The following is a 275722-nucleotide window of genomic DNA, read 5'->3' as shown; positions in this document are numbered from 1 at the left end:
TACTGCCATCTAATCATTTTGATGCTCAGGTTGTCCTGAGTTTTTCCAGAGGGTGCTCCATCAAGCCGGCCCCAATGTCCTTCTGGCCTATCTCATTATTTTTTGAGCACTTCTTTATGTGTTCTGTCACAACAATGTATTCTAGACTTATCTGGTACTTTCCATGGATCCCCTCCCCTGCCCTCTCCCTTCCCTTCCCTTCCCTCCCCTCCCCTTCCTTTCCTTTCTTCTTTCTTTCTCTTCTCTTTCTTTCTTTTTTTTTCTCTCTCTCTCTTCATGTTTGAGGCAGGGTCTTGCTCTGTCACCCAGGCTGGAGTACACTGGTGCAATTATACTCACTGCAACCTGGACCTCCTGAGCTTAAGGGATCCTCCCACCCCAGCCCCCTGAGTAGCTGGGACCACAGGTACACACCACCATGCCTGGCCAACTTCACTATTTCTAATTCCCTTTTTCAATGGTGGGAAACCTGTCGCTGATTATTTATTCATTTGCTCAATCCCACATAATACAGAAAAAGCTTCAGTGTTGCAAACACATACCATTGAGATAAACATTCTAATTGAAGTTCAATATCTATTTAGTTCTTTTTGGTTTTAAACTGAGGAGAAATAGAGTACTGCATTCAAAATTACGTGGAATAGGGTTTTTTTTTTTTTTTTTTAATGAGGCTTTTTTTTCCTTTTCTCCAGTATGGATCTGTTACTCATTTTGTGTCCGGAATTGATGGGTTTTTGGTCTCACTGACTTCAAGAATGAAGCTGCGACCCCAGGGGGAGTGTTACAGTTCTTAAAGATGGTGTGTCTGGAGTTTGTTCCTTCAGATGTTCAGATGTGTCTGGAGCTTATTCCTTCTGGTGGGTTCGTGGTTTTGCTGACAGGAGGGAAGTTGCAGACCTTCCCCGTGAGTGTTACAGCTCATAAAGGTGGCAGGAACCCAAAGAGATAGCAGCTGCAAGATTCATTATAAAGAGCAAAAGAACAAAGCTTCCACAACTTAGAAGGGGACCCAAACCACCACTGGCTGGCTTGGTCTGCCTGCTTTTATTTCCTTATCTGACCCCACCCACATCCTGCTGATTGGTTCATTTTACAGAGAGCTGATTGGTCTGTTTTACAGAGAGCCGGTTGGTCCATTTTATAGAGAGCTGATTGGTGTGTTTATAATCCCTGAGCTAGACACAGAGTGCTGATTGTTGTGTTTACAACCTTTAGTTAGACACAGAGTGCTAGACAGAAAAGTTCTCCAAGTCCCCACTAGGTTAGCTAGATACAGAGTACTGATTGGTGTATTTACAAACATTGAGCTAGACACAGAGTACTGATTGGTGTATTTACAAACCCTGAGCTAGACACAGAGTGCTGATTGGTGTGTTTACAATCCTTTAGCTAGACACAGAGTGCTAGACAGAAAAGTTCTCCAAGTCCCCACTAGGTTAGCTAGATGCAGAGTACTGATTGGTGCATTTACAAATCTTGAGCTAGACACAGAGTGCTGATTAGTGCGTTTACAATCCTTTAGCTAGACACAGAGAGCTAGACAGAAAAATTTTCGAAGTCCCCACTAGGTTAGCTAGATACAGAGTACTGACTGGTGTATTTACAAACGTTGAGCTAGACACAGAGTACTGATTGGTGTATTTACAATCCCTTAGCTAGACATGAAGGTTCTCCAAGTCCCCACCCTACTCAGGAGCCCCGCTGGCTTTGCCTAGTGGATCCTGTACCAAGGCCACTAGTCCTGCGCCACGTGCCTGCACTCCTCAGCCCTTGGGCAGTTGATGGAACTGGGCACCATGCAGCAGCGCCTGTCCGGGAGGCTCAGGTCGGGTGGGAGCCCACAGTGGCGGGGGGGGGCAGGGGGGGATGGGGAGGCTTGGGCCTGGCAGGCTGCAGTTCCCAAGCCCTGTCCTGTGGGGAGGCAGCTGAAGTCCAGTGAGAATTTGAGCACAACGCTGGTGGGCCCGCACTGCTGGGGGACCTGGAGCACCCTCTGCAGCTGCTGGTCTGGGTGCTAAGCCCCTCATTGCCTGGGGCTGGCGGAGCCTGCCAGTCACTCCTGTGAGGGGCCTGCTGAGCCCACACCCACCCAGAACTCGCGATGGCCCACAAGTGCTGCATGCAGCCCTGGTTCCCACCCATGCCTCTCCCTCCACATCTCCCTGCAAGCAGAGGGAGCTGGCTTTGGCCTTGGCTGGCCCAGAGAGGGGCTCCCACAGTGCTGTGGTGGGCTGAAGGGCTCCTCAAGCGCTGCCAGAGTGAACGTGGAGGCCGAGGAGGCACCAAGAGTGAGGGCTGCTAGCAAGTTGTCACCTCGCAATCCCCTGTCTAAACAGGACACCCCAACTGCTGTTGGGAATTTGGCCTATGACCGCTCTAGCTACTTCCTGTTGGATAGGGGCGATGAAGGGGCCCTGCAGTTGTAGTGTCCTCCAGAGGGGAGCTCTCTAGGCCAGGGAAAGTGCCAGCGGGTTGGTCCAGGAGTCCTCAGTAGGAGTTGTTAGTTGAACTCATTTGGGATTCCATTTGTAAGACCAGCTGTAGCTTGATAGCCTCGATTCTAGAGGAAACAAATTTGACAAGAAGGTTAAAAATACAGGGCCCAAAGGTGAGTAACAGCAAGATGGCCGCCACGGGAGCTAGAAAGGTGAGAAGCCATGTTGCCCAACTCCAGAGGTTGGTATAAGAGTTTGAAAGGTGTTGTCTGATATCAGAAGCCTTTTCCTGTAAATGCCAGGGGGCATCTCGTACTATCCCTGACTGGTTAGTGTAAAAACAACACTCTTCCCCTAAGAAGGCACAGAGTCCTCCTTTCTCAGCTGTGAGGAGGTCTAGGCCTTGGCAATTTTGGAGAGTCACTGCTGCTAAATAGTCTATTTGGGATTGTAAAGGATAGATTTCATTATTTCTTGCAAACTGTCAGAGAAATCGTTTGAGAGTGTGTAGTAGGATAATGAAATAGATAAACCAGCTTTTCTTGTTCCTGTAGCAGTAGCCATTCCAAACCCTATAAGTAGGGGTATTAGTTGTATGGCTCTGTGCTGACGGACTTGAGCTTTGAGGGGTACTGATAAGGTCTGATTTCCTGGGGCAATATTAGTGTTGGGACTTAGAAAGACTAAGGTGCAGGTGCCTGTCCCGTTAGTGGGAAGGTAGATATAGGTCAATGTTCCACATAAGAAGAATATGCCTTGGCTGGATAGACATTTGGAAATTTACTCTGGGAGCTTTTAAAGGAATAGGGTACACAGTTTTTTCTTTACTACTTCCATCTCTCTTTTTTTCTCTTTGACTTCTCCATTGTCTCTTTCTTTCCTTCCTTCTTTCTTTGACTTTCTGTCTCCATCTCTTCCTCTCTGTCTCTCTTTGTCTCTCTGTTGCTTCCTCTCTCTGAGACCATGAACCCACTGGGAAGAATGAACAACTCCAGATGCACCACCTTTAAGAGCTGTAACACTCACCATGAAGGTCTGCAGCTTCACTCCTGTCAGTGAGACCACGAACACACCAGAAGGAAGAAGCTCCAGACACATCTGAACATCTGAAGGAACAAACTCCGGATACACCATCTTTAAGAACTATAATACCCACCGCAGGGGTCAGCAGCTTCATTCTTAAAGTCAGTGAGACCAAGTACCCACCAATTCCAGACACATTTTGGTGACCACGAAGGGACTTTCACCTATCACCATGTGGTGAGACTTTCACCTATCACCAAGCAGTGGGACATTGACTATCACCGAGCCGTGAGCACCAACAGACCCCTTTCGCTTGCTATTCTGTCCTATTTTTCCTTAGAATTAAGGGCCTAAATACCGGGCACCTGTCAGCCAGTTGAAAGCAACTAGAGTGGCTGCTGGATTAAAGACACAGGTGTCAGGCTTTCTGAGAAAGGGCTCTCTAACAACCCCTGACTCTTTGGAGTTGGGAGTGTTGGTTTGCCTGGAACCAGCTTCTGCTTTTCCTGTACTTCTAGGCTGAGCTGAGGGTCGTCAAAGGAAAGCCATGCAGCTCTGGGGTCAACAACAACATGTTGGTTGACTGAGGCAATCACTGGAAGATGCACTACCCCAGAGGATGAAGGTTCTCTGGGTCAGAAGCCCCCAACCAGATGATCCAACAACAGGACTAAGGGTGCCTGGGGCAAGCGCCAACTCATGTCATCACCCTCACTGAGCCCCGGGTACTTTAACTATTGAGGGCCAGGAAATTGACTTCCTCCTGGACACTGGTGCGGCCTTCTCAGTGTTAATCTCCTGTCCTGGATGACTGTCCTCAAGGTCCGTTACCATCTGAGGAATCCTGGGACTGCCTGTAACCAGGTATTTCTCCTACCTCCTCAGTTGTAATTGGGAGACTTTGCTCTTTTCACATGCCTTTCTTGTTATGCCTGAAAGTCCCACACCCTTATTAGGGAGGTATATATTAGCCAAGGCTGGAGCTATTATCTACATGAATATGGGGAACAGGTTATCCATTTGTTGTCCCGTACTTGAGGAGGGAATCAACCCTGAAGTCTGGGCATTGGAAGGACAATTTGGAAGGGCAAAAAATGCCTGCCCAGTCCAAATCAGGTTAAAAGATCCCAACACTTTTCCTTATCAAAGGCAATGTCCCTTAAGGCCTGAAGCTCATAAAGGATTAGAGGATATTGTTAAACATTTAAAAGCTCAAGGCTTAGTAAGGAAATGCAGAAGTCCCTGCAACACCCCAATTCTAGGAGTGCAAAAACCAAATGGTCAGTGGAAACTAGTGCAAGATCTTAGGCTCATCAATGAAGGAGTAATTCCTCTGTATCCAGTTGTACCCAACCCCTATACCTTGCTCTCTCAAATACCAGAGGAAGCATAATGGTTCACTGTTCTGGACCTCAAGGATGCCTTTTTCTGTATTCCCCTGCACTCTGACTCCCAGTTTCTCTTTGCCTTTGAGGATCCCACAGACCACATGTCCCAACTTACGTGGATGGTCTTGCCGCAAGGGTTTAGGGGTAGCCCTCATCTGTTTGATCAGGCACTGGCCCAAGATCTAGGCCACTTCTCAAGTCCAGGCACTCTGGTCTTCAGTATGTGGATGATTTTACTTTTGGCTACCAGTTCAGAAGCCTCATGCCAGCAGGTTACTCTAGATCTCTTGAACTTTCTAGCTAATCAAGAGTACAAGGCGTCTAGGTCGAAGGCCCAGTTTTGCCTACAGCAGGTCAAATATCTAGGCCTAATCTTAGCCAGAGGGACCAGGGTCCTCAGCAAGGAACAAATACAACCCATACTGGCTTATCCTCACCCTAAGACATTAAAACAGTTGCGGGGGTTCCTTGGAACTACCGGTTTTTGCCAACTATGGATCCCCGGATACAGCGAGATAGCCAGGCCCCTCTATACTCTAACCAAGGAAACCCAGAGGGCAAATACCCATCTAGTAGAATGGGAACCAGAGGCAGAAACAACCTTCAAAACCTGAAAGCAGGCCCTAGTATAAGCTCCAGCTTTAAGCCTTCCGATAGGACAAAACTTCTCTTTATACGTCACAGAGAGAGTAGGGATAGCTCTTGGAGTCCTTACTCAGACTCGTGGGACATCCCCACAACCAGTGGCATACCTAAGTAAGGAAATTGATGTAGTAGCAAAAGGCTGGCCTCACTGTTTAGTTGAGGTAGTTGCAGCAGTGGCTGTCTTAGTGTCAGAGGCTATCAAGATAATACAAGGAAAGGATCTCACTGTCTGGACTACTCATGATGTAAATGGCATACTAGGTGCCAAAGGAAATCTATGGCTATCAGGCAACCGCCTACTTAGATACCAGGCACTACTCCTTGAGGGACCGGTGCTTCATATACGCACGTGCATGGTCCTCAACTCTGCCACTTTTCCCCAGAGGATGGGGAACCAATCAAGCATGACTGACAACAAATTATAGTCCAGACTTAGGCAGCCCGAGATGACCTCTTAGAAGTCCCCTTAGCTAATCCTGACCTTAACCTATATACCGATGGAAGTTCATTTGTGGAGAATGGCACACGAAAGGCAGGTTACACCATAGTTAGTGATGTAACCGTACTTGAAAGTAAGCCTCCTCCCCCGGGGACCCGTGTCCAGTTAGCAGAACTAGTGGCACTTACCTGAGTCTTAGAACTGGGAAAGGGAAGAAGAATAAATGTGTATACAGATAGCAAGTATGCTTATCTAATCCTACCTACACATGCTCCAATATGGAAAGAAAGGGAGTTCCTACTCTCTGGGGAAACACTCATTAAATACCACAAGGAAATTATAGAGTTATTGCACACAGTGCAAAAACCCAAGGAGGTGGCAGTCTTAAACTGCCAAAACCATCAGAAAGGTGAAGGAGAGAAGGCAGAAGGAAACTGTCGGGCAGATGCTGAGGCCAAAATTACTTCTAGGCAGAAACCCCCATTAGAAATATCAATGGAAGGACCCTTGGTATGGAACAACCCCCCTCCAAGAGATTAAGCCCCAGTATTCCCCGACTGAAAAATAATGGGGACTTTCATGGGGGCATAGTTTTCTCCCTGAAGTAATATTAGATTCATTTGTTTCTGTTTGGTTTATCCTACTTTAATTTTTCTGTTTTATCCTTTTCAAATTACCCTTTTTATTCTTTTTTTTCCTTTGGAGATGGGGTCTTGCTATGTTGCCCAGGCTGTTCTCAAACTCCTGGCCTCAAGTGATCCTCCCACCTCAGCCTCCCAAAATCTAGAATTACAGGCACGAGCCACAACACTCAGCCTTTTTTTTTTTCTTACTGAGCAGGAAATATCTCAATAAGAGTTTATCTTTAGAAGTCTTTTTTGCCCCAGAAACTGAGTTTTAGATGCAGAGATCTTCTTGATCTTAAATGGAGTCCTCTAGGGAAAATGTGGTGGCTCTCAGCTGCTTCAGCACAAGCTCTCCAAGCCCATCTACTCAGCATGAAAATCTAGGAGGGATCAGCTGAAGAAGTGTCCTCACCTCCAGGAAAGTCCTTATGGTGGAAGGACGCATGCTTGAATGGTTGACATCTCATTACCAAACGCAGTGCCCCAATACATATACATGGATATAGCATCAAAGTATAGACAGCTAGCAAAAAACACATACATATATACACACATCCACATACATACATGTATGCATGCATCCACATGTGTACATATACACACCCATGCATTCACATCCACATACATCCACCTATACTCATCTGCATATACACATGTACACAATACACATATCCATACATACACATTCGCATACATACATACACAGATATGCACACATACACATACACACCTGTACACACATACAAATGGCAAAGTGTGAGTAGCTGGTGAAGCATATATGGCAGTTCATTGACATTATTCTTATGATTTTCCTGTAGTTTTGAATTTCTTCAAAATAAAAAGTAAAAATATTGATAACTAATAAGACAGATCAGTTTTACATATGACAGACTAGCGACATCATGCATCTATGTTGAAATCTCTATACTTTTATTCAGACTCCCATGTCAGAGTCACAAAAAGGAGGCCACATTTTAAGCCACAACAAAAGTTCCATACATTTCAGAAAGAATGTAAACAGTTTCATTACTAAACAAGAGATAATGAAAATAAAGAGTATCCTATTCAAGAAGTTAAGAAAATAGATCAACAAAACATCTAAATAAAGCAGAAGGGTGGGATTAAAGAAGATAAAAAATCAGAAATAAGTGAATTTGTAAACAGAAAAACAATCATGTTGAAGAATAAACCCAAACACTGGTTCTTTGAAATAATCAGTGATGTAGAGAAACTTATCACTGATTTAATTTAAAAATGCATTGTTATGGAGAGCTTTGCAAAACCTACTCATGTAGTTCAACCTATTAATAAAACAATGAAGAAAAATTATACTAGAATCTCAAGAGTTGTCCAAAGTCATTTAATAAATTGTAATGCTCAAAGTTGGGGGGCCGTCCTCGAGGCCTAAGCTTCGTTAGCTGTGTGCAAAATCCACCGAACTTCGCCTCTGGATCCCAGGGGCCTGTGGGGACAATTCAAGTGGCCTCCTAGCATAGAGTTGCGCTTGCCTCAGCCAAGGGATGTGTAGGAGAGAGTGGCTGCGGGAATCTCCACAGGACTCAAGGCAGTGTCCAAGAGAGAATGTCCAATGCATACTGCCAGACGGAGGGGAGCAACTCCTAGCTGAGTAAGGATTGCTGAGTGCCTGGCCTCTTCCCCACATGCCAGCCATATTCACCCAGGTGGGTTCCGGGGAGGAAGGTTGGCCGAAAACAACGAACAGGAAATGGAGGAGGAGGTGGGCATAGACAGGTGGAGAGCAGAGGCTACCCACATCTGTGCCTAAAGGGGACATGAAGACAAAGATGAGAAAGGTTGGGAGAAGTCTTACTGTTGACTGAGGGAAGACTTTTGATAACTAACTGGACACCCTGATTTATGACACAGACTTTGGCTTAAAGTGTTCATAAGACTTCTTCTCCCCTGGAATGAGTTGAAAAATCAGAGGCTCTGGCGGAGTTTCCATCTGTGGCAGGGAAGGATTCCCCCCTCACTGAATATAGTGAACAGGGCCAGTGGGAGATAAAACTTAGGTGTGTTTTGCTATCGTCCTTCTCTCAGTTTATCTCTCTTCTTACATTTTACTATAAATTGCAAGAAGAGACCAAATGATATCTTCAGCTCTTTTCTTGGAAATCTCTTTAGACAAACAGGTTCATCAGATGCATATTATGCTTTCTACGTAACTGCAGATCACAACTTTGCTAAGCTTTCTGTCACTTCATAACAAGGATCCCTTTCCTCCAGCTTCTAAGAACACACTCTTTACTTCCTTTTGAGCCCTCATTGGCGGCACCCTCAAAGTCCAGATTGCTACTAACCAGTCTTTAGACTTTTTCTACGATGCCACTCAAAATCCTTCCCGCTGCTGTTCACTGCCTAGTTCCAGAGCCACTCTCTCATTTTAATTTGTTATGGAAGCACCCCACTTTCAGGTACCAAAATCTATACTAGTTTTCCATTGCTGCATAACCAATTATAGTAAACTTAGCAGCCTAAAAGAACACACGTTTATTTCCTTACAGCTTTTTGGTTTTGGTATTGTATTGTATTGTATTGTATTGTATTGTATTGTATTGTATTGTATTGTATTGTATTGTATTGTATTGTATTGTATTGTATTGTGACAGGGTTTCAGTTTGTTGCCCAGGCTGGTCTCCATCTCCTGGGCTCAAACAATCCTGCCTCAGCCTCCCAAGTAGCTGGTAGTACAGGTACGTGTCACCACACCCAGCTAATTTTTTTTTTTTTTGTAAAGATAAGGAGGGTATTACATTGTTGCTCAGGCTGGTCTGGAACTTCTGGTCTCAAGCAATCCTCACTCCTCAGTCTCCCAAAGTGCTGGAATTACAGGCATGAGCCACCATGCCCAGACTGTTCACAGTTTTTGAAGGCTGGGGATTCAGGCATGGCCTACCTGGATTATCTGCTCTAGGGTTTCTCACAAGGCTGAATCAAAGTACAGACCGGGGCTAGGGTCTCATCTGAAGGCTCCACCAGGGAAGCGTCCACATCCTGACACACAAGTAGGATTCAGTTCCTTCTGGATTATTGAATTGACGGCTCCAGCTCCTAGCTGGCTATTGGCTGGAGGCCACCCACAGTTCTCACCAGGCGGGCCTCCTCAACATGGCAATTTGCTTCATCAGAACTGACAAGGAAAAGAGTCTACTAGCAAAATGGAGTCACAACCTTATGTAATCTAATCACAGAAGAAGTATCTCATCATCTTTGCTATATCCTGTAACTTTACAGGATAAAGTTTTGTAACTGGCCTCTGATGAAGAGTTAAAGATGAATTTTGAAAATACAGTCTTACTTCACTGAAATACAGTCTTACTTCACTTGGAATAAAAATTTAGGCCAGGCCCGGTGGCTCATGCCTGTAATCCCAGAATTTTGGGAGGCCGAAACGGGCAGATCACGAGGTCAGGAGATAGAGACCATCCTGGCTAACACGGTGAAATCCCGTCTCTACTAAAAATACAAAAATTAGCCAGGCGAGGTGGCGGGTGCCTGTAGTCCCAGCTACATGGAGGACTGAGGCAGGAGAATGGCGTGAACCTGGAAGGCAGAGCTTGCAGTGAGTGGAGATCACGCCACTGCACTCCAGCCTGGGCGACACAGCAAGACTCCGTCTCAAAAAAAAAAAAATTTTAAGTGAATATTATAAATTTATTGAATATTATACATTTATTGAAATTGTTTAAAGAAGTTCCTAAAAAGGTGCCTTTGTGGATGTGTTTCTCTACTGTGAGTGTTATTCAAGCCAAACTAGAAATGGTTTAACTGTAATTATGCCCTGTGAGCAGAACTGTTGTCAATCCAATCTGGGTTATATATGTTAACAAGCAAGGAGAAGGCTCGTTTGTTGTGTTAAAAACTTTACATATTTTTCTTTAGTTCTCTTTTTGGTTATGCATTGCTATAGAACAAACTACCCTCAACACTTAATGGCTTAAATACAAGAACCATTTTATTATCTTTTTTTTTTTTTTTTGATACAGGGTCTCAGTCTGTCACCCAAGCTAGAGTGCAGTGATGCAGTCATGACTCATAGCTCATTGCAGCCTCAACCTCCTGGGCTCAAGCAATCCCCCAACCTCAGCTTCCTGAGTAACTGGAACTACAAGCACATGCCACCATACCTAGCTAATTTTTGTATTTTTTGTAGAGACAGGGTCTTGCTATATTGCCCAGGCTGGTTTTGAATGCCTGGGCTCAAGTGATCCTCCCACCTTGGCCTCCCAAAGTGCTGAGATTACAGGCTTGAGTCACCATGCCTGGTCCATTTTATTATATCTAGTGATTTTTTATGTTAGGAATTCAGACATGGCTCAACGGGCAATTCTGCTTTACCTGGCATTGGCTGGGATCCCTGGGTATTATTCAGCCAGTGGTTACTCTGGTCTGGAAGGTCTAAGAAATTTTTGCTCACCTGCTGGAGCCTTGGAGGGGATGGCTGGAAGACTGGGCTGTACCCCAGATAGAATCAGGGTTTCTCTTTGTGGTCACTCCAACAAGGTCTCTAGATTTTCTACTTGATGATGTAGGATTCCAAGAGACAGGAAGTAGAAATTCCCAGCCTCTTGAGGTTCAGGTCCAGAAAGTGGTAAACCATGACTTCTCCCACATTTCATTGGTCAGTGTGGTCACAGAACCTGTCCAGATTCAAGGGGAGGGGACATAGCCCACCTCCCATGGGAGGACTGTTAAAGGAGGTGTTGCCCAGATTAACTGTCCTACAATTTTAACTGCTGAGCAGCAAAAAGCTATGAGTGTAATTGCAATTTTATATGATAATTGCCTATACATATCTTCTCAAAGGAGCATGTCCAGTTTTTACAATTCTTTTTTTCTCATTGTGTTTGTTTTTACTGAAATGTAATGTTCCATCTGATTAACCTACAAATAAAGTTTGGGCTTGTATTTTTAAAATTTTATTTTTCTGATAATTTATTTTTATTGTATTTTGCAAAAGTGTGAATCCGAGGATGATTAAAAATTTAGAAAACCCTGATTCTTACCCTCAGATAGTTTGTATAGTACTATTATAGAAAATAAGGGTGTTAAATTAGGGAGCAATGTACACATGCTTCCCCTCTTATCATGGGGTTATCCCCCAACAAACCCATTGTAAAGTTGATAAGTCATAAGTCCAACGATCATATGTCAGGGACCATCTGTAATGGATGGACTATCGGATGGATTGGAACAGAAGGGCTGTGGGGAGGGAGCCAGGACAGCCCCTGCTCCTATTCCCAAGTCCAGCTGTCTAGGACCTGGGCGTCCATCGAGAGTAAGGATAACTTTATTCTCACAGACATGGGATTTGCTCAGCAAACTGGCATGGCTGTTCCCCAGTAGAGTGAGTGCTTTTTCCAGATCCTCCCAGAGAGGTGGCTATCCATGGTCAAGCCATGAGCTGTCCAGCCAGAGGGGCAGCCATCTCCAGTTGGCAGGGAGGCCCATACATACTTGTGGACATGTGAATCAGAGTCCTCATGGTCTTCATGAGTGGGACATCAGAGAAAAAGATATTCAGAGTGCGTTAGGCCGTTCTTGCATTGATACATTTTATAATGAGCAATTACAGACCGGGTAATGTATATATAAAAGGTTTAATTGGCCCACAGTTCTGCAGGCTTTACAGGAAGCATGGTGATGGCATCTGCTTGGCTTCTAGGGAGGCCTCAGGAAGCTTACAATCATGGCAGAAGGCAAAGGGGGATCAGGCACTTCACATGGTGAGAGCAGGAGCAAGAGAGAGAGTAGGGAGGTGCCACACACTGTTGAACAACAAGATCTCGGGAGAACTCACTCACTATCGTGAGAACAGCAACAAGGGGATGGTGCTAAACCATGGTCCCATCACCTCCCACCAGGCCCTGCCTCCAGTATGGGGGATTACAATTCAACATGAGATTTTGGCAGGGACAAATATCCAAACCATATCACAGAGCTGAATGTAAAGGCTTGCATTTGGAAAGCCACACCCAACAGCACAAGGTTGGAGGAGAGATGACATGGAAAAGAGGGGCTTTAGTTGACAGTAAGATCAATATAGGTCAAGATGTCTCCCCCCACCAAATTAACTTAAAAAAAAGAGGATGTGTTCTTAGATTCCGGTCATGGAAATTTTTATCTGGAACAAAGGAAGTGAGAGTTCCACTGTATTCCACCCTGCTGAGAAAATGTATTCATCCACTCATCAATTATGAATGAGCTATCTCCTGGAGTGGATGCTAGGAATACAGAAACGAAGGATACAAGGCCAGCCCCGGAGATGCTGCTCTGTCTCTATTAATCAGAATTTGGTATTCCTTCCTGGGATACCTGCAGAGGGGTTCAGTTCTGATACTACCCGTTCATGGGGATGTGGAAAATTAGAGTGAATCCCTGAGGACAGAACTGGGATGTGAAGGACTCAGATGATTACATATAGATGATGTGTAAAGGAATGGATGATGTTTGATTTAGTGAATAAAAGAGAGGGGACTCTTGTTGCTTTTTGTTAATGTCCAACACTTATGACCAATCTGAAAGCCACTAGCCATATGGGACTATTTAAAGCTAGCTAAAATAAAATAAAAATTCAGTTTCTTAGTTGCAGTAGTCATATTCCCAGTGATCAACTGCCGCAGGTGCCTAGTAGCTTTGTTACCGGATACACAGATGTGGAATATTTCCATCGTCACTGGAAGTTCCATTGGAAAGTGCTGGAAAGGCGCCCACTTGGGAGATAATTCACTATCTCTATGCTTTATTTAGATGTGAGGGTTGAAACAACGATGATAGATCGCTGAAAATTAGAGCAGGATAGATTTTAACTTTGTATTAGGAAAAACTTCTGAATAGAAATAGCTGTCCAGAGATGCCTGCAGGCAGTAAATCCCCTGTTACTCTAAGAATTCAGCTCAGGGTCGCCTAGCTGAGATACTCTGTGTGATTGCTGGGGCTGGCCTTTCTCCCCTGGAGGATTCTCCATGGTGTGGAAGATGTTCTTTATCACATGCCTCTTCTGTTCCAGGGGCTCAGCTCCATGCCTTCCCCACACAATCACGTTTATCGTTTCATTGCAATTCTGCAAGTCAGGTAATATTATCCCCCTTTTTACAGATAAGGAAACTGAGACTCAGCCAGATAAGTTGTTCAGGTTCTGGTAAGTGCCGTGAATCAATGGGTCCAGGTTGTCAGATTCCAAAGCTTGTAACTGGGACAATTTAATTTTGATTTTTGTAAATTATGCTCAGTAAATACTAGTTGATTGAACAAATTACCTCAAGCACATGTTAGTTTCTAAAAAAACAAACACTTTTTTTGGGTGGCTTATATCTCAATGAAAGTAAAAATAAATTCTGTACAGAAGAAAGGATATTAATAATGAAACATTAGCATCAGTTAATAGTTCCTGGTAGAATTAAAGGTATTTTTTTTCCTATTTGTCTTTTTTTTTTTTTCAAATTGTTGTTTACTCAACAAAACAAACAAGCAATTTAAGAATGTAATATGGGCCCTGAGATAACTCAGTGCCTACACAGAGTGTCAATCAACTGTTGCTGCGTAAGAATCCACCCCCAAAACATAGTGACTTAAAACAGCAGTGGTTTATTACTTCTTGGGATGATGTGGATTGGCTGGGTGTTTCGTTGTTGGCTTCTCCAGGGCTTTCCTCTGTGGTTCTATTCAACTTGAAGTCAGTGGGACAGGAAGGTCTACATGGCCTTACTCAATGCTGGCCCTTGGAACTGTCAGCTGGAGTAGACTCTCCACGTGGCCCTTGCCCTCCAGGAGGTTTCACCTACTTCCTTACAGAGTAGCTTTCAACATCATCCAAGAGTGTTCCAAGGGGCAAGGGTGAAAGCTGTAAGTTCCCTTGCGGCTTAAGCTCTGGACCACGCCACGGTCTGTGGCTCAAAGCCAGCTGACCTGAGGGATGGGGAAATAGACTTAACTTTTTGATGGGAGGAGCTGCGTGACATTACAGCTATGTTTTTAAAAACCTTCTATATATTGTAAAGCATGCGTTTAACCTCACAGAACAGGGCAGAGAATAGTTTAGGGATTGTGTCAAATACCATCTTGAAATGTTGGATTAATTTTTTGGTGGTCTGTGGATAATTTCTTTAGAATGTTCATAGCTGCTCTTCATGGTATTCTTACCTCTATACATCGTATTTTTGGCCTGTGGTGGCTAAAATATAATCCTGAACACTCAAATGCCTATAGGCTTTTCCCTTTGGAATGATTATGCTCAAGTAGAAATAACAGATGGAAACCAACAATTTTCAGCCAAGTGAAGGCACTCTAAATGATATTTGCAGGAGGGATTGATGATTGGAAGATAAAAGAAATAAAAACATGATCAAGGAAGCAAACCCAAATGTCTACCAACAGATGAATGCATAAGGAAATAATGTGGTATATATACACAAGCAATGAAATGTGATTCAGTCTAAAGAAGAAGGGAAATTCTCTCACATGCCGCAACAGAGATGAACCTTGAGGACATTATGCTAAGTGAAATACATCAGTTGCTAAAAGACAAATACTGTATGACTGCTTATACGAGCTACCTAGAGTGACAAATTCATAAAAACCGAAGGTAGAATGATGGTTGCCAGGGTCTGGGGAGGAAGAATGGGGAGCTGTTGTTCAGTGGGCACAGAGTTTCAGTTTTGCAAGATGAAAGATCTCTGGAGATCTGCACAATAATGTAGATATACTTAACCCTACAAACTGTACACTTAAAAATGGTTAAAACGGTACATTTTTATGTTTTTTTAACCACAGTTAAAAATTTAAACAAGAAAAAAAAAAAAAAAAAAACTTGATCAAGGGGAAAAAAAACAACGTAGTGCATTCATTCAGAGGTCTTATCCCAGACTGCAGTTCCCAACCATGGACTACTTCTGTGCGTTTAGTTCGGGAAGCCTTGCTTCCCAGTTAGAACAGAATCAGGAGACCCTTTGAAAGAGGAAAGTAAGGCTGGACACGGTGGCTCAGGCCTGTAATCTAAGCACTTTGGGAGGCTGAGGCGGGCAGATCATGAGGTCAAGAGATCCAGACCATCCTGGCCAACATGGTGAAACCCCATCTCTACTAAAAATACAAAAATTAGCTGGGCGTGGTGGCACGCGCCTGTAGTCCCAGCTACTAGGGAGGCTGAGGCAGGAGAATTGCTTGGATCTGGGAGGTGGAGGGTGCAGTGAGCCCAGATTGCACCACTGCACTCCAGTCTAGCAACAGAGTGAGACTCTGTCTCAAAATAATAATAATAATAATTAAATAAAAAAGGAGGAAAGTAAATATCTGGGGAAGATAGGGTTCGTGTCTTAGAAAAGCCCAAATGCAGCCTGTTGGTTGGAGCAGTTGAGTTAGTAAGCCACTCCACAGTGACCAGAGGACTTGCTTTATGCCATTTGTTTCAACTCCGTTGCAGCGTAGGCACCCACTCAGCTCAGGGCCTTAAATGCCACCTGCCATAAAATCAAAACCTTACAGTTGCCAACCATTTCATCTAGTTTTGCCCTGAGAATCTGCTAATCCCCTTCCATTGGTCAGAGGTTTCAAAGCTGAAGATATTCTTGTTGAGGTCAGTTCAAGATCAAGACAATGAAAATTTCTTGCAACGGCTTTCTTCTTCTGTGTCTATTGGTTGCATAACTTAAGCGTGTTGATATCTCTGTTAGTGGTGAAGTCGGCTGCAAACCACAAAACACCTGACTGCTGGGGAAGAGATTAATAGGGACTTTTTTCCTTCTACATAACAAGAAGTCTTGAGTAGGTAGTTGAGGTTGGGTAGAGGAATTGGAACAATTCCATCATCCCTAGGGCTCTGGAATATGAACGCATTCATATTGCCTCGTGGAGGCTAAATGGCTACTGTCCCCCATCCCTGCAGGCCTCACAATTGCTTTCCAGGTAGGGAGAAGGGTGGGGGCACACTAAACGGCAAACAAACGTACCAGCTGAGTCTGCGTGTTCATCTGGAATGCAAAGCTTTTCTGGAAGCCTGTCCTAGCAGACATCTCACTGACCCAAACCAGAACCCTGCCCTATGACCACTGCTAGCTGCAAAGTGGCTGGGGGAGAAGAGGGTATTTTTGGAGTGGGCTTGCTCAGGCAGTTAACAAGCTACTGCAGTTAGTCATCAAAACCTTTTTTGTTGTTGTTGTTGTTGAGACAGAGTCTCACTTTGCCACCCAGGCTGGAGTACAGTGGTGTGATCTCTGCTCACTGCAACCTCTGTCTCCCCGGTTCAAGCAATTCTCCTGCCTCAGCCTCCCGAGTAGCTGGGATTACAGGCATCTGCTGCCATGCCCAGCTAGTTCTTGTGTTTTTAGTAGAGACGGGGTTTCACCATGTCTGCCAGGCTGGTCTCAAACTCCTGACCTCAAGTGATCCACCGTCCTTGGCCTCCCAAAGTGCTGGGATTATGAGTGTGAGCCACCGCGCCCCGCCCATCAAAACCTTCTTAAAGGGGCGCACATCCACATAATGTCCCCCCTCCACACACCACTGTCTCTCCAACAGTCACAAGCTGGAAATGGAGCTCCACCCTTGTGGCAGGGAATGCTTGTGCGTAGCCCTCTGAACAGCCAGCCCCTGCCTACCATCCACGTCCCAGGTCTTACTCCTAATAACTTCCTTTGCAATGATGAATCCCTTAAAGATGGGAAAATTTGCGTATCTCGATCTATTTGCAGATACCCCATACCTTGAATTTTGTTTGTGGTTAATATATATTTGCTGATTTTCTGAAGTGATTGAATTCTTTTTTTCTAAAGACAGTTCCAGACTGTTCCACGGGTGAACCTTGGGAATGGAGAATGGGAGCACTTCAGCTGGATCTTAGGAACACTGGAGTTTTCTTCCAGATAACAGAGAATGACATTATCTTTCAGTAAGTTCTCTGCTATGGCTGGTGCTTTAAGCTCATGCCTCTCCCTCCAGCCTCCATCTCTTGCTGGGTCTCTGTTGGCAGGTGTGCACCCAGGTACATCCAGTAGCTGAGTTGGTGACAGAAAGAACTGAAAAAACACAATTTCCAACCTCCACATGATGAAAATCACAGAGTTGTTTAACTAGAGGGGGCTATAAATATAGATTTGTCCTTTCCTCCCTCCTTCTGCTTAATCATTGTCAGGAGGGTGGTAGCATAGTCTGCACACAGACAAGGCTCTGGAATAACTAATTGAGTGCTATAAACTTCCAGCCAGGATTGCAAGGAGGGATAGTCGCCCCTCCAGGGTGCTCATTTTGTTTTCGGATCCTGGCACAGGCGGGTCCCAGGCTCCTCTGCTGGGGCGACTGTGTCCAGGGCCTCTGGGAACCATGGGCTGATTTGTATGTTCTCATTGTAACAATTTCTGAAGCCTCAATTTCTGAGGTCTTCCATGGCACACTATAATTTCAGGATTGACAATGATGCTGACAAGAGTGAAAAGAAAACATATTTAGGGAAACGGGAATTTCTCTCAACCTTTATTTTGACATTCAGCAGTAGATGATGGATGTTTTAAATTACTCTTGATAAGAAGCTATCAGTAGGAGTTATTTTGTTTCACAGATACCTGGCAGGTCAAAAACATACTCAAATTGAACAAATATTCTCAAATTAAGTACGGGGAATAGTAAGGCCCAGTAGCTCGTGCTGCAGAGAGGAAGCACATCTAAAGTTACAGTGAGTGCTGAAGGCAGCCACTCCTACATCATTTCCACAAGAAGCAAAGAAGAGACAGTGGCTGGGAGTCAGAACGGAAATTAGGTGCTTGCTGGTTTAATCTAGAGAGCTGGAGCTGACTTGAGGAAGAGGTGGAGGAAACCTACCACCCAGGCTGTGGGGAAGCTGGGGAGCTTGGACTGAATGAATACATTGTTTCAAGGACTCTTCAATTTCAAATGTCTTTCACAAGTCACTTAATCTCTCCGAGGCCTTAGTTTCCTCCTGTATAAAATGGGATGGTAATACCCTCATTGTTGCTGTGAGGGCCAAGGAAGTGATGCATATGAAACTGCTTTGAAAACTGTTATGTACTCAGCTACGTGGGAGCCTGAGGCTGGAGGATTGCATGAGTCCAGGAGTTTGAGGCCAACCTGGGCAACATTGAGAGACTGTCTCAAAAAACAACACAAGAAAAACAAAACTGTGATGCATTATGCAGTTGCTTTTCTTCGGATAAGTAATATTTGCTAAGTAAAGATAGTAGATGTTCCTCCTTTGCAAGCCATTTTCAACTTCTAACACTATTAGAAGTTGTAAGTTACAAATATAAAATGTATGTTATTTGTAAATAATATTCATTGTGCAAACATTATTGAGCACCTCTGTGTGCCATACACTGTGCTTGGTGGCAGAAATATAAACCCAGTGATAATTTTCTCACTGTAAATTCCTACAAGTTCTTTCTTTCTCTCTTTCTCTTTCCTTCCTTCCTTCCTTCCTTCCTTCCTTCCTTCCTTCCTTCCTTCCTTCCTTCCTTCCTTCCTTCCTTCCTTCTCTCTTTCTTTCTTTCTTTTCTTTCTCTTTTTTTTTTTCTCCTGTGACAGGGTCTTACTCTGTCACCCAGGCTGGAGTGCAGTGGCATCATCATAGCTCACTGAAGTCTCAACCCCCTAGGCTCAAGTGATTCTCTTCTCTCAGCATCCCCAAGTAGCTGGACTACAGTAGGGGCAAGCAACCATGCCAAACTAATTTTTGCATGTTTTGTAGATGTGGTTGTGTCATATTGCCCAGGCTTGTCTCGAACTCCTTGAGCTCAAGCAATTTACCTGCCTTGGCCTCCTAAAGTGCTGGGATTACAGCTGTGATCCACCATGCCCAGCGCCTAAAAGCTATTTCTTTAAAATTATTGGGTTTTCATGGGATACTTTGCAGCCATAAAACAAATGAGTTCATGTCCTTTGCAGAGACATGGATAAAGCTGGAAACCATCATCCTCAGCAAACTAACATAGGAACAGAAAACCAAATACTGCATGTTCTCACTCATAAGTGGAAGGTGAACAATGAGAACACATGGACACAGGGAGGGGAACAGCACACACTGGGGCCTGTCAAGGGGTGGGGGCAAGGGGAGGGAGAGCATTAGGACAAATATGTAATGCATGCGAGGCTTAAAACCTAGATGATGGGTTGATGGGTGCAGCAAACCACCATGGCACATGTATACCTATGTAACAAACCTGCGTGTTCAGCGCATGTATCCCAGAACTTAAAGTAAAATAAAACAATTTAAAAGATAAAGTTATTGGGTTAAAGTAAGTGCAAATTTTAAAGATTTTTTATGTATATTAACCAAATTGTTTTCCAGAAAGAGTTTATGAGAAGTGTTGGTTTTTCTGCCCTTTCGACAACACAGGGCATCATTTGAAATTTTTATGCTGTCTTGGTTTATTATTTTAATTTTCATTTATTTTGTTGTTAATGTAACTGAATTTTTAAAAAATGTGCTTAATGTATTTTACTATTATTATCATATTAAATTAGTGTTTTGTATAAAGCACCCACAGCAAAACCAAGCAAAAAAGAATATTATCCTGTCTCTTTCTTCTACTTGCTGGATCATGATTCTCATGAATGGATAAGAAGGAAGCTGTGGGCTTTGGTGGGTCTAGAGAGAAGCCTGAAGTGAAATCTAAGACGGAGCGTCTCCCTCGGAGTCTTGGAGGGGCCTTCGAGGGGCCACAAGACGGTGGAGGGGCAACCAGCACCATCCAGCCTCGTCCACAAAGGTGGCATTTTCCCAGACTCTGGCTACTGTAAAGGTGTGGGTGACTTCTGAGGCTGGATCTATGGGCCACCCCACAGAACAAATGGTCATGGTTGGCAATTAAGATGCCTTGGGAAGTACCATTGAAAACACTGTCTAGTGGCTGTCTGCTACTCTTGCTTGCTTAAAAAAATGTGTGTGTGTGTGTGTGTGTGTGTGTGTGTGTGTGTGGTAGAATATACATAACGTAAAATTTTCCATCTTATTATTATTATTATTATTTTTGAGATGGAGTCTCGCTCTGTCGCCCAGGCTGGAGTGCAGTGGCCGGATCTCAGCTCACTGCAAGCTCCGCCTCCCGGGTTTACGCCATTCTCCTGCCTCAGCCTCCCGAGTAGCTGGGACTACAGGCGCCCGCCACCTCGCCCGGCTAGTTTTTTTGTATTTTTTAGTAGAGACGGGGTTTCACCTTGTCAGCCAGGATGGTCTCGATCTCCTGACCTTGTGATCCGCCAGTCTCGGCCTCCCAAAGTGCTGGGATTACAGGCTTGAGCCACCGCGCCCGGCAAATTTCCCATTTTAACCATTATTAAGTGTACAGTCCAGTGGCACTAAGCACATCCATATTGTGCAACCATGGCCACCGTCCATCTCCAGAACCTTTCATCCTCCAGAATGGAAACTCCGTATCCACTGAACAATCACTCCCCATTCCCTGGTCCATTCCACCTCCGGCAAACTCCGTGCTATGAATGGAGGCTCTGTCTCTATGAATGTGGCCACTCTAGGTACCTCATATAAGTGGAATCCTACAGGATTTGTCCTTCTGTGACGGACTTATTTCACTCGTGTTCAAGGTTTGTGCGTGTTGTAGCATGCGTCAGAATTTCCTTACTTTTTAAGGCTGAATCATATTCTCTTTACTCTTGCAGCCCCCTTTGGGGACTTATGAGGCTTCTGTGTTCATGGAGGTGCCAGCATTGTGTTGGGGACTCAACCTAAGATGAACCCACCTGGGAAAACCTCATGGGATTGAGCTGCAGGGCCTTCCTCACTGTCCTCCCCTTCCATCCCTCTCAGGTCCCCAAAGGAGACCAGGAGGCCTCTCTTGATTCATCTGAGGAGGGTTTGGTGGGCTGGGAAGTGTCCTTCCACTTACTCAGAACTTTTCAGAAGTCAAATCTCTTTCTCCATATAATAGGTTCTCTCCCTGTTTTTGCAGGGAGTTGGTGGTGGGATCTGTGACACTATGGAAATAGTAAAGACAGGCACAAAGGGTAACCATATAGGAAAATGTCTATTACCAGGTAAAAATTCCCCCTTTAAAAAAATGTAGGCCGGGCACAATGGCTCACACCTGTAATTCCAGCACTTTGAGAGACTGAGGTGAAAGGATTGCTTGAGCTCAGGAGTTCAAGACTAGCCTGGGCAACATAGTGAGATCCCATCTTTATAAAAAATACAAGAAATTAGCTGGGCATGGTGGCATGCACCTGTCCCACCTACTCAGGAGGCTGAGGTGGGAGGGTTGCTTGAGCCCAGAAGCTATGATTGTACCACTGCATTCTAGCTTGGGCAATCCTGTCTCAAAAAAAAAAAAAGTGTAGAGTTTGAACACTTCTTTTATTTTTTGAGATGGAATCTCACTCTGTCACTCAAGCTGGAGTGCAGTGGTGCAATCTTGGGTCACTGCAACCTCTGCCTCCTGGGGATAAGCAATTCTCCTGCCTCAGCCTCCTGAGTAGCTGAGATTACAGGCACCCACCACCACATCCAACTAATTTTTATATTTTTAGTAGAGACAGGGTTTCACCATATTGGCCAGGCTGGTCTAGAACTCCTGACCTCAGGTGATCCACCTGAGGGATTATAGGCGTGAACCACCACGCCCGTCTGCACATTTTTTTTAAAGAAAGAAATTTATGCACACTTCTTTGGAAAAGCAGGCAACTGAGATGGAATGGTCATTCTAGTCCTGTACAGGATTTAAAAAAATAAGGGCACTTTTGCCTTCTCCTACTCTCATGAACCTGAAATAGTTTATTTATATAGCTCCTACCTTAGGCGTGAACTTCAAATTAAACGTAGTGTTATCAATTAATGTAAGAGAAACCCATCCAGCGAGGGGAGTGAGGCAGCTATAAAACCAGGTGGAATTGAATGCTTATAAAAGAGGTTCAACAATGTGATCTTCATGTCCTGGACTCCTGGGAGATTTTCCTTGAACTGGTTCACGTAGTCAAAAGCCTTACATTCTTTTCTGAAGGACAGTTGAGATCATTTTAATCATAATGGAGACTATATGCTGTGAAAGTCTTTAAAAGAATGAGCGAGAGAGTTTGCACGGTGAAGGATATAGAGCAGGCTGGCTTTGAGCTCACATTAGCATGCACCACCTCTTGTCTGGAAGCACCGCATACCCTCACCAAGACTCATGATAACTACGAAAAGTGAAGCGAGGCTGGAAGAGAGGCCACGGATGTTAAGCATGTTAACATTTCCATTACGTCTAAAAGCAGAAAATGGAACAAATAAAGCAGGTTGGGTTTTCTTCCCCCAGTATAATGTATGCCAGAATGTCACAAGAACTCATTGTCTGCAGTGAATACAAAAATATGGGCAATTCAGGCTGAACAATGGAAACGTTGCTGATTCCATAAAAGCATCCCATTCGCGTTAAGTTCATCTGGCTTTGTTTTGCCCTTATTTTTTCCCCCAATAAAGCTGTGTCTTGAATAATATGATCTTTAAAGTTTAAGCTGCATATAGAAGTGCTTCTTCTTTTCCTCGCCACTTTCTCTGGTTCTGAAATGCAAGAAATGCAGAATAAAAGACAATTGAACCGTCGTATTTGTTTTTTCTGCCCCTTCTCTCCAGTTAAATACTGTTGTGATTTTGATGCAAACATCCTAGTAGTTTTCACAGGAAGTGGATGCAGGGATCCTAGCAGTGTGTCTGTTCAATGGTACTGTTAGGCGTCTTTTTGTTCAAAGGAGGGCTTGTTCCAACACCCTGGCATTGGTCCAGTGCAGGCAGCCCGGGGACTTGGTGGGCCACCAGGGCAGGTGGTCCAGGAGCTAGACCGTGCACTTAGAGGGGAGGCTGGGTGGTCTTTTCTTTCTACTCGGGATCTCCTGCTCTTAGAAGACCGGGCTTTTGGGATTGAGTGTTTGAGGACTCAAGTGATTTTGACCTTGAGCTGACATTTTCAGAGTGAACGAGCTTGCTGAAAGGATGGCAATGTGGAATGTTTGGCTCTCCCCATGATTACAGAGTTGAGTTTAAGAGACAGAGGGAGTAAAAGAAGATGGCATTTGAGTTTTTGTGAGTCTTCATCCTATTCCTTTCTGCCTCTCGTTGGAAATGACTGCCAATTCAGAACAAAACAAATTGTGAAAACTCCCCTCCTGGGTCGCTCAACCCTGGCCCTCGGGGCCCAGAGTTGGAACAAATTAGGATGGCTTTTGACATTAGGTACAGGACATAACACCACAAAAAGTGTGTCTATCCACAAAGAAGCAGAACCTTTGGGTAGACCCGTATAATCCACACATAGATCTACACAAAACACTGTGTTTTCAACCCCAGTCATCGTTCTCAGTTCAGTGGAGGTTTGTTCAACTTCCTCAGCCTTATTTTCTTATCCCTGTTTCCTTCCTTCCTTCCTTCCTTCCTTCCTTCCTTCCTTCCTTCCTTCCTTCCTTCCTTCCTTCCTTCCTTCCTTCCTCCCTCCCTCCCTCCCTCCCTCCCTCCCTCCCATCCTTCCTTCCCTCCTTCCTTCCTTCCTTCCCTTTGCTGATCCTTCTGAGTCCTGAGTCAGGATACATGGCAACACTCAAGACTGCCCTCATGCCCTTTCCTTTCCCCTGTGATGACGACTCCCAGATGTGTTTCTCAGGCCTGCAGCTTGAGCGCATGTGATGAGCTGAAGGCTGGAAAAGTTGAGAGGCCATATCAGTTCAGAAAATTTATTAATTTAAAAAAGATTTCATGTTTTACCCAAATAGAAAATGATTGATACCCATGTATCCACCAACTTAATCTGACTGATGTTAATATTCCCCCTGTCTTGTCTTCAGATCTCCCATTCTCTCTCTCTCTCTCTCTCACACACACACACACACTCACACACACACACAGTTTTTTTATTATTTTACTGCTTGTGTTCTTAAACTTTAGCTTGTGTTAGAATCCCCTGGAGAAACTGTGAAAAGGAAGATTCTGAGTTCCAAGTCCAGGGAATTGGATTTAATAGGATGGTGGTGGTAGAGAGGTGATCCACATCTACTCTTCTTCCTGGTGGATTGTAAACCTTCAAGGAGTGTTAGCTTTTAGTAGGAATTGTAACAGTAGTTGCAGCAATATATTTTTCTTTTTTGTAAATCCTTTGTATCTTGTAGTAATTTTAGACTTACAGAGGGGTTGCAAAAACAGTACAGAGAGCTCTGTTTACCCCTCACCCAGCTCACCCCACTCTGTTATTGTTTTATGCAATCAGTGCAATGGTCAAAACCAGGAACTTACCATGGAGGCAATGCTAGTGACTGAACTCCAGGTTTTATCTGGATTCCCTCAGCTCTTCTGCTATGTTCTTTCCCTGTTCTCAGATGGAATCCAGGACCCCACATTGCAGTCACAGTCATGTCTCTGTAGTATCCTCCCATCTGTGATGGTTCCTCTGTCTTTCTTAGTCTTTGATTACTTTGGCAGTCTTGAAGAGTACTGGTCAGTTATTTTGTAGAAGGTCCTTCAGTTTGGGTCTGTTGCACATTTGCTTTGTAACAAGCACCTGAGTGCCCCTGATACAGGCTGTCCTCAGACCACGTTTTGGAAGCACTGCTTTATACCTGGTTTTGGATCAAGCTTTTTCCAGGTTGATCCCCATATGGTTCATAAACATTGAAATTCCAAAATATAATCCGTTGCCCAGACATGAGAGCTCTTCACCTTTGGATATAACCAAAAGCATGTGTTCTTTTTTTTTTTTTTTTTTTTTTTTGAAGCTTCATCATTTATTTATTTATTTATTTTTATTTATTTATTTTTTTATAATACTTTAAGTTCTAGGGTACATGTGCATAACGTGCAGGTTTGTTACATATGTATACTTGTGCCATGTTGGTGTGCTGCACCCATCAACTCATCAGCACCCATCAACTTGTCATTTATATCAGGTATAACTCCCAATGCAATCCCTCCCCCGTCTCCCCTCCCCGTGATAGGCGCTGGTGTGTGATGTTCCCCTTCCCGAGTCCAAGTGATCTCATTGTTCAGTTCCCACCTATGAGTGAGACCATGCGGTGTTTGGTTTTCTGTTCTTGTGATAGTTTGCTGAGAATGATGGTTTCCAGCTGCATCCATGTCCCTACAAAGGACACAAACTCATCCTTTTTTATGGCTGCATAGTATTCCATGGTGTATATGTGCCACATTTTCTTAATCCAGTCTGTCACTGATGGACATTTGGGTTGATTCCAAGTCTTTGCTATTGTGAATAGTGGCGCAATAAACATACGTGTGCATGTGTCTTTATAGCAGCATGATTTATAATACTTTGGGTATATACCCAGTAATGGGATGGCTGGGTCATATGGTACTTCTAGTTCTAGATCCTTGAGGAATCGCCATACTGTTTTCCATAATGGTTGAACTAGTTTACAATCCCACCAACAGTGTAAAAGTGTTCCTATTTCTCCACATCCTCTCCAGCACCTGTTGTTTCCCGACTTTTTAATGATTGCCATTCTAACTGGTGTGAGATGGTATCTCATTGTGGTTTTGATTTGCATTTCTCTGATGGCCAGTGATGATGAGCATTTTTTCATGTGTCTGTTGGCTGTATGAATGTCTTCTTTTGAGAAATGTCTGTTCATATCCTTTGCCCACTTTTTGATGGGGTTGTTTGTTTTTCTCTTGTAAATTTGTTTGAGTTCTTTGTAGATTCTGGATATTAGCCCTTTGTCTGATGAGTAGATTGCAAAAATTTTCTCCCATTCTGTAGGTTGCCTGTTCACTCTGATGGTAGTTTCTTTTGCTATGCAGAAGCTCTTTAGTTTAATTAGATCCCATTTGTCAATTTTGGCTTTTGTTGCCGTTGAAAAGCATGTGTTCTAAGCCTTGACATGTTTTGAGCAATTCCAGTGAACTGTACCATGTACCATGGCTTCCTAAAGTGACTACTTTGCAGAGAGAGACACTTCTTGGAGACATGATGGAATGATAGCTTTTTAAGGGATGGCAGGGACTAGAGAGCTTACCTAATTCTGTCTGTCTTCATTTGACACAGAAGAAAACTGAGGTCCATTATAGGCACATGATTTGCTCAAGGTCTCAGAACTGGTTGTTGGAAGAACCAGAAATAGAAACCAGGTTTACTCATTTTCAGCCTCGTGGTCTCCACTCCCCATCCACTCCCTGATTGTTGTTTATAAGCAGTAGCTTTATCACGCCTAGCAGCAGTGATGAGCTCATATCCCTCCCTGGGCTGGCCCAAGGACACAAGCGGGCACAGGGCTGAGGGTGGGGTTCCTCATGGAAGTGGGTGGGGGGCATGCTTTGCAGCCTGTGTCATCCTCCAGTGGCATCGTTGCTCTTGGCCACACCTGCCATACTCAGTTCCGACCTTTCAGAGCTTGCTGCACGGCCCCATATTTTGGAAACTAGTTTTCTCCCAAGTTGCAGGAGCTATTGTTAACCCAGCACAATGGCGGGGGCTGCTCATGGCATGGAGAGTGACTCCAACAACGAGGAATGTGACCAGGTAAGTGTGGTAGCCTCCTGATCTGCGAATGAAGAACACGGAGGATGCGGAGGCTGGTTCTGCAAAGTGCCTCAGGGTGATTGCTCCCTGATCAGATGAACCAAACCATCAATGCGCCCTTTTTCTACTCTTTTCCACCACTCTTGCTTCCTGCCAACCCCTCACAGGTGAGCTGCCTGTCCTGAGCACAGGAACCGCATCTGAGGGGAACCCAAGCTAAGCAAGGAGGTGAGCGCCCGTTGCCTAACTGTCTAGCTCTGTCCTGTTCAGCCAACTGTGGCTGTGCAGGAAGGTGGGCCCAGGAGTGCTAGATTTTCTTTTAGGATGAGGTGCAGTGGTCAAGTTTACTGAGGTCTGATTTATTGGTAGCACAATTCACTCTTTAGTGTGCAGTTCTATGAGTTTTCAGCAAATAAATACAATAGTTGTGTAGCCACCACCAAGATCAAGATACAGAGCAGTTCTGGCACTCCCCACAAAATTCCTTCATGCTCATTTCAAGCAACACCCTCCCCAACCCAGCCCCTGGTGGCTACTGACCTGGAGTTTAGCCTTTTCCAGTAAATCATGGAAATGGAATCAGATAGTGGACAGTCTTTGGAGTTTGGCTTCTTTTCCATTGCATGAGGCATTTGAGATTCACTCATGTTGGTCGTACCAGTCATGTGTTCCTTTTATTACTGAGTGGTTTTCCAGGACACGGACGGACAAGTGCTTCTCTCTATTCACCTGTTGAAGAACATTTGCATTATTTCGGGATAATTATGAATAAACCTGCTATAGACATTTGGGTGTGTATTTTTGTGGGAAGATAATTTTTCATTTCTCTAGGGTACATACCCGGGGAGGACATGTGGTAAGTGCATTTTAACTTTGTAAGAAGTTTCCGGGCTGCTTATAGATGCAGGTTCCAGTTGTTCTGTGCCTTTGTGAGCACTTGGTATTGTTAGCTTTACTGATTAAGTCATTCCAAGTGTTAGCTCATTGTGATTTTTTTTTTTTTTTTTTTTTTTGAGGCGGAGTCTCGCTCTGTCGCCCGGACTGGAGTGCAGTGGCCAGATCTCAGCTCACTGCAAGCTCCGCCTCCCGGGTTCACGCCATTCTCCTGCCTCAGCCTCCCGAGTAGCTGGGACTACAGGCGCCCACCACCTCGCCCAGCTAGTTTTTGTATTTTTAGTAGAGACGGGGTTTCACCGTGTTAGCCAGGATGGTCTTGATCTCCTGACCTCGTGATCCGCCCATCTCGGCCTCCCAAAGTGCTGGGATTACAGGCTTGAGCCACCGCGCCCGGCCTTTTTTTTTTTTTTTTTTTGAGATGGAGTCTCACTCTGTCGCCCAGGCTGGAGTGCAGTGGCGCGATCTCGGCTCACTGCAACCTCTGCCTCCCGGGTTCAAGTGATTCTCCTGACTCAACCTCCTGAGTAGCTGGGATTACAGGCGTGTGCCACCAAGCCCGTATAATTTTTGTATTTTTAGTAGAGACGGGGTTTTATCATGTTGTTCAGGCTGGTTTCGACCTCCTGACCTCATGATCCACCCTCCTCAGCCCCCTAAAGTACTGAGATTACAGGCGTGAGTCACGTTACCCGGCCTATCTCACTGTGATTTTAATTTGCATTTCCCTGATGACTAATGATGTTGAGCATCTTTGTTTAGGCATATAGGCTTCTTGTATATCTTTCTTTGGTAAAGTGCCTAGTTGAAGTTTTTGAACATTAAAAAAAATGGGTGCTTCTTTTGATTTTTGATTTTTTTCAAGAGAGTCCAGAAATTGAAATTTTTACATGAAATCTTCTGATTTTTAAAAATAAAAGCCAGACCAGGCTCAATGGCTCACACCTGTAATCCCAGCACTTTGGGATGCCAAGGCAGGCAGATTGCTTGAGGTCAGGGGTTTGAGCCAAGCCTGGCCAACACGGTGAAACCCAATTTCTACTGAAAATACAAAAATTATCAGGGTGTGGTGGCACATGCCTGTAATCCCAGCCACTCAGGAGGCTGAGGCAGGAGAATCTCTTGAACCCGGGAGGCAGAGGTTACAGTGAGCCGAGATCGCGCCACTGCACTCCAGCCTGGCGACAGAGCAAGACTGTCTCAGAAAAAATAAATAAATAAAATTAAAATTAAAATTAAAATGAGAACCAATCTAAGAGATTTGGAGAGAGGAGGTGGCTTCTCCGAGATAATGAAGCATTGGGTTTTCAATCCCAATTCTTCTGAATCTAAATCCAATGTGCCTGTTGCTACCCCAGGGATGTTCACATAAACAAATCCAGAGCAAAATACTGAACAGAAAATCCCCACTTATGGCCACATTCTGTGAGTTCTGCTTTATGGTCATACTGAGTATCCCAGAGATGCCTGAATCCAAAACTTGCTCGCTGAGGGGCTGAGACAATTTTACTCTCATTAGGATTTACCCAGTAACGAGTCAGGTAAAGGTCTCACTCAGAAATAGATTATGGTCAAATTCAGAGAGACGGAAGGTAGAACGGTGGTTGCCAGGGGCTGGGGGAGGGAGAAACGGGGAGCTGTTTCACTCATAGAGTTTCAGTTTTGCAAAATGAAAGGAGCTGTGGAGGTGGATGGTGGTGATGACTGCACAACAATGTGTGTTAACGCCTGCATGGTTAAGAATGGTTCAGGTGGTCGCTTTTATGTTATATGTATTTTATCCCAATTTAAAAAAAATCAAAAATAACAACAAAAAGAAATAGACTACAAATAAACAAAATGCTGTTTTTCATCATTCTCACACCAGGTAATCCCTGGAGCTGTCTTCTGATTTAAGACCACCACTGTGTCTTCATTTCAGGGACAGATGAACCCTGTCTTGAGACAGCACCTCTGGATTTTATGCCATTCTCATGAGTGACCAAGGTTTCTTTAGAGCTTTTATGCTCATGAGTTACATTTTGCATTTGGAACCGAGGGTACACACAGTGCTATGCTAGGAAGACATTAAATGCGAGACTGCTATCTTTTGAATGTCAGAGAATCCCACATAAACATGGTTAAAGAAATATACGAACCCTTTAGGAAAGGGGTCTCAACAAAGCACTCTGCTCACCTATTCAGTGGGGAGGTGGGTCCAACGGTGGCGACAATGATTTTCATGGATGTGGTTCAAGGCTGTTGTGAACAGATGCGTCAGATTCACGAGGGATTGCAGCCCCTGGTGGGGCTGGGTTCAAGCATTCTGAGGGCCCCGCCTGAAATCCACGCTCTCATTATCAACGAAACCACGTGTATCCCTGGTCCTTCTTAAGAATCTGCATTCAAGGTCGTTATGGATGCTCTGTGATTGTGAAGGCTCTTTCAGGCCCACCCTTCCCACGTGACGGGATGGTTGCACTGGGTCTCGTGTGTTCAAGGTGAGCTGGGTTTGTATAACCAGCAGTGACTGTTATTCACTGGGAAATGTTCAAAGCCTTAGGGCCAAAACCTGTTTCTTTATCTGTAACAAAGGGAAAGTCCCCAAGTCATCTGGGTAGACCATCTTAAGAGAGGACTCTTCTATTTTATAGTTTTCCAAATAGTGAGGGATAAATGGTCGGAGTTAAACAGGTAAACTCTCTGTCCCTCAGCAAAACAACAAACAAACAAGTGACAAAGCCCCCTTTGCCAGCATAGGGGGACTCTTGCAATGTTTGGGGGTGGGTTTAATCTCCCTGGGTTGGGGTAGACCTTCCTTCCTTTGCACTCCTAGAGGCTTCAATGTTATAGGATGGCACTTCTTCATATTTAGTCACTTCTATATAGCTTCCTACATTTTTACTATATTCACAAATCATTTACATTTACTTTGTAATTTTCATTAGACTTTAAACCCATTTTAAAAATTTACTTAGCCATAGCCAGTGGCTTTCAAAGTTGAACATGTATCAGAATCACTTGGAGGTCTTGTTCAATGATATATGGCTGGATCTCCCTCTCAGGGTGCAGTAGGTCTGGGGAGGGGCTGATAATTTGCATTTTATCGATTTCTCAGGTGATTCTGATATTGCTAATTAGAGGGCTACAGTTTGACAACTACTTTTCTAAGCAATAGTATCCCAGAAATCATGGATTTGATATGGCTTTTTAAAAAGGTGTGTGTTGGCTGGGGGCGGTGGCTCACGCCTGTAATTCCAGCCTTTGGGAGGCCAAGGTGAATGGATCACCTGAGGTCAGGAGTTCAAGACCAGCCTGGCCAACATGGCAAAACCGCATCTCTACTAAAAATACAAAAATTAGCCAGGCAAGGTTGTGGGAGCCTGTAATCCCAGGTACTTGGGAGACTAAAGCAGGAGAATCGCTTGAACCTGGGAGGTGGAGGTTGCAGTGAGCCGAGAGTGCAACACTGCACTCCAGCCTGCGTGACAGAGTGAGACCCTGTTTCAAAAAAAAAAAAAAAAAAAAAAAAAAAAAAAAGTGTGTGTTTGTTATATTGCAATTAGAAACATTGAGACATTGAGAAGTGGGCAATAATAAAGCCACTTTTCGTGAAGCAGTGAGACCCTCTCCCTACAGTGGGTGTCCTTGCGAAGGAGACCTGAGCAACATGGTGGCACTGCCTGCTGGCTGTCACCCGCCCCCTGGTGTGGGTGTGCCTACTGATAGAGCCAAGGTCTGAAATCCTAGCTGGCTTTGTTGAAGGCACAACTTGGGGCAATTCCTCACCCCTCTTTGTCCCCCAGTCTTCCCAATAAGCAGGGAGGTGATGACACTGACTGACATCTAAGGGTTCTGTTAGATGGGGCCTTTTTGAAGATGGTTGCCTGATGGAGGCAGCCTCCCGAAGAGAGGCTGGAAGCCCCCTCTGCGGGGTGGCAGGTGCACTGCGATGTTTCATGTATCAGCACTTTCTGAACTGTACTTGACAAAAATCCACCTCAAACTGGCTTGAGCAAGAAAGGAAACTTATTAGCTCATGCCACTGAAAAACGTATGTCTGGATTCAGGTTTGGCTGGATCCAGGGAGTAAAAGGGTGCCATCTACTTGGTCTGTCAGTCTCCTTTGCTTTCACCTGCCTGCTCCACCCTCAGGCAGGTTCCTCCCAGGCAAAGGCAAAACAGTCACCAGCAGCTCCAGGCCTATGTCTTGCCAACTTAGCACCTCTTCTCAAGGGTTTCAGCAAAATTCCCAGCACTGACTCTCACTGGACTGTATTAAGCACTCATCACTGAACCCATTACTCACTGGAGCAGATACAGATTCTGGGCATTGGCCAGACTTGGGTGTGATTCCTGCTCCTGAGTGGTGAGGTATCAGCTACACCTAAGGTTGATGAGGCGTGGCTCTCCAAAGCATGTTGTCAGGAGCTATTACTAGAGAACAAAAGTATGCTGGGAAGGAAAAAACCCACAGTGGTCGTCCCAGATTCATCTGCATCATTGGGGATCAAAGTGTGTTCCCTGGATTGAATGGGAAGCATCAACATCACACGGGAGCTTTTAGAAATGCAATTCATGGCTGGGTGGGGTGGCTCATGCCTGTAATCCCAAAACTTTGGGAGGCCAAGGTGGGAAGACAGCTTGAGGCCAGAAGTTTGAGACCAGCTTGGGCAGCATAGCAAGACCCCATCTCTACAAACAATTTAAAAATTAGCTGATGTGGTGGCCTGCATCTGTGGTCCCAGCTACTTGGGAGGTGGAGGGAGGAGGATTGCTTGAGCAGTGACCCATGATTGTGCCATTACACTCTAGCCTGGGAGACAGAGTGAGACGTTATCTCTAAGGAAAAAAAAAAAAGGGACAAGAAGAAAGAAATGCAATCCTCAGGCCCAGCTGTGCAGTCACTGACGTAAACCAGAAGATCTCGACCCTGATTTCAATTTGAATCACCTGGGATATTTTACACCATCTAGACTCTACTCTCAACCAATTTTACCAAGGCAGGGAGGGGAAGGGGATCCAGTCATCGGTGTTTTAAAAAAATGTTTCTCCAAATAACTCTCATGGCAGCCAAGGTTGACAGAACCACTAGCTTAAACAAATTCTTGTTCTTTGCTACTTCTCATTTATGAAATGGCAGTAAACAAGACTGTGGACAGTTTTTCTGTTGAGAATGGTGGTGCATTAGAGGAGTTATTACTAGACTTGGGAGGTGGCAACTTGAGCCGAGGATGTGATGGTTTTTGGTTTTTCTAACACACATTAAAATCAATATAGAATTGATAAAAATTTCTTCTGAGTACCAGCTAAAGTTACCTTGTATGCTATTAAGTATCCCTGGTGTAGGGGAAGGAACACTGGATTTGAATCCAGAAGACTAGAAGTTGAAAGCCAAGTTCTATGATAGCTTGGAGAAGCCATGCAGTCTCTCTTTATTTGAATGATGGGAAAGATCGCAGGCACCTTTAAACCCCAAACAGAGAGACAGGTGATGGCTTCAGGGGAGACGATGAGCGGGGTGAAGACAGCCATTAAAGATAAGCACGAAACCCAAAAATACAAACAAGCAGTGGGATGGTTAGAATAGAATTACAGAATGTCTGTTGCTTTCTTTTCTTTTCTTTTTTTTCTGGAGATGGGGTTTCATTCTATTGCCCAGGCTGGAGTACAGTGGCATGATCTCAGCTCACTGCAACCTCAGCCTCCCAGGTTCAAGCGATCCTCCTGCCTCCTGAATAGCAGGGACTACAGATGCATGCAACCTTAGCCTCCTGGGTTCAAGCAATCCTCCTGCCTCAGCCTCCTGAATAGCTGGGACTACAGGTGCACGCCAACATGCCCAGCTAATTTTTGTATTTTTAGTAAAGATAGGGTTTCGCCATGTTGGCCAGGCTGGTCTCGAACTCCTGACATCAAGTGATCTGCCTGCCTCAGCCTCAGAAAGTGCTGGGATTACAGGCATGAGCCACTGTGCCTGACCCACCAGAATGTCTATTGCTTTGGATGGGCTCAGTTTTGTGGAGAATTGCGAAAGTGTTTGTGGAGGAAGGATCTCGGGTGGAAAAGAGGAAGAAATGACACTGGCGAGTTGGCGAGGACTGAGGGTGCAGGATGGAGAGAATATGCAGGAGTTGACTGAATCCAGAAAAAAGAGTTTTGGATTTGGCTTAATTCAGGCAGGAAGTCAGCTCCTGAAGCAGACGTGTGACAGACAAAGTGTGAAATGCAGGAGAGGCTCAGAGCAGAGATGACATAGGGAACCCAAGAAAGGGGCTGGAGAGCCCAGATGGCAGGCAGTGGAGGCCTTTCCTGGGTGTTTACACTGGGAAAAAAAGGAAGGAAAAAAGAGACTCAAGCGACTTTGAGGAGAGAGCAACTGTTTTAGCGTGGAGATGCTGAAGACCAGCATTTCAAGCTGGGGGAGCTGGATGGGTGGGCGGTGGCAGGGTCAATAGAGGGGAACCTGTGGAATGGGATGATCTGGGGGAAACACCTGTGCGAATGACAGGCGATAATGTGTAAGAAGGACAGGGTGCTTGTCCCCCAGGGACTCTGGTTTAATGGAGTCTTTCCAGGGCTGAGTGCCAGAAAACACCCAGGCTCTGCCCCAGGTTTCCAGTCGACTGCACTTCACCATGTGCCCTGTTGGACTCTGACCTCCTGTTCTCACACCGAGGCATTTTAGCCATGGTCAGTGTTTATTTAAGTTACTTCCCCTTGAGTTCACTGGCACAAAACACTGCCCGGTAGGCAAGTATGCCTGTGCCCCACGGGGTCTGGGACAGTGCCAGCGGGTGTGCGTTCAGGGGCATCAGGAGTGCAATGTCCAGGCTCTCTGCTCTGTGCAGAGGCTCCTGCAGATCCAGAGCGCTACGAGGGGGAAGGAGAATGCCTGGTTTACATTTTAATTTTAAAGATATTATTCAAATGCAGTACCATTTTTTCAGATACAAACTCCGTTTTGCCCATTTCGTATTAAATTAGTCATCTCATAGTTTGCATTCTGTTTCATCGTTTGGAATTTTAAACACAAAACTCCAAGACGTCTCATGGAGACAGAACTCAAATAACTCAAAGTTTGCATCTTCGCCTCTCTAGGCATCCTGCTATCATTGTTTATCAGGAATCCACCGTTCATGGTGAATCTGCGGCATCCCAGGGCTTGTCTTGTGATTGCACCTGACGAAAAGGCAGCTTAGACAGCCATAGAAACCCACTTTTGAAACAGCCGGAGTCCACATGGGTCAGGCGCCGGCTGTAGAACTGAGAATTCTCTGAATTAACTTCCGGGTAGGATGCAATGTTAATCTGTAATAAAAATACGCTAGTTTGAAACTTACATTTATTTGTATAAAATTATAACTCATCAGTAATCATCATGAATTATTTAGACCTTTGATCAACAAAATACTTTTTTTTTAGAGAGGAGGATTTTATTCCTGATCTCTTTAAGAATTGCTGGACCATGATAATAAAAGGCAGAAAACTTTTATCAGGATTTTCCACAGACAATGCCCCCAAGGACCTGCCCTTGGTAGATCACTGACTCGCAAGGTGGTTATGAGGATTAAATGAATTAAAACAATGAAAGCACTTAGAAGAGGGCTTGATATTAGCTATTACTGGTTTTTCTACAACACATAAACCCCACTGCTAAAAGAGTCCACGGGTATTTGATGAGGGCTGCTGATGAGCTTCAAAAATCCTTATATTAAGAAGGTGGAAATAGGCCAGGCACAGTGGCTCATGCCTGTAATCCCAGCACTTTAGGAGGCTGAGGTGGGTGGATCACTTGAAGTCAGGAGTTCAAAACCAGCCTGACCAACATGGTGAAACTTCTTCTCTACTGAAAACACAAAATAGCCAGGCGTGGTGGTGCACTCCTGTAATCCCAGCTACTCAGGCATGAGCCACCGTGCCTGGGAAGTTTATTTATTTTTATTGTTTGTATGGTATTGTATTATATGACTATACCTCAATTTATTTATCCATTCTACAGTTCATGAACACTGGAGTTGTTCCACATTTGGGCTAATAGGAACATTATGTTAGTTGCATTTCCTTGGTTACTAACAGGGTTGGGCATCCTTCATATGTCTGTTGGCTATTTGGATTCCCTTTTCTGAAATGCATATCAGGGTTTTTGGGGGCCCATTTTTCTAGGTTTTGTTTATTCCTTACTGATTTATAGACATTCTTTATGTAGTTTGAGCTCTCTGTCAGTTTCATGTGCCCCTACTATTTTCTTCCACTCTGTGGCTTGCCTTCTCGCTCTCTTAATGCTGTCTTTTGATGAACAAAATTCTTATATTTAATGTACTCAAATTTATCAGTTTTGTTTAACCTTCTAAAAGGCTTTTTTTTTTTTCTTGATCTTTTCAACTTTCTTTTCACATATACTCCGCCTGGAATTGAATTTTGTATATGGTTTGCGGTAGAGGCCTCATTTCATGTTTTCCTTGTGGATACTCAATTGTCCCAGCCACATACATTTTTAAAATAGTTTTCTCTCTATCCTCCTTCAATTTTATATTTGTCATGAAACAAGTGTCCATATATATCTGGATCTCTTTAAGAATACTCTATCCTATTCCATTTATCTATTATCTGTCCTTGAACAAATACTAGGCTGCTTTAATTAATGTAGTGTTATCTTAAGTCTTGATACTGGGCAGAGCAAATCCACTCTCTTCTTTGTTCTTCAGGAATAGCTTAACTACTTTTGGTCTTTTCATTTCCATATACATTTTAGAATCTGCTTGTTGGGATTTCAGTTGGGACTACCGTAAATCTATACACCAAGTTCATGTAGGATTGGTATTTTTATGACATTGAATCTTACAGTGCATGAATACGGTGTTGTTTCTCTTTTATTTAGGTCTTCCTTAAGAAAAATTTACAGTTTTCTGCATACAGGTCTCAAAATGTTTTGTTAGATTTATTCCTAGGTACTTGATATTCCTTTCAACGCAAATGTAAAGGATATATTTTTCTTTTAAATTAATATTCTAGCTGTTTGTTACTAACAGAGAAATGTAGTTGATTGTTGTATATTGAGTAGCCTTGTAAAACTCATAACTTCTAATATCTTATTCTGTTTTCTATGTAGTCAATCATTATCTTCAAAATAACAATGGTTTTGCTCTTTCCTTTTTAAATCTTTATGCTTTTTAGTATATTTTTCTTGTCTTACTCTATTGGCTGAAGCTTCTACTCTAAATGTTGAAGGGAAGTGGATATTATGGGCATCTTTGTCCTTATCATGATTTCCAGAGGGAAGTATTTAATATTTCATTATTAAGTTTGATGTTTGCTGAAGATTTATTGTAGGTAAACAATATCACATTAATAAGTCCCCTTCTTTTTCCTAGTTTGTTGACAGTGTTTATTTTAAATAATAAATGAGTGTTATGCCTTATAATTGCTTTTTTGCATCTGTGAAACAATCACGTTTTTGCTTTCTCAGTGTGATGAATTACACTGATTGATTTTTTTAACATTAGGCCAGCTTTGTGTCTTTGAGATAAACTAAATTTAGTAATGAAGTATCCTCCTATTTCATATCCCCGGATTCAGACTGCTGTTGTTTAGAATTTTTGCATCTACAGTCATACATAATATTCATCTTTCATCTCCCTTCTACTATGAATTAAGGTTTCAAGTCTATGTTAGTCTCAAAAATGAGATGAAGAATATACCTTCTTCCATTTTCTGAGAGTCTAAAAGATTGGCATTATTTCTCACTTAAATATTTTGTGAAATGTATACATGTACAACTTCTTTACCTAAAAAGGGCCATCTTCCAAATTACATTAAAATTTACACAATTACATAAAATTTCAATTGTAATAAATTATAATCATGTAAAATTACAACCACATAATTAAAAAATTTAAAATTACAAATAGAGAAAAATCACATAAATTACAATTTTACAAAAACTACATAATACATTACAAACTTACATGACAAAATCTTCCCTAAAACAAGCTTTGGAGTCAGACTGTCTCTGTGTGGATATTGGCGCTGAGGACAGGCTGTGCAATCCTGTGCCAATCTCTACTACTCCGAGTTCTCAATGTCCTTATCTACCATGTGGGTTTGCTAATGGTCTCTCCATCTCTTTCAGATGTCAGGAGGAGTAAATGAAACAGTGATATGTAAATCAATTCGCCCTGAGCTTGGTCTATAAAAGGTGTTTATTATTTGGTAACAACATTCATGATTATATGCTAATAATTTAATTATTCACTCAAGTGTTTATTGAGCATCTATTGTGGGGCCAGGCACACTGGATACTGGGGAAGCAACGGGAGGCAAAATTGGATGTGGCCTTTCATGCACTTGGAGCAAGGATTCAGCGTTTGTTCCCGCAGATCCATGACCCACCCCCACTGAAATGAAATGGAGGCCGATGTTTACCGTGCCACCTCTGCGTACCTCTTTAGAGCTCTGCGTACTGCTTTTGTGCCAGATGGGCAAGAATAAATGAAAGCAGCCATTTCTGCTAGGGAGCAATCAGAGCCTAATATTGAGCTCTTTGGAAACCAGCTCATAGCAGTCATAGGCAAGGGCCACTTCCTTTAGGAAATGAATGAAGACAACTTGCTTTTCCTAAGCTAGGTTCCCCGTTTGTATTTCTTGACAAGGGCCAAATGTGTCATACAAAGGGCTGTTTTCATTGTCCCTGTTTTTCACAGTTTCCTCCAGGCCCCACCAGCTTCTCTGCTGCAGAGAGTTTACCAGGAAACAGGCGCACAAAAGGAAGAACTTGCTGAGGCCCTGGCAAACTGGAAACTCAATCCAGGTGGCCGAGGTCTAATCTTCCCCTACACCAGGTAATTTCTCTCCCTTGCATCTGAGCTTGTGAAATCAATGTCAATAGTCCTCAGGTAGCCCATGGCTCCTCCAGTACTTCTGGAAATCTTTGCACCAGTGCCTTTTTTTTTTTTTTTTTTTTTTTTTTTTTTTGCTATACATGGCTTTGATTCTCTGCTACACATTTCTCAAATGGCTTTATGAGGCCTCAGTAATAATACCTGTTTCTTGGCTTTGTGTGAGGACTCAGTGAGACATGTTAGGAATGCTGTGATGTCTGGTTGGCAGCACGGAATAAGGGCTCATTTATTGGACTGCTTGTTGGGTCAGGTGGGGCAGTCTATCTGTAGATATACAGATACATAGATCAATGAACATATAGATGGAGATACAGCTATGGATAGACACATATGTACACATACATATAGCATATTCACATACATGTATTAATTCAACATTTTTTCTTTTTTGAGACAGAGTCTCAGTCCATCACCCAGACTGGAGTGCAGTGGTGCGATCTTGGCTCACTGCAACTGCAACCTCTGCCTCCTGGGTTCAAGCAATTCTTGTGCCTCAGCCTCTCTAGTAGCTGGAATTACAGGTGTGTACCACCACCACGCCTGGCTAGTTTTTTTGTTTGTTTGTTTTTTTGTATTTTTAGTAGAAACAGTGTTTCACCATGTTGGCCAGACTGGTTTCTCCTGACTTCAAGTGATCTGCCCTCCTTGGCCTCCCAAAGTGCTGGGATTACAGGTGTGAGCCACTGTGTCTGTCCTAATTCAACATTTTAACAAATAATCTAGTGCCTACTATGTGCAGTTCACTGTATTCATATTTACATGAGTGGATCAATTATTAGTCCTATTTGTGAAATCCAAAGAAAGAATGTAACATTTGAGTTTATGTAAAAAGTGTTGGAAAAACTGTTTTCCCAAATGAGCTAAGATGGAGCAATGGGACTTTTAGGGGTAGGCTTCACAAGTTACCTGCTAATCATTGATCTCAATGTAGGCTAACCCCGGGCAGTGAGAGATGGCCATTCGAGGGCACCACTGCAGAAGACCTGGCATTCTGCCTCCTTGTGGAGTCAGACTTTGGCCCCCTGCAGTGTTTGCCATTATGGGGGCATCAGATGCTGATGGGCAGAATGAATGTGGAGGAAGTTGGCTTCACTAGGGCAAGGAATGAATGGCCACCATTGCTTTTGTGCCAAAAGACTGAGCCTCCCTGGGAGAGTGGACAAGAACAGGCTGGAGGAGGGGTGCCCTTCATCATCTTGTGAGCATCTGGGCCAAGTTCAGGGCTGGTGCTCTCGTTCAGATAGATTTAGCTGGTGGTGCAGAGATCCGTGAGCTTGCTTTTGCAGGACTTCAGTGATATATAAAAGCAGCATGAAGTGCTCCTGACTGTGGATTAATTTGGAGATGACTTTCTTTGTTGAAGAGTGGCAAGACTCTTGCAAGTTCTTAAAAATGCACTTGTTGGTATGAGAATGAAAAGTAGTGACTGAAGAACCAGTCTTCAATGGGCAAGGCTTCTCTGGTAAGTTAAACAAATTCAGGCTGGGATTTAGAGGAATTCGTGCTCGTGTAAGGATTAGGGCATGCCAAAGTAAAAACTCCAGTATGCAAAAGTATTACTGGGAGGCGATTTAGAAATACAGATACTTGCATTTATTTGACAGATCTGGAGCAGTTACTCTCTGCTGCAAAGGCTGCCACTCCAGATGCAAGAGGAAAGGGCCCTCATGATTTCTGTTTGATTGTGGCCACCAAGTTTAAATGCGGTAATGTAGGAATTACAAAAGCATGGAGGAAGAGTGGGAATTTTTGAAACTCAGGAATAACCTTGTAAACGGAAGAGCCTGTTTTAACCCCGAAAAAGGAATAAAAGACTTGAGTTTACATGAGAAGTGTTAAAAAAAAATTTCCCCTATACCCTTGCCTTCTGGTTAATTCCATTTTAAAATTGTAATTTATTTATTTATTTATTTATTTATTTATTTATTTATTTATTTATTTGAGACAGAGTCTCGCTCTGCCGCCCAGGCTGGAGTGCAGTGGCCGGTTCTCAGCTCACTGCAAGCTCCGCGTCCCGGGTTTAAGCCATTCTCCTGCCTCAGCCTCCCGAGTAGCTGGGACTACAGGCACCTGCCACCTCGCCCGGCTAGTTTTTTGTATTTTTTAGTAGAGACGGGGTTTCACCGTGTTAGCCAGGATGGTCTCGATCTCCTGACCTCGTGATCCACCCGTCTCGGCCTCCCAAAGTGCTGGGATTACAGGCTTGAGCCACCACGCCTGGCCTAAAATTGTAATTTAAAGCTAAATTAAAAGTAAGCCAATGTTGTGGCGGCATGGAGTGGAATACAGGTACCTGGCCCCCACTTCCCAAGATTTGGATTTAGCTGGTCTGGGATAGGTCCCCAATTCTGAATTTCTAACAAGCTCCCAGGTATGCCGATGCTGCTGGTGTGCACATCATACCTGGGGTGGCACTGAGTAAGAGGTTGTTAGTTTTCCATTTTGAAGGTATTGAGTAGACAATGGTTCTCACATTTGGCTACATTAGAGTCAACTGGGGAGCTTTAAACAAGCCCTAGTATCCTGACTGCATCCCACACCAACAACAGCAGAAAGTCACCTAAAAGCAAGCTCACGGATCTCTGCACCACCAGCTACATCCATCTGAACAAGAGCACCAGCCCTGAACTTGGCCCAGATGCTCACAAGATGATGAAGGCTATGGGGTTCAGGCATCTGTATTTTTAATAGCTTCCCACGTAGTTCAATGTGTAGCTGAGGTGAAGAACTGCTGCTCTGGGAGGAAATTATTTCAGACAACGGCAACCAAAGGTCTTAGTCATCATGAGGTGTCAGAATCACTTTGGAGACCACGAATATTTTGTAACGCTTCCTGTTCTATCTTGAAATGAAATTCACAGACTGTATAATCTACTTACATGCATCATTAAAAAAAGTTCTTTCTGTAATATAAAGGAGGAAGAAAAGAAGTTGAAAAAGGTAACTTTTGGTAAACAGACACACCCACACCCACACATACACCCCCCCCCCCCCCACCCACATATTCGATAGGTGAATGCTTGGGTACAAGTTCTCTAGAAGACATAATAAAGCATCCAGGTGTTTGTCCTGTAAGAATGTGATCCCCACAGCCCCAGAGCCAGGCCAAGCCTGGAGCACAGGACCAGTGACTCAAACACCACCGGCTTGGTGTCATGGTGCCGTGGTTTTCCATACTGGTGAAAAACGCTCAGTAAACTTCTGGACGCAACAACACACGTTGACTGACTCTGCGTTCCTGCATATTCCGCTCATACTAAGTACCAGGCAATAATGCTCTATGATTACATGTCAGAGATTTAGGGTCTACGGTAGGTAATTACCAACTGGTTGTTCATCGACATGCATTTCGGGCTGAAGTTTGAGCATTTCAGAAATTCTAGCTTCCCTCTTCCTTCCCCCAAATGCGAAGATGTCTTCACTATAATTGAGCAATCACAAACGGCCCCCTCGAATGTCTCAGAGCTCCCTGTTGAACACTCATGTGGAATAAGGAGTGAAGGTGAGCTCACTGAAATGCACCCGACGCCAGGCGCATTCCACCTTCCACACCGCAGCAGCGTCTCGCAGGCCAGGGCTGGTGGACGAAACTGTGGTGGGTGAAACTGTGGTGGGTGAAAATGCGGTGGGCTGGATAAAGGACTCCCACCCCAGATGGCCGCAGGGGTCCATTCAGGGGAGTGGAGAGAGAAGGGCTGCGGGCTTCCAGTCAAGCTTTACCCTCACTGAAAGTTCGGGTTCAGGGCCCAGTCCCCGAGCGTGGAAAGGGACCCTTATAGAAGAGGTAAAGGAACCTCCTTCAAATCCCCCGCACCTGTGCCCCTCCCTCAAAGAGAATCCTGGGAAATATTTAGCGATCTCCAGTGCCCTCTAGTGGCAGATACTTGTCATGCCAGGCACCAAAAGATGGTTAGTTTAATTTTTATTGTTTAAAAACATCACACAAGCCCATGCAGGTTTATACAGTAACAATCTCAAGCTTTCCTGCATTTCCTTTTATCATCCCAATCTTATTACACCCGAGAGAACATTTCCATTCCTTTCCTATGCATTCACAAATGATATATATGTATATTATATATTCATTTCTATATGTTACACAGAGATGTAGACATGTAGAAACATATATGTGCACATATGCTTATGTACTTATACATAAGCATAAAATATATTTTGTATGGCATATATGTATATCTATTTTATATTTACAAGCGTAAAAAATTTTATAACTTTATGAATATATAAAAATATAACACATTTAATTATATACTTTATACAATATGTTTATATAAAGTTTATGTTTATATTGATATTTTTATGTACTATATAAAGTCTGAAAATATATTGTATAAGGTTTATTTTTATTTTTATTTATTTATTTTGGGACTCTTTCTGTTGCCCAGGCTGGAGTGCAATGGCACAGTTCACTGAAGCCCTGAACTCCTGGGCTCAAGGGATCCTCCCACCTCAGCCTCCAAAGCGGCTAGGACTACAGGTGCAAGTTGCCATGCCTGGCTAATTTTTTGTAGAGACAGGGTCTCCCTGTGATGCTCAAGCTAGTCTTGAACTACTGGGTTCAAGCAATCCTCCCGTCTTGGCCTCCCAAAGTGCTGGCCTCCCAAAGTGAGCCACACACCCAGCCTGAGGTTTTTAAACAGCAGTGATCTGACTGTTTCACTGCTGCATGGTGTTGTGCAGTGTGGAAATAACCTGATTGGTTTGATTTTTCTCTCCTACAGATGGACATTTAAATGGCTTTCACTTATCTTCCATTACAAGAATACTTTGTAAATATATGTGAATTTTTCTATAAGAAACACATCTAGCTTTTCATTTAAGTCAGAGACTGAAATCTGAAATGCAAAAGCTTGTAAAACTGTGAGGTGTTAGAAATCATCCTGCCAAAGGAGTGAAGTGAAGGGAAGTTTCATAAACTTGGAATGGAAGGAAAAGGCTGGACAGGAGTGGGATGGCGTGGCTGAGAGGGAGATAGGAGGCTGGGTGTGGGTGAGGGGTGGGAAGTGTGGGATGGTGTGGCTGAGAGGGAAATAGGAAGCTGGGTATGGGTGAGGGGTGGGAAGTGTGGGATGGTGTGGCTGAGAGGGAGAGAGGAGGCTGGATATGGGTGAGGGGTGGGAAGTGGGAACATTATTTTCACCTAAAGCTGTATTCAGGCCCTGGGGTTTTTGTTTTTATATTTATTTAGAAAATGGATAAAACTTTAATCTGGTTCAAAATTCAACAACAGAAAGGTGTTAGATCTCATTTTCCTCATCCTTCTGTCTTCCAGCCACATCTGTTCTCTGTTCTCCTCCACAGAGCCAACCAAAGTAATTGGTGTCTTCTGCATCCTTCCAGAGATAGTTCATGCATAAGCAAAAAAACAAAAAACAAAAAAACAACAACAAAAAACTTTCTTTCTCTTTCTTGTTTTCCCTTCAAAAACCACCAATAATTGTACCTGATATACATAGCCTGCCCCCTTTTCTCATTAAACAATGGGAGATTATGTCATTATGAAGAATCAGATTTCTTCATTCCCTTTGCCTGGCATTCCGTTATGTGGATGAGCTGTTATTTATTTAACCAGTCCCCACCTGAAGGACACCTTGGTTGGTTCCAATCTTTTCTATGACAATAGTGCCACAATGAGTAGCCTTGTACAACTGTCATTATGTGCATGTGTGGGGACACATGTAGGATATAGTCCTGGTAGTGGAATTCCTGGCTCAGAGAGTTTTTTGAAAAGAACTGCAAGTCGCCATCTGTGGAAGCCTTGCCAGTTTGTACACTTGTGTGATTCGCTTCACCTCTACCAGCACTGGAGTCATTGAGTGTTATGTTATTTGCCAACTGGATAAGTGAAAAATGGTATCTCAGGGCGCGTTATGGGACATGTTGAAGTACGAGTGCAGCCGAATATCTTTTCAAACACCGATGAGTTTTAGTGCCTTTCTTTAGAGGAATCTTGGGTGCTGGTCTTACTGACTTAGAGCCTCTTCCTCAATCTGCATTGCCTTAGCTGGCCCCAGCGCACTTTAGGGCATTACATGGATTTGGGGTTTTTTTTTTCATCCTGCTCTCCTTCCTTTGGGAGTGGCCTCCGAGGCTGACATCTTCCCATTCCCCTTGCTTCCCTCCTATCTCTGTCTCAGCCACGCCATCCCACTCCTGTCCACAAGCCGGGTGCACAAGCCATTCCAGAGGGACTTTACCTCACTGGAATGAACGCGGCAAGGGGCCTGGGTGTTGTGCTCCTCCCTCCATGGGCTCTGGTGCTCTGGCTCCCAGTTTATGACCAGTGATCCTCTCTCGTTCCATGTGCATGACCTCTCCGTCTGATAGCACAAGCAATTCTCAAACAGCCACTCCAGCTGGATGCCCCCAGGCAAGCCCTGCACTTTCCCAGCTTTACATTCTGGCCTGTGCTGCCCCCTCCATGTGTGATGCCCTCCTTGAGTCTGGCATGGGTGCATGGCTGCCTGCTCCAGCAGGTCAACCCTCGGGCACATGAACTTACCCTACACACGCTTTTGTGGCACCAGCTGTCTTTGTAGGTGGTGGCCACACCAGGAAACATTTCCTAGCCTCTTGTTTCTCTTGAAAATTGTGTCATCAGATCATAGCACATCGTAAACAGTTAAGAAGAAAATTAACACGCAAAATTAACAGAAGAAAGGGAAGAAAGAGAAAATGCAATCTGCCCCAAAGCTGTTCTCGACAGTTTTTTGGAGTGATTTCATATTATTTTAAGTTTTATGCAGAAAGTACAATTTTATTAATATTTGTGTCTTGCTATTTCATATTCGCTGCAATTCAATGTGTAAAAGTTGCCACAGGGACACTAAGTGGTAAAGAGTTAATGGTCTTGCCATCTACTAAGTGCATGGAACCGGAACAGAACAGGGCCCTGATTCCCACTGCCCGAGGCCAAGTTTCCATCCACGCCAAGCATGCTTTTCAGCATCTCCACTTTCAGTTGCTATTATCTCTCTGCCCTCGCTTCTTCCAGCACCCCAGGGAAAAAGCTCCATCACATTTTGGAGGGAAATAAAGAAATAGAACTAAAAACCTATTTGATTTCAGCTTTTGGTTGGTGGTTAATAACCGAGATAGCTCAGGTATTTTTCCAGGTTGGTGTGCAGTGGTGCCATCATAGCTTACTGCAGCCTCGAAAGCCTGGGCTCAAGCGATCCTCTGGCCTCAGCCTCCTGAGTTGCCTGGTTAATTAAAAAAGTATTTTGTAAAGACAGGTGTCTCACTATGTTGCCCAGGCTGGTCTCGAACTCCTAACCTCAGGAGATCCTCCTGCCTTGGTCTCCCAAAGTGTTAGGATTATAGGCCTGAGCCACTACACCTGGCCCAAGCATTTACTTAAAGAGGTGGGATGAGCAAAGAGTTCCTGGAGGGAAGCTAGCTTTCACCTGTCTTCCTACTACCTGGAAGGTGCTGTTTGTGAATTCAGGATTCATCTGTCCACATTGATGGTTTTCTTAGCTTGTGAGGTTACTGAAACGCAATTATTATAGATCGAAAACTTTCCCCAATGGCCCCTTGAGACAGGTTAAATAATGTCGTTTAATCTCTATAACCTTCCTCTGAAGTAGCCATGGTCACTCTCTCTTTTAATGATGAGAAAAACAGGGAAGAGAAGTCCATAGGAGGATGGAAACTTGGCCTCGGGCAGTGGGAATCAGGGCCCTGTTCTGTTCTGGTTCCATGCACTTAGTGGATGGGAAGACCACTAACTCTTTACCACTTAGTGTCACCGTGGCAGCTTTTACACATTGAATTGCAGTGAATATGAAATAGCAAAATAAAAATATTAATAAAATTGTACTTTCTGCATAAAGCTTAAAATAATGTGAAGTCACTCAAAAATGGTCAAGAACAACTTTGGGGGAGATTCTTCCCTCCCTCCCTCCCTCCCTTCCTTCCTCCCTTCTTTCCCAGAAGAGAGATTGTTACAGGGAGGCCTATGGGATCCTGCTTAACTGTAGTTTTGGAGGCAAATGCTATGTGGGGGCTTGTAGGAGGCAGTGCTGTGCTTGCTGGAGTTAAGCTCTAACCTGAGTTGGGTTTGCACCCAGCTGCTGGTTGACCCAGGGAGGTCTCCAGCTGCTGCTTGGAAACCAACAAAAAGAGTAGTGAGTTCCAGAAACACTGGAGTAAGATGGTGACTTGGTGATAAAAAGTCTTTCTGGAGGAAAGGGAAAACACTCCCATTTTATTTTCTGTGAAATCTGGTGGCCAATGAAACCACTTCCCATTGACTTGGGTGGGGAAGGCAGATACTTGGATTCATGTTCCCAAAGGAGAACATTATGCAGTGGAAGATGTAGCTTCACGGTATGTCCCACTCTGTCAGGACTCTGTGCTGCACATAGACTCTGATGTGAATTGGCGTTCTTCCTCCCTGGGGTTGTGCAGTGCCCAGCCTGGGCAGCTGTATACTCCAGCCCTGGATAGGTTGATTTGTTTAAGGAAGGCTGTTTGCTAGCAGGTATATGGAGATAATGCATTTTATATGTAGAGTTAGTGTCTTTTAAAAAGAGAAAGCTCAAAAAGCCTGAAGACATAAAAAGCAATCTATTCACTCCTGCACCTCTCCCTCCTGCAGACACTGAGATCTGCCCCGGCAGCTCTGATCTGGGGGCTCCCTGTAGGTGCAAAGACCTGGTTCTTCAGACTCCATCCATGGAAGGAGGGAACACCAGTTGCAGGGAAGTGGGCTCTGCATGGGGTTCCAGACACAGTAAAACAGGGCCTGGCACAGGTAGAATGGGGGAAAAGGGGGCCCTAGTCAAAGGGCAGGGCAGCCTCAAAGTTGACCCCAAGGCTGGGACCAGGGGGGTACTTCTGCTCCCTTCTGCACCCAGAGTCGGAAGAAACAGTTCATTCCTCTTAACTCTTTCTTTGAATCATCCCTGCAACTTGGCATCCCTGAAACCACATAGGGAAATCACTCCTGTTGTAAACCCTTTCCTGGTGGCCCCCTGTGGCAGCAGTGACTTAAAGTCTCATCACTCATGGTAGTTGTGTTCTATAAAGCTGCCATGAACACTGAACTAGTAGACGCTGAATCGTTGCTCCTAAGAGAAGCATAGAGTTAGATTCCTGCTAGCCTCTGGTCACATTTTGTCAACTGATCAGTACATAACCTCGTTCTATGTATGTTTCTGTTGACAGATGCCTTGTTTGAGGTATAGTGTGAATCCATTAGCACTAAACTCAGGACCAGCAACGCTGTGACTCAGGCCTGAAGGAAGCTTTTCTAGCACATGAATTTCCTCCGTAAGGCACCTCACAGCCTCTCGTGCCTGGGAACTCTAGCCAGCACAGCAACACGAAGCCTGGGGCCATTATAAATGTGAAATCACCAAAGAAACCCCACAAAAATGTGAAAATCATGGCACTAAATAGATCACAGAAAGAATGCTTATTTGCAGTATGAGAACTGGAACCAGAAGGTAAGATGTCATTGTGTTCTTCCTCAGCACTGGGTGACTCAAATTTCTCTCCACTCTGCCGGTGTCTTTGAGTGACCAGGAAATTGCTGGGAATATTGATTTTGGGATAACAAATAAATTTTATTGAGTAGCTAAATTTGCAAATATGGAATCCACAAATAATAAGGGTTGTCTGCATCTTGAGTTAATTGCCATTTGAAAACAATGTCCTTTTCCAGTTCATCCATTCACCATGGTCCAGGTCTCAAAAGTGATTCCTCCCAGGGGTCAGGTGTGCAGTGCAAGGGTCCAGTGGTGACTCAGGTGGAACAGAGGTCACTGGCCTTGTCCAAAGGAGGCAGCAACTCCTCTCCTCCTGCAAGCTTGGCAGGGGTTGGGGCCCCATGATTTTTACTTGGGAGGGTCCCATGGTGGCATCTGTGTGAGTGTGGCCAGGGATGTCTCTGGAAGAGGAGGTTGCAGACTGAGATTTTCTGTTTATTTGGAGGGTGAATTTGGGGTGTTGAAGGGCACTGGGAGGTCTAGGGCTTCCTATGTCTTCCCTTAGTGCTACCTCTGGGACTCCATTTTGTCAGAGTTCCTGGTATTTCATGAGAAAGCTGGAAATCCAGGTTTTTTTTTTTTTTTTTTAATTAGAAATGTCAGGATTTAAAAATATAAACAGCTAACTAAAAAATCGAAAATCTCTAACCATTGTGCAAGCAAATGAAACAGGCATAATAAGTATGAGCTACTATGTTCCTAGGTGCCTGGTCAGCTGGGATACAGGTGAGAGGCTGACGGCAGGTGCAGGTGACCCCCTTACCCACTGCCTGTCCATTCTATGTGTTGTTGCTTGGACCCATTAACATTGTCTGCCACATGTTTCTGTTTGGAGAAGGTTCTGCTACTGTGGGTGAGTCTTGTCTATACAGAGGGCAGGGTTGAGCTGCAGTCGGTTACAAAGTCTACCTTCAGTGGGATATTGTAAGGGTTCATATGAATTGAATTAACAATATTTTTATATCTGAGGCTACACAATCCTAAAGGAAATGTGACTTCTACAGAGAGAATGAAGATGTTCCTAGCACTTTCAAGTATATCGAGCGTTCCTCCAATAAGTGTATTTTTTTCATCTTGTGCATCTTGTGTGTGAAAGCTTTCTGTGAGGTTATGTCCATGAAAACACACGCCTTTTTTTCTTTTCCTAATAAAAGCAGAATAATGAAAGATAGGATGAGGTTACACCATGGCTACAGTGGTTGTCAACAAGCCTTTTGAGATTGTCTTTTTCTGTTGAAATCGGTTAATGAATTGGAGTTTTCCACTGAGCTCACACAAGGTAGCTTTTCAGATCTGGGAGCAGATAATCAGAGACACTTTTTCCATGCAGCATGTTGAAGGGCATCCTTTGGTCTTGTGGCTCTACCAACTCGGTCTGGTCCAGGACCAATCTTGCTAATTACCACAGGTGGACCTTTGGCCCAAGGAAACAAACAAGGCTTTGGGGCACTTCTCCGTGGCCGCCTTGGGACCGTTCAGAAGTGATGAGCCGCCAATCTGGAAGCCGCTTGGGTGATAATGATTCTCGAATGGGCTTTTATGTGGACGAGCAATATGACCTAAGGCACCAGGGACACCAGAAAGGACACTTTTTATGCAGCTTGAGATGTGAGTAGAGAGCGAAAGAGATTTCAAAAGATGAGCACCGCCGCTCTCTCGACATTATAAAGTGTCTTCTGAGTGACAACAGTGCATCCTTGTGCATGAATTGCACTTAAGCTTTGTATTTTTGGAAAATGACAATCTGTGTTTTCCGGTTACTATGGACCCAGTGTGGGCCTAGAGGTTTTATGTGTGCAGGACCTCATTCATGTAACCCTTTCAGTGATTGGGAGAGGCAGGAGTGGTTCTTGCCCCCATTTTACAGGGGAGGAGACTGAGGTCCCTGAGCTAGTGAAGGATCCAGCTGGGACTCTCGAGCTCAAGTCTGTGGATCCCAAAGCTTGTGCTTGTTGAGGCTCAAGAGACGATAGAACTCGCAGTGGCTTGGATGTGGCAGGAGCTCATTTCACTTGTCTTTTCTCAAGACATGGGTGGTGGGAGTCATCAGGCTGACAGAGCATCTGAAGGGAAGTTCAAAGAACTTTAGCCTGTTTAGCAGTGTGTTTGGAATCACCTTGTAGGCTGACCTTAAATCATGGGGATTTTTGCAAATTCATTATCAATGTTAAAAAAAAAAAAAAAAAAAGCCTGTTAGTGATGCCAGGGGAGGGCCATTGTGGATTACCGCTTGATTAATCATGGCTGAGTAGGGAGAGTTGCTGTCATTTTCCTTTTTCTTTTGTTTCTGTGAAGCTCCTCACCTTCCTATCTCAGCCAGATGTCTTCATCAACCCCATCTCCTTCCAGCTCCTTGGGAAATTTACCACATCTGTTTTCTTTTTGCATTTGAATAGTCTTTTTCTGTCAACTGGACCCTTCTTATTTTCTTTTTCACCAATGTTGCAAAAGTTGAAAGAATTGTACAGAGAACATCACACACTTACCACTCAGATGCCACGTTTGGCATTTGCTGTATGTGCCAGATCACACATCTGCTCTTCTGTCCATTCTTCTAACCACCCGCCAAGACTTTAAAAAAAATGCATTTCAAAGCAAATTGCAGACATTTTACACTCACTTCCTAAACACTTCAGCCTGCACACCACTGACCAGATTTCAAGATTCATTTTTGTTTCTTTTCTGTTAAGTAAAAATTTACAGTGAAATGCATAATTCTCACATGTAGCATTGGGCAAGTTTCCCCCATTGGCTTTTAATACATCTGCTAATCTCTTCTATTACAAAATCAAGCCAAATCTGCCCTCACCTCAGGCCCGTTCAGCTACTGCCCAGAGTTGCTCCTCCTCATTTCCAATCAGAGTTTTTGATAGCACTGTCTCTGTTTCTTCCCTCCAGCCTCTCCCTGCACCCATCTGGCCCATTCCCTACCCATCCTGGCATCTTCACTGAGGTTACCAATTCCTTCTGTGTCACCAAATCAAGGGATATTTTCTAGTTGTCACTCTCCTTAGCCCTCGGTGGCACCTCAAGCTCCTTTCCTCCGGACACACTCCCTTGCCTGACTTGCAGGGTGTGACTCTCCCTGGGCTTTCCCCACAGCTCTCTGGCCACATTCTTTCTCTCATTGGAGTCTCCTTTGCCATTTTCTCGTCTGAAATTAAGTATTGGAATTGCTTAGGGCTCAGCAATTCCATACTTTTTTTCTGACTCCATATTTTCACAGACGTTGATCTCATCCTCTTCTGTGGTTTCCATTTCTGCCCCCCTACCAACAACCCTCACATCTGCATGCTGCCTGGCATCTCTCCTGCAGCTCTAGGCCTGTATTCCAGCTCAGCGCTCCTTCTTGGATGGTCCAGAAGCACCTAACATGTTCATGTCCAAAACCTGACTCAATCTTCCCTCTTCACTCTTGTTCTCTGTCTTAGTCCATTTTGTGTTGCTAGAATGGAATATCTGAAGCTGTGTAATTTATAAAGAAAAAAATGTTTGTTTGGCTCATGATTCTGATGGTTGGAGAGTTCATAATTGCGTCTCTGCATCTGGTGAGGGCTTCAGGCTGCTTCCACTCACAGTGAAAGGGGAACCCCGACTCGCAGAGATCACTGGTGAGAGAGGAAGCAAAAGAGAGTGGGGAGGTGCCAGGCTCTTTTTAACAAGCAACTCTTGCTGGAACAAATAGAGTGAGAACTCACTCCCTCCCATGGGAGGGCATTGCTCTATTCATGGGGGATCTACCTCATGACCCCAACACCTCCCACTAGTCCCCACTTCCCAGCACTGACACACTGGAATCGACTTCAACAGGAGATTTGGTGGAAACAAACCGTGTTTAAACCACAGCGTCCTCCTCTACGATTCCCCCAGCACAGACAGTGGCATTACCATTAACCCAGGGGGCATCACTGGCCTCTCCTCCACTGCCAAATTGTATTGATTTTGCTTCTCACAATTTTGTCTTGATGCCGACTTCTGCTTCTCTCCACCGCCATAGTCAGGGTTCATATCTAGCTGGGTCTCCCACCCTCTTGACGCCCTCCCAACATGCATTCTCCACCCAGCAGCCAGAGTTCTGTTCTCGAAACACTAGCCTGGTTCTGATGCTCCCCTGCCTACACCACCAGTGGATTTCCAGTGTCTTCTGTCTTTGCAGGGATTGCAAGGATCTTCTGGGTCAGGCCCCTGCCCACCTCTTCAGGGCCCTCTCTCTACCCCCCGACCCCACCACTCTCTGTTCTCCAACCTCACCAGCCCATCATGGCTTGGTTCCTCTCACGACTGACCTCTGCCCATGCTCTTCCCTCTTCAGGAAGCCCTTGCCCCTCTCCTTGTCTGCCCAGGCCTCCCTGTATGCACAACTTGTCCTGCAAATGCCTCCCTCATGTTATGTGTCTTATGACGCCACATGCCTCTCCTTTCAGATACTTAGCATGGCCACGCTTTTACATTTCACTGTGAACATCTTTGATTAATTTCCTCTTCCTCGTGGAAGCTTCATGAGAGTATTTTTTCCTTTGCCTTTGTTGGATCTTCAACACCTAGTGAAATGCCTGACGCATATTAGACACACAACTGTTTGCCGACTGCATACATGAAATTTCATTCTTTACATATTCCTAATTTTTTAATGGAAGGCAATTAATGTTAGCCAAGGTACCAAAATTGGAGAATTACTGTAATAGCTGTGGTTCAGATTTTTGAAAATATTTTGATAAATCTGGGACATCTAGTTCCTTGGGCGGGAAACAAAGGCTCACTCATGTCACCTCAGTTTTTAAAAAAATTTGGACAGTGGTCATATGCTCTGTGGCTTACAGAGCAGGGGCAGGAGACCTGGAGCCTGGCTATTAAGGGTGAATGCCTCCTGGTTATGCTGTTATTCTTGTTTGCAGAATGGGACAGTCACATGCCCCTAGAGTCTCCAGGACTTGTGAGAATGGGATAATATTTATGTGTCTCTGCAAAACGGTAAAATCATATTAGTCCACTGCGGAAGGGGCAATCATGTTTAGGATCAAGATTCCACCAAATTTTCCTGTTGTGTCTTGCAAAGGGCAGGATACCACCTCTTGGACCATAGTGGGAGGAGCTGCTCTATTGGGTCATCCTGCTTTGGAGACTTGAGAACTGGGCTGAATCAGTGTCACTCTAATTATTATTAATGTTGCAATGATTGCTGTTTCACTAGGACTGGCTCTCTGTAAGCTCTAGCCATCCCATCGGGCTTCAGTGGCCTGCAAGAGCTTGGCCATGATGCTCCAGCTGAAGGGCGCTTTGGTCCCTGGTCCCAGGGTGACGGGCAGCTCAGTGGGAATGTGCCTCCATCTGAAAGCACAGGGAGCCGGTAACCCAGGAGATGGGCTCTCCAGAAGCTGCCAACCCAATACTTCTGGGAATTGGCTTTCTTTTTTCCTTGTTGTGGAAACCGCACCAGCTGCTTCATGGGGGAGGTTAATTAATGCAATTAACAACAAATGCCTTAATTGCAGATGTTTAGAGAGACACTTTACTATTATTATTGTTATTATTGTTTTGTGTGTAACTCTCTGCACACTTGGATATCTCTTTATTAAAGCAAATAAAACCATAATTAGGTGCAGCCCAATTCAAACAGCAGCAGCTTGGAGCAGGAAACCATAATTCAAGAACAAGAGGCGTTCTCGACAAATATTATGTTGTCTGCCTAGTAACTGGTTGTGTGCCAGGGTGCTGTGAGCCGCTTCAGAAGAGCTCTTACCTGCTTTCTCTAAAGCCTGGACAGACGGGGGAGGCCGGGTTGAAGGAGACAGGCCGTGGGGAGCCAGGGCCATGCTGGTAGCCCCCTCAGAGAACAGGCCATTGAACAAGCCCACAGGCCACTGGAGCTTGTATTCCAGGAGGCTTTGATCAGAAGCTGGGAATTACACAGGAGCTGGGAGTTAAGGGAAAAGAAAAGGAAGACAGTTTACTGCTCTTAAATTGTGGTTTTGGAGGATTAGAAGAAAGGAACCAGACATCAGGTCAGCATTTCAAGACGAAACAATTGAGAAAACACACATTCCAGGCCTTGACCGTGGATCAAGGCCTTGACCGTGGATCAAGGCCTTGACCGTGAAGTCTTTAGCTGTGTTTCCCAATTGCACAGACGGCTTATAGTGTGAAGTTGTGTGCATCGATATGCTAATGACGGCCTCTTTAAGTGAAATTAATGCCCGGATTGTGTGCTTAGAGCAGCCCTTCATTATTCCCTGTGATATGAAGATGTGTTGGAGATTCTTCCCGGCCTCTCAGTGACACTCTTCATACAAAATTTATCTCTTTTATGGGTTTGAAGCTCTTTCAGATACATATCAAAGACCTTTCCATGCCTCTACCCTGCATAATATATTCTGCAACAGCTTATAATAAATCATCCTCCTTCCCTGACTGGTTAGCCGTGAGCAAACATGGCTATTGCTGGCACCGAAAGGATGTGAGATCCTCATATTTAATGCTTTGCCTCTTGTGTTACTACTGTCTGTCCTTCCATCTTCCCTGGGGAGCCCCACAAAATGGCAAGGGGCTGGAGTCACCTCCAGTGCTGTTCTGATTTTAAAGCCACTGTCTGGGTTGATGACATAGGAAATGTAATATGCTGTTCTTTCATGTTGAAATAATCTTTTCCTCTCTTTTGCCTCATTTTCTGATTTCACAAGGAGACATGGCACAGGTGCCCACTGTATTTCCAAGGGACTTAGATTGACAATGGTGACCATATTGGTGGTTGCTTGTGAGCTGAGCATAGATGGGCATTGTTGCATCTGGTTGAGGAGAGAAATCAAATAGAACAAAGGGAAAGATTGTCCAAAATGGTGGTCTCTGGGCTAGGAACGGCACCATGGCTGCTGGCTGCTAACACGGGAGGCGGATCCCACTCTAACATGGGTGACTTGGGAGAAGGCCTCCCTCAGAGAGGTTCCCTGTGTGGGCACAGAGGGATCATGCTTTCCGATGCTCACGAGTCAATGGGGCTCTTATGTTTGGTGTGAGTGGTGGAGTAGAAGGACAAGAATTTTTTTTTTTTTTTTTTAAAGAAACAGAATTTGCTTTTGGTGGGGTTATTCCCAAAGGCCAATGTGTGTTAAAGGAAATGCACCCTGTGATGGATATGGCTAGCTGCACCCCATTTCCTCACCCAAATCTGCTTGCTTTTTCTTCTGTAGAAATTTATAGCTGGAGAGATGGTTGCATAGAACAAATGGGACATTTTCCAGATTCCCTTGAAGCTAGCTGTGGTCATTGAGTTTGACCAAAGATTAAGTAAAATTCCCAAAGTCATACAGCTAGAAAAACAACAGAGGCAATATTTGAACCCATATCTGTTTGATTCCAAAACCAGTGATCTTTATTGTCTCCTTTCATTCTCTTAGAGGATGGAGAATTTCAATCAGGTAGTTTTTAAAATTTCCAGAGAATAAAGAATACACTTAACAAAAATGACTTATCTTATATTTATAGTATTATTATTAACTACAGACAATCTATTGAATAGGTAACATATATTACTATACATCAACAGATAAAAACATATCATTGGGACAACTACTGAAAGGTTTTTCATAAATTATAAAAGTAGTTCAATTAGCTTTACTGAGGTATAATTTACACAGAATAGAATCTGTAGACTTTTGGTGGATAGCTTGATTAGTCTGGCAAATGTGCATAGTCATGTAACCATCTTCACAATCAAGACATAGGATATTTCCATTACTCCAAAAGCTCTCCTGGCTGCTATGTATTCAACCCGTCCTTGCAACTCCAGCACCTGGTAAACACTGACCCATTTTCTGGGACTATTGTTTTGCCTTTTCTAGAACTTCATGTATATGAATTAATTCTTGCTTTCCAATTATTATATTGGTGCTGTTTTTATTAGAAGATTGTTTTGGAGTAGAAAGTTTGGGGTTTTCCTTTATAGCACTGCAGAATGAAGTCATGTAGACCAAGTGGCTATTGCTTTACAGACTCAGTCCAGTGCTGTTTTCCCTATTGCAGAGGGAATGGGATTTACATTGTAAGCAGCCCTAAAAAAATGGCCATGCACTTCCTCAGAGCCGCTCTGCCAGTTACCTAAACTAAGCCACTAGAATTTACTGATGACACTTGTCAGTAGGTGAACTCTTGATGCACTTAAAGAGGAATGTTTAATATTTGTGAAGAATATTGGAAATGTCCGAGTCAGAGCAGGTTAATTGGATGCATGCAGTAGTTGGGAGGTGGGCTGAGGACGCTTCCAAGCTCTGAAGGCTCTTCGAGAAGTCCCATGACTTGCTCAAAGTCTGAGGCCCCTGCTAAGTTAGCAAATGTTTTTTCCAAGTGTAGATGTGAAAAAATGCAGCATTGTCTGTCTACAGTTCTCACCAGAGCCAGACCTGCAAAGTCAGGCACCTCTGCTGTCAGCTGTGTTGGGTATTATTCTTGGAGTGCTGTGGACAGCACCAGGGTCTTGACTACAAAAGCCAGTCATGGCTGGACTCCCTCAGACGCTTCCCCACATCTGCCTCATGTTGACTTATAACCCTTGAGTAGGTAGGGCTTAGAAGATGACTTGTATTTCAGGGTATTTTAGTTTGGATTTCCCCAGAATCAGATCCTGAGACAAAGATTCGAGTGATGATCTGGATAAACATCCTCAGGGGATGGGGCAGTGTGACAGGGAAGGGAAGCCAGTTACACTGGCAACTGGAGCACAGTTCCTCTAGGAAACTCTGGGAGATGGTGGCGAGCTCACAAGGAAGAGCCCAAGAAGCTGAGGTTCTTGTGCTCCTAATCACTGTCTGTGGCTGGGTGAGGGCTGCGTCCGGAAGCATCGGATCACCAGGACGCCTGGCTCACCCTGCGGGCTTGTGGTCAGCGCATTCCAGAGTACACAGGAAGCAGCCTTTGGTGTGCAAGGGCAGCACTGAGGGGCTTGGGCAGGGCACCTGCAGGGACTGCTACGCAGACCATACCAGGTTCCCTTCTTCATGCACTGTCTAAACCGTGACTATCTCCCTGCACCAGCCGTACACATTGTGTTCCTCATCGGTTTGCACTGGGCCGTGGCTCTTTAGTATCTCACCATTGTTGCCTTTTCTAGAAGACTTCTAGGATCTGCCTAGATAACTCCTCCTCAGCCATCAAATCTCATCTAAGCACGCTTTTCTCAGAAAGGCTTGCCCTGGCATCCTGGTAAGCGCAAGTCCCCCTGCCACATGCTGAGGGGTTGTAGGTAGACAGGCCTGCCCAGTGCTCCTCAAGAGGCTTTTCAGCCGAAAAACACATTTTCCAGACTCCCATGGGACTGGGATTTATGGATTTCTTTCTTTTTTCTTTTTGAGACGTCATTGGAAAGTGTCTCTGTAGCAGAGGTGGAGTGGAGCCTGCCTTCTGATTTTTCCACTTTGTGCTTTCTGCATTCCTGTGCATTTCTGGCAAGCAGACCTGGAGATGTGGAGTTGTGCTGTGGTTCCTTTCCAGCAGTCAAGTTTTGTAGTGTCAAGAGATCAATGGAGGGAAGGTCACTCATTATTTTGCCCTTGTGTATCTGTCTGGTGTGCTGTGGTTTAGACCAATAGTTGAGATGATAATGGTTTCCTTATTGATCTTTGGATCACAGAAAAGGTGGTGTGTTCCCAGAGCCTCTCGATTCTCTGTCTCCCTGATGGTCCCATGGTTTGTGGTTGTCCTTGAGGAAAAGGTGCATGTTATTGCTGAGAGTAACTGGAAGTCTAACCTACAATCTGCTCCTCCCACTCTTCCAAAGATTTTGTAAGCACTCAGCCCACCAATTAAATACTCTTTGCTAAAAAATAAGATTTGATGACTTATGTCTCCTAAAATTGAACTTTAGTGGGTATATCTCTTTACACAAATACTTCTTTTTGTTTTGTTTTATTTTGAAAATTAACACATAATAATTGTACATATTTATGGGTACAATATGATGTTTTATTACATGCATACTTTGTGTAATGATCAAATCAGGGTAATTAGCGTATCTGTCACTTCATGCATTTATAATTTCTTTGTGGTGAGAACAATCAGAAACCTCTCTTCTAGCTATTTTGAAATATACATTATATTATTGTTAACTACAGTTGCCTTACTGTATTTTTAAAATTTTATTTTTATTTTCCACATACTTCTGCTTGGAAGCAGTTTTACAATTATTTGTGGGAGTATATAAAATAGGGGTTGTCTATTCAGAAGGTCCCATGACGATGGAGTTATATCAGCTTTAGCTAGTATAATAACTTAGGGCAATGGTTCTCAAACAGGGGTGACTTTGTCCCCCAGGAGACATTTGGGAATATCTGGAGACTTGGGTAATCAAAATTGAGACAGGTGCTTTTGGCATCGAGTGGGTAAAGGATGGGGACACTGCTTGGCATCCTAGAGTGCACAGAACAGCACCGACAGTAACGAGTCCTCCAGCCCAAACTGTCAATGGTGCTGAGATTAAGAAACTTGGATTTATGGATTTCTTTCTTTCTTTTTTTTGAGACAGGATTTCACTCCCATAGCTCAGTCTGGAATGCAGTGGCACAATCTTGGCTCACTGTGTTCGGGGGATCCTCCCAACTCAGGCTCCCAAGCAGCTGAGACTACAGGTGCACACCATCAGACCCAGCTAATTTTTTGTAATTTTAATAGAGAGGAGCTTTAGCCCTGTTGCCCAGGCTGGTCTCGAACTCCTGTGCTCAAGTAATCCGCCTGCCTTGGACTCTCAAAGTGCTAGGTTTGGGTCAGGCGAGGTGGCTCATGTCTGTAATCACAGCACTTTGGGAAGCCGAGGCAGATGGATCACCTGAGGTCAGGGGTTCAAAACCAGCCTGGCTAACTTGGTGAAACCCTGTTTCTACTAAAAATACAAAAAATCAGCCAAGTGTGGTGGCGGGTGCCTGTAAGCCAGCTACTGGGGAGGCTGAGGCAGGAGAATCGCTTGAACCTGGGAGGCAGAGGATGCAGTGGGCCGAGATCACACCATTGCATTCCATCACTCTTGGGAAACAAGAGTGAAACTCCATCTCAAAGAAAAAAAAAAGTGCTAGGATTACAGGCATGAGCCACCATACCTGGCTGGTTTTCTGAAACTATATCAGATAGTGTACAGGATCTTTGGGAAAGCAGAGAGCTTGGTGAAATGCACAAGCACAACCCAGACTGCTCCAGGAATCTTTCTGATGCTGCCATCCCATGCCTTTAAGGACTAGACGCCGGAAGCCCTCCTGGGCAGGGGCATGATTATTGATCCTTACTGTGCAGAGAAGGACATGGAGGTACACTTGTCTTGACACAAGCTTGAGTCTGTCCTAGTCCATGCTTTCCTGGACTCCCACACTCTTCCTTTTGTAGGACGTCTGTTTGGAAAAAAATCACTAATAACCTGACTGAATGACTTGTAAGTCCTAGCAAGTAATAGAATGGCATTTGTCTCTTTTATCCAAATTGGTAATGTTTTGAAAGATTTTATGACTTTAAGGTAGTCATTTTGTCTAGACATATTTCTGTGTGGGGAGGTGTTATATATTTATGCACATATCGGCTATTTAATTTTTAGATAATTCAAGAATATATTATCATCATAGAAAACATCAGACAATAAAGAAGTACACAGAGAAAAAAGTGAAAATGCCATTTAAACCCCTCTCCCTCTTCACTTCCAACCCCACCGCCCTTCCCAAAGGTACCTGCAGTTACATTCTGGTGTATATTCTAGATATTTGGTGTGCATATATTTTCTATGTGTTTACATGTGCTAACACGCATGTAGAAAAGGCATGGTCTTGTTTTCAGGATTTGTCTACTCCTTGTGATCATATACATTATTTTGCAACTTCCTTTCTCCATTCCCCCTCCCACACTTTCTTTTTCTTTTAGCTTGATGTGTCTTGAAGAACTTTATACCCAGGAATGTCTGGCTTCACCTCATCCTATTGGCTGCTGCGTAGTGTGGCTTGGGACAGATATGCTGTATTCAGGCAGCTACAGAGTTGTGATCACAAGCTCTCAACCTGCTGTCAGCCTGCTGGGGTTGAAATTGTGGCTTCACCCTTTGTAAATACGTGACCTTGGACCCTTTACTTAGCTTCCCTGATGCCTGTTTTTCTCATTTGTGGCCTGGTTCTTCATCTGTTAAAAAAATTGTGAGCTTGTTGAAGTCATCCACTTCCGACAGATTAATACGATGTGCTTATACTGTAGACATCATCTACCCATTTTCCCTGGGTCTTGATATGAGAATGGATGCAGTTTGAATTGCACTGAAAGCTTATTTCTTCTTTTCTAAAATTTTCTTTTCCCTAGCAAAAGAATTCTAAGAAGATGTAGTTGAAACCCAGGTTTTGAAAATTCCGAGCTTAAAAAATTATATTTTATATAGTTTCGTAGAAAATTTTCCTTTATGACCTGCTGGCTACAGGCAGGATATCAGTTGATTCCAATGATTCTTTATTTCACCTTGGCATGTCTTTTATCAGAAATCATATGGAAACTTTTTAATTTATGGGCTTTTATTGCAATCCTCAATTCACCCTGAGTAGTCTATTATGAAGTGTTCTAGAGGTTCTTATTGTCCCTTATCAGAGAATTGTATCTCGGCGCAATTCATCTGTAGTCATTCTTCACAGAGAAAATCTTTCATATTACCTTTCTTTCATCATATAACGACAACTCTTGAATACATCATTATTCCACAATGAGCTTATAAATTATTATCATTAGGCAATTTTTCATATAATCTGATTTTATAAACTGTTTCTTTTTATTATCGTTAGAGGGGAACCAGTAAATGCATCTATCTGTTTTGATCCACCGTGATAACAGTAATAGAAAAACTAAGTAAGGACATCTTACTGAGTCGCAAACATACTGGATTTGTAATGACTTCAGACCAGGATATTCATGTGCAAATAGCCCAGCAGCATGGCCCTCTCTTATGAGTCACAGTGCCACCCATAGTGGCATCTTAATTGGTAATGCTGAGTTACTCAGATGTCTTAAACTGGATTTTTTTTTCCCCACAGAAATGAGTTTTTATTTTTATTTTTTTCTTTTTCATTTTGAGACAGTGTCTTGCTCTGTCACCCAGTCTGGAGTGCAGTGATATGATCATGGCTTACTTGAACTTCTGGGTTCAAGCAATCCTCCCACCTCAGCCTCCAGAATAGCTGGGACTATAAGCATGTATCATCACACTTGGCTAATTTTTTGATTTTTTATAGGGATGAGGTCTCACCATGTTGCCCAGGCAAGTCTTGATCTCCTGGGGTCAAGCAGTCCTCCCACCTCCGCCTCCCAAAGTGCTGGGATTACAGGATTACAGGCGTAAAACACTGTGCCTGACTTCCAGATTTGCATCTTAAAGGGCTGTTCCATTGAAGTAAGTTTTAAAAATGTAAAATAAAATATTTTTAAATGAAGAAAAAGCCAAAGTAGATTAGTTAGGAATATGTGATTTGCTATGTGTAATGGTAACCCAAGACCCCTCACCTTCGACCTATCTGCCTCCCCAAAACCTACTTACCTGTTCTTAGAGAATGAATACTTTTTTCATATAGAAGTAGGAAGGTACATTTTTCACATATGGCTTTTAGATCAGCATTGTCCAACAGAGCTTACTGTTCTGATGATATGCATATTTATCTTCGGTTCTGTTCAGTATGGTAGTGGTGGCTGCATGTAACACTGAGCTTGTGGAATGTGGCTGGTGCTACTGAGGAACTGAATTTTAAATTTTATTTGACTTTAACACTTAAATAGTTTCACGTGGCTAGTGGCTATTGTCTTGGATAGTGCAGTTTTAGGTTGTCCTTAGTTGTAGTATGTATATTCTGTGTTACTGCTTGTTTCCAATAGTATGGATAATTGAGAATCGACTAGCTTTTTTCCCCCCAATTCAATTAATCCTTTAGGTGATTAGGACATGTAACATTCATAAGGAAGACTTTTTTTTTTTTTTGAGATGGAGTCTCGCTCTGTTGCCCAGGCTGGAGTACAGTGGCGCAAACTCAGCTCACTGCAAGCTCCACCTCCAGGGTTCACACCATTCTCCTGTCTCAGCCTCCCGAGTAGCTGGGACTACAGGCACCTGCCACCATGCTCGGCTAATTTTTTTGTATTTTTAGTAGAGACGGAGTTTCACCATGTTAGCTAGGATGGTCACCATCTCCAGACCTTGTGATCCGCCTGCCTCGGCCTCCCAAAGTGCTGGGATTACAGGCGTGAGCCACCTCTACCGGCCAGGAAGACAATTTTTTTTGAGACAGGATCTCGCTTTGTCATCCAGGCTGGAGCACAGTGACGTGATCTCAGCTCATTGCAACCTCTGCCTCCCAGGTTTGAGCAATCCTCCCACCTCAGCCTCCTGAGTAGCTGGGACCCCAGGCAGGCGACACTGTACCTGGCTAATTTTTTTTGTATTTTTTGTAGAGATAGAGTCTGATTATGTTGCCCAGGGTGGTCTTGAACTCCTGAGCTCAAGCGATCCACTCGTCTTGGCTTCCCAATGTGCTGGGATTGCAAGTGTGAGCCACCACGCCCGGCCAGGAAGACAACAATATCACCAATAGCCAGCCTTCTCAGAGTTCTGGTTGTGTTCTCACACATTGCCTGGGTTAACTAATCAAATCTTCCCACCAGTTATGAGGGAGGTAGTCCTTTTATCTTCATTTTGCAGTTAGGGAATGAAAGAAGCACAGAGAGGTTAAGTGACTTGCTCAAGGCCACACAGCTAGTGGCTGTCCAGCTGTCCTCTTTCATATCGCATCTATGTGTGGGTTGGGCTTTCTATTTTGCTGCATTTACAAATGTGTCTACCCCTGTACTGCTTCCACATAGTTTTATTAATATTTACTAACATTTTATATTAAGTTCTGATAACTGCAGACAAGTCTCCCTCTGTGTTATTTTTCAAATTAGTCTTTATCCATTCCAGAGCCTTTGCTTGTTTATATTAGGGTCTCCCAACTTTGGTACCATTGGTACTTGGGTCTAGATTATTCTTTGTGGTAGGGTCTGTCCTGTGTGCTCTAGATGATGAACAGCATCTCTGGTCTCTGTATCTAGACTTCAGACATTGCCAAATGTCAACTGGGGCCAAAAATCACCATTGGTTATAAACTATAATTCTGTATAAATTGTAGAGTCAGTGTATCAAATTTCAGAAAGAGTTTGGTCTGACTGTTGATTGAAACCCTGTCAAATTTATAAATTAGTTTTGGGAAGAATCACTATCATTATAATATTGAGTCTTCTCAAACATGGACCCATTTCACCTCAACACCTTCTCAATCTCATTTCATATCTTTTGAAAACATTTTATAATTTTCCTCATGAAAGTTGTGTGCATCTTTTGTTAAATTTATTCCTGGGCATCTTGTAGTGTTTTGCTATGATAAAGAGATTTTTTTCTTTTCTGATTCCAAGAATAGGTCATTATTGGTATAAAAGAACATTAGTAATTTTTAATGTGTCTTGCATATGAAAATCTTCTTGAGCTCTTTTATTAATTCTAATAGTCTGCACATCTTCTAGAATTTTTTTATGTAGATAATTACATTGTCTGCAAAATAATCACAATGTTGACCCATTGTTTAACATTCTTACACCTTTAACTTCTTTTCCTCATCTCATTGCATTGACTAACACCTCCAAGAAAATGCTGAATTCTCGCAAGGACAGAGGGACACTTTCATTTTACAAGCAAAGAAACAAAGACTTGGGCCTGTCCAAGGTCATTCAGTGAATTAGAACAGAGTCAAGGCTGGATTCTAAGGTTTACAAACTCTTTTTCCTTTATTCCTTCTTGCTGCTTTTGTTTTGGTTAATTTAGTTAACATAAAAACAATTTGCTGTCAGACCCTTTTCATTTTAAACCTGTTAAAGCCCTAAAAGAAAGTTATTATTTTATTATTATAAAAGAAGTCTTTTATTACCTGCAGAGTATAATGCATCAGTGCACTGATACTGACACAAAACCTCTGTTATTTTCTCATTATAAAAGCATGTAAACTCTGTAATATCCACTAGTCTGCAAGTATGTTTCCACTTGGGAAGTGCCTGCAGTAGAGTCTTCCTGCTAGTGAGCGATATTAAGAGGATCTGAGTTCTATAATAACAATAGCTATGTTTGATGGATCACTCAAAATGAAGCAGGTACTGTGATAGATACTTTACAAGTATGCCCTCACTATGTCTTTATAACAATACTCTAAAGTGTCTATTATTATCTCTGTTTTACAGATGAGGAAACCGAGCTTCACGGTATTAGGTAATTTGCCCAAGGCCTCTTGTTTCTAAGTTTGCTGAGCCTGGACTCAGACCTGGGTTGGACACCAAAGTAAATGGCCTACTTGCTATAGATTTTGGTCACCGTTAGGTGTACACACATAAAATTAATATTGGATGAATTCAAATTCAGTTTGACGGGTCTAGGAATTAATTGTTTTCACTGCTTTAGCTTAAGCAAATGAAGTTATCTCCTAGCATTACTTCCACATAAGTACGTACAAAGTAGTAATATATTTGATTTAGTAAATGCCTCCAATATGCTGGGCACATCATGCATATTATCTCTTACATGCATAACAAATCTGAAAGGAAAGCCTTGTTAGTACCACTTTAGGGATCAAGAGACTGGGGTTCATAGAGATTTAGTAACAGCTAGTAAGTAGCACAGCCAGTTTGCACACTGCTTCTTGCACCACATCAGGCCGACCAGTTGGCTTGTGAGCCCAAAGCTGTGTTTTGGTCACACTAGATTCTCAGTTGAAAAAATATAGTCCAGCAGCTGCATTTTAAAGAATCATTTCCATCATTATTCAGTATGTGGAACCCAAGAGGGCTTCTATAAACATGAGTACATGTTCCCAGACAAAGGAGATAATATCGATGACAAACAGCCATTATCTAGAACATCTGTTAGACTGTTTCTCCTGGTTTTAAATAATGCATGGCATGCTCTAATTCAGGTGTACTCTGAAAACCCAGCAGCTTCTCCCGTGATTTCTGTGATCTCTGGGTATGATGAATGAGAATATCTGTTGATCATGGAGTACACCACTTAATCAAGCACTTTGGCTGCAGATCAAATTTTCTGTATTTTTAACTATAATTATAGCTATAACCAACATTACTTATCTTGCTTTATAATTTACATAGTGATTCCACATTCAGTGTCTCATAAGCATTTAATCCCCAAAATGGCTCTGCTCGGCAGTCATTAATATTGTCCTCACAATAGTGTTTTTGAGATTGCCCACATGTATCGACAAAGAGAGACATCCAAGAGATATTGTTCTATGAGAATAATGGATTTTTGCAATATGGTTTAATGTGATACCATTTTAGTTTAATAGTGTTCAGAAAAGAAGATGAAGGAACACGTATTAAGCAGTTAGTTGATATATCGGGGGGTAAGAATTTCGCAAAAGCTTCTTCATTCTATTTTACATAGGCCTGAATTCCTTTTATTAGTTTTTAAATTTAAATTTTATAAATGCAAATGGTTTCTTTAAATATATATTTTACACAAATACAAAGTCATACAGGTATATTGTTTAAAAAACTGTACAGTCCCATAAGGCTGGTAATAAGAGCGATATTCTACCTTGTCACCTCCCTCACCCTCACCAGTATTAGAGGGCAACAACTCTGAATTCTTATAGAGCACCGTTTTAGGGATTAGGAGACTGGGATTCATAGAGATTTAGTAACAGCTAATGAAGAGCAGAGCCAGGTTTGATATTTATTACTCCATCTCAAATTGAGTGGTTTTACTGTTATTTGTTATTGCTTGGTTTTAGATATTATATATTGACTTCCTGCTGTGGAAGATGAGGATTCAGACCCCTTCCGTAACTTCCTTCCATCCCTCATCATTCCACTGTGGTCATTTCATTAGTCAATGTGAGATATGCGCAGTATTATGACTCTAGGTCAATACCACTTGTAGCCAAGCCACACCATGTGCTTTGTAGACTTACATTTCCATTCATGTACAACCTCTCCTCCAAAGTTGGTAACAGTCTCTTTTTAAAAAACTTTTGCTTGTTATTAAAAGAAAATCACTCATTCATTTTCAAGCTTTCTGCTGGAATCTTGTTTCTTCTCAAGACGATGCAGGGCAGGGAAGGTTCAAAATTGGGACTTAGCATGGGAGGGTTATTGGCTTCACCCAGGAAAGAATTCAAGGTCAGTGGTGAGAGAAAACAACTTTTAAAAAGCAGTGCTTGGCTCATAGGCAGTGTGCCCAGCATCAGCAGTGTACACTGGCAACTGTATTTATCCCCACTTTGAATCACATGCTAATTAACAGGTGGGTTATTGAGAAGTTTCTGGAAAAGAGGCGGGAAGTTTCAGGAACCATTTAAGTTAACTTCCAGGCTGTTGCCATGGCCTGTTGCCATGGCGTTTACAGGCTGTCATGGCACTAGTGGAAGTGTCTTCATGGTAATGAGCAGTGAGGCCAACTGGAGGTTGCTTTCTTTGCTGTCTGTTGGTTTTGGGTGGCTTCTTCCCTGCATCCTGTTCTGGCTAGATCCTGCTTCCATCAGTGGGATTGTGACTCGAAAATAAGTCCTGCCAGTCTGCTACCTCAAGGATATTCAAGTATTTTGGGAGCAGCTTTATCATCTTGATGACACCCCTCCTGGGTGTCCCCATCCTCTTGTCCCAAGATTGCAGGCCTCTCTCTGGACCTGCTTCCCCCCGCCACCCTGGAAGCTCCCTGAACTGTCAGCATCTGGTTCTTTCTGTTTTTCTTTTGGGATGGATCTCACCTCGAAAGAATGTTTTCTGGATACCACATCTTTCTTTCTTGATTTACTGCCTCCACCCCTGCCATTTCCTTGCCTCTTTTCAATTTCTGCTCCTTTAAATCATTTTAGAAGGGTTTGAGGAAGGAACAGTGATCAATACTTGTATTTGATCTTCCAGGTTTAACCTGAAGTTCCCTATATTTTATGACCAGAAAAAAAAAAATAAAGTTTTTTTTCTATTAGGGTAGAGAAACCTATATTTTCAAATTTCACTACTTGAATTGCTCTGTGCCTTGTCTTCATTGTGTGGGTGCATCATTCACCAGGAACTGGTAAAATCCACATGGGGAAGCACCTCTCAAGTTGCTTTCTGCAAAAGGGCGCCTAAAAGAGACCCAAAAGTTTGGCCTGAAAAGTTGGAAAATGTCTTTATTTTATCCTTGTGCTTGTTGACAGCTTGCTGAATACAGAATTTCAGGTTGGAAACACTTTTTTTCTAGCTTTGGTGGTGTTGAGAAGTCCAAAAACATTTTGATTCTTAATCGTTTGTGTACACAGTTTTATTTTCTTTATGGAAATGTTTAGAGTCTTCTCTTTGTTTCCAATACTCTAAAATTACCAAATAATAAGCCTTGGTATAAATCTATTTTCACCTATTTTGAAGAATATTTGATAGGGGATTGCAACCTGGAGACTCATGTCTTTCAGTTCTGGTAAACCTTATTGAGTTATTTATTTACTCGAAAAAATAATATTCTCCTCTCTATGTTTTCACTCTTGAACTTTCATTGGTGGTTATTGACCCTCCTGGACTGATCTTCTAATTTTAAAGGTATTTTAAAGTTTAAGTTCTATGTCTCCTATTTTTTTTTTTTAAAGAGCTTTTGTTAACTATACTTCCCAAACTTCTGCTGAGTTTTTTTTCTACTATCACATTTTTAATTATTCTTTTAAGAGACAGAGGCTTGCTACGCTACCCAGGTGGAGCGCTACCCAGGTGGAGTGCAGAGGCTATTCACAGGTTTGATCATGCAGTGCACTGTGGCCTTGGACTCCCGGCCTCAGGTGGTCTCCCAGCCTCAGTCTCCGCAGTAGCTGGGACTACAGGCATGCACCACCATGCCCAGCATATCTTTCAATTCTTAAGAGCTCGTTTTTTGTTCTCTGACTGTTCCCTTTCTACAGAATATTGTTTTAGGTTCATTGATATAGTAGCTTCTTTTGATTTCTCTGAAAATATTAATGACACTTTTTTGGTATAATTTTTGTCTTTCTACATGGGCTCTGTTTCTTCTAATTTACTTTTTTTCTGTTTTCTCTTATGGGGGATCTACTTCTTGCTAGAGCTTTTCTTATAAGTCTGGGGATCCTTAGCTGTCTACTCAAATTTAAAAGTGGAGCACTGAAAAGCAGATTGGAAATTTTGTGCATATAGTTGAGGCTCATCACTTATGAGTTCCACTGTGTGGTAATCTTTTCAGGTCATCGTAGGAGAACTCTTGATGTCAGGATCTAGGTCCTTTCTCCTGTATTGGTCAAATTTCCCAGAGAATAATCTTCTCACTTTCCTTTGGGCAGTATATTTATTGACCAGTGAGTCTGGGGGTAAATAGGTTTGAGAGTTCCGGTACTCAGTGTGGAAATTCCATAGAATGAACTATTTGTAGTATGGACACCTGTCCTCCCATGTGCCTGATATCCCCCAGTCCAGAAACGTTCTACTTTATCTCCAGGAGAGTCAAGCTCAGTCTTCTAACACAGTGAGGGAGACGCAGCTCTCTGGAAGTGTGTCTTCCTCCATAGGTTTGCATCCAATTCCCCTACGTTTAATTCAGGCCCAGCTGGTCTCCCATTCTCTGGAGTAGGTGCCTCCAGAATTGTAGACTTCATGGGTTCTTAGGTTTTGCTTCTGGGCACTCCCATTACCAGGTTAGAGTTATCTTTCTCAGGTGTGCATAAGTAAGTCTATTATTTGTTGCAACTCCTTCATCTGCTCTCTACGACCTCCCCAAATTTTGTCACTGCTGTCAGCATTTTGATGCTGCTCTCAGGCAGCATCAATTCACCAGGCACAGATCTGAACAATCCTGGAAATGAACTCCTAGACTCCATTTAAGCATCCCCAGTTGACACCACGTGAAGCAAAGATGATGTTCCCCACTGGTCCAGGTTGACATGCCAGATTCATAAACTAAATAAATGATGTTTTTAAAAAGCCACCACATTTTTGAGTGGTTTATTTATGCCACAGTAGATATGTGGGAACAGACGGGCAGCACAGCATCTGCCGTTTAGTCGTACTTGGTGAAAGCTCACAGCGATTATTATTACTAATATTATTCTCATTGTTTAAACTGCATTCTTCCCTCCTGACCACAGATGAAGATATTCAGATACTGGACCGAAAAAGTCAGAAGACAGAAATCTTTTTGGAGATTTCTCTACAGACCCTTAATGAAAAATGTAGGATTCTGACTCATGACTACAGTTTAGTGCCCATGGAATTATAAAAGCAGAAAGGGTTCCATGTTCCTGTCTTACCAATTCCTCATCTTTACATTGGCAAACATGCAAACTACTCAAACGTGATATTTTCTCCTGCTATCAGAGCTTTTAGAGGGGAGGAGCTGCAACTTATTCTTCTAGGGGCAGGGAAGCCCCTAAAAATCTCCCATGACTCCATGGGAAAGCTGAAGGAAGTTTGAACTGAATTGTTGGTCCAGTAAGGTACCCTGGACCAATGCAGGGGAACCCCGAACACCGAGATGATGATCAAGGTGGCACGGACTGCATCATGGGGATTCTGAGGACAGAGTTAGTCAGACTTCAGGGTTCTATTCACCATCTCTCCTGTGAATGAAGCAACCTCTGGCTGGGGTTCCTTTCACAATAAACATCGATAAGCTTGTAGATAGCTATTTTGTCTTCTTTTTCCGGGCTTGTTATGCAAACTCAACTTTCTTCATTGCTCTTTGCCAAATCTCCCCAACTGTTTTTTCCACACACACTTTAAAGTGAGAAGACTAAATCTAGACACAATTAGAGCTCAATCAAGCTTGCTTAACACAAAAGAGGCTGGTCCTTGACCCCCACATTTCATACATGTGCAGGTGCTCCTAAGGGTATCATCCTCACATGCTTTCTTTATAACTTTTATTGAGCTTAGGGTCCACTATGACTCCAAGATTTTTTCTATTCCCTGATATCTGTGCTCTTTTTTCTTCCTCCCAGTTTTTACTGGTTGGCATAGTGTAGCCAATCCCAATTAATACACTTGGCTGACAGGGCCCTCCCTGATTCTTACCGCTTTCCTGGCTTAATCTTACCATTCTCCCTCTTATTCATTATATTCTTGGTATATTGGCCTTCATTCAGTTTTTTAGCCCAGTTAGCTCTTTTCTTTTTCTTTTTATTGTTCAATGTGCCTGGCATTCGGTAATCTGTAGCAAATGCAGTCAGTGCCCCATTCATATCCCCTTAGCATTCACTATCAATGGCTTCCTCCTCAAGCATATATGCACATCTCCACCTGGGGCTTCCTGGGGCTTGGCAAGCAAGCTCTACTGTGGGTAGGGAGGGCTGGAGGTGGGGATTGGGTGGAGTGGGGCGGGGGGAGAAGGAAAGGGTTGATCCATTGGAAGCAGCTCTCAAGCATGATGGATGGGAATTTGTGGATCAATAATCCACCTTCATGTTCCACACCATCTCCCCAAATTCCCAAGCTGGAAGGACTGTGCCTCCATTGCTCATAGCACTATCTTGCTCATTGGCACTCTTCCCTGCCTTATTTCCTCACTCCCCTACCCATGTTTCTTGAAGTCATCTCCCAAATAATTACTTACACTCCAATCCTTGCCTCAGATCTAAGACATGGGGTTTATTGTATGTTTGTGGTTATTATTAACAGCAGAATGGCTATGGTAAAACAAAATGCCTCAACCAGGCACCTCACAAGATGCCACCAGCTTCAGTTCATAGAAGGTGTTTTGCAGTTGAAATACCTAGTTATACTCTGACAGGGTTCACATTCATTCATTCAGCCATTCAGCAAATATTGATTGAGTGCTTACTCTTAGCCAGAGGTAGGGATTTCGGCATCAGAAGTGGCTGCAAGTGGTTGCAAATCCGAATTAGAATTACTGCTGGGAAAAGAGGAAGGTAGCCCTAATTCCGGGGAAACAGAAAGGCAGCCCTAATCCCTTCCCACTCCACTCTGACTCCATTTCCCTTTCCCTCCCCTCAGCATTCTGGCTGCTCCTTAAACAGAACTCAGTCAGCTCCCCTCTGAAGTTTTCCACCTTCTTCATGAGATCTTCAGACCTCAACCCCTTTCTTTAACAGCTGCTCCTCCAATCCCTTAGCCTGAACTAGTTCCTCAGGGTGAATCAGCTTATTTCCTCTATCCCCTCTTCTAAGCATTTAGTTTCACCCTCCTCTGCTTTGGCATCACCTATTACCTAGCTATGTCCTAGACTATGGCACGGCACATGCCTACTTGGAAATGTGTCTCCCTTTCTAATTCGCAATAGACATACATGGCAGCTGTTGTTGCCATACCTGTATCCCACTGCCCTTACCACTTTGGGGGCACACTGACCTGATTTCCAGCTGGCTGCACCTGCATTTGTTGATCTGAACTTGACTTCCCACCTGTGCAGCGATCACCCGCAGGGATGGTAGACTTGATCACAGGCCCTTTCAAGGCTGCTTCCTTTGCCTATCCCGCCTCCTTATCCCTCTACCGATGTTCTCTTCACCTTCCAAATAAACCACCTGTGGTTGAATCCTTAATTTAGAATCTGCTTCTGGGTTAGCCCAAACAAAGATTTAGTTTTAAATTTATAGTTAATTTTAAGCAAAATATATGGATTTCTATTTCTTGTTCCATCAAGTACAGACACTATATCCTAATACTTTTTTATTTTATTTTACTTTAAGTTCTGGGATACATGTGTAGAACATGCAGGTTTGTTACATAGGTATACATGTGGCATGGTGGTTTGCTGCACCCATCAACCCATCATCTAAGTTTTAAGCCCTGCATGGATTAGATATTTGTCCTAATGCTCTCCCTTCCCTTGCCCCCCATCCCCTGACAGGCCCCAGTGTGTGTTGTTCCCCTCCCTGTGTCCATGTGTTCTCATTGTTCAACTCCCACTTATGAGTAAGAACATGTGGTATTTGGTTTTTTTGTTCTTGTGTTATTTTGCTGAGGATGATGGTTTCCAGCTTTATCTATGTCCTTGCAAAGGACATGATCTCATTCTTTTTATGGCTGCATAGTATTCCATGGTGTATATGTGCCACATTTTCTTTATCCGGTCTATCATTGATGGACATTTGGGTTGGTTCCATGTCTTTGCTATTGTGAATATTGCTGCAATAAACATATGTGTGGATGTGTCTTTAGTAAAATGGTTTATATTTCTTTGGGTATATACCCAGTAGTGTGATTGCTGTGTCAAATGGTATTTCTGGCTCTAGATTCTTGAGGAATCGCCACACTGTCTTCCACAATGGTTGAACTATTCAGAACTTGTTATCGGTCTATTCAGGGATTTGACTTCTACCTGGTTTAGTCTTGGGAGGGTGTATGTGTCCAGGAATTTATCCGTTTCTTTTAGATGTTCTAGTTTATTTGCGTAGAGGTGTTTATAGTATTCTCTGACGGTAGTTTGTATTTCTGATTCTTTTCAGTCTAAGATCAGATATTTCACCCCCTTTCTCTTCCACCAGTTCTCTATTTTTCTATATGTATTTCTAGTTCTGTCTTCACTTTTACAGTGTTTACGTTGCTAACATTTACATTCTGTAATAACATTTGAATAATCTTGGTTTTTTTTTTCCCTGTAAGTTGGTTCTAAAAGTTGAAAACCAATAAACTAAGTGTACATTATTATGCCTTTATATCTACCTTGAATTGCAGGGCCAAGTGGATTTGCCTTTTCTTCTTCATGAGTTCCATGCCAAGAATCCTACATCACTCAAAGGAGGATGTTTCTAGCACCAAGGGCAAACAGAGTCCCCTTTTTACCCACCATTGATTTCTCACAATCATGTCACAGTGTAGTCTGTTTCGCAGTGGAAGCTTGATTCTCTTGCGCAATTTTGTTTCCCTAGTACTCCTCCTCTTATCCCAGGTTTTGCTTTCTGCAGTCAGTTACCCACAGTCAACTGTTTTTATATTTTGAGAAAGAAAGAGAACACACTTACACACTTACCTAATTTTTATTACAATATATAGTTACATTTTTTCTATTTTATTATGAGTTTTTGTTGTCAATCTTTTACTGTCCCTAATTTATAAATTAAGCTTTATTATAGGTATGTATAGAAGAAATAGTATACATTGGGTTTAGTACCATCTGTGGATTCAGGTATCCACTGGGGTTCTTGGAACACATTCCCTGAGAATAAGGAAAAACGACTATATATATATTTTTTCTTGTAGAGATGTCACCACGCCACAGCTATTTTTAAACTTCTTACTGATTCTATCAGTTGGTTTCATCCCAGTCTTTCATGAATATATTCTTTGTGGAGCCTACGTATTTTCTATTTTGATTTGGATTTTTGCTTTATAGACCTACTTTACAACTTTCACTCTTGCGTTTCTCTTAGCTGCACTTTAGGGCTTATTCTACTGTTTTTTGTATGCGACTCTTTCAGTCTATTAATTTTTATTCTTCTTTTGTTGTGGCACAGCCTTAAGTAATTTCTGTGAAAAAGATATTAGGAGATTTATTTTCTGAGTCCTTGAATTATTAAAAATGTGTTTATTTTATCTTAGATTTAATAATAGTTTGGTTGGGTATAAAATTCTTGCATACATTAATTTGAGTATAAAATTATTGTAAATTAATTTTCTGATAGAAACTTGAGTACTTTTCTGCATTGGCTAATAACACCCAGTATTGTTGATCTTAGTATGAGCCTCAATCCTTTGTATATGCCTTAAGTTTTCTGTCTTTAAGCATTTTATATTTTTGTTATATCCTTGGGATTCTGATATTTCATAACTATGTACACAGTTCTGAATCCTTTTTCACTCATTTTGCTGGCATGCTGTGGGCCATTTAAAGATGTAGATTCAGATTAAATTCTCTGGCAGCCTTTCTTCTCTTATTGCATGTCTTTGATAATCCCCTCTCCACTACCCCTGTGCCCCTGCATTTCATCTGAAACTGCTAATGCTCAGATCATTTTCCTGAATTGATTCTCTGTGCATTGTACCTTCTCTATTATGATTTTGACCATTGTATATTTGCTCTGGATTCTAGGAAATTACCTTGACAATATTTCTCAACATTTACATCTGATTTTCAAAACCAGAAAACCTATTTTTAATTTCCCAGAGCTCTTTCTTATTTTTTGTTCAAGTTTTAGAACATTTCATTCTTGTATTGTAGATGTGATATAATCTCAAAATCCTTCTGAAGTCATTAATTAGAGTGTTTTTTGTTTTTTTTTTTTTCTTAATTTCTTCTTTGGTTGCCTGAATTGTGTTTGTTTCCTTTGGTGGTGTTTCGTTCTGTTTGTTTGGTGCTTCTGCTTCATGTAGTAGTTAGCATTCTCCATATTCCTGGTGATCTGTTTCGGTGTTCATTTTTAAGAAGGAAGACGTGGATCCATTTTTCTAGGTAGCTGGTGTGCACTTTTGCTGCTATTAGTTGCGTGGTTTGGGTGAAGCACCTGCATGAGGGCAGGGCTAACTGACTGGATAGGCTTCACATTAGGGAGAAGAGGCAGGGAAGGAGGTTTTGGGCCCAGGGACCCCCGAATGCCAGAATGAGGAGTGCATGGCCATGGGTGTTGGTACACACTCTAGGAGTCCTGGCTCCTGACTCCTAGAAAGCGTGTTCAATTTAGAAGAGAAAGCTTTGTTGTCACTGTTGTCTTTCTCTTCCCCAGGAGCTAGAAGAACAAGCTGGGTGGGCAGCCTGCCCTCTTTGTGCTCAGACTTGGAGGAAAAGTAGGGCAGGGTGTAAGAAATGAATGGTGCAGTAGGTTGGGAGTAGGTTTTTAATTCCTCTCCTATTTTGCAGTCCCTTTTCCTCAATTGCTCAGTCCTGGTCTGCTGGCTGCGGAGCCTGTGTCCTGCTGGCAGGGTGGCCCTTTCCCTGCGGTCCCCTCTTGTGCCTTCTGAGCCACCGTTTCCCTCACACAGGCTTGTTCATCAGTACACTCTGGCCACTCAGGCCCTAGCGTTATTTTTTAGAAACCTCTCATCCTTTGCTTTTTGGTTTCCCTACTGCTATCCTTTGCTCTTAAGAGATTTTTATTCTTTGATTCCTCCATGTTCAAGGTGTCTTAGGAGAAGAGGAAGACAAATAGTATGTCCTGTCTCTATCTACAATTTGCCCCTTTTTGAGATTTCTACTTTAGGTTAATTTTCCTGGTATTAGAATAAGTCCTGCAATTTTGACCAAGCCCAGGTATGGGAAATAATTTGGTGTTCCTTTCAGCTGATGTTTCAATATTTGTTAATTTGAGGAGAGGTGTCCACGAGGGGTGCTGGGCAGCAATGGCTGGTGGTGGCTTGGTGGGTCCCTGGCTGTCCCAGGTGACTGTGCCCAGTCCCTAACTCACAGGCCCCAGTCCATCAAACAAAAGCCGGTTCTTAGCCAGCACCAGCCACTCTAGGTAGAAGTTCATTAACCACCGGTAGTTACCTAAGCTTGACCCCTGGGAACTCTGATTCCCTACCCCTGGAAGCTTATTTTAAAATATCTCCTTTGCCCACACTAGGTGAGACATGCTCTGCTGAATGCAGTTTTCTTCATGTGACTCTATTTCCAGTGGCGTTTGGGCATCTCTCACGGAGAGTTCTCTCATCCACCGGCACCTCTGTGCAGGTGGCTTTCCAGGAGAGCCCAGCTGGGAGCACAATTCGGGAGAGTTTCAGAGCCTTCTTTCTGTGCCCAGCAGAGCCACTCTAAGATCCACTGGCGCTGGGACTGCACCCACTCTTGGCTGCCTTTCCAGGCCATTCAGCAGCCCATTGTTTGCCACAGCCACACTCGAGTCTCTCGGGCTGTGCCCATTTCCAGCAACTCTGAGCGGGGTCACCAATTAAAGGAGGAAACAAAACGTTTCCTGAGCCGGCGGCCTCCGGCTGGCTCTGCTTCCTGTTGCTGTGTGAGTGCGGGGCTCCCGCGTTGCCCACGGCTCCCACCGTTCTCCATGTGTGTCCCTCTCCACTTCTTCTTTATTCCTCATTAGCTTTGGTTTCCTCTCTCCCCCTCCCTCTTTTACATGTCTGTTATTTCCAACCCTTTAGCCACACAAAATGAGGGGTGCCCTTTTCCTGTTGCCTCGGGAGTCACTCCTCCCTCGGCCGTCACCTGCGGATGCCGGGCCATGGCACTCGGCCACTTCTCGGCCACAATGGGAGCTCTCAGAGCCGGGCGGCGCAGCCTGGGCCTGGTGCCAACATGCCACAGCGAGGCAGCTCGGCCTGCAGAGGGGCGTGAGCCTGGCAATCAGACCCTCGCAGAGCCGCCACCGACTTGCTGTGGGGTCTGGGGCAAGTCACTTGACCTCTGCTTAGCTCCTGGTCCCAGAGAGGAAGTGAGGATGGCTTCCCTGGGATGCTGGAGGAATTCCCAATGAAGGCAGGACGCCTCCTGGCCCAGGCCTGCAGACCCACTGCCAGCCTCTTGGATGAATGGTTTTGTGCATGCTCTCAGACAGAAACACACACACACAAATACACATGCACATATGTAGACACACATGCAAGCATACATATATTCATGCATTCATATATGTACTCACAGACATAAACATAAATACATATGCACACAGATATACATACATTTACACACAAGCACACATGAACAACCAATGCAGACACAAACGTGCACACTCAGGCACATAAATATCCCCACACCCACACAAGCACATATACAGACATACACACTTTTTATACCCTTAACACACACAATTGCAGACTTATTCTTATACAAAATATGCACGTACACATACACACATTTACACACAGACATACACAATCACAGACAAATGCATGTTCACCATAATCAAGGTTACATATAAGAGTGTGTATATGAGTGGGTTTCCCAATGAAACAAATATAAGCCAAATAAAATTTCAACTTCTCTTTATGGAAACGAAACAAACAGCTTGAAATCTCTGGGATTTCGTCTGTTCTTTCCTTGTCATACGTGTCAAAAGTCCATGGCCTGTGTGTGCTAGTCACTGTGCCAGGCACAGTGAGGCATATGACAAACAGCTGATGTGGCCTCAGGCCTTGAGGGACTTATGGGCTCTTCGGGGAACACAAGCCAATGACTCAGGGCACTGATGTGCTAACACACTCGGGTAGGGAGCTTATGGGACGGTCCAGCTGTGGTACAAAAGGTGGAATGTTGCATGTGGCCAGAGGAGGAGGATCAAGGAGGGCTGCATGGAGGCAGAGGCTCTTGATCTGGATGACTCCACCAGGTCAGGGTGGAACACTTTAGCTGGGCTTGGTATCAGAGCCACAGACAATGACTCTGACTCCAGACATGCATGTGGAATGTGTGGGAAAGAGCAAAGGGTCCCATCAATTCATTCTTCTTTGAAGAGGTGGCTTCAAGTGCCTGCCATGACCACAAGGGTTGGGGGATTCTCAGCTACATCTGGGCCACCGCAGGCATCAAAGCTGGAGAAACAGAGCTGACTGCCACTCGAGCACATTCACACCTAGACACTCTCAGTGAACTGCTTGCACATTTTTCTTCTGTAGCTGTGTATCTGTGGTGATAGACTGTATTTTTTAAAGGCAGTTGCATCAGTATTTTTGTTCCACATGCTCTTCCAGAACCTTGCCTCATTTCAACCAAGAGGTGGAGTCTGTTTCCCTCCCCTTGCACCAGGGTAGGACTTTGTTGACTACCTTGGTGAATAGAATGTGTGACCTTGGGGCTATGCCATGGAAGGTGGTAGTGTTTCCTCATGGCTGTCTCTTTGGGTCAAGCGCCTTGGGAGCCTGGCACACGTGGGAAGTCCAACTGTCCTGAAGGTGCTGTGCTGGAGAGATCATGTGGAGAGACCACGCAAGGACAGAGAGAGATGCTGGGGTCAGGGATAAGCCCCTGCTGGTCCAGCCCCAGCTGTTTGCATCTCCCCAGGGCTGGCACCAGCCATGAGCGAGGGGCTTTCTGATGACTCCATTCCAGCCTTTGGGCTGCCCAGCTGATGCCTGGTAGAGCAGAGATGCACTCTTCCTACAGAGCCCTATGCAAATGGCATCTTCAGGAACCAAACAAACTTGCTGTTGGCTTAAGCCACCAAGTTTTGTGGAGGTTTGGTACCCAGCAACAGACAATTAGGAGCATCAGTTCAAGCAAATGTTTGATCATGTTTGCCCTTGAGGGCTGAGACAAACCTTGGGAAATCTTAGTTACTCTTGGAGGTCTTATTCAAAAGGCAGTCTTCATATGTGTACTTTTAAAAATTGCACTCCTCTTGGAACACTGGAGAGGAAAAATCCAAAGGATCCGAGGTGCCTCTTTACAGGCAGGTGGCTTTATCTAAACACGATCATACAAACCACCTGCTGTCCTGCCTTTTCATGAACTTGGCTTCTTTTCTACCAGGTGTAGGGAACCCAGCCATTCAGCATAAACAACAATTTCCTTGGGCTTAGAAAGTCTAATGAAATGAAAGTGACAATCCTGGCATATTTGGGATTAGTCTTTGAATCCGTATGGTTCATTCTGTAAGGCATACTGACCTCCCACACTAGCAAAGGGGACAGCCCCTTACAGCCAGGGATCTCTAGAATGGAGAGTCGCCTGTTCCATCTGCTTCATGATACATGAAGTTACTTGAATGTACCTGCTAGTCAAGTCATAGGAAGTTAAGAGACAGAGAGAGGACATCTTGACTTAAAAATACATGTTTAAAAGCATTTCCAATCCACCATAGGTGAGCATTTTCATAAAATACAATAACAGGCTGAGTGTGGTGGCTTACTCCTGTAATGCCAGTGCTTTGGTGGCCAAGGAGGGGGGGATCACTTGAGACCAGGAGTTTGAGACTGCAGTGAGCTATGATGGCAACCCTGCACTTCAGCCTGGGCTACAGAGTGACTCTGTCTCTAAAACAATAAAAATAAAAATACAATGCAATAACAATGAATTACTAAGAAAATGAAATAAAAATATACACTAAAATTCAAGCCTAAAGTTATTATTGGATTTAACAGACCTAAAGTTACTTTGCTTAATTAGGTATCAAAGTCTCCAAGTGGTTGCCCTCCAAATCTCCACCGATCTCACTGCAGATCAGCACAAATCCTCCGTGCACCAGCTCAGATGCCCAGGACCACCCACTGACTAGCACAGGTCTAGAGAGCAAACAGAAGCTATTTTTAGGAAGGCAGGGTTGGAATGGGAAAGGTGCGAAGGAAAAAAGCCGTAAATCTGTGGCACCCAGCTGTAAGAAGTAAGAGCAGTGGGCTGTCTTCAGCAGGGGAAACGCCAAGACAGAGAATGTTAGGGTTCCATACAGACTGACTTGGTTCACTCTTTGTTTTTTAGCCTGAGGTTGATCTTAAGATCAGATAAGAGTCTCCACTGGAGAGAGGGTGGTCAGGGCACGCGGATTTGTAACTTCTGGCATTCTGGCAGAGACTGGTATTAGGGCTCCCTTAATTAAAAGCAGATTCTCTTTCCAGTCCTTCAGAGACACCAAGTAGGCTTCAAAGAGCCTGGCCAAGCACACAGTCCTCACCCCATGGTATTCTTCTTGGACGTTTGAACCTTGGAGTTGCAGGAATTCTGAGGATGCTTCAGCATGTGTGTGTGTGTGTGTGTGTGTGTGTGTGTGTGTGTGTGTATATATGTATGTGGTGTATGCCAGTCCAGTATGTAGCAATCAACTTCCATGGTGGCATGACACTTGTAGCATGGCTGACGGATATGTCCTTTCCTTCTTGGATAGTGTCTGTTCTAACATGTCATCTGGGATCCCTTGGAATCTTCATGTATAGAACCGGTTGCTGCCTCATTGAGTTGGTGGGCACAGAATAGCTCCTGGTTGGCAGCATGGGTTGTGCAGAAGGACGGGCCCTGCAGGTAAATCACAACAGATCTCGGCCATGTTTGCAAGTATGTTACTTAAAAATGTCCAATTCTAATGCATTTAAGAGTTTTCAGGATTCATGTCATTTTCACCCATCTTGCATTCTGCTGTGCTTTCTTGGGTGGAAGGGAAAAGCATAGCCTTACAATTCACAGGCCTCACCCATGTCGTTTCTCACCATTATTGCATCCCATGGCCCTCAAATCTTGCTCACGTTTTGTTACCACTTATAGCAGTTTGGCGTTATTACAGAGTTTCAAATCCCAACATTTTTGGGGGGAGCATTCATAAAAATCTCATATAACGTTTATGCCAGTTTAATAAAATATGATGATACCCAGCAATTTCACTTTCATCATTCACACCAAAGGAATATTTGTACACATGCACGAGGCAGTATGTGAAAGGACATACGTTATGGCAATTTCTGGAAAAACACAAATTTAGAAAAGCCCTAAATAGCCACCAAAAGGGGGATGGACAGATAAACTCAGATTCAGTCACACAGTGGGATACTCTCCAGCGGTAAAAAGCACGAGACATATCTGTAAGTGGGAACATGGAAGGGTCTCAAGATGCACTGTTGACCGAGGAAAGCGATTTCCAGATAATACAGGCAGCACGATAGCACTGCCGAAGGAAACAGAACCTCATAAACTACAAGCGTGACCACAGGTTTTCTAAGGGTACATACCTCATAGAAAATAATTTGTAGTGCACCATCCAAAATGATGACAGTATCTCCTGTAGTAGGAGAGGAGGAAACCGAGAGCGGTGGTGCTCAAAGGGGATTTTTAGCCTTACTTGTAATTCTTGGAGTTTTTTTTTTTTTTTTTTTTTAATGAGGAAACATTACTCATGTCTTATTTATGTAGTAATAAAATGTCAGAAATCCGGGTACACTGATGAACATGGCTATCACCCCTGGCAATGTCTATCTGAGTAAAGGCCAAATAAAGATGAGAGAAAGAGACAAGAGCGCTCACAGAGTAGTGCTCAAGGCCGGGGCCCATGACTCCAACTGCCAGAGCCTCCAGCTACAGCTCCACCCCACAACCCACCGGGCTGTGGCAACCCTCAGAGGTTTCCTGGGCTTGCTGCCAGCTGTGGGGTTAGGAGGTTAAGAGAATGAACCCTGAAACCAAGCCACCTGGCTTCCCGTTTTTCCGATCCTTCCAAGCGATGCGATCCCTGGGGAAGTCATGCATCCCTCAGTGCTTCAGCTCCCTTGAGTGTCAAGTGGGTATAAGAATAGGGGGGTATTGTCGGAGTTAAATTAAATCATATGACCAAACCTTTAGAATGGTACCTAGGACAGAGACATCTCCACGTAAATATTATCTGCTACTATTAATCTTCAAAAGCTTTTCTTTTTTTCTTCCCTAGAAGTTTCTTTAGGGACTCAGATGTTTAATTTCCACTAAGATCAAGCCAGCTCCAAAGCCTCCTCCTTTATTTCAGATCCTTGATAAGTAGCATTACGGGAAGGTTTAAAAGAAAGTCAGGTCCAACATTTCCTTGTATGAATGGAGAAACTGAGGCCCAGAAATGCAAGTCTCATTGCTGGTCCTCCTAGGAAGTCAGCAGAAGAGCTAGCCCAGACCTCCTCCCTCCTGACCCCTCTGGCCATCTCTGTGACCATTGGTACCACGCACTCTTCTGACAGGAAAGAGCAGGAGTTGAGCTGGGCGCCCTGGCTCATGCTTGGAATCCCAGCACTTCGGGAGGCTGAGGCAGGAGGATTGCTTGAGCCCAGGAGTTCAAGACCAGCCTGGGCAACATGGTGAAAGCCCGTCTCTACAAAAAATATAAAAAATTAGCTGGGCATGGAGGTGTGTGCCTGTAATCCCAAGCTACCTGAGAGGCTGAGGTGGGAAGATCACCTGGGACTGTAGTGAGACGTGATCACGCAACTGCACTCCAGTCTGGGTGATGGAGTGAGACCTTGTCTAAAAATAAAAATAATAATAATAAAAAAGGAAGCTGGAATTGGCTTGTGGAAAACAGAATTGGAATTTTTCTCAAAAGACTGACTTATCCCACTTTGGAAAATGGGCAAAATACTCCTGCAGCTCTGGCAACATTCTATGGAGTCCTCAGTTATGACCGTGACAATGGTACAGACAGGCTCGACCCTGCTGGTGCCACACAGCAGGGACTATGGGAGCCTGACAATGAGCTTTCATGGCCCCAGGATAGGACAGAGAGGAGGCACCTCCGCAGGAGGCTCGGAGATTGAGATGTGCTCATTGCAGGCAGGCAGCTGCCCTTGCCATGGATGAGAGCAGCCCCTCTCTTCTTCAATATTGACCAGCAAAGAAACAAAAATCCATCTTAATACTTTTTCAGTGGAAAATGAAGCAGTTTATTTAATATTATTTGGATAACAAGCGTCCACATGAACAGGATTCGAATGTCAGTTGTCTTCGGGGAAAAAAGATTTATTGGTTGGTAAATATTGAGAAAGAAAAGCTGATAAAGAACAGTTTCAGCTGCGGCTTCTGCCCGGAGCAGGAGAACAGGCCTGTGTTGTATTTTGGGGCCCTGGGAAGGCAAAAAATTGTGAATGTCTTTCTTTGTTGGTGGGTGTAAAAGTGGAGCCCGCTACAAATAATTTCTTATTTCTTGTCGCATAGATTTTAAATTATGTAGCTTCCCTACCTTGTTAAGTATTAAAGCGGTCTTGTTTAAGGAAGAGACACTTAAATAATGAAGCTTATGTATCTTGTTTTCAGACATCAATATCTGGCTTTGAGTGGCACAAAGAAATAAAGGAATGTGGATTCAGACCTCACTGGGGTGCTTGGCAATTCTAATTCTACCCCAGACTGCAAATGGACACAAAACTGTTGCGACTTTTGTTGAAGAGGAGAAGGATGGGTGAGCATGTGACGTTGGGAAATTGTATTTTCTTCTTCGAGTTCTTCTGTTTCCGAATATTTAATCCTACTGTTCTCTTCTTTAGTGAAGGTCTCTTTAGTAAATAATCTCTGCTGAAATTGCTTCGGGCAGCACAGAAGCTGGATTCAGAAGCACACGGGTCTGGGGATGCTGGCTTCGGCCACCCTGATGCGAGGAAAGACTGCCATCTCGTGGTCAGCTCGATATTGGCACCTTGGTGAGGGTCCAGGCTGCAGAAAACCGGGCTTGGGGAGGAAATGGTGCTGCAAACTGGATTTCTGCGGGACAGTGTGGATGCCTTTAGAAAACACCCAGAAAAGAGCTGAGTGCCACCCAAGGTAGGCTTCAGTGAATCCTCTGCAGGTGTGTTGTCATCCCCTGAGCCAAACACACACTTCACACACACGCTGTAGGCTGCGTGAAAATGAGGTAGAAATGTGGGGAAAACATAATCCCGTGGAGAGAACAAAGAGCTGAACATGTAAATGCCTCCGGCATGCCTGGCAGAGAGAACACTCAGGCTGAGAAAAGGAGACAGTAACTTGTACCAAAGATAAGGAAGTAGGCTCTGGGGAATCAATCAGCAGGGCATCTGGTCAACCCCTCAGGCAAAGTCAGGTCTGAGCAGGCAAGATCTATGGATCTGATTTATTAATATTTTCACAATTAAAAAGAATCTGATTGTAAAACTGTTACATGTGTTGTGAGAAAAAAAGAAAAAACAAACAATATAGAAATGTACAAAGAAGAAAATGAAAGATTGGAAGCGTCCTCACCTTAGGGACCCATTATTAACGCTTAGGTGGCCAGTCTTCCAGACATCTTGCTACAAATATATCCAAATGGAAATTAAAAACACACTTTCACATAAGTGCAATCAGACCTTGTGCTCTTCTATCCCATAACCTGCTTTTTCATTCAACACTATGACAGAAGCATCTTTCCAGGTCAATAAACAAAGGTTGGCCTCATAGTTTTTTTTTATCAATTACATAAAGCTAATGGTATGTAATATTGATTTGATACCTGCTACATGCCAGGCACATGCATGGTCTTGCATAATCTCATAACAACTCTACCGAACAGGAGTTTGTATTATGCCCATTAAGCAGATGAAGAGGCTATGGCACAAGAAAATCGATCAGCATTGCCAGGGTATCTGACCTTAGAGCCCAGGATCTTGACCAGTAGGCTAGAAATGAAGCATAATTTACTTACCAGTTTTCCGTTGATGGACATTAAGCTATTTCCTACTTTTCTGGTATAAAAAATAAGATTGCTGTGAAATTTTAGGGCATATATATCTTTGTACCTTAGTGAGTTCTCTCTAAGTTAACTTGAAAGTGGTGGGGTGTGGGGTTTGTGGGTCAAAGTGTATGCTCAATTTATGCTTTACTGTGCACCCGACTTCCCTCCAGACAGCATGTGCTGGCTCACACTCCCACCAGCTGTACAGGAGAATTTCCAGTGCCCCACGACCTTGCCAATACTAGGCTTCCTCATCAGTTTTTTCTCTCCTTTATTTTTCTTCAGAAAAAAAAAAAATAGCCTTTGAAAAAATTGTAGGAACAAGTGAAATGTGCGCTTGTAAGTGCTTCACCCAATGTAGATCCACCCGGTGTTAACATTTTGCCACATCTGCTCTCTGTTAGTTTTTATCAAACTGGAGTTATCTATAGAGATCATAACACTTGATGGCTAAATACTTCGGCGTGTGTCTCTTAAGAACAAAAACACACCCTTACGTAAGCATAAAATAATTGGTACACTTGGGAATTGCTAAAATATGATTTTCTAATACAAAATTCATATCAAGTCATTGAATAAAGACACTTCTTGACTTAAAATGAGATTACATCCCAATAAACCCATCATAAGTTGAAAAAATGTAAGTAAAAATGCATTTAATACACTAAATCTGCTGAATATTATAACAACTTTGCCTACATTAAATGTGCTCAGAACACTTACATTAGCCTACGGTTGGACAAAATTATCCAACACAGAGCCTATTTTATAATAAAGTGTTAGATATCTCATGTAATGTATAGAATACCATACTGAAAGTGAAAAGCAGAATGGTATGGGTTCTCACAGTACGGCTTCCACTGAATGCCTATCACTTTTGCCCCATTGTAAAATTGAAGAATTGTAAGTTGAACAATTGTAAGTTGTGGACTGTCTGTACTTAACAGATTTTGTCTTGATCCAGAATGGAATCAAGGGTCACATACTGTTTCCCTGTCACGTCTCTTGAATCCAGAACATTTTGAAGAGTTTTATGGAGTGTACTTAGGCCTGGATTTATCTGATTGTGCCTCAGGATTAGATTTAGCATAAATATTGTTGGCGGGCATATTATACAGATGCTGTTGCCTCCTTCTCAGGGCATGATATCAGGAGGAACAACAAGATGCCAATTTGTCCACAATTTGTGACATTAACTTTGATCACTCAGTTAAGTGAGTGCCTGCTATATTTCTCCGTTGGAAATGTACCCTGATCTTCTGTGATTATTAAGTGACCTACTGGGTGATACTTTGAGACAGAATGTCTTGCTTCCCAACAATCTCTTACCCAGTGATTTTAGAATCTATTGATCATCCTTGCCTGGATCAATTGCTGCTTTCCTGACTATAAAGTGCTTTTTCATTTCCCATTCTTTCTACTTTTAAAAAAAGTTATCGCTTTTCTATAAAGAAAGGCTTCTTATTCTACCCCTCAACTTTTTTAGTATCAGATTGTACTCATGGCTTCTTTCTCAATCCAGTGTATTTCTGTCGCTATCCATTTTGACAGCCAGATCATCCCAAATTTGGCAAGTGGCAGCCCCTTCAAGCTGGACCTGTGTCCTCTGAGCCCCTCTCTGCTCTCTGGCACGAGATGCTCCAGGCTCACCTTGCACTTTCTTTGCCTCAGGTCTGGCATCAGCCATTTCTCCAAAAGCCCTCCCATCTTTGTTTATATATTTATTCATATTTAATATCACATTATTATTAGTTTTAAAATTTATATAAAATAAAGTTGACTTTGTTGTGTTGTTGTAGGAATTTTAATATAGGTATAGGTTGGTGAAGTCACCACTCTAATTGAGATACAGAACAACTCCAAATCATCAAGTTACATACTTCAAATATATATAATTTTTAATTGTCAGCTATACCTCAGTAAAACTGGGGAGAAAAGATACAGTTTCGTGCCCAGAAACTACTTTGTGCTTCCTGTTTGTGGTCAAACACGTCCTTTATCCCTGACAGCTGCTGATCTTATCTCTGTCTTTATAGTTTTACCTCTTCTAGAACGTTACAAAAATGAGATCGCATAATATGCAGCCTTTTGAGTCTGGCTTCTACTTTCCTTTAGCATAATGCCTTTGAGACTCAGCTGTTGCATGCATCAATAGTTCGTTCCTTTTTATTGCTGAGTGGTAGGTATTCCATCGTGCGGATGATCCACAGTTTGTTTATGCATTTACCCACTAAGACAAATGGGTTGTGTCCAGTTTTTGTTGGTTATGAATAGAGCTGCATAAACATTTATGTATAGAGTTTTCTTGTGTGAGCATAAGTTTTCATTTCTCTTGGGTAGGTGCCTAGGAGTGGGATTACTGAGTCGCACACTAAGTGTATGTTTCACCTTTTAAAAGCTGTCAAGCCTTTTCCAGAGCAGCCAAGCCAGTCTGCGTTTCACCAGCAATTCCTGAGAGTTTCAGTTGCTCTGCATCCTTGCCAGTGCTTGATATTGCCAGGTTGCTTTTTTTAAAACTCATTTTAACATATGTTCAGTGCCTCCCTTTTTTAATCTTTGTAAATGTTATAGGTGCATTTAAAAAGTCAATCTCAATATACATTGACTGTTAATACTATTAATTACTATTACTGTTAATAATACTAATAAGTAACTATCAATCTCATAGATGAAAAAGATGATTTATGATCTTTAAAAATTTGCATTTTTATTATTAGGAAAGTCAGAAGGGCTCAATTTTAAACAGAGAGAGAAGCGGATAGAGAAGTGTGTTCTCGCCTGAAGGTGTCTTTCATCTTGGGCTGCCTCTATCTATTTCCGGGATCACTGGCGGCCCTTGTACTCTTATCCTCAGCTCTTCCTGGAAGCATTTCATTTCATTGAGGCCATGGATGGGAAAGAAGGTCCAGCCCATTCTCTCTCCCTCTTCTGATTAAAAGGAGGGGAGACAGAAGTGGAAAGGGCAAAACCAATTATAGGTTGTAGCCTACATTATCCAAAGCAATGTATACATTCAATGAAATCTCTGTCAAAATACCTATGACATTCTTTAGAGAAGCAGAAAAAAAAATCCTAAAATGTATGTGGAACCACAAAAGACCAAAATAGCTAAAGTTGTCCTGAGCAAAAGAGCAATCCTGGAGGAATCACATTACCTGACTTCAAATTATACTACAGGGCTATAGTAAACAAAACAGCATCATACCAGTATAAAAACAGACACATAGACAAATGGAACAGAATAGAGAACCCAGAAATAAATCCAGACATCATCAGTGAACTCATTTTCGACAAAGGTACCAAGAACATACACTGGGGAAAGAACAGTCTCTTCAATAAATGGTGCTTGGAAAACTGGCTATCCATGTGCAGAAGAATGAGACTAGACCCTTGTCACTTTCTACCCACAAAAATGAAACCAAAATGGATTAAAGACAAATGTAAGACCTCAAACTATGAAACTACCAAAAACAAACAAACAAACAAACAGACAAACAAAAAAAAAACACTGGGGAAGTTCCCCAGGATATTGGTCTGGGCAAAAATTTCTTGAGTAATACTGTAAAAGTACAGGCAACTAAAGCAAAAAAGGAAAAATGGGACTATATCAAGTTAAAAAGCTTCTGGCCAAGCGTGGTGGCTCACGCTTTTAATTCCAGCACTTTGGGAGAACAAGACGGGTGGATCGTCTGAGGTCAGGAGTTCGAGACCAGCCTGGTCAACATGGTGAAACACCATCTCTACCAAAAATACAATAATAAGCCAGGTGTAGTGGTACATGCCTATAATCCCAGCTACTCAGGAGGCTGAGACAGGAGAATCACTTGAACTTGGGGAGACGGAGGTTGCAGTGAACCGCGATTGCTCTACTGCACTCCAGCCTGGGCAACAGAGTGAGATTCTGTCAAAAAAAAAAAAAAAAAAAAAAGTTTCTGCACAGCAAAGGAAACAGTCAACAAAGTGAAGAGACAACCCACAGAATGGGAAAAATATTTGCAGAGTATCCATCTGACAAGGGATTAATAACCAGAATATATAAGGAGTTCAAACAACTCAAAAGGAAAAAATCTAGTAATTCAATTAAAAATGGGCAAAAGATCTGAATAGATGTTTCTTAAAAGAAAAATATACAAATGGCAAGCAGGTATATGAAAAGGTGCTCAACATCATTGATCATCAGAGAAATACAAGTCAAAACTACAATGAGATATCATCTCACCCTAGTTAAAATGGCTTATAGCCAAAATGACAGGCAGTAACGAATGCTGGCAGGGATGTGGAGAAAAGGGAACTCTTGTACACTGTTGGTGGGAAGGTAAATTAGTACAGCCACTAGGGAGAACAGTTTGGAGGTTCCTCAAAAAACTGAAAATAGAACTACCATATGATCCAGCAATCCCACTGCTAGGTATATACCTGAAAGAAAGGAAATCAGTGTATTGAAGAGATACCTGCACTCCCATGTTTATTGCAGCACTATTCGCAATAGCCAAGATTTGGAAACAACCCAAGTGTCCATAAACAGACGAGTGGATGAAGAAAACGTGGTCCATACACACAATAGAGTACTATGCAGCCGTAAAAATATGAGATTCTATCATTTGCAACATCATGGATTGAACTGGAGGTGGTTACATTAAGTGAAACAAACCAGGCACAGAAAGACAAACTTCACATGTTCTCACTTATTTGTAGGTGCTGAAAATTAAATCAGTTGAACTCATGGAGACAGAGAGTAGAAGGATGGTTGCCAGAGGCTGGGAAGAGTAGTGGTGGTGGGGGTGGGGTGGCGGGGAGGGGAAGTGGGCATGGTTAATGGGTACTAAAATATAATTGAATGAATGATATTCTGTCAATTGGATAATTAATAGAATGAATAAGATCTCATATTTGGTAGCACAATAGGGTAACCTGTCAATAATAATTTGATTACACATTTAAAAATAACTAAAAGAGTATAACTGGAATGTTTATAACATGAAGAAAAGATAAATGCTTGAGGTGATGGGTACCCCATTTACCCTGATGTGATTATTACACATTGTATACCTATATAAAAATATCTCATGTTCCCCATAAATACATACACCTACTATGTATGTACCTATACAAAATTATAGAGTGTGGTCATCAGAGCATGGAGTCATGTTCCTACATAGTGCTTAAAACTTCCACTAGGAATTATCATGGTCAATTCAGCTTGTTCCAGCTCAAGAAAAGCAAGAGCATCAGCTAGGCTCTAGGTACCATGCTGCAGTCCCGAGACATAAACAAGACCCTAGCCTTGCTTTCAAGAAGCTCATTCTGGTGGAGACAGGGTGGGAAGGAGACACAGACAAAACCAGCCATGGGGATTAATATGTCTTAACAAGATGACCTGTAAGTCTGACCCAGGAAGAGAAGGAGATAGCTTTCAGAGGCCAGAACTGAGCTCTGAGTAACTGTGGCTGCCCGAAACTGCCTCTTTCTTTCCAGCACTGGCTTTCCCAACCTGAAAAACTGATTCAGTCTCACATGTGGATCCTGAGGACATTTAAGGAAGACATTTTACAGCTGTCCAGGGAACTCTGATGAGATCTGAAATGTTCTGTTCGTTCTGCAGCTATAAAATAACCTGCCTAGCACAGAAACATATACTGACCATGCCTGAAATAATGAATCTGGCTTTTGAAAGTGCTCAAATAGAAATCTGTTTACTGAGCAAAGCCGTCATCCCGGCTGACTTACAGAAAATTGATAGCACCATTGTCCAAGATTCATGCTGTCTCCTGGCACATCAGAGACAGCCCCGGGAGACTTGATATCTGAAGTCATTTTCTTGGAGTTAAGGGACACTGCCCATGGGAACCACAAACTGCACTGGTCCAAACATTTGGTCAATGCAGCATAACTACAAAGCCTGATTCATCTAGGAAAGCCACCTTCTCATCCTTTGGCAATGTGTCAGCATTTATGTAGGGGGGACTCTTTCCTTCCAGATTGGTACCTAATCTAGAGCTTTAGTGGTGGTTCATAGTGAGTGCTTGAATCAGTCAGGAGATAAAAACCACACCTTTTAACAGGCATAATTTTATATAAAAATTGTAAACTGGGTTCTTTCGCAGAAAGGCAAAAAGAGAACTCTAAGAAATCATGGTGGTGGCAACTGCAGGAAATAGCTACTTCCCCTAGGGGTGAGGGAATAGAAGGAAGAACAGAAAATTATCAAAATGTAGAAGCTCAGAGGAGGGGTCCCATGGAGCTGGGACTCAGATATCTGAGTGGGGCCACATTGAAACTGGGTTGTGTATAACATTGAAACTGGGTTGTGTATACTGTAAAAACTGCAAACTGGATGGAGTCGCTGCTACAGGAAAGAACTTCCAGTGCCTAGGTTATCACTGAGGAAGCGATGCAGACAATAAAAGGAAGTATTCAGGAACAGGAGCTAATCAGAAACAGGAAGTGCTCAGGAACAGGAAGTATTCAGGAGCAGGAAGTACTCAGGAACAGGAAGAAGAGGGCCACTTTCCCTTCCCCAGCCTCAGGGTCTCCCTTTACTACCCCCTCTTGGTGGATCCCAACAGGTAGCAGCTGGCTGGGCAGAATGGTAGATGCAGAGTTCTAGCCCTGGCATTACAAAGCTGGGTAGAAAAGGATAAGTTTGGAGCTTAGAGATAATAGTTCAATAACTGGCAAATTGTTCAATAGATATTTTTGAGTGACTGAATAAATTTACACGCAATAAAATTTCAAGCTTTGACTTTCATTCAAAAATTTATTGACATTCCTAGGATTGCTTTCTCACTGGGGAATTCTCATTTGTGTCAGATTCTCTCTCTCTTTCTTTCCTTCCTTTGTTCCTTCTTTGCTTCCTTCCTTCTTTTTTCTTCCTTCCTTCCACCTCCTTTCTTTCCTTTTTCCTTCCTTCCTTCCTCCCTCCCTTCCTTCCTCCCTCCCTCCTTCTGTCTCTCCCTTCCTTCCTTTCCTTCCCTTCCTTCCCTTCCCCTTCCCCTTCTCCTTCCTTCCTTCCTTCCTTCCTTCCTTCCTTCCTTCCTTCCTTCCTTCCTTCCTTCCTTCCTTCCTTCCCTCATTCCTTCCTTTCTCTTTCTTATTTTTTCCTTTCTTTCTTCCTTCCTTCCTCCCTCCCTATCCCCATGTCTTGTTTCTTTTCTTTCTTTGTTTCTTTCTGCAATTTGGCCTCAATGAATCTTCTGAGACAATTTAGCATCCTCAACTGTTTTCACTGCCTCCATCTCTATGTTCTGACCTTCCCCATGCCTGTTCTGGGGTATTGCAGGTTTCTGTGACAGTGACAGAATGTGACTGGTAGCACCTCTTGGCCCATGGAATCCCAGACCAGGACTCAGAGCCCCAGACTTCTTATCCTTGGATGAAGCACATGACTTCTTTGAGGCTCACTTTTCATGAAATGGGAATGAGAATATGGAATATGGTCTTCACTCATCTTACATAGATGTTATTAGGATAGAAATGAGTCATAAGTCTGGGGGTGGTGGCTGACACGTGTACTCCCAGCACTTTGAGAGGCCAAGGTGGGGTGATAGCTGGAGGCCATGAGTTCAAAACCAGCCTAAGTAATAAAGCAAGACTCCATCTCTATAAAAAACTAAAAACTTAGCTGAGTTTGGTGGCATGCACCTATAGCTACTTAGGAAGCTGAGGTGGGAGGATCTCTTGAGCCTGGGAATTTGAGGTTGCAGTGGGCTGTGATCACACCACCGTATTTGCCCAGGTGACAGAGTGAGACTCTGTTTCTAAATTAAAACAAAAACAAAAACAAAAACAAGTGAGACATAAGATGGATAAGTTAATTAAAAACTTTGTAGGTGAAGTTTGCTGATTGAACGTATGTGTCTGCGTTTTTCTCCTCCTGAAGCCCCACTGGAATGGATTGTTTTGAAAAAGATAAAACCCACTACAATGGAAAAAATGGGAGAAGAAATGACAACAACATGGTTTGGGAGTCAGAATACAAATAGATGAGTGGTAACTGATGAAAGAAAGCAAAGCTCAGAAGGCCATAGTGGCAAAAATTTTAAAATAGCAAATGTGTGCGGCAAATTCCACAAACCTCGAGACCTAGGGGCAGCAGGTACCTCTGAAATTGGGGGTAAGGCAGAAAGACTCAAATAAGAAGGATTTGTTTAGTAAGCACTCAGATCTCTATGTCTGCACCCTACTGTGGGCAGCCAGGCTACTGCCCACCCCTCTCAGCAAAGACTGGCTGGAGAGGGTAAGGCATGGTCTTTGGACACCTGGGCTGTGCACTGTAGCAGTGTGGTGAGGGACAGCTGAATGCTGACGAGCCTCAGCCCGCTTTCCTGACCTGGCTCCCAGGATGCTGCAGTCAGTCTTCACCTTCCAGTCAGGAGACCTGGAGAGTGTTCTCTCGGGATTCTGTCCAGCTGAAGAAGAAAGTGTTAAAGGTACTGAAATTAGCAGTTTCGCAGGAACATGGCCCATCCGGAGTCTCCTACAGTGGAGCTGCAGATGCCGTGTGCAGTTCTTGCACTCTGATCTTCCGATTAGCATTTAGTTCCTTACTCTGAAATGCTAGCAGAGAACTTAGAGTTACTTATGGGACTCATTTCCTATGAATACTATAGTGAATTACCACCAACTTGGGACTTGAAACAACACACATTTATTTTCTTGCAGGTCTGGAGCCTAGAAGTCTGAAATCAATTTCACTGGGTCAAGGCAAGGTATTGGCCAGGCTGGTTCCTGCTAGAGAATCCAAGGAATATGTTCCCTTTCGTTTTCCAGCTTCTGGAGGTGCTTAGATTTCTTGGCTTATGGCCCCTTCACTCCAATTTTTGCTTCTGTTGTCACATGGCTTTCTCTCTCTGTTGATCTTGCCTCCTTCTTTTAAGGACCCTGGTAATTACATTTAAGGCTCGCTGAGATAATGCAGGATAATCTCATCTCAAGATTCTTAATTTGGTCTGAAATGTTCCTTTTGTTATATACAAGTCCTGGAGATTAGGATATGGGGAGCCCATTATTCAGGATATCATAATTGTCTCATGAATAATCAGGATTTCCTTGAAAGAAGTAAGCCTAAGGCATCCAGACATACTAGAATCATGCCATGTACCATTTTGAGGGGGCAGAATTAAGAAAATAGTCACAAATAATTTTCTATGATCTGTAGTTCGAAAGAAGAACCTAGTTGAGAAAGACTGACTTAGAGTAAAATAAAGGTGAAAGTAATCAGACAGAAGAAGCATAGAATAGGAAGAAGACACTCCAGAAACAGACTATTAATACTTTACGGCAGTGGTCCCCAATCTTTCTTACACCAGGGATTGGTTTCATGGAAGACAATTTTTCCACGATGGGGGTTGAGGGGGTTGAGGAGGTTGGGGGTGGGGATGGTTTTGGGATGAAACTGTTCTACTTCAGATCATCAGGCTTTAGATTCTCCTAAGGCATACACAACCTAGATCCCTTGCATATGCAGTTCACAATAGGGTTCACACTCCTATGAAAATCTAATGCTGCTGGTGATCTGATGGGAGGTGGAGCTCAGGCAGTAATCCCCATTCACCAGCCTCTCACCTTCTGCTGCGTAGCCTGGTTCCTAACAGGCTATGGACCTGGCTTATGGCCCCTGGTTTGCAGCCCAGGGATTGGGGGCCCCTGCTTTAGGGAGATAAGAAAATAAACTGCAATAATCAAAAGAGAACAAGATGTTACAAAAAACATTCAGAGAATGCGAATAACTCTTGGAAATGAAAATAACACAGCAGCAAAGAAAACCTCAGAATAAGTTTCCAGATAAAGTTGAGGTATTCTTACAAAAAACAGAGCAAAAAGAAAAAGAGATGAAAACTAGAAGAGAAAAGAAAATTAGAGAACGAGTCCAAGAGACCCAACATCTGATTAACAGAAGTTGCAGAAATAGGATTAAAGAAAACTTATGGGATAAAAGAATAAATGGGAAAAATTCAAAAAACTTTCCAAGTTTTTTAGTACATAAGTTTTCAGATTGGAAGGGTCCCCCAAGTTTCTATCATAATGGGTGATAATAGGCCCATGACAAGGCACATCATCACTGGCGTCAAAAAGAAGAGGTATATCTATATATCTATCTATATCTATATCTATATCTATATCTATATCTATATATCTATATATATCTGTAGAGAGGCTTATAAAGAACCTAGAATTAGGAAGGCTTTGAAGTTCCCAATGCCACCTAGAAGGCAATGAAGCATGCTTTCAAAATCGTGAAGAAAAATGATCTCCAACTAGAATTCTACTCCCAGCTGAACTACCGCCAATCGACTGAGAGTAGATAAAAGACATTTGCATATATGCAAGGTCTCCAAAAGCTCTTCAAGGATGTGTTCCATCAAAATTGCAGAGCAAATCCAAAAAGAAGAAGACAAGAGGTATAGGAATGAGAAGATCCAACACAGGGGGTAACTGAGTGGCAGCAGACTCTGGAAAAGACCTGTTGCATTTGGCTGTGCAGGATGTACACTGCTCAACTTCTGGGCATGCCATCCTTTTCATTTTCTCTGTGGGTGACATAGAAATAGAAATCAGGACAATTTAGAGCCCCTCTGAAGGCTCCTGGGGAGATTTCCTTAGGAAATTAAAATCAATAGAAAGCCTCATGCATTATGAAGAAATTTAGACAATTGATAGCATTTGTGATTGAATGAATGATGAATACACAGAAATCTAAGCAAATCAAAAGAAAATTATTAACTTTGGAGTATTAATAACTACAAAAATTAAATCATAATAAGCTCCAAGGAGTATTTATATATTCATAATAATTCAAACACTGATGATTTGTCTCTAACTACAAATTTTGAAATAATTATGTTGGGAGAAGCCAGGGTTAAGGGAAAGTGGCGTGTGTGTACAGAGGGGTGACGTAAAAGTCAAGATGTGGCAATAAAAACATATTGTTCAAGCAAAGGCAGCCTATGCCAAAACAATCAGCTAAGATCCAAGATGGGGCCTGATGATTAGGGGCAATGATATTTTACAACAAAACTTGAATTGTTAGGCTCTTTAAACAGTATGTATTTGTAAATTTGCTAAAAATAGAAACTAGTAGAAGTTTTAAAAGTTCTTTCAACTCTGGGCTAGTCATTTAATCTCTCTAAGCCTCGATTTTATCTGGGTGAGTGTGCACAGGGGCAAATGTGTATCATGCCTGGCACAGCTGAAGTGTGGAGTAAAGGCTAGTGTTACACGTGTCATCAGCATCATTGTGAGCTGATGTTACTGCCATAGAGTTTGCTATGCACAGAGTTGGTGTTTGAGTCATAGCAGCAAAACTGAGTCCCTGGTACACATCATTTAATTACTTGCACCTGTGCTACCCTCTTACTTATTTGTGGCTTGCCAGGAATTGCTCACATCGACACTGGCCCAATTGTCCCATATAACTAATGTTTATGGTTTCTTTTGAACAAACATAGAAATTGACTCTCCCAGTCTTAAAACTTGAGAAAGTTACATATGTCTTACCTGAGTTTATTTCTCAGGAAACCAATAATCAGGCCTCCCAGATTATATCAAGGACCTGAAACTCATCAGATCACTGCATCTGGACAATGAGATGCCAGACCTCCCACCTGTCATGACTGCCTAACCGGCCACCTGCTTCCTGTGGACCAATTCCTCTCCCCTACCCTTCCTAATACCTATTTTCCCACACATGGTTACATTTCTTCCCTGCTATATAAACCCCTAATTTAAGTCAGTTGAGGAGATGGATTTGAGATTGATTTCCCATTTCCTCAGCTGCAGCACTGAATTAAAGCCTTCTTTCTCGGCAATACTCATCTTAGTGATTGGCTTTCTGTGCTGCAAGCAATGGGACCTAGACCGAAACCCTAGTGTTTTGGTAACATCAGCAGGAGAGGTTATGCCCAGGCATGCGTGATGGTTGAGGCCAGATTTGGGGATCCTGTCCATTCCCGTGGCTGGGAAAAGAAGAAGCTTTCTGGTCTTGGAGATGAGGCAAATCTTCAGCTCTTGGAGAAAGATTAGAGATAACCTATGTGGAAGCAATGGTGCCGAGAGACCAAGGCAACACAGCTTTGTTCAATGAACAATGACAATGAGGAAGTCAGTCATTTCTAACCTGGGAACATCTGGCAGCAACCTGGTCTCCTGGTGGGTAGGGAAACTGGACCTGTCTGAGCTCATCCCTGGTGCTGAGGTCTGGAGATACAGATATTGTTCTGGATGCTCTTTTAGAAATGTGGGCTCCTAAGGACGTGTCGGGGATCATCTCCCTCGGTCCAGACCAGCAAGGGCTCTAGACAAAAGGGCTCTAGGACAAAAGTTCATTCTCCTAATCAGACCCCAGGGCCACAACAACTGAGAAAGAAAGGTCTGGCTGTAAGTAGAGCAAGCTCTACAAACATGTGCGAAGGAGGGCCGCCCTTCCCTGTCTCTCTCTCCCACCATCTGGAAAGCTGGTGAATACCTCCTATCATCATCATCATCATGTCTCATTTCTATCTTTGTGTGTCCGTAAATAACCACATTGTATTGTGAGGGAGTGTAAGGAACATGGGTTCAAAATTTTGAAACAGGAAGACTGGATTAAAGAATAGCCCATGTTACCCCTGACTGTGTGATTCTGTGTAATTTCATCTCTCTGAGTTTTCATTTCTATGGAATAGGGGTGACAATTGCTTCCCTAGCTACTGCAAAAGGTTTAACACAGCTTAACTAAAAGGTTTGACAAAGGGCAAATGGTACGGCATAGGTCAAAACTGCTTTGTAAGGAGCTGAAAGACAGGAAGGAAACCAGCATTTATAGAGCGCCCACCCAGTAGCAGGTGCACGGTAGCTATTGTGGTACCTGCCCTTGATGTATATTCTCTTCACATTGATATGGTGCTGTGAGTGTTAGGACTTTTTCTATGGAGCAAGAAACTGAAGCTGGCAGGGAGAATAACTGCATAAGTCACACATGAGTGGATGTGTGAATGAGGTCCTTAGGATGTCACTGTCTGGGTGCTGGGGCTTCAGCAACGAGCAAGCCATTATATCCTACTGGTGGGAAATGAAAAATAAAGAAGTTAATAAGTAAACCAGACAACTATAGAAAAAATACTATGCAAAAAATAAGCAAGTACCTGTAAGATGGGGCTGTCTCACACTAAGGGGTCAGGAAGGGGCTTTCTGAAGAGGTGATATTGGCACTGAGACCTGAACAACCAGAAGAATCAGCAATGTGAGGATTGTGGGGAAAAGCATCCCAGGAGATGGGAAGAGCAAATGCAAAATCCCCAAGGGGTATTGAGGTGTGTGCGTATGAGGGGCAGAGAAAACCAGCGCAGCCGCCACGCTGTGAGCAAAAGGTAGGGAGAGGATGTTGTAGAAGATGAGGATACAGAGGCTTAGAGGGGCCCTTCTGGGCCTTAAAGGTCACAACAAGGAGACTGATGTTCATTTGAGGTGCGTTGGGAAGACACTGGACAGGTCTAGGCAGGGGCTGCTCCGTCTGGTTTGTACTCTTGGTGTGGCCATTGTTACATGGTTTTGTGTCTGGCGGCTCCCCAGGCTTTGTTTCCATTAACAGCAAGTTGCTGGGAGAAATCACACAGCTGGGGGATCCCCCTCTCTACCTGTGGTTCCAGCACTTGCCTGCCACCCCTAACCAACTTTAGGCATTGGGGGTAGCATTGGGGTGGGGGTGGCTGTAGGGAAAGAAAGAGTCAGGGCAAAACCCCTAAGGCCAAAAGAAGTACTCTTCTTCCCTACCAGTAGTGAACCAACCATCAAAGCAGGGAGCTGGTGATCACTACGGAAGGTGGTCCTGAAAATCTTTGGCAACAAGCACCAACAAGCACCAACAAGCCATCAACAGCCAAGCAGTTCTGTTGTTGTAAATAAAGACCCTCTATCCTTCTACCAGCTGAGGTGGGCTTTTTTGGCCAATAACAGACACATGGAATTTCAGGACCTCCTCAAAAAAGACTTTCATTGATCTACCTCTGAGGACAAATAAATAAAAAATATAAAGAAATATTGACTGGGTGCAGTGGCTCATGCCTATAATCTCAACATTTTGGGAGGCCAAGGCAGGAGAGTGGCTTGAGCCCAGGAGTTTGAGACCAGCTTGGACAATGTAGTGAGACCCCAATCTCTACAGAAAAATAAAAAATTAGCTTAGTATGATGGTATGCACCTATGGTCCCAGCTACTTGGGAGGTAAAAGTAGGAGGATTCCTTGATCCCGGAGGTCAAGGGTGCAGCGAGCTGTGATTATGCCACTGCACGATCACAGCTCATTGAACTCCAGTCTGGGTGACAGTGAGACCCTGTTTCCAAAAAAAAAAAAAAAAAAAAAAGAAAGAAAGAAAAAGGAAAAAAGAAAAATATGAATGAAAACATTTTTGGAAGGTAATTATTTGGTAAAATATGTATTTCTATGTAATAATTGATACATATGAAAGACTCTAATATATTTCATATGTATTGATGAAGCATTGTATTAAAATAAACATTGACCCCACCATCCACCTTAAGAAAGTGTACATTACTAAAGCTGTTGAAATCAACTGTATGTATCTCCCTGATTCCATTCACTTACCTTCCCTGGAAGGTAACTACTACATTACATTATTTGGAAGTATAAAATTTATTTTTCCTTCTTCCTTTTCTAAAGAGTTTCCTTCCACATTTTTGTTTTGAAAATTTTTAAACCTATAGAAAGTTGCAAAATAGTACAATAGATACCCATTTACTCCTCATCTAGATTCACCAATTGTTAACATTTTGCTCAATTTGTGCTTATCTATCATCTATCTATCTATCTATCTATCTATCTATCTATCTATCTATCTATCTTTGTCTCTCTCTAATCTTTTCTGAACCCATTTGAGATGCAGTTATGCACACATAACCTTTGATCTGCAGATGCTCTAAGACCAAGGATCTTTGCCTACATCAAAATCAGGAAATTTTGCATTGAAACAACACTATTACCTAATATTGTGTATATTCAAATTTCCCCAAGTGTCCAGTATGTGTCCTTTATAACTGTTTTCCTGTGTTTTTGCTCCAGGATCCAGCCCAGGTTCACACATTGCATTTGCTGACTTATCTCTTTAGCTTCCTCTATTCTAGAACAGTTCCTCAGCCCTTTCTTCCCCCATGACATTGACAATTTTGAAAACCCCAGGCTGTTATTTTTGGAATGTCCCTCATTTTGGATTTGTCTGATGGTTTCCTCATGAGGAGATTCAGATTAATAAAAAACCAAAGCCCCTTTAAAGGCTTCAAACAGAATGAAATCTGCTCTCAATTTGCTTCGACCCCGGGGACACTATTGCACAGGAGAATTGAGCCTGGATGGCATAGTCCACCTCTGGAACAGATTTCAGCTAAGCTGGGTAAGCCTGGTAGCTGAGTTGTCAACCTCACACTCCAACAGAGCTGACAGGAACTCTAGATACCTCTGTTATAGCCCGAGTTAAGTCTTTATTTCCAGTTTATCTCTGCAGTGGGCCTTCCCAGCCCAGAGGTCTGCTCTGTTCCATGCAGACTGAGAGTATTGTCCATGAGGAATCGCTGAGATGTGAGACGAGGCCCTGGGTGCCAGTGAGGTGGACTCAATGGCTGGCAGATGTTCACTGCACTGGCTGCTGGGACAGAGGCCAGCAAAGTGAAAAGGCATGTGGAGTCCCAGTAGGTAAAAAGCAATTTCCTGAGCTGGGCCTTGGCCAGGAGGCTGCAGTTTTACCCTTCCCTGCATTCAGTGGCTATGGGGAGGCTGACGGCAGGACTTGAGCCTGATGCTTCATTTCCAAAGGCCTAGCCTTCAGGAGCCCGCATGTCCTGTGCAGGCAAGAGGCAGTTCTTCACATCCTAAGTGTGCAGGGCCTCAGCAGTGCTCCTTGGACACTGCTCATGCTGATATTAATGAGCCCCAAATGCATTAACTCCCAGGAGGCTTGGGTTTACACATGAGGTGGCACAATTTAACTGCAGGCCTTGTTGAGTGGAACTTTTCACATGTTTGTTTCCCCTCTAAAGGGCTTGCATGTATAGCCACATTTCTCTTCATCTCTGAGAATGGCTTATGGGAAGTGGGAAGCAGGAATTGCTGCAGTGTTGCTTGTTTTGTTCCTGCCGTTGGGGGTGTGGACTTTTCACTTCATCGCCCCTCTTCCTGGAGACGAGGCATGACAAACTGGCTTCACCAAGATGAGGCTGCTTAGACAGAAGCAGGAAAACAGGAAGGGCATGGGCTCCAGAGCTGGGTACACTCACTTCTGTGCCTTCCCATGGTTTAGCCTTTTCCAGCCTTGGTTTCCTGAGCTGAAGAATGGAGATGACAATACTCACAGAGCTGCCAAGAGGGTGGCTGTAGACACCCTTGCATGGATGCTGTTAATGCCAGACACTCTAGAATGTCATTTGATTCTTAGCCTGGGATCCGCTGAGAGTCCCCCAAAATTCTGGGAGTAGAATTCAAGAGATTTGTAAACTTGAATAAGAAATATAATTGCACATTTATTGTCACGGAAAGTGATGCACAACTTAGCATTTCCTTCAATTCTGTGGACAACAACTCATGGCAGTGTTAATAGTACCTGTGACTGTCATCAATAGAAGCCATAGATATTTTCATATTACATTACAGTTTTATAGGTATTTCAAAACATGCTTTATACTCATCATGACTTCAAAATCATGTTAACGATTAGACATACAGCTAGATCCTGCTATTTAGTGTGCCAATTAATAATCACAGATATTAGCATATCGTAAATTTGTTGTAAGATATTTTGATAATTATAGTTCAATATAACTGGTTTCCTTTGTACTCCTGTGTATTTTACTTAATGTGTTTACAAGCATTCTGAGAAGGGATTCAAGGGCTTTACCAAAAGTGTCCTGTGTTCAAAAAAATGATTCAGAAGTGCTGTGGCTACTCGGGCTTTGGGTAGTAACTTTCCCTTCTCAGGGGCTCTTGCTGGGTCCTGGCTGAAGATATGAGGTGGATTTCTTACTCATAATTTCTTCCTTTGCTGCCCTTCTCCTGAAAATGGAGATAGTCAGTAGGAAGGCAAGGGCCTCGAGGGACTCTGAACTGTTCCCCAGTGTCTCCAGATTGGTGGATAACAGACAGGCATGCCAAGGGCATTCATACGTGGAACAGAACAGACATGCATGAAGTATCAGAGTTGTCGCCCAGATTATACCAGAAAAGTGAAAAACAAACTGAGCTGCAGGTCAAGTCGAGGAAGCAACACCTCTTTTCTCTTCTGAAATAAGGCTGATAATTAGAAAAACCTGCTGGACGCAGTGGCTTATGCCTGTAATCTCAGCACTTTGGGAGGCAGAGGTGGGCAGATCACCTGAGGTCAGGAGTTTGAGACCAGCCTGGCCAACATGGTGAAACCCTGTCTCTACTAAAAATACAAAAATTGGCTGAGTGTGGTGGCGCATTCTGTAATCCCAGCTACTTGGGAGGCTGAGGCAGGAGAATCACCGGAACCCGGGAGGCGGAGGATGCAGTGAGCTGAGATCACGCCACTGCACTCCAGCCCGGGTGACAAAGCGAGACTCAGTCTAAAAAAAAAAAAAAAAAAAAAAAAGAATTGGAAATCCCCACAGTCACGAGCTAGGAGAGCCAGGAATCTGCCTCTTGAATTCTGGGAAATAGGGATGTGAAGCTGGAGGCGCTAGTGAAGCCTCTCAGGCTACTTGCTCTTGGATGCCAGCTTTGACCAACAGACAGAGAAGTGCATGATCACCAAACTACAAAGCTAGACTTGTGGGCCAGCTTGTCATACCCAAATCCAACAGAATGTAGAAGCAGGAACTTCAGGAAGAAAAGCAAATAACTTCTAATCTGGACGCGGGTCAAATCATCCCTTCTAATGGTGCAGCACTGGGCAAGTGGCTTCACCTCCTTGACCTTAGTATTCCCCTTTATAAAATGGGGGGATTGGGGATCATGTCTACCTCTGAGGATTTAATGACAGCATATAAATAGAGCCTGGAAGGTGGCAGAACCATGATATATATTCAGCATTGTTAGTTCTTGAGGTGGGTAACTGTTGTTTTTTCCCAAACAAACTCCATCTTCCTCTTGTTCTGGTGACAGTACCTGGAATTTCCTTTAGAAAATCACCTTCCTCAGTTCTGGCCAGGGAAATCAGGCAAGAGAAATAAATAAAGGGTATTCGATTAGGAAAAGAGGAAGTCAAATTGTCTCTGTTTGCAGATGACATGATTGTATATTTAGCAAATCCCATTGTCTCAGCCCAAAATCTCCTTAAGCTGATAAGCAACTTCAGCAAAGTCCCAGGATACAAAATCAATGTGTAAAAATCACAAGCATTCATATACACAAATAACAGACAGAGAGCCACATCATGAGTGAATTCCCATTCACAATTACTACAAAGAGAATAAAATACCTAGGAATCCAACTTACAAGGGATATGAAGGACCTCTTCAAGGAGAGCTACAAACCACTTCTCAACGAAATAAAAGAGGACATGAACAAATGGAAGAACATTCCATGCTCATGGATAGAAAGAATCAATATAGTGAAAACCGCCATATTGCCCAAAGTAATGTATAGGTTCAATGGTATCCCTATCAAGCTACCACTGACTTTCTTCACAGAACTGGAAAAAACTACTTTAAAGTTCATATGGAACCAAAAGAGAGCCTACGTAGCCAAGGCAATCATAAACAAACAAACAAACAAACAAAAAAAACAAAGCTGGAGGCATCATGAAATCTGACTTCAAACTATACTAAAAGGCTACAGTAACCAAAACAACATGGTACTGGTACCAAAATAGATATATAGACTAATGGAATAGAACAGAGGCCTCAGAAATAACACCACACATCTACAACCATCTGATCTTTGACAAACCTGACAAAAGCAAGCAATGGGGAAAGGATTCCCTATTTAATAAATGGTGTTGGGAAAACTGGCTAGCTATATGTAGGAAGCTGAAACTGGATCCCTTCCTTACACCCTATACAAAAATTAATTCAAGATGGACTAAAGACTTAAATGTAAGACCTAAAACCATAAAAACTCTGGAAGAAAACCTAGGCAGTACCATTCAGGACATAGGCATAGGCAAAGACTTCATGACTAAAACACCAAAAGCAGTGGCAACAAAAGCCAAAATAGACAAATGGGATCTAATTAAACTAAAGAGCTTCTGCACAGCAAAAGAAACTATTATGAATGAATAGGCAACCTACAGAATGGGAGAAAAGTTTTGCAACCTATCCATCTGACAAAGGGCTAATATCCAGAATCTACAAAGAACTTAGACAAATTTACAAGAAAAAAACAAACAACCCCATCAAAAAGTGGGCAAAGGATATGAACAGACACTTCTCAAAAGAAGACATTTATGCAGCCAACATATGAAAAAATGCTCATCATCACTGGTCATCAGAGAAATGCAAATCAAAACCACAATGAGATACCATCTCACGCCAGTTAGAATGGTGATCATTTAAAAGTCAGGAAACAACAAATGCTGGAAGGGATGTAGAGAAATAGGAACGCTTTTACACTGTTAGTGGGAGAGTAAATTAGTTCAACAATTGTGGAAGACAGTGTGGCAATTCCTCAAGGATCTAGAACTAAAAATACCATTTGACTGAGCAATCCCATTGCTGAGTATATGCCCAAAGGATTATAAATCATGCTACTATAAAGACACACGCACAGGTATGTTTATTGTGGCACTATTCATAATAGCAAAGACTTGGAACTAACCCAAATGTCCATCAATAATAGACTAGATAAAGAAAATGTGGCACATATACACCATGGAATACTATGCAGCCATAAAAAAGGATGAGTTCATGTCCTTTGCAGGGACATGGATGAAGGTGGAAACCATCATTCTCAGCAAACTATCACAAGGACAGAAAACCAAACACTGCATGTTCTCACTCATAAGTGGGTGTTGAACAATGAGAACACATGGACACAGGGAGGGGAACATCACACATGGGGGGGCCTGTTGGGGGGTGGTGGGATGGGGGAGGGATAGCATTAGGAGAAATACCTAATGTAAATAATGAGTTGATGGGTGCAGCAAACCAACATGGCACATGTACGCCTGTGTAGCAAACCTGCACGTTGTGCACATGTACCCTAGAACTTAAAGTATAATAATAATAATAAAAAGAAAATAACCTTCCTCTATGTGTTTTGTGTGGAGCCAATGTTGCTTAAATCCTGCAGTGCATACACAAATCAGTGTTGGCCAGCCAGAGCATCCTTGCTGCTCTGCACCCATGATAGGTTTAGAGTTGGCCCATTATCAGGCCAGATTCGTGAGAACTGCATCCTAGACTTACACTAGAACCATCAAGGAAGAAGAGTCGTCCTTGCACTGAGACCACTAATCCTGGCACTGTGGGCGTCAATCTCAGCCCTCTAAGGATACAACCCCTCTAAGGAAGCAGAACTGAGAGACGGAGATGGCATCATTTGAGCTCCTGACTCCCATTGTGCCTGAAGCTAGAGGACTGTTGGAAGTTGTAGTTAAGTGAGCAATAAATCTCCTATTTCTTTGAGCTAATGTAAGTTTGGTTTCTGCCCTTTGCAGTTACAAGGGCATTGAATAATTCCATTCATTTTTGTCTCCCTCTCTATGGAAAGAGTGGCTAGGATGGGTTAAAACCGGTAGTCAAGTGGACAAGTAGTGGAGGTGAGGACAAAGGGGACAAACTAGGGGATTCTCCCTCCACCCCCAGAGATAAGAAGGCAGGCTCAGAAAGCTGTGGTATTCACCACCACTCCTGCCTGTCCGTTGCTGAGTGTCTCACTAGGGGTAACTCCCCAGCACTTCCAGGGAGAATGACCTGATGCAGTGATTCTGGAAGCCAAGAATAAGCATGGGGACAGTTCCCGGTGGGAGATGTGGCAGGCCTGGCAGAGACTGGCTCAGAGGTCATAGCACTCTCCAACTCTGCTTCATCTCTCTCTTAAAAAACCGAAACAAACAACACTTTATTGAGGGATGATTAACATACAATAATCTGTATATATATTATTAAAAGTTTTTAGTTTTAACTTTCGTGGATACAAAGCTGCACATATTTAATGCATGCAACTTGGTATGTGTGGAGATAAGTACACAAGGTGAAACCATCACCACAATCAAGGCCATAAGCATATCTATCACCTCCCAAAGTGTCCTTGTCCCCTTTTTATTTATTTGTTTTTGTGATAAGAACATGTAACACAAGATCTATCCTCTTAATGAATTTTTAAGTACATAATACAGTATTGCTGGCTATGGACACTCTGATGTACAGCAACTCTCTAGGACTTACTCATGTTTATAACCTAAACCTTGTGCCCTTTGACTAATACCTTTCTCTTTTCTCCTCCCCTCAGCTCCTGGCAACCATCATTCTACTCTTTGCTTCTACGAGTTTAATTATTTTAGATTCCTCATGAAAGTGGTATCATGCAGTAATTTTCCTTCTGTGTCTGGCTTATTTCACTTAGCATGGTGTCCTCCAGGTTTCTTCACGTTGTTGAAGGCAGGATTTCCTCCTTTGTTAAGGCTCTTTTGTATGCATCCATTACACACTCATACTCTGTTCGTCTCTTGAATGCTGCCTCCCAAGATGCTCACTTTATGCATGCCCTGTTCCCTCAATCATGCATCTTCTCTTTGCCCATTTCTCTTAAAGTATAAATCTCTCTCGTCCCCATCAAAACTTGGCTATCTGGTATTTCAGTCTGCTAATATGCTGCTAGCCAAGGTGGCACTTCGTAATAAACCAGGGATTCCAACCACACACCCGATTTTTTGTTGAACAACCCTAATACATAAAATGGATAAAAGTGGAGCTGCTTGTAGGAGGGCCAGCAGGCTCCATGTCCTGCATGCATGGCCTTACTGGCCTGTTGTGTGCTGGTCTCAGGGTGCCCTTCGGTATGGTAGCATCCTTATTGCAAGTGAGAAGCTAGTCTCCTCTGAACCTTTGATTTCAAAAGAAAAAATTCTGGAGCCTTTTTAGATGGGTCGGAGAAGAAAATGAAGGTGAGAAAAATCAAACAAAGCATGAAAATTCCCTGGCAAACTCACTGCAGGGTGTGGTTTGGAGCCAGCTTTGAACCTGAATGCTTCCAAAATGGCACCTCCTCTTAGGTTTGGTCTTCACAGGCTCCTGGTGGAGCCCAACGTTTCATGGGAATTGGCTACACTTGGAGAGCCACAAGCGTATGCCATGTGCCTAGCATTAACTGTCATTACCTCCTTGGATCTGAACAATGCTCCAAGTAGTCATTGTTAATGCCATTGTATGGATAAAGCCATTGATCCTCCATATAGATAGTGGAAGAATGAGGCCAATCTGGTTCTCTCTTCTGTTAAGGTCTGTGTTAGCTTGTCTTAGAGGTGGTGCCTACAGTCCTCCCCTCCACATAGGCTTTTATCACTCTTCCTATTGACAGGTGGAATCTACTTCCTGCTCCCTTGAATCTGCACTGGTCTGTGACTTGCTTTGATCAGTAGAATGAAGCAGAAGTGGCACTGTGTCAGTTCCAGGCCTGATGGTTGAGAGATCTGGGAGTTTCTGTGTTGGCCCTCCTGGAAGTGGGCTGCCGTCCTGTAAGAATATCCATGCTATCTTGGTAGGGTGATGCTATGGGAAGAGGCCCTGGAGGACGAGTCATTACGTGGAGGAAGCGGCCACATGCAGCAGCACCCAGGTGCAGACACCTGACAGAGGCTGTCTGGGGGGCTCTAGCCCCACCCAGCCGAACACAGGAGTGGCCACGGCTGACATGGTGTAGCTTTAATTACTTGTTTTAGTTTAATAATAAATTGTTTCAAGCTGCTACATTTTGAGGTGTTTTTTTTTTTTTTTTTTTTTTTTTTTTTTTTTATGCAGCAATAAGTAACCGAAAGGGTTTGCCTCTCTTTTCGTTGAAAATTAACTTCTTGTGGCAAATGGTCAGCTCTGATGTTTTTCAAAATTAGGAACAATTGGGCTATGTTCTTCCTGGAGCAATGGCAGACAATGAATTGGAACCAGGGAAAGCCCAACTTTAAACCCTGGCCTCCTGAGAAAAGCAGCATCAACTTCACTCCCTGCAGTCCATTCTAGCCAGACTTTGTTTCATAGTGGCGGTGGTCTGAGCTCATAGCCAGGAAATTTGAATGCAAAAATTTCCACTTTTGGTGGGTTGTGACAGTCTACATTCTACTTTGGGAAATACTTGTGTTTTCCAAAGATAGCTTAGTTTATCATGTGAAATTCTGCTTCGGTGGCCATCCTTATGCTGATACTATGTAAAGAGACCTGATTATCTTTCATCTTAGAAAGATCTAGATGTGGTTTTTGCTTTGCTAAGGGGCCGGATTTTAGGTCCTGGCAAAGGTAGGTAACCTATTAGATGCCTTGTGGATAAAAATTCTGCAGAAGCAAGGTGCTTGGGAAGGTGGGCCTGGAATAGTAGTTTTTCTCTGAATGTGGGGCAGTTCACCTCTCTATGTCAATTTTTATTGGGTAGGGCTTACCTATCTTTATGTTTTTAAAACAAATGTTGGTTCTATATTTGAACTCCCTGAGCCAATTTTGATGAGGGGCAGGAAGACAGAGCCAGGATGGCAAAAGCATTCCGCAAGCACCGAATCCCCTACCTGGTGGCTTCTTGGGTGATCATTTTCCAGCCCCTGAAAGCCTTTTGGGAATTCAGATGGACGCACTTATCCTCAGACATGTGGCTCATTCTTGTTTCCTCCAGGAGCCAATAGGTGGTAGTAACGGGCCAGCAAAGAAGCACCTGCTAATGTGGGTGGTTCAGCCTAGCTGTCAAGGTGATAGAAGCAGCTAGGTGGTTTAAGTCGAAGAATACCTCTAGAGAAGTACTTTAAGTCTGAATGTATGTGATGCAGACACTAGCTTCTCAAAACAGCCTGGCTTAGCGCAGACTCCAGTTTCCAAGGATTTTTCATCTCTCTGAGCTAGAAGAGCTACTTTCTTGGCAGATGGGAGTAGCCAGGCACATTGGGAGTAGCCCATGCCAAATGCTGTGCAGCCTATGGGGTTGTGAAACACATGCCCGTTGTGCTCCTTGCCCTGGTAGGGGCTGACCATACCCTGGGCATGTGGTCCAAGCCCAGAAAGGTGCGGGGAGGCACAGACATGCAAACAGTTGGATGGGCAAGCACAGGCGCAAACATCCCATAAGCACTGACTGTGGGGACATGTGGAGGCTGTGAGGATGAGAAAGACGTGATGGAAGGATGATGAGGCAGGGATTGGCATGAGGCTGGGTTGCTCAAGTAAGGTTTGCTGAAGTTGTGGAGTTTGGGAAGAATTTGGAAGAAGGAACCCAACTTGTTGGGGAAAAAATACTGTGAAGGTGGAGGAAGCATCGGAGGAGCTGCTGTGATGGACTTGATTGGTCCAGCAGATGAGCGGTCTCGGACCAGAGCAGTTGTTGACTGGGGGGACCCGGGAGCTGCTGGTGGGAAACATTAGCGTGGGAATTCCTGTGCACCAGGTTACGGCCCATCAGGAGGGGCAGCCACATCAGTGTGGATAATCTGAATGTCATCAGCAAACCAGATTCAGAGGCACTCACAAGGCTTGACTTGTCTGACACGTTTCATCCCACATTCCTGTTCTTGAATAAATACCTTTCGAGCCTTCAGAACTTTCTAGACTCAAGTCTTTATTAGAAAAAATGGCACCATAAAGACTCTACCACAGTCTCTAGGTGGCCTCCTGTAGCTTCCCTGACCCCTATTACTGCAGGTGTTCTGTACATCTTCTGTTTGGTGTGATGTGCACAGACGCACACTATGAAGAACCCCACTGGGATAAAAAGACCAGAGATGTCCCAACTTGGGGGCAATGGTTTGCTTTATAAGAACAATATCTTTCAAATGTTATTGACTACAAGTTATACAAAAAATACATTTTACAATATGACCCGGTATACACATTTTAATGTGTAATTTATAATTGAAATTAAAAGTTCATGAAACAATTTCCACTTTGTATTATAGCTTATGTTTTTTTTTTTTTTTTTTTAAAGCTGGCAGTGACACACTAAAATGGATCTGATGACCCCAGCAGTTTTCTTTTTACAGTTTGTATCTTTTTTTCCGACCAAGACACCTCTGGATTGACTTCCAAAACCAGAAACTCTCACTGCTTCAGAGGCCCCCATTAACCTGCTTTTTGTGATCACTCGACTGGGGACTGGGCAGAAGTTTGTCTTTGTAGCCTTGATAAGAAAGAGCAGTGCTCAGCAGATTGAGAGAACAAATTGTAGGACTTAAGACAAAATCAGTGACAGAAGGCCTAGAAGCAAGGATTTGATTTACTCACATAGAGTTGAATGTGATTATGTGTTTAGCATGTAATTGCCTTGGTTACTTTCTTTGGGAGTGTTTCTTCCCCATTCCCCAACTGTATTTTTAAAACCTTAAGGTCAAGGAGCAGGCAGTATGGCCTAAAATAGGCTTGTGGTACCCATGCCATGAACTCTTCCTGAGGGATGTGCAGTTTACAGCTCCTGGTATCTTTCTGGGCATTGTGCAGCAAAATAGTTAAAAAGCCAGAACTCCAATTTTTCAACACTGAGCATGGATTGCAGCTCCTCCACACCTTTGCTTTGTGAACTTGTATAACTTCGACTGTCTGTGCCTGTTTCCTTACCTGCATGGGGCAATAATCACAGTACCCACATCACAGGGTGACTGAAAAGACCAGAGGAGAGAATGCTATAACATGAGCTCAATGCTGGGGACATGTGAGCATCACCTGTTGGTATCTGATAGGGCTCCCTGAGGCCTCCTGTTAGACAATAATCTTTTTACCAGCCTACTTCCAGCAATAGGCTGGAAGTGATAATAAAAGCATATTCCTTTCTTTAAAAAAACCTATAAACTTAAACTTTTAATAAATTATGAAAGACCTTTCCATCAATAGATTGGCTTTTTGAGTCTCATAAGATAAGCTAATTTTTGGAAAAATTTTGCTTGTTAGTATCTTACAGTCAACCCTGAGTCAGTAAAATCAACAGAGAAATGAAATAGAGGCAGGTGAACAAGTTTCAGCAATACGTCACAGCAGAACCCTTCACAAAATACTGGCCAGGCTATAGTGTCAATCAGATTCTAAAGTATTCTCTAATAGTCATCACTTTTTTGAACTACATAGGAATGGGCTAGATAAAAATAATACATTTCAAAAATCAACATAGTTTTACTCATATGAGACTGCATGAAAGAAGTTACCTTGAGATGTTCATGAAAAGCAACACGGTTCCATATATTGATGCATTTTATTTTTTCATTTGTGGCATTTTCTCCCCTAATAACTGCTCTGTTGTTACCATGGGAATGTCAGGCATATAAAAATACCCAAATAATGAGTTCTCTCCTAAAATGATAAAGAAAACCAATTTTGTTCTTTCTCCTTGTCCTTTCCAACCCAGCTTCATACTGACCTTAAAACTTAGGGCAATAAACCTGCCATATAGTGTTGCGTGATTGGTTCCATCAGCAATTTTGGTGTGTGTGTGTGTGTGTTAGCCAAAACAAACAGCTTATTGTCTACTATGAACATGCAAAGACAAGTTTTTTGGAGGAGCTTGGGTAAGCGTTGCGCAGGGACTTAAATTTCGGCTTCATGTGCATGATGGTTGAAGGCTCCCTTGTCAGTCAGCCTGGGGCAGCCCAGGAAGGGGGAAGAAGATGAGAGAAGGAAAACAGTTGTCTCCTAGGAATACAATGAAAGATGGGGCTGAGGGGAAAGACAGGAGAAGGAAAGACGTACAGGAGGCCTCTCTGATCTAACAGGACACCAGTAATCTGTGTTGCTTTCCAAGATCCCTGGGATTAGCACAAACACAATTGATGCATATTCCACAGGTGCCTAGTGTGGAGACTTCTTCAGGCTCCCTGAGAGGAATAATTTTCCTCTTGTGGGATGCTCTGCTTAAATCCACTTTGATTGTTTTTCTGGGGTTCGCTGTGGTTGCATTAAGATTTCTAAGGTAGAAGGAATTATTGTTTCTTCTCTGTCTTGCACCTGCTAAAGGTGATCATTCACTTCCTATCTGGAAAACCTAACCTTCTACCCCATTGTCACCCTTAGCCCAGGCCCACATCCTTCCTTAGCTGGATAATGGTAGTGGTCTTGTCTCCTATACCTGTTTCTTGCATCACTTTTTCAGCTTGTTCTTCCTCTTGGAATCATAATCATTGTTGTAAAATGAAACCCTGACCATGTTATTGTTATAAGCTCATGGACATCCACTGCCTTCAGGGCGATATTCCAACTCCTTAGCATGGCGTGCAAGACCTTTTACCATCTGACTAGCCCTGCTCACTTATCCCAGCACCACTTCTCTTGCTACAACATACACACCTATTCTCTATGAGTCCATACTTCAGTTCCTTTGTATGTGTTATCTTCTTTTCTGAGAAGGTAACCGGCTCCCCATCCCTGACTCATTCCATGTTGTTCTGTGACAAACTCCTACTTATAAACATTCATCACAAATATTACTTAGTTAACCCCACAATGATAATTGGAGACTCCAAAACTCAATCTCAGGGAGTGACAGAAAAGCCAGAAAGAAGATAAGTAAAGAAACAGAGGACTTGACCAACACAGTAAAGCAACTAGATCTAACAGATATATACAGAACACTCTACTCAGCAACAACAGAACAACTTCCTCTCAAGTGAACATGGGACAGTCTCCAGGACAGACCTTATGTCAGGCCACAAATCAAATTTCAGTGGATTTTTTTTTTTTTTTTTTTTTTTTTTTTTTTGAGATGGAGTTTTGCTCTGTCGCCCAGGCTGGAGCGCAGTGGCGCCATCTCAGCTCACTGCAACCTTAGCCTCCTGGGTTCTCCTGGCTGGGCGCGGTGGCTCACCTGTAATCCCAGCACTTTGAGAGGCCGAGGTGGGCGCATCACGAGGTCACGAGATGGAGACCATCCTGGCTAACATGGTGAAATCCCATCTCTACTAAAAATACAAAAAAAATTAGCCAGGCATGGTGGCGGGCGCCTGTGGTCCCAGTTACTCGGGAGGCTGAGGCAGGAAATTTCAGTGGATTTTAAGAAACAGATATATTCAAACTATCATCTGCAACCACGATGGGGTCAATTTAGACATCAATAACAGAAGAAAAACTGTAAAGTTCACAAATTCATGGAAATTAAACAAGCCACTCTTACACAATTAAAGGATCAAAGAAGGAATCAAAGAAGAAATGAGAAAATAGTTAAAGATGAATGAAAATAGAAACACAACATACCAAAACCTATAGGATTCAGTAAAAGTAGTGCTTTAAAGCTGTGAACACATTAGGCCAGAGGTGGTGGCTCACGCCTATAATCCTAGCACTTTTAGAGGCCAAGGCAGGTGGATAGCCTGAAGTGAGGAGTTTGAGACCAGCCTGGCCAACGTGGTGAAACGCCGTCTCTACTAAAAATACAAAAAATTGGCTGGGCATGGTGACTCATTCCTGTAGTCCCAGCCACTTGGGAGGCTGAAGCAGGAGAATTGCTTGAACCTGAGAGGCAGAGGTTGCAGTGAGCTGAGATCGTGCCACTGTACTCCAGCCTGGGTGAGAGAGCAAGACTCCATCTCAAAAATAAATAAATAAATAAATAAATGAAGCTGTGAACATATTAAAAAAGAAAAAAGATCTCAAGTCAACAAACGAACTTTACAACTAAGGAACTAAAAAACCCAAATTAAACCCAGAGTTAGCAGATGAAAGAAAATCACAAAGATCTTTAATAAAGATTAAAGCAGAGATAATAAATTAAAGAAGAGAAAAATAATAGAGATTTAAAAAAACCCAAAAGTTCACTCTTCAAAAAGGTTAACAAATTTGATAAACATTTAGCTAGATTGGCTAAGAAAAAAGAAGACTCAAATAACTAAAATCAGGAATGGAAGTGGGGACATTACTAACTGGTCCACAGAAATGAAGGAGATTATAAGAGAGCACTATGAACAACTGTATGCCCACAAATTAAATAACCTAGACGAAGTGACAAATTAGAGACACAAAGCCTATCGTATCTGAATCATGAAGAAACTGAAAATCTGAATAGGCCTGTAGTTAGTAAACAGACTAAATTAGTAATCAAAAATCTCCTGACAAAGAAAAGCCCTGGACTTGATGGCTTCTCTGGCGAATTCTCTTAAGCATTTAAAGAACTAACATTATCCTTCTCAAACTCTGCCAAAAAATTGAAGAGGTGGGAACACTTCCTACCTAATTCTGTGAGGCTGGTGTTGACTGATACCAAGCCAAACAAAGACATTACAATAAAAGAAAACTACAGACCAATATACATGATAAACTTTAATGTAAAAATCCTCAACGAAACACTGGCAAACTAAATACAGCAGCATACTAAAAGGTTTATACACCATGACAAAATGTGGTTTATTCCTGGAAAGCAGGGATGGTTCAATATGCAAAAATGGGTCAGTGTGGATCTGTCTGTATTTTGCTTTGTTTCTCCAATGAGCTTAAGCCATTTTTAAAAAGCAAGAAAATATATGTGAATATAAAGGTATGCTCAAGTTGGAGTGAAAAAGAATGCAAACGATTTCAACATTTTTTATATTGATTGCATGTTAAAATGATAATATTTGGGATGGTATTTGGATATGATTGGGATAAATACAATATATTATTAGAATAAAAAGTTGGTCAGTGTAATGTATACCACATTAATAGAATAAAGAAAAAAAATCCACAGGATCATTTCAATTGATTTAGAAAAAGTATTTGACAAAAGTCAACATCATTTTAAGATTAAAAAAATACACTCAAGGTAACTACCTCAACAATATAAAGGTATATATAAAAAATCCGCAGCTGCCGGGTGCGGTGGCTCAAGCCTGTAATCCCAGCACTTTGGGAGGCCGAGATGGGCGGATCATGAGGTCAGGAGATCGAGACCATCCTGGCGAACACGGTGAAACCCCGTCTCTACTAAAAAAATACAACAAACTAGCCGGGCGAGGTGGCGGGCGCCTGTAGTCCCAGCTACTCGGGAGGCTGAGGCAGGAGAATGGCATGAACCCGGGAGGCGGAGTTTGCAGTGAGCTGAGATCTGGCCACTGTACTCCAGCCTGGGCGACAGAGCGAGACTCCGTCTCAAAAAAAAAAAAAAAAAAAAAAAAAAAAAATCCACAGCTAGAATCATACTCAATGGTAGGAGGCTGACAAATTCCTTGAAGACCATGAACAAGGAAAGGATGCCCATGTTCACCCCTTCTATTCAGCATAGTATTGGCAGCCCTGGCTAGAGCAATTAGGCAAGGAAAACAAATAAAAGGCTCCAAACAGGAAAGGAAAAAAAAAAAAAACATCTCTGTTTGTAGACGACATGAACTTATATGTAGAAAGCACTGAAGGTTCCACAAAAAGTCTTAAAACTAATAAACAAATTCAACAAAGTTACAGAATACAAAACCAATATGCAAGAATTAATTGCATTTTCATACACTAACAATGAACAATTCAAAAATAAAATTAAAAGAACCAATTCCATTTGCAATAGCACCAAATATAATAAAATACTTAGGAATTACTTTAACCAAAGAGTGAAAGACTTCTACACTGAAAATGATAAAAAGTTGGCTGGGCAAGTGGCTCACACTTGTAATCCCAGCACGTTGGGAGGCTGAGGTGGGTGGATCACCTGAGGTCAGGAGTTCAAGACCAGCTTGGCCAACATGGTGAAACCCTGTATCTGGTAAAAATCCAAAAATTAGCCAGGTGTGGTGGCATGTGCCTGTAATCACAGCTACTCAGGAGGCTGAGGCAGGAAAGTTGCTTGAACCTGGGAGGTCAAGGTTGCAGTGAGCCAAGATGGTGCCACTGCATTCCAGCCTGGGTGACAGAACAAGATCCATCTCAAAAAAACAAACAAACAAACAAATGAAAGAAAATGATAAAAATTTGCTGAAAGAAATTAGAGAAGACATAAATAAAAAGAAAGATATTTATGTTCATGAATTAGAAGACTTAATATTATTAAAATGACAACACTACACAAAACAATCTACAGCCTTAATGCAATCCTTATCAAAATCACAATAGCATCTTTTGCAGAAGTAGAAAAATCTGTCCTAAAATTCACATGGAATCTCTAGGGGTTCCAAATAGCCAAAAATAATTTTGAAAAAGACCCAAGTTGAAAGTCTCACACTTCTTGATTTTTAAAATACATTACAAAGCTACAGTAATCAAAACTGTGGTACTGGGATAAACACAGACATATAGCTCAATGGAACAGAAAAGAGAGCCCAGGAATACATAACCCTACATATAAGGTTAAATGATTTTTGACAAGGTTGCCAAAACTATTCAATGCGGAATTATTATCATTTGTTGAAGGCATTTAACAAATGATACTAAGAAAACTGGATATCCATGTGCAGAAGAACGAAGTTGGAGATTTGACCAATGTTATATGTAAAAACTAGAGATCATGGTGGACGGGAAGCAGGACTAGATTGCCTAGATTGCAACTCCAACTTGGACGGACAGAGAAGCAGGGGGAGGCTCGCATCATGAATTTTTGTTCCAGGAAGACTGGAGGAATAAATCAGAAAACCTGAGAGGACCCACAGACCCCCTGAAGGAAGTGGATTGCTCCTGCAGAACCCAGGAGACACCCTAAATACTGTGCTGTTATCCATGGCTGACAGACCCAAAGATGGTTCACATCACAGGACTCTGCAGACAACCCCCAGTACCAGGCTGGAGCCTGGGTAGACTTTCTGGGTGGCTAGATCCAGAAGAGAGATAACAATCACTACAGCTGGGCTCTCAGGAAGCCACAAAGAGTAGTACATCAAGGGAATCCCTATGGGACAAAAGAAACAGAAGAACAGCCTTCAGCTCTAGACTTTCCCTCTGACAGAGCTTACCCAAATGAGAAGGAATCAGAAAACCAACTCTGGTAATATGACAAACAAGGTTCTTTAGCACCTCCAAAAAATCACACTAGCTCACCAGTACTGGACCCAAACCAAGAAGAAATCCCTGATTTACCAGAAAAATAATTCAGGAAGTTAGTTATTAAGCTAATCAGGGAGGCACCAGAGAAAGGTGAAGCCCAGTGTAAGCACATCCAAAAAATGATACAAGAAGTGAAGGGAGAAATATTCAAGAAAATTGATGGCATAAATAAAAAACAATCAAAACTTCAGGAAATAATAGACACACTTACAGAAATGCAAAATGCCCTGGAAAGTCTCAGAGATAGAATTGAACAAATAGAAAAAAGAAATTCAGAGCTCAAAGACAAGGTCATTGAATTATCCCAATCCAACAAAGATGGAGAAAAAAGAATAAGAAAATGCAAACAAAGCCTCCAAGAAGTCTGGGATTATATTAAACAATTCAACCTAAGAATAATTGGTTTTCCTGAGGAAGAAGAGGAATCTAAAAATTGGGAAAACATATTTGGGGGAATAATTGAGGAAAACTTCCTCAACCTTGCTAGAGACCCGGACATTCAAATACAAGAAGCACAAAGAACACCTGGGAAATTCATCGCAAAAAGGTCATCACCTGGGAATATTGTCATCAGGTTATCTAAAGTTAAGACAAAGGAAAGACTCTTAAGAGCTGTGAGACAAAAGCACCAAGTAAACTATAAAGGAAAACATATTGGATTAACAGCAGATGTCTCAGCAGAAACCCTACAAGCTAGAAGGGACTGGGGTCCTACCTTCAGTCACCTCACACAAAACAATTATCAGCCAAGAATTTTGCATCAAGTGAAACTAAGCTTCATATATGAGGGAAAGACAGTCTTTTTCAGACAAACAAATGCTGAGAAAATTTGCCACTACCAAGCCACCACTACAAGAAGTGCTAAAAGGAGCTCTAAATCTTGAAACAAATCCTGGAAACACATCAAAACAGAACCTCTTTAAAGCATAAATCTCACAGGACCTATAAAACAAAAATACGATTTAAAAAACAAAAACAAAAAACCAGTGTATAATGGCAACAAATAGCACAATGAATGGAATGATACCTTACATCTCAATACTAACATTGAATGTAAATGGCCTAAATGCTCCACTTAAAAGATATAGAATTCTGGAATGGATAAGAATTCACCAACCAACTATCTGCTGCCTTCAAGAGACTCACCCAACACATAAGGACTTGCACAAACTGAAGGTAAAGGGGTGGAAAAAGACATTTCAGGCAAATGGACACCAAAACTGAGCAGGAGTAGCTATTTTTATTTCAGTAAAATTAGACTTTAAAGAAACAGCAGCTGAAAAAGACCAAGAGGGACATTACATATTGATGAAAGGCCTTGTCCAACAGGAAAATATCACAATCCTAACCATATATGCACCTAACACCAGAGTTCCCAAATTTATATAACAATTACTAATAGACCTGAGAAATGAGATAGACAGCAACACAATAATAGTGGGGAACTTTGATATTCCACTGACAGCACTAGACAGGTCATCAGGACAGAAAGTCAATAAACAATGGATTTAAACTATACCCTGGAACAAATGGACTTAATAGATATATACAGAACATTCCATCCACCAACCACCAATTATACATTCCATTCAACAGTGTATGGAACTTTCTCCAAGACAGACCATATGTGCCTCAATAAATTTAAGAAAATTGAAATTATAACAAGCATTCTCTCAGATCACAGTGGAATAAAACTGGAAATCAATTCCAAAAGGAACCTTCAAGACCATGCAATTAATACACGGAATATTAAATATTTTATACAACATTTAATACATGGAAATTAAATAACCTGATCCTGAATGATCATTGAGTCAAAAAAGAAATAAAAATGGAATTAAAAAACTCTTCAAACTTAATAACAATAGTGACACAACCTATCAAAAACCTCTGGGACACAGCAAAGGCAGTGCTAAGCGGAAAGTTCATAGCCCTAAATGCCTACATCAGAAAGTCTGAAAGAACACAAACAGACAGTTTAAGGTCACACCTCAAGGAACAAGAGAAACAAGAAAAAAGCAAGCCCAAACCCAACAGAAGAAAGGAAATAACCAATATCAGAGCAAAATGAAACTGAAACAAAGAAAAAATACAAAAGATAAATGAAACAAAAAGCGGTTCTTTGAAAAGATGAATAAAATTGATAGACCATTAGCAAGATTAACCAAGAAAATAAGAGATAAAATCCCAATAAGCTCAATAAGGAATGAAACAGGAGATATTACAAGTGACACCACAGAAATACAAATGATCATTCAAGGCTACCGTGAACACCTTTATGTGCACAAACTAGAAAATCTAGAAGAGATGGATAAATTCCTGGAAAGATACAACCCTCTTAGCTTAAATCAGGAATAATTAGGTATCCTGAACAGATCAATAACAAGCAGAGAGATTGAAATGGTAATTAAAAAATTACCAACAACATAAAAAGTTCAGGATGAGACAAGTTCACAGCAGAATTCTACCGGACATTCAAAGAATTGGTACCAATCTTATTGACACTATTCCACAAGATAGAGAAAGAGGGAACCCTCCCTAAATCATTCTACGAAGCCAATATCACCCTAATACTGTCAGAGGCATTTGAACCAAAGCGACTCCATCTTGAGTGAGGGCTAAGAAAGTGAGGCTGGGACTTGCTGGGCTGCATTCTCAGAAAGTTAGGCATTCTTAGTCTCTAGATGTTTGTGGTTAAGGGAACAAATTAATGATGTTTACTAAACAGACCCAGACTTGGGAGTGTCCAGATATCCCAATATCTGGAGAACAAAGGCATTCCTAATTTCGCTTTGAAGATAATAATACGGATTCTTGCAAAATATAGTAATTAAGAAAATTAATCCTTTATCACAAACCCTTGTAGCAGAACACATCTCCCCATATATATGAACATTGTACCTAGGGTGAATGCATTCCTCCTCTTACTTTCAGGAACGTCCTACACCATCTATGGAGTAGCTGTACTTTCACCACTTCATTTCCTTAATAAACTTGTTTTTACTTTGCAATGCAGACTTGCCCTGAATTCTTTCTTGTGCAATATCCAAAAACCCTCTCTTGGGGCCTGGATCAGGACCTCTTTCCTATAACATCCTTCTGGCGACAACAGAAGGGACTATAGTGTGGAAACCCCCTTTCCAAATGCTACTTTTAGATAAGCGTTGGGGTCCTGTAACACATTTCTGGCAAACCATGGAATGGACAATACTGAAGAAACTCCCCAACCCAAAGGATATAGACGGTAGCACTGATTGGACAACTTTGAGCAAGTGGTGGGGTACCTGGGTAAAGAATGGGATTGGATTAGAGGCCCAACTGGGGGAATTAGAGCCTCTCCTAAGCCAGAGTGGGTTAGAGGCCCCTCTTAATGAAAGGCAAGGACACTTGACCCACCTTGGGTTAGAGGCCAGACTTAGGAGGGTTAAAGTCCCTTCTAAGATTTAGGGGGCTGTAGGCCCCTCTCAGTAAAGTCCCTCTCAGCTAAGAATGAGTTTGGCACCACAGGCTATGCTCTTTGTATTAATCTGCCTTGCTCTCCTTGCTGCATGAATCAATTTCTTGGTTGTTGTCTGTTTTGCTGTCATTTTCAGGAGACTTTATTTAACTGGTCTTAGGGATTTTAACTTACTCTTTTCCTATGTACCTCCTGATTTCTGTCTGTTTACTTGTGAAACACTGGGAGCAAAAAGCATTGAAGGCTCTGTCTCTAAGATTGCGGATTGAGATTTGGTATTTAACAGTTATAAGCAATAAAATTAAATAGATGTGGTTACGTTTGGTGGTCGCTATCCTGACTAGGTGTGATAGAGAAGCACTAGGATAGAAATCAGGGGAATTTTCTCCTTGTTGCTTTTTTGCACACTAAAAAACTTTCCTTTCTTGGATTTGGGCAAACTGGCTTTGCTTGTTCAATCCACACTGCCGCTATTGCCCAGAACCTGCTTGCTCTGGTCATTCTCTTCTAAATCCTCTTCATTTTCTTTGCCTTATGTGACATTTTTGTTGAAGTCCATGTTGTGGTTTATCTGTGATTCATGGCTCGACTCACTTATGTTATTTGGATAATGTGAATCATGTTTGATGAGAGGAAAAGAAGGAAAAGGAGAAAAAGAGCTAGATATACCAGACGATTCTTTAATGCACCCCTCCCTGCCCCCCACCCCCCACCCCCGCCGGCCATTCAGCAGGCAGTTTTGGGTGGAGTAGACCCTCCTTCTGTCAGCTGTGATGGTTCAGATGTGGAGGTCCTTTCTCCCTCCAGTCCACCTGAAAGTTCAATTGAGAACCTTTTGTCCCCTCCTCCTTACCTGTCTAGTCCACTCTATACCCACCACTCCCTGAGGAACTTAGCCCAGCAAGTACTACTCATCGTGAAGCCTCCTATCAGCCTCCAAAGGGAAATCTTTGTTCACTTAGGGAGGTGGTAGATGGGGAAGAAGGCACTGTGAGAGTACATGTTCCGTTGTCTATGTCTGATTTGGCTCTGTGTAAAGAGAAATTTCGTCATTTCTCTGAAGATCCAGGAAAATTCACAGATGAGTTTGAGAAATTAACTCTGACCTGTAGTTTAACTTGGCAAGATCTGCATGTTTTGTGTTCTCTGTGATGTGCAGTGGAAGAGAAACAATGCATTTTGGGGACAGCTGGGACTCATGCAGATGAGGTATTGGCTCACAATCTGAACTATAATATATATCAGGCAGGAGGTATGGCAGTTCCAGATCAAGATCCAGAGTGGAACTATCAAAGGCCAATGAGGACTTCGGGAGGAGATTTTTATGGTCACTTGTTTGTAGGAAGGGATGAAGAAATGTATGAAAAATCCCATTAACTATGAAAAGGTTAAGGATGTTTCTCAGGGCAAAGATGAGAATCCAGCTTTATTTCAAGGGCATTTAGTTGAGGCAATCAGGAAATATACTAACACTGATCCTGCTTCAAAGGAAGGCCAAACCCTCTGGGAGTACATTTTATAACCCAGTCCGCCCCTGATATCCATAGGAAACTACAAAGACCAGCTATAGGTCCCCAAACTCCTATGGACAGCTTTTTGATATGACATCTTTAGTTTTTAATAACAGGGACAAAGCAGAGGAAGCAGAAAGAGCAAGAAGGGCCTCCCACAAGGTGATACTCTTGACTGCAGCCTCAAGCTTACTTCCCACGTGGGGCTGCCCTCCTGGCTCTTGGCCTGGACAAGTGAAGCTGAAAGGTGGGAAGCCCAAAGCTGGGAGTCTGAGTCACCGTGCCTTGGGCATAAATCAGTGTGCACACTGTAAGAAAACTGGCCATAGGAAGAGGAATTCCCTAGGGTTCTGAAGGGAGTCACTGGGACCTGAACCAATGATGGCTGAAATAGTCAGGCAAGCCCAAAGGTGACGGGGCCTGAGACCTTCCACTGAAGCTCCCATTGAACAACTAGCCATATCTCCAGAGAAGCCGTGGGTAACCCTTGATGGGGCAGGTAAGAATATTAACTCCCTTCTAGACTGCTTACTCTGTTTTGACCCATTATAATGGGCCTTTGTCACCCCAAAACGGTATAATCATGGAGATAGATGGACAATCCCATAGATGTCGTTTTATGAATCCTTTAAGCTGCTCATCAGGGACTTTGGTTTTCTCCTGAATGCTCCATACCTTGTTGGGAAGGGATTTCTTAACTCAGCTGCAAACAGTAGTATCTTTCATAAATCACAAGGCAGACAGAAATTGCTCCTTCTCTTTTCCTGTGAATAAATATCAGGCTTTGTTGCTAAACATCCTTATATAATTCTTAAAGTATGCCAAACTGAATCCAGCTACCTATTTACCTGAACCGACACCCTAGATCATTCTTGTATACAAATTATAGAGCTAGTTTACTCTAGCCATCTGGATTTAAAGGATGAGCCTCTAGATAATCCTGAGGTAGAACGGTTTACAGATGGAAGTAACTTCGTGCACCAGGGAAACTGGAAAGCTGGGGCTGTTGTCAGTCAACATGGGGTAATTGAATCTCAGGCCTTAGCAGCTTCTACCTCAGCTCAAAAGGCAGAATTAATAGCTCTTATTAGAGCCCTGCAATTGGGAAAGGACCTAGGAATTACCATTTACACTGATTCTAAGTATGCCTTTCTGATACTTCTGCTCATGCTGTTATCTGGAAGGAATGGGGACTCCTAACTGCTAAGGGTTCCCCTGTAAAACATTACTTAGAAATTTGGAGCATATTGGATGCTGTTTTGCTGCCCAAGGAAGCAGCTATAACCCATTGTAGAGGATATCAAAGAGGAGACTGGCGCGGCTAAGGGAAACTCCTTTGCAGATGCAGCTGCTGATGTAGCAGTGCTAAAGGAGCCAATAGGACTTACTGGTATGTTAGTGCCTTCAGCCACCTCAGTGACAGACCCCAGATATAGTAAAGAGGAACAAGAATGGGCTAAAGGTCAGAGTTTAATTAAAGATCTTCTGGCTGGCTTATCAATGACAACAAACTATTGTTACCACATGCTAATCAGTGGAAAATAGTCAAGCATTTGTGTGACTCTAGTCATTTGGGAAGAGATTCTGTGTTTCAATGAATGTCTCTCCTTTTTATAGGAAAAGACTTACTCAAAACAGTAAAGCGGCTAACTCAGGCCTGTGAACTATGTGCCCGGAATAACCCAAATAACCAATCTTTACCTCCTCCTCTAGTAAGGCCTGTTCAGCATAGAGGAACGTACCCTGTTGAAGACTGGCAAATAGATTACACACAGATGCCCCCATGTAAAGGGTTTAGATATTTATTAGTATTTGTTGACACCTTTACTGGTTGGATCGAAGCTTTTTCTACCTGGTCTGAAAAGGCAATTGAGGTTTCTAAACTCCTACTAAAGGAAATAATTCCTAGATTTGGTCTGCCTAAGAGCTTGCAGAGTAATAATGGCCCATCTTTCACAGCGACAATTACCCAAAACATATCTTTAGCCCTAGGAATTCAGAACCACCTTCACTAAGCATGGAGGCCACAGTCTTCAGGGAAAGTAGAAAGAGCTAATCAAACTCTAAAAATGACTCTTGCTAAAGTATGCCAAGAAATATCAGAAACCGAGTTGTCTTTATTACCTGTAGCCTTATTACTGGTTCAAATAACCTCTAAGGGAAACCTGCAGCTCAGCCCTTTTGAAATAATGTATGGAAGGCCTTTTTTAACTACAGACTGCCTAATAGACATAGATAGTTTCAAGCTACAGAATTATGCGATCAACTTAGGACAAGTGCAAAACACACTGTTTGAATATGGAAATCAAAGACTCCCTTCCCCCACTAAGGAAGATAATCTTGTTACAACCCAGCTGGGAGACTGGGTCCTATTAAAAACTTGGAAGGAAGGATCCCCAGCAGATCACTTCTCCCCCAAATGGAATGAATCCTATCAAGTTCTCCTTAGTACCCCAACTGAAGTTAAACTTCTGTGAATAAACAGCTGGGTCCACTTATCTTGAATTAAACCTGTCTCTTATGAAGTCCTACAGGTCGATGGAACACAAGAGACTGATCCTGTTTATTCCTGTGAGCCAATCAGTGACCTCTGACTCCTGTTCAGAAGAAATGAGGGGGATAGGTAACATAAAGATACGGATTGGCATTCTACTTTTGGGTATAAGTTGGAATCATGCAGAGAGTAACTTATTTACTGAGTGGCCATAGACTTTAGCCTCTTTACATGATCAGACAAACTGTTGGATATGTGGACATTTTGATGTACCAGCGGCCCAAGGAGGAACTTGTGTATGATCAAAACTGAATATTTTGTGTATGTTCCAGACTATTCACATGATATTACTGAGGCTATGAAAGCTTTAGACACTCAGGTCTTTGCCATTGATGTGCTATCAATCGACCCTATACTGACTTGGTTCCAGCAACTGCCCAGTTCTTGGAAAGCCTTCCTGTTTAGTTTACTTGGAACGATTTTACGTATTTTGCTTTGCTGTTGTGGAATATATTGTGGTTGTACTCTTTGTGTAGAAATGCAAGACAAGCTCACTCAATGCTTTCTTAAATTGAACACTTATTAATCTTCCAGATATCACCTTTTGTCAGAACTCGGAGTTAGTAATGACCTCCACTATACCAACACTCTTGGACTGAGCTTCTCTCTACTCTGACACAAGAGACCCTAATAGGCGGGAATATCACCACCCCTATTCAGCCTGAAGACGTCACAGAAGATGGATCTTCATCCCTCTGCAACCCTTAGAATTGAGGGTCTTCTTGTAAAGTGAGGGGGAAGATATACCAGAGGCATTTGAACCAGAGCAACTCCATCTTGAGTGAGGGCTAGGAAAATGAGGCTGGGACTTGCTGGGCTGCATTCTCAGAAAGTTAGGCATTCCTAGCCTCTAGATGTTTACGGTTAAGGGAACAAATTAATAATGTTTACTAAACAGACCTAGATGTGGGACTGTCCAGACATCCCAATATCTGGAGAACAAAGGCATTCCTAATTTTGCTTTAAAGACAATAATATTGATTCTTGCAAAATACAGTAATTAAGAAAATTAATCCTTTATCACAGACCCTTGTAGCAAAACACATCTCCCCATATATACAAGCCTTGTGCCTAGGGTGGATGCGTTCCATCTCTTACTTTCAGGAGTGTCCTACTTTGTGTATGGAGTAGCTGTACTTTCACCACTTTACTTTCTTAATAAACTCGTTTTTACTTTGCACCAAGGACTTGCCCTCAATTCTTTCTTGAGTAAGATCCAAAAACCCTCTCTTGGGGTCTGGATCAGGACCCCTTTCCTATAACATCCTTCTGGCAACCACAGAAGGGACTATAGTGTGGAAACTCCCTTCCTAAATGCTACTTTTGGGTAAGTGTTGGAGTCCTGTGACATATTTCTGGCTACCACAGAAGGGACTATAGTGCAGAAACCCTGACCCAAAGGCTACCTTTGAGTAAGTGTTGGGGTCCTGTAACAATACCAAAACCAGGAAAGGATATAACCAAAAAAGAAAACTACAGTCCAATATTCCTGATGAACATAGATGCAAAAATCCTTAACAAAATGCTAGCTAACCAAATCCAACAACATATCAAAAAGATAATCCACCATGATCAAGTGGGTTTCATACAAGGGATGCAGGGATGGTTTAACATACATACGTCAATAAATGTGATACACCACATAAACAGAATTAAAAACAAAAATCACATGATCATCTCAACAGATGCAGACAAGGCATTCAACAAAACCCAGCAATGTTTATGATTAAAACTCTCAGCAAAATCGAATACAAGGGGCATATCTCAATATAATAAGAGCTATCTATGACAAACCCACAGCCAGCATAATACTGAATGGGGAAAAGTTGAAAGCATTCCTTCTGAAAACGGAAACAAAGCAAGAATGCCCACTCTCACCACTCTTCTTCAACATAGTACTGGAACTCCTAGCCAGAGCAATCAGGCAAGAGAAATAAATAAGGACATCCAAATCAGTAAAAAGGAAGTCAAACTGTCACTGTTTGCCAATGATATGATTGTTTACCTAGAAAACCCTAAAGTCTCCTCTAGAAAGCTCCTAGAACTGATGAAAGAATTCAGCAAAGTTTCTGGATACAAAATTAATATACACAAACCAGTAGCTCTTCTATACACCAACAGTGACCAAGCTGAAAATCAAATCAAGAACTCAAACCCTTTTATAATAGCTGCAAAACAAAACAAAAAAAAAAGTAGGAATATACCTAATCAAGGAGGTAAAAGACGTCTACAAGGAAAACTACAAAACACTGCTGAGAGAACTTATAGAGGACACAAACAAATGGAAACACATCTCATGCTCATGGATGGGGAGAATCAATTTTGTGAAAATGACCATATTGCCAAAAGCAGTCTACAAATTCAACACAATTCCCATCAAAATATCACCATAATTCTTCACAGAATTAGAAAAAACAATTCTAAAATTCATATGGAACCAAAAAAGAGCCCACATAGCAAAAGCAAGACTAAGAAAAAAAAAATCTGGAGGCATCATACTACCTGATTTCAAACTATACTATATAAGACCATAGTCACCAAAACTGCATGGTGCTTACACAAATAGGCACGTAGACCAATGGAACGGAATAGAGAATCCAGAAATAAACCCAAAATGTTTACATCAACTGATCTTCAACAAAGCAAACAAAAATGTAAAGTGGGGAAAGGATACCGTTTTCAACAAATAGTGCTGGGGTAATGGGCTAGCCACATGTAGGAGAATAAAACTGGATCCTCATTTCTCACTTTATACAAAAACCAACTCAAGATGGATTAATGACTTAAATCTAAGATGCAAAACTATAAAAATTCTAGAAGATAACATTGGAAAAACCCTTCTAGATGTTGGTTTAGGCAAGGATTTCATGACCAAGAACCCAAAAGCAATGCAATAAAAACAAAGACAAATTGCAGGGACTTAAACTAAAGAGCTTTTGCATGGCAAAAGGAATAGTCAGTAGAGTAATTACAGATAACCTACAGAGTGGGAAAGAATCTTCACAATCTATCCATCTGACAAAGGACTAATATCTAGAATCTACAATGAACTCAAATCAACAACAACAACAACAACAAAATCCCATCAATACATGGGCTAAGGGCAAGAATAGGCAATTCTCAAAAGAATACATACCAATAGCCAACAAGCATATAAGAAAACACTCAACATCACTAATGATCAGGGAAATGCAAATCAAAACCACAATGAGATACCACTTCACACTCATTAGGATGGCTATTATAAAAAAACAAAACAAAACAAAACAAGTGTTGGCCCGGATGCGGATAAATTGGAGCACTGTGCATTGCTGATGGAAATGTAAAATGGTGCAGCCACTGTGGAAAACAGCATGCGGTTACTAAAAAGCAATTAAACATAGAATTACTACTTAATTCAGTAAGTCTACTTCTCAGTATATCTACATATCAATTGAAAGCAGGAACTAAGACAGATATTTGTACACCCGTGTTCATAGTAGCATTATTCACAATAGCCAAAAGGTGGAAATGAACCAAGTGTTCATCAATGGATGAATGGATAAACAAATATGGTATACACATAATTAATGACACTGAAACACCTTCAGCCATAGAAGAAAGGAAATTCTGACATGCTCTATATAATACGGATAAGCCTTGAAAACGTTATGCAAAGTAAAATAAGCTAGACACAGAAGGAAAAATATTTCATGACTCCACTTATATGAAGTATGTAGAATAGGCAGCTCATAGAGATGAACATAGGTTAGAGGTCACAGGGACTGGGGGTTGAGGAGTTGTTTTTTACTGGGTACAGAGTTTCTGTTTGGGTGAGTTAAAAAGTTTTGGAAATAGTGGCGATGGTTGTACAACATTATAATGTAATTAATGGCACTGAATTATACACTTAAAAATGGTAAAATGGCAATATACCATTGATCATACATATATCATATTGATCATATATATTTCACCACAATTAAAAAATAGTAAAAGCAAACCCTATCCACAAAAAACATAAATGATTAAAGCATTTAAAAATATAATAGTGAGTATTTATCTGATCTTTAAATGGGAAAGGTAATTCAAAGGATAAATCAAATAAGAAACTCATAAATGAGAATATTAACAGAAATTGTCCAAACAGAAATTAAAATCCCTTTAATTTCCAAAAGGGTGTATAACAAAATAAAAATGCATCCAGAAAGACATTTAAAAATTATAACATTTGACAAAAGGTTAATCCTTAAAATATAGTATCATATCACATGCACATGTATGTTTATTGCGGCACTATTCACAATAGCAAAGACTTGGAACCAACCCAAATGTCCATCAATGATAGACTGGATTAAGAAAATGTGGTACATATACACCGTGGAATACTATGTAGCCATAAAAAAGGATGAGTTCATGTCCTTTGTAGGGACATGGATAAAGCTGGGAATCATCATTCTCAGCAAACTATCACAAGGACAAAAAACCAAATACCACATGTTCTCACGCATAGGTGGGAACTGAACAATGAGAACACTTAGACACAGGAACGGGAACATCACACACCACCTCCTATTGTGGGGAGAGGGAAGAGGGGAGGGATAGCATTAGGAGATATACGTAATGTAAATGACGAGTTAATGGGTGCAGCACACCAACGTGGCACATGTATACGTATGTAACAAACACGCACGTTGTGCACGCGTACCCTAGAACTTCAAGTATAATAAAAAATATATATATAGTGTCATATAATTTAATAAAAATCACACCACACCCACAAAAATTCATGGGCAAAAGCAAAATGTGATAATTCACCAAAGAGAAAATACTGTTATTTAATATTTTATGCTATTCAGCCTCATTGGGAAAAAAATAGATTATAATTTTTAAAATGAAATATTTCTTCCCAATTATCATGAGAATATCCAGGACTGGTGAAAGATTATAAATTTCTCCAACAATTTTTGAATACTTTTTAATAGTATGTACCAAAGAATGTTTGTATTTTTTAAAATAATAATTTCACTTCTAGGAACTTAGCTTAAGAAATGTTTCCCTGACTGCAGCATATAATTAAGAATTATATTCATTTTACATTATTTAAAATTCTAAACAATTGGTAACAGAATGAACGATAGGGTATTATTTTGGAAAACTACATTTCATCATGTTAAGGAGAAAAGCCAGAAGATAAAATTGGATATAATGTAGGATCACAATTAACTAAGTGTGCATGAAAATACGGCGACATTTTTATAGCTATTGGTGATACTTTGGCCCCTTTTTTCTTTTTTGTACTTCTCAAATTTTCTATAATTAACTGTCACTTTTGTAATGAAGAAGAGAACTTAACCAATGGTATTATAAGATAATGACTTAGAAGATCTGAAAGAGTACTATTTATTTTGATTCTTTGGAGGCAAATAAAGTAAAAAACAAAATTCTCTCTAAGTCAAAATTATTTGGGAACAAAATGAAATCCTGATAGAGTAAGAGGGTATGAAAATGTCTATTTCAAGAGACCTGGCTTCTGGCTTTTCTAGAATCATGTGTAGGCAACAATTATTACCGTTATTCTTGTAGACTCAGTAGTTTAGTCTCAAAATATGTAATCTGACCTTATTTGCTTGGGTCCCATATTTATGCAACAAATATTAACCGAGCCCCTACTCTGTGTCTTAGACTGTTACAGAGGAAAAAAAGAAAGTTTGTTAATAACAGCTGCTGCTTATTGAGTACCTACACGAATGTTGGGGTGTTACAACTCTACAAGGTGGAACTATGATTCCCTCTTTACCAAGGAGGTAACTAAAGACCAGAGAGGAACTTGCTCCAGATCCCATAGCAATAAAGCAATGGATGTGGTTTTTAACCCATCCCGCAGTCTTTCAGTTGCTCCATGCTATCATGTTTCCAAAATAGAGAGTGATGGCATTCCATTACAGAACATAGATACATCTTGCCATGAGCAGTCTTATGGCCCGAGGCTTTGCTGTGCTCTCTCCCCTGGCATACTCCCCCGTGCTATGTGCCCCTCCCACCTCTGAAGTGCAAATGTGCCAGCTGGACAAAACACCTAGATCCCCAAGAAGGGTGCGGAGCAGGCAGCTGTCTCCCAATGTATGCTGGTCTGACAGGTTTGCTTTGGTGCCCAGATCCTATCGAGGTCTTGAACCTCTCCTGAGGGAGAGTTGTTGACAGAAAGGTATAGAGGGATAACATATTTGTCAGCAAAATCACTAAGGGATAAGCAGAGCTCTGCTGGCAGCCCAGTTTCTGTGGGATAAAGAGACACATGCCCTTAGTTGATTATGCACACAAAGCAACCAATAGGTCCAGGCTTCCTGGCTCTCCCTCAGCTTAATCAGACTGAAAATCACTGAGGTATTAAAACATTTTGGAGAAACTCAAACAACTCAGCCCTCAGGTGCCTCATCTTGTAAAGTTTGCATGCTGAGCCAGAACTAAATAATTTCCAAGGTTTCCTACAGTTCAAGGAGCTTGTGATTTTGTTTGCACAAGACTTGGTAAAACATTTATCATTTAATATTAAATTAAAATCTAAGAAAATACTGTATTTCTAGAATGGTCCCAAATAGATTTAAAATAGTTACATTTTCCTAGGAAAAAGGCTGGGAGAGATTTCTAAAATTATTTACAATGTGTGATCATAGGTGATGTAAATTTTTTGCTTATTTCTCTTATGGGCCTCGTTAATTATTAAATGTCTATATTGTTTAATTATTAAGTGTGTATATTGTTTAATTATTAAATGTTTATATTGTTTAAGCAGGTACTTTCAGCTGAATGCAACCTAACTAATAGAAGAGATTATTTTAGAGTGTTTGGGGAAGGGTCTCTGAGCAGGTGACATTTAAATGATGTGAAGAAGTGAGCCATGTGAAAGAATAGGGAAGGACATTTTTGGCAGATTGAACAAGAACAGATTGGTTTGTTCCAGGACAGCAAGAAGGAAGACCAATGTGTCTGGGGCACAGGGAGGTGGGAGATGAAGTCACAGGGGCAAGGTAGATGGCAAGAGTGAGTATGGGTTAAGAACCAGGGCTGGAGAGGGAGGCATGGACTAGACCACAAAAACCTTGGAGTTGTACCATGTTCTGTGATTCCAGGTACAATGGTAAGTAAGCCATGGCTGGGCTTCGAGTACAGTGACATGTTCTGATTTTTGGTTTAGAAAGTGAACTGCTGAAGGCTGAAAGATCAGTTAGGAGCTATTGCTATAGTCCCTGTGTAAGATGATGGTGGCCTGGACAGAGTGTCAGCCATAGGGGTGACAAGAAGCAGTCGGGCTTTATTGGTGGATTGGATATGGGGTGTGAGAAGTAGAGAGGAGTCAAAAACGACTCCCAGGCTTTTGGTCTGAGCCACTGGGTGGACAGTTGTGCCATATTCCAAGAGGGTAAGACTGCAGGAGGAAGGAGCTTCGGGTGGGTTAAAAAGAAAGTTTTGCTTGGACATACTGAGTTTTAAATGCCTATTTGACAACCACATTGATATGCTAAGGAGATAATTGATGGCTGCATCTGGAACTTAGGGAAGATATATGAGGCAGAAATATACATATGGGTGTCATCAGCATAGAAACGGTGTTTGGAACTAAGGGACACAGATCACCAGGAGAAGGAGGTAGAGAGAGAAGAGAAGAGCCCAAGGCTGAGCCTCAGGTGCCCTAACACTTACAAGTGCAGAAGGAGGAGCCTGGAGAAAGGGCTGTGAAGAAGTGGTCAGTAGGGTAGGGAGAACGAGGAGGGTGTGGGTTCTTAGAAACATGTGAGGAAAGTGTTTTCAGGAGGTGGGAGTAACCAACTATTCCAAATGTTGCTCAAAGTTTGCATAAGACAAAGATATGGCATTGTCCATTGGATTTGGCAAAATAAGATCCATTATTACCTCAAAGAATGTGCTCAGTGGCATGGATTAAAGAGAAAAAGAGAAGTGAATCAATGAAGATGTCAAAACAGGCTATGTTTAGGAGCTTTGTTATGAGGGCACATGGGGGAATGGTTCAGTAGGTAGAGAAGAATGTGGAGTCCTGGGAGGAGCTTTTGAAGACAGAGAAATTGGAACATGTTTGCATGCTGCTGAGGGTAGTCCAAGAAGAAATCCATGATGTAGGAGAGAGAATTACAGGGAAGAATCCCTGGGAAGGGGTAGAGGAGATGGGGTCTGGGCAAGAGCAGTGAACTAAATTTGGATAGAAGATGGGTCAATTTATGTATGGAGCTGGAGGGAAGGAGGCTGCATGGGGACAGATGTAGCCGGGCTGGGAAGTTAGTGGTGGGAATATGAGGCTGTTCTCCCTCATTTTTTTGAGACAGGGTCTCACTCTATCGCCTAGGTTGGAGTGCAGTGGTATGATCATAACTCACTGTAGCGTTGAACTCCTGGGCTCAAGCAATCCTCTGACCTCAGCCTCCTGAGTAGGTGGGACTACAGGTGTGCACCACCATGCCCAGCTAATTTATTTTTATTTTTTAGTAGAGACAAAGTCTCCCTGTGTTGTCCAGGCTGGTCTTGAACTCCTGGGCTCTTGCCTTGGCCTCTTAAAGTGCTGGGATTACAAGTGTGAGCCACCTTGCACAGCCAGTTATCCTTTCTTCTGATTGATTTTGCTGTCTCCATGAAATAAGAAACAAAGCCACTGTATTCGAGTGGGAAAATGAATGAACTAGGGTGGGCAGTTTTCAAACTTTTTGGTCTCACGACTCCATTACTCTCTTAAAAATTGAGGACCTCAAGGAGTTTTTGTTTGTGTGGGTTATCTCTATTCAAATGTACTGTTTTTTTAACTGAAAAAAAATTAAATTTAATTATACATTTTTAAAGTAAGAGTATTAATCCCATTACATATTAGCATGACTCATTGCATTAAAAAATAACTATTATCCGAAACAAAAAATCAATGAATGTGGTAAGAACCAGGGCTGGGAAGTGAGTGAAGTGGCAGTTTTACATTTCTTTCCCAAATTATTTTAATGTCTGGCTTAATAGAAGATGGCTGGATTCTCATAACTGCTTCTGCATTCGATCTGCTGAGATGACACACTTCCTATAGCCTCTGAGAAACTCCACTGTACACTTGTGAGAAAAGGAGAATGGAAAAAATAAGTAACTTCTTGAAATTACTATGAATATTTTTAGACCACACAGGCCCCCTGAAAGATTCTCAGGACCCCGTTCACACTTGGAAAAATGCTGGACAAATGAAAGGTAGTAACATTGCTGGGAAGAGCCTGGGCTCAAATTCAGGTTTGTCTGACTCCAAGTTCATGGAAGAGTATCAGAACAGTGAGCCTGGGTTGACCAGCAGCCTCAAATAAGGGAACATGGTTCTCAACTCAGTCAGTAAGTTAATGCTGAAATGCTGTGGTTCAAACACCTCTTGTGGTACAAAGACCAAGAGGGATCATTTTAACCAGGAATATTTCAAAGGCTAAAATTTTCTTGAAGTTTCTATAATCTCAGGAAAGGAGAACCCTGAGGGTGGGCATAGCACTGGCTCAGCTGGCGCTGTCTGGGGCTTAGAGCTGCACTTTGTGTTTCCAGCTGCAGTTTTTGATTTCTTTTGGTTCCATTCTATTTAACCACTCTCGGAAGGCCCACTGGATAGCAAGCCCTGTAGGAGAAGCTTGTATGTGGCTGCTCACTCCTTACACACTGTAGGCAATAGGGAAACATTTTTTGAACAGATTGACCCTAAGGAAGCAAACACGCATGGGGAGCCCCATCCCATCTCTTCAAAGGGCTCCCTTGCACTCAGCAGACCTCTGCTGCAACCAGGGGTATGGAGGAGTGTCTGAGGATGTGGGAGCAATGCTTCTGCTGACCTGGTCTCTTGGAAGCTCCTACCTACCCAATACGACGTCTTGGGGTATCCAAGCCACCTTGAGTTTCCTTTAAGCGTTATCAACAATCTCCTTCATGTTCAGGTCTGGGGTCAGGATTGCAGCTGCAGGCGCAGCTGAACTTGGGAGTTCACTTTGCATTACAACAGGAAAGATGTTGATAAACCCTCAATCTTCATTTCCCACACAGACTTCACTACCATTGGTGTATTTCTTCTATCAATTCTACTGGAAGGTAGGGAGCAGCATATCCACCCCAAAGGGAGAAACATACTACAAATACAGATTTGGAATGATGAAAAAAAGCTCCAGCGAGGGTAGAATTAGGGTCTAGCTCCACCCTTTGTGCAACACAGTGTCATGTGACCTCCACCTACACTGGGACTCGTTTTAAAATGATGCGCTCAACCCCGACCCTTTCTGCTGTGCGCTTACTGACTTCCTTTGTCTGCAGTGATTCAGATCTGGGTGTTTACTTCATGAGCTCAGCCAGTAACCTTGAAGAACTTGAGTTTCCTCTACTATCCTCTTAACCAAAACTCCTTTTTCCTTCTCCAGGCTGTTTCCCATATAAGGTTCATGACCCCCAGGGAGGATGAAACTGCCTGCAAGGTTTGTCTTCTCTCCTGTTCACTGGTTACTCAGCCAGGCGGATTCACGGGCTTCTCAAAGGAGCTTGTTTATCAGAAGCTTGTCTAAGACACCACGTCTTCCAGAAAATCTCACCTGAGTCACCAACAGATTCCTCTAAGAATCTGTAAGCCGCTCCTGACCAGCAGGAAACCCCAACAGAGGCAAAGAAGAGCAAAGTGAATATTTTGTCAAGAAAAAAATGAGAGACTGGGCGCAATGGCTCATGCCTATAATCCCAGCACTTTGGGAGGCCTAAGTGGGCAGATCATTTGAGGTCAGGAGTTTGAGACAACCTGGCCAACAGGGTGAAACCCTGTCTCTACTAAAAATACAAAAACAATTAGCTGGGCGTGGTGGTGGGTGCCTATAGTCCCAGCTACTGGGGGGCGCTGAGGCAGGAGAATCACTGAAACCCGGGAGACGGAAGTTGCAGTGAGCTGAGACTGCACCACTGCACTCTAGCCTGGGTGACAGAGTGAGACTGTCTCAGAAAAAAAATAAACAAATAAAAAAGCGAGAAAGCGCCCATTTAGATCACTCAGACAAAAGATTTTATTTGTGCCAAAATGTTCCACAAGGCTTCCAGTTTTCACCACATAACTTGACAGTCATGCAAGACTTAAGTATATTTTCAGCTATCCTTTCTCTTTCATTTATTTCTGTTTAATAAGCTCTCAGTCCATTGATTCTAGTTAGTACATTATGTATCTTTTTAATCACTTACCTTCAGTGAGCATCTTTCCATGTTGGTAAATACCAGTGCTACTACTATTACTATATGACACTTACTGAGCACTTACTCCACGTCAAATCCTCTGCCAAGCATTTTCAAGCATTGTCTCATTGCCTTCTTGCCACAACCCTATGAAGATGCCGTGATTGTCCTCATCCAATGGAGGAGGAAGCTGAGGCTGAGAGCAATTAACACAGCTGTGAGTGAACAGGTAGGGTTTAAAGCCGGGCAGTATGATTCTGGAGCCTATGCTTTTAATCACTGTTATTTTACTCTCCTCCACTCCCCAAATATACTGCATTCTTTTTCTGTGATTGTATTGTATTATTCTGTTTTAGATGTACTATGATTGATTTCACCAATGCTGTGATTACACTTCAGTTGGTTTTAGTTTTCACTACTACAAACAGTGTTGCAACGAATGTCTCTGTGGGCAAATCTTTACAGGTCACGAATGACCCTTTCCTTAGGACACATATTGCCAGCCTGATCTCCAGAAAGGTAGTACATGCCCATCATATTGTATGAAAGTACTCTTTGCCCTCCACCCTTGACACTGGGTTGCGTCCCTTTTTAAAGTATTGCTGTTACAATCGAAGAAAAAGGCTGTCGCATTGTTATCTCAGTTTGTAAGCTAGAACACTTCATTGCACACTAGCTGTATTCCTCAGGTGTATTTCCTGTTCATGTCCTTTGTCCTCTGAGGTTTGTCTCTTTATCACAGATTTGAGAACTTTTTGTATATGTCTTATATTTTTAGAATTAATAAATTTAGGGCATAAATCTAACAGAAAGAAAAGCAGACTCATTCTGTGTTTTGCATAGCATCTTACATCCTATCCTTCCTCTATAATGATAGTAAAACATAAGAAATGATTCCTGTGCCCAGAGGTTGAAAGCAGGTCCATTTTAACAAACTCACTTGGAAGCATCCCCTTTCTCCAAAATTCTCCTCCTGCGCTTCAGTCTCAGAGGAAGGGAAGATGTTGGAGAGGAGCATAAAAACTTACTCTGGGCCGGGCGCAGTGGCTCACGCCTGTAATCCCAGCACTTTGGGAGGCTGAGGAGGGCGGATCATGAGGTCAGGAGATCGAGACTATCCTGGCTAACATCGTGAAACCACGTCTCTACTAAAAATACAAAAAATTAGCCAGGCATGGTGGTGGGCACCTGTAGTCCCAGCTACTCAGGAGGCTGAAGCAGGAGGATGGCATGAACTCGGGAGGCAGAGCTTACAGTGAGCTGAGATGGCACCACTGCACTCCAGCCTTGGTGACAGAGTGAGACTGTCTCAAAAAACAAAACAAAACAAAACAAAACAAAACAAAACAAAACAAAAAAACAAAAAAACCCACAGCAAAACAAAACAAAACAAAACACTTACTCCGTAGGAGCCACATCATCAGACAACTGGCTTGAGCAGGTCCTATGCCGTCTTTTATTGATAATGATGAATCGGGAGCTCCCAGGCCTGGTATGTGAGTTTTGGATGTGATTCTAAGTGGAGTTGTCTTGTTTATACTTATTTTCCCTTTGTTATTATTTTGGCATTATCATGGATAATTCCATACTTCTAGGGTGTAATTCCAGTGTAACTAAACTTGAACAGCCCAGTATCACACAATTGATTACATACAGCATTTATTTCTAAGTATTTCAGGTCTACGAATGTGACCAATGCCTGGGGGGCTTGAGAGCTAATTCAGGTGCCACCCTGCTGGTCTGATGGTTCAAGAGGGCTGCTCACACACAAACCATGGGGTTCATGGGATGTCGATCTTCAGTGGGTTGTCGTTCAGAGCTGGTGGGCTGGGTGGGACCAATGGCTTGGTGCTTGAATCTCAGGCCTCTCTTAGAAGTCTGGCCTCTCCACCCATGCCCCAGAGATCCCATAGGTCCCTATTGTTCTGTCCACAGTCTCATGGACCTTTGATCCCACCCGCCACAAGAAGAGTCCTCAGGAATCAGGCTCTGACATGGAGTGTGCAGGCCATATATGAAGCAGCAGGGACAGCACCTGTAGAAGGGAAGGGAAGGAGGCAGGAGAGGGCAGAGGGAGAAGTGGAGCTGTGATTCCCATCCAAGGACAGCCTTGGCCAGCTCCACAGGGAGCTCTGCAGCAGGAGGGCCTTTTTGAGTTGGCCTGAGTTGGTCAAGATAGCCAGCTCTCCACTCCCATAACAATCAGCCGTGGGACCTGGGACAGCCTGGGAGGGGTTTCAGTGTGGGTGGGGCACTCTCTGATCCAGACCCTAAGGCTCTGATGGCTGGAGGCCCCCGGAGGCAGTGCTTTCCCCAGCAGGGCTGCAAGTGTGGAAGGAGATGGGGTCAGCATTCCTTGCTGTCCACCACACCCCTCCTTTCTCTGATTCTCCTGCGCTACTAGGTCTTCTTCCTCCAGGCTGTCTGCATCTCAAAGAAATCTTTTCTTGACGCTTGCTCTCATTCCTTCCTTCTGCTTCTAGGTATGCCTCTGTTTTGATATCACCCCAGCCCCTTCCAATGTGGTGTGTCCTTCCACTCTACTGAAAATATTCCCCTAATTCGCCAGAAGTCCAGGAGCCCAGCCTGTCTCCCCTGACCCACCTCTGACTTCAGCTGCAGCTGGGAGACCATCCCTGGCATTTCAAGGCATCTGGATTGGTCATGGGCAAAATGCCTTTTGCCAAGTCACTGGCTGAATGTGTAGGGGCTGCCAGTCTTGCAGGGGGTTGGGGATGGCTTTGTCCTGCCCTGATACTCCACAGGTGAACACTTGATCCTAACCTGTCCTGGTCTCACTCAGGTGTTCACTAGGGACAGCGGGCAATGCCAGGACACAGTTTTGTCCTACTGATGTAACCAGGTCACTGCCCCAAGCAGAGGGTGGCCATGGTCATGAGGAAGCCTGGGGGTGGTGCGGGGAGTTGGGGGCAGGGAGCAGGCGGCCTAGAACTCATCCAAGGTTTTGGACTGCAAGACCATGTGTGAGACGCGGCTTCAACCACCTGGCCTGTGCCCGGTTGTCCCATGGGATTCAGTTGCAAAACACAAATCCAAAATTAATACAAGAATTTCAAGATGGCAAATGCAGAATGATAAGCCCCAAGCACGAGTTCCTCTTGCAGCTTCCAGGTCTGCCAACTCCTTTCAGTCTCAGTCCCAGGTTTCTGGGTGCCAGGAGGGCAGCTCTGCCTGCATCTCCGTCATCTCTCAGATTCGACAGGCCCAAAGCCAAACTTCATATTCATCTCCGAACTAGTGTTACCCCCAAAACCTGGGGTTTGTTTGCCTGATGAGTAACAACTCTCGGTGAGAATTCAGGTTTTGCTCAATAGGATTTTTATTCCTAAGGTAAGGAGAGCACAGGAATACTTTCCAAAGGAGCGCTTCCCCGAGAGAAAGAGACAGGAGGGCTTTATGGGGCGATGGAGAAGGGAGAGAACGCGTCATGGCATGTGGAGGAGGGGTCCCGGTGGCACAGACGCAGTGAGTCATCACGCCAGCATGTAGGTCGCATGTTCTGGTGATGAAGCTGTGGCTCCTCCCAGGGCGGAGATGCTAGCATCATGTGGAAAGTTCACTTGGGTCTGTCTGTAAGTTGCCGAGGTCTGTCAGGAGCTGGTTCCAATGACTAGGTGACCTCATTCCACTCAAGGTTTGGGAGAAAACCGGCTGCAAGGCAGGAGGCTGTAAAACAGGCCAATTGCTTAAGTCAATTAAATTTCTAAGGTCCCTGGAGACCCTCCCCATCTGCTTACACTACTGTCAAAGGTACCCCTATTCACCCAGGACAGGTTTTAAACTGGGGAATCATCTGTGTTTTATTTTTCAGAAGAGTGTTATTGATAAGCACAAAGGTCGGTCTATTGGATTTCCAACCTCCTTCCTACACACACACACACTATACCCCCAACATATACATACATTCACACCAACACACACATTTACACACTCCCACATGAATACACACTCCCACACACACGCACACACATTTACACACACATTTACACACTCACACAGGCATAGACACTCCCACCATATATGCACTCACACACAGTTACACACGCATTTACACACATATGCATACACCCACACACATGCACTCACATACATTTACACACACATTTACACACTCACACACGCATACACACTCCCACACATACATGCACTCACACACATTTACACACACTCCCACATGTACATGCACTCACACACATTTACACATACACACATTTACACACTCACACACGCATACACACTCCCACACACATGCACCCACACACATTTACACACACATACACACATTTACACCTGCACCCACATTTACACACACATACACATTTACACACTCACACAATGCACATATACACCCCCACACACATTTGCATATTCACACATTCACACACGTGTACATATACACACACACACCCCACACACGTACACATTCACACACTCTCACACACACACTCACACCTCCCTTTGATTCCATGGGTCCTGGCATAAGCCAGAACTTGACTCCTATCTCTGTGAGTGTGGTCAGAAGCAGGATGGACTGAGAACACTTTTTTTTTTTTTTTTAAAGACAGGGTCTCTCTCTCTCTGTGGCCCAGGTTGGAGTACAGTGGCACAATCATGGCTCACTGCAGCCTTTACATTTTGGGCTCAAGTGATCCTCCAATCTCAGCCTCTTGAGCTGCTGTGACTACAGGCATGTGCTACCATACCTGCCTTTTTTTTTTTTTTTTTTTTTTTTTGGTAGAGCTGTGATCTCACTATATTTCCCAGCCTTGTCTCAAACTCCTGGGCTCAAGTGATCCTCCAGCCTCAGCCTCCCACAGTGCTGGGATTACAGGCATGAGCCACCATGCCCAGCATGAGGACAATTTTGCTGATGACTGCCTTGCTCATGGTCACAAGGATAAATTCCACATGCCTGGGAGTTATTGTTTATCCTGTTTTAGGCTTTTAAAATATATTATCACTTGAACATCATTAGGAATTACTGTAAAGTTATATTTGTATTGAAGTAAGTCACATTATAAAGACTTTTTGAAGTGTGAGTTTTTGTTGGTGTGCACCCTTTTCTTTCTTTACCTTCTTCTCTTTTTTCTTATAATACTTTTGTATCGAATTTGACTTCAATCATTTTTTGGTTCTTATTTTTCCATGAAATTAGACTTTTGGAGCTTTTAAAAGGGAAGCATACTTCGAGATACTTTTCTAACGTCATGGCTCCCGAGGGCTCTTCCCTTATCCATGTGAGTGTGAGCAAGCCTGGGGGGCTGGTATTGAGATCTTCTGGGTCTGTGCCTCTTCCACATTTTTCTGGACTTTTCCTTTCTGCTGTCTCTTCTGCACCCCCACTGTTCAGGTTGAATTCTGATCTCTGCAGTTTATTCTGAGAGAGTTTGAGGGGTCAGCTTTGAGAGCATATTGCTTGCTCCAGCCGCTCAGACCTTAACTAAGCACAGTTGCAAATGCCTCCCGGCTCTGAGGAGAAAACTGGGTTCAGGGTTTTCATTCGGCCCCCCACCTCCCTCTCCTTCCCCTTGCAGAGCCCATGCTGACCCTGTAGCTACTGGGTGGTTCATCTCTATCTGCTGGTATTTTTCAGGTTCCTGGGGTTTTGGTTTCTCCATTTTAATATTTCTGTGTGATGGGAAAGCTTCAAAAATCGTGCCACCCTTGCCAATGTCTTCCAGTATCCCCTCTTTATACTCAGGAATCCTCTGCCACCCTTAAGAAGAAAGGCCACTCAACACCGTAACATTTCAGAAACACCTTTATCATCTATTTTTATTTATTTATTTTGAGACAGGGTCTCACTCTGTTGCCCAGGCTGGGGAGCAGTGGCCCAATCATGACTGACTGTAGCTTCAATCTCCAGAACTCAGGTGATCCTCCCACCTCAGCCTCTCGAACAGTTGGAACTGCAGGCAGGCACCACCATGCCCGGCTAATTTTTTTTGTGGAGACAGGTTTACGTCATGCTGTCCAGACGGGTCTCAAGCTCCTGGCCTCAAGCAGTCCATGTGCTCCCTTGCTCGCATTATTTGCTGCCTGTCCCAAGGAGAGTTTTTGAACCTCTCTGAGCCTTGGTTTCTTCATTGGTAGTGAGACTTGCCCCTGCTACGTCACAAGATGGCTGTGAAAATGCAATAAGTTATTGTCGAAGAAATCACATTCCAAATTGTACAATTCACAATGTAGGATCTTGCTATTATTGTCATTAGAGCTCATGATCAGTCTGAGTATCCATCTATGCTTAAGGCATAACTGAAGTACTAGGGACAATGTTTGTGAATATATCACTGTCTTTGCTCTTTGTGGCTTCCCCCCAGTTGCCTCCAGGAGGAACAGGATCATTACAACAAGAATGCCAGGACAAGAATCTATGTCTAACTTTTGAGATAGAAAGGGACTTTTTTTTTTTTTTTTTAGTTCTCAACTTTAATATTGGAAGCTAGGCTTTGGAGAGAGACCAAAGTATTTTCAAATATCGAAAGCCCAACACTGTGGGCAATATCAAGATGTTTACTATGAGTCAGGAATAGAGGGAATCTCAAGACACTCAAGACAAGAAGTAAGGGAAGCCCATGCCACATAGAAAAAAGATAAATGGATGAAATACCTGCTGGACTTGGTACAACAGGAAAGGCAGGTGGTCAGATGTGCATGTGCTCTGGTTTTCTGGTTCTGAACCAAAATCCTGCAAAGGATGTGTTGAATATTTTGAAGGGTTAAAAGTAAAATCATGGGGACTTATTGTCCTTGCTTGCTCTGAGCCTTGGAAGGAGGAGCTCACTCACAGGGTGATGTGTGGACTCCATGAATGCAGGAAGGAATGGTGCCATGATAGAAGAAAAGAGGTGGCCAGACAGATGAACCAGAGTTAGTATTCTGATCCCCTCATGGTTCACATGTGGCACAGAAGAAGCCACATGCCCGAGAGGGATGACAATGGCTTCAGTTATCTTTATTTAGCTGCCCTACAAACCATCTCAAAACTTAGTAGTATAAAAACAACAACCATATTATTATGCTCAATGATTCTGTGGGTCAGGAATCCAGAAAGGCCACTGTGGGAATGACTCGTCTTTGTTCCATAATGAGGTCTCGGTTAGGAAGATCAAATTTCAGGGGGCTGGAATCATCTCAAAGCACCTTACATCATGGTTGGTCCTTGGACTGGAATGCCTGGAGAATGGATCAGCTGAGCCTGTTGACTGGAGCACCCACATATGACCTTTCCATGTGGCTTGGGCTTCCTCTCAACAAGACCGCTACAGGGCAGCTGACTTCTAACATGGCAGCTCACAGTTTTAACAGAGAGCATTCCAGTGAAACAAGGCAGAAACTTTCATAGTCTTTTGCACCTTAGCTTCAGAGGTCATATACCTTTACTTCAGTCGTGATCTATTGGTCAAAGTATCCACAAGTCTTCCAGATTCAAAGAGAAAGTACAGAAACACCACTTCTCAATGGAAACAATGTTAAAGAATGTGCAGCTATGTTTTAACATGTGTCTAAGAGTATGGCTTCAGAACCACACGGCCAGGGGAAAATACTAGTATCTGAATGCTCCAGGGAAGGTAACCAGGCTGAAGACCATTTAGGAGCAGGGAGGGCTCTGCAGTCATGATGTCATGTAAGAGCCATGTTGTGACTCAATAAGGGAAACCACCTGACTCTTAAAGAGCTAAGAGAAGACCTTGAGTTCTCCAGGTGCAGAGGCCAGCAGAAATCACCAGCGAGGTTCCCCGGGACAGACTCACATGAGCCACACCTCAGGTAAATCCTGCCTGCACACACTCAAAGACCAGACCCACTGCCTGTCAGCCACGTCTCCACGAGGATAGATAGGAGTCCAGGGAGTCCTGCTGCAACGTCCAGGGGGACTCTCAGTTGCCCCAGGTGACATCTTGGGAAGGAGGCAGGGTGCTGCCGTTTGAGCATACTGAATATTTCATGGATGGAGCCTCTTTTAAGTAGAAGGTAATTAATTAAACCAAAGAAGGCAAAAATACTGTGAATTAGCAACCTGTGTCTCCCCACTGGGGGTGTGGGGCTCCAGAGAATGATGGAAGCAGTGATGGAGAGTAAGGAAGCTGCATTTTTTGGCTGGGCGTGGTGGCTCACACCTGTAATCCCAGCGCTTTGGGAGGCCGAGGCAGGCAGATCATGAGGTTCGGAGTTCGAGGCCAGCCTGGCCAACATAGTGAAACCCCATCTCTACTAAAAATACAAAAAGTTAGCCGGGCGTGGTGGCGGGCACCTGTAATCCCAGCTACTAAGGAGGCTGAGGCAGGAGAATTGCTTGAACCCAGGAGGCAGAGGTTGTAGTGGGCTGAGATCACACTATTGCACTCCAGCCCTGGGGGGCATGCGAGACTCCATCTCAAAAAGAAAAAAAAAAGTTGCATTTTCTTGTACATCTGAGTGGAGTGAATATGCAACACACCAGCAAAGGACACTTGCACATATACTTTTTTTTTGAAGTGATGTCACAGAACTTCTGCAGCAAGGTCATGACAGGCCATGCAGCTTCCAACTTGGACACTGGAACATCTCAGTCTTAAGCTGCATGTAGGAAGTCCAGTATCCTGAGGCCACCATGTTGTGAGGGAGCCCAAGTCATGTGCAGGGCCTTGTGTTGGCACTCCAGTCAGCAGGCTCATTCTTCTGGTCACCCCAGCCCGGGCACCGCAGATGTGAGTAAAGATGTCTCCAGATGATTCCAGCAGGTGCAGTCACTCCCAGTCAGGTATCCCCAGCTGAGGCCTCAGACATGGAGGGGCAGAGACAACCACCCTCCCTTTTTCCCACTTTGACATACAGAAACCTTGGGTGAAATCAGATGGGTATTCTTTGGCACTGTTAAGTTTAGGGGTGGGATCACAGAAGAGCAGGGATGGCATCGTTCTTGCCAGTGTGTTCTCAACCTCATGACATACCCGGTGCCTTCAACCTCCTTCAACCCTCAATGCTCAATGTGTAGCTGCAAATTTAGGCCAATCTACCTTTAACAGAACACTCAAAAAACTTGGCTGCTCTATCCCTCACTGGGGGCCATTCTTGCTTAGACTGTTGCAGTCAATTTGAATGCTTTTGTTCAAATTAAAGTAAAAATGTCACAATTTCACGTTGTGGAGAGTTTCTGATTACCTTAAGGTAATCCTTATTTTTTTTTTAAAAAGGAATTTGGTAAACAGAAATGCAAAGCAAACACACACACTCACACACACACACACATCAAGGTCATAAATTCTCTCAATGCCTAGCGCTCTGGGGAATTGGTTGTGTCTGACATGACTAGAGTTAGGTGAGACAATGGCCAACATTCCTCAGTAGAAGTTCTTCGAATACCAGAATTTAGGAGAAAGAAACAAAGTACTGGACCCATCTGAAGCAGCACCTCTGCCTTGCCGTGTACAGAGTCTGTCCCCCGCTCCCCATGGGTAGCCTCTAGTTCCCTGCCCTCAGCTGAACTCTTCACTGTGCTTTTCCCTACATTGTTTTTCAGTTTTCAGAGGGATTCAATGGACACAGGGTCTGGTGAGACTTGGGTTGGCAGTTCAACCGTGTAATTGGATTGTAGAATGGAAGAGACATGTGGGATGCTAGGGCGAGAGAGGAGGGGAGCTATTTTCAGAAAGAAAACCCAGTTCAGAAGGCAAGGCTGGAGTCCTGGGCCACAAGCTGAGTGGAGTGACAGTGACAGGAGAGTGGGACTGGAGTAGCCACTGAGGTTGGGGAGTGGTGGGAAGCAAGGCTGGTGAGCGGGAGGGACAGTACCAGGCTTCAGAACATGACAGAAAGAGATGAGAACCAGGACAGGCTCAAGCCAGCCCAATCAGCGACTCCACAAACACAGGTGGTGAGAGACTTCTTCTCCCCCAGAGCCATTTCCTGGAACTATTTTTGAATCCCCAGTGAGATGTGAGATTCCAACATCTACAGAAATTCGATAAGCATGGACTATAACATCCTCCTCATCTCCTCAACAGGGGTGTGCTGGTGAGCAGGCCTGCAGGCCCGAGCAGGAGTGTAATGTGTCTGTTGATGGCGGACCTGTCTGACAAACCGCAGACAGCTCTTGTTCAAAGCCAACGTTTTTAGGCAACGCAGTGGGGCCCTGCCTAAGAGGCATCCCCACAGCCTTCCCATTTCAGTCTGATGCAGTGGGGAAAGGCATCTCAATGTGGGATGTTCTTGAGCCCATGCCCTGCGCACTGTGGGCAGGTGTAGTGGGCAAGTGTGGCTTGTCAATTACTTTAAAGAGAATGTCTTCCCAATTGGCTTCCCATGTTCCCTGGAACAAAAAGCTTTTGGGATTTTCTTCACCAGCCTTCTCTCTTGGTAGAATTTTCCATTAAAAAGCTGCCTGGAGTCAGAGGCACATTCCCCTCTCCTAACCTTTTCAGTTTTGTGTTCCATGTGACTAGGTCCAGCATACACGTTTGAAATAGAATTATATGCATAGAAATAGGATTTCCTGATTGCGTGATAAAAGTTTATCAATTGCCTACTATGTACCTAAATCCTCATTTAACCTTTACAATGCCCTTATGTGATGAATGTTATTATGACCCATTTTACAGATGAGAAAACTGAGGCACAGAGCAAAGAAGTATTTTGTCCAAGGTCACACAGCTAGCAAGTGGCAGAGCAAGGTTTGAGCCCAGGGAGTTTGGCATCAGCAGCCATGCCCTAGTTAAATATCACCGTTGGCTCCTGCACCATCCAGCTACGCTCCACATTTTGATTTTGAACTCATATGGCAAAAAATGTCACCTTATTTACTCATACAGAGTTCCCCCCACTCCACACCTTACTCAAGTTTTCCTACAATCTGATTTATTTCAAGAAGAGGATAAATGTTCAAAATGTTCAAACACCATTTTTCAGCAAAGAGGTTCCACAATCTTTATGTAGCCTCTATTTCTCCAGGCATAAAGTGAACTGAGCCAGACGTGGTGGTTCACACCTGTAATTCCAGCTACTTTGGAGAGTGCGGCAGGAGGATTGCTTGAACCCTGGAGTTTGAGACCAGCCTGGGCTACGTAGTGAGACTCCATCTCTAAAAAAATAAAGAACTGAAACAACATTCCAAACCATTGCCACAGCCAGAGGCTCAAATATTTATATGTGTGCTTCTTGGGAGAAAAGATTACATCTTGATTAGGGTTGTGGTTACATGACTCTGCATTTGTCAAAACTCATAGAACTGTATACCAAGAAAATGGAATTTCACTGTACGTAAATTGAAAAATTTAAAAAGTTAGAATGAAAGGGCATAAGTATTATGTCAATAATTCAACAGAAGAAAATAAATCTTTCATGTCTACTTAACAGTGTCAGGGCAGAAAATAATACAAATATTCTCTTCAGTAGTTCATCAAAAGTGACATGTTGGTAAATTATTCTGAGATCTACTTCTCACCACACAGTGAGGGTGTAAGACTCACTTAGCACATTTGCCACAATAGCTCTAGGATCCACCCCTGCCTTCACATTGAATAGGCTTTATCAGTCCCATAGGAAGCATTGGGGAAAGAACAGAACTGGGATTTGATTTACAACCTCAAGGAGCTGTTTGGAAACCAAGTGGATTATCACATCACCTCTGATGGTCATCTTCAAGTCATCTGTAGTTTGGTCTCAAAGAAAAGAAAGCTTGGCCTCAATTTATAATTGAGCAATACACCTCTGAGGCTTTAGAAACTGCATGACAAACACACATTTATTTGTGGTTGTGATCACAAAATCTATTGAACCTCACGTGGGAGAGGTCCTGAGTGGCCCTTACAGGGTGGGCTGGAGGTGCAGAACCTGTCTACTCCACCTGGCAACACTGGGCTCAATTTCCACTTAGAGCAGTGAGAGAAGCAAGGTTATAAAAAGCAACCTCTAATTCAAAATGACACATTTTCTCAGCATGTGAACATAAGCAAGCCATTTCTAATTCCAGTCCTTAGAAATAACCCCTTTTGACATTTTCACAAAAAAGGGAATGAAATATATTTAAATATCAGGAGAAATATCATTAAATATTCCCTGTCATCCTGTTTCTTATATTTTAATAACAATTTCAAACACAGAAAGTTGACGAAAATTATAGGCAGAAAACACCTGCATATCCACCACCTATATTCTATTACTAATCTTTTGCTACTTTTATTTTATTAAATATCTATTCATTTCTCCATCACTGTATCCATCCATCAATCCATCTTCTGTTTAACAGATTTCAAAAGTCTTAGTCTGTTTGGGCTTCTGTAACAAAATACCACACACTGGGTCATCTACAAACCACAGAAATTTATTTCTTACAGTTTTAGAGGCTGGGAAGCCCAAGATTAAAATGCCAGCAGATTCAGGGTCTGGTAAGGGCCTACTTTCTCGTTCATAAATGATACCTTCTTGCTGTGTCCTCACATGGTAGAAGGGTTAGCTGTCTTTTTGGGGTCTCCTATACAAGGGCACCAATCTTGTTCATGAGAGCAGACAGCAAGGACCCCATGATGACCTAATCACCTCCCAAAGGCCCCCCTCTCCAACACTATCACATCAGGGATCGGGTTGCAATACATGAACGTTCGGGGCACACATACATTTAGAACGTAGCCTCAAGTAAGTTGCAGAAACCAGTAATCTTCAGCATGCACACAATTAACTAGAGCTCAATATTTGTTTATGGCTCTTTGCTTAAAGGAAATTTACATACACTGAAATGCACAGATCTTGAGTGAAGAATTCAAAGAATTTTGACATATGCATACACCTGGGTAATACACACCCCTGTCAAGGTATAAAGCATTATCGTCAACCTACAAGTTCTCCTGTGTCTCTTCCTGGTCAAACCCCCACTCCACTCTCAAGAAAGGACTGCTCTGGTTTTATCACCACATGTTAGTTTTTTGATATCATGTTAATTTTGGTTGCATATTACTCCATTGTGCCACAGTTTAAACAATTTTCTATACAGTCATGTGCTATGTAACAATGTTTCCGTCAATGTCAGATCGCATGTATGACATGGTCTGTGGCGGCACAGACAGCATGTAAGTTAAGTGTTTCACTGAGACTTAGTATGCCTCGAGGATGGAGTGGTTAGTTCATTCCTGTAGATTAAAAATGTTTCCGGAATGCACCACTTAACAGGGCAGAGAAAAATGATGTGGTATGCTCTCTAGGACCTGCATAGAATAATGTCTCCTGAATCTTTTTAGGGCACAATAGAAGAATAGGCTGGTTTATGGTATAGGCTTATGGGAGGAGAAAGGAAATAGATTTATTTATTGAAAATAAAAGAAAGGGCTGGGAGTGGTGGCTCATGCCTGTAATCCCACCACTTTGGGAGGCCAAGGTGGGTGGATCACCTGAGGTCAGGAGTTCTAGACAAGCCTGGTCAACATAGTGAAACCCCTTCTCTATTAAACATCCTAAATATTAGCCAGGCATGGTGGTGTGTGCCTGTAATCCCAGCTACTCAGGAGGCTGAGGCAGGAGAGTCATTTGAACCCAGGAGGCAGAAGTCACAGTGAGCTCAGATCGTGCCACTGCATTCCAGCCTGGGCAGCAGAGTGAGACTCCATCTCAAAAACAAAACAAAACAAAACAAAAAACAAAAACAAAAAGCCGAAAAAAAAAAAAAAAAAAGAAAGATTGAATTCTTAAGAGCTTTGGGTCACCAAAATGAAATAAATATATGTCCATGTCACCATCATGCAAAGGCACTCAAGTCTTTGAAATATACTCCATTTATTTACTTTTCAAGAGTTTGAGCTGAATTCACTTAGAAAACCCCATGTTCTGTCAATAGACTAGGTTTATGATGATGATTTTTTAAACCCGGTAACCTATATATTCCTCACTGCCACCGCCTTATCAATGGGTGGTCACTGTATTACTCCCATTTTGCAGATGAGGGAGTGGAGGTGCCAGGTTGTTAATGGACTGGTCAGGGACAGCTGAAAGTAAGTGTCAGGAGTGAGACTGGAACACTGTATCCCCCCACCTGGCTGCCTCTCCCTCAAAACATGTAGATTGAAATAAAATGAGCCTGACAGGGGTTTCACCCAGTTCCGGACCATTGCTTCTCCCTGCAGGGCTGGCTTTGTTCATGGCCACCTCCATAGGAAAGAAATCATTAAAGGAATCAGTTCTGGATTCTCAAGAAGCCAAGGTGCATTATAATAATTCTGCTTTCAAAACCCCCAGGACAGGTTAAGTAGCCCACCCACCAAATGCACACAGAATGCCCATCATCTGCCCAGAAGATGAGATGCCTGGGAGGTCAAGAGAGGAGACCGAAGCCCATGTGGAGGCTTGTAGCTTACAGTAGCCTCAGCCACCAGGCCTCCCTCCCTTCCTTGAAAGCTGCAGAGATGTGGATGCCGGCAGCCTGTTGAGAAATCCCGTCTCAAGCCAGTCAGTCTGAACTCCACTCACACACACTTTTCTAAGGCCTGAGCTGAGAAGGGGCCCCCTGATGCAGATGTCTAGGAACAAATCCCAGGCAGCTGGTGGGATTTGCTCTCTGGTAACTGCTCATGCCTGTCCCATCTTCCCCACTCTTGCATCTACTGTTTGTTTCAGACACTTGGTGTTGTGTAGCTTCTCCCCAGCCAGACAGGAGGCAACACCCACTGGAAGCTGTCGGTGCTGCAGAGTACCGGCCTGGACTGAGATGGTGTGAAAACCCAGCCTGTCCTGCTGTTTCCTAACTCCCCCAGGCAGTAACAGCCTCTTGGCCGGCTCCACTGACAAAGCCTGCCTTGGGGTCCCACCAATTCATCATGTCTCCAATGTGCAGTTGCTGCAGGCAGTGCGATCTCTTGGCGCTTCGCTGGGCTGCCACATTTGGAAGCGATTTGGGACTCAAAAAGGCTGTGGATCGAGGAAACTCTGAAGCATTGCTCCCTTTTATTTCTGGCCACCTATTTCTGAGCTGAGGGAGTGGCATCTGGCCAAGTTGAGCCAAAATGAAACTGCCTGAAATCAAGAAAGATGGTAGCCAACGTGACAGCAGTGGGGGGTGAGAATGCCCTCATCCCTCTCAGTTTGGTGGACTGTAAGTCCGAACGCCTGAGTGGGGACTCGCCAGCCCTGCCTGCTGCTCTTGCTGCCAGGCCTGGCATCCGTTTTCCATCTCTATATAATTGTTTGCCCTGAGCCTGGTGAGTGCTGTTTGCATCGCTGGCTGCCGCAGACAGCAGCCTGATTTCTCAAGCTGGACATTGCTTTGATTTCCCCTTGGCCTACAGACCACATCACAATTCCCCCTCCTCTTCTCATAAGCGCAAGCATCCCTTTGCAGTAGGTAAAGGCTCCTGATGCAGTGGAGGTCCTCAAGATTCTCCTCCCCTTAAGCTGGTGCACCGCCCCCACCCCCATTCTGCTCTTACGCCTCAAATCCAATTGCATGGACATCACCAACTGCATGTCAAATGGTGATGTTAGAAATGACTTTCCCTAATGATCCAGAAAAAGTCCCATTTTTCACAAAGGTTTTTTTTTTCTTTCTCCGTGATTTAGTTTTACATATGACTATTGTTTGCAATAAAGATCAAGTTTTCCAATCCATCATGCTCCCTTCCGACTCCCCTGTCCCCATGGTACTGTCTCCCCCTCCTTGTCCAAGTGCTCTCCCTCCTCCCCCAGCCCCCACCCTTTGGTGGCCTGTGCCAACAGTGTAGCAAGAGGAATTTCTGGAAGGAGGCCAAATTTGGCTTCAGATCATTTCTCTTCAACACACACTGGCCTCTGAAAACCAGATTCTGTTTGTCATTTGGTTTGCTCTCCCAGCATTGTGTCATTCCGATGGTAATGCTGATGGATTTCAAGCTTGCCTCGTAGAGTAACGCACAAGGTTTTCATAAGCACATTAATCTTGAAAGAAAAACTGTCAGATGCAAACAATACCCATATGACTGATGTTGTAAAGACACAAACTAACTCTTAACATCCATTCCCAAGGAATATTATCTTACAGGGGCCTGATGTTGCCTTTAACTCTCTTCCAACATAGGTACTTGCGTTGCAGGATTTTGTGGCACCTGCTTTCTACACCGAAAGGCGGAGGATTAATGGCCTGTCTGCTCATTTGCCAAGTCCAAATAATAGGCTTGGTCACATGGTGGTGTAAATAAGACCATGATTACAAGAAATATGTAATTTCATTAGTTTTCACAAAATGTAATATAAGCAGTCCTTATGAAAACCAAATTGGAAAATCATTATTCCCCGAGAAAAGGGACTCTGATCTCTGCAAAACACTAAAATCTCATTAGCAGATGAGACATGCTGCCCCAAACTCTTTCCCTGGTGGAAGAGTTCTTAGCTCACAAGCGGATTTGTGGAAGGCATTTTCCCGCTTTGTTCCGAGGTTTGCAAAATGTGTGGTATGAATTAAATATATGATATTTCTATAAATGTGTGCCAGGCCATGATCAAGAACAAGCTAGTAGCTTGCATTAATTTAATGGTGTTGAAGTGTTCCACTGTAATTAAGCATCTGAAATTCAAATCGAAACAGTCATTAGTCTCAGTGATACAAAGCCACCAGACCAAAGACTATAAATTATTTCACATAGAGGCCTCAAAAAAGTGTTACAGGGTCTGAGATGAGGTTCTTCAAGAGGGGCTTGAGCAGTCACTGGCATTTAGAGCCATTGGTATTAATGAATACAATTACTCTGGGGGTTGAGACTGTCGATGGAGGAGCCTGCATTTGTTAGCAATTGCCATATTTGGCTAAAAATTTCTGGACAAGGTTAGGCCCAGGTATTGTGATTTTACCTTCCTCCTACAAGGTCAGTGTGGTTCATCACCTGAAACAGAGGTGGGGCCAAGCAAGACAAATTCATAAAAAGATGAAGGAGACTCAAGTCTTTAATGTTCACTGCCAGGCCCTGAATTCTCAGTGAGGGTCTCCTCCGGCTGTAGACAGACCTCATGGTACTTGGGCCGCTCAAGAGTCCAGAGTCCTTGCAGCCTGAGAAGGCAGCAGTATTTCCCAACGTTCAACATAAGGACAAGTACTTGCCTTTCCTTTCATTTTAATGCCCACCTTTCATGGAAGGTGGATCACTCCCTGAAGAACAAATATTGTCCTTAGGAAATATTATCCAAAGCTTAGGAAAACATTGTATCTAAACTCCATGGACATTTTCAAGGGCTGATATTCGTTCACAAGACAATGTTATATTTTTTAAACCCATAACTGAACCATTGGATTTAGCAGGCAGGGCAAAATCTTGCTATCCTCCTTCTACAAAACAAGCCAGCTGAGAAATACAGGCCTTTCCTCGGGACACACAGCTGGTGAATGGCTGAGCCGGCATAAGAACTGAGGTCTTCCGATTTCAAGATCAATGTCTTTTCTAAAATGCGAAATTGACTCCTGGTAGGAAACAGAATAAAACTTGTGCTACCTTAAATGATTGCATTTGACGCTATGTTGCCTATTTCACAATACACTTTTACTTATTCACAAGTTTGAGTAACAAAGATAGCAATGGTTTTAGAAATTTTTTTAGCAAGCCTTTTGACAATATAATGGAAACAAAGGATTGTTTAAGATACACAAATTTGCAATCAATGTTAGGGGATTTGTGGATCCAGAGGCCATCCATGGGACCTGGGATCTCCAGTTAAAATGAAATTGATAGATAATTAAAATCTGTAAATTCTATTAGGTCTTCATCTTACAAATCATCTACCAAATATTTTTGAAAACAAGCTTAGTCAAATTCTCCAATTGCCTTCGTTGCCTCTCCTCCCATCAGCCGCCTCCTGGTGGAGGTATTGGTGAGCACTCAAAGCATCCCACTGGGGCTACAGGAGTCCTTCAGGGACTGGGTAGCTTGCTGGTCAGAAATCCCTTCTGGGAAATTCTGAATGGGCTGCATATTAAATCTTAGAGGAGGGTTGGATCTTCCTGAATTGAGAAAAAAGTGTTTGTGCCCCAATGTTCTCATCCCCTGAATAGCATAGGGAAGCAATGTGCACTCTGGAGTCAAATGCCAGGTTCAAATCTTGGTTCAGGCACTTCCTGGTTTGTGTGGCTGGAGGTGAGTTGTCATTTATAGCCCTCAATTTCCTAGTCTGTACAATGGAGGTAACTTGGTTAGTTTAGCCTCCCAGGGCTGTTGTGAGGCTCAAGCAAGATAGTAAGTGGAAATGCCTGGAATGCTGCCTGGCACATAAAAGTTGCTCAGCAAGCCTCAGCTCTTCCTAGCAAGGCCAAGAAGGAGCACATCAGTTTACAGCCATGTGGACCCGGTGGAGTGGGATAGTTGACAGTGAGGCAGCTGCTGTAATTTCTTCGGTAACCAGGCAAGACCCGACCTTGAGGTTTGCTCCTCAGTTGCATTTGTACTCCTTGTGGGGCTAAACATCCAATTGGCATTTTTCTCCTCTTAAATTGGTAAGGTAAAGAACGTTTTATCAAAAAGGGGCCTGTTTTCTTTGGAAGTGACTGCGTTGTCTCCTTTGTCCCCTTTAATTGTTTATTTGCTCTACGTGTGCGGCTGCTGTGATTTTCCAGTATTTCAGATGCAGGTCCTCTCGTGCAGGGGCTTAGCACTGGGTCATAAAACCATCTCCACCTCAGGAGTTTCACCTTGGAAACAGCTTCTATTCCTAGGCGTAAAAGGAATGCTCCCTGGAAATAGTTTTTTTTTTTTTTTTTTTTTTAAACTTAAAAACACCTTATCTTCTTTTTTTAAAATTATTATTTTTTTAACACAGGAAACCTCTTCACATCTTTTGAAATTCAGACTTCCAATTCTGCTTTCATGACCTGAATGGTGAGTATAATGCAATTCAGGTTATTCCCAGCTGGAAATACTAAACAACACTTTTTTTTTTTTTTTTCTGTGCTCCAGTGACTGCTTCAGAAAGGGACACTTAGAAGGTCGTTCGTTATTAATGAGATACAGTTGACACCCTGGCTTGGGCAGCCGTTTCTCAGTGTGTGCTCCTGTCTGGGGCAGCTCTGGCTTGGGAGTAGAAATGACTCAAGACAATCCACCAGTGGTGGGAGAACCCAGACCTCCTTGCACTGTCAAGAGCCAGCTGCAGATGCCTCTGTGGGGGCATGTGCAGTTGAAGCAAAGGATCAAGAAGTCCTAGGAATGATGACAGTGAAGGTCATGGTCAGAGCATTGCTGCCTCTGAGCTCCAAGCCACTCTGTGGTTTCTGAGCAGAATCTGCTTGTGGTTATCAGGAATAATGTGATAATCTCTTGGCTGTCCAAAGTCACCCACACAAAATTTCTGAGACTAGAGATGAGAAAAACAGATGGAACGGGATGGCCAATGTCCCATTCCAGAGAAAACAAAATGTATCCATAGGTAGAGTGTTTTATGCAAGATCATTATGAATGGTGAGAGGACTTCCCCTCAAATTACCAGGCCATCACCCAACTTTACCTCTCATTACATCAAAACCTGACATTTTTCAAAAGTATATCCAATAGCATCTGATAGCTTTACACATGTTAGGCTTCCATAAAAGTTATAAATATCTGCTTTATTTTATATTGGTGTATCAGTAGGGTTGTATGTCAATAAGGCTAATAAAATAAAAAATTAAATGGCAAGGTCAAAAAAGGATGATGACTATTCCAGCAGTGATAGCCAATACAATCGTTGAAATTGAACATTAAAATGTGGGGGAAGCATGATGGAGTATACAGTTATGCATCTGAAGAGGAAGCAGGCCAGTTCTTTAAGAAAGACAATTTGAATCTAAAAAAGTTCTCCTTGATGAACACATTTTATTGGTGTCCTCCATACTGATTTGATGATAAAGTTAAAGCTAGAAAACTGTGCTTCATATGACATGAATAAACTCAGCTTCAAACTTCACTTTTTTTTTTCTTTTGAGATGGAGTCTCACTCTGTTGCCCAGGCTGGAGTGCAATGGCATGATGTTGGCTCACTGCAACCTCTGTCTCCCAGGTTCAGGTGATTCTCCTGCCTCAGCCTCCCGAGCAGCTGGGATTATAGACGCACGCCACCATGCTCGGCTAATTTTTGTATTTTTAGTAGAAATGGGGTTTCACCATGTTGGCGAGGCTGGTCTCAAATTCCTGACCTCAAGTGATCCGTCTGGCTCGGCCCCTTAAAGTGCTGAGATTACAGGTGTGAGCCACCACACCTGGCCTCATCTGTGTATTTTAAGTAAGCAGGAATTGTAGCTCTCTAAATTGTAGGTGAACAGGAGGTTAGCATTTAGGAAAAGAAACAGAGCAATGAACTCTGGCCTGTCTTTAGAGAGCTATTTGAGTTCAGCTGTGTTTGGGAACGAAACACTAAAAGCCTTAAGGACAATTTTAAGTGGACTACATAGTGTTTTATTTTCCTGTGTTCCACAAAAGGGGGATTGGAAGTTACAATAATGAAACTCTTGTTACTACCATTTCCCAGGCTTCTGTTGGTGGAAGGAGACTAGGTGCTGAGGATAGGTTTGGCAATGTTTTCCACGAAAAAACTAAGAAGGCCAACTCTCACCAGACCCCTAGCATCTTGTCATATTCATGTGATGGCCCAACTTACCGAACTCTCAAAATGAGGGACACTTGGCAACCAAACTCTGCTCCTCTGTTGATGTGACTGTGTTCAGATCATTCAACATATGCCTCTTGGAAAACCTACACTCAAGGCCCAACGGAAGAAGGTAGGATCTGCTTCCTGACCTTGAATGGCTTCTGATATAATAAGCACGGGCAAGAATTGTATTGGAATATAGCTTGTACATTTGCTGGATTGTGTTGAAGCCAATCTCAGACGCCTATTCACAGAAAATCTTTCAGTATGTCTCGCTAACAGATGAGGATTTTAAAAAAACAGACATACAACACTGCTATGCACCTCAACAATTAACAATAATTTAAAAATATTTTCTAACATTTTGTCAGTGTTCACATTTCTGTGGTTGATGAATAAATGAGTTTTTGCAGTTGATTTGTTTGAATCAGAATTCAAACAAGGTCAGCCGTCTCCACTGGTTGTTCTATATCTTAGGTCTCTTTTATTTCTTCTAATTTTACTTTTATGTGTTACATGCCCTTCTGTTTTCCACTGCCATTTATTTACAGAATATTTTAGGCCATTGTTCCGTAAAATTTCCCACATTTCAGATTTGGCTAATTGCATCCTCATGAGGTCATTTAATAAGAACTTTTATCTTATGATTCCTGTAAGCTGGTGATTAGATTCAAAGTTTTTATCCGATTCAGTTTTACTCCATGGGCCTGGGGCTTCCTACTGTACCATACAGAGACACATAAGGTCTGGTTGTTTCTCTCTTTGTGATATTAAGATTAATAATTGGAGACCAGGAATGGTGTCTCACACCTGTAATATCATTGATTCTGGAGGTTGAGGCAGGAGGATCACTTAAGTCCAGGAGTTCAAAGGTGCAGTGAGCTATGGTCGTGCCACTGAACACTGCACTCCTCCAGCCTGGATAACAGAGTGACACCTTGTCTCCAAAAAGAAAAAATAAGAAAAAGAAGAAGATTGATCATTTGGTTCAGATGTTGACAGCCTTATTGATAAACAGGATTTCATTAGTAAAACACTTGAAGACAATTTTTTAACTCTAAAGTGTTCCGGGTATAGCTAATAAACTAATATCAAAAATAGAAACCTCATAGAGGGAAGCAAGGCAAGACGAAGCTAGAAATATGCACAATAACACTTTAAAAACACATATAACAGGCCATGCGCTAAGTGCTTTGTATACATATACTTAGAACAGTGTCTGGTGCATTACAAGACTAAATAATATTATTGCCATTGTTAGTTTGAACCACTTTACTAACTCCCTAAGTCAGCCTGGTAATCCAGAGGAAGTGAAGATTCCTCCCTAGGCAGAATGACCTGGTTGCTCAAAAGTGAGAAATGGGAATTTCTCTCTTTTCTGTTTTTGGTAACATTGAGCCTGGACCATTTGTGGAATGTTTGGCCATAGGTGTGGCAGAGTAGGGATGGAGGAGTACTGAAAGTTGTAGGTTGGAGAATAACATTGTCAAAGACATTTTAGAATGAAGAACTGGTCAATTACTGAACATAGAAGGAACGGCATAGAATGGCAGGATCAGAGGACAAGAGAGCAGGTTCAGAGCTTTGGCAATGGTCAAGCTCAGACCTACAATTCTATGGGTTGTTCCTCTACTAGGTGGCCTGAAGAAAGACAGATCCATACCTCACACCACACACTTAGGTTAATCCCAGGTGGTTAAATGTGGAAAATGATGCCATGAAAGTACTAGACAGAAGCATGGAATAATTTTTTATATCATGGAGGAAGGAAAGCTTTTCTAGTTGTAACACAAAATCCAGAATCCATTAAAAAGAAAAGACTGCTCTGACTCCTAAAAGTCAAGAACTTGTACATCAAAAAAACCACCATAAGCAAAATCAAAAGACAATTGAGAAACTGAGAAAAATATTTTCATATTATATGACAGATAAGTGCAAATCTTTCTAATATTTGAAGATTTCCAAGAATCTGAGAAAAAGGCCAACAACCCAATATGAAAATAAACAAAAACATTTCACAAAACCACTACAAAAGGCCTTAAACATGTGAAAAGATGTTCAATCTTATTCTTAAGAGGAGAAATGCAGATGTAATTGTAATAACTGTAATGATATGTAATAATAACTTACCATCCATCCCTATTAGATTGGCTGAAAAAAGTGACTGTTGGGGGCAGAAGATGGTACAACCCTTGGAGAGGACATTTGGGAATAGTTATCAAAATTACAAATGCATATATTATTTTCACAGAAATCCTACTTCTGGAATTTATCCCACAGATGCATACCTGTGTGCCCACAAAATAGCAAAGAACTAGACACAATTCAAAGGCCGAAAACGCTTTGGTACCTCAGTCAGTGGAACACCACACAGCTATTAACAGAGACTGTGAGGCTTTCCATATGCTGTTATGGAAAAATCACTGGAGTCAGTGAATACAGACAAGTGCAGAAAGAGTACCTGGAGTGCTGCCTTTTGGGTAAGAAGGGGAGAGAAAAGACCATGTACTCTTATTTGCATGTATTTGCATAAAAGGAAACAAAAGAAACAGACTAAAAACTGACCTCAGGGAGGACAGGGCAGGGTGTGAGTAAGAAGACTTCTCAAGGTAGACCTTTATCTATCGTGTGGGCCCTAAGATCATGCGAATATCTTACATATTTACAAAAAATAAAATTTAAAAACGGTTGAACACAGTGGCTGTAATCCCAGCACTTTGGGAAGCTGAGGTGGGTGGATCACCTGAGGTCAGGAGTTCAAGACCAGCCTGGCCAAAATGGCGAAACCCTGTTTCTACTAAAAATACAAAAATTAAACGATAGTGGTGGTGGGTGCCTGTAATCCCAACTACTCAAGGGGCTGAGGCTGGAGAATCACTTGAACCCAAGAGGCAGAGTTTGCAGTGAACTGACATCATGCCACTGCACTGCAGGCTGGGCAACAGAGCGAGACTCTGTCTCAACAGAAAAAAAAAATTAAAACATGAATGGTCCTGGGTCTGAAAGGTATACAGCTTGTTTAGGAAGGAGAAGGCTTGTGTACTAGTATGTGTAACAGGAAGCCCCAGCAACAAGGTGCACCCCGCAAAAAGCACTCACTGGGGAACAGTGGCCCATGATCTTGATGGGGCAATTTAAAAAATGTATTGTGGAAGGGGAAGCACTTGAGCTGGATCTTGGTTTCAACAGGTGCTGATTGAGGAGAAGCTGACAGGCAGTGAATAGTAGGAGGAAAAGCTCACAGGAGCAATGTCTTGGTGAGTGTGGGCAGCAGCTGAGAGCACTATGGGCCTGCTGGGAGCAGAGGGCACTGGAGGACAAAAATGGCCCTTGGGGTCAGCCCTGGGGGGGCCCTACCTGTCCAGATGTGAGCCTGAACTTTACTCTGCAGGTGGTGGGGTGCCATTAAAGGGTTTTGAGTCCCCTTGAATCCATCAGAGCTGCAGCTCTATTAATCTGTTCATGCATTTCCTGTGTGCCTAAGACAGTGGGCACAGCTCCAGGTGCTGGGCACTGAGCTGAGCACCACTCAGCACCCAGCCAGGAGCTGGCGATCTCCTGGGGAGACAGGTTTATCAAAAATGACTAGGGGCCATGTGCTGAGGAAGGCACTAGAAATCTGAACCAACTAACAGGAAACAGGTTCAATTCATTCATTTTAGGGGAAGATGGAGGCCTAGGGGAGCCTCCAGAGAAGTTGGGATGCTTAAATAAAAAGTGGAAAGCCTTATCTGGTGGATGGTTAGTGTTGTAGAGATTCAGGAGGAGAGAATGGTTAGTGTTGTAGAGATTCGGGAGGAGAGAATGGTTAGTGTTGTAGAGATTCAGGAGGAGAGAATGGTTAGTGTTGTAGAGATTCGGGAGGAGAGAATTGTTAGTGTTGTAGAGATTTGGGAGAAGAGAAGATGCTGGAGTCAGGAATCCAATCAGCAAAGCAGGTGAATCAAGGCATTTAGGAGAGGTTGCCTGGAGCTAGAATGAAGGGGGTTCCAACTGTAGGAAAAGTACCAGTGAAATAGGACAAGCAGGGCCCCAAAGGCCTGTGTCATGGGGCAGGAGTGCAGCTGGTGGCTGGAAATGAGAATCAGTGCTCTGGGAACAGGTGGCAGCTGGGGAGGGGGCTGTGATGTTGGAATTCCTGCGAGCATGGCTTGAAGCAGTGGATGCAGCAGAGGTCCTCCAGAGAGGAAAAAGTAAAACTAAAGAGATTGAGAATAGTTACATTTTAGGGTGCAGGGGCTGAAAGGAGTCATGAGTGAAGGAAGAGAAAAAAATCACAAGATTTGGGCGATCTTGGGGGAGATTAGAGCCTCGACAGCAGGAAGGCAGAAGGGATGGAGGGCAAGGCATGATGCAAAGACCACTTCAGAGAAGGCTGGAACACGTTCTGATACAGCCAGCGGCAATGGAAGACCGCAGCAAGAGAGGCTGGCTGAGCCAGAGGTGAGGAGAGTGAGGAAACAGTACCGTCCTTTCCATGGAGCTTGAAAGTGAGAGAAGACAGGAGGGTAGGCCAGGGGTCCATGGGAAGCAGGGTCACGGTCCCACAGCAGGCTGAAGATGGGGTTCCCTGAACTGCAGGGCTGACCCTACAGTCACATAAGAAGCCTGAAGACTCGGCCCAGCCCTTGGCTTTGGGGAACCCCCAGTTACTAGCAGCTGGGCAGAGACCTAGAAGACGGACAATGGCGGAGAAGTTGGTGTCTGAAAGTCAAGTTAAAGGAAGCAAACAGAGGTGATTCTGCCCAGAGTCCTCCCCTACTGAAGCCCACGGTGGCCCTTGACTGGGCTCCTTGACTCCTGCCTTTGCTTCCCTCTGCGGTCTGGCCCCTTCAGGCCATCCTCTGAGGGCTGCTTTGATTTCCAGGGGTTGCTTCCAAGACTGAGTGCTTTAGGATGGGAGTACAGAGAGGAAGAACATTGTGAAAGTGCAACTCAACTCAGAAGAGATTTTAAAAATGAGACTTTGCTGCTTTCCAGGGAGGAATATCTAGGATGCCAGCAGGCTACGGCTTGCAGAAATTCTGCCTTAGTGAATAGCTAAGATCGTCTCACCGTTAGCCAAGCAAGGACGCCTGTCTGAGCATCTTTCCTCTCTTGGCATTCTGAACTCACAGCTCATCTGGTTTTCTCTTGATTTCTCAGTACTGTCATGGTTAGTCTTGAAAACCATGATAACAATTATGTATTATATGAAAATTGTCATCTATTATAGCTATATAATATTATTATAATAACAATCATTTATTGAGCACTTGCTATGTAGCTGACATTGTACCAAACACTGTATCTTTTTTAAAAAATTGTTTTATTACACTTTATGTTCTAGGGTACATGTGCACAACGTGCAGGTTTGTTACATATGCATACATGTGCCATGTTGGTGTGCTGCACACATTAACTCATCATTTACATTAGGTATATCTCGTAATGGTATCCCTCCCCCCTCCCCCCACCCCATGACAGGCCCTGGTGTGTGATGTTCCCCATGCTATGTCCAAGTGTTCTTATCGTTCAGTTCCCACCTATGAGTGAGAACATGCGGCCAAACACCTTATCTTTTTCATTTCATTTAATGGTTGGCCATCCTCACAAAATGGGTTCTGTTGTGACTTCATTTTCCAGATGGAAAAACAGATGTTCGGATTTTAGATGACTTGCCTGGGTCACAGGATGCAAGTGAGTCAGGAAGCCTCTTCAGGCTGAAGTCAATGTTCCACTTGGGCCTCTTCCCTCAGAGGACGCCCCCCTCAATTCAGTAACTGCACTTTAACCTGCCTTTTGGGCTCACGAGTACTCAACCTTAACCCTCTTTCCCGCTCTCTGCGCTACCACATCCCACACTGCCCAGCTCCTTTCCTGAACCAAACTGTCTCAAGCCTGCTTTCCTGTGACTTTACCTCTGCCACCACTTTTGCTTTCCCAGGGAGACGTTTCCTGTCCTTCCTTTGGCCTCTGGACTTCCGCCTGTCAAAATCCACCCATTCGTCAAGGTCCGTCTGAGATGCCAATTCCTTCCTGAAATGCCCCGTGTTCTTTGGCGGCCCATGGCCTCCTCAGTCTCAGAACTGTGTGTTTACCTTGGGTTCCCTCTACTTACAGTGGGGTTCAAACTATTTTGCCACAGCACCCCCTCCTGGTTCCCAGAGGCAAATGCCCTGCAACTCCGGAAAGGGACCTCAGCCTGGGTTCTAGACAACCAGGGCGGCATTTTTTAATGTTTTCTATTCTGTCCTTCAAATGGACAAAAATTTCGATCTTGTGCCATGAAGAGTCTACACTTGTTTTCATATCAAAATAATGTTATTTTCCAAAATCATTAGGTGAGGTTGAGATTTCAGGAAGACGTGCTTTCCCGTGGCAGACGCTCCCTCCATCCCACTGCCAAGTACTAACAGGAGAGGCACATCCAAGTTTAGGAAGCAGGTGAGCAGAACACAAAGTCCTCAAAGGCAGAAACTGCCTCTTGCCCTGCCTCACCAGCGGATGTCGACTGTAGAAAGAATGAACTTTATATTTGCTCAAATGGATTATATGTTAACACCACCTCCTAAAAGGTCTGAAAATCATTTATTTCTCAGTAGATGTAGGTTTTCCTTGTGATCAAAATGACTTGATTAATTTGCTCAATGAAGCTATTTTTTAGAGCTGGTATGAGCCCACCAACATAGTTTATGTTCCCAAGTTCTAATTTGTGGGGTCCCTAGAAGGTTCTGTTGCTTTTCCATTTCAGAAATCTCTATGTGCTAGAAACAGAGCCAGACCACATTCTTAAATTGCTGCATTTGTCCCAGAGCCCTCCCACCTCCATATTCGTTGCCTTTCTCTTGCCTCTGAGATTCTAAGAGACCCGATGGTAATCTAACTCTGATGTGGCCCGGCTGCAGCTCAGCCTGCCCCCTCCTTGCTCTTGGAGCACTACAGGCTAAATCATTTCCTTTTGGCAAGAACTCCCACCTTCTCAGAATAATTCCTTCTGCCAGGGCAGGAAGGCTGTGAGCTGGCTGGAGCCACCCTGGCTTCTATCTCTCTGTGATTAGGTATCAATGATTTTATCTCCATGCCTTCATCTTTGCAGCAAGGAAACTGTCATAACAAACCCACATGGTTGGCATGGCATGGGTTGGGTTTCCCGGCAGGCAGCTGGTGTACTGGGAAGAGTTCTCAGGATTGATACCTGTGAGGGATGAGGGGCAGGGCTGACCAGGAGAGAAGTCTGACCATGACGCAGTAGCAAAGCAGTCTCAAGCTGATCTTCCATGGAGCTCTGGTGCTGGGATGGTCCTCAGACTTGTCCTCCATTGAAGCTTTTGTACTCCACAGTGAGTGGTCCCCAGGAAGGGGGGTGTTTGCTTGGGTTTTATGGTTCTCTTTAGCGTAGGGCAATGGGAAGGAGGCTCTGCTGTGAGCCACCAGCCTTGAGGGAATGAGTGTCTCAGTGCTGGTGGGGGGATCTGGGCAGCTGGGCAGTGTTTCCTACAATACACAGCTGCCCAGCCTCACGGTGAACAGAAGCCATGAGCTCCCTACAGCACTCTACTGCATTAATAAAGATGAATAACTAGGAGCCTGCTTATCCCAAGAGTACAACATTTTCATAATAGAAGATGTCACTTCACTAAAATCTTAGACATCAGGCACTTCAGGGAATGGGGAAAAGTTATAGATGGGGGGCAACCCAAGAGAGGTGTGAATTTTTTGAAAAATGGTAACTTGGGATAAATGGAAGAGTCAAGTCTCACTATTCCTTAGTCAGGAACCCTTGTCACAAGCAGGGGCCTGCTCAGAGAGCCAGTCCCTGAACCCCAAGCCCAGGCTTGATTTGTGAGGGACTGGGCCCATTCCCTGAGGGAGCTCCTGGTGAAAGAACATGTTCAGAAGGCAAACAAGGAAGGGGAAAAACCACACTCAGGACAAAAAAAGCATAAAAGTAAACACAGAAGTAAAATATCTTCTTCTTTCTGACAAAGGAAGAGCTTGATGTTACAGTGGATTTAACCAGAATGAGCCGGTGATTCCTGTATAGTGCAGGGCCCAGCATTTCAAGAGGACTGGACCTCAGGAAGAACCATAGTTCTCCCGTGTTACAGGAAAATACCGGGCCAGCTGTGGATTGCCGTCTTCCTCGGCTTTCTGAAACTGGAGAGCGTATAGCTGTCACTCACCACCTCCATCACTCATCTTCTATTGGCAACAGACGCTGCTGACCCTGTCTTCCTAGTGAGTGTCACTTCAGGGTCTTGAAACCAGCCCTGTGAAGTGCTTCTGAACCAGGGAAGAACGTGGCAAGCAAATGGAAACTCAGAAAAATAGGGCTGTTTTCTTCTCGAGACTAAATTTAAGATGGCTTGGTTTATACATATTTCTATTGGCAAATCATCCACAGCATGTTTAACAGATGTCCTATAAAAGAGACATAAAGGCCGGGAGCTGTGGCTGATGCCTGTAATCGCAGCACTTTATGAGGCCAAGGTGGGCGGATCACCTGAGGTCGGGAGTTTGAGACCAGCCTGACCAACATAGAGAAACCCCGTCTCTATTAAAAATACAAAACTAGCCGGGCGTGGTGGCACATGTCTGTAATCCCAGCTACTCGGGAGATTGAGGCAGGAGAATCACTTGAACCTGGGAGGTGGAGGTTGTGATGAGCTGAGATCATGCCATTGCACTCTAGCCTGGGCAACAAGAGAGAAACTTCGTCAGAAAAAAAAAGATACAAATTAAACTGTATTAGTTTTTTAACAGTATAGAAAAATAAGTAGGGCATAGTGGCTTATGCCTGTAATTCCAGCACTTTGAGAGGCGGAGACAGGAGGATTTCTTGAGGCTAGGAGTTCAAGACCAGCCTGGGCAGCATAGTGAGACAAAAAATTTAAAAAATTAGCCAGATGTGGTGGCGTGCACCTGTAGTCCCAGTTACTCAGGAGGCTGAAGTGGGAGGATGGCTTGATCCCAGGAGGTCGAGGCTGTAGTGAGCTGTGTTTGTGCCACTGCACTTCATCCTGCCTGACAGAGCAAGACCTTGTCTCAAAAAAAGTATGGAAAAATAGTATAATGAGAATAATGGCCAGTGATTCAGCACCTCCTGTCATCAAGTGTTTTCTGTGGTTAGATCATTTGGCCCTGGCCATGACCCTATCCTATAGATGAGAACACTGAGGTCCATGAGATCCATGAGATTAAGCCTCAGGAGGCGGAATGCAGAACGTGGATTTCAGCCTGAGGACTTTTGAGCTAAAAAATGCCTAGACTTGTCGATATTGTGCTTTTCTGTAGCCAGGTGATTTTCTGAGTTTGAGGTGCATATGCATTTTTTGACCTACAAATACTGAGCCTTAAAGACAATGTGTAGACCCTCTGTGTGCTTACTCGACAATGAAATAGACACACACACACACACGCACGCGCGCGCACGCATGCAGAGGCACTCGCCATGGGTAGTAGCTCTAATTGTGTCTGATCACAGATTTCTTCAACCTTCCTAGCAGCCTAAATACTAGAACTGCAAAGAGAAGCTCTGAAGGCACAATGAGAACAGAGGGTCGTTAATTAAATCCTCACTCCCTCTGTAATGAAGGGCAGGTGAGTACAGCCTAAAATGGCAGAACCCCAAGCCTGAGTCGTAACAAAATGCCATCAAACCCTGCCTAAAGCTATTCGTCCAAATTAAAGTTCTTCTGAATGCCAAGCCCCAGCCAATTCCACAGCTCCTCTTCCACAGTTACTTACACCCCAGTTTAAAGAGAAAGTAAGACGAAAGTGCCTGATTCACTCTGCCCAAATCAGTTGGCTGACATCACAGACATGAACACATGTCCCGCACATGAAATGACCAGCCCCTTGCAAAACGAAGTGGATTATATTTTGGATAACAAAATTGCATAACAGAGATCAAACCACACAGAATTTGGGCTCAGCCAGAGGTGTTATTATGTAAAATGAAATGGACAGTACTGTTATAGGGTACCCATTACAGGGGAGCAAAGCTCTTGCCTTGTTGGCCTGTCAAAAAGCGATATTCCAAATGTAGAGCATTTCCCAGTCTGACGGATGTTAATTCAATTATCTACTTTGCCAACGTTGAAATGCCTAGGAACCTTGTCAAAACTTATTTTCTCAGCATACCCATTCATAAAATCTACAGTCCTGCACCCTCGTTCAGCATCTGTTACTGCATTTCCAGTAACCTTATAGCCCTTAAGCTTCTGAGTATTGCAGAGAAATACCAAATATTAAATGTCATTTTAAGGACATTTTGGTTTCTGTTGTTGCTATTATTAATTTTCATGTACCTTTAAACTATTTTAGCATCTCATATAACATACAGTTAATTTTACTAAAGTAGATGAATGTAAAGAATATTTTACAAGATACTTTAAAAAAAACTGATGAGGTTTCTAAAATATGCATTTCAAGATCTTCTCAAGAGGTGTCCATGTAAGATTTTAAAAGATAAACAAGACCCAAAGCCCCTCAAGAATTTGTGTATTTGCTCTTTTAGTCTTAATAGTGACCTAGTAACAACATTTTATAGCGAAAAAGAATCTGAAAAACCATTGCTTCCAATGCTGTACTTTTACGTACCTTTTGAGGATGTAAAGGTCCTACAGTGATGCAGTTACTTCCAGATTTTTTTGGAACTTGTTTAAAAAATGAAATGCGGTTTGTATTTTAGAATAAGCTTACAAAACAATAAAAGTCAAATCAACTAAAGCAGTTTAGATTTTAACATTTATTACCAAGGTGAGGCTAGTGAGAATAAAAAGGAGCTTTCTTTTATATGATTTCTGAGACTTGGAAGAGGATAAGTGAAGTGTTCTATCAGGACCACAAGTCCGGGTCTGGATAAGAGCAATGCTTAGATCTGCAATACAGTAGTCCCTAGCCAGTGTGCAAGAGTCACCCCCGTTTTAAGCTGCATGGCAATGAAATAATGTTAGCAATCCCACTAGTCATAAAGATACAAACTACACTGGGCCCTTCAGAAGATTCTGTATTTCTCAGATGGTATCAGAAGCTCGAGAGTTATGATTGCCCTGTGACTTTACATATCTAGAGAACTGTGCTATTTAAGTGTTATTTAACAGTGCTAAGAGTCGAGTTCAACTCCCACCTCCTCAGACAATGAAATCATTCCGATTCTCCCATTGCGTAGCATTTACGATTCATTGCCACGTCTCCCAAAGTTGATCTGTCAGCCCGAGTGGCTAGGTCAGTCACTGACTCTCTGCTGCTCCCCACCTCCTCCAGCTTACTGTACAGTGAAGCTGTACAGACGCTTACACCTAAACAGGAGGCTGGGGTCACCTGTGTGAGGGCAGGAAGACAAAGGAATCTTTAAAGACGACAAACCTCAGGCAGCCAACCCAGCCTGGGAAGGCAGTGTTCTCCCTTTTCAGCTGTTTCCAGGAGAAGTCAAAGTGATATAGTGTGAAAATGCCCCGGAAGGCTGTTTTAGACATGGATTTAAATAAGTTTTTGTGAGCCACTGTAAGGTGTTCCCAGAGGTGAGACCAGTGAGCCGCCAGCCTTTCCTCTGGCATCCAGGAAAACACTTGTGAAGCAAGAAGTATCATGTTACACCAGCCCTTCTCTTCCCAGTTTCTCCTAAAGCAAAGATTCTCAAACTTTAATGCGCATTAGAATCATCTGGGCAGCTCTTAAAAATCCCAGTGTCCAGGCCACAGCCCAGAAAAATTCAACCAGAATCTCTGGGGATGGGGCCCAGGCATCAGGACCTTCTAAGTCTCCCTCTGGTGAGTTAAATATGCAGCACCAGTTGAGATTCAGTGCTTCTTAAAGAACCCTTTACGAAAGCAGGACTGGTTAAGTGGTGTCTATTCAACGGCACAGAACAGAACATCAACTCTAGATGGCTGTTCAGTTGGCTTATTGCAGGACTGGGGAGAAACACTCACCCACGGTGGTGATGCGGGTCTTTTCCTGCATGCAATCTACAGACCCTGTCTAATATTTTCCATGCCAGGCAATGAGATCACAAACTCCAAAACACTAAATCAAAACCGGAGGCATTACGGGTCTTCAATAAAACTTCATAGCCCGTACACAAGGGGGAGGGAGAAGAAAATTAAAACCATCACCAAGCTGCGGACATATTATATGTGTGTGTGGGTATTTTTTTTGGTGTGTGTGTGTATGTATGTATGTATATGTAGCAAGCACGGGGATGTCATAGCAATTAGAGACAAACATATATAGAACAATAATTAGTTAAAAGTGATTGGCTAGGCAGACAGTAAAAAGTTACTCACAAGTAAAAATTATCCATTTGTGCCTTAAAGAAAGCTCATCATAAACGACACTTGATTTCTAACAAGGAAAATGATTTATGCCATGGTGGGTAGAAATAACAGTGACATACATGTGAGAAATTAAATGAATGTGAAGGAGAACCTACTTTCATGAGAATATTCAATTATAGAGGACTTCAAGACTTCTGAGTTTACACAACCCTGTAACAAAGCCTTTATTCCAAAATAGCAGTGTTTCTAAATAGTATGCTGGATATAAAACATAAAAGCCTTAGCATCTAATTCTAATCATAATTTTAATAATGGAAGAAGTGGATACTGAAGATGGGGGCAGTACTTTGGCTTTAACACCTGCAGGTGTTAGTGTTCCTTTGTGCAAACCTTCTACCTATCTCATTTTCAGGGCTTGAATTATGTTTTTGTGTGGGTGTGTGCTGAAGATTGGAGAGGACTGGTCTTATTTAATAAGAAACTAGACAAATCCAGGCAAACAAGGACTGGCTTGATGTTGTCTTTAATCAAGACAAAGGGCTCCACATGGGTCCTTCAGCTTCCTTGCCCATTACTCAGGTTCTATACCATGTAGGAACAGAATTTCCAAAGCATGACCCTTGCATTCAAGGGCAACACAATTCAAACTGGTTCCAATTAGGCTGGGCCAGTGTAGATGTCTCACACGTGTCAATAATTGCAGCTGAGCTAGTCAGATCTGCAGGGGTATCCTCTAGACAGCAGGAGACCCTCCTTACTGCTGCCTTTGCGAGTAATCCTGCAGGCATTTACACCACCTCCCTCTCAGCTCCCTTCACAAATGCTATTTCTATCCTTTGTACCCCTGTGGCTACTCTTAGATCTCCCCTTTTCCAAATACCCGGGAGATGTGACACATGGACATTTCAAGTTTCCCAAATAATTTCCATTTTATTAGTGACATTTAGACTTGATACTGTCACTTAAACATTTTTGAGCGCTCACGGCAAAGGTGGAATTTTGACCCATGTCTGGAAATTTCTGCAGGCATTCATGTTGATGAAATGAAATTAAATAAGATCTAATTGCATGGTAGAAGTCATTTTATATAAGAGGAAATTGAGGCTTATTTGACATGCTCATTACCAGGGAAAGAGAGAGACATAATAGCAATCTGCAGAACTCGATTTGGGGCTAGTGAGGATATACACACAAGAATGGCAAGAATGCCAGATCCTCCTGAAGGCTCTAGAAACCGTTTCTTCCTACAAAGGGCACCAACTCTCTGTAGTTTATTTTTATCAGCCAAATTCCACGTTTAAAATGTTTCTACTCCAAAATAAATGTTATTAATGTAGTAGATCCCTGCACTGCAGGGTAGAAAGTATCTTAGATCTTTGTTGCCAATACTCAATTTCCCCCTATTTATTTCTAGTGCAAGTTTCACAGCAAATCAGTTTTCTAATTTGCTTTTTTCTTACATCTCTGAACAGAATTGGGGAGCACTCGTCTTTCAGCGTTTTGTTAATCACATTGAAAATGTTCACCTATTCTTGTTCATTCATTTCATTTTAGGAAAACGAAAAAAGTTTTCCTGGCTTCTCTCGCCATACATTTCCAAGGACATTACTCGTTCGTAGTGGCCAGTGTCAGAGGAAACGATGCTCCATCCACCACTGCCGACCCGACTCATTTTAGATAATAAGCGTTTCCAGGGTAGCGAACATCATGCACACCTAGGCAAAGAACCAACTTTAGGACCGCCTTGATCAGCTGCAGGCCAAATGAAAATAAGCCGCGGGAATGGGTCTGCGAAGCCAAGGACGTTATTTCTCGCTCTTGGGGGCTCTGTTTCATTGCCAGCTTGTAGGGTCCTCAACACCTTCCATTTGGGGTCTGGAGAGTCTGTGTGTCCCAGTCAGGAGAGGCAGGCTCTGTGCAAAACGCACTCCCCACCTCGTCCTTGAGGATCCACAACGTAGGGAGGACGCACTGACCTCGCGCTCCGAGGCAGCGCTCACAGGCGCCAATTCAGAATCCAGTCTTCCTCTCCCTTCCTCGCCCCCCTTCTTCCATCGCCGCAGTCACTCCCCGCGGAGTTTCGTTGCTTTGTCGCACAAGCCAACTTTTGGTTTGTTAGCTGTTCGCGTTTCCCGAGGGTTTGCAGCTCCCTGAGCTGCCTCAGCTTTTCTTCCCATAGTTTCTTTGCAGCTAGCAGCTCCTCATTTCTCTTTTCGTCAATTTTCTTCTTCTTATTTTTAAGTATGGTGTGGCGGATCTTTTTTGCAAAACTGAGGGCATGTGTACGTGTGGAGCTTGGTACATGATGCATAAAGTGCGTTTGTAGCCTGAGCTGCTTTTTTTTTTCTCTTCAAAAGTAAATTTAAGAAGAAAATTAAGAGACTCAATTTGACTTTGATTTTGAACCACGGGACTCAGGGCTCAGTGCTCTTAAAAACACAGTAAAAGCGCAGGTCCTAAGCAAAGCCAGGACTCATGCAGGAGGGAAAGCAGGCCTATTAAGGCCTGAGGCTAGGGCATCGTGAGGAAGACCCCGGATCCCGGCCCTGCGGCCCCTGCAGGCTGCTGCTGGTGGGTACCAGCGTTCGTTGTTAGGCCCAAGCCTGGCCGGGGCCCTCGGAGAGTGCCACCTGTGTTTTCTGTTCTCTGCTACTTCCCACAAGAACCGAAATGCGCACCTGTATGCCCAAGTTGGACTTAAATCAGCTTTTTAAGGTTTCTCCTGGAGACCTTGAAATGCATGGACCCCGGGAACATCCCGGCCTGTTACTTGTTTTAACTCCCACCAAAAATCAAAGCGAGGTAGGAGACCTGAAGTGGGGGCGACTGTAGCTCCAAGAGCAGCCCTGTCACCGAACCCCTGGGTGGTTAGCAGTCTGAAGTTTCAGGTGCTGAGTTCACGGCTCAGGTGGCGTGCAGCAAGGGAGTACTCACCAGCAACCCCCCTTGCTGCCAACCCCAGTTCCCAGAAGGACAGACACCCCTTCGCGCCTCCTTTTTGACTCCCGATTTTGGCACAGAGTTTGCCTCTCTTTCTTTCCCTGCCTTGGGAAAAACTGGGCGAGGGCCCGAGGCCGCTGGGGTACCCTCACATCCATCCTCTGCCCTGGTAGGAGTCCAGCCCCAGGAGGAAGAGTTTTGCCCCAGGTTTCTGAGTGCGCCCTCAGCTAACAGGCTCCCGCGACCCTGGAAGCGGCACTTTGTTGCACTCCGCGCCCAGAACAAGTTGAAATACGGTGCCAAACCCAGCCAAGTAAAAACGCAGAATCCGCGAGCTCTTTACCTCTGTGCGCTCAGCGCTGACTAGTAGTAGCTGTCCCCGGGCCATGGAGAGGGCTAAGCTGCCTCCTTGGGAGGTGGGAGAGACGTTTCTTTTCCTTCTGCAATCTCATCTTAGGGCCACTTTTCCCCAAGCCTAGCCTGCCGCTCTGGAACCCGCGATGCCCAGCCGGGGGACGACAGGGGGCGACAAACTGTAAGGTTTTCTCTATGCCCGATCGTGCAGAAGGCTGCAGCGAGGACTGTGTGGTCCCGATCGCGCACAGCTGGCTGCGGGAAAGGGGCCGGGATTGAGACAAGGGTCCGCGGACTCTGCTACCCCAGAGAACCACCCCCTCTCATTGTGCACAATCCCCAGACTCACTCTTCTACAGTCGCCCCCAGCCAAGGGCTGCCTTCACGGGGACGGGGGCGGAGTTTTGTCCCGGACTGCGACTCCTCGCCAGTTTTCCAAGCTCGGCAGCAGAGGTGGGGTGGACGTTCCCCTGAAAGGGTAGTTGGGCTAACCAGCTCTCACGGTGTCACAACCGGCTTTATTTCCTTGTCTTTGAGTGTGCCTATTGACTCCTCACCTACTGGGGGGAAGAAGCGGCGTTAGCTGCTTTTCCGGATCACGAGTATGCACGGGACTGAGGCAGGGATGTGGCGTTCCTTTATCTCAGAGACTCCAAGGTCTGGAAATCAACCTTTCTTGGTATCTCGCGCCCGACGAAGGTCTAGATCAGAGGCTAGCAGATTCCGCAATGGAGAGCACTGGGCAGCGTGCGTCCCCACTCCCCGCACTCCCGGAGTCCCGGGCAAACTGTGCATGCTTAATCCTCTCTTCGCTGCCTTCCCGTAACTCCTGGCTTTGGCGTGCCCACTTTAATCCAAACCATTCCCTTTCCCCGTTCCTTACTCCAAACCTACCTACGCTGTCATGGACAGGCCTGATGTTCTACATAGGTTCCTCTGCTCCCACTCTCGCATCTTCCTGCCAGTGCGCTGACCCTCAAACCTCCTCCAGGTCTCCAGGACCTCCCGGAGACAGAGACTGTACTGTGTTCACGCCGCTGGAGAGGAAGAGTTCACTTCTTTTAAACCTGATTTTTCTTTTTCCGTAAGTAATTCTTGCCTGTGGCCCCACCGCGTGCTCTCTCTAGAGAGCCTGAGTCAGTCTCTCTTAACAGATACATTTAGATGGGTGGATTAGGAGCCAGGGATGCTCTCTGACCCTGCAGTGGAGGGAAAGGGGTCGGGGCCTCCGCAGCCAAGGCTCCCCAGGCTGGGCTGATAGGGTCCATGTGCTCCTCAGCCACTGTCACCGCGCTGGCGCCATATTCAACTCTGGGTGGCTAAGGAGAGCTAGACCCTTGGAGTGGGCGGGAGGGAGGGGAAGAGGGTTCTCCCCTCCAGGGGAGAGCTGGGAGTCTCAGAAATCTCTGCTGTTCCTACTCTGTCCCCTATGCCCTCTTCCCGGTCTAGCACATTCAGTCCAATGCCTTTGGTGCTTATTGGGCTCAACCTCAGAACTCTCAGGTCCTGACACCCTCAAATCAGTTCAGGTTCAAAACCACGAGTTTCCTCCTCCTGGGCCTCACCGCATGGCTACTGGACACGGTTAGTTGCACAGGTTGGGGAGTTCAGAACTGCTCTGGTGCTGGGTAGAAACAGAGAAATTGTCGATGTTCAATCTCAGGGGCAAATAATTCAGGACTGCGCAAAACCTCATTTAAATGAAGGAGAAATGACCATTTTGTGGTTTAACCGAGACTTCCTGAAGCTGCAGGTACTGGGAGAAAGACGAGGCCAGGCCACCCGGGATAGAGTGGTGCCGGATTCCACCGCCAAGGAGAAAGGAACTTGTCCTTCAGGCCTAGAGCTGGAGCTATGCATTTGGCCTCCCGTTGGTCGCGCTTGGGGACCGGAGGGCGCCGGATCTATGCGCCTCGTAGCAGCAGGCCGGAATCCTTTTGCCTCCTGCCCCTTCTGTCGCCTCTTGGAGAGGAATGAGTTCTGGTGGCTGGGCCTGGCTGTAGGAGACAGGATTTGGACCGTGCCCCTCTCGCATCACCGAAATCACTCCCACTATTCCGAGAGTGGTTGGCTATTAAACGTTGTGAAGATTTCCTGAGAGAAGGATTGAGGACCTGGCCAAGAACGGGACACACATGAATCAGTTCTGCCTTGTGTCTTCCCGCCAGGCGCCCTGCACCGCGCTGGACGCTCACCTTGACACTCCCAGCCAGCTGGGGTACTGATCCCACTCTTCCCCGGCCGCTGCCCAGGGAGTGGGGAGGTAGAGACAACCATATCCTAAACACCTTGCCACGATAAACTTTTATTCTCTATCTTATTATTAATGGTGGCAGAAATAAAATTAAAACCAAAACGAAAACGAGTACTAGTACTAGCACACTAATCAATTTGAGATGACTTCCCCATCATTCTCGAAGCCAGAGGAGGGAGGGGGCTGCAAGGGGCTCAGAGTAGTGCAAAGTCCCAGGCCCAAATGGTGTGTGTGTGTCTGTGTGTGTGTGTGTGTGTGTGTGTGTGTGTAGAGGAGTGGGTTGTGGGGGGGGGGGAATGAAGGAGGGCCGAGGCGGGAGGATAGAAGGAGGGGGTAGAGTTTCAGGGCGGGGAGGGGGACGCTGGGGAGCAGTGACGGGAACCAATGAGCTGCCAACTCGCGCGTCTCCGGCGTGACTGCCGAGATTGACGTGGAGGACACGTCAAATTGATTCCCGCACGCTGCAGCCTCCCGGTCAGACGAATTTCTCCCAATCGGATGAAGTTCACCCTGGGCCTGGGGTCGCGGGCGTGGAGAGTCTCCTGGGAGGGGGCAGCAGCGGCGGCGGCAGGCCCTGGAGCGGGCGGCAGCGCGCTCGGCGGCCGCTCACAGCGCGTCTCCAGCCCGCGGCTGGGCCGCCGCGGCTCTCGGCTCTCGCGCGCCCTCCCTCTATGCCTCTCCCCCGGCGGCGGCGGCGCCCAAGCTCTCCCGGACTGCGCCGGGCCCAGCCCCGGCCACCTCGGCCACCCCGGCGCCAGGCAGCTGACCGGCCCGCGCGCTATGGGTAAGGGGCGGGCAACAGGCAGAGCGCGGGCGGGCTGATGAGGTGGGTCGGGTCCGTGTGCCTCCGTTCCCTCTAGTCCGCTTTCCCTGGGCGACCCAGTCCTGGGTCCTGGAGGAGCTACATTCTCCTCTGGTCCCCAAGGAGGGGACAGTTCAGCAAGTCTGGGAAGGGCGTGTTCCAAGTAGACGCGCTAAAAGTCGCGAAAGGGCACGGAGGGCTACAATGCGCGGCGCTCCACTCCGCGGCTCCTCTGTGCCCTTGCCCACTCTGAGCCGGACCCAGGCGGTTTGCCCTTGGACTCCGAGCTGTCTGGGGACCCACAGGTCACCCTTTGGAAGTGCGCCTGGGTGCAGTCCCTCGATCCGCGTGGGGACCCTTGGCTAACCCGCCCGGTGTTTTCTCCCCTGCTTGCTCACTCTTGTCTGGCGCATCCGCAGAGCAGACGTATGGCGAGGTGAACCAGCTGGGCGGTGTGTTCGTCAACGGCCGCCCCCTGCCCAACGCCATCCGCTTGCGCATTGTGGAGCTGGCGCAGCTGGGCATCAGACCCTGTGACATCAGTAGGCAGCTCCGCGTATCCCACGGCTGCGTGAGCAAGATCCTGGCGCGCTACAACGAGACCGGCTCCATTCTGCCGGGGGCCATCGGGGGCAGCAAGCCCCGCGTCACCACTCCCAACGTGGTCAAGCACATCCGGGACTACAAGCAGGGAGACCCCGGCATCTTTGCCTGGGAGATCCGCGACCGGCTGCTGGCCGACGGCGTCTGTGACAAGTACAATGTGCCCTCGGTGAGCTCCATCAGCCGCATCCTGCGCAACAAGATCGGCAGCCTGGCGCAGCCCGGACCGTACGAGGCAAGTAAGCAGCCGCCGTCGCAGCCTACGCTGCCCTACAACCACATCTACCAGTACCCCTACCCCAGTCCCGTGTCGCCCACCGGCGCCAAGATGGGCAGCCACCCCGGGGTCCCGGGCACGGCGGGCCACGTCAGCATCCCGCGCTCATGGCCCTCGGCACACTCGGTCAGCAACATCCTGGGCATCCGGACGTTTATGGAGCAAACAGGTCAGTCGTGGCGGCCTCCGTAGCCTTCTATTAAGGGGCAGAACCTGGGGCGGGCAGGCTTGCAGGAGAGGACTCACACTCGCTCTCCTCCCGGGACCGGTTCTGGCTTAGGGGAGGGCTCCACACTGGCCAGGGAGGCTGGTGGTCCTGGGCCTTTTGTCAGAGACCTCGGACATCTTGAACTTTTTATGACAAATATGGAAAATATTTCCCAAATGGAAGAGCAATCGCCAACCACAAATTTGGAGGCCTGAAACTGCGCTTTTTCATTCTTGCAAAAAGTATGCAAATCGCTATTGCCAAATCTAAGGAAAAAAAAAAAAAAAAAAACGCTCAGGCAATTTTGAGACGCTTTCTTTAGCTCTCAGAATCCTTCACAATTTCCCAAGGGTTCTGGCCCCCCAGTCCCAGGCCCAGTGGCTCTTCTGAGTTAAAGGAAAAGGGATCTTGTGGTCTGTTGAGTGGCCTACGTCTCTAAGGCCCTGTGGCCTTGCAGGTCCTGGAGTTTGGGGTGATGGCTGCTGGGGCTGCAGCCACCTTCACAAGGATTTGTCGTTTATCTGCAATTAAAGCTCAACAAACTGTTGGTCAAATGGGTGATGAGGAAGATGGGGAAGGCAGGGAGGTTTGGAATAACTTTGATGCCTGACCGGGAAAGAATCTGGCCAGAATCGGTCTGGATTTCTTTGCCCTGTCCCTGGCTGCCAGCAGCTGGCCAGGGGATGGCACACTCTTAGGAGAGCAGACTCAGGAGGAGGGTAAGAAGCAAAATTCAAGGTAGCCTAGGAGGAAAGAGTGGTGGCTGGAAAGAAACTGTGAGTGCTCAGCTCCAGCAGTAGCAGCGCCTCTGTGGCCCTGCGCTACCTTTATGTCTCCTGGTGGCTCTAACCCAGTCTGACGCTAAAGCTTCCCATGAAATGTCAGTGGGCAGCTGGTCGGGAGGTGACCCCACCAAGCCTGCATGCAGATCTGGAGCTTTCCCTTGGTTCCTGGCACACACAAGGGCCCGGGGAGCAGCTGTCTGCTTCTATCTGAACGGGGACCACAATGTTGACACTTCTTTTGGGAAACCCTGGGCATTTCTGGAGGCAGTTCTGGTAGAATCGTCTCCCTGCCCTCCAGATGCTTGTGCAGATGTTGAGAAATCAATACAATTTTCTTGTATTGATTTCTTGTAGATTTGAACTTGGAAGTTTCTGGGAGCCGTGTCTAGACAATGGAGCAGCCGCTTTGGCTGAGTCTGCCCAGGCTTTGACTCAGTAGCAGCCTCCCGTTCGTGGGAAGCGGGCTGAAGGCTAGGAGGACAGGTCAGCAGGCCTGGCTGCCTTTCCTCTGCCCCACCCGGAGTGGTGAACATCCCAGTCCCTGTTGCCCTCTGTCTACTGGTGGAGTGTCAGGCCACCTACAAATTTTGTGGGAACCCCGGCCCTGCCTTCAGATACAAGCTGGGTGGTTGGCCACACGTGTGCCCAGGGCAGATTTGGAGGCACCTTCTAATCTGTCCTCTGTCCCCTGCAGGGGCCCTGGCTGGGAGTGAAGGCACCACTTACTCTCCCAAGATGGAAGACTGGGCCTGCGTGAACCGCACGGCCTTCCCCGCCACCCCTGCAGTGAATGGGCTGGAGAAACCTGCCTTAGAGGCAGACATTAAATACACTCAGGTAACCAGGAGGCACGTGCGGGAGGTGACCTTAAGTAGGAAAGCAGAAAGTTTGGGGAAGTGGGGAAAAAGAGAGAGAAATAAAAGACAAAATTTCCAGGCAGACAGATGGTTGTATCTGGAGGCTGGCCAGCAAGCATCCTTTTTGTCCTTTCCTCAAGCCTACTAGTTTGGAGGAGTCTGACTTTCGAGGGGTTGACTTGCCTTTGCCAAGATACTTTAGCTAAAAAAGCAGGAACTCCAGATCACAGGTCCACAGTGAAGGACCTTCTTTCTCTAAATCCCGATACGAACACCATGACCCCTTCAAATCATTATTTGTAACAGTTTGAGTGAATTCTTAGAAATCACTTTGCCAAGGGGTCCTTATTAGGAAATTTAGAGGCCAGGCCTCTCATGGGGCTGATGGATGGGGACAGGGCGTTGGGGAGGGATAATGGATGAGAACTCCCGTCTCAGTGATGGCGTGGGCTAGAGAAGGCAGGATTTTCTGCTGCTGACGGTCCCTCTCTATCCCCACAGTCGGCCTCTACCCTCTCTGCCGTGGGCGGCTTCCTCCCTGCCTGCGCCTACCCGGCCTCCAACCAGCACGGCGTGTACAGCGCCCCGGGAGGCGGCTACCTCGCCCCGGGCCCGCCGTGGCCGCCGGCGCAAGGCCCTCCGCTGGCGCCCCCCGGGGCCGGCGTAGCTGTGCACGGCGGGGAACTCGCTGCAGCAATGACCTTCAAGCATCCCAGCCGAGAAGGTGAGGAGCGCAGGGAGGGGGTCGGGTGGATACTGGAAGGGTTAGGAAGGGTACTGGGGAGGGGGTGTGAGCCTGGGAAAAGGGAGAGCGGGTGGGGAAGAGGTGGATCCTGGGCATAAACCCTTCCTCTGGGTTAACCGTTATATGCCTGTAGCTTCTTGGAGCAGATTCGTTCTGACAGGTGTCCCTATAAAGGTACCCGAGGTTGAGAGAGACTGGCCCCAAGACTGTCCCCTCCACTTATGAGGGGAGATGAGAAAGGGGGTCCTTCTGGCATACAGGACACGTGGGTTTGGATCCGGTTCTGGCACCTTCGACCAAGTTCCTGCTTCTTTCTGGGTTTCTGTTTCTCCATCCGGGGATACGTCTAGCAGGCACCCTCAAGGCTCACCTTTCTGTAGACCTGTCCTAGCACCTGAGCCCTTTAGGTGGGGTTGGACTTGCTAGTGGCACCTGACCTCCATCCCAGGACCCTTCCCATCTCTGCCACACTGCCCATCTGTTTTTCCCAGCTTCCTTAAAGAAAAAAAAAAAAAAAGAGCCTTTGGATTCTTTTTCTTAAATACACACTGTGGGAAAGTAGAGGCCATGTAAATCATTGTCCTTTACTCCAGGCTCAGGAGCTTCCTGTGGTGGTTGTTGTTGGTGGTGGTGGTGGGTGGCGGGGAAGGAGAGGTTTCTCTCTTTCTGTGGAAAATGTGCCTGGTAGTCTTGCCTCCTTTTCTGCTTCCTCTTCCTCTTCCTCTTTCATAAGTCCACTTCCTGAAAAGTCAAGGAAGAGATTTTAGGTATGTCACTGACAGTCAGCAGTGTGAGGGGCATCCTCTCACACTGCCCGGAGGGGTCCAGTTTTTCCTTTAACTTGGGAAAAGCTCACCAGCCCTTGAGTCTCATGTTCTTTGTTGTTAACAGGAATGGCTTGATTTGCTAACTTCGAACTTGCCAGTGCTTAGGTTCTGAGCACCAGAAATTTGCAACTTCAACCAACCTGGGAAAGGAAAGGGTCACTCCAGGGTGTCCCAGCCCCAGCAGAGAAAGGGACAAGGCACAGACCTGGGAGACAGCGTGGTGTTCTCAGATTATAAAAGGATTTTTACTAACTGCTTTGCCTCCACCTGTCCAGGTCTGGAAGCCAGGTGGATGTAGTGGCAGGTGGCAGTGGGCAGGCAGGGCACAGGAGGGCCATCCTCCTTGGTGCTGCCCAGGCAGAAAGTGCTATTTCCAAGTAGTCTTGATACGATAGGAGGGCATGCCCTGGGGAGTGGGGGTGGGGATGGGGGCAGGAAGGAAATAAAGATGCCATCCACAACAGTGAAGTGAAGGGAGAAAAATACTTTTCTATTTCCACCTTTGCTAGAGCACAGACATCCTGGGATATTAGGATAATGTTCACTTGCTTAGTTACAGACAGATCCAAGTAAGGAAAATTTATAAAAATTGGGATTTAGAGCTCTTTTAAACTTTAAGTTTAATTTAAACGGGATACTATCACTTGCTCATTTATACAAAAATCCAAGTGAAGGAAATGTTAAAAGTTAAGAGTGAGAACTCCTTTAAGCTTTACATTTAAGGATAGCTAAGGGGTCGCAGATGAGCGCTTCACTCATCCTCAGCCTCCAATCAACCTGTTTTCTCAACAACTGAGGTTATCTGCCAAAATCGAAATCAAAATAAAATGTACCACATTACACAAATCACTTAAATAAGCAGGTTCTTTTGAATTTAAAAAGTATAACTACAGATTTGAAATGTTTCCCTGGGTTCATCTTAAGGAGAAGGAAGACTTAGAAAAAAGACCCACAATCTTCAGAGGAATGCATTTGTTTTCCAATACAGCTACTTTGCCCTGGAGGAATTTTAAGCTCTACATTAGACACAAATTATAAAGTGCAGATAATAACCCAAAGGTAGCACACACAGTTCCTAATTCTAAACTACTTCTCATTAATTTGAGGTGGAAGTGGTGGGGAAGCTGATTTTAACATTTAGCCTCACTGGTGATTGATTTTCTTTAGAAGACACTTTCATTTTCAGAAATACAGAACCATTGAACGGTGCTGGTATTTAAGTCCCTTTTACCATTATATCGGCTTGCTATTATGTAATATCCCACCTGTTTTCAAAAGCTGCAGCAATAATTTGTTACTCTAGTTATTAAGTTAATTTAATTTTGTGGTCCTCCAAGTTCTTTAAAGGTTCTAATAAAAGATAATCAGATAACTTGGGGACATCATTAGTAATGATTTCTCAAGCTGGCATGCAATTGTTTGTGTTCGAACAGGAATGTAGAAATAATCATTCATTATCTATCTATATTCATAGCCTGAGAATTACATACATACTTGGGTTATGGATTTTTACTCCTTACTGGTAGAACAGCGGACTTCAAATATCTATTTCCTCAACACAACTAGTCTTTGAAAAGACAGAAAAATAGTAAAAATCACTGCCTTTTATTTTCTGACCAGTTCTTAAGAAATTAATATTTTCAAAGAAACCTGTCCCACAGGACAATTTACTATAGTAAATCACCAAGTGTTCAATTCATAAGAATAGTGAGAATAGCATTTACTGAATTTCTTTTCAGTAAGAAAAAAGTCTTCTGTATAATGAAAAGCAATTTAATATAATAAACGCTCAGTAAAAGCAAATACCTTTGATCACCTAACACATACACATAACACACACACACAGTGCAATATATATCAACATGTCCTCCAAATTAGTGCAAATGAACAGCTTAACAGTTACCCTAAGTGAAACTTAATCAAATGTCAAAATGAAAATTTAGCAATAAATTAGATATTAATTGATTAATTGTGTTATTTAATTAATACTATAATTAATTTTTTCTTTTTTTTTTAAAGGTAGTGAGTCTGGGTTTCCTACTATGTAGACAAAAGGTATAATTTACATTCCCCATCCCCTGAATGGAAACTTTAATTTTTGGGAATTAAGAAGAATAGGAAAAGTTTCGCTTGATCTTCACTTGGAGAGGCCGACATTCTAGGAATCTCCACCCACATCTAAATGCCTTTTCACAGCCAGGGGATGACCATCTCCCCTTCCCCACTCTTAGGTGGCAGACACCACCAGATGTTCCCTCAAGACAGCTGGTATTTACAGGGTGTTTCCCGATACTCTTGAAACCTCAGGGTTTTAAGTCCCTCCCTGTGGGGCTCTGGAATGACTCAAGATTTGGAAATCAAATCTATAAGATATTGCATACTCACAAAGAAAATATATTGCTTATATTTGTTAAAGATAACTTGCAGCTTTGCTCTAGTTACCTCTGCCTGGGGATTGGTTCTTGGAGGATCCTAGAAGTAAACTTTGTCAGAGAGCACTAGGGCGCTGGCATTGTCGCACCGGATGCTGCCAACCGCAGCCTCATTTGACCCAACCCCAGGGGTCCCTTCCCCTCAACGGTGGTCCCAGAGTGCCCTGTAATTGCAGTTGAATATTAAAAAAATGTCTCTCCCCATTCTTAGCCCCTGAATTAAATGAGCCTGACCCAGGCCCTGGCCTCCGAGGGCCCAGAAGTACCCACCCATTTGTCCTGTGGAGGGAATGGAGGGCAGGAGGGGCCCTATGAGAAAGGATGGTCTGGACTGGGCTAAAAACACAGCAGGATTCGCCCCTGTCGGGTGGGATGCAGTCGTCCTGGATGTTTATTTTTCATGAGTTCAGTTTCTTGCTTGTCTCTAAGGTAACCGTCCCTTGGCTGAGAAACCTCCTCCTCCTCAGATGTTTTCTAAACAGGTCCTCACTTTGAAGTGTGTGTCCAGGGTAGAAAGAAAAGGTCTGAATACTTCTTGGCTGGGCGGCCACAACTATGTTTAGGAAAAAGAACTGAGAGCCAGGGAAAAGCAGAGGGGCCACCGTCCGGGGAAGGTCTTTAGACCTCTTTAAAACCTCAGCGAAACCGTGTGTTTGTGTGTGTTTGTGTGTGTTTGTGTCTGGGTGTGTGTGTCTTGCACAGAGGTGGTTGGCCCAGCTCTGCGCAGCCACAGCAAGTTGCGCCTTGAGGCTGAGGCGAGGGAAGTTGCAGGAGAAAAAAAATCCAGAGTTCCCCTCACGCAAATTGAGGCGCTCCAAGCTCCCCCTTTAAAGGAGGACTTGGGGAAAAAAGAAAATTGAAAATAGGCCCCTGTAGGTATAAACATACTGTGGATCCTGGTTGTAGGAGAAGCGGAGTGGCCCAAGGTTGGGAAAGGAAAAACAGGCTTGCGCAATCGCGGCGTCACTTTCTGGTTTCCAGTAGTTAAAACTTGGGCCCCTTCCCAAACCCCCAAATAATAGAGTAAGGCGCAGAATACCGCCCGATCTGGCCATCCCACTGTCACTTAATCCGGAGGCCTACAGGTCCCAGGACGTGCTGTGCCCACAGTGGTGAGCGCATCTGGATCCCCGGACCTCGTGGGCACAACGAAGTCTGCCGCTCACTTAAAGCGCAACTGCCTCCTGTGTCGGAGGAATCCAGGCCGCTCCAGGGGAATCTCTGGTGGCTCATTTCCCGCACGATTTCCCCCTGCCCACAGCAAGTTCCGAGCCGCGGGTGTCAGCTGACTCGACGCTTTGGCTGCCCTTCGCACTTCTGCACGCGCCTGGGGTTTGGAAAGGGTGAGGGTCCGCGCAACGTTGGAGTCCCGCTCCCTTCTGCGGAAGTCTCCATCAGACCTGAAACCTTCCCAGCCCTCTGCGCCCGTCACTTCCTTTACTGAGCAGGTGGTGAGGGGGTTGGAGGGCAACGGGAGTTGCACCAGGCCAGCGGTCAGTGTTTGCAAATGGCCTTGCGAAGAGTCCCGCTTGCCAAGACTGTCCTTGCAAGTGGCTCCCCTAGCGGGAGAGGGAGGGCTGGTCGCCCACGGAAGCTTGGGGTCTCTGGAGAGCGCGAGTCTCTGTTTCCCTCTTCCAGAGTCTTCAAGGGTTGAGCGCGCACCACTTCGCTCTGCCTGCGTCGAGTCCCAGTGCCGCTCGCCCTGCAGCGGCGTTAGGCAGTGATCCGACGCCCCTGTGCTTCCTCCCGCAGTGGCTGACAGGAAGCCTCCCAGTCCCGGCAGCAAGGCCCCGGACGCCCTCAGTAGCTTACACGGACTGCCCATCCCGGCCTCGACCTCCTAGGGGCAGCTCTCCCCGGACCCGAGCTCGGAGGGAACGGCAGGCGGACCCGGGCGCACAGGTCTGCGCGGCGGCCCCGGCAAGCTGCGTGGGCAGGACCGGAGGACACGCGGCGGAGGCGGAGGAAGCCAGCGCCGGCCCCCGGGTGCACGCCCAGTCAGCCCCCAGGCCCAGCCCTGCCTCTGTCCGGACCCACCACACTTCCTTTATTGGCCTGGGTTTTGAGGCTTCTCTTAACTTTGGCTTTAGACTGTTGCACCCTCCTCACAATCCTTGCTCTGACGTGGCCTCCCTCGCTCTGCCGGCCTCAAATTTCTTTTTTGTCACTCTTTTGTCCGTCTCCGTCTCGCCTCTCTCCCTCTTTCCTTCCCTTCTCTTTTTTTCTCACTCTCCCTCCCTTCCCTTTCTCTTTTCTTTCCTCCCTCCCTTCCACCCCCGGCTTTCCCCGACCTTCCATGGCTCCCTCTGCCCTTCCACTCTCTTCTTGCTCCGACCTCTGCTCCAGTCCCGCTCCTTCCCCTTCTCCTCTATCTACTCCTCTATATGCTCTCAGCCCTTTTTCCTGGTCCATCCCGTCTTTCCCTCTCTCTCTCTCTTACTCTACTGTCAAGGGCCCTAATTCCCTTTGTTTTACTGCTTCCCCAACCCTCCCTCAGTCCCTGAGAGCCCTAGAGCCATCTCGGTGACAGTCCCTTCTTTGGCACCTGGGACTTTGTAGCCTTCACTCCTCTGAGACCCCCAGCCCTAATGGAGGGGAGCTCTAACCTAAGAAGTGGACAGAAAAGCCACAGCCTTTATTTTATATATATTTTTTGTAATAACAAACCCTAAAAAACCCTCCATGAACTGTCCTCTCCCTTCGATCCCCGCAGTATATTGTCTGGAAATCTGTTTTCTCAGAGCCCAGTGGCCGCCGGGCTTCTCTTCCCTTCTGAGATGATGTCACCCCAAAGAAGACTGGGATAGGAATAGGGAGCACAGGGGTTGTTGGCGTTTTCTGTGCTTAGAAAACTGGATGTCCTGCAGGTGTCTCCTTCCATCCCTCCACTCACACTTGCCAGGGAATCGAACAAATGGTAAACACATCAGCACTTTTTGGTGTTCAGGGGTCAGCACATTTGTTAATTTAAACCACAAACGGCTTCCAGGTACAAAGGTTCATTTGGACTTCTGGTTTGCAAGGGATGAGGGTTAAAAACAAAACGCAACAACCCAGAAAGCGTCTTCTAGAGCCAGCTGCAAGAGCTGTGAACTGCTTCCAAGTTAGGCTAGCTGGTGGTGGGACCCTGGACATAATGCAATTCTGTAGTCACAGCAATATCCCTGGTGAGAGCCTGACATCGCCTGTTAAGGTGGCTGCCTCTAAATAAAGGAAAGCGTCTGAAAGGTGTGTGGTGAGGTGAGCAAGTCTGTTTCTGAGTGCAGAGTGTTGAATTCTTACTCCGCAGCTACTCTCTCCCCTGAGTTTCCAGGATGAACACTGAGAAATAATTTCAAGAGAAATTATTTTCTTGGTTTCCTCAGGAGCACCTGCATTCCAGGTTGGTCAAGAAGTGGAAGAGAAAGCGAAATGGAAATGGGGAAGGCATTTGCCAGTGGGGTGGGGAGCCCCTTCTTCCCTCGAAAGGGATGGGTGCCAGGTGAGCCCTGAGAAACTTAGCTAGAGAGGAAATATGCAGAAATCATCTTAAAATGCAGTTAATTCTGAAAAGAGTAAAATGGGCAAAAGGCACAAAGCCAGAATGGAGGAGTTCTTCAGAACATTTCTAGTATTCTAAAAGCTAAAGAAGACAATCCCAGGCTACCAAGTAATCTAGGGGGTTTGCACTACAAAGGGGCTTCTGGCTATTTTTTTTTCCCTCTCTCTGTTTGGCTTTCTAAAACTGTTGGAAGAGATTTTTGAATTGAAGTTGCTGTTTGTGAGTGGAGCTGCCTGCTTGGTGTGTGCACTGGATGCACCTAGGGACCAGTGGTAAACTGTTTTTATTGCATCTCTTTGCGATAGTACCTGTTGAAGGTATCAGTTATAAAACAGTACTTACTCTTTTCCTAGAGAGACTCTTCTTCTCAGATTCAAAGTCTCTTGTCTTTTTTTTTTTTTAAAGTTTCATTTTGTAGACAGTGTTAGTGATGGCTAGAGATTTGATTTATTTTCTCTAGACCACATAGCAAGGTATGAATTAGTGGGCTTGTCCTTGGAAACTGGGTGACACTATCTCATCAGAGAGGCAGGATTGAGACTTGGACTTTGAGACTGAGGTCCTCAGCCTTCCATGGCAGCATATCCTGTAGAAGAGCTTGTCATACTGATAATAGGAAAAAAGTATGACAAAGAAGTATGTTCCCAAGTCCCCCATCCTCTCAGCCTGTCTCCTTGTGCTTAGATGAGCATTGCATGCTCAGTTGTGACATCCTGGACAGAATTTTCAGGCACCCATTTGTGATGCCTGGAGAAGGACTGGTTTGCCCAGGCCAGGAGGAAGACATCACATCCTTTTCTGAAGGATTGAGAAGAATCTATATGACAACTTCTACCTTTGAGTTGTCACCATCCTCATTTCCCTGCTATGGCCCACTTCTGTGTTTGAGCTGATCAGGGTTCTGGGGGAGAAGAGCTGGGAAATGCGCCCCAGGATGGATGCAAAGCACCGGTGTTTTAAGTGCCACCTGCAAAGGAAGGCATTTTTCAAATCTGCCTCTTGTTCCCTGTATCCTGTGGCTGGAGGCAGGTCTTTGAGTTCCCTGGCTCTGGGGCGAGCATTCACAAAGGATAAGCAGCCTTCGTCCCAGAGCCAGCAGGCTCTGGCACATCATGTGGGGTGTGGAGGGACATACCCCCTCTCTCTCGGCTGGGGATCACAGAATGTCTCAGTGAACTTGGCTTAAATCTCTGCTCCACTGTATACGTCAGGGGACTGGGACCTCTCTGAGCCTGTCTGTGAAATATAGCCTTCAATGCAGTAATGCACATGGTGACCTGCCCTGTAGGAAGACTGGCACTGGTGTGGCTTCACCTCTTTGGAGACAATTTTGCTTATCTGTTAACAAAAGTTAGAGGAATCACTTGAAAGGTTGGTGGGAGACCCAGAATTTAAATATTTTCCAAAAGATCCCATTGGAATATTGCACTTTTGCTCTTTGTTCATGTGGATCTGTGGAGGCATTGAGAGCTCATAATAAAATTATGCAGCACCACGTCAGGTAGAGTAATTTGAGAAACAATCACTCCCTAAACACAGTTTGTCTTTGCCTTTTTTTTTTTAATTTAAGAATAAGTTTTTTTTTGAAGAAAAATATAGAGATGTAACCCCCCAAAATAAAGACGTAATCACTCAGTAGCCCTCTGATTTTTTTAAAGAATAGAAATAATATATGTGTATCACTAAAACTCAAGCAGTACAGAAACATTAAAATGAAAAGTGGAAGTTCTTCCTACTCTTATCTTTGTTCTTAAAGGTGAATGCTGTTACAGTGTTTTGTGAATCTTTCCAGGAAAAACATGCATGCGGGAAAGTATCTGTTTCTGTCCATGTGTTATTTAAAGGCGCACCCTAATGAATTGTGCTGTGCACACACACAGACATGAGCTGAAGATTTGATCTGTGTACCACCAGCTTCAGCTCCAATGTACCCACTTTATTCTCGTAAATGGATGTCTATTACCAAGGATTTATTAAAAACAGGGTATTTGTAAAGAGGGCCAGCTTCGTGCTTTAAATGAATAAAGACAGGATTTTGTTGTGTTCATTACTGGAGGAAGTACTTGCAATGGATTGTAGCAACTTCCCTGCCAAAGGTAGCTGCTTTTTGGCAAGAAGTAAGGAAAACAAACCAAAGGAAAGGAGGATTGAGGAACAAGAGGCATGAAGTTTTGCCCTTCTTGAATATGCCCTGAGTTGTTCTACAGATCACTGAAAGGCATTCGAAGATGTGAGGGGAAGGCTTCCTCTCCTTTGGAGGGAGTCAGTCTCTCTGGGCCAGGAAAGAGACATGGAGGCAGAGGGGTGCGGCAAAACCTTGTTTGAAGAAATACCGGCTACAAATAAAGTTTAGATTTTCAATACTGGCACAAGTATTTTTTTTTTTAACCTATCCCAAATTCAATTTACTAAAATCCATGTGGAATTAACCTCCTGACGAGTGAACCCCACTCACTGACAACTGTATTTCCGCCATTTGTGTGTTTCTTGACTCCTGGTAAGAAGGATGGAATTTATTTAATTGAACTGTGGTTTCGGTAAAGCACGCTGTAGATTTCCTGGCATCGGCTTCCCTAGCTAGGATTACATTGGCCTGGGTTTCTTTTCAAAAGAAACTCTACCTGCCCCATGTAATGCTGGATGATATGAATTTAGAATCTTGCTAGAATGTGCCCGAGGAACTCAGTTGAAAGGATCGTGCATCCAGACAGTCTATATAATAAGAAACATTTGAGTCCCTTCTTTTAATGAGCAAGATTTATGCACAAAGTGGTATTTGGTTTTCACCTTGACCTTGCTGTCTGAACCATAGCCTTACTCACTGAAGAAATGTCCTATGGTTGAGCTACTTCTAGCCAAACCTTTGTATCTCAACCTTAAATTTTTCTTTTTTTCTTTTTTTTCTTTTTTTAACAGAACAAGGAAGAATCACACTGTCTTCTTTTTCAAGGCCATAAAATGAGAACCACACATTTAGCCCGAGTCCAACTTGGGAATTCTAAACACTTGGAACAATTATACTCAGTTTAGTCTAGTCCTTTCTTTGGAGTTAAAACCAGTTGAAACTCCTGCTGCACTCTAAAGAGCTCTTGTCCAGGAGATGCAGCCTGTGATTCTTGTTGGAACACACATCTGTTTCTGGCCGGCCAAATCCAAAAGTGGAATCCCAATTGCAGTTTTCATGGGTGATGGAATTTCGACTGCATTATAATGTAACCACCTGGGTTGCCTTCACTTTCCTTTTTCTTCTTAAGGATGAAATAGGCAGATAAGTATTCATTCAGCTATTAAATTACATTTCCATAGTGTAACGTCTTATTTCCTTTTTCTCTGGTGAAATATATTGACTTGATGGATTATCTGCAGTGTCATTTCTTATATAGACCTCACAATTTTAACTTTCAGGGTTTCTTTCAGTCATTTGTGGATGTGGTTTTAGCTTTGTAAGATTTTATTTTACCCCCAACAACAAACAACAAAACAAAAATTACTAGATTTAACAACAATCTCTTGGATGAAAAGTAAGCAAGATATTTAAATGAATGGAAAGAAACTGACTTCTTAAAAAGTTGAATGGGAGCCTGAAACTTGTGAAACATGAAAAATAAAACGCTTCTTTGGCAAACAAGTTGGAATATGATTAGCTTGAACTGGGAAGCTGAAGGTATTATTCTGGCCACCAGGGGGAGCACACATTGTTCCAGGAGATAAAGACAAGCATGAAGATAAATAATACAATGTAAAAGATTTGTCGTTTTGTTAAAGTGGGAACTTTCCTGTTGTTAACGTCCACTTACAAGAGAAGGGCTCTTGTTGTTGTTATTATTATTATTGTTAGCCAGATGCTCGCACATGTGGTAAAAAATGGACTTTCTAGGCTCATCAACACATGACTTAGCAAACAAGTTGGCTTAGACATCAATAGCACCTTGAAAATAAGTTTCACTTCCAACTTTGACTGTAAGATATACATATATTGAAGTCTTTGAATTTAAAATAAACATATGTGAATTTTAAAAGCAACTAGCCAGGCACAGTGGCTCAGGCCTGTAATCCCAGCACTTTGGGAGGCTGAGGAGGAAGGATTGCTTGAGCCCAGGAGTTTGAGACCATCCTGGGCGACCTAGTGAGATCCCATTGCTACTGAAAAAAAAAAATAGTTGGATGTGGTGTGCATGCCCATAGTTCTAGCTACTTGGGAGGCTGAGGCAAGAGGATTCCTCGAGCCTAGGAGAGGGAGGCTGCAGTGAGCTGTGATTGCACCACTGCACTCCAGCCTGGGTGACAGAGTATGACTCTGTCTCAAAAAAGAGGAAAAAAAAAAAAAACCAACCTAATCTAATCTGATATTTTTGGGAAATAAAATTATTTCATTTATATTTGTGAAATTTTAGTTTTTTTGATTCATTTGAGTTTGTCTCTCATTTTAAGCAACTTATCTATATTTAGTGATCTTTTTGAAAGTTTTAATCATTTAAAGTTATAATACAATATTTCTCTGTAAGGACCAACATATTACAGAGACAACAAACAGCAAGGAAAATGATTATCTTCCCACTTTCTATTTACTGTAGGATAAAATCCAGAAAGATCACCATGGGTGAGGCAACGATAATTTATTTCTTAGATTTAAAAAAAGGAGCCTCTCTTACCATCTGTAATGTGGTCTTTTGCACATACTTAACTCAGAATACCAGCTGTGGAACATCTTTATGCAGGAAGCAGTTTAGGAAAAGATAGGGGATGTGTAGCTAAAAGTTGGCAGAGCTGTCTATGTTCAAAGTCTCAGTTTTACCACTTACCAGTTGTCTTGCTTTGGGTAAATTTAGGCAAAACCTTTCAGCCTTAGTTTCCTCATCCGTTTAATGGAAATTATACTTCTCTCCCTGGGCTGTTGTGCGAATTAAATGTAGTAATACACATTAAGAGTAGAGATTTGCTTTGGGTCACAGTCAGCTTTTATTAGTGTTGTTATTATTGTTGCTGTTTTCTTCTTTTTCTTTGTACATCAACATTTTATGGCGAATTAAATCGTGTTTTTTTTTATATTTTTTTTATTTTTATTTTTTTATTATACTTTAAGTTCTAGGGTACATGTGCATAACGTGCAGGTTTGTTACATATGTACACTTGTGCCATGTTGGTGTGCTGCACCCATCAACACGTCAGCACCCCTCAATTAATCATTTATATCAGGTATAACTCACAATGCAATCCCTCCCCCCTCCCCCCTCCCCATGATAGGCCCCGGTGTGTGATGTTCCCCTTCCCGAGTCCAAGTGATCTCATTGTTCAGTTCCCACCTATGAGTGAGAACATGCGGTGTTTGGTTTTCTCTTCTTGTGATAGTTTGCTAAGAATGATGGTTTCCAGCTGCATCCATGTCCCTACAAAGGACGCAAACTCATCCTTTTTTATGGCTGCATAATATTCCATGGTGTATATGTGCCACATTTTCTTAATCCAGTCTGTCACAGATGGACATTTGGGTTGATTCCAAGTCTTTGCTATTGTGAATAGTGCCGCAATAAACATGCGTGTTCATGTGTCTTTATAGCAGCATGATTTATAATCCTTTGGGTATATACCCAGTAGTGGGATGGCTGGGTCATATGGTACATCTAGTTCTAGATCCTTGAGGAATCGCCATACTGTTTTCCATAATGGTTGAACTAGTTTACAATCCCACCAACAGTGTGAAAGTGTTCCTATTTCTCCACATCCTCTCCAGCACCTGTTGTTGCCTGACTTTTTAATGATTGCCTTTCTAACTGGTGTGAGATGGTATCTCATTGTGGTTTTGATTTGCATTTCTCTGATGGCGAGTGATGATGAGCATTTTTTCATGTGTCTGTTGGCTGTATGAATGTCTTCTTTTGAGAAATGTCTGTTCATATCCTTTGCCCACTTTTTGATGGGGTTGTTTGTTTTTTTCTTGTAAATTTATTTGAGTTCTTTGTAGATTCTGGATTTTGGCCCTTTGTCAGATGAGTAGATTGCAAAAATTTTCTCCCATTCTGTAGGTTGTCTGTTCACTCTGATGGTAGTTTCTTTTGCTGTGCAGAAGCTCGTTAGTTTAATCAGATCCTATTTGTCAATTTTGGCTTTTGCTGCTGTTGCTTTTGGTGTTTTAGACATGAAGTCCTTGCCCATGCCTATGTCCTGAATGGTACTACCTAGGTTTTCTTCTATTTCTTCTAGGGTTTTTATGGTATTAGGTCTAACATTTAAGTCTCTAATCCATCTTGAATTAATTTTCGTATAAGGAGTAAGGAAAGGATCCAGTTTCAGCTTTCTACTTATGGTTAGCCAATTTTCCCAGCACCATTTATTAACTAGAGAGTCCTTTCCCCTAGTTTGTTTCTCTCATTTCTTGTTTCTCTCAGGTTTGTCAAAGATCAGATGGCTGTAGATGTGTGGTATTATTTCTGAGGACTCTGTTCTGTTCCATTGGTCTATATCTCTGTTTTGGTACCAGTACCATGCTGTTTTGGTTACTGTGGCCTTGTAGTATAGTTTGAAGTCAGGTAGCGTGATGCCTCCACCTTTGTTCTTTTGACTTAGCATTGTCTTGGCAATGCGGGCTCTTTTTTGGTTCCATATGAACTTTAAAGCAGTTTTTTCCAATTCTGTGAAGAAACTCATTAGTAGCTTGATGGGGATGGCATTGAATCTATAAATAACCTTGGGCAGTATGGCCATTTTCACGATATTGATTCTTCCTATCCATGAGGATGGTATGTTCTTCCATTTGTTTGTGTCCTCTTTGATTTCACTGAGCAGTGGTTTGTAGTTCTCCTTGAAGAGGTCCTTTACATCCCTTGTAAGTTGGATTCCTAGGTATTTTATTCTCTTTGAAGCAATTGTGAATGGAAGTTCATTCATGATTTGGCTCTCTGTTTGTCTGTTACTGGTGTATAAGAATGCCTGTGATTTTTGCACATTAATTTTGTATCCTGAGACTTTGCTGAAGCTGCTTATCAGCTTAAGGAGATTTTGGGCTGAGACAATGGGGTTTTCTAAATATACAATCATGTCATCTGCAAACAGGGACAATTTGACTTCTTCTTTTCCTAACTGGATACCCTTGATTTCTTTCTCTTGCCTGATTGCCCTAGCCAGAACTTCCAACACTATGTTGAATAGGAGTGGTGAGAGAGGGCATCCCTGTCTTGTGCCAGTTTTCAAAGGGAATTTTTCCAGTTTTTGCCCATTCAGTATGATATTGGCTGTGGGTTTGTCATAAATAGCTCTTATTATTTTGAGGTACATTCCATCAATACCGAATTTATTGAGCGTTTTTGGCATGAAGGGCTGTTGAATTTTGTCAAAAGCCTTTTCTGCATCTATTGAGATAATCATGTGGTTCTTGACTTTGGTTCTGTTTATATGCTGGATTATGTTTATTGATTTGCGAATGTTGAACCAGCCTTGCATCCCAGGGATGAAGCCCACTTGATCATGGTGGATAAGCTTTTTGATGTGCTGCTGAATCCGGTTTGCCAGTATTTTATTGAGAATTTTTGCATCGATGTTCATCAGGGATATTGGTCTAAAATTCTCTTTTTTTGTTGTGTCTCTGCCAAGCTTTGGTATCAGGATGATGTTGGCCTCATAAAATGAGTTAGGGAGGATTCCCTCTTTTTCAATTGATTGGAATAGTTTCAGAAGGAATGGTACCAGCTCCTCATTGTACCTCTGGTAGAATTCAGCTGTGAATCCATCTGGTCCTGGACTTTTTTTGGTTGGTAGGCTATTAATTATTGCCTCAATTTCAGAGCCTGCTATTGGTCTATTCAGGGATTCAACTTCTTCCTGGTTTAGTCTTGGAAGAGTGTAAGTGTCCAGGAAATTATCCATTTCTTCTAGATTTTCTAGTTGATTTGCATAGAGGTGTTTATAGTATTCTCTGATGGTAGTTTGTATTTCTGTGGGGTCGGTGGTGATATCCCCTTTATCATTTTTTATTACATTTATTTGATTCTTCTCTCTTTTCTTTTTTATTAGTCTTGCTAGCGGTCTGTCAATTTTGTTGATCTTTTCAAAAAACCAACTCCTGGATTCATTGATGTTTTTGAGGGTTTTTTGTGTCTCTATCTCCTTCAGTTCTGCTCTGATCTTAGTTATTTCTTGCCTTCTGCTAGCTTTTGAATGTGTTTGCTCTTCCTTCTCCAGTTCTTTTAATTGTGATGTTAGAGTGTCAATTTTAGATCTTTCCTGCTTTCTCTTGTGGGCATTTAGTGCTATATATTTCCCTCTACACACTGCTTTAAATGTGTCCCAGAGATTCTGGTATGTTGTATCTTTGTTCTCATTGGTTTCAAAGAACATCTTTATTTCTGCCTTCATTTAGTTATGTACCCAGTAGTCATTCAGGAGCAGGTTGTTCAGTTTCCATGTAGTTGAGCGGTTTTGATGGAGTTTCTGAGTCCTGAGTTCTAGTTTGATTGCACTGTGGTCTGAGAGACAGTTTGTTATAATTTCTGTTCTTTTACATTTGCTGAGGAGTGCTTTGCTTCCAATTATGTGGTCAATTTTGGAATAAGTGCGATGTGGTGCTGAGAAGAATGTATATTCTGTTGATTTGGGGTGGAGAGTTCTATAGATGTCTATTAGGTCCGCTTGGTGCAGAGATGAGTTCAATTCCTGGATATCCTTGTTAACTTTCTGTCTCATTGATCTGTCTAATGTTGACAGTGGAGTGTTGAAGTCTCCCATTATTATTGTATGGGAGTCTAAGTCTCTTTGTAAGTCTCTAAGGACTTGCTTTATGAATCTGGGTGCTCCTGTATTGGGTGCATATATATTTAGGATAGTTAGCTCTTCCTGTTGAATTGATCCCTTTACCATTATGTAATGGCCTTCTTTGTCTCTTTTGATCTTTGATGGTTTAAAGTCTATTTTATCAGAGACTAGGATTGCAACCCCTGCTTTTTTTTTGTTCTCCATTTGCTTGGTAGATCTTCCTCCATCCCTTTATTTTGAGCCTATGTATGTCTCTGCATGTGAGATGGGTCTCCTGAATACAGCAGACTGATGGGTCTTGACTCTTTATCCAGTTTGCCAGTCTATGTCTTTTAATTGGAGCATTTAGTCCATTAACATTTAAGGTTAATATTGTTATGTGTGAACTTGATCCTGCCATTATGCTATTAACTGGTTATTTTGCTCGTTAGTTGATGCAGTTTCTTCCTAGCCTCGATGGTCTTTACATTTTGGCATGTTTTTGCAATGGCTGGTACCGGTTGTTCCTTTCCATGTTTAGGGCTTCCTTCAGGGTCTCTTGTAAGGCAGGCCTGGTGGTGACAAAATCTCTAAGCATTTGCTTATCTGTAAAGGATTTTATTTCTCCTTCAGTTATGAAACTTAGTTTGGCTGGATATGAAATTCTGGGTTTAAAATTCTTTTCTTTAAGAATGTTGAATATTGGCTCCCACTCTCATTTGGCTTCTAGAGTTTCTGTCGAGAGATCTGCTGTTAGTCTGATGGGCTTCCCTTTGTGGGTAACCTGTCCTTTCTCTCTGGCTGCCCTTAAGATTTTTTCCTTCATTTCAACTTTGGTGAATCTGGCAATTATGTGTCTTGGAGTTGCTCTTCTCGAGGAGTATCTTTGTGGTGTTCTCTGTATTTCCTGAATTTGAATGTTGGCCTGCCCTACTAGGTTGGGGAAGTTCTCCTGGATGATATCCTGAAGAGTGTTTTCCAACTTGGTTCCATTTTCCCCCTCACTTTCAGGTACCCCAATCAGACGTAGATTTGGTCTTTTTACATAGTCCCATACTTCTTGCAGGCTTTGTTCATTTCTTTTTCTTCTTTTTTCTTTGGTTTCTCTTCTCACTTCGTTTCATTCATTTGATCCTCAGTTGCTGATACTCTTTCTTCCAGTTGATCAAGTCGGGTACTGAAGCTTGTGCATTTGTCACGTATTTCTCGTGTCATGGTTTTCATCTCTGTCATTTCTTTTATGACCTTCTCTGCATTAATTATTCTAGCTATCATTTCTTCCACTCTTTTTTCAAGATTTTTAGTTTCTTTGCGCTGGGTACGTAATTCCTCCTTTATCTCTGAGAAGTTTAATGGACTGAAGCCTTCTTCTCTCATCTCGTCAAAGTCATTCTCTGACCAGCTTTGATCTGTTGCTGGCGATGAGCTGCGCTCCTTTGCAGGGGGAGATGCGCTCTTATTTTTTGAATTTCCAGCTTTTCTTCCCTGCTTCTTCCCCATCTTTGTGGTTTTATCTGCCTCTGGTCTTTGGTGATGGTGACTTACTGATGGGGTTTTGGTATAGGTGTTCTTCCTGTTTGATAGTTTTCCTTCTAATAGTCAGGACCCTCAGCTATAGGTCTGTTGGAGATTGCTTGAGGTCCACTCCAGACCCTGTTTACCTGGGTATCAGCAGCAGAGGTTGCAGAAGATAGAATATTGCTGAACAGCGAGTGTACCTGTCTGATTCTTACTTTGGGAGCTTCGTCTCAGGGGTGTACTCCACCCTGTGAGGTGTGGGGTGTCAGACTGACCCTAGTGGGGGATGTCTCCCAGTTAGGCTACTCAGGGGTCAGGGACCCACTTGAGCAGGCAGTCTGTCCGTTCTCAGATCTCAACCTCCGTGTTGGGAGATCCACTGCTCTCTTCAAAGCTGTCAGACAGAGTCGTTTGTGTCTGCTCAGGCCTCTGCTGCTTTCCCTGTTGTTTTTTTAGCTGCGCCCTGTCCCCAGAGGTGGAGTCTACAGAGACAGGCAGGTTTCCTTGAGCTGCTGTGAGCTCCACCCAGTTGGAGCTTCCCAGCGGCTTTGTTTACCTACTTAAGCCTCAGCAATGGCGGGCGCCCCTCCCCCAGTCTCGCTGCTGCCTTGCGGTTAGATTGCAGACTGCTGTGCTAGCAATGAGGGAGGCTCCGTGGCCGTGGGACCCTCCCGGCCAGGTGTGGGTATAATCTCCTTGTGTGCCCGTTTGTTTAAAGCGCAGTATTGGGGTGGGAATTACCTGATTTTCCAGGTGTTGTGTGTCTCAGTTCGCCTGGCTAGGAAAAGGGATTCCCTTCCCCCTTGCCCTTCCCAGGTGAGGCGATGCCTCGCCCTCCTTCAGCTCTCACTGGTCGGGCTGCAGCAGCTGACCAGCACCAATTGTCCGGCACTCCCCCGTAAGATGACCCCAGTACCTCAGTTGAAAATGCAGAAATCACCGGTCTTCTGTGTCGCTCGCGCCGGGAGTTGGAGACTGGAGCTGTTCCTATTTCGCCATCTTGCTCCGCCCCTCTAGTTTTCTTAAATCGTGTTTAAGCTTGTGGACCACATTGGTTATTATATATATATATGTATATATATATGAATTGTTTCTTGAGACAGGATCTCACTCTGTTGCCCAGGCTGGAGTATAATGGTTTGATCATAGTTCACTGCAGCCTTGAACTCCTCCTAGCCTCAGGTGATCCTCCCACCTCAACCTCCTGAGTAGCTAGGACTACAGCTGTGTACCAACCCACCTGGTTAATTTTTTTATTTTTAATTTTTTGTAGAAATGCAGTCTTGCTGTGTTGCCCAGAACTCCTGGGTTCAAGCCATCCTCCGCCTTGACCTCGGCCTCCCAAAGTGTTGGGATTACAGGCATGAGCCACCACACCTGGCCTTGGCTCTATATTAGATTTGTTAATGTTCCAGAGCCCATCAAGACTGCTAACACAAGTCTCTGAATTTACTGGAGCACTTGACAGCATCAGAGGGAAGAGCCATTGTCAGCTACTAATCCAATCTGATGGCTCTGGGACATTCACAAAGACCTTAAGACTACTTGATGATTTCATGGCTAGACCTGTGAGGATTAACAGCCAGCAGGTCACTGCCATTACTGCATTGAAGTAGAGTTTGTGTAGCAAGTCCACTTAGATCAATTTTATGTGATCACGCTTTGTGTCATGTCCACAGATCCAAAACTGGTGTGCAGAGACCTCGTCCTACTTGGAAAACGCATTCACCTCAAGGGGGCTGAAAAGCCTGTTGCATCTGCTGCTGACTTTAGTGCGAATAAGGGAGGAGACCACCCCTCATATTGTCTTATGCCCAATTTCTGCCTTCAAAGAAAAGAAAAAAGTAGAAACTAAAAGGCAGAAATGAAATCACAAGCATACAGCCAAGCACCACACCCTTCACCTGGTAGTTAAAGATCGACCCCTGACCTAATCAGCTATGTTATCTATAGATTACAGACATTGTGAAAATCCCTATCCTGCTTTGTTCTGATCTAATTACCAGTGCATGCAGCCCCCAGTCAACCCCCTCCCTGCTTGCTCAATTGATCAGGACCCCCTCATGGGCACCCCCTTAGAGTTGTGAGCCCTTAAAAGAGACAGGAATTGCTCACTCAGGGAGCTTGGCTCTTGAGACAGGAGTCTTGCTGATGCCCTCAGCTGAATAAACCCCTTTCTTTTTTAACTTGGTGTCTGAGGAGTTCTGTCTGTGGCTAGTCCTGCTACGTTTCTTGGTTCTCTGACCGGGAAGTGAGGCGATTGGCGGATGGTAGAGGCAGCTTCTTAGGCAACTTAAGCCTGCCCTGTGGAACATCGCTTGGGGGGACTTCGACCAGCCTGAGTGGTGCGGATCCTGAGAGCGCTCCCGGGTAGGCATTTGCCCCAGTGGGACGCCTCGCCAGAGCAGTGTGTGGCAGGCCCCCGTGGAGGATCAATGCAGTGGCTGAACACCGGGAAGGAACGGGCACTTGGAGTCTGGACATCTAAAACTTGGTAAGACTAGTCTTTGAAACTTGCCCACTCTGTTTCAGTGGAAGCATGGCCTGATCACCCATGGCATGCCTTTATCGGCACTTTGGTTTTGATTTTGGTTTTGACTTGGTTTGAATTGCTTGACAGGACTGGTTTTGGTAACTTGCCCACTCCATTTGAGTGGAAGCGTGGCCTGATCACCCACTGCATGCCTTTATTGGCACTTTGGTTTTGGTTTTGACTTGGTTTGAATTGTTTGATAGGACTGGTCTTGGGAACTTGCCTACTCCATTTGAGTGGAAGTGTGGCCTGATCGCCCATGGTGTGCCTGTACTGGCACTTTGGTTTTGTTTTTGACTTGACTTGGATTGCTTGCTACTTTGGTTTTGGTTTTGACCTGGCATGGATTTCTGGATACTTTGATTTTGATTTTGGTTTGGTGCAAACTGCAGAAGTGTGTGTGTGCCCTTTTTACCCATTCTTTGTGTTGTGGTGTGCCTGTGGTGTGAGCGTGGTGTTTTGTCTCAAAGAAGCATAGGTCAGGCACAAATAAGCCCACCCTACTAGGAACTATGTTGAAAAATTTCAAAAACAGAACTTAAAGGAGACTATAGAGTACTATGACACTAGGAAAACTTAAAACTTTGTGTAAGATACACTGGCCAGCATTAGAGGTAGGTTGGCCATTAGAGGAAAGCCTGGACAGGTCCCTTTTTTCAAAGGTATGGCACAAGGTAACCTGTAAGCCAGGGAACCCAGACCAGTTTCCATGCATAGACACTTGGTTACAGCTGGTTTTAGACCCCCTGCCCCCAACACACAGTGGTTGAGAGAACAGCAGCATAAGTGGCTGGTAGAGACAAGGAAATACAAGCAGAGAGAGAAAAAGGAAAGCAACAGAGAGGAAAAGAGGCAAAGAGAGAGAGAGGGAGAGACAGAGAGGAAGAGACAGACAAAGAGGGAGTCAAGGAGAGAGAGAGAGAAAGAAAGAGGCAGAGAGAGAGAGGAAGAGACAGAGGCAAAAGGAAAGTCAAAGAGAGAGAGACAAAGTCAAACAGAGAAAGAGAGAGAGAAAGAGAGAGGTATACAAGTAGTTAAGAAAAAGAAAAGTAAAAAAATAACTTTTACAGGAAACCTCATTGTGAGCACACCTCACCAGTTCAGAAGTATCCTAAGGGGGGGAAAAAGGTGTGTGGGGGGGTGGAATTTATATAAAAAGACAATTATATAGTAAATTCTTGTCCTGAAATAAATTAACTGGCTGTTTAAAAAAAGAAATATTTGTAATAAGTCAGAAAGTTGAGGCATGTCGAAGAATTGTCTGTGAAAGTCATGAGAGAGAAAAATGTTATAAAAAAGAATTTACGCAAAAAATGTTGTATAATTTAAAAGTAACTAGGCCTCCTGAATGTAAAACGATTGAGAAAAAAATTAGTTTATGTGCAGGTGTATAAGAAAAGTAAAATATACCTTTAGTAAAAGGATTATAAGGAGGCATAAGAATGTACGTTTTTACCTACATTAAAAAGTTAAAAAAATTATTGTTTTGAAGGTTTAAGCAAGTTTTAAAATGATAATTGTAAAGAAAATTCCGTGTGTAAACATATTAGCTAAAGTTAAAGAAGTATCATCCAGTTTTTCTGTGAACTGAACATTAAAGTAAAAGCATAACAGGTTTTTCTTAAAGCACCAACCTGCTTTTTAGCAAAAGTTATAAAAGGTTAAAAAGAGTCTATAAAATCTTACCTTATGGTCAAACATTAAAAATTAGACAAATATGTCTACAAGGTTTTATTAAAATTAGTTTTAACAGTAATAACACACTAATATAAAGATGAAATTTAGCTTATCTGGTATAAAAATCATACAAGAAGCATTGTTAAATGTAAAATGATATTTGGCTTTCTTTAGTTTAAAAACTAAGATGGTCCTCCAGTCGACTAGGTGTGGGCTGCATGGTAGCTCTTTTCCAGAATTCTACAGCCTGGAGTAATAAGTCATGCCAAGCTCTCTCTGCTATATCCTAAAGTCTGGCACCCTGCAGGTCAGCCCCCGAGGGCCATCCAGCTTCTGTCTCCCAACACTAAGTTCACTTCGTGTCTCTCATGACAAGGAGGAAACTTAGCATTCCTTGGAGGCCTGAAAGGATGCAGTGAGCTTAAGAATTTTCAAGAGCTTATCAATCAGTCAGCCCTTGTTCATTCCCGAGCGGATGTGTGGTGGTATTGTGGTGGACCTTTACTGGGCACTCTGCTGAATAACTGGAGTGGCACTTGTACTTTAGTCCATTTGGCTATCCCTTTCACCTTGGCATTTCATCAACCAGAAGGAAAAAAATAAGACATCATAAAGTGAGAGAAACCCCTTATGGGTCTTTCGACTCTCATGTCTGTTTATGCAATTGGAGTCCCACGAGGAATACCAGATCAATTTAAAGCTTGAAATCAAATAGCTGCAGGATTTGAGTCAGTATTTTGGTAGGTGACAGTTAATAAAAATGTAGATTAGATAAACTACATCTATTAACAGCAACGAGGTTTTCATGAGTTAAAAGAAAAACTCATGTTGGCCCCAGCGCTGGGGTTACCTGACCTGACAAAACTCTTTACACCCTATGTGTCAGAAAGAGAAAAAATGGCAGTTGGAGTTTTAACCCAGACTCTGGGGCCCTGGCCAAGGCCTATCTCTCAAAGGCCTCAAAATAACTAAACAGGGTTTCCAAAGGCTGGCCTAAGGGCCCTAGCAGCAATGGCCTGTTAGCACAAGAAGCAGATAAACTAACCTTTAGGCAAAACCTGAATATAAAGGCCCCCATGCTGTGGTAACTTTAATGACCACCAAAGGACATCATTGGTTAACAAATGCTAGATTAACCAAGTACCAAAGCTTGCTCTGTGAAAATCCCCACATAACCACTGAAGTTTGCAACACCCTAAACCCCACCACCTTGCTCCCGGTATCAGAGAGCCCAGTCGAACATAACTGTGTAGAGGTGTTGGACTCAGTTTATTCTAGCAGGCCCAACCTCCGAGACCATCCTCAAGCATCAGTAGACTGTGAGCGGTACGTGGATGGGAGCAGCTTTGCCAATCCCTGCAAAGTAACTCTGAAGAAGACGACAAGCCCTGCTCCAGTCACACCTGGAAGCTGACTGGTCCATGCACGGCCGAAGCATGAGAAAACTCATTGCGAGACTCATTTTCCTTAAAATTTGGACTTTTACAGTAAGGACTTCAACTGACCTTCCTCAGACTGAGGACTGTTCCCAGTGTATACATCAAGTCACTGAGGTAGGACAAAAGGTTGCTACAGTCCTATTACTTTATAGTTACTATAAGTGTACTGGAACTCTAAAAAGAACTGGTTTGTATAATGTTATTCTTTACAAGGTATGTAGCCCAGGAAATGACCAACCTGATGTGTGTTATGACCCATCTGAGCCTCCCATGACCACAGTTTTTAAAATAAGATTAAGGACTGAGGACTGGTAAGGGCTCATAAATGATACGAATAAAGTGTTAGCCAAAACAGAAGAAAAAGGGGTGCCCAAACAAGTCACCTTAAAATTTGATGCCTGTGCTGTCATTAATAAAAATAAGTTAGGAATAAGGTGTGGTTCTCTTAATTAAAAAACAGACGACATGGCAGAAAGTCAGTACATCTGTCATAAAAAGACTGTGTGAAAATAAATGTGTTTTAAATACTGGTCTTGTGTCATTTAGGCCACTCGGATAAAAAAAAAAAATGAAATGATCTAGTCCACCTTCAGAAAGGAAAAAATGGCCCTTCCTATACTAAAGGACAATGTAACCCCTTAGAGCTAGTAATAACCAATCCCCTTGATCCTCGCTAGAAAAAAGGGGAGCATGTGACCTTAGGAATCGATGGTACTGGACTGGATCCTCGAGTAAGTATCTTGGTTCGAGGAGAAGTTTACAAATGCTTTCCTGAGCCAGTGTTTCAAACTTTCTATGATGAACTAAATGTGCCTGTACCAGAAATTCCAGGAAAAATAAGAAATTTGTTTTTGCAATTAGCTGAGCATGTAGCCCAGTCTCTCAGTGTCACTTCATGTTATGTATGTGGAGGAACTGTAATAGGAGATCAATGGCCATAGGAAACCTAAGAATTAGTACCTACAGACCCACTTCCCAATGAATTCCCAGCTCAAAAAAATCACCCTGATAATTTCTAGGTCCTAAAAGCCTCAATGATTGGACAATATTGCATAGCTAGAGAAGGAAAAGAATTCACTCACCCTGCAGGACATCTTAGTTGTCTGAGACAGAAACTGTATAATGGTACCACAAAAACAGTCACTTAGTGGAGTTCAAATCACACAGAAAGAAATCCATTTAGTAAATTCCCAAAGTTGCAAACCATGTAGACCCACCCAGAGTCCCACCGAGACTGGATGGCCCCCACTGGATTATACTAGATATGTGGGCATAGAGCTCATGCCAAATTACCTGACCAGTAGGCAGGTAGTTGTGTTACTGGCACTATTAAACCATCTTTCTTTCTACTGCCCATAAAAACAGGTGAACTCCTGGGCTTACCTGTCTATGCTTCCCGTGAAAAGAGAAGCATAGCTATAAGAAATTGAAAAAATGATAAATGGCCTCATAAGAGAATCATACAATATTATTGGCTTGCTACTTAGGCACAAGACAGCTCATGGGGATACCAGACCCCCATTTACATGATCAACCGAATCATACGGTTACAAGATGTCTTAAAAATAATCACTAATAAAACTGGCAGAGCCTTGACTATTCTGAAACTCAGATGAGAAATGCTATCTATCAAAATAGATTAGCTTTCGACTACTTGCTAGCAGCTGAAGGAGAGGTCTGTAGGAAATTTAACCTTCCTAATTGCTGCCTACACATAGACAATCAAGGACAAGTAGTTGAAGACACAGTTAGAGATATGACAAAACTGGCACATGTGCCCATGCAAGTGTGGCATGGATTTAATCCTGAGGCCATGTTTAGAAAATGGTTCCCAGTGCTAAGATTAATTTAAAACTCTTATAATAAGAGTTATAATAGTAATAGGAACCTGCTTAATGCTCCCTTGTTTGCTACCTGTACTTCTTCAAATGATAAAAAGCTTCATCACTACCTTAGTTCACCAAAATGCTTCAGCACAAGTGTACTATATGAATTACTATCGATCTGTCTTGCAAGAAGACATAGGTAGTAAAAATGAAAGTGGGAACTCCCACTATTGAGTGAGAGTCTCAAAGGAGGGGAATAAAGGAGGAGACCACTTCTCATATTGTCTTATGCCCAATTTCTGCCTCCAAAGAAAAAAAAGTAAAAACTAAAAGGCAGAAATGAAATCCACACGCAGACAGCCCAGCGCCACACCCTGCGCCTGGTAGTTAAAGATCAACCCCTGACCTAATAGGCTATGTTGTCTATAGATTACACACATTGTAGAGAAAAGCACTGTGAAAATCCCTATCCTGTTTTATTCCGATCTAATTACCAGTGCATGCAGCCCCCAGTAATGTACCCCCTGCTTGCTCAATTTATCACAACCCACTCATGTGTACCCCCTTAGAGTTGTGAGCCCTTAAAAGAGACAGGAATTGCTCACTCAGGGAGCTCAGCTCTTGAGACAAGAGTCTTGCCGATGCTCCCAGCTGAATAAACCTCTTCCTTTTTTAACTTGGTGTCTGAGGAGTTTTGTCTGCAGCTCATCCTGCTACACAATGATTGTGGGCAGCCATGTTGAGTTTCAGTTTGTGTCTCTTTGATGAGTAAATGACTTTCGTTAAGGCAAACTATGTGTTCTAGCTGCTACTGGAGACACCACAAGATAGCACAAAAGCCTTTAACTGATCATCTTCAGAAAGAGTTACATTTCAAATCTTCCCTGTTTGAAAGATCCTATCAGATTTTTATGGCCATTGGGAGAGGAAACATCCTGTCCTTCTCAGGTGTCCATTTGAAATTCAAAATGTAGGTGAGATCTTCATATATTGCTGAACTTTAACTAGAGGAAATCTACAAATTCTCAAAGCCTTCCAAGGCACACACACCAAATTAGTGACAAAAGATGACTTAAAAGGTAGCAGTAGAGTTTACTGTTACAGTAACATTCACAAGCATTCATCAGGCCTTCTTACTTAACAGTGCGTCTTAGTTTTAGAGACTGTCCACGAGTTTGTTCCAGATGTCTGCAGCCCTATTAGTCAGCTGTGAAGGGTGCATGCTAATTGAATATGGCAGCTGGGTTCTGATTCTAAATTATTTGGAGTTTGTTCTCACAAACCGGATGCTTGCAAAAGTAAACAAAGACATTAAAAGATTTATGAAAAGACTCTGTCACATATTTTGAAGTGCAAAGTGTAAATGAATTTTTACAAGCATATGGATTTCATTTCTCTGATAATATGCATGAATTTAAAAATTAAAAGAAAATGTGCTGGCTACAATATGTTTTACATTCTTGTTGAAACTTTGAAAATAATCAAAAGTGCTTAACATATTCAAAACCACGCAGACTCCTCTATCCTATGATGTCATTTGAACCATCGGAGAATGATTAATATTACCCCAAAAGGATGCTTTTCTGAAAGAAACTCCAGAGACGCACTTGCCATTTGAATTTCTATTTTTAAGCACATTCTACAGTTTATGGCCAGATTCATTTCTTCCTGTATAAACTTCCAGGTTGCTATGCTCAGCACACTATCACTCTCTTAAATTTGGATAACACCATAGTCAAGTCTAACAATTGAGGCTTCATGATAAATTTACGTTGAGGCATAAGAGGACTGAGAGAGGAAAAAAAGTGCAGGGAAAGCATGTTCAGCTCCTTGTGGTCACATGGAATGGATTCTATCAAGAATGTAAAATAAAGTTTGTATCTGAGTCATGCTTGGAATCAATTAAAGATCTACCAGTTCAGTCAAGAATGCAACCAACATTTTATTTTTAATTGTCTTGATAACAATTAAAGCCTTAGAGAATTATTCAGGTTACACTAGGCTCAGCATCAGAAGGAATTTTGGCTGCAAGAATTTCTTTTTGTTAAGTAAAAACAAATTAGCACAGATTTTTTTTTCTTGCAAGTTCCACTTTTAGCTGTGATGTTATCAATCGGTAATGGTGGTAAGTATTGGTCCAGTAAAAGGTTTATTTTGAGAGTTTAACACAAATGAAAATAATAAATGGTCTAGTTCACTTCCATCTGTTTTTATCCATGTAGAGCCTTTAAACTTGTGATTCCCTTGGATAAAAATAAATTTCTCATACCCTCACATGTGTAAAGTATTCAAAAGAAGTATTATGACTTACAAAAGAGAGAATAGTAGGAGAAAGAAGTTAAAAGCTTGAAAGAGACATATTTTTCATGAACCTCTCTTGTATAGGTACACATGTGGAGTCCCTTGTTTTCCCCAAACTTTTCTGTAAAGAAAGACATGACATTGATGGCATCCAGTGCGAAGGCTACAGTTTTAAAAGTCAGAGTACAGGAAAGCCAGCTGCACAAATGGAGGCTGTCATCTTCTGATATTAAATTTGCTTTTATGAAGTACATAGGCTTTCTGTACCTCCAATGATAAAGGCCAATATTTATTACACTCTTACTAGGTACCATATATGTTTCAAAATATGAACACTTCCCCTGCAGACTTCAGGGGAAGTATTGTTTCTTTTTTTTTTTTTTTTTGAGACAGAGTCTCAGTCTGTTGCCCAGGCTGGAGTGCAGTGGCGCAATCTCGGCTCACTGCAAGCTTTGCCTCCCGGGTTTATGCCATTCTCCTCCCTCAGCCTCCTGAGTAGTTGGGACTACAGGCGCCCACCACCACACCCGCCTAGTTTTTGTATTTTTAGTAGAGATGGGGTTTCACCATGGTCTCAATCTCCTGACCTTGTGATCCGCCCACCTCGGCCTCCCAAAGTGCTGGGATTACAGGCGTGAGCCACCGTGCCCAGCGGGAAGTACTGTTTCTATCCCTGCATCCCAGATGAAGAAATTTAGGTAACATGACCTGATTGAGGTTACCCACCTAATTATGGCAGGGACAGAGCTTGAATTTATACAGTTTGGCCTCAGAGCCCTGCTTAATCCCTGCAAAACCAGGAGATATTTATAAGTCCCTCAGTGGCTTCATCCTCTTCTCTCCCTGCCCACAAGTGAAGAGTCTACCCTCGAGATCTTACTTATTTCTGATGTCTGTATAATGTCACAATTGGAGAGTCCCTACATTTACAATAGCCTCCAATGCAATGCAGAGTTATTTGTACCTGATATTTGTGACAGTACTGTGTATGTATCAGCCATCTATTGCTGTGTAACAAACAATACCAACATGTGGTAGCTTAAAGCAACAACAATTTATATTTATCATGATTCTGTGTGTTGGCTGGTTGGTTCCTTAGCAGGTTTCCCCTGGGCTAGCTCATGCCGCTTCCTTCAGCTGGAGGTTGGCTGGGTTGGAAGGCCCAAGGTGACCTCACTCATGTGTCTGGCAGTGGCTGCTGACTGTTGACTGGGGCTCTCAGCTCTGCTCTGCATGACTTCTTTTCATCCAGGAAGCTAGACCAACTTTCTTACCTAGCAGTCCCAGGGAAGCAGTCTAAGAGGGTGACAGTGGAAACCACAAGGTCTCTTAAGAGCCAGCCTTGAAAGTTGGATATTATCACTTCTACAGAATTCTAATGGTCAAAGCAAATCACCAGGCCAACTCAGATTCAAGAGATGATAAAGTAGACTCTACCTCTTTATGGAAGAATAGCAAAGTCACATTACAAAGGGGCATGCATACCTGGATGGGAGAAACTTATGGCCAAGTTAGGCGATCTACCAGAGTAGACACCACTAAAAAGATAAAGAATTGATATATTTTATTTATTTATTATTTATTTATTTATTTATTTATTTATTTATTTATTTATTATTTTTATACTTTAAGTTCTAGAGTACATGTGCACAACGTGCAGGTTTGTTACATATGTATACATGTGCCATGTTGGTGTGCTGCACCGTTAACTCGTCATTTACGTTAGGTATATCTCCTAATGCTATCCCTTTCCCTCCTCTCCACAATAGGACTCGGTGTGTGATGGTCCCCTTCCTGTGTCCAAGTGATCTCATTGTTCCATTACCACCTATGAGTGAGAACATGCGGTATTTGGTTTTCTGTTCTTGTGATAGTTTGCTGAGAATGATGATTTCCAGCTGGATCCATGTCCGTACAAAGGACATGAACTCATCCTTTTTTATGGCTGCATAGTATTCCATGGTGTATATGTGCCACATTTTCTTAATCCAGTCTGTCACAGATGGACATTTGGGTTGATTCCAAGTCTTTGCTATTGTGAATAGTGCCACAATAAACATATGTGTGCATGTGTCTTTATAGCAGCATGACTTATAATCCTTTGGGTATATCCCCAGTAATGGGATGGCTGGGTCAAATGGTGCTTCTACTTCTAGATCCTTGAGGAATCACCACACTGTTTTCCACAATGGTTGAACTAGTTTACAGTCCCACCAACAGTGTAAAAGTGTTCCTATTTCTCCACATCCTCTCCAGCACCTGTTGTTTCCTGATTTTTTAATGATTGCCTTTCTAACTGGTGTGAGATGGTATCTCATTGTGGTTTTGATTTGCATTTCTCTGATGGCCAGTGATGATGAGCATTTTTTCATGTGTCTGTTGGCTGTATGAATACCTTCTTTTGAGAAGTGTCTGTTCATATCCTTTGCCCACTTTTTGATGGGGTTGTTTGTTTTTTTCTTGTAAATTTGATTGAGTTCTTTATAGGTTCTGGATATTAGCCCTTTGTCAGATGAGTAGATTGCAAAAATTTTCTCCCGTTCTGTAGGTTGCCTGTTCACTCTGATGGTAGTTTCTTTTGCTGTGCAGAAGTTCTTTAGTTTAATTAGATCCCATTTGTCAATTTTGGCATTTGTTGCCATTGCTTTTGGTGTTTTAGACATGAAGTCCTTGCCCATGCCTATGTCCTGAATGGTATTACCTAGGTTTTCTTCTAGGGTTTTTAATGGTATTAGGTCTAACATTTAAGTCTCTAATCCATCTTGAATTAATTTTCATATAAGGAGTAAGGAAAGGATCCAGTTTCAGCTTTCTACTTATGGCTAGCTAATTTTCCCAGCACCATTTATTAAATAGGGAATCCTTTCCCCATTTCTTGTTTTTGTCAGGTTTGTCAAAGATCAGATGGCTGTAGATGTGTGGTATTATTTCTGAGGACTCTGTTCTGTTCCATTGGTCTATATCTCTGTTTTGGTACCAGTACCATGCTGTTTTGGTTGCTGTAGCCTTGTAGTATAGTTTGAAGTCAGGTAGCGTGACGCCTCCAGCTTTGTCCTTTTGACTTAGGATTGTCTTGGCAATGCGGGCTCTTTTTTGGTTCCATATGAACTTTAAAGCAGTTTTTTCCAATTCTGTGAAGAAACTCATTGGTAGCTTGATGGGGATGGCATTGAATCTATAAATAACCTTGGGCAGTATGGCCATTTTCACGATATTGATTCTTCCTATCCATGAGCATGGTATGTTCTTCCATTTGTTTGTGTCCTCTTTGATTTCACTGAGCAGTGGTTTGTAGTTCTCCTTGAAGAGGTCCTTTACATCCCTTGTAAGTTGGATTCCTAGGTATTTTATTCTCTTTGAAGCTATTGTGAATGGAAGTTCATTCCTGATTTGGCTCTCTGCTTGCCTGTTACTGGTGCATAAGAATGCTTGTGATTTTTGCACATTAATTTTGTATCCTGAGACTTTGCTGAAGTTGCTTATCAGCTTAAGGAGATTTTGGGCTGAGACGATGGGGTTTTCTAAATATACAATCATGTCATCTGCAAACAGGGACAATTTGACTTCTTCTTTTCCTAACTGGATACCCTTGATTTCTTTCTCTTGCCTGATTGCCCTAGCCAGAACTTCCAACACTATGTTGAATAGGAGTGGTGAGAGAGGGCATCCCTGTCTTGTGCCAGTTTTCAAAGGGAATTTTTCCGGTTTTTGCCCATTCAGTATGATATTAGCTGTGAGTTTGTCATAAATAGCTCTTATTATTTTGAGGTACGTTCCATCAATACCGAATTTATTGAGCGTTTTTAGCATGAAGGGCTGTTGAATTTTGTCAAATGCCTTTTCTGCATCTATTGAGATAATCATGTGGTTCTTGACTTTGGTTCTGTTTATATGCTGGATTACGTTTATTGATTTGAGAATGTTGAACCAGCCTTGCATCCCAGGGATGAAGCCCACTTGATCATGGTGGATAAGCTTTTTGATGTGCTGCTGAATCTGGTTTGCCAGTATTTTATTGAGGATTTTTGCATCGATGTTCATCAGGGATATTGGTCTAAAATTCTCTTTTTTTGTTGTGTCTCTGCCAGACTTTGGTATCAGGATGATGTTGGCCTCATACAATGAGTTAGGGAGGATTCCCTCTATTTCTATTGATTGGAATAGTTTCAGAAGGAATGGTACCAGCTCCTCCTTGTGCCTCTGGTAGAATTCAGCTGTGAATCCATCTGGTCCTGGACTTTTCTTGGTGGGTAGGCTATTAATTCTTGCCTCAATTTCAGAGCCTGCTATTGGTCTATTCAGGGACTCAACTTCTTCCTGGTTTAGTCTTGGAAGAGTGTAAGTGTCCAGGAAAGTATCCATTTCTTCTAGATTTTCTAGTTGATTTGCGTAGAGGTGTTTATAGTATTCTCTGATGGTAGTTTGTATTTCTGTGGGGTCAGTGGTGATATCCCCTTTATCATTTTTTATTGCATCTATTTGATTCCTCTCTCTTTTCTTCTTTATTAGTCTTGCTAGTGGTCTGTCAATTTTGTTGATCTTTTCAAAAAACCAACTCCTGGATTCATTGATTTTTTTGAGGGTTTTTTTGTGTCTCTATCTCCTTCAGTTCGGCTCTGATCTTAGTTATTTCTTGCCTTCTTCTAGCTTTTGAATGTGTTTGCTCTTGCCTCTCTAGTTCTTTTAATTGTGATGTTAGAGTGTCAATTTTAGATCTTTCCTGCTTTCTCTTGTGGGCATTTAGTGCTATAAATTTCCCTCTACACACTGCTTTAAATGTGTCCCAGAGATTCTGGTATGTTGTATCTTTGTTCTCATTAGTTTCAAAGAACATCTTTATTTCTGCTTTCATTTCGTTATGTACCCAGTAGTCATTCAGGAGCAGGTTGTTCAGTTTCCATGTAGTTGAGCGGTTTTGAGTGAGTTTCTTAGTCCTGAGTTCTAGTTTGATTGCACTGTGGTCTGAGAGACAGTTTGTTATAATTTCTTTTCTTTTACATTTGCTGAGGAGTGCTTTACTTCCAATTATGTGGTCAATTTTGGAATAAGTGCGATGTGGTGCTGAGAAGAATGTATATTCTGTTGATTTGGGGTGGAGAGTTCTGTAGATGTCTATTAGGTCTGCTTGGTGCAGAGATGAGTTCAATTCCTGGATATCCTTGTTAACTTTCTGTCTCATTGATCTGTCTAATGTTGACAGTGGAGTGTTGAAGTCTCCCATTATTATTGTATGGGAGTCTAAGTCTCTTTGTAAGTCTCTAAGGACTTGCTTTATGAATCTGGGTGCTCCTGTATTGGGTGCATATATATTTAGGATAGTTAGCTCTTCCTGTTGAATTGATCCCTTTATCATTATGTAATGGCCTTCTTTGTCTCTTTTGATCTTTGATGGTTTAAAGTCTGTTTTATCAGAGACTAGGATTGCAACCCCTGCTTTTTTTTGTTCTCCATTTGCTTGGTAGATCTTCCTCCATCCCTTTATTTTGAGCCTATGTATGTCTCTGCATGTGAGATGGGTCTCCTGAATACAGCAGACTGATGGGTCTTGACTCTTTATCCAGTTTGCCAGTCTGTGTCTTTTAATTGGAGCATTTAGTCCATTAACATTTAAGGTTAATATTGTTATGTGTGAACTTGATCCTGCCATTATGCTATTAACTGGTTATTTTGCTCGTTAGTTGATGCAGTTTCTTCCTAGCCTCGATGGTCTTTACATTTTGGCATGTTTTTGCAATGGCTGGTACCGGTTGTTCCTTTCCATGTTTAGGGCTTCCTTCAGGGTCTCTTGTAAGGCAGGCCTGGTGGTGACAAAATCTCTAAGCATTTGCTTATCTGTAAAGGATTTTATTTCTCCTTCAGTTATGAAACTTAGTTTGGCTGGATATGAAATTCTGGGTTTAAAATTCTTTTCTTTAAGAATGTTGAATATTGGCCCCCACTCTCTTCTGGCTTGTAGAGTTTCTGCCGAGAGATCTGCTGTTAGTCTGATGGGCTTCCCTTTGTGGGTAACCCGACCTTTCTCTCTGGCTGCCCTTAAGATTTTTTTCTTCATTTCAACTTTGGTGAATCTGGCAATTATGTGTCTTGGAGTTGCTCTTCTCGAGGAGTATCTTTGTGGCGTTCTCTGTATTTCCTGAATTTGAATGTTGGCCTGCCCTACTAGGTTGGGGAAGTTCTCCTGGATGATATCCTGAAGAGTGTTTTCCAACTTGGTTCCATTTTCCCCCTCACTTTCAGGTACCCCAATCAGACGTAGATTTGGTCTTTTTACATAATCCCACACTTCTTGCAGGCTTTGTTCATTTCTTTTTCTTCTTTTTTCTTTTGGTTTCTCTTCTCGTTTCATTTCATTCATTTGATCCTCAATCGCTGATACTCTTTCTTCCAGTTGATCGAGTCGGTTACTGAAGCTTGTGCATTTGTCACGTATTTCTCGTGTCATGGTTTTCATCTCTGCCATTTCGTTTATGATCTTCTCTGCATTAATTAGTCTAGCTGTCAATTCTTCCACTCTTTTTTCAAGATTTTTAGTTTCTTTGCGCTGGGTATGTAATTCCTCCTTTAGCTCTGAGAAGTTTGATGGACTGAAGCCTTCTTCTCTCATCTTGTCAAAGTCATTCTCTGACCAGCTTCGATCCGTTGCTGGCGATGGGCTGCGCTCCTTTGCAGGGGGAGATGCGCTCTTATTTTTTGAATTTCCAGCTTTTCTGCCCTGCTTTTTCCCCATCTTTGTGGTTTTATCTGTCTCTGGTCTTTGATGATGGTGATGTTCTGATGGGGTTTTGGTATAGGTGTCCTTCCTGTTTGATAGTTTTCCTTCTGACAGTCAGGACCCTCAGCTATAGGTCTGTTGGAGATTGCTTGAGGTCCACTCCAAACCCTGTTTGCTTGGGTATCAGCAGCAGAGGTTGCAGAAGATAGAATATTGCTGAACAGCGAGTGTACCTGTCTGATTCTTACTTTGGAAGCTTCGTCTCAGGGGTGTACTCCACCCTGTGAGGTGTGGGGTGTCAGACTGCCCCTAGTGGGGGATGTCTCCCAGTTAGGCTACTCAGGGGTCAGTGACCCACTTGAGCAGGCAGTCTGTCCGTTCTCAGATCTCAACCTCCGTGTTGGGAGATCCACTGCTCTCTTCAAAGCTGTCAGACAGAGTCGTTTGTGTCTGCTCAGGCCTCTGCTGCTTCCCCTGTTGTTTTTTTAGCTGTGCCCTGTCCCCAGAGGTGGAGTCTATAGAGACAGGCCGGTTTCCTTGAGCTGCTGTGAGCTCCACCCAGTTGGAGCTTCCCAACAGCTTTGTTTACCTACTTAAGCCTCAGCAATGGCGGGCGCCCCTCCCCCAGTCTCGCTGCTGCCTTGCGGTCAGATCGCCGCTGACTGCTGTGTTAGCAGTCAGGGAGGCTCCGTGGGCGTGGGACCCTCCCGGCCAGGTGAGGGATATATTCTTCTGGTGTGCCCGTTTGCTTAAAGCATGGTATTGGGGTGGGAGTTACCCGATTTTCCAGGTGTTGTGTGTCTCAGTTCCCCTGGCTAGGAAAAGGGATTCTCTTCCCCCTTGCGCTTCCCAGGTGAGGCGATGCCTCGCCCTGCTTCAGCTCTCACTGGTCAGGCTGCAGCAGCTGACCAGCACCAATTGTCCGGCACTCCCTAGTGAGATGACCCCAGTACCTCAGTTGAAAATGCAGAAATCACCGGTCTTCTGTGTCGCTCGCGCTGGGAGTTGGAGACTGGAGCTGTTCCTATTTGGCCATCTTGCTCCGTCCCCTGTTTGTCTTTTCAAGACTGTATCTTTCCTTCATTTATGCAGCTTAATTTCACCAGATACAAAGTTCTTGGCAGGTAATTTTTTTTTTAAGGAAGGCAAAGATAGGACCCTAATCTCTTCTAGCTTGTAGAGTTTCTGCTGAGAAAATCTGCTGTTAATCTGATAGGTTTTCCTTTATAGGTTACCTGATGCTTTTGCCTCACAGCTCTTAAGATTTTTTTCCTTTGTCTTGACTTAAGATAACCTGATGACTATATGCCTAGGTGATAATTTTTTTTTTTTTTTTTGTGATGAATTTCCTGGGTGCTCTTTGAGCTTCTTGTGTTTGGATGTTTAGATCTCTAGTAAGGCCAGGGAAGTTTTCCTCAATTATTTCCTCAGATATGTTTTCCAAAATTTTTATGTCTCTTTTGCCTTGAAACACCAATTATTCTTAGGTTTGGTTGTTTAACATAACCCCAATTTCTTGGAGGCTATGTTCTTTTTTTATTCTTTTTTTTTTTTTTTTGTGCCATTGTTGGGTTAACTTGAAAGCCTTGTCTTTGAGCTGTGAAATTCTTTCTTCTACTTGTTTGATTCTATTGCTGAGACTTTCCAGTGCATTTTGCAATTCTCTAAGTGTGTCCTTACTTTCCAGAAGTTGTGTTTGATTTTTATTTATACTATCACTGAAGATTTTCCCATTCATATCCTGTATAATTTTTTTTTTATTTGTTTAAGTTGGACTTCACCTTTCTTTTGTGCTTTCTTGATTGGCTTAATAGTAAACCTCCTGAATTCTTTTTCTGGCAGTTCAGAAATTTCATCTTGTTTTGGATCCATTGCTGGTGAGCTAGTGTGATATTTTGGGGGGGATGTTAAAGAACCTTGTTTTCTCATGTTGCCAGAATTTTTTTTTTGGTTCCCTCTCATTTGGGTAGACTATGTCAGAGAGAAGATCTGGGACTGAAGAGCTGCTATTCAGATTCTTCTGTCCCACAGGGTACTCCCTTGATGTAGTGCTCTCCACCTTTCCCTAGAGATGTGGCTTCCTGAGAGTTGAACTGCAGTGATTGTTATTTCTCTTCTGGATCTAGCCACTCAGCAGAGCTACCAGGCTCTGGGCTGGTAATGGGGAGTGTCTGCAAAGAGTCCTGTGATGTAATGTGTCTTCAGTTCTCTCAGCTGTGGATAACAGCTCCTGCTGTGGTGGAGGCAGCAGGGAAGTGAATTGAACTCAGTGAGGGTTCTTGGTTGTATTTTTGTTTAGTGCACTGGTTTTGTGCTGGTTGGCCTCCAGCCAGGAGGTGGCGCTTGCAAGAGTGCATCAGCTGCAGTAATACAGGGAGGATCAGGTGGTGGGTGGTAGAGCTCCCAAGAGAATATGTCCTTTGGCTACCAGGGCAGGTGAGGAAGACCATCAGGTGGGGCAAAGTTAGGTGTATCTGAGCTCAGCCTCTCCTTGGGCAGGGCTTACTGCAGCTGCTGAGGGGGATGGCGGTGTGGAAGCCAATGGAGTTATGTTTCCAGGAGGATTATGGCCGGGCCGTCTCTGCTGTATCATACAGGTTACCAGGGAAGTGGGAGAAAGCCAGCTGCCACAGGACTCTCCCAGCTCCCATGGAGCCCAAAAGGCTAATCTCTCTCCCAGCATGCCTCCCTCCCCCCACCACACCCCAACAGCACTGAGTTTTCTTCTAGGCAGCCAGTGAGCAGGGCTGTGAACTTGCCCCATACTACAAGCCTCCCAGCTGAGAAAGCAAGCTGACTCACAGTTCCTCAGCTGTTCCACAGAGCCCGCAGGGGCAATTCACCTCCTTCAAAGGGATTCTCTCAGCTTTCCTGGTATGTTCCTGCGCTAGTTCTTGGAGCAAGAGTTCACAATGTGGGTCTCTGCATGCGGCTCTGTCTGTCTGAGTGGGGGCTGCAACTTAGACCTGCCTCCAGTCAGCCATTTCCCCCAACTGATGATTCTTGTTTGAAACAATGATTATTGTGGTGGCAACCAAGCATATTTTTAAAGTAAACTATTTTATCAAAGTAAAGCATATACAGAAAAGTGTACAAATTAGAAGTTCATATCTTGATGAATTTTCAGATGTTGAACACATCCATGTGGCCTCTGACTCGCTCAAGAAGAGAATAATATCTGCACCCAGAAACTTCATTTTGTCCTTCTCAGTCTCCATATCCCACTTTCCGTCAATGCTAACTGCTCTCATGATTTCTTTTCCCAAATAAATATTAGTTTTTCCTAATTTGTCCTAATTTCCATTAGTGGAATAATTCATTATGGATTATTTTTGTGTATGTTTTCTTTCAGTTAGCATTCCTTTTATGACTGTATAGTATTCCATTGTGTACAATATATCACTATTTATTCCAATGGGGATATATATTTGGGTGGTTTCCAGATTGGGGCTGGTATGCATAAAGCTACTGTGAATATTTTAAAGGTATTTTTGTTGGCATGTTTTTGTTTCTCTTCAATATATATCTAGGAGTGGGATTTCTGGGTCATAGAGTGTGTATATGCTTCTAGAAACTACCAAACACTTTTCCAAAATTGTTGACTTCAACATACTCGTCCCAGCAGCAATGAGTTACTCCAGTTACTCCAGATCCTCACCCACACTAAGAATGTTTTGTCTTTTTCATTATGTCTAGTGGGTGTATAGTGGTATCATATTTTGGTGTAAATTGTATTTTTTGATGACTAATTATGCAAATGCTTTTTATTGATTTGCTGGACATTTGTATACTTTCTTTTGTAAATCTTCTGCATATATGTATCCATACAGTCCCAGAGAGAAGATCTGGGACTCAAGAGCTGCTATTCAGATTCTTCTGTCCCTCAGGGTGTTCCCTTGATGTAGTGTTCTCCCCTTTTCCCTAGAGATGTAGCTTCCTGAGAGCTGAACTCCACCTCATTCTGCTTCATGTACCCCCTGGATTTCCCAGAACCTCCTGGGAGCCGACTTTGGGAAATCAGGCACAGTGCACGAGTTCAAAGACCTGGGAGGCTGGCTGATGAGGATCACCAAGTCCAACGGACCCAGGGCCTGCCAGGGCCTCAGCATCTCATGCAAGGCATCATCATCTGCCCAGCAGCCTCCTTCTGCTAGTAGGATACAGCTGAGGGCATGCTCCCCAGCCCCAAGGACATGCACACTCAGTGTTCTCTGTATGCATACATATATGCAGAAGATTTACAAAAATATTTTGGGGGATAGAGATAGAGATAGAGAGAAAGAGAAAGAGGCAGAGTCTTTCTCTGTCACCCAGGCTGGAGTGCAGTGGCATGATCACAACTCATAACTCACTGCAACCTGGACCTCCTAGGCTCAAGCAATCCTCCAGTCTCAGCCTCCCAAGTAGCTGGGACTACAGGTGTGCACCACCATGCCTGACTAACTTTTGTAATTTTTGTTGAGATGGAGTTTCACCATGTTGCCCAGGCTGGTCTCAAACTCCTGGGCTCGAGTGACCTGCCTGCCTTGGCCTCCCAAACTACTGGGATTACAGGCATGAACCACCCTGCAAGGCCCTTTTGCTTATATTTTAATTGGATTGTTTGCCACCTGTTTATTGGGTTTTAAGACTGTATTTCCTGATTGGTTTCCTAGGAATATCGCTTTTAATTTAATTTTTAAGTGGTTGCTCTGTGGCTAACCATATGCATCCTTCAATTATCAAAGCTTACTTAAAGTCAACCTTGTACCATTTCCCAGTTTGTACTTCACACCTGGTCTGAAATGTCTCACTTCCTACTTTACAAATGTAATAACATTACAAGAGTAAACTCCCTTGAACCTGTTCCCCTGACATGTACTTCAGTATACATCATAAGTCTCACCTTACAATGTTATATTTTTCTCTGTATAATCAGTTGTGTTTTAAGACAATTATGAGAAGGAAAGAAATTCCATGTTATTTTATATTTTCCTACTCACTTATCATTTCTCATGCTTTTCCTTCTTTCCTGTAGATAGACATTCCTATCTGGAATCAATTGCCTTTGGCCTGAGGAACATTCTTTACTATTTGTTGTAGTACAGATCTGCTGGTGATGATTTTTTTTTCGGTTTTTATTTTCTGTGAAAATGTATTTACCCTCATTTTTTGAGGTTCTCAGTGTTCTCTTTTTATTGTTTTGCAGCAGAATGACCACATGAAACATATTTGGCAGTGCAAATGAGGAGCTAGTGCTTAAATACAAATGGGACACATGTTTCTTTTGTCTTACATAAATACTTATACACAACTCAGGTCCTACAAACAACTAGACTCTAGGTCTGAGCAGCAGAGAAAATGCCTGTGGGCCTGCAAGGACATCATGATTCCTTCCCCCAGTGATCAGTTCATAGAATTGATCATGGTCATTGATTGTGATGCTGATGGTCGAACGTGATCACAATGCACCCCTTTTCCAGAGCCTTCCCCTGCCCTCCACAGACACGTCTGGCCAGGACAGACAGTTTTAGTTTCTTGAAGGTTAGTGGTCTTCAGCTGTTGAGTACTCACCGTGATTCTGTTGTTTCCCATTTCTGTGGAGGAGACAAATGCACTTCATGACTTTCTTCAACTTCTCTTACAGGACCAGCACCAAGTGCCCCCGACACCTCCAAGGACATTGGACCTCGCCCTTGAAGAAGGCTTGCGCTTTTCATCTTTAAAGATCTTCCTCCAACAATCTAGGGTCCCTGTATACCTGATGTGGGCTCATTTGAGCTTCATTTGGGAGGATAGGAGATCGTGCTGGCCATGGCCCTCATAGTCTTTACAGTAACTCAGCTTGCCAGGATGTGCATGTTCTTGGGGTTGGGGAGCATGCCCTCAGCTGTATCCTACTAGCAGAAGGAGGCTGCTGGGCAGATGATGATGCCTTGCATGAGATGCTGAGGCCCTGGCAGGCCCTGGGTCCGTTGGACTTGGTGATCCTCACCAGCCAGCCTCCCAGGTCTTTGAACTCATGCACTGTGCCTGATTTCCCAAAGTCAGCTCCCAGGAGGTTCTGGGAAATTCAGGGGGTACATGAAGCAGAGTGAGGTGGTGCCAGCCATGCCACCCAAGGCCAGGTGGCCAGCAAAGCGCCTCCAGAACTGCATGCACTTGTCCGCACCCCCAGGAAGAATTGCTTGTACTTATCCTTGAAGGCAAAGTTAAGGGCTTGCATGGGAAGTAATGGAAGGCACTGGCAAGGTTACCCTTCCAGGAGGACAGCCCCATGCTCCTTGGAGATGCAGAGGATGCAGTCCATCCACCACATTTTGTGCTACTTTTGGGCTGTGATCTGCTACTGGCATGTTGCACCTGCAGCAGCAGCAGCTTGACCTGCTGGATCTGAGTCACAGCCATCTGGGAGTCCTTGGTGACGGAGTCGGACTGTTCCATCTTGGTGGCAGGCAGGACAATGGAGTGTGGAGAGCTGGGGAGCAGAGGCAGGTGCTGCTGGCTTGGACCAAAAGCTACCCTCATTGTTGAAGGGTATTGTCACCAAATATTAAACTCTGGGTTGACAATCTCTCTCTGCCTTTCAGCTGGCACTATAAATACAGTGTTCTATTGTCCTTTAGTTTCTATTGTTTAGGACATGAAGTCAGCTGCTGTATTAGTCTGTTATTTTCATACTGCTATGAAGAAATACCTGAGACTGGGTAATTTATAAAGAAAAAGGTTTAATGGGCTCACAGTTCCACATGGCTGAGGAGGCAAAGGAGAGCAAAGCACATCTTATATGGTGGCAGGCAAGAGAGCATATGTAGGCAACTGCCCTTTATGAAACTATCAGATCTCATGAGACTTACTATCACGAGAACAACAAGGGAAAAGCTGGTCCCCATGATTCAATTACCTCCCACTGGTGGAGGCGGGGGTGGGGGCTTATGGGATTCTGAGAACTAGAATTCAAGATGAGATTTGGGTGGGGACATAGCCTAACCATATCAGCTGTCATTTGTAATTTTTTTATGTTATGTAATACATCTTTTCTCCCCATTTTCTGTTTTTGAGATTTTTCTCTTTTAGCAGTTTTACTCTGATATATCTAGATGTGCTTTCTTTGTATTGTTTGGGGTTTGCTGAATGTCTGGAATCTAAAATTGGTGTTTTCCATTGTATTTAGTTATATTTTGGCAATTATTTCTTCATATATATATATTTGGTCTCATTCTCACTCTTTTCTCCTGTTGGGCTCCAGTTACACATATGTTACATTGTTCGATGCCATCCCATAGGTCTCTGAAAACATCTTTTTTCTTTCTACACTTTAGATTGGATAATTTCTTTAAGTATCTTTAGAAAAAAGAGGTCCGGATACTATTAATATATGATCATGTACATTTTCCAACTTTTTCTTTAAGATTGTTTTGACCACACTGGCCCTTTGCATTTACATATAAATTCACAGCTTTTTACATAGAAAAAGTCTGTCAAGGTGTTGATTTGGATTGCTTCAGATCTATAAAGTAAATTGGAGATAATTGATATCAATACAAAATTGAGTCTTCTAATTCCTCAAGATGGTGTACTCCTCTATTTATAGTCATGTGTCACTTAAAGATAGGGATACATTCTGAGAACTGTGTCAGGTGATTTTGTCATTGTGTGAACATCACCGAGCGTACTTATACAAACTTAGATGGCCTAGCCTACTACACACCAAGGCTATGTGGTATAGCCTATTGCTCTGAGGCTACAAATCTGTACAACATGTTGCTTTACTGAATACTGTAGGCAACTGTAACATAATGGTGTTTGTGAGTGTAAGCGTATCTAACAGAAAAGGTACAGTAAAATATGATATAAAAGATAAAAAATGTATACTTTGTATTAGCTTGTTCTTGCATTGCTATGAAGAAATATCTGAAGCTGGGAGAATAGAGGTTTAATTGGCACAGGAAGCATGGTGCTGACATCTGCTTCTGGTGACACCTAGGATGCTTACAATCATGGTAGAGGGCAATGGGGAGCCAACATGTCACATGGTGAGAGCAGGAACAAGAGAGAGCCAAGGAGGAGGTGCCAACTTTAAACAACTACATGCTCATGTGATGTCAGAGCAAGACTCATTGTTTTGAAGACAGCACCAAGAGAATGGTGTCAAGCCATTAATGAGGGATCAACACCCCAATCCAGTCACCTCCCACCAGGCTCCACCTCCAACATTGGAAATCATATTTCAACATGAGATTTGGTGAGGGACAAATATCCAAACCGTATCACACCTGTATAGGGCTCTACCATGAATAGAGACTGCAGGAATGGAAGTTGATCTGGGTGAGTCAGTGAGTAAGTGGTGAGTGAATGTAAAGGCCTAAGACATTACTGTACACTACTGTAGACTTTATAAACACTTTATACACTTTATACAGAGTGTATCATTTTATAAACTGTACACTTAGGGCACACTACATTTATAAAAGTATTTTTTTCTTTCTTCAATAATAAATTAACCTTGGCTTACTATAACATTTTTACTTTTTAAAACTTCAAGTTTTTAAAAAAGTCTTGACTTCTGTAATAATACTTAGCTTAAAACATGAAAACACTGGATAACTGTATAACTATTTTCATTCTGTGTATCCTTATTCTATAAGCTTTTTTCTACTTTTTAAAAATACTTTAAGTTCTAGGGTACATGTGCACAACGTGCAGGTTTGTTACATAGGTATACATGTGCCATGTCAGTTCGCTGCACCCATCAACTCGTCATTTACATTAGGTATTTCTCCTAATGCTATCCCTCCCCCAGCCCCCACCCCCTAACAGGCCCCAGTGTGTGATGTTCCCCACCCTGTGTCCAAGTGTTCTCATTGTTCAGTTCCCACCTATGAGTGATAACATGTGGTGTTTTGTTTTCTGTCTTTGTGATAGTTTGCTGAGAATGATGGCTTCCAGCTTCATCCATGTCCCTGCAAAGGACATGAACTCCTTCTTTTTTATGGCTGCATAGTATTCCATGGTGTATATGTGCCACATTTTCTTTATCCAGTGTATCATTGATGGACATTTGGGTTGGTTCCAAGTCTTTGCTATTGTGAATAGTGCTGCATAAAACATACCTGTGCATGTGTATTTATAGTAGCATGATTTACAATCCTTTGGGCATATACCATGTAATGGGATCGCCAGGTCAAATGGTATGTCTAGTTCTAGATCCTTGAGGAATCACCACACTATCTTCCACAATGGTTGAACTAATTTACACTCCCACCAATGGCGTAAAAGCATTCCTATTTCTCCACATCCTCTCCAACATCTGTTTTTTCCTGACTTTTTAATGATTGCCATTCTAACTGGTGTGAGATGGTATCTCATTGTGGTTTTGACTTGCCTTTCTCTAATGACCAGTGATGATGAGCATTTTTCATGTGTCTGTTGGCTGCATAAATGCCTTCTTTTGAGAAGTGTCTGTTCATATCCTTTGCCCATTTTTTGATGGTTTTTTTTTTCTTGTAAATTTGTTTAAGTTCTTTGTAGATTCTGGATATTAGCCCTTTGTCAGATGGGTAGATTGCAAAAATTTTCTCTCATTCTGTAGGTTGCCTGTTCTCTCTGATGGTAGTTTCCTTTGCTGTGCAGGAGCTCTTTAGTTTAATTAGATCCCATTTGTTTATTTTGGCCTTTGTTGCCATTACTTTTGGTGTTTTAGTCATGAAGTCCTTGCCCATGCCTATGTCCTGAGTGATATTGCCTAGGTTTTCTTCTAGGGTTTTTATGGTTTTAGGTCTAACATTTAAGTCTTTAATCCATCTTGAATTAACTTGTGTGTAAGGCATAAGGAAGGGATCCGATTTCAGTTTTCTACATGTGGCTAGCCAGTTTTCCCAGCACCATTTATTAAATAGGGAATCCTTTCCCCATTTCTTGTTTTAGTCAGGTTTGTCAAAGATCAGATGGTTGTAGATGTGTGGTGTTATTTCTGAGGCCTCTGTTCTGTTCCATTGGTCTATCTCTCTGTTTTGGTACTAGTACCATGCTGCTGTGGTTACTGTAGCCTTATAGTATAGTTTGAAGTCAGGTAGCATGGTGCCTCCAGCTTTGTTCTTTTTGCTTAGGATTGTCTTGGCTATGTAGGCTCTTTTTTGGTTCCATATAAACTTTAAAGTAGTTTTTTCCAATTCTGTGAAGAAAGTCAGTGGTAACTTGATCAAGATGACACTGAATCTATAAATTACCTTGGGCAGTATGGCCATTTTCACAATATTGATTCTTCCTATCCATAAGCATGGAATGTTCTTCCATTCATTTGTGTCCTCTTTTATTTCATTGAGCAGTGCTTTATAGTTCTCCTTGAAGAGGTCCTTCACCTTCCTTGTAAGTTGGATTCCTAGGTATTTTATTCTCTTTGAAGCAATTGTGAATGGGAATTCACTCATGATTTGGCTATGTTTGTCTGTTATTGGTGTATAGGAAACCTTGTGATTTTTGCACATTGACTTTATATCCTGAGACTTTGCTGAAGTTGTTTATCAGCTTAAGGAGATTTTGGGCTGAGATGATGGGGTTTTCTAAATTATACAATCATGTCATCTGCAAACAGGGACAATTTCACTTCCTCTTTTCCTAATTGAATACCCTTTATTTCTTTCTTTTACCTGATTACCCTGGCCAGAACTTCCAACACTGTGTTGAATAGGAGTGGTGAGAGAGGGCATCCCTGTCTTGTGCCAGTTTTCAAAGGGAATGCTTCCGGTTTTTGCCCATTCAGTATGATATTGGCTGTGGGTTTGTCATAAATAGCTCTTATTATTTTGAGATATGTTCCATCAATACCTAGTTTACTGGGAGTTTTTATCATGAAGGGCTGTTGAATTTTGTTGGAGGCCTTCTCTGCATGTATTGAGATAATCATGTTTTTTTTGTCGTTGCTTCTGTTTATGTGATGGATTACGTTTATTGATTTGTGTATGTTGAACCAGCCTTGCATCCCAGGGATGAAGCTGATTTGATTGTGGTGGATAAGCTTTCTGATGTGCTGCTGGATTCGGTTTGACAGTATTTTATTGAGGATTTTCACATCAGTGTTCAAAAGGGATATTGGTCTAAAATTCTCCTTTTTTGTTGTGTCTCTGCCAGTCTTTGGTATCAGGATGATGCTGGCCTCATAAAATGAGTTATGGAGGATTCCCTGTTTTTCTATTGATTGGAATAGTTTCAGAAGGAATGGTACCAGCTCCTTTTTGTACCTTTGGTAGACTTAGGCTGTGAATCCATCTGGTCCTGGACTTTTTTTGGTTTATAGGCTATTAATTACTGCCTCAGTTTCAGAGCCTGTTATTGGTCTATTCAGAGATTCAAATTCTTCCTGGTTTAGTCTTGGGAGGGTGTATGCATCTAGGAATTTATCCATTTCTTCTAGATTTTCTAGTTTACTTGTGTAGAGGTGTTTATAGTATTCTCTGATGGTAGTTTGTATTTCTGTGGGATTGGTGGTGATACCCCACTTATCATTTTTAATGTGTCTATTTGATTTTTCTCTCTTTTTTTCTTTATTAGTCTTGCTAGCTATCAATTTTGCTTTCAATCTTTTCAGTAAAACAGCTCCTGGATTCATTTATTTTTTGAAGGGTTTTTTGTATCTCTATCTCCTTCAGTTTTGCTCTGATCTTAGTTATTTCTTGTCTTCTGCTAGCTTTTGAATTTGTTTGCTCTTGCGTCTCTAGTTCTTTTAATTGTGATGTTAGGGTGTTGATTTTAGATCTTTCCTGCTTTCTCTTGTAGGCATTTAGTGCTATGAATTTCCCTTTACACACTGCTTTAAATGTGTCCCAGAGATTCTGGTATGTTGTGTCTTTTTTCTCATTGGTTTCAAAGAACATCTTTATTTCTGCCTTCATTTTGTTATTTACTCAGTAGTCACTCAGGAGCAGGTTGTTCTGTTTCCACGTAGTTGTGCAGTTTTGAGGGATTTTCTTAATCCTGAATTCTAATTTGATTGCACTGTGGTCTGAGAGACAGTTTGTTGTGATTTCTGTTCTTTTACATTTGCTGAGGAGTGCTTTACTTCTAATTATGTGGTCAATTTTAGGGTAAGTGTGACGTGGTGCTGAGAAGAATGTATATTCTGTTGAGTTGGAGTGGAGAGTTCTGTAGATGTCTATTAGGTCCACTTGGTACAGAGCTGATTTCAAGTCCAGGATATCCTTGTTAACCTTCTGTCTCGTTGACTTGTCTAATATTGACAGTGGGGTGTTAAAGTCTCCCTTTATTATTGTGTGGGAGTCTCAGTCTCTTTGTAGGTCTCTAAGGACTTGCTTTATGAATCTGGGTGCTCCTGTATTGGGTGCATATATATTTAGGATAGTTTGCTCTTCTTGTTGAATTGTTCCCTTTACCATTATGTAATGGCCTTCTTTGTCTCTTTTTATCTTTGTTGGTTTAAAGTCTGTTTTATCAGAGACTGGGATTGCAACCTCTGCTTCTTTTTGCTTTCCATTTGCTTGGTAGATCTTCCTCCATCTTTTATTTTGAGCCTATGTGTGTCTCTGCACGTGAGATAGGTCTCCTGAATACAGCACACTGATGGGTCTTGACTCTATCTGACTGCCAGTCTGTGTCTTTTAATTGGGGCACTTTGGCCCATTTACATTTATGTTTAATACTGTTATGTGTGAATTTGATCCTGTCATTATGATGTTAGCTGGTTATTTTGGCTGTTAATTCATGCAGTTTCTTCCTCACACCAACGGACTTTACAATTTGGCATGTTTTTGCAGTGGCTGGTACCACTTGTTCCTTCACATGTTTATTGCTTCCTTCAGGAGCTCTTGTAAGGCAGGCCTGGTGGTGACAAAATCTCTCAGCATTTTCTTTATCTGTAAAGGATTTTATTTCTCCTTCACTTATGAAGCTTAGTTTGGGTGGATATGAAATTCTGGGTTGAAAATTCTTTCCTTTAAGAATGTTGAATATTGATCCTCACTCTCTTCTGGTTTGTTGGGTTTCTGCTGAGAGATCCACTGTCAGTCTGATGGGCTTCCCTTTGTGGGTAACCCAACCTTTCTCTCTGGCTGCCCTTAACATTTTTTCCCTTCATTTAATCCTTGGTGAATCTGACAATTGTGTATCTTGGGGTTGCTCTTCTCGAAGAGTGTCTTTGTGGTGTACTCTGTATTTCCTGAATTTGAATGTTGACCTGATTGCTATGTTGGGGAAGTTCTCCTGGAAATATCCTGAAGAGTGTTTTCCAACTTGGTTCCATTCTCTCTGTCACTTTCAGGTCCACCAATCACATATAGATTTGATCTTCACATAGTCCCATATTTCTTGGAGGCTTTTTTCATTTCCTTTTACTCTTTTGTTCTCTGAACTTGTCTTCTCACTTCATTTCATTATTTTGATCTTCAATCATGGATACCCTTTTTTCCACTTGATCAAATTTGCTATTGAAGCTTCTTTATGCATCACGAAGTTCTTGTGCCATGGTTTTCAGCTCCATTAGGTCATTTAATGTCTTCTCTACACTGTTTATTCTAGTTAGCCATTTGTCTAACCTTTTTTTAAAGGTGTTTAGCTTCCTTGAGATTGGTTTGAACATGCTTTTTTAGCTCAGAGACATTTGTTATTATCGACCTTCTGAAGCCTACTTCTGTCAACTCATCAAAGTCATTCTCCGTCCAGCTGTGTTCTGTTGCTGGGCAAGAGCTGCAATCCTTTGGAGGAGAAGAGGTGCTTTGGTTTTTAGAATTTTCAACTTTTCTGCTCTGGTTTCTCCTCATCTTTGTGGTTTTATCTAACTTTGGTCTTTGATGTTGGTGACCTACAGATGGGGTTTTGGTGTAGATGTCCTTTTTGTTGATGTTGATGCTATTCCTTTCTGTTTGTTACTTTTCCTTCTAACAGTCAGGTCCCTGAGCTGCAGGACTGTTGGAGTTTGTTGGAGGTCCACTCCAGACCCTGTTTGCCTGGGTATCACCAGCAGAGGCTGCAGAAGTGCAAATATTGCTGTCTCTGGAAGCTTTGTCTTAGAGGGGCACCCATCTGTATGAGGTGTCTGTTGGCCCCTACTGGGAGGTGTCTCTCAGTTAGGCTACATGTAGATCAGGGGCCCACTTGAGGAGACAGTCTGTTCATTCTTAGAGGTCAAGCGCTGTGTTGGGAGAACCACTGCTCTCTTCAGAGCTGTCAGATTGGGACATTTAAGTCTGCAGAAGTTGGGCTGCCTTTTGTTCAGCTATGCCCTGCCCACAGAGGTGGGGTCTACAGAGGCGGTAGGCCTTGCTGAGCTACAGTAGACTCCACCCAGTTTGAGCTTCCTGACCTCTTTGTTTACCTACTCAAGCCTCAGCAATGGTGGATGCTCCTCTCCCAGTCATGCTACAGCCTTGCAGGTCGATCTCAGACTGCTGCGCTAGCAGTGAGCAAGGCTCCATGGACATGGGACCTGTTGAGCCAGGGACAGGAGAAAATCTCCTGGTCTGCCAGTTGCTAAGACCATGGGAAAAGCACCCTATTTGGGCCGGAGTGTCCTGTTTTTCCAGGTACAGTTTGTCAGCGCTTCCCTTGGCTAGGAAAGGGAAATCCCCCAGCCCCTTGCTTTTCCCAGGTGAGGCGATGCCCCACCCTGCTTCAGTTCACCCTCCATGGCCTGCACCCACTGTCCAACCAGTCCCAGTGAGACGAACCAGGTACCTCAGTTGCAAATGCAGAAATCACCTGTCTTCTGCGTCAATCACGCTGGTAGCTGCAGACCGAAGCTGTTCTCGTTTGGCCATCTTTGTGTTTGTCCTGCTTTTTTCTAGTTTTAAAATTTATTTATTGTTTTACTTCTTTTTTTTTTTTTTTTCTTCTTTTTTTTTCTTTCTGTTTTTATTATACTTTAAGTTCTAGGGTACATGTGCATAACGTGCAGGTTTGTTACATATGTATACTTGTGCCATGTTGGTGTGCTGCACCCATCAACTCGTCAGCACCCATCAATTCATCATTTATATCATGTATAACTCCCCAATGCAATCCCTCCCTCCTCCCCCCTCTCCCTTCCCCATGATAGGCCCCAGTGCGTGATGTTCCCCTTCCTGAGTCCAAGTGATCTCATTGTTCAGTTCCCACCTATGAGTGAGAACATGCGGTGTTTGGTTTTCTCTTCTTGTGATAGTTTGCTAAGAATGATGGTTTCCAGCTGCATCCATGTCCCTACAAAGGACGCAAACTCATCCTTTTTTATGGCTGCATAGTATTCCATGGTGTATATGTGCCACATTTTCTTAATCCAGTCTGTCACAGATGGACATTTGGGTTGATTCCAAGTCTTTGCTATTGTGAATAGTGCCGCAATAAACATATGTGTGCATGTGTCTTTGTAGTAGAATAATTTATAATCCTTTGGGTATATACCCAGTAGTGGGATGGCTGGGTCATATGGTACATCTAGTTCTAGATCCTTGAGGAATTGCCATACTGTTTTCCATAATGGTTGAACTAGTTTACAATCCCACCAACAGTGTAAAAGTGTTCCTATTTCTCCACATCCTCTCCAACACCTGTTGTTTCCTGACTTCTTAATGATTGCCATTCTAACTGGTGTGAGATGGTATCTCATTGTGGTTTTGATTTGCATTTCTCTGATGGCGAGTGATGATGAGCATTTTTTCATGTGTCTGTTGGCTGTATGAATATCTTCTTTTGAGAAATGTCTGTTCATATCCTTTCCCCACTTTTTGATGGGGTTGTTTGTTTTTTTCTCGTATATTTGTTTGAGTTCTTTGTAGATTCTGGATATTAGCCCTTTGTCAGATGAGTAGGTTGCAAAAATTTTCTCCCATTCTGTAGGTTGCCTGTTCACTCTGATGGTAGTTTCTTTTGCTGTGCAAAAGCTCTTTAGTTTAATGAGATCCCATTTGTCAATTTTTGCTTTTGCTGCCGTTGCTTTTGGTGTTTTAGACATGAAGTCCTTGCCCATGCCTATGTCCTGAATGGTACTACCTAGATTTTCTTCTAGGGTTTTTATGGTATTAGGTCTAACATTTAAGTCTCTAATCCATCTTGAATTAATCTTCGTATAAGGGGTAAGGAAAGGATCCAGTTTCAGCTTTCTACTTATGGCTAGCCAATTTTCCCAGCACCATTTATTAAATAGGGAATCCTTTCCCCATTTCTTGTTTCTCTCAGGTTTGTCAAAGATCAGATGGCTGTAGATGTGCGGTATTATTTCTGAGGACTCTGTTCTGTTCCATTGGTCTATATCTCTGTTTTGGTACCAGTACCATGCTGTTTTGGTTACTGTAGCCTTGTAGTATAGTTTGAAGTCAGGTAGCGTGACGCCTCCAGCTTTGTCCTTTTGACTTAGTATTGTCTTGGCAATGCGGGCTCTTTTTTGGTTCCATATGAACTTTAAAGCAGTTTTTTCCAATTCTGTGAAGAAACTCATTGGTAGCTTGATGGGGATGGCATTGAATCTATAAATAACCTTGGGCAGTATGGCCATTTTCACGATATTGATTCTTCCTATCCATGAGCATGGTATGTTCTTCCATTTGTTAGTGTCCTCTTTGATTTCACTGAGCAGTGGTTTGTAGTTCTCCTTGAAGAGGTCCTTTACATCCCTTGTAAGTTGGATTCCTAGGTATTTTATTCTCTTTGAAGCAATTGTGAATGGAAGTTCATTCCTGATTTGGCTCTCTGCTTGTCTGTTACTGGTATATAAGAATGCTTGTGATTTTTGCACATTATTTTTGTATCCTGAGACTTTGCTGAAGTTGCTTATCAGCTTAAGGAGATTTTGGGCTGAGACAATGGGGTTTTCTAAATATACAATCATGTCATCTGCAAACAGGGACAATTTGACTTCTTCTTTTCCTAACTGGATACCCTTGATTTCTTTCTCTTGCCTGATTGCCCTAGCCAGAACTTCCAACACTATGTTGAATAGGAGTGGTGAGAGAGGGCATCCCTGTCTTGTGCCAGTTTTCAAAGGGAATTTTTCCAGTTTTTGCCCATTCAGTATGATATTAGCTGTGGGTTTGTCATAAATAGCTCTTATTATTTTGAGGTACGTTCCATCAATACCGAATTTATTGAGCGTTTTTAGCATGAAGGGCTGTTGAATTTTGTCAAAAGCCTTTTCTGCATCTATTGAGACAATCATGTGGTTCTTGTCTTTGGTTCTGTTTATATGCTGGATTACATTTATTGATTTGCGAATGTTGAACCAGCCTTGCATCCCAGGGATGAAGCCCACTTGATCATGGTGGATAAGCTTTTTGATGTGCTGCTGAATCCGGTTTGCCAGTATTTTATTGAGAATTATTGCATCAATGTTCATCAGGGATATTGGTCTAAAATTCTCTTTTTTTTGTTGTGTCTCTGCCAAGCTTTGGTATCAGGATGATGTTGGCCTCATAAAATGAGTTAGGGAGGATTCCCTCTTTTTCTATTGATTGGAATAGTTTCAGAAGGAATGGTACCAGCTCCTCCTTGTACCTCTGGTAGAATTCAGCTGTGAATCCATCTGGTCCTGGACTTTTTTTGGTGGGTAGGCTATTAATTCTTGCCTCAATTTCAGAGCCTGCTATTGGTCTATTCAGGGATTCAACTTCTTCCTGGTTTAGCCTTGGGAGAGTGTAAGTGTCCAGGAAATTATCCATTACTTCTAGATTTTCTAGTTGATTTGCGTAGAGGCGTTTATAGTATTCTCTGATGGTAGTTTGTATTTCTGTGGGGTCAGTGGTGATATCCCCTTTATCATTTTTTATTGCATCTATTTGATTCCTCTCTCTTTTCTTCTTTATTAGCCTTGCTAGCGGTCTGTCAATTTTGTCGATCTTTTCAAAAAACCAACTCCTGGATTCATTGATTTTTTGGAGGGTTTTTTGTGTCTCTATCTCCTTCAGTTCGACTCTGATCTTAGTTATTTCTTGCCTTCTGCTAGCTTTTGAATGTGTTTGCTCTTGCCTCTCTAGTTCTTTTAATTGTGATGTTAGAGTGTCCATTTTAGATCTTTCCTGCTTTCTCTTGTGGGCATTTAGTGCTATAAATTTCCCTCTACACACTGCTTTAAATGTGTCCCAGAGACTCTGGTATGTTGTATCTTTGTTCTCATTGGTTTCAAAGAACATCTTTATTTCCGCTTTCATTTCGTTATGTACCCAGTAGTCATTCAGGAGCAGGTTGTTCAGTTTCCATGTAGTTGAGCGGTTTTGATTGAGTTTCTTAGTCCTGAGTTCTAGTTTGATTGCACTGTGGTCTGAGAAACAGTTTGTTATAATTTCTGTTCTTTTACATTTGCTGAGGAGTGCTTTACTTCCAATTATGTGGTCAATTTTGGAATAAGTGCGATGTGGTGCTGAGAAGAATGTATATTCTGTTGATTTGGGGTGGAGAGTTCTATAGATGTCTATTAGGTCCGCTTGGTGCAGAGATGAGTTCAATTCCTGGATATCCTTGTTAACTTTCTGTCTCATTGATCTGTCTAATGTTGACAGCGGAGTGTTGACGTCTCCCATTATTATTGTATGGGAGTCTAAGTCTCTTTGTAAGTCTCTAAGGACTTGCTTTATGAATCTGGGTGCTCCTGTATTGGGTGCATATATATTTAGGAGAGTTAGCTCTTCCTGTTGAATTGATCCCTTTACCATTATGTAATGGCCTTCTTTGTCTCTTTTGATCTTTGATGGTTTAAAGTCTGTTTTATCAGAGACAAGGATTGCAACCCCTGCTTTTTTTTGTTCTCCATTTGCTTGGTAGATCTTCCTCCATCCCTTTATTTTGAGCCTATGTATGTCTCTGCATGTGAGATGGGTCTCCTGAATACAGCAGACTGATGGGTCTTGACTCTTTATCCAGTTTGCCAGTCTGTGTCTTTTAATTGGAGCATTTAGTCCATTAACATTTAAGGTTAATATTGTTATGTGTGAACTTGATCCTGCCATTATGCTATTAACTGGTTATTTTGCTCGTTAGTTGATGCAGTTTCTTCCTAGCCTCGATGGTCTTTACATTTTGGCATGTTTTTGCGATGGCTGGTACCGGTTGTTCCTTTCCATGTTTAGGGCTTCCTTCAGGGTCTCTTGTAAGGCAGGCCTGGTGGTGACAAAATCTCTAAGCATTTGCTTATCTGTAAAGGATTTTATTTCTCCTTCACTTATGAAACTTAGTTTGGCTGGATATGAAATTCTGGGTTTAAAATTCTTTTCTTTAAGAACGTTGAATATTGGCCCCCACTCTCTTCTGGCTTGTAGAGTTTCTGCCGAGAGATCTGCTGTTAGTCTGATGGGCTTCCCTTTGTGGGTAACCCGACCTTTCTCTCTGGCTGCCCTTAAGATTTTTTCCTTCATTTCAACTTTGGTGAATCTGGCAATTATATGTCTTGGAGTTGCTCTTCTGAAGGAGTATCTTTGTGGCGTTCTCTGTATTTCCTGAATTTGAATGTTGGCCTGCCCTACTAGGTTGGGGAAGTTCTCCTGGATGATATCCTGAAGAGTGTTTTCCAACTTGGTTCCATTTTCCCCCTCACTTTCAGGCACCCCAATCAGACGTAGATTTGGTCTTTTTACGTAATCCCTTACTTCTTGCAGGCTTTGCTCATTTCTTTTTCTTCTTTTTTCTTTTGGTTTCTCTTCTCGCTTCATTTCATTCATTTGATCTTCAATCGCTGATACTCTTTCTTCCAGTTGATCGAGTCGGTTACTGAAGCTTGTGCATTTGTCACGTATTTCTCGTGTCATGGTTTTCATCTCTGTCATTTCGTTTATGATCTTCTCTGCATTAATTAGTCTAGCTGTCAATTCTTCCACTCTTTTTTCAAGATTTTTAGTTTTTTTGCACTGGGTACGTAATTCCTCCTTTAGCTCTGATAAGTTTGATGGACTGAAGCCTTCTTCTCTCCTCTCGTCCAAGTCATTCTCTGACCAGCTTTGATCCGTTGCTGGCGATGGGCTGCGCTCCTTTGCAGGGGGAGATGCGCTCTTATTTTTTGAATTTCCAGCTTTTCTGCCCTGCTTCTTCCCCATCTTTGTGGTTTTATCTGTCTCTGGTCTTTGATGGTGGTGACGTACTGATGGGGTTTTGGTATAGGTGTCCTTCCTGTTTGATAGTTTTCCTTCTGACAGTCAGAAGGACTGTCTGTTGGTCTGTTGGAGATTGCTTGAGGTCCACTCCAGACCCTGTTTGCCTGGGTATCAGCAGCAGAGGTTGCCGAAGATAGAATATTGCTGAACAGCGAGTGTACCTGTCTGATTCTTCCTTTGGAAGTTTCCTCTCAGGGGTGTACTCCACCCTGTGAGGTGTGGGGTGTCAGACTGCCCCTAGTGGGGGATTTCTCCCAGCTAGGCTACTCAGGGGTCAGGGACACACCTGAGCAGGCAGTCTGTCCGTTCTCAGATCTCAACCTCCGAGTTGGGAGATCCACAGCTCTCCCCAAATCTGTCAGACAGAGTCGTTCGCGTCTGCACCGGCCCCCGCTGTTTCCCCTGTTGGTCTTCAGCTGTGCGCTGTCCCCAGAGGTGGAGTCTACAGAGACAGGCAGGCTTCCTTGAGCTGCTGTGAGCCCCACCCAATTCGAGGTTCCCAGAGGCTTTGTTTACCTACTTAAGCCTCAGCAATGGCGGGCGCCCCTCCCCCAGCCTCGCTGCTGCCTTGCCGATAGATCGCCTCAGACTGCTGTGTTAGCAGTGAGGGAGGCTCCGTGGGCGTGGGACCCTCCTGGCCAGGCGTGGGATATATTCTCCTGGTTTGCCTCTTTGCTTAAAGCCCCGTATTGGGGTGGGAGTTACCCGATTTTCCAGGTGTTGTGTGTCTCAGTTCCCCTGGCTAGGAAAACGGATTCCCTTCCCCCTTGCACTTCCAGGTGAGGCGATGCCTCGCCCTGCTTCAGCTCTCGCTGGTCAGGCTGCAGCAGCTGACCAGCACCGATTGTCCGGCACTCCCTAGTGAGATGACCCCAGTACCTCAGTTGAAAATGCAGAAATCACCGGTCTTCTGTGTCGCTCGCGCTGGGAGTTGGAGACTGGAGCTGTTCCTATTCGGCCATCTTGCTCCGCCCCCGTTTTACTTCTTAAACTATTTTGTTAAAAACTAAGATGCAAACACACATATTAGCCTAGGTCTACACAGGGTCAGGTTTACCAGCGGAGGCTGCAGAAGAGCAAATATTGCAGAATGGCAAATGTTGCTGTCTGTGGAAGTTTTGTCCCAGTGGGTCACCCATCTGTTTGAGGTGTATATTAGTGTCTTCCACCTCCACATCTCGTCCCAAGAGAGGATCTTCTAGGGCAATAACATGCATGGAGCTGTCATCTCCTATGATAACAATGCTTTCTTCTGGAATACCTGGTGAAGGACCTGCCTGAGCCTATTTTACATTAAAGTGTTTTTTATGAATAGAAAGAGTGCACTCTAAGACAATAAAACAGTACAGTATAGTAAAGATGTAAACAAATAACACAGTTATTTATGATCATTATCAAGTATTATGTATTATACACAATTGCTTGTGCATACTTTTATATGACTGACAGCACAGTAGGTTTGTTTTCACCAGTATGAATAATGTTACACTGACTAAGACATCACTAGAAGATAGAAATTCTCAGGTCCGTTATAATAATCTTATGAGACCACCATTGTATATTGTATATGCAGTCTGTTGTTGTCCAAAACATTGTTATGTGTTGCATTACCATATTTAGGTTTTCTTTAATTTTTCTGAATAGCGTTCTCTATTTTTTTGTGTAGAGATCTTGCACATTTTTTTAGGTTTATTTCTAGGAATTTGATGCTATTATTAGCATCTGTAGAATCAGTAGGATATGTTTAAAATTTCATTTTCTAGATGTTTACTGCAGTGTATTGACCTCTATATGTTTTCACCTTTGCATTTCTGAAATAAACTCAAGCTGGTCATGATATATTATTCTCTTATGTATAACAATTTGGTTTTCTAATCTTTTGTTAAAAATTTTACATCTATATTTGCAAGTGACATTAGCCGGCCAATTTCCTTTTTTGTAATGGCTTTTTCAGATTTTGGCATCAAGGTTATGCTGGCCTCATAAAATGATTCAGAAACTCTTTCTCTTTTTCTGTATATAGTTCATAGAAAATTTTAAACTCTACTATAATTATCTTATGAGACCACCATTGTATATACAGTCTGTTGCTGACCAAACATTGTTATGTGGTGCATTACTGTATTCAGGTTTTCTTTAATTTCTCTTAATAATGTTCTCTAGTTTTAAACATTGCACATGGAGAGATCTTGCACATTTTTTCATTTATTATGATAATAATAATAAATGACTATGTTATTGATTAATGTCTTTACTATACTATACTGTTTATTATTATTTTAAAGTATACTCCTTCCATTTATAAAAAAATTAATGTAAGACAGCCTTAGGCAGGTCCTTCAGGCCCTTCACTATATTGCCCAGATTGTTGGTACATTGTTTTAAATTAATTGTTTATCATGTTCTCTCATTATGTAGAGATGTTCTCTCTTTCATTCCTGATATTAGTAGCTTGTGTTCTCCTCCCTTCCTTTCTAGAACCCACTTTTGACTTTCTAGATTTTTCTCTATTGTATATTGGTTTTGTTTCACCAATTTCTGTTATCATTTTTATTATTCTCATCTTTGTCATTTCTTTGGGTCTAATTTGCTGTTGTTTTCCTAAGTTCTTGAGTTGCTCATTAATTTTACCTTTATTATTTTCTAAAATATTCACTGATGGCCATAACTTTCCCCCTGGGTATGGTTTTATCTGTATCCCTAAAGTTTTCATGTCGCATTTTTATTACTATTCAGTTCCATAAAATTTATAATTTCTATTGTGATTTATTCTTTAGCCCATAGGGAATTTTGGGTGTATTACTTACTTTGCAAACACTGGGATTTTATTAGTTATCTTTTTTCTATTAATTTCTGGTTTAATTCAGCTGTGACCAGAAACATGGCATCTCTGATGTCAAACTTCTGATATTGATTAAGATTGCTTTATTACCTCTTACTTATGTTTACTTTTATCTTTATGTTTACTTTTCTTATTTTTTACATGGATTTGAAAACAATGTCTATTCTGCTATATTCTATATATGGCAAACAATTCAAGCTTATTCACTGCCTTATTTAAATCTTCTGTATTCTTACTGATTTTTTCTTCTGTTTGCTCTGCTTAACAAAACCCTGATAGGCCTAGATGTGGTTTTCGTTGTATGTTTTTCTCTTGGAGTTCATAGCACTTCCTAAATGTAAGATATTCTGTCTTCCATTGCTTTTGGAAGGTTTTGGGTCATTATTTCTTTAAATATTGCATCTGTTACATTCTCTCTCTCCTCTACTTTTGAGATTCCAGTTATACTATGTATTTTCTGTGTTTTCCATCTAGCTTTCTTCTGTGCCTCAGTTTGTTTAATTTCTACTGATCTTTCTTCCTCCAAGTCTAATCTGGTTTTGGACCCATCTGTTTAGCTTTTATTTTCAGTTTCTTTATTTTTCACTACAGAACCTGCATTTAATTCTTTTCTAAAATTGGATTTATATGCTGAAATTTTTTGTCTCCTATTTTCTAGAACATGTTTATCACAGCTATTTTAAAGTTCTTTTCTGACAACTCTGTTACCTGGGTTACATTTACATTTACATTACATTGTATAAGATTGTTCTTTAAACTTGTGTATTATCATTTTGTCTTATCTCTTGGTATGCCTGGTACTTTTTATTAAATGCCAGATATTATATATAATACATTTAGTGATAGTTGGAGGTTCTGGACAGTCTTATCTTCCTATAGATAGGGTTTACCTGTGCTTCAGGCAGGTTGTGATGAAAGGAGAGATCATCACTCTAGCCAGGAGGTGAGCCAGTGTTTTTCATGGCTTGTTTAATTCTAGTTCACCTTACTCCTAGGGTTCATCCCTGCAACAGTCCCAACCCAAAGCCTGTGGTGTTTTCCAGAGCTTCTCTTCTTTGTCAGGCTCTGAGTTCTAATTTTTGTTCCCCTCACCCAGCTTTGTGAGACTGCTTAAAGCTATGCCTAGTGTATCTCAGACTTTTGGAGCTGTCACTTCCTTCTCTGTTCTCCTCCCCTTCAGTTTCTAGGCCACTAGGCTGCTGCTTTGGAATCCATCAGTCTCTCAAGGAGAAAGGCTAGACATGTTTTTCTTCTGTCTTGGATTATGGCTCTTCAGATTCAGGTAGCTGTCACAGTACTCTGATATCTCCAAGCTGATATTTTTCATGACTTTTTTCCAAGTTTTCTAGTTGTTCTGTACAGAGGGTTTGGTTTATTCTAAGCTAGCCCACCATAGCTGGAATCACACATACAACTTTTAGAAGGCTGGGCACAGTGGCTTATACCTGTAATCCTAGCACTTTGGGAGGCTGAGATGGGAGGATCACTTGAGGCCAGTAGTTCGAGACCAGCCTGGGCAGCATGGTGAAGCCCCCATCTCTACAAGGAAATAAAAATTATTAGCCTGCTAGAGTGGCAAATGCCTGTGGTCCCAGCTACTAAGTAGGCTGAGGTAGGAGGGCTGCTTGAGTCCAGGAGCCAGAGGCTGCAGTGAGCTGATTGTGCCACTGCACTCCAGCCTGGGTGACAGAGCAATACTCTGTCTCTACCCCTTACCCCCAGCTTTTAAAGAATACATTCTCACTTATTCTCACCTTGTAGGTTATAAATCTGAGACTAAGAATGATTTTTTCAAGGTGACATGCCTATTAAGTGCAGAAGCAGAATTTGAACCAGGTCTTTTGAAATTAAGTCCTGTTTAAGACTCCACAGCTCCATGTATCAACCACATCTAAGGACTGGCACCTCAGTGAAGGCAACAGTGAAAGTGTGTGGACATGTCAAAAAGGGAGGGAAGGAATGAGCTGAGTGGCAGCTGTTTTGCCAACAGGGGTCAGCTTAGATTGTTTGTTCATCTAGCTGGTGTTCTTATCCTGAGCTTGGTTGGAGCCACACTTCCAGTGGAGACAGTCACATTCATCACTCATACACAAACACAATCTATGACTTGCAGTCACATATATGACTGTGCCTGCGACAGATCCAAAGAAGTATATACAGTAGGAAAGCTGTTCAGGCAATGTTGGTCCCAGTAGTCAGTTGACTCAGAAAACTAGGCAAGGATTTTTATTGCTTTTGGGACATGTAGGCAGTGATGCAAATAGTACCTTAGGCCTGAAAGACAATTGACTAGGCTTAAAAGGGATTAAGCATGTAAGTGCTTTATTCATAACATAAATTGTGCAAGCCACAAAACTACTGTTACCACGTTCCCTTCTGTAGGGACCAAGCCAACAGAAATCACCAGTGTGGGATGAAGTTTGACCTGAATTGGATCCACATGGAGAATGCTGCCCCAGGTTTGTGTGTGGATGGGGAGGCAGTGGGTACAATGAGGGAGAAGCCAATTTGATACTTTGTGGAAGAGGAAAAATCATAAGATTACTACTTGGTGACCCCAGAGGACTGGGATGACACAGTCTTAATTATTTCTCTCATTTCTCCCTGCGAAGTCATGGTAGCTGGGTAACCGTGATTATCAAGACAGAGGCTGGGATTAAATTCTTGCCCAAATTCCTTTGCCTTCAACCCTCAAGAATGAAGAATATTAGTTATGTGCATAAATAAAAAAGTGTTTTCACTGACCCCCCTCTTCTAACAAATGCATGTGAAATGGGCAGACTTACAGTTGACCTTTGAATAACATGGAGGTTGGGGGCACCAGCACCCCCCCCACATCATCTGCAGCCAAAATCTGCCTATAACTTTTGACTTCCCCAAAACCTAATTACTAATAGGCTACTATTGATCAGGAGCCTTCTTGATAATACAAGCAATTTACACATATGTCTATGTTATATGTATTATATACTATATTCTTACAATTAAATAAGCTAGAGAAAAGATTATTATTAAGAAAATCATAAGGAAGATAAAATATATTTGTTCTTCATTAAGTGAAAGTGGATCATGATAAAGGCCTTCATCCTTGTTGTCTTCACATGGAATAGGCTGAGGAGGAGGAGGAAGGGGAGGAGTGTTGGTCTTGCTGTCTCAGGGGTAGCACAGATAGAAGAAGATTTTCAGGTAGAAGACAATCCATGTATAAGTGGACCCACACAGTTCAGACCCAGATTATTCAAGGTCAGTTGTATTTCCCTTCTCGTGTTTTCTCTATGCTTCTCAGGGGGAAGCAACATTGGAATGGGAACTTTTAGTGTCTCCTCTGCTTCCTCTTCCCCCAAGGAAGTAGATAATGTAATTGGTGAGAACCTACCCTTTTAAGGTCTGTGCTGCCCAAGGGTGGGGTTATGGGGTCTTAAACACAAACCCAGGGCCCAGCTTCTCCTCTTTTGTACTGCCTCTCTCATGAGTGAGTAAAATATCCCTAGATCCCCTGGCTCCCATGCCACAAGCAACCTAGGGCAAGTCTTTGTCCTCCTTTCACTCTTCTGAAGCCCTCTGTAGGGAGATCCAGTGACCCTACCTGGAACTGTACAGGGAACCAAAGAGGTGTAGGTTTCCCTCTTTCAGAGTCAGGGTTAGAGAGCCCCACTGCAGCCTCAAATCTAATCTCCATCTTTCCATCTAAATACTGCCAAATCTCCTATTAAAGCTATCACTTTGACCTGCACAGGGTTATGTGCCACATTCTGGGGAGAATCACCTTAAACCTAATCCTACAGGAAGAAGAACATCTGTCTCTGCTTCTTCAGACATTTTTGCTCCCAGCGGCTGTTTGCGCATTCACTGGCACTTTGACAAAAGCAGGACATGCTGTAAATATTTCTCAGTGTGCTGATGCATTTATTGAACTTGTAATATATAAAAGGGTGAATCACCATGTTGCAATCATAAAAAATTCCATTTTTAAGCTTGTCATCTTGGTCTTCTAGATTCCTAAAACATAAGTCTCAAGTCCTTTAGTAAATGGATATAACAGAACACCGTTACAACCGTGAGCAGCAATAAGCAAAAGAAAGGAAACAAAGAATCCACAGTGGAAGCAGAATTGAGCACTCCAAGCAAACAGGCATGAACAGAAGCACCATATATAATGTTGACTTGTGTTCAAACAGCCTCTGAGCTTCTCAGAGAAAGGTGCTCCCTGAAATACAAATAAGAGATATTTTTCACACATTCCTCATATCCTTTTTCTGGTCTTGGTTACAAAATGTATAGGGCTTCAGGTTACTCCTTAACCAAAATTATACTAGAGGGGACCTCAAAACAGTTTCTCTTGGGAACTCGGGTGCTGCCCTGCTGGTATCTCCTAAGACTACATTGTTTTTCCATCAGTTCTGATGCCTGAGCTCTGGGCAAGTGAGATCTTTGGGTTTTTGGAAGAAGAACTTGAGGAAGGTAAGGTCCATCTTTGTCAATCCTGGACCTCATTTAGGGTGGTGACTTGGAACATCACTCATCTTATCCCAGGGCACACGTCTGCAGTCATGGTGATGGAAATTACTTACTGTTAGAAAACTGGACTGCAATCCTCTAACTTGAATTGCAGGTGGTTCTGTAGATTCTACATTGGTGAGGATAACAGATTTGGAATGCTGCCCACATTGCCACTTGCTGCCTGTTCTCCTGAGTACACTCAGCATTTGAGTCCCCAGCAACTGTCAGGGAGGCTTAGTAGGTAACAAGCATTCCGTTCTGTTTTCTGAATGAAAGTATGAACACTTTTCCTAGAAAATGTACCCATGTGGAATGGGAAAGGTGTATGTGGAAAAGGTGAGGAATTGACAGCCTAAGGAGGAAAAGAGGCAGTGGACTGAAGAACTGCTTCTGCAAGGGGCTCGCTTTATCTGAGTAGGTGATCAGCTTGCCGTTGTGCCTGCAGGCCTGACACATGCACATACTTGCCTGTTAAGTCGTCAAGCCTGCCAAGTCCTCAACATCACCAAGCAAGGAGAGAATTTGTTCCTTAGTCCCTGAAGAAATGGTTCCCAGAATAGCTTGGAGAGATGCAGCAACCAAAAATCTGGCAGAAGTATTCAGCAACAACATTTATGGTTTGGTCTTTGATTCCAACGAAACCCAAGAAAACTCTTGGAGGGCAACTTGCCCTTCCTGAAGACCTCTTTTGGGGCCACCCTCCAAGTGGGACCTGCTGACCCTCCCTTCCTGCTGCTGACACTCTTTGGTAGTCCCTTCCTACACTGATTAGAGCTGACCCATGTTAGCAACAGGACACTGTGGACATGACAGTGTGTGACTTCTGAGGTGACATTGTGGCTCCCACTGTGCTTCACAAGGACCACTTGCTTGGGGGAGGGGGAAGCCAGCTGCCATGTTGTGAGGAGGCTCAAGCCCCTCGTGTGGAGGTTCATGTGTTTAGGGACTGAGGCCTCCTGAAAACAGCCATGCTAAGCCCCAATTTCCTTCTCTGTAAAATGTGAATGATAATAAGATATACCTCCTATAATTTTATGAGGATTAGATGACATAATCCCTGTCAAGTGCTCCATGCATTCTTCAAATAAATAACTTACTGGTTGTGTGATGCTCCATGATATGGATGTATTACAGTTTAATTAATTAGTTCCTTTTAGGTGGGCATGTAGGCTGTTTCCAATCTTACTATTTTTATAAATCACTTTGCAATACATATTATTGAACATGTGGATTTGTCTAGGTCTTAGATTATTTCTTTAGGGTGTGTTGTTTACTACATTGCATCAGAGGCTGTCAGAATGAAGGTTATGAAGTCTTATCTATGAGCAGATCCTCCCACTTCTACTCATCTTTATCTCACCAGGTAATCATTATCAAAAGCTGAAAACTGGGCGCACAAGAGACCATGCTGTTAGGCATGGTTATGGAGGAACCCCAGGGGGTTAAAATTAAGGGTTAGCATAGGTACAGGAAAGTGCACATAGTACAATTGTCTTAAGTACAGCTTGCTGAATTTTTATGAAGGTGTAGATCCATGTAATTACCATTGAGATCAAGAATTTAATAAGGGTTTCTCATGCCCCTTCCCAGTCTACACCTCATCTCTCCCCAGAATTAACCACCATCTTGACTTCTATCACTATATATTGGTTTGCTTGTTCTTCACCTTCATATAAATGCACTCATACTGTGAGTACTCTCTTCTGTCTGGCTTCTTTTGCTTGTCATTATGTCTGTGAGATCCACTCGTGTTTTATGGGTACCAGTAGTTTGTTCTTTTTTATTGTGGTATAGTATCATATTATAAAAATAAACCATAATTTGGGCTGGACGTGGTGGCTCACGCCTATAATGCCAGCACTTTGGGAGGCTGAGATGGGCGGATCACAAGGCCAGGAAATCAAGACCATCCTGGCCAACACGGTGAAACCCCGTCTCTACTAGAATACTATATATATATATACACACACACACACATATGTATATTAGCTGGGCATGGTGGTGCGTGCCTGAAGTCCCAGCTACTCAGGAGGCTGAGTCAGGGGAATCGCTTGAGCCTGGGAGGCAGAAGTTGCAGTAAGCCGAGATCGCGCCACTGCACTCCAGCCTAGTGACAGTGAGACTCTATCTCAAAACTAACAAACAAACAAAACACTCCCCATCCCATAATTTATTCATTCTCTTATTGATGAGACAATCATATTCTTATATAGCATTTCAGTAAGCTTCACTACAAATAACATCCCACAATTAAAATAGGAATCTTTGCATCATGTTAAAGAAAACCCCTTTTTAGATTCTTCCATTAATTTCCAGCTCTAACTCACTCAGCAAAATAATAAGACAACTACCAACTGGGACCCTTTGCAGTTCATTATCACGGAATTGACTGAAGTATGTATCTTCTCACTTCTGTTATAAGCATCTTTTTCTTTATTTTATTGTGACATTGAGATACTGAAGCTTAAATATGCTGTCTTCAAAGTTCCACTGGTAATCAGGAAAGAATTGTGGTCAGAAAAGACAGAGAGGACAGTCAAAACTGGTTTGAATGCCTTGAACATTTATTCATTAATTACATTTCAGGTAACATTCTTCTCCCCTTGTCTAGAGAATTTCAGGTGATATGAAATAGTTGAAATGAAGAGGTCTATGTAAATTTAGGACAATAAGTAATTCATGATCATTTCCCATGATCACTTGAGACAGAAAGGGGCTGAAGGATTGACAGCCGGCAAAACAGGTTCCCCAAAGGCAGGACCGGACAGACACTACCCTATTTTCTTTGGAAGCCATTTGTCACTGTCAAACACACATAGTGGCCTCTCTTTTAGCTCTATTCAAACAAGAATATAATTTGCATCCTGACATTTCCCTGAAAATAGCAAGTTTCATTTGTCACCCGGGTGGTTTTCAAGCTTCATATCCACTGTTGTAAAGGTGAGTTGAGCTTTTTAAGAGTGGCTTTGTTCAGCAATGTTATTTCCTCATGAAAACCCATAACTTGACTTTTCAAGCTTATATCCTTTCACATCCTCTTGCTGTCTCCATGAAACTTGACAATTATTTATTTTTGTATTATGTGCTTATTAAGCTCAACTTCATTCTTTAAATAATCATATTAGTATTCATGTTTATGATTGTGAGTCACTGATTCTTCAACTATTACTTTTCATTCATATCTCTTCTTATAAAAGAAGGTAATAATTTAAATATATGAGTCAAAGATGGTATTTAGACCGCCTTTTAGAACAATCTAAAGCTCAGCTTTGAATGAAAATTCCAGTTTAGCCGTGACAGAACTGTAGCTTCATTGTAACTGGGAATAAAATGAGTTGCATTTCACATGAGGTAGGGAAATATGGAAGAATTAAGAGACTTTCAAGAAAGTGACTACTATATTATTACATGTGTATATCTCATCCAGCCCCTTTTTCCTTAAAATAATTCCTAAATCTATGAAAGAGAAGGACTTGGGAAGTTGTATTCCTTTTTTTTTCCTTATAAAGGAAGAGCTCCTAGATTGTAGAAATAGTAGAAAGTAAACAATTTTACAACAACAACAAAAAATTCATGTTAAAATAGTTGCAGCAGCTCCTATATTGAAAGCCTGGAATTCTGGAGCTTGATGATACCTAGGAGATGTTTTAGCTCAGCAGTTGGCAAACCATGGCCCCTGTGCCAAATCCAGCCTGCTGCTTGTTTTGGTGAATAAGATTTGATTGGAACCCAGCCACACGCATGTGTTTATCGTTTGTCTATGGCGGCTTTCATACTACATGACATAGTTGAGTAGCTGTGACAGAGATCAAATGGCCTGCAAAGCCTAAAATATTTGCTATCTGGCCCTTTACAGAAAACATTTTCTGAGGCTTGATCCAGTTCCCAATAAGGAGTTGATTATGCTCTCAAACATCCTGTGATGTGCCTGGGCCTTCTGCACAAAGAGCGTACAGTCAAATTGGGAAAGTTAAGTCATGGACATTAGTACAATTTGGAGGAAGAAAATGACTAGTGCCCCGGAAAATACAAAGGGCTTCAGGATTTCAGTGGAGCTTGGGGGAGGCACCATGGAGAAGTTTAAGCTCAATTTGATGAATGGATAGGATTCAACTATGCCCAAATGTCTGTAGAATATTCCTGTTCAAAGGAACATTGATAAGAAAGGCTGAAAGATGGGAAAGCACTGTGCATGCATGAGGACCACCAAGCAGATCAACGGGGCATGTGCAAGAGTGGGCTAGGGGATCCATCTGGAATGACAGGGCTGGGAGATCTGAATGTAGGCGAGAATGATGTCTTTTATGTCATAGGCTTAGAGGGGGTTGGAGGAAAACATGGTCATTATAGTGGCTTAAAATATATCCACAAACCCTTTGATACTCTCTTCAAAAGATGGGACTGGATTCCTCTCCCTTAAGTGTAGACTGGATTGGATTCAGTGAGTTGCTTCTAGAAGAACAGAGTCATGTGAGGATAATGGTGGGTGATTTTCAAGACTAAATGATGAAAGGCACTGTGGCTTCCTTCTTGTTGTCTCTTGGGTCACTTGCTCTGGAGGACGCCAGGTGCCCTGTCTTGTGGATACAATGATAGCCCTATGGAGAGGTCCATGAATCGAAAACCCGAGTCTTTCTGCTAACAGTCAGCAAGGAACAGAGGTCTCCTGACAATGGCCATGTGAGTCAGTCTTCGAGAGGCAGATCCTCCAGCCCAGGTTGTGCTGTCAGATGACTGTGGCTGTGGCTGCCAGCTTGACTGCAGCCTCATGACATAGAACAACCCAATTAAGCCACTCCTGGATTCTTAACCCTCAGAAACTTTGTAAGATGTTTGTTGTTTTAAGCCACTAAGTTTTGGGGAAATTTGTTTTATACCAATAGATAATGAATAGAGCTATTGCCTTTATAGTGTCATTTTGTGCAAAATAAACCTGGTAATTTTCATTCATTCATTCATTCATTCATTCATTCATTCACTGACTGCATTCAATGGCATGTACTCTGTGCAGTGCCCTGTGGGAGCCTTGGTCTTCAGGCTTCATGGAATGTAGCAGCACACAGGATGGGCCTTGCTAATGAGTGACTACCATGGGCATGCAGTCCCACAGTAGTCCAGGAGAAGGCGGATTGTAGCACTCACTTGTTGCTCTTCCCATAGAGTTCCCGACACACCAATAACCTCTTACCTCTCTCCCCCTGGGATTTCAGGACTGTTTCCAGTATTCTCCATTGTAGAGTTTATTTCTAAAAATCCCACCCATGCTACAGATGAAAGCTGAAACACAGAGGCTGAGAAGTCCAGGGACCTACAGCTCATAAATGACAGGGTCAGGACCTCAACCTGGTCAGTTGACTCCAGGCCAGATTTGTCATTGGCCCTTTATTGAGAAGCTAAATATACCTTTGCTTATAAGTTCGAAGGAAAGTGATTCAAAACTTCCTCCTTCAAATGTCTTGATTTTAGGATTCACAAGTAGGAATAAAATGAGTGAAAAAGTACTGATTTCATGTGAGAAGGGGCTTCAAAAAAGGTCGCAGAGTTTTTCACTCATTCATTAATTGATTAAATATGATGATCAGGCCATTGCGCTAGTGATCCAGATAAGAAATGATTCCGATCTCTCCCAAGCTCAAAATGAGAGACTTCTTATGTGAGAAATACTAAAATAGAGATATCAACATAGTGCTACCTCTAGTCAGGAAATAGTACAAAGAACACACACACACACCACACACACATACACACTACTTTTTCTACCTCAACAAACTTAGGCTGTGGATTACCCACTGCATGTTTTATGGTCTCTAAAATATGGGACATTCTCTTGTGTGTTTTTTTCCTATAATAGCCAGGAAGAGAATTTCTTTTTTTTATTAATTTTTTTTTATTTCCATAAGTTATTGGGGAACAGGTGGTGTTTGGTTACATGAGAAAGTTGTTTGGTGGTGATTTGTGAGATTTTGGTGCACCCATCACCTGAGCAGTATACACTGCACCCAGTTTGTGGTCTTTTATCCCTTACCCACTTCCCACCATTTCCCCCTGAGTCCTCAAAGTCCGTTGTGTCATTCTTATGCCTTTGCATCCTCATAGCTTAGCTCCCACATATGAGTGAGAACATACGATGTTTAGTTTTCCATTCCTGAGTTACTTCACTTAGAATAATAGTCTCCAATCTCATCCAGCTTGCTGCAAATGCCATTAATTCATCAGGAAGAGAATTTCTTTGTGGTTAATTCAGCTTGACTTTTAAAGTTTTTAAGGAAAAGATAACATGTGGTTATATGTAAGGTGTAAAGTTCATGTCATTAAAAGTTGGTTGTCTATATGGCATGATCCGAGGCCCCACTGGCTTAAATAGCTTATCACTTACTTCTCAAAGTGCATGAATGTCCAGCATTAGAAATGCAGTTCCTGGGGGTCTGGAGGGCATTGAGGGCTCCTAGTCCCACTTTGTAAGCACATCTGCTGCTGCATAGTATCAGGCTTAAGTCTTGGCATCTACACCTTGTCAGGGATTAGGTGACAGCTAACTATGGCCAAGGCCTTCTGGGGACTGAATGAAGAACTGGGGTGGCACGGGTAGTGAAGGAGGGTGAGAGGCTGGTGGGGCCATGACAGGGGATGTTAGGGGTTGGCAGAGCCCAAACTTCCCTGCTTTCCCTGGAACTGGCTGCACCAAGAAGTTGAGGCTCCTGGTTTGTTTGGAATCAGGTATGGTACAATCCATTGTCCCATGAACCAGTGTTGTCATAGAGGTCCAGGTCTCCTAAGACCCAGCAGAGGTGTACTGTTTTTGGTGGTGTGTGCACTAGTTTGCTGTTCAAATGATCATTATCTTGGGCAACAGGTAAAAAAGTTCATTGCCTTAAGCTTCCTTCCCACCATATTTAGGGGGTTTTCTGTTGGTCGGTGAGGTATTATTTCTCTAGTATTAATTTTCTGCACATCCTTGTAGAATTATTTTATTTATGTATTTTTTTTAAGAGATGAGGTCTCACTTTGCTGCCCAAGCTGGAGTGCAACGGCACAATCATAGCTTACTGCAGCCTTGAATTCTGGGCTCAAGTTGTCCTCCCACCTCAGCCTCCCAAGTAACTGGGACCATAGATGTGTGCTACCGTGCCTGGCTCTTACAGAGTGTATAGAGTGACTTTAGCTGGAGCATTGGTAGATATTTTTATATCACCTTTCAAAGTTATGTATCAGCTGTGAAAGTCACCTTCTGTTTATGGTAATACTGGTTTTCTATATGGTAGTGATGTCGAGTTTCCATTTAAAATATATTTATTTAGGTAAGAAAGCAACTAGATTTAATGGCATGTTTTAATTAAACACTAGCTGAACGGTCAAGGTGGTAAGCAAATAACTGATATTTGATGGAATGGGAAAAATTAATTTTGAAACTTGTTCTGGTAGAAAAGGAACAAAATTAACTTTGAAACAGCATTTTGTCCAAGCTGAACTGGATGCTGTGAGATTTTTGTTTTTAACTCTGAACATCCTTACCTTATTCAGGTTTTGCTTTGTGAGGAGGAAGTTATAGGGAGTGAGTTATATTGAACCCTGGACAGTCTAGCATATCTCTGAAAGAGATGTAAGTTTTGGAGTCAAGGTGGGTTTGAAATCTGGTTTCTCCACTCACTGATTTGAAATCTTGTCTTCACTCAGACCTCAGTGTCATCATCTGTAAAATGGGTTAGCAGTTCTGGGAAGGTTTGTGGTAAGAAATAAAAGAGGAAATGTTTGCAAACACTGAGCACGCAATCAATACCCTATAATCGGTGGCTACCTCCTTGTTTGATGTTCATGAGGAGCCTGGAGTTGCGGCCATTCGGCTGCACGCCTCCTGGCTTTGTGGACAGTTATCTTGGGAGAGGAGTTGGGGGCTTGCGACTGTTTCAGGTGTGTGTGTCTAGGCCGTGCTCAGCCAACATGACTACTGTATGTTGCACGCTTTTTGTGCTTTTTATTTTTAATGCCTGTAAGAAAGCAACTCATTTTCTTCATTTGATGTGATTAATGGCTGTCCCACGGAGAGGCCGCACCCGGGAGAAAGCACTGGCGCCTCCGACCCAGCACTGCGCACAGTAGCGCCCCCTTCTGTCCCTCGTCCCGCCGGAGTTGCGCTTGCTTACGGCCCTTAAATGCGTGTTTGCCCTGCTGCTGCTTTGTCCCAGACATTTGTAAAAAGTGAGGGATTAGAGTCACATCACCACTTGTAAAAAGTGAGGGATTAGAGTCACATCACCACACAGAACATTTTTCCGCTCTCCTGTCGTTCCTGTAGATATACTTGCTCTGGATTTCCTTTGTCACAGAGAGTCCTAGCCATGGGGGCAGAACCACGTAGGAGATTTGCTCCTGGAAGGGCTGACCTAGTTGCTGCTGACTGCCTTATCTACTGATCAAGGCTCCCTGGCCACTGGAATGTGACCTTCCGACCGCTGGCTGAACAGGGTCAGTGCAATCGCGCCTCAAATGAGCTTCTGATGAGCCTAAATGGAAGGAATCAGCACAATACAGGTGTGCTGTGATATTCTAGGTCGGCCTTTGATGCTTGAGCTAAAGGATTTCATTTTAAAGTCCCGTGGTGGAGACAGTGAAGGACTGGCAGAGGGATAGGATCTGGAAAAGATGCATAACAGGCATTGCATTTTGTTAGTAATGATAATAATTTACATTTTAAAAAGTATTCAGATACAATATTATTAAATCTGTTTTTTTAAAACTAAGCTGATATTAACAAAATCAGCTTTAATCCAATTAAATTCTTTTTTCAAGGGAGAGACTAAAACTTGAATAATATCGCTGTAAGCAATCAAGAATTTTATTATGAAAATTGTCAAACACATAGCAAAGATGAAAGATTTCTACAGGAAGCTGTCATACCCATTATTTAAGTCCTGCCACCAACATGGTACTGTTCTTGCCCCATTTTGTGTGTATCCATCTATCCAGAGAATGTGGGGATTTTATTTTGATTCACAAATCTCAGAAATTAATTTTGACGTCTAAGAGTTCTTTTGAACCGTTACCATAGAACTATCCAGAATAACTTAAGATCATCTGATTAAATGTATACTAGATAATAAAAATAAGAACAGTATAAATATTTCCAAAGAACAAAATTTAACCATCGCACAATTTCAGCCTCATCAGAATTCTGGATCTCAAATAGAATGCAGTTAACTCTTTGAAAACGGAATTGGAAGGGTCTGTCTCCTGATCTGGGGCTGGTTCCATGGGTGTGTTCAGTTTGTGCAAATTTGTTAAGCTGTAGATTCAAAAAGTAGTTTTATAAATAAGCAATAAAAATGAAACTGTGCAGCAGTTTTATATTTTGGGAGCAAGGTGTTTGTCTGCTCGGTTTCCCATTTGCCCAACTGGCCCTGGAATCCTGGCATCTTTCTTCCTTGGACAAGGCGTAGCCACCTCTTAGCCTCTGTTGTCTAACATTGGGCAGGGGGTGTCTCGGGGGATTATGTACAAGCTCACGCTTGATTTGGGGTCCAGCATTTCCATTTGTCTGGGTTTCACTCTAATGGTACCAATAATTTGAATTCCTTTGCAGACCTTTATTCTGTAAATGGTGCTGAGAATTCCTATCAGTGAGGTGCAAGGAGAAGTGAGTTTGAGATCAGGGAGTCCTGGTTTAGCACTAGGAGCACAATACAACTTTTTTTGTTTTTGATTTTGAGACAGGATCTCCCTCTGTTGCCCAGGTTGGAGTGGTGTAATCACAGCCACTGTAACCTCTATCTCCTGGGCTCAAGCTATTCTCCCACCTCAGCCTCCCAAGTCCAAGTAACCGGAACTACAAGTGTGGGCCACCATGCCCGGCTGATTATTTTATTTTACTTTTGTAGAGATGGGGTTCTTGCCTTGCTGCCCAGACTGGTCTTGGAACTCCTGGCCTCAAGTGATCCTCCTTCCTTGGCCTCACCAAGTGATGGGATTACATGTGTGAGCCACTGGGCCTAGCCATGATACAACTTTTTAAAAATTTATTTATTTATTTATTTTTAGTATTTTATTTTTTTCCAACTTTTATTTTAAGTTCATGAGTACATGTGCAGGATGTGCAGGCTTGTTACATAAGCAAATGTGCGCTATAGTTGTTTGCTGCACAGATCATCCCATCACCTAGGTATTAAGCCCAGTGGCCATTAGCTATTCTTCCTGATGCTTTTCCTTCCCCCAGCTCCACTCTTTTCAAAAGTCTCCAGTGTGTGGTTCTCCCCCATGTGCCAATGTATTCTTATCGTTCAGCTCCCACTTATAAGTGAGAATATGTGGTGTTTGACTTTCTCTTCCTGTGTTAGTTTGCTGAGGATAATGGCTTCCAAATCCATCCATGTCTCTGCAAAGGACATGATCTCATTCTTTTTTTTATGGCTGCATAGTATTTTCTCTATCCAGTCATTCACTGATGGGCATTTAGGTTGATTCCATGTTTTTGCTATTGTGAATAGTGCTGCAATGAACATAGTGTGCACGTATCTTTATAATAGAATGATTTATATTCCTTTGGGTATATACCCGGTAATGGGATTGCTGGGTCAAATGGTATTTCTGCCTCTGGGTCTTTGAGGAATCACCACACTGTTTTCCACAATGGTTGAACTAATTTACACTCCCACAAACAGTGTAAAAGCATTCTATTTTCTCCACACCTTGCCAGTATCTGTTGTTTCGTGACCTTTTAATAATAGTCATTTTGACTGGCGTGAGATGGTATCTCATTATGGTTTTGATTTGCATTTCTCTAATGATCAGTGATGTTGAGTTTTTGTTCATATGTTTGTTGGCTGCATGTATGTCTTCTTTTGAGAAGTGTTTGTTCATGTCCTTGGCACACTTTTAAAAGGGGTTGTGTGGTTTATTTCTTGTAAATTTGTTTAATTTCCTTGTAGATTCTGGATATTAGACCTTTGTCAGATGGATAGATTGCAAAAATTTTCTCCCATTCTGTATGTCATCTCTTCACTCTGATGATAGTTTCTTTTGTTGTGCAGAGGCTCTTGGTTTAATTAGATCCCATTTGTCATTTTTTTTGCTTTTGTTGCACGATATAACTTTTAAATGTCATCTACCCTTTCCCATTACCTTCTGCTTTCCCTTGCAGGGCCCTGGACCCCAAGTCATAAAGGTATGCTTAGGTTTTGTCCAATTATTCTGAGAACTGTGAAGGCATGGAGATGAGGTGGGGACCAGGAGGCAATTTGGAAGTAAAAAAGCCACACAGAGGCATAAAAAATAAAAGAGGGGCACTGTAGGAATGTATTGATTGAATTGCTAGAATATCTCTTACTTAGAGTTTGGACAGATAGGAGAAATATTCTTTGCATATCCTTCTTGCTGTGGCTGGTAAAAGAAATCTATGCAACATGAGATTTATGAAAACACAAAAGTGTGACCTCAGGCTCTGAGTTGGAAAGAGAAACTCACCCTTCCTGTGCCCCCTTCAGAGTTTGCCTTGGTTGCTTTCGCTGTTTCCTGACTTGAAGTCCACACTCAGCTATCACTTACTTTCCTGCTCCTGTTTGTAACAAATGTCCAGAGATCTTCACGGGTGCTGTCTCCCTTCTTTACTTTATTCCCTTCTTTGTGTTCTCCAGTAGGGCTGTCATCCCCATCACTGCATTGTCTCTCATCAAGACCACTGGTGGCCTGGTCTTGGCAAAGCCAATATCCAAATCTTACCTGACATCTCAGCAGTATTTGACTTCGGTGACCACTTTCTCCTTTTTGAAATGCCACCGCAATGTGCTTACCTGTTTTTTTCTGTTGCCCTCACCTCTCCTCCATTCCCATTCCTGCTAAATGTTGGCATGTCTCAGTCCTTGGCCTTCACATGTACTTTCTCATATGTTGATGATGTCAACAGATCCATAATGTTAAACACCGTGTATACTCTATGATTCCTAATTAATTTCTCCAGTCTGAGCTTCTCCCCTGAGCACCAGAATCATGCATGAAACTGCTCCCTTAACATGTCTTTTAGGAAACTCCAGCTTAACATAGACTAAGCATTTTATCCATCCATGGTATTCCTTCCATCCCAAGCCTTCTTCATTACAGTAACCAACATTACTATCTCTTCAGGTGCTTTCTATTAAGCTTTGTAAGCCTCAGTTTCTGATCTGTCTAGTGGAGCTATGCTAATAGTATCAGCCTTAGAGTCTCAGTTCCTTCATCTGTAAAAGGATCATTGTAATACCTGCTTTGCCTACTTTATTGGGTTGCCATAAGATAAAGTAAAAATGCTTTGCAAATTGTAAAGTGCTGGACAAATGCAAACTACTGTTATATCATTGGAGGATTGGAGGTACCTTATTTAAATATTTATATAATAAATTTATCTTAGTTTTTGTTTTGGCTGGTAAACAGACTTTTTTTTTTATGAACTGGCACATTTCCTTCTGGTAGTTGACAAGGGTACTGTCACTCAATATGTCTGTTTCTTTTCTTTGACTTACAGGAGGCTCAGAGCAAAATGTAATGTTTAGCTGTACTCATTCTTCTCCTTTTTTCTTATTTTTGTTTTTGAGATAGGGTCTCACTCCATCGCCCAGGCTGAAGTGGGGGTAGCACAGTCATGGCTCACTGCAGCCTCCACTTCCTGTGCTTGGGTGATCCTCCTGCCTTAGCCTCCCAAGTAGTTGGGACTACAGGCACGCACCATCATGCCTGGCTAATCTTTATATTTTTTGTAGAGGCAGGGTTTCACCATATTGCCCAGGATGGTCTTGAACTCCTGAACTCAAACCACCTGCCTTCCTGGGCCTCCCAAAGTGCTGGGATTACAGGTGTGAGACATCATGCCTGGCTACTCAATATTCTTGAGTTAGCTTTTAATTATGATTATGTTCTCTTTTTAAAAACATATTTTATTAATTTTTTCTCCCTATTTTAATCACGGTGGTACATTCATCTTTCATTGAAAACATTTTTAATGAGATGTTTGTGTGTGTGAAGATTCTAGATATAAACAAATAATAGATCAATAAACGAACTAATAAGTAAATCCCATGGCCATGACCCATCCTATTCAGAGATACATTATCATATTTTATCATCATTGACCTGAAATACAATTTTTTAGTAAGCTAAAAGAAATATTTTCAAAGTGTTTATTTTTGGGCAATGAAAATGAAATAATTATTAATTTAAATATTTCTTATTTTGTGTATATTTCTTAAAATATATATTTTTTGATAAATCTAGTTACTGTTTTATGTTATCACAGAGCCAGTTTACTTTTTTAAAACAGTAAGCCCTGTTTGTAACATGTGGAACATTGGAAATATAAGCTGTAAACTGAAATAATATGTTTTCATATTTCATATGCTCCATTTTCTGGATGGAACAGAAAACTTAAATGACAGCAGCTATTCTTTCCCATGCAGCAGGAAGGCGAGTGGTGGATGACTCAGGGCCAGCACAGGGCTTCCGATATTATAAATGTCCAGGTTGCCTCCCTCTTCAGGCTCGGCACCCTAAGTTGGAGACTTTTGCTCTCAGTATCACAGGATGGGTCTCCAGGCATAGAGAATGCATTCCGGGTGGGGAAAGAAGGAAAGAGCAAAGGTAAACATTCAGCTGAATCTACGCTGCTTATCTGGGGAACAATACTTCCCCAGAAGCTCCATTTGGTACATTTCTGCTTATGTCTAATTGGACAGAACTGAGTCACATGGCCACTCTTAGCTGCAGGGAAGTCTGGAAGGCTCAATATTTTTAACCAGGCACATTGCTATCCCAAATGAAATTGGCTTTCTCTTAGTAAGGAAAGGAGAAGAATGAATATTGGATAGGCAGTTAGCATGGTCTGTCAGGTTTCCCAATTTCTTTTGCTTTGGGAGTCAAATTTCTGAACACAGAAGATATTTCTAGCAACGTAAATAGTGTTTCAGGAACTTATCATACTTCATTTTTTAAAATGAAAACCTCACTTTGACAGTGGCTTTGAGAATTGGATGAGGCACATATGTGAAGGACCTATAAGACTTCACTGACGTAGTGACTCAAATGATGTCAAACATTCATCATCATGACTTCTGAAAAACGGTACCACTTTCCAGCTTTTGTTTTTCACTTTTTCCCTTTAAAAAATTTGTAAAAGTTTAAGAGGTACAAGTGCAGTTTTGTTCTATTCACTGTATTGCATAGCGGTGAAGTTTGGGTTGTTAGTGTATCCACCACTCAAGTAACGTACATTGTACCTATTAAGTAATTTCTCACCTCTCACACCCCCACCCTCCCACCTTCTGAGTCTGCAGTGTGCATTACTCCACTACCAATGTCTATGTGTACACATTATTTAGCTCCGCCTTATAAGTGAGAACATGTGGTATTTGACTTTCTGTTTCTGAGTTATTTCATTTAAGATAGTGGCATCCAATTCCATCCATATTGCTATAAAAAACATGGTTTCATTCTTTTTGCAGCTGAGTAGTGTTTTATGTATACATCACATAATACATAACATTTTCTTTATATATATCTAAAATGTGATATATATATATATATATATTTTTTTTTTTTTTTTTCTTTAATCAGTCATCCACTGATGGACACTTAGGTTGATTCCAAATCATTGCTATTGTGAATAGTGCTGCAATAAACATACGAGTGCAGGTATCATTTTGATATAATGATTTCTTTTCCTTTGTGTAGATACCCAGTAGTAGGATTACTGAATTGAATGGTAGTTCTTTTGAGAAATCTCTATACTGTTTCCCACAGAGGTGGTACTAACTTATGTTCCAATGAACAGTGTGTTTGCATTACCTTTTCTTTGCATCTCGCTGACATTTGTTATTTTTTTTATTATTATTTTTTTTTTTTTAGCGGAAGTTTCACTCTTGTTGCCCAGGATTGGGTGCAATGGTGCAATCTTGGCTCATTGCAACCTCCGCCTCCCAAGTTCAAGTGATTCTCCTGCCTCAGCCTCCCAAGTAGCTGGGACTACAGGCGCCCAGCACCACACTCAACTAATTTTTAAAATTTTTTTTTAGTAGAGATGGGGTTTCACCATGTTGGCTAGGCTGGTCTTGAACTCCTGACCTCAGGTGATCCACCTGTCTTGATCTCCCAAAGTGCTGGGATTACAGGCATGAGCCACTGCACTCTGCCTATTTTTGACTTTATAATAACCATTCTGACTGGTATAAGATGATATGTCATTGTGGTTTTAATTTGCATTTCTCTGATGATTGGTGATGTTGTCATATGCTTGTTGGCCATTTGTATATTTTCTTTCAAAAAATGTCTCTGTATGTCTTTTGCTCACTTTTTAATGGGGTTATTTGCTTTCTTTCTTTTTTTTTGAGTGTTTGAGTTCCTTGTAAATTCTGCATATTAGTCCCCTGTCAGATGGATAGTTTGCAAATATTTTCTCCCACTCTGCGAGCCGTTTATTCACTCTAGTGATTGTTTCTTTTGCTGTGAAACTTCTTCATTTAATTAAGTCCCATTTGTCTGTTTTTGTTTTGTTGCATCTGTTTCTGAGGTATTAGTCATGAATTCTTCGCCTAGACCAATGTCCAGAAATGTTTTCCCTAGTTTTTTTTCTAGTATTTTTATAGTTTCAGATCTTACATTTAAGTCTAATTCATCTTGAGTTGGTTTTTGCATATGGTGAGAGACAGAGGTCCGGTTTCATTCTTCTGCATATGACAATCCAATTTTCTCAGCACCAGTCATTGAAAAGGGTGTCCCTTCCCAAGTGTGTGCTTTTGTCGACTTTGTCAAAGATCAGTTGGCTGTAGATATGTGAATTTATTTCTGTGTTCTCTATTCTGTTCCACTGATCTATGTGTCTATTTTTATACCAGTACCATGCTATTTTGGTCAGTATAGACTTGTAGTATAATTTGAGGTCAGGTAATTTGATGCCTTCAGCTTTGTTCTTTTTGCATACGATTGCTTTGGCTGTTTGAGTTCTTTCTAGGTTCCATATAAATTTCATCACCTTATTTTTGTATAATAAGCTTCTTATTCCAAAATGCACTAAATAAATACAGTATAAGAATTAATTTTTTGATATTACAGTTTCAGGGAAGGACACACTCATTGATTTACTCAATGCCACGTTCACTAGTCAAAGAATATCACGTGGGACACTTCTGAACTGTGTGCCCTATTTGGGTGAGCCCACAAAATTTTCCTCATATGTTTACGCCAAGTGAGGTGTGGAGTGGCAGCATCTGCTACACATGTTGAGTCTCTTCCACATGTGTACCATTCACATACATGTTAAAGCACTTTCATGTTCAGCCTTTATTTTGCCCTATGTTTTTCTGCACTACATTTATTCAGTGCAATTAAGTGCAATATCTGCACTACATTTATTAAATATATAATTAGGAATCGGTGAATAAAATGTGCAGAAAAAAGAAGAGAGAATGAGAATAATTTTTACTATTTTACATTTTATGTATAAACTTAATTTTAATTTTCATATTGCTGTTCATTGCTTATGTCAATTTCTTTTTGTTGTTCAAGTGATACATTTTTCTATCTGTAAAGTTTTAATACAGATAGAGAGGAATTAATAGAAATGAAGTACATTCTATTCCCTACCCATTAATATTTATGAAAAAACTGAAGGTTAATGACTTTTAAGTTATGGACAGGTTTTCATGAATAAATTAAAGTTTTTCAGCAAGAGATAGCTGTGTGTGTTTTAAGTCTCTGGGTAGATTTATATAGTACAGAGAATGGGGAACTCAAGTTTGTGTGTTGAGGCAAAATATATAGGATATTGTTGTATGCATTATCTTGCTTCCCAGCAGCTTTCTGGGAGCAAGCACAGTAATCCGTTATTCAGGAAAGTTGTAATGGCTTTCTGCTCTGTCAACTTAGCTTTGGTGGAACTACATTTCCCAGAGCTCCCTCCCCTGCGTAGCTCTAGTTTTTTGTTGTCTGGGTCTGGAAGGCAGAAGGGAAGCCGCAACACCTGTGAACACTCACTCACCTGGAGGCTGTGGGCAGCGCTGCACTGGACCCTCAGTTCCCCCGGCTCCCATCCACCCCTTCCTTCAGCTTCTCCCAAGTCCTGGGCTGCACGGGTATAGCTCTATGGCATATGCACCAGTTATCTTCTCCGTGTTAACTGTGTCATCAAGTTTGATGGTGGTGAGAATAGACATGGGCTCCAGTCTATCCCTGTGGGTTCCTTCTTCACACCTAGCTTTTCTTCCAGCTAGCCTTTCCTGCTGACCTCAGTGACTTCAGGCCCCCATCAGATGCAGAAGCAATGACCTTTCTAGGCTTTTCCACCAGCTCCCACATTGCTTGCCCAAGATCTAGTCCATGTAGTGAGTCCCTAATTCTATGCCACCCATGAGGGTCAAACTCCCTGAGTAAGCCCTGACTGTTTACTGATCTAGAAATTATCAGACTCAGAGAAACGATATCCCTCAGACTTGGCAGTGCGGCTCCTTCGGGGACCTGGGGAGGTGAGCACAATTTATTCAACTCCTGTGCCAGGCCCTGGCTCAGCACTGTTATTGCATTTAATCTTCACAACAGGTATTATTACCATTTTATAGGTAAGGCAGCTCAATTTTTCTTAGGGCTAGCTCCACAAATAATTTTTTTTTTTTTGTCTTAGAACAAGCTGATGTCCAAAATTTGCTTTTTATGGAAAATCTGTCCTTGTAAAAATATGACCCTGGAGACAAATTTTCTGAGAGCAGTAAATACCAGAAACCCAGCCAAAAAACTTCAGCACCCTGTTGAGATTGGGAAAAGGCAACATTGACTTATTTTCACTTAAGTTTGTGACTTAGAAAAAAACCAACAGTGATGGTTTTCTTCTTCTCTGTTAAGCCTGTGGCTGCAAATTCTTTGCATGGCCGTTTATTTCACTGAAGCAAATGATAGCCCAAAAGTCCTTGAGATGCGTGAGCTGCAAAATTCTACAGCTGTATGCTCATTTTCCAGAATTCAGAAAACTGCAGTGCTCAATTTGGTAAACATCACTTCCATGGAAATTAAATTTACCCATGTTGTGTATTTGAATATTAAACATACCCTGCCATGAATCAGGATTGCTGGTTGACCAGCTGGGTAACCATTTCTTTGTGTTCATTCTTCCTCGTGTCTTTCACTACTCCAGGCTGGCATTCAAATGCCAGGTCCTGACCATGTTTCTGAAGAATACATTTGAATGCAATTACTAAGCCTCCTTTAGAAGTCCAGCAGCCCTGTCCATTATAATAATTGATAGCCTAGAAACTTGTTAGAGAGAGGAATTTAATCAAAGGTAGAAGTAATTTATAGGGTAAGTCCGACATATACATACTTTCTCTAAGCCTTGGTTTGATTGGTTTTCATTTTTGGGATGTGTATTTGACATTTGAAACAATTTTGGTCAATAATGCTTTCATGTGAGGCTGAGAGTTCTTTGACCTATATATAGAAAATGAGGTAGAGCCAAGAGAAATTTGGTGCTGGTGGCGACTGCTGAACTTTCAGGATCGTTAAAATATACGGCTAACTGCATGAAATAAGCACATTTGACTCAGGTTTCTCCTTGGGGATGGTACTGGCCAGTTTCTCAGGAGAGAAGCCCTCTTCCTCTCCCTTACCAAAGACTCTGTCTCCAGTTAAACAGGGAGCTGCTTCTTTGGTTATTAGTGGCTGCCCCACCTTTGTGCATCCTTGGTGTTTAGCACTGATCACTTTATGTACCAACATCTTCCTACTAGGAACCCTGAGATTCTTCCTGAGCTTTTCCTGGACTTGGGAGCTTGTTGGCCTGGGCATATGAAAGTTGTAAATTCCTGGGAGTTAATGTAGAAGCAATGGCCTGTAGCCATTGGTGGATGATAGATAGGAACTGATGGGTATACACAGCCACACCCTGCCACCATGAGGGAGAACCATCAGGTATATTCCATATAGTTCCTCATAGTTCCCCAGTGGGATTGGGGCCCAGTTGACTACAGAAGGAACTTCCTCCTTTGCCCAACCTTTTACTGGATTCCTTCCCTTCCCTTACTTCCTCACTCCCCTAGCAGTGCTTTTCTGGGAGTATCTCCTAACTAGACTCTGCACATGAAACCTTGTCTCATAGTCTGCATTGGGGGAGCCCAAATCAAGATGATGGTCTTCATTGTTGTACTTGCCAGGACTTCCTTTGAGAGCTAAGCCTGAAGAGTAAAGCCTCTTGTGCTGATCAGATGAGTAGATTATTACTGGTGGGCCCATCTGCAGAAGGAACCACCCAAGAGCTGATGAGAGAACTGAGTTCCAAGGTGAGCTTCTGCAGAGACAAGGTAGAGAGGAGCAGAGAATTGGGCACTGATCAGGAGCAGAGTGGATGAAGGGTGAAAGTTTACTGACCTGAAGCAGAGGTCTAAGCCCACAGGACACTGGCCTGGAGAGTCTTCTTTCTCTGCATACTTGGCAAGGCGCTTCACCTTCTTCTGTCTTCTGTTTACCCTCCATGTATGAGCTGATGACTCTAACATGTCTAGTTCTACCTCTACACAAACTCCTAAGAGATGCTGACAGCACTCATCACAATAAGTGACAATTGCAGCACCCGACGTCCTTGGTGGACCTCAAACTCAGCATGTCCTGAACCAAGTTCATTATTTTCTCTCCATAATCCTCCTTTTCACCCCACCACAAAAACACTGAATATTTTCCATCTTCAGCATTACTTCCTTTAGTTAAAAGCAAGCTCTGCACTTCTAAGCGGTTTGCTGTTCCTGTCTTCCATATCCGACTCCTCACCAAAACCACTCCATTCTGTCCTGTGAGTACTTCCCGAGTGAGGCTTCTCCTCCCCATCACTGGGTTCATGTTCCCATCATTCCTCATCGCACCTGTTCAGTCATCTCATGACTCCTTCTACTCTGCCCCTTCATTTATCCCTCTATTTTGCAACCAGAGCAGTTTTTCTAAATGGTGAATCTGACCATGTCGCCGCTACCACCAAAACCTCTGTTACTTACAAATAAAAGTTTAAATCATTTTTTTCTGGCATTCGAAGCTGTCCTGTCCTTGTTCCATTTTTCCCTTCTTCCATCTTTTCCTATCTTGCATGTTCCTCTATCTCCATGCGCCATGTGCTCGAGACCAGCACTTTTCCAAAGTGTGTTCCACAGAATGTGGATACTTCGAGATGCTCCTCTGCAGAAGGGTTTCAGGGTAAGAAACTGGAAAGCACTGCTCCCTTTGCCTCACTCTTGGATATTCAAATGGTGCATTAGGACATTCTAGACTCTTGAGAAGTCCTGAAATGAAGAAATGTGTTTAATTTTGTTTAACTTAATGTTTCCCAACTTATGTGACCATAGAATCTGTTTCTCCCCTTTACAGAATAGCAGCTATTATTAGTCTTGTAAAGGACTAGTATTCCTTGGATGCACGCCACTTTTTCTAACTGCACCAGACTTCACATCTGAAACATGTCAAACTCCAGGACTAGAGTTGTTTTTTATTTATTTATTATTCCTCAAGCTCTTTACTTAGTCTTAAATGATTTTACCCCAGTGTGTCTCTTAAATGCCCGACTTATCCTTTGGGGTCTAGCTCAAATGTCACACTCACCATGCAACCTTCTCTGACGCCCTCCAGCATCCCTGCCCAGCACTTTTGGTGCCACTGTGTTAGGAGTGGTGTTGTTCTGTCTTGTAGTGTAATTAACTTACATTCTTATTGAACTACAAGATCTTTGAGGGCAGTGTTTAATTTTCTTTTTTTAAAAAATGATGCTTACAGTGCTGCACAACTCTATTGACTGCAAATAATGACTGATCAAGCTTTTCTTTCTGAATTGATTTTATATCAGGTCATTATTGTTGGTGAACAACAAGCAGCAGAGGAGCATGGTTTCTTCCGGGTTGGATCTGGTTCGAATACCAGCTGGGCTGCCCACAAGGTGATGATTTTGGCAATCTGTGGAGCTTCTCTGAGCCCCAGTTTTCTTACAAGGCTGTTGTGAGAATTAAATGAGTTAATCTATGGTGGTGGTGGTGGATGGAGGCTTAGCATAGTACCAGCTAAGTACCATAAATTTCAAAACCACAGTGATAATAAAGATGGTGATGGTGATGACACCCACAGTGATAATGGATGACAGGCACTTAGCGGTCCCCAGGTATGAGACCCCATACTAAGTGCATTGCAAGCACAATTTTATTTAATCATCACAGCATCCATATGAGGTACATGTTATTATTCTCATTGTACAGATGATGAACCCAACGCTGGGATCTGAGCTGTGTAGTCTCACTCCAGAGTCAGTGGTCTACTTAACCATCACATAATACTATAGACTGACCTAGTAAAAATATTTACTAGTTGTTATTTTTATCCACAAAGATTGTGAAACACGTGGAATCGAACAGAAAAAAGGATACCAGAAACTGCTGGATTGGAGGAGACTTTGGTGTTGAAACCTGTATTTGTCACCGTCACTAACTGTGAGGTCTGGAGCCAAATAAGGCTGACCTAAACCTCACTTCTTTTATCTGTGAAGTGGGCATAAAAACGATATTTTTACCTCAGAGAAAGAAATCAAATCATTTAAATTGCTTAGCCCAATGGGTGGGTCATAGTACTTTTTTGGCGAATGGTAGCTGTTGTTGTTATTATCACTAACTCACTACATCGTCATACAAGAAGACACACGACCTTAGATAAAAAACTGCTAGCTTGTGGTTATAAAGATTAGAAGCACTACACCTAAGTTGTTAGTTCATCTTTTCACCAGAGGGAGGGAAAGAATCAATTTAATTCTGAAATTGCATCCCACTTTCCTCTGAAAAATAAACAAGCAAGCAAGCAAACAAACAAAAAACACAAAATCCCAAAACCTCCCTCTTTAAAATCCGGGACTGATGACAAAAGGTATCTGGAAAACACGGAGCCCATAGCAGTCCGGGAACAGGTGCAGCTGCAGATCTTTGCTTGTGCGGATGCAGAGCCGAGAGGGGCGTCATCGCCCATGTCCCTGAAGCCCACTGAGGCTGTGTCCCTGGAGGTTCGCATCCAGCCTCTCCTCTGTAACGCTTTGCTGCTGCTCAGCTGCAGTCTCCTTCCATCTCCCTCCGCCGTCCGTTAGACCCCAGCTGCTCTCCCTTCGGCCAGCCCTTGGCCCTCTTGTGCCACCCTTACCACTGCTGTGGAAGTGATGTGGGAATCACAGGGCGGAGCGTGTGATTTATGGACAACACCCCGTCCGTAAACTCCCAGACAGAGGCAGGGTCCGGGGCTAGTGCGGGGTTCAAGGCTTATGGTGCTTCACTCCAGCTCACCTACTCAACCGCACTTTCGCTACCCACCTGCAGCCCTTCTGTGTCAATCACCTGGGGCCTCTCACGACTAAGGTTTCAGGCTTCAGTGTCCTTGTTCACCCTGAAAGACTGAAAGTTCAAAACAATGCCTGATTCGCCCTTGTTCTCTCATTCTGGAATATATTTTCTCTCCTTTCGCTCTGATTTAAATCGATGTGTCTTCTCTTCCATGAAGGCTTCTCTTACGGACCAAGACAAAAGATGTTTTACCTGGAAGGTTCACTTCCCTCATCATCTCTGCCTGCAGAGTGGTTTCCTTATCTTCTACTATAGCCCTTAGTATTTCCTAATCTATCTTATGATTGCAAGTTGACATATTTATGTTTCAACTATATTGTAAAGTCCCTATCAGATTAACCAGCCACATCTCTCTTTGGCAGCATCCAAGCAGATCTGGTCTTGAATATTGCTTCTGCAACTGTCTCTCACTTTGGTGTTGCATAAGGTATCCAATTTCTCTCTTTTATTCATTGTTAGTGTTGTGATTATTGAATTTATGTAACTGCAGGCGAACTGTTAGCTAATCTCCAAACCCACTTCTTCCAGCTAGACATAATTCTGCAGCCTCTTTTAGGATTAGGTATGGTCATGTGACAGAATTCCAGCCAGAAGAGTGTGAGCAGGAGTGATGTTTGCCATTTTGGGACCTGACCCATGGAAACTTCCTGTGCAATCCTCTGTGCTTTTTTCCATTTCTGCAGCAAACTTGGGTGCCATGTTTTGAAGATGGGGGTGTGGTAGCAAAATTTCAAGATGTTCTCCAATGATCCTTGCCTCCTGGTGTTCACGCCCCTTGTAATCCTCTACTGTACTTAATACGATGGATGTGTGCCACCAATAGGATATTGCAGAAAGGGCAGTGTGTGACTCCCAAGGCGAGGTCATAAAAGCTATGTGGTTTCTGCTGTAACCTCTCTTGCATCAGTCTCTTTGGTGGAAGCCTGTCACTATGTCATAAGGACACTCAAGCAGTCTTGTGGAGAGGTCCATGTGGTGGGGAACTGAGACCTCCTGTCTGCTGCCAACACAAATTCTCATTTATGTGAGTGACTATCTTAAAAGTGGATGCTCCAGTCCCAGTTCAAGCTTCAGATGGCTGCCACCCTACAAGAGACTCTAAGCCAGAACCACCCAGATAAGCCACTCCCAAGTTTCTTATGTATGGAAACTGATAATGCTTGTTGTTTTAAGCTGCTAAGTTTCGGGGGTAATCTGTTATGCAGAAATAGCTAACCGATACAGGGAGCCACAAAGTGAAAGGGGCTTAGGTCCCTGTGACTCCCTAAATAGGAGCTGCCCACTGAGACTTGGGCTTTGTCTCTAAGTGGGAATCCCAAGGCTTAAGCTCCTTCAGCTTTATGGTAAATCTGCTTTTGTTAGACTCCAGTACATGTGCAGAAAATAACAGTTTTCCTTTCCTTTGTCAGTGTCATTTCTTTTTCTTATTCTGTTGTGTTGACTAGTACTTCCAATAGGATATTGAATGGTTATGGTGAGAGTAGTTCGGTCTTGTCATTTACATGTCTCACCATTAAGCATGAGGCTTGCTGGAGACTTCTAGTAGATTGAATTTAGCACATTCTTTTTGATGTCTAGTTTGCTAAACATTTTTTTTTTTTAATCAGGTGTTGTTTTGAACTTTATCAAACCATTTTTTACCTCTATTGAGATTATCATATAGTTTCTCTAATTTAATATATTAACACAGTTGTTAACATAAATAGATCTTTGTGATTTCAGATGGATCTTGTATTCTTAATACAATCTTTATTTGGATATAACATATGATTCTTTTAACATATGTTGTTGAATTTGACTTGCTAGTATTATACTAAGGTTTTTGGGTGCATATTCACTAAAGAGTAGCACTTACCATTTTGTTTTCTGGAGTTGTCCTTTCCTGATTTGGATATTCTTGTTTTTTTTTTTTTTTTTTTTTTTAACTAGTTTTTTTTTTTTTTTTTTTTTTTTTTTTAACTAGTGAAATGAATTGAGTAACTTTTCATCTTTTTCTGTTCTCCTGAGTAATTACTGAACTAGAGGGTCTATTTCTTTAATGTTCAGTAGTCCCTCATCCCTAAATCTGTGTGGGCCTAGTGTCCTTTATTCCCCCCTGTTTTTTATTAAAGGACTAAAGCTTTGAATGCTTTTACAGTTTCTTGCAAAATTTATCATCTACTCAGCCTTTCTGCTTTTTTCTTAAAGTTAATTTTACTAATTAAAAAAGTCATCTCTACAATTCTATATTCTCTTTCTTATTCTTAAAATTGTTTATTCTTTACTAATTAGTCAGATTTTCTAAGGCTTTGCCTATTTTATTAGTTTTTAATAAAATAGCTTTTGGCTTAATAGATTAATTGTAATTCTTTGGTGTCATATTTTAGTAGCTTCTTTTACCTTTATTCATTCACTTCATAAGTTTCCTGTATGCTTATTTTGATCTTTTTCTAGCTTTTTGAGCTAAAAGTTTAGATAATTTATTTTTAGTCTTTCTCATTTTTAGATAAATGCATGAGCGCTGTAAATTTTTCTTTGAATACAGATCTTTGTCTGATACACTTTGATATAAAATGTTACATGACCTATTAATAGTGTATAATTTATAGTTTGAGTTTTAGTAGCTTTTTGGATCAGTGTTTTAAATTTTTAGGTAGTTCTTATTTTCATCTTCTTTTCCCTATTTATCTTCTCTGTTTCTCTTCTTATTCTAATTTTCCATAAACATGGTCACCATATTGATGCATGACTTCTTTAAATTTGTTGATATTGTTAAATCCTTAATATTTTTTGTTCCTTTGGCCATATCAGTGAGAGCAGTAATTAGGAATTCCCTACCGTGATAATAAGTTTGTCAATGTCTCATTTTGGTTTTGAATCAATTTTTGCTTTATAAGTTTTGAGGTTACTTTATTATGTACATTCAAGTTTAGAACTGTTAACAGCTTTATGAGGACATGGACATTTTATCATAATGTACCACCCTCTCTATCCCTCTTAATGATTTTTGTCTTCAAATCTATTTTGTCTAATTATAACATAGTTTGCCCAGCTTACTTTTGATTAATATTTACCTGGCATTTATTTTTGCATCTTTTGTTCAACCCTTCCCTGTCCTTAGCTTAAGTTACATGGCTTGAAAACAGTGTAGAGCTGGATTATGTTTTTGTTTTATTTCAAGCTGATAATCTCCCCCTTCCATTATTGAGTTTCATTCATTCTGGTGTATTGTAATTATTTTTACGTTTGAGCTTGCCTATTCTCATCTTGCCTTTTAATTTCTATTTGACTCTTTGCTATGCTTCTATTTTCTCCTTCAGTGAAGTTTAGATTGAGCCAAAGTTTCACAATTTATTTTTATTAGATTTTCTCTCTCTGCAAGTTTAGATATTATATGCTTATATAATTTACATATCTTATTTCCATTTTATATTATATTTTATTTCTATTATTCCAGTGGGTCCCCAATGATATTTAACCATATTTACAGAATGTAACAGTGTCTAAAGCCTGAGCTCACATTTTTGGGGGATACAGGTGAGTAGGTGAATAGAGGAGAACCTAGGGAGTCTATGGTTCATAGAAATGTCTGGCCAGAGTCCAGGCAGCATGGAATTGTGAGGAGGACAAATAGAAAGTCGACAAGACCGGCAAAAGGAACAAGCCAGGAAGCCCAGAAGAGCACAGAGTCTCAGAGGCATAAATATCGGTCTCTCGTGGGACTGCTTACGGACCTGCCAGTGTGCATGTGCGTATGCTTCTGAGTATGTGAATGTGTGTGAATTATGCTTGCACATGTGTATGAGAGTGTGTCTGTATGTGTCTGTGTGCGTTTGTTACTCTGAGAACTGAGGACAAGGAGAGGCAAAGGGTAAACGGAAGCAGTAAATATGTCCGACAGTAAGCAAGGGTTCGTTTTCACTGGACATAGTACCAAAGAGCAAAGTCTGAAGGGGAAGAAGACCGTGAGGGGGCTGAGCTCTTCCTGTCACGGGGGAAGAACACGTGAAAGGTGGATTTGGAAGAGTGGGTTTCTTTCCGGAAGAGGAATGGATCAAGAGAAATTCCATCTACTTGCATCAGAGGATACCGGTTGACCTAGAATCGTGACCTGGGGAGACAGGAATGGCGTGGTTAGAAAAATCTCCTTTTTCCCAGTGAAAGCCTGAATGACGTTATTTCTGAGACTTTGATCCTGTGCTGTTGGTGTTCTGTTTTGTACACTAGCTATCAGCACAAGAATCATTTGTTGACAATGGTTACTGAAGAAGTTTCAGATCTCATCTCAATGTAATCTGTACTCTGATTAAATTATAAACAGATTTCTAGAATTCAACAATGATAGTCCATATGGTGTAGGAAGGGAGAATTCAAATAGAATATTCTCTCATTCGGTGACGAGAGCACTAGTGACATGTCAGTTTATGAGAAACAGATATAGTACATAAAATATTCCCGTGTCTAGTTTACTTCTCTCCACAATCAGGGTTATGAAATCTTTTCTGAGCTAACTGATGCATAAAATGAAGTTAATTAATATGATTTTAAAAATATTATGTTTTTCATTCTATACGGTGTTTTTTGTTGCTAATAGAACTAAAATCTCAGCACATTCGCTTCCAACCCAAAATGAAATGCAACCTTTCAGTGTGACGTGGGCTTTCTTCCTCCTCTGTTTCTTGTCATAATCTGTGTTTTGGTGAGTAAGAGGACGAATGGACTATGACTTATGCTTATAAAACACCTTTTATTTTACCATCTGTAAGCCTTAACTAAACACGACTGATAGTCCAGAACAGATACGGAGACAACAATGCAATGAATTAGAGAATAAAAGCACTGATGGGAGGAAGCAAAAAATGGAAACCAAGGCTGTGTGCTTCATTTAAATGGTAAAGTTCCTGTTTAGAAAATGAAAATCAAACTATTTGAAGTCACTTTGGAATACTGAGTTTTCTTTTTTAAATGTATATATATATATATTTTATTTCAACAGCTTTTGGGGTACAGGTGGTTTTTGTTTACGTGAATGAATTCTGTAGGGGTGAAGTCTGAGGTTTTAGTGCACCCTTTGCCTTAGTAGTATACATTGTACCCAATATGTGGTTTTTAAAAAATCCTTCACCCTCCTCCCACCCTCTCTTCTGAGTCTCCATGATACCACCCTGTATGCCTTTGTGAACCCATAGCTTAGCTCCCACTTATTAGTGAGAACATGCCGTATTTGGTTTTCCATTCCTGAGTTACTTCACTCTCGGAATAATGTCCTTCAGTTTCATCCAGGTTGCAGCAAAATACATTATTTCATTTCTTTAATGGCTGAGTAGTATTCCATTGTGTATATAGACCACATTTTCTTTATCTACTCATCTGTTGATGGGCAAGTAAGTTGGTTCCGTATCTTGGCAATTGTGAATTGTGCTGCGATAAACATACGCATGCAGGTGTTTTTGATATATGACTTATTTTCCTTTGGGATACTGAGTTTTCTAATGCAGGTTTTGCTGTATCCACTAACTGGAGAGGCCTTGGTAGCCTGTCATCTCCTTCCACCCTGTGGCTCTCACTGCCCGGGAATTCATGTTGTTCCTTTTAGCAGGCCTTCACCTCATACCTTTATCTTGGCCCCTTTCCTCATTGCCGCACCTGAGCTTCACACCTCCCACTGGCTTCTATTGGCTGCCACATAAACTCCAAATGGCTGTGACCGAGGACCAAGTTCACCCTTCCATCCTGCCTTGAGTTCTCACTCTGACATGCAGGAATGTCAGCACTGGAATCAGCCGCACACTCCCTGGGGGATGCTGGCTGCCTGTTCTGGACGTGAGAATATTTGAGTGCAGTATTTATGTAGTTGCTGACCCTTCCCAGCTCCTCCTTTCAGGGGACATGGTGTCATTCTGGCACTGTCCTGTCCTAACCTAGCCCTGCTGGTCTCCATGGCTGCAGCTGGATATCCAAACACCCAACACACATAACCATGGCTCTGTGCAGCGAGGAGGAGACAAGATCTCTCCAAACTATTCCACTGAGATTTCCTGTGGTTGGGTTCTGGTTGTATTTCTTTTCTTTTTTTTTTTTTTTTAGACAGAGTTTCGCTCTTTGTTGCCCAGGCTGGAGTATAGGGACGCAATCTTGGCTCACTGCTACAACCTCTGCCTCCCGAGTTCAAGCGATTCTCTTGCCTCAGCCTCCCTAGTAGCTGGGACTATAGGCACCCACCACCGCGCCCAGCTAATCTTTGTATTTTTAGTAGAGATGGGGTTTCACCATGTTGACCAGGCTGGTCTTGAACTCCTGACCTCAGGTGATCCATCCGCCTTGGCCTCCCAAAGTGCTGGGATTACAGGCTTGAGCCACCGCACCCGGCCCTGGTTGAATTTCTTAAAAGAGTTGCATGATTCATTCTAGAACCCCCTCATTTCTGCTCAAGCAGCAAGACAGGCTCCCTTCAAGCCAGGGCCACTGTTAATCAGGAAAAAGAGGTGATTAAGAATGTTCTCAATTCAAGAGAGTCAGAAACATAATCAACTTCTGATTGATGATGGGAGGCCTGTTTTAAAGTTTGGTCCTGAAGCCTTAAGCGTGCCTGTTCTGGCCATGAGGCACCTGGGGAGGAGGCTGGATGGCAGAGAACTGGGAGGCTCTGCAGAGCTCCTTCAACCAGGAGGCTGCCTTCTTCCAGGGAGAGGCACACAGGAGACACCTGAAGATGCTGTCGTGATTAGATCCAGGTCAGTATTTCATCTCTGTAGGAGCATCCCATTGGCCAGCTTGTCATTCCAGAATCTCAGATGCATTTCCCTTCCATCCCCACTGCAGTCTGGGTTGGGATCCGGCCTCTCACCCTCCTGGGTTGCCTATTTGTAGGATCTCTCCTCTCTCACCAATCTCATGCAGCAACCAGCATTACATTCCTGAAATATGGGTTGTTGCAGGTCCCTTTTGTCTACAGGATAGAGTTTCAACTTCTGGGTGTCCGACCAGCTTCCTCCACACGTCCTTATAACCTATTGTATTGATTTAATCTCATTTCCTAAGGGGTCTCTGCACCTGGATGCACTGAAACTTTGTGTATTTGGTTCCCTGAGCCTGGATAGCTCTTCTCTTCTTCTTTTCCACTGATGATGAGACTTCACAATTGTGAAATCCTTTCTTTAATGCTTCCTTTCGTGAGACGACCCCCCTGAGGTAATCAGGGGGATTCGTTGATGTCCCCCCCTCTTTTCCTCTACACCACTCTTTTATGCATCCTGTCTAGCCTTGTGTTGAAGTTGCCTATTTCTGGGCTCCAATTAGGCTCATTTATGCTCCCTCTTTTCCTTGAATTATCATGAACTGAATTGATTTGTCTTTTAAAAAATTATCCTGTAAATTGGGTCTATCTTTTAAGTATTAACCTTATTTCTCTCAATTCAGCTTATTTCCAAATAACTATTAGGCCTATCCATTAGGTGATGAGTTTTTTTTTTTTTTTTTAACAATTTGTCACTGTAGAAATATTCAAACATATATAAAAATGGAGAGAATAGTCTAGTGAACTCCCACATCCCCAGCACCGAGCTTTGTCAGTCCTCCTCCATATTGTGTTGAAGTAAATCTCAGATATCTTTCTACTATAAATATTTCAACATGTTCCTCTAACAGCGTAGGAAACTTAAAAAATAACCATCATACAATTTATTACTTAAATATATTAGTACACTTTCAATACCAGATGGTAAGTTTCTTGCAGGATGGAGCTGTGACACCCTTGTCACGAACAAGCCTAGTTGCTAGAATCATGCTCACATAGGTTGCTCAGCTCCCTATTAATGAACTGATTGATGAATCAATTAAATGACATTGTGATCATTGGCTATCACTGACACTTGCAGAAGGTAGCTCTCTCTTGTGCTGATTTCATGGTAATCTCATCTAACTTTAAGGAGTTTGTTTCATGACACATGGGTTTTAAAGGCCAGTACTCCACAATTCATGGACACTCTTCTAACACAAAGTAGCTATTAAGCAAACCAACCTTAAAGTCAGGCTGACAGGGACCTTAGTGTACTAATTCCATTTCCAGCTTTATAGACTCAATCAAGTTATTTAATGTTTCCTAATCCAGTTTTCTTATTGGAAAAACAGAGTTTCTAATAGTACTTATCTCCTATGATTTTTGTGTGGGTTAAATGAGATACGAAAACACAAGGCAGTGTTGGGTACTTAGTAAGTGCTCAATAAATATTATCTGTGCTCATTTTTTTATGTCTGCAGAGTATTAATGTCCTTTTTTCTCCCACTTTTAAATGCTGGAAGAAGATTGAAAATGGCAACTAGCATATCATAAAATGACATAGGATAATTTAGAAAAGTGGGGAGGTATTTATATCTTAAGTCAGCACTATATAAACATCCATGTGAGCCAACAATATTGTGTGCTCTCCAAGTGTTTTGCAGAAGCAGTGGGGCTCCTGCTGAGACGTGGTCTTGCCATAACCCTGCAAGCTCCAAAGATGGTCTTTTCAAAATCTTTCTTCTCTATTGCCCCGGACCATGTTCTTCCAGAAAACTGCCTGCAAGCAATTTCCTTAATCAAGTTGCTAAGGGCAACCCCAAAGAAACAACATACCAAGCTATCTGTCCATCTGAATCCCAAAAGCTTTCCTTGTGCTTCCTGCTCTGACCAAAGAGGCATTCGAGGCACATGTGAGAGAACAGCTTTCCAGAAACCACACTTGAGTCCACAGCAGAGCGGAAGGGGCAGGAGGCATCGGGACCATTTCCAGATTTCTCTCTGGCCCCAATTGTCTAGATTTGCATCCAATCACTGCAAGAGTTTATCCAAAAGTTGTTAGAAAGATTTGGGTTTCACACAGAGTTATGAAAACAAGGTAGAAGTCTGATGTCTTCATTTCCCATGAAATCTTGTGGGTGTAAAGGAAACATGTTTTAGTCTCAAATCCTGGAGCTGCGAGGTTCACAATGGAGAAATATCCAGGTCTCTTGAACAAGACTGGATGATAACCAGGGATAGTTCCCTTTTTTCCCCACATTCGTTTATGAATTGGTCAAACTGTTGTCTACTCACAGGAGATTCTTAGACATGAGAGCTATGGGACAATCTCTTTTCAGATCCTGACAGTGTCCCTGGGAAATCTTTTTGTTCTTAGTAAACATCAAGTCAGATAAATCAATAAGGCTGGTGTTGGAGCTGAAGGTAAAACACGAGGCACTAAATCACAGACCATGCCAATTCATGTAATTCTTAGCTTTGGGAAGTGTTTAATGCTGTGTAATAAACACCATCAAAAATCTCAGCAACATAAAACAACAATCACTGATTCTTTAAAAATCATGGGCCTCTAGGTCAGAGGGCTGATCTTGGCTTCAAGTTCCCCGTGGGTTCAGGCTTCCTCCATCTCTCTCATTCTGGGACCCGTGATGACCCAGGATGTAGTCACCTCATGGTTGTTGCTGAAGTCAATTAAGGGTGAGCAGAAATGTGATGTTTCTGAAGCCCTGAGCTCAGAATTAGCACACTGTCATTTTTGCCCATATCTTACTGGCCAAAGCACAATACATAGACAAGCCCAAAATCAATGGAGAAAGTGAAGTCCATTCACAGTGACTCATGGCAATGGTGGGAAGGAAGCAAGGGTTGCAAGCAGAGAATACAGTTTACTCCACAGCATAACTCAAGCAAGTCGGCCTGGCAGGGCCAAGGTCAGTCTTACTTTCTTGGCAACTGGGGTGACATTACACACCAGAGCTCAGTGGCCCATGGCTGAGATTGTATATTAGGAATTACAATCCAAGCAGCCTGAAGTACAGCCCAGGCTTGTGAATTTGGAAATTTCCATTTTTAGGAAATTTGTTATTGCTGTGTGCCACACCCCCATCCCAAGGTATAAGCAGTGCAGTAGCTAAGTATTTTTAGGACGTGCAAATCTACTATATTTTGTTGACTACAAGATAATAGGGCACACAGGATTTTCCAAAGCCACAATTCCAAATGGCATGAACTAGAAGCCAGGTTTTCTCACTCCATGTCAAGTGCTGTTCTTCCTCTCTCTCTCTGTCTCTAACAATAATGCAATGACATTCTGAATTTAGTTGAAAATGACATTTGGATTTTGTTATAAGCTATTTGATTTTCCTTCACAAATTTGTTTATAACAATGTCCTCCCAGAATATGCTGATAAAGATAAATGTATGACAGTTATTGATGAATCCTGCTGCTGGCAGTTATTAATCAGCCATTGACTTGATGAAGCAGCCATGGATGCTACACCTGATGGCAAGGCATATGGCCTGGGGGCCTGAGTGCAGCTGCCACGGATCATTCATGTGGCTTTGGGAGTGCTGGAAAGCTACTGCTTCCGCATCTCCAAGGAGCAAGCATCCCGTGAGAGTGGAAGTGAGAGGTCAGTAAGGACAGGCCCGTTTTTTGAGCCCTTACTCTGCCAGGCATTGGGAAACAAAGAAACAGAGTTTCTGTCCTTGTGAAGCTTCAGCCTAGTGAACTATTTCTCTGCATCTATTATGGAATATTAAGAAGTAATTTTGAAAGAGTGAAGGACCTGGTAGGCACAGTTTACATAAACCATTTAATTGGCTCTTCCAAATGCCTCTTAAAGGTACGTGGCAATCCCATTTTACAGGTGAGAAAACTGAGACTCAGTGAGTTCTAGTAACTTGATAAAGCCCCAAGCAAGCTGACAGATGAGTCAGGATTCCAGTGCAGATCAATTGGACCCCAGTGTCTTTGCTTTTCCCACCACATGACTTATGGAGGATGGAGCATGCCATTTCAGGAGAATGTGAAGTCTCTGAAATTCTGTCTTCAGCAATGTCCTCTTTCAAATTTCATGCATTCTTTGTTACCTCCATTTGGGCAGAAATTGTGTCTTATAAGAATTGTAATCTCCTGAAGTAATTGGAATGGTACTGGAGAATACTAAAAAGCAAAAAGCAATAACAACAAAAAACCCCAAAAACAAACAGAAAAACCCCATTAATGTTTTAAAAACAGAAATGCTAACGCAGCAACAAAAAGTAACTCTAATTGCAAAGCCCAGTAGAAATGTGCTTGAGATGATTTGCTGCTTTATTTTTGGAAGTCCTCCGTATTACCCACATTACTGTCAAACTGTTCTTGAGCAGTGAACATCAAGAGAGCATGGATCAAATGGGAAACTTAGTGTCAGGATTACATTAGAAGAAAGGCAAGTATTCCGTCATTTCACTGCCCACAGAAATACATTCTTTCCCTTTCCCTCCACTATTTTAAAACTTCATTGACCTTTTCTAGTCCCAATTTCCATTTAACCTCTGTGCCAGTCAAGACAGCAGTCCCAAGTCCCTAACCTTCTCCTTCACCCAATGATCACTCTTTGAAGTCACCAAGCATGCTACACACAGAAGGAAGCCATTAGCAGGGGGAGTTCGAACCGATATAGCCAACCATAAATTAGAAGTCTAAGGAAGCCTTTTCAGCCACTGCGAGGTCACTCAGGCTGACTGCTGGCAGTGGCTTCTCATCGATGACAGGTCACTAAAAAATTCTCTCTAGGCGGCTCATTTCTGGTGGCAGCAATATTACTGTTTGGACTTCTGAAATGATTTTTGTGATGCACATGGCTGCCATAGGCAGAAGTTCTGGAATCAGAGCTTTATAGACCCCTTCAGCCTGCTCCTTCTCCACTGGGGAGGAGCTGGGGGCCAGGCTCAGGTGGAGTCCTCTTAGTGCCTTTCTTCCTGGAGACTCACAAGGTATGAACAGGAGGAGGACTGGGGAATAGTGGGCCAGGGGCTCTGAGAATTCTGAAAGTAGCCGGAGGGTCTGAAGGAGTCAGTGAAGTGTTGGTGGCAAGGTGGGTTTCTGGAACCAGAGAATACGCCTCGATTCATTTATTCAAGAAGGCTTTATTCGACACCTGCTGCATACCAGGCACTGTCACACCGAGAATACAGCAGTGAAAAAAAAAAAAAAAAAACATTAAAATGTGGTCCTTGTGAGGCTTATATTTAAGTAAGGGAGACAGACAATTAAAAAAATAACTGATAAACAAGGTGTCTAATTTGTCAGAAGGTGATAAGTCTGCGGGAAAAGTGAGGGATGGAGCGTGCAAGGGCAGAGATTTGCTTGCTCCCTCCCTCTGCAGAGGGAGCAGCTGGAGTGTGGTCTTGAGGTAGGAGGGTGCCTGGTGAGACCAGGTGGTGGCAAGGGGAGGGAAGCTGGTGAGCAGTGTCTGGGGGTCCCCTAAGGACTCTGGCTTTTCCTAGGATGATGTGGGCATCTATTACAGGGTTGTGAGAAGAGGAGTGAGATGCTCTGATCTAAATTTTAAAAACTATTTTATTTTTAATTGATAAATCATTGTATGCATTTATGGGGTACAGTGTGATATTTTGACATATGTGTACACTGTGGAATGATTAAATCAAGCTAGTTGACATACCCCTCACCTCATGTACTTCTTACCATTTATTTGGTGGTGAGACCATTTAAAATTTACTTTTTTTTTTTTTTTTTTTTTTTTTTTTTAGAAATGTGATCTAGGTTTTAAAAGACTCCCTCTGGCTACCTTGCTGGGACAGGATGTGTACAGCCAGGGCAGAAGCTGGCAGCCTGGCTAGGCAACTATTGCAGCTGTCCAGACAAGACATGAGGAGGCTCGGATGCAAGGCAGTCGGTGGAGATAGTGAGAAGTCATCAGAATCAGGGCACGGTTTGAAGAAACAAGGACTTGTTGACAAATTGAATGTGGGGTGTGAGAGAGGGAGAGGGGTCCAGCTTGTCTTGGCTGAGAAACATGAAAGATGGAGTAGCCTTCGATGGAGATAGGGGAGCCTGGGATAGAGCAGGTGTTTCGGTTGATGAGGATTTCTGTTTTGGACAGGCTATGGCTGAGCAACCTGTGACACTCCAGATGGAGATATGAAACAGGCAGGTGGATGGCAGGAATTCAAGGAAGATCTGGGACAAAGTGGAGACATAACTGGTTTTAAAGACTTGGAGCTGATGTGATTATCAGGGGGTGAGTGAACACACACAGGGCCTGGAGCACCTCTTCATTATGAGAGAAAGAGAGAGACAGCAAGAGAGCAAGAGAGCCAGGGGGCATGGAGGTGGCAGGGAGACTGGGAGAGGGCAGTGTCCTGGAAGCCGAGGGAAGGAGGAGGGAGTGGCCAACCGTGTGCAGTGCTGCTCTGTTGAGTAAGGTGAGCATGAGCCGTAGCCACTGGATTAAGCCATGTGGTGGCCCCATTGGTTACTGTTCTGATCCAGTGAGGGGTGGGTGAGGAGAGGAATTGGAGCAGGCAAGACCCCGTTTCTCTATTACTTATTAGGCCTTCATTGTAAGAAAGGGTCCCATGGCTAAGACTAACTGAAGAATATTGATGCAAAGACTGCAAACTACTGATGGAGATTGTGGCCAGAGATACTCAGAGAGGAGAAACTGCTTGCCTCAGGGGCTGAAGGAATATTTGGGCTTCCTGGCTAGAATGCTGAGGAATTCAGTGCTCTCAGGCTGCTGGCAGGAGGAGAGACCTGGGTTTGAGGAGGTGAATGACCAGTCTTATGGATGGGGATCCACATGATGACTTTCTTCAGCTCCTGTGCACTCAAACTGCCATAAAAATCAGTTACTGGGTTTGCGCTTTCAGCAGCTCTAGTAATTCATTTGGAGTGTCTTTATAGTGTACATGGCACTCTTGCTTCTGAGTTTCCCTTAGAGGCTGAGGCCACTCCCAGAGGCCCAGTAAAGAGCAGCGGCCAAGTGCACAACCTGGGCCTGGGCTCAGATCCCAGCTCTGCCGCATTCTAGCTGTGTGACCTTTGGCAAGCTACTTAACCTTTCTGTGCCTCTGTTTATGCATCTGTAAAATGGTAGTAAGACTAGTACCTATCCCAAGGAGTTCCTCTGAAGTTGAACTGCAACACTTAGAGCTGTGTTCAGCTCTAAGCTGAAACACTTAGAGCTGTGCTATTAAGGCATTAGCATAATGATCTCCATTTTAATAGGTGAAGATATTTGGAAATCTATAGAGGATGATTTGCTGCAGTTTACTCAAGTGACTTGAACCTAACTCCCCCTCCAAAGTCTGACCATTATTCCACAGGGATATTCCTCTATGTGGTTGTCTATCCATCCTAGCCAGTATTCCATTTCTTGCTGTAATTCAAATATTTTCACACTGGATTTTCTAGGGAAGGTGGCTGAGGGAGGGCTATCTTAGGTATACACTTTCACTTTTTAAAACTCTTTCTGTTTTGTTTTGTGTACTTATGCTCAGGTTTTGAATTTACCCCTAAATCTCAAAAGAAGTGTACTGAAAAGTAAGAAATTGTCATTTATTATAATGATGAAATCAACTTCCTTAAGAATTTCACATATGTCAATGCATAGAAATGATTTCAAATAAAGTATGTTTCTGTGAACATAAAACATTTACTTGTTATGACACTGTAATCAGGGAGTCACAGATTCTAGGATATGAAATACTGAGCACCCCATCTCTACCAAAAATTTTAGCCTGGCATGGTGGCACACACTGTAGTCTCAGCTTCTCAGGAGGCTAGAGTGGGAGGATCACTTGAGCCTGGGAGGTTGAGGCTGCAGTGAGCTCTGGTTGTGTCACTGCAGTCCAGTCTGGGTGACAGAGGGAGACTGTGTCTCAAACAAACAAACAAACAATAAATAAATAAATAGAAAGAAATGCTAAGCAAACATTTGATTATCTCATGCCCAGATTGCATCTGGAGATAAGGGTAT

General features: G+C 42.9%; 1 protein-coding gene and 2 long non-coding RNA genes across 3 annotated transcripts; 2 read left to right on the top strand and 1 right to left on the bottom strand.

Annotated features, from left to right (window-relative positions):
- Window positions 1-40042: 40042 nt before the first annotated feature.
- On the top strand, window positions 40043-83242 carry LOC104666939. The gene is made up of 4 exons (XR_748618.2): window positions 40043-40266; window positions 80029-80162; window positions 82905-83049; window positions 83182-83242. It is a non-coding gene; the product is annotated as an uncharacterized LOC104666939 (long non-coding RNA).
- LOC104666940 lies at window positions 78697-171802 on the bottom strand. Its single transcript, XR_748619.2, has 5 exons — window positions 171542-171802; window positions 94754-94847; window positions 93883-93966; window positions 79819-80156; window positions 78697-79183 (listed from the first exon to the last, which is right to left on the bottom strand). It is a non-coding gene; the product is annotated as an uncharacterized LOC104666940 (long non-coding RNA).
- Window positions 171803-173944: 2142 nt separating this feature from the next.
- PAX1 (paired box 1) lies at window positions 173945-183687 on the top strand. The gene is made up of 5 exons (XM_010369099.1): window positions 173945-174230; window positions 174668-175297; window positions 176816-176958; window positions 177480-177702; window positions 182735-183687. The coding sequence occupies exons 1-5, from the start codon at window positions 173945-173947 to the stop codon at window positions 182824-182826; spliced, it is 1374 nt and encodes a 457-aa protein (XP_010367401.1). The 3' UTR covers window positions 182827-183687.
- Window positions 183688-275722: the final 92035 nt, after the last annotated feature.

This window comes from Rhinopithecus roxellana, chromosome 13 (assembly GCF_007565055.1).
Source record: "Rhinopithecus roxellana isolate Shanxi Qingling chromosome 13, ASM756505v1, whole genome shotgun sequence".
NCBI lineage: Eukaryota > Metazoa > Chordata > Mammalia > Primates > Cercopithecidae > Rhinopithecus > Rhinopithecus roxellana.
The sequence above is the reverse complement of the archived record's forward strand: the minus strand, read 5'-3'. Positions and strand labels throughout refer to the sequence as shown.

What these genes read in the sequence shown, in the direction of transcription:
- PAX1 (XM_010369099.1), top strand. Translation starts at nt 173,945, where the DNA reads ATGAAGTTCACCCTGGGCCTGGGGTCGCGGGCGTGGAGAGTCTCCTGG. An exon ending in CAGACATTAAATACACTCAG is followed by an intron (nt 176,959 to 177,479) that starts GTAACCAGGAGG and finishes CTATCCCCACAG; the next exon opens with TCGGCCTCTACCCTCTCTGC. An exon ending in CAAGCATCCCAGCCGAGAAG is followed by an intron (nt 177,703 to 182,734) that starts GTGAGGAGCGCA and finishes TTCCTCCCGCAG; the next exon opens with TGGCTGACAGGAAGCCTCCC.